The following is a 233,467-nucleotide window of genomic DNA, read 5'->3' on the forward strand; positions in this document are numbered from 1 at the left end:
ACTGGGCCCCTAGCCTGGGAACCTCCATATGCCGCAGGTGCAGCCCTAAAAAGCCAAAAAGCCAAAACAAAGCACCAGACCCTCTCAAGTCAGGGTTTGTGACGTGAGAGGGTCTGGTGCTCAGGTGAACACGATCTTTCTTCACGGTGGTGTAGATGGTTGCTAGGTTACTGAATTCTTTTTCTAGAGTGGCTGTTACTTACAGCAGTCTCCCAAATTCCCAGAAAACCCCCTTTATGTCTTGAATTCCCTAGTGGGATTTCTAAACTGACCATGTAATCAACCTACTCTATCCCTATCAGTTTTTTTTTTTTTTTGGTCTTTTTTGTGCAGTATTTGGAAGTTCCCAGGCTGCCAGCCTACACCACATCTCCTGGCAACCTCAGATCCTTCACCCATGAAGCGAAGCCAGGGATCGAACCTGCATCCTGATGGATACTAGTTGGGTTTGTTACAGCTGAGCCACAACAAGAACTCCCTGTCCCTGTCACTTTGGTATGTAAATAAGTCTTCCCCACAGACATTCAGGACCTAGAGACATATCCATATTCCTGGGCCTCATTCTCCTTGAAATGTAAATACCTGGAAAGATAACCCAAAATCCTCAGTAGCACCTGGGCACTTAATTCAAGCTGTAACTACTGGGTCCTCTCAGAGAGAATGCAAGTTATTATACTTTTTTTTGTTTGTTTTTTAAAGCTTTATTCCTTTCTTTTTTTGCCTTTTCTAGCGCTGCTCCTGTGGCATAGGGGTCTAATCAACGTGGATCCGAGCTGCGTCTGTGACCTACACCACAGCTCACGGCAATGCCAGATCCTTAACCCACTGAGCAAGGCCAGGGATTGAACCTGAAACTTCATGGTTCCTAGTCGGACTCGTTAACCACTGAGCCACGACAGGAACTCCAGTTGTTATACTTTTGAATCAGAGCAATTAACTAAACAAATGTCTATGGGCTTAAGAGGAGAATTTTATGGGGCTAGGTCTTTTTTACTGGAGCACTCAGAAATGCAGGGAAGTGTTATTTCCCCACAACTTCTTCTTCTTCTTTTTTTTTTTTTTTTTTTGGCTGTTTAGGGGCTCACCAGGGACATATGGTAGCTCCCAGCCTGGGGCTCCAATCACAGCTACAGCCGCCGGCCTACACCACAGCCACAGCAAGGCAGGATCTGAGCTCTTTCTGCCACCTACACCACAGCTCACAGCAATGCCGGATCAGTAACCCACTGAGCGAGGCCAGGGATCGAACCTGGTCCTCATGGATGCTAGTCAGATTCTTTTCCCGCTAAGCTGGGAACTTCCTAAGGTGAGGATTTAAACTGGCAGTGAAACTTATAAAAAAGATTATATTGGTCTCATAGAAGGAACTGTTGAATATCCAATCTTTTTCATTTCTTGAAAATGTTTGTGGATTGGAATTATCTATTCCTTTAATTAATTTGATAGAAAACCAGTTTTTCACCAATAAAATTAGGTGGGCCTGATACATGCTTTGAGGAGGAATTTAAAATAATATTTTTTATTATTTTAACGCTGGTGCATAAAAAACAAATTTATTTGAAGTGGAGGAAACAGAGGGAAACTTCAGATACAAAGGTGAAGTCCTGGCCAATGTCAACTGGAAAGAAAGACAAACCCCACGCAACCTGAGCGCTGTGAGTTCACTTTTACTCAGGGCTTTCTGAGGACTGGAGCCCGGAAGACAGCCTCTCAGCTCTGAATTTGGAGGTGCTCTGAAGAGGCGTTCAGGACGTCCGTGTATATAAGGGGTACCTGTGGTCAAGTTCACACCTGGAAGAAGCTTGCTGCTGGTCCTGAGGAGCGGATATCTCCATTAGTTACTTTACAGCCTTTCAAGGAATGAGAATTGCAAGAAATTGGGCTCATAAAATTTTGTCTTGGAAATATCTAACTCTCTGAAGGCCTGTTCTGCCAGTTTTTCCCAGAACAGAGTGCCTCATTCCTGATCTCCACCCGGACTTCCTTCCAAGGGTGTTGAAGGTCAGCAGCTGCCCTGGCCGGTGACCTAATCCTGTCGGGTCAGTTGGCGAATGACATTCTTTACTTGGCAGCAGGCTCAAGTTTCTTTTCTTTTCTTTTTTTTTTTTTTTGTCTTTTGTTGTTGTTATTGTTGTTGTTGTTGTTGTTGCTATTTCTTGGGCCGCTCCCTCGGCATATGGAAGTTCCCAGGCTAGGGGTCGAATCGGAGCTGTAGCCACTGGCCTACGCCACAGCCACAGCAACGCGGGATCCGAGCCGCGTCTACAACCTACACCACAGCTCACGGCAACGCCGGATCGTTAACCCACTGAGCAAGGGCAGGGACCGAACCGGCAACCTCATGGTTCCTAGTTGGATTCGTTAACTACTGCACCACGCCGGGAACTCCTCAAGTTTCTTTTCAAAGAATCTTAAATTTTACTGAAGTATAGTTGATTTACCATGTTGTGTTAATTTCTGCTGTCCAGCAAAGTGATTCTTTTATTATATATTCTTTTTCTTCCTTTTTTTTTTTTTTGGTCTTTGTGTCTTTTAGGGCTGCACCCTCGGCATATGGAGGTTCCCAGGCTAGGGGTCCAATCAGAGCTGTAGCCGCCGGCCTATGCCAGAGCCACAGCAAGGCGGGATCTGAGTCACATCTGTGACCCACAGCATGGCTCACCGCAACGGGGGATCCTTAACCCACTGAGGGAGGCCAGGGATTGAACCCTCGTCTTCATGGATGCTAGTCAGATTCGTTGACTGCTCTGTCATGATGGGAACTCCCCCTTCTATTTACTCTTTTCCATTATGGTTTATCACAAGATACTGAATATAGTTTCCTGTACTATACCGTAGGGCCTTGTGTTTAAGGCTTTTGAAGATGGATGGCTCAAGGTGGATTTTTTTTTTTGTCTTTTTGCTATTTCTTGGGCCGCCCCTGCGGCATATGGAGGTTCCCAGGCTAGGGGTCGAATCGGAGCTGTAGCCACCGGCCTACGCCAGAGCCACAGCAACGCAGGATCCGAGCCACGTCTGCAACCTACACCACAGCTCACGGCAACGCCGGATCGTTAACCCACTGAGCAAGGGCAGGGACCAAACCTGCAACTTCATGGTTCCTAGTCGGATTCGTTAACCACTGCACCACGACAGGAACTCCTCAAGGTGGATTTTTACCCCAAGATGTAAATCTTAGACAATTTTCATTTTTGACAACTCCCACTTGCTGTTTTATTTTTTGTCTTTCAGGGCGGCACCCATGGAAGTTCCCAGGCCAGGGGTTAAACTGGAGCTGCAGCTGCTGGCCTGCACCACAGCCACAGCAATGCTGCATCCAGACCGCATCTGACTGAGCCACACCCTCAGCCTTGCCACAGCTCATGGCAGCGCTGGATCCTTAACCCACTGAACAAGGTTGGGGATCAAACTCACATCCTCATGGACACTAGTCGGATCCTTAACCCCCTGACCCGCAACGGGAGCTCCTGAAATGGAGTTCTTGATATGAGGCAGGATTGTGCAGGATCCCATAGCAGTAAATCAGACATTCTGCAAGCTTTTGGGTGCGGAGGCGCTGTAGTCAGGAAAAACAAATGCGCATCTGGATATGTGGGCAGTTCCAGAGGAAAGCATCACAGCCCTACTGAAGGCTGTACTCAAGGCAGCACTTGTCAAGAGGTTCATTGTCTTTCTTAGATATGGCTAGAGCTACAGCAGCTTCAGCGGATGGCCGGTTGGCAGAGCAGAGAGGGACTGCCACAAAGCCCCAGTCACAGAACCTAACATTTATTCCGTGCTTGCTTGATTTAACTTTAATCAAAGTGCCCAGACAGGCACCAATTTCACAGGAGGTAAAAAAACTTGGTCTGATTGTAGCTAAAGTCTGAGAGGTTCACCGCTAGCAAGAACACACGGGATTTATTTTCCAGTTATGGATCGTCTACACGTACTTCACTTCGTTGCTGTTTAGTCTCATGTAAGTTGTGGGCTGCAGAGCCTCATCAGTGCTGGGGCTTTGGCTCCGCCCCCAGGACTGCTTGAAGGTCCGCAGGAGCCCCAGGCTCCGCCCTCCAACTACATTTCCCAGCAGGCCACGAGAGGGCATCGACGCACTTCCTCCCGGCGTCCCCCGCGGCGGGAAGGAGCGGAACTGGCTCGAGGCTGACGCGACAAGCTTTCGTCGCCGCCGCCGCCGCCGCCGCCGCCGCCGCCGCCGCCGCCGCCGCCGCCGCCGCCGCCGCCGCCGCCGCCGCCGCCGCCGCCGCCGCCGCCGCCGCCGCCTCCCCAGCTTGAGAGAAGCCTCGCGGCCGTCCCTGCCGCTCCCACCGGCCACCATGTCCGCCCAGGCGCAGATGCGGGCCCTGCTGGATCAGCTCATGGGCACCGCCCGGGACGGTGAGTCTGGGCGGCCGGTCAGGCTTGGGCTGGGGCAGGAGCGAGGCGAGGCCGCCGGGCGGCTTGAAGCGGGGGCCGCGACCGTCTGCGCCTGCGCGGGCGCCCTCCCCTCCCCCGCGCGCCGGGCCTTTGTCTGGCCGTTGCGCCTCTGCGGCGGCCGCCGCCGCGCTCTCCCCGCCGGCGTGAATCCCCGGCGGGCTCCTCCGCCGGAGCCCGCGTCGTGGGTGGGGCGCCAGCCGCTCCCTTGTTGACCTTCTGCGATTTCTCCGCCCTCGGCGTCCTCCGCCGCCCCCGCCGCCCCTTGGGCGGGGAGTCGGCGAAGGGCTGAGCCAGCGTGGGCTCAGGTCGTTCGCGGCGGGCTGGCGGAGCGCCTCCACCCGCGGGAGCAGGAGAGGCCTGGAAACCCTGGGCGTTCTTGTTGTGTCCCACTGCAAGGGAAGCCGGAAATTGAGCTTTTCTAACGTGGGTCCATGCCGCGTGCTTTTCCAGCCCCCTTTGCCCAGCCACACAGAAGAGCCTCTGTTGAGCTAGCGCTTGGCAGTCGTTAGGTAGGTTGTGCTGTAGGGAGGAGCGCAAGATCTTGCCGGTTGTCTTAGGAGAAAGTGGTGGCATCTTTGCAAAACTATGTACCTGCTGTGGTGTGCGTTTTCTTTTCTACCGAAGTAATGCAGTTGTAAGTTCACACTGGCACATTCGCTAGGCCGTGCAGATTCCTTGCACTTTACTTCATAGGTGAATAAGTGCTTTTTAGCTTTCTTTGTATGTTGAGTTGCTTTTGAATTGCTTCCCATATTTTTATTTCATACAAACTGAACAATTGTGGCCCCTCTATTTTATTTATAAAGGTTCAGTGTATCTTTGCCTGCCTACATCAATCTGCAAGGGAGTTGCAGAAAAGCCTCATGTTCATCGAGCCGTGAGTCACAACCAATTTCTAAGCTGTTATAACAAAAAAGTGTTTGCTTTTTTTCACAAATAACTTTAAAAGTGTAGTTTAGAAAGAAAACATTTTCAATAAAAAGACACTACATTAATCCTGGATGCTTGCAAATCCTAAAATATATTCCTCCTTTAGTATTACACAGCTCTGTGTCATATACACAGATTAGCTTTAAAAGTTGTCACATTCCACTTTGCCTTTACTTGTATGTATCATTCCCCTGACTTCCTTACTGCAGGTTGGGCAAGAAAACTTTTCCTTTAAAACTTTTCAACAGCGGGCATAAAATTCTGCAGCTGAGGTCTTGAAGAATGCAGATGGGTACAGTATGTGTTGGAACTCACAGTGTGTATTGACTAACCTAGTTCCTTTTTTTGCCTTTTTTTTTTTTTTTTTTTGGTATTGTCTTGTTAAAAGTGACTCCCAGGTGCCAACTCTCTTTTTTAAGGGGGGGGTGACGGGATAGGTAGACTAGGCCTAGATCATTTATCAGTCAGTAGTTGAAAGAGAAAAGCTTTCTCCACGTAACTTTGGGCAAAATACTGCCTCTCCGTTCATCCCTAGCCAAATGATTGGATTAATAAGTAGCTTTTTGTTGGAAACTACCAGTTATGTTACACGTGGTGATTCATGGCCCTCTGATTAGCATGGGTTTTGATACCTCATTGCCCACACGTATGTGTGGGGCTGGTGGCCGTTGGGCGCTCAGCATTTTGCTCCTGACTCCTTGACTTCTTTGGCACAATGATGGAGTCAGACCTCATTAAGTGTGATTCTTCAAGATGTATTTACTATCAAAACCGTCTGTTTCTTTCCGGTTGTAAATGCCTCTAGATGAGCCTTTCAGTGTATTTGGTAGTCTGCAAATCATCCAGGTGAATTGTACCAGATGTGCTTCTGCTCTTAACAAGATAATACTGTCTTATTTAAAATGACAAATGAATTTCAGGAGACGAAACCAGACAGAGGGTCAAGTTTACAGATGACCGTGTCTGCAAGAGTCACCTTCTGGACTGCTGCCCCCATGACATCCTGGCTGGGACGGTAGGTGCATTTCCAGGCATGGCAGAATGTCATAGAACACTCAGACGTGGATTCGTCTGGGCAGGGAAGGCTCCTCAGGTTGAAATCTTTTTCGTTTTTTTTTTTGTCTTGTTGTTGTTGTTGCTATTTCTTGGGCCGCTCCCTCGGCATATGGAGGTTCCCAGGCTAGGGGTTGAATCGGAGCTGTAGCCACCGGCCTACGCCAGAGCCACAGCAACTCGGGATCCGAGCCGCGTCTGCAACCTACACCACAGCTCACGGCAACGCCGGATCATTTACCCACTGAGCAAGGGGCAGGGACCGAACCCGCAACCTCATGGTTCCTAGTCAGATTCGTTAACCACTGCGCCACGACGGGAACTCCCCTGAAATCTTTTTCTTTTACCACACGGAAATTACCTCCTGCTCCCTTCAAGTGATAGTTGTTAGTGTGGTGCCATTTTATATGATGACGTGGTTTCGTTTCTTGAAAGTTTCGTTTGTACGGTAATCAGGTTTTTGTAGAGTCCTTTATACTGAGTTACTCACAGCTAAGTAAAAAGAGAACAGCCTGGGGGAAAAAAAAGACTTCATGTTGTAGCTCAGTGGGAACAAACCCGCCGCGTATCCGTGAGGACGCAGGTTGCATCCCGAAACCTCGCGGTTCCTAGTCGGATTTGTTGGCCACGGTGCCGCGACGGAACTCCAGTTTGCTCATTTTAAGGGTCCTTTGTGCAGGTGTTCGGGAACCTTCTTTGCATGATCTGTTGTGGCGTTTATTGTTACCACTTGAGGGAGCAGCCGCTGGGGGACTGCGCGGGCGTCCTGGATTTGCTCAGGCCGGCCCTTCTGACAGCAGATGGGTGAATGCCGAGCCTTGAGTCTGTGTTGGCTGCAGGCCTGCCTGCAGTTTGACTTGGTAGAGGAGGACACGCGCTGCGGCCGTGGCTTCTGCCGCCCAAGCAGCAGCCGCGGGTGCTCCCGCAGGAGGCATGGCAGCCTGGAGTTGGTTGCGGGCCGGAGTGCGGGGCTGTGCCCCGGAGGGAAGCTCCCAGCCGTGTGGCCTTTGAGCAGGTCCCTGATGCTGGTGGGGGAAGGAGCAGGATGAGCTCGAGGCCTGCAGGCCTCTGCTGCCAGAGGCACCGGCGAATCCCTCCGAATTTGTTGGGCACCAGCTCTGTGCCAGGCACGGGGCTCAGGTGCTGAGGAGGCAAAACCTTTACTCTCGTCTGATGGAGGAGCAGGACAGACGCGACTCAACGGGTAGGTCACGGACCGTCCCAGATAGGGTGTGAAGGGGTCGCCTCTCAGGGACATTGGAGCGGAGACTGGCTGGTGAGAGAGAGCCCGCGGGCACCGGCGGGGGGGATGCCCCGGTAGGCGATGGAGCAGAAGGAAGCCTCAGGTGTGAGCGAGCGCGACGGAGGGCGAGGCCGCGGGGTCCAAGCGGTGATGACCCACAGGGGTCGAGCAGCCTGGCTCGCTCCCGAGGGGCCGTGGGAAGGGAGAGGACGCCCGGGAGAGCCGCCTTCATCTGACGGTGTTGGGGGCCGCGGGTCGAGGGGCGCACTGGGGCCCTGGTGGGCTGTGAAGGCGAGTCTCCCTGCGTGGACGTGGGAGGTGAGGTGGGGGAGCGGCGAACGAGGGGGATTCTGAGGAGGAGTTCATTTCGAGTTAAACTGCACTGGCACGAACAGCGCTCCGGAATGTGCAGGAGCGAGACGGACGTGGCCCTGAGCCTCAGCTTGCTCAGGGCCGCTCCGCATCCACCAGCTCCCACCGGGGCTCAGGCACGGAGGGGTGGAGGCCGTGGCTTTGTTGAGGCTTAAGGGAAACGTGTGTCGATGAGTCAGATTGGAGGGAGCAGGAGGGCAGGTAATGGGCCCTGTCTCAGTGGAAAACTCGGGTCCTCTGATGCCAGAAGGAGCCTTTCTTGCGTGTCTGCGTGGTGAGGCCACTGGAGGGTTCGGGTTCGGGTTCCCCACACGTGTTAAGGAGCACAGATGTGCTGTGGAAAAAGGTCTGGCAGCCGCTTGGGATCTTTGGGCAGGACCACGAGGGTGGTGCTTGAGCTCTGCCAGGTGTCGAGCTGCCTGCCCTGCCCTGCCTTGCTGAGCGCTCCTCCCGAGGAGCCCTGGAGCCAGGCCTGTCTTCCCCTGGCCTGAGCCGCGGCTGCTCGAGAGCACGTCGAGGAAGGGAGGGCCAGAGGTCGCTTCTGTGCTCCCGCCGTGCTGACGCCCACTGGCTTCTTTGTGTGTTTTGTGTGTTTCGGGGGCTGCACTCGCAGCATGTAGACGTTTCCGGGCCTGGCGTTGAGTTGAGTCACGGCTGCGACTTCTGCCTCAGTTATGGCAACGCCAGTTCCTTTAAGCCACTGCGATGTGCTGGGGATCGGCCCCACGCCTCCACAGCCACCTCAACCACTGCAGTCGGATTCTTAACCTGCTGTGCGCCAGTGGGAACTGCCCTACCCCTCACGTCTCAGCTCTAGCACTTGGAAGCTATGTTTCTGGAAGCTATGTATTTTTAAAGGATTACATTCGGCATCTGAAAGAGTGTAAGCAAAAGTCGTCAGCATATTTACAGTGACAGTAATTCTTGTTTTTGTTTTTTTTAGGGCTGCACCCACGGCATATGGAAGTTCCTAAGCTAGGGGTCAGATTGGAGCGGAGGCTGCCAACCTACACCACAGCCACAGCGACGTGGATCTGAGCCACACCTGCAGCCTGTGCCACATCTCACACAACACTGGATCCTCGACCCACTGATTGAGGCCAGGGATCGAACTCGCATCCTCAGGGATACCAGTCAGATTCGTTTCCACTGTGCCGCAGTAGGAACTCCCACAGCAGCAGTAATTCTCGTTTTGACCTTGGCTTCTGGAATCTCTGTTCCTTACCTTTGGATCCCCCACGTAACCAACACACAGAAGCTACACAGACTTGAGAATGAGCATGATGAAGGCGAAAACAGCTTTTCGCTTTTAAATGTGAACGTCCCTCTCTGGTGAGAGCAGATGAGCTCCGCACTAAGCAGCCCGTTTGTGGCTCTGTCACTGGTGACAGGAAGGAAGTGCTCTTGTGACGTGAGCACACCTTCTGCAAGATTGAGGCCCATGAGTCAGCTACTGGGAGCCTTTCCACTTGGCCTCAAAGGTTAAGGATTTTGTAACCCCTGAAGTTTCTGAAAAATCTTGTTTAGAACCCACTTGCAGTTTGAGCTGAAAGGAGGTCCTGGCCTCCATTGTTGGCTGCCTCTGTAGTCTTGCTTGTGTCCACCAGCTTGGGCTCCCAAGATAGCACCTCCCTGGGCTTTTGGGTTTTATTAACTTGCATGTGCTGACTCTGACCTGACCCATGGCACACGCGTACAGACGACACTGCCCCAGTTCACTTTTTTGGGGGGAGTGGGGCCACAGCCTTGGCACGTGGAAGTTCCCAGGCCAGCAATCGAACCTGCACCGCAGCAGTGTCCTAAGCTGCTGCAGTGACAGCAGGGGATCCTTAACCTGCTGTGCCGCAAGGACATCCCCTGCCCCTGTTTAGATGGGGGGGTGGGGGGCCTGTAGAGGGTCCTGAACTTAGGGTTTAGATAAGAAATGTGCACTGTTGTCTAATTGTTTTATTATGTGTTGACAGTGTGTAATAATAGCACATCAGGCTGATCTTACTGGTAACACAAATACTTTTAGTAAAAGAGCTTTTTTTTTTTTCCCCCTCAAATGGGACAAATTCTGTGTCCAGAGTCATTTACCAGGTTAGGAGACTGTTTGGAGAATTCATTTGTCTGTGAATCTAATCTAAAGCCTGTTCTTGGTAGTTCCCAGTGTGGCTCAGTGGGTTCTGATCCTGATGATGAGGGTTTGGTCCTTGGCCCCACTCTGGGTTAAGGATCTGGCACTGCTGTGAGCTGTGGCATAGGTCGCATACACGCTTCGGATCTGACGTGGCTGTGACTGTGGCGTAGGCTGGCAGCTGCTGCTCCAATTCAACCCCTAGCCTGGGAACTTCCATATGCTGCAGGTGCAGCCCTGAAAAGCAAAGTTAAATAAATAAATAAAGCCTGTTCCTGTTGTGCTGTATTTTCTTCGTTAGACAAAGAGCCACACAAAGCCAGGCATTAGATTGTGTTGTAATTGCCAAAACCTGACTTCTGTCTGGGCGTTGAGCATCCTGAGTGGTCAGGATTGCAAGAAGGATTCATAGGAGTTTGTTGCTAAAAGACTTAGAAATCAGTACACTTTACAGGAGCTCTTCTGAAGGGAAGAAGATAAGGCTTCTCCGCTGTCTTCAGTTGCGCAGTGTTCTTACTGCGATTAGTATCTAGAAAGGTATTGTTTGTTTAATGACAGCTAGGTCTGTGTGCTTTCTCCAGAAAGATGGATATTCACATGGACATTTTTGTTTCTCTCCCACAGCGCATGGACTTAGGAGAATGTACCAAAATCCACGACTTGGCCCTCCGAGCAGATTATGAGATCGCAAGTAAAGAAAGGGACCTGTTTTTTGAACTGGATGTAAGTTTTATTTAGTGTTGGTTATTCCCTACCGTGAAGAGCCAAATACTGCATAACAAGAATAATGTATGTAAGTTATGAAGCAAAATGGTGGAGTAGGTGTTCCTCCATCATTGTGGCTGGGAGCTGCACGGCCAGTACCATTTTGTGTCTCTCTGTCTGCCATCCTGACTCTGCATTTTCTATTTGTCATTTTCTTTTTAAAGTATTTTTTTAATCAAATTTTATGAGTCCTTGGACATTACGGTTATTCTTGGTTTTGAGTCTTACAAAAGTGATCTCGTGGCGTAGATAACTTCTTTTTTTCCCTCAGTGTAATGTTCCTGTTTACCCGTTTTGTTGGATCTGGTGGGTTGGGTTGCGTGACTGCTTGAGCCGTCTCCAGACTGTCCGTTCTGTGTCACAGGCAGCTGGTCGATCCCACTCTTGTTTACTGTCAGGAACTGTAGTCTGAGCACTGTGGGATGTCCTCTCAGTGCCTGAGTGCGAGGGCCCATCTCGGGTGGGTCCCGGGCCTGCAGGAGGTGCACCTGTCCGTCCTTTCAAGGTGGTTCAGAACTCTGTGTGCATACCTCTTCGCCAGGCCTGGGTACTGCCAGATCCTTTCTGCGACTTAGTGAAGATAAAGTGGTATTTCATAACTTGTGTCTCCCAAAGGAGCCTTTTTTAGACGTTTTCTCCTCATCCAGCCCTCACCCTCTCATGGAATTTGATACTGCGGATACTGAGCATGTCAGTATGTGTGCTCTGACCCTTTCCTGGCCACACACTGTTGTCATATCTGAGAGCCTGTCGCTTTTTAAGACCAGTTTCCATCTCTGCCCCCAGTGAGGATGCATGATTCCGAGTCATTCTGTTTTAAGGTTTTCTTTTCCGAGTCCTCCATCCCCAGAACTGCCAGAGGCCGAGGGTCCTGGGGGAGACTCGGGAAGGCACTGACCTCGGTGTGAGGGAGTCAAGGAAAAGAAACTAAGGAAAAACCGGGTTTTCCCACACAGTGCACATTTTTATTTACGTAGTTTTATTTATTTTTACAGTCGCACCCTCGGCACGTGGAAGTTCTCCAGCCAGGGATTGAATCGGAGCTGAGGCTGTGACACCTCCAGGTCCTTTGACCCACGGTGGCGGGTAGAGATCGAACCCGAGCCTCCTCAGTAACCCAGGACGCTGCAGTTGGCTTCTTAACCCTCTGGGGATGCCCCCAGTGGACCTTTTAGAGGGTGTTTTGTAGCTGGAGTAGATTCTGTCTAAATCAGTAACCTTCAAAAGTGGTTAAAATGAACGATTCTTTGTCCAGATGTTCTTCAGTGTTGGAGTCGAGTCTCTGAATTAACGGAATGCCTTTGGCAACAAGCCTCTCAACTTGTAGGTGGGGCTTGGAAGTGGAAGTTGTCTGTGTTGAGATTTAACTCTTCAAGAACTTGAAAACGCTTATGTAAAGAGGCCATTCCTTCAGGATTTCACGTTTCAGAAGCTGATAGGTACACAGATGTGTAGGTTAAGAATCTCAAATTTTTTTTTTTACAGTCTTTTTTTTTTTTTTTTTGCTCTTTCTTGGGCCACTCCCGCGGCATATGGAGGTTCCCAGGCTAGGGGTCTAATTGGAGCTGTAGCCGCCAGCCTACGCCAGAGCCACAGCAACGCTGGATCCAAGCCACATCTGCAACCTACACCACAGCTCACGACAACGCAGGATCCTTAACCCACTGAGCAAGGGCAGGAATCGAACCCGCAACCTCATGGTTTCTAGTCGGATTCGTTAACCACTGCGCCACGACGGGAACTCCAAGAATCTCAATTTTTTATTGCAGCTTTTTGGATCACAAACCTTAGCATTTCTGTTAAATCAGAATGTCCATGCACTTTGAAAATGTCCGGATGAATTTAATGTTAGAGAATAGATTAATAGAAGAAATTGAGACTACACAAAGAAACTGAAACATGTACGGTAATTCATTATTTTAGGAAGGGCACATGTTCAGCCAGTGTGGAAAAAACAGGTATTTCGGGGAACAGTACCAGAAACTGTGGATTAGCCAGTTGGGAAAAAACCAAGTTGGGCCCCAGAAGAGAATTTTGTTTTGTCATCTTTTTCTTTTTTCTTTTTTGCTGTGCCCACAGCATGTGGAAGTTTCAGGGCCAGGGATCAAACCCACGCCACAGCAGTGACTAGGGCCACAGCAGCGGCAGGCCCACATCCTTACCGAGCTGTGCACTGGGCGAGGTTGTCTCTTGTCACGTTGAGCTATTATAAAGCCTAGAAGATAGAAGGGAAAGATGGCTACGTTTTTCTGTATAAAAACTGAAAATATTAGCCTATCAAAAATCCCACACGTGGAGTTCCTGTCATAGCGCAGCGAAAACAAATCCAACTAGGAACCGTGAGGTTGCGGGTTCCAATCCCTGGCTTCGCTCAGTGGGTTGAGGATCTGACATTCCTGTGAGCTGTGGTGTAGGTTGCAGGCTCGGCTCCGATTCCACGTTGCTGTGGCTATGATGTAGGCTGGCATTTGTAGCTCCCATGAGACCCCCAGCCTGGGACTCTCCATATACTGTGGGTGCGGCCCTAAAAAGCAAAAAAAAAAAAAAAAAAATCCCACACATAATAAGATACAAGTCCACTGGGATAAGGCATTTGCAGGATATGTGATGAAAGCTGGGCTTCCTTTCCAGAATTCAGCGTGATCAAACTGTAACAACAGTGCAGTAGGAGTGGGCAGAAGACAGAAAGGGACATTTGAGCATCAAACCCTTGGCAGGTGCCCACCCTCCCGCTGAACTAAAGCGATGGAGGATGAGTATTCCTGATGCGCCTCCTGGACGGCGAGCGTCTGGGATGGGAACGCTCAGCGCAGCAGTGCTAGTTCTGGGCATAGCCCACTGGTAGGTTCACATGTGTGCAAAGATAAGCCGTTCCCTTCGTGGCTCAGGGTCAACGAACCCGCCTAGTATCCATGAGGACGTGGGTTTGATCCTCGCCTCCCTCAGTGGCTTAGGATCAGGCTTTGCCATGAGTTGTGGTGTGGGTCAAAGACATGGTTTGGATCTGGCGTGGCTGTGGCTGTGGTGTAGGCCAGCAGCTGCCCCTTCCATTAGACCCCCAGCCTGGGAACCTCTATATGCCACCTGTGTGGCCCTAAAAAGACCCTCCCCCCAAAAAGTTGAAAGTAAATGTGGCCTGGACTGCACTTGCGGCTTAGCCAGTTGGGGATCCAGCGTCACTGCTGTGGCTCTGGTTATAGCTGTGTTGTGGGTTCAATCCCTGGCCAAGGAACTTTGGCATGCCATGGGTGTGGCCAAAAAAAAAAAAAAAAGTAAATGTGGCCTGACTTTAAAACACCAAGCTGAAATAACTTTTAATTTCTTCAGTTATGCAGAGTAAGCTTAGAAAGAAAAATGAAATTCTTTCTCAGAATTTAGATTTGTTAAAAGACTTTGGAGTTCCCTGGTGGCCTATAGCAGTTATGGATCTAACATTGTCACTGCTGTGGCCCAGGTTTGATCCCTGGCCTGGGAACTTCTGCATGCTGTGGGCCAGCAAAAAAAAAGTGATGAAAATGAATTTTTGAATAATTTGAATTGGTGACATATGTCAGATTCCAAGTAAAAGTGCCTCATTTCCATGTGACTCGCCATCAGTACCTCTCTCCAGAGGCCACTTGTATACTTCCAATTTCAAAGCTAGTCCATTCAGGATAAACAAATATATCAGAAAGGCTCTTGTGATTTTTCTTCTCCAAGTTGTGATTCTGAGAAATCCAAACACCTCAGAAGCTTTGGGGGCCAGATGTGGTTAGTGGGCTGACTCTTGCTGCCTCCTGATGGCACGCTGTTGGTGCTGGGCTTCTGCCCTCGTGGCCTGTGGACTCTTGAGTTCCCAGGCATGTGGCCGTCAGCTCCCATGTCGGGCTTGGTTTCTGGAGGGACCACGGTGTAGTTAACACTCTTGGAAGATGGACGTAGGTTTTATCTTCCCAGGTTGTGAACCATCGCTAATCCATGACGTGGGAGTTCCTGCTTTGGCTCAGCAGGTTATGAACCCTCCTGGTATCCATGAGGTTGTGGGTTTGATCCCTGGCCCTGCTAAGTGGGTTAAGGATCCGGTGTTGCGTGAGCTGCAGTGTCATAGGTCACAGACGCTGTTTGGACCTGGCGTTACTGTGGTGTAGGCCAGGCAGTTGCATCTCTAGTTCAGCCCCTGGCCTGGGAACTTCCACATGCCGCAGGTGCAGCCCTAAAAAGGAAGGGGGAAAAAATCCATCATTTGTTCTGATTTTTCTTTTCTTTTCTTTTTTGGCTGCACTGGAGGCATGCAGAAATTCCCGGGCCAGAGATGAGACCGGATCCACAGCAGTGACAATGCCAGATCCTTAACCCTTTAAGCCACCAGGGAACTGCTTGTTTTTCTTACTAACTGTATTGGTGTATCTGGCCAAGTGTCTTGGGATACTCACCTCGCTTTTGGCGGTTGGGCCTACGTCTGTCTCCGTAGCCTCCGAAGGTGCGTTAGGATGGATATTATTGCCAGAATTAGTGGAAGCAGCATCAGATGATGCGAGGAGCGGAAGCACTCTAGCTAGTCCATCAGTCAGCGGTATTCAGGAGCTGTTCTTATCCAGGTTGTTCTAGAGGCGTACCTAACAAAAAAAAGTATAATCCTTGGAGTTCTGTGGTGGTGCAGCAGGTTAGGGATCTGGCATTGTCACTGCTGTGGTGGGAGTTTGATCCCTGGCTAGGGAGTTTCCGCATGCTGTGGGCCCAGCCAAAAAAAAAAAAGTATGACATTTATTTTGTTTTAACATTGAAAAAATTTTTGCTAATAACTATGTTGAATATCCCAGGCACTTGATGTATGTGTTCAGTCATCCTTATCACACAAAGGGTGTTTTCAGAACAGATCAGTAGAGTTGGATCAACATGAAGTTTTGCACACCGGATGCCGTTCCGCTGTTGTTTTAGTAAAGCAAAACTTGTCTGAAACTTGTTCTTAGTGGGTTTATTAATTCGTGATTAATGTAAAAGGAAATCTTGTCTTTACAGAAGGCAGCATCGCTAGTCATGTCTTCTAGTCATTAGTTGCTAGGGTTTGCTTAGGTGACATTGGACTTGAAGTAGATCTTTTATAAGAGCCCTGTGTACAGTTTTAAAGTGCTGCTAGACTTCGAGTCCTCTCTAAGCAGTTTGTGAGAAATTGTCTTAAGAGAATATTTGCCTGCACATGAGAAGACTTAAAATGTTTATTGCATCATTTTGGATTAGTGAAAGTGAAAAAAAACGCAGCTGTATATTTATTGAAATAGGCATAGTTGTGTTAAAATGCAGTGAAACACTGCACACCTGTAGATGAGAGAAGATGCGTACATCTATGTGGGAAAAGCTCGAAAAACTGCCCCAAATGGATTAAAATTGTGCTTGTGTATCCTGTTTTTCTTTTGGCCGTGCCCATGGCATGCAGGTGCTCCAGGGCCGGGAGTCCCACCTTCGCCACAGCCGCACCGCAGCCAGTAGTAGTGACGATGCCAGATCCCTAACCTCTGGGCTGCCAGAGAACGCCAGGGTTTTTTTTCTTTCAACTGAAATGTAGTTAATTTACAGTGTTGTATTTCCGGTGTACATTACAGTAACTCAGTTGTACACATACTCGGCAGATTCTTTTCAATTATAGTTTATTACAAGTTGTTTTTTTTTTGTTTGTTTGTTTTTTTTGGCTTTTTGGGGCTGCACCTGCACCCTAGCCTAGGGGTCGAATCAGACCTGTAGATGCCAGCCTGTGCCACAGCAACACCAGATCCGAGCTGCGTCTGGGACCTATACCATAGCTCATGGCAATGCTGGATCCTTAACCTGCTGAGTCACTACTGGAACTCCTATTTATTACAAGATATTGAATATAGTTTTCCTGTACAGTAGGGCCTTGTTGTTTATCTGTTATTATTATATATGTATATTTTAGGGCCGCACCTGTGGCATATGGAAGTTCCTGAGCTAGGGGTTGAATTGGAGCTGTAGCTGCTGGCCCATACCACAGCCACAGCCAAGCCAGATCTGAGCCACCTCTGTGATCCAGGCTGAAGCTGACTGCAACCGTGGATGCTTTAACCCACTGAGCAGGGCCAGGGATAGAACCAGTATCCTCATGGATGCCAGTCAGGTAACCTGCTGAGCCAGGATGGGAACTCCCTATTTATCTATTTCGTGTGTAGTATTTTGTATCTCTTAGTTTTTTCTTTTTCTTTTTTTGTCTTTTTGCCTTTTCTGGGGCTGCTCCTGCAGCGTATGGAGGTCCCCAGGCTAGGGGTCCAGTCGGAGCTGCAGCCGCCAACCTACACCAGAGCCACAGCAACGCCAGATCCGAGCCGTGTCTGCGACCTACACCACAGCTCAGGGCAACGCCGGATCCTTAACCCACGGAGCAAGGCCAGGGATGGAACCCGCAACCTCATGGTTCCTAGTCAAACTCCCTAACCACTGCGCCACCACGGGAACTCCTGCTTTTTAAGTCTGTTTGAAGAAATTATTTTTTAAATCTCTGACATCGTGTATTTTGCTGATTGTCTCCTTAGGATGCCGTCTTTTTTGCTTTTTAGAGCCACATCGTTGGCACATGGAGGTTCCTACACATGTAGCCTCTGGCCTATGCCAGGGCCACAGCAACGCAAGATCTAAGCCGTGTCTGCAACCTACACCACAGATCACAGCAACACTGAGTCCTTAACCCACTGAGTGAGACCAGGGATCGAACCCACAACCTCATGGTTCCTAGTCGGATTGTTTCTGCTGCGCCGTGACGGGAACTCCGGACGCCATCTTTTTAACATGTTTCTGTATTGAAATTTCCTGGAACCTGGGGGTTAGGCTCTGGAAGCTCCATGGCGGGACTCCAGGGGTCTTGTTTGACAGAGCAGTCCAGGGGCGAGCCCAGCAGGTGCTCTTAGATCCCTGGGGGCAGCAAGGCAGCCTGGCCTGCTGATTGCAAAGGCCCGCATTCGCCTTTGGCTTCAGGCTCTCAGCTGCCGTTAAGCATCATTGTGTAGCCCAGTTATGTCACCAGGGCTGCCGCTTGTTGTCGATTTCAGCACATGTGGACCAGGCGCACGGCTCAGAGTCTGAGCTCTGAACGGTGTAGTCCTGGAGCCTCTGCACCTGAGCCAGCCGCCTGGTTGCCCCAGCGGTAACCTGTTGCCAGGTTTCAGTGTGTTTGAGATCATGCCCTGTCGTGTCGCTGACGTCATCTTTCCTCTGGCTACGTGGTGTCCCAAAGGCCGGGTGCCTGTTCTCTGTGACCAGTGCCCTGGGACGGTCTCAGGGCCGCATCGCACAGCGGCACGTTGGTGTCTAGGAAAGCCCCCCAGAAGCGGGACAGTCGGCTCAGAAAGCGGGTGCGTGCTCGCCCCTGACGCGGTGTTCACTGACGGCGGGTCTCCGCCCATCAGAGGGTCCAAAAAGGCCTTTCTCCGTGTCGGTGTTCCCTGCCTGGACCCTCACCCTGCACCCACGGCTCCACTTCTCTCGCCCTCACCCTCAGCTCCTTCTAGCCTGACCCTGCCGGGGCCAGGCCTTGCTTTGCTGAGCATTCCACCCGGTGCGCCCTGGGAGCGGGCATGGGGTGTCTGCTTCTGGGTCACTTACGTGAAGTTCCTCAGCTCGGACACAGGCGACAAGGTGCTGTTGACGAGTGTTAACTGAGCCTGTGCAAAGGCCCCTGGGCAGCACGTTGCCTCAGCGTGCATACGTGTGTGCGACACGTCAGGGTGTGCTTTGCTCCAGTTGAGTGGACAGGTCCCCTTTCCCCATGGCGGCTTGCCTTACGAGGGTTTATTTGAAGGGTTCCAGAACAACACACCCTATCACCCAATTTGCAGAGGGTCTTGGATGCACAAGCGGGACCAGTTCTCACTCTCCCTTGTCTCTGTGTCTCACAGGCGTCTGGTGCGGGCGGTGGGTTTTCTCAGTCAGGTCCTGAGCAGGTTATTTTGCCCTTTCTCGTTCCTGTAAACGGGCTTGTTGGTGACCGACTCAGCTGTGAGGATTAAGTGTAGGACTTTGGAATCGAACCACAAGGGTCCCTTTATTCTGAGCGGTGGGCTCCTCCAGGGCTTGCTGCTGGCACGAAGGGTCAGGGCAACCTGTGGAGGTGCTCCTCCAGCAGCAGGGAGCCCCGTGCCAGCACCATGCTCTGGCACCCTGCTCATTCACATCTCGTCGCACCACCCTGAGATACAGAGGCGGGTGCCTTTCTCGAAGTGGAAGGTTGTGAATAGGACTTCATTTCTAGACATTTTTTTGGTGCTTTTTTTTTTTTAATTCTTTAAACCTGCTCTTTGATTTAGGAACCAGTCTGACATTGAGAAGCACGTTGATGAGAGGGAGGGTCATTAAAGCAGAGGGTCTTTTAAAGACCACGGCAGTTAAGGCATTCCATTGTGGCTCAGCGGTAACAGCCCAACTAGTACCCATGAGGATGCAGGTTCACTCCCTGGCCTCCCTCAATGGGTGAAGGATCCAGTGTTGCCGGAAACAGAGGTGTAGGTTGCAGGTGTGGCTCGGATCTGGGGTTGCTGTGGCTGTGGCGTAGGCTGGCAGCTGCAGCTCCCATTTGACCTCTAGGCTGGGAACCTCTTCACGCCGCTGCTGTGACCCTAAAAAGAAAATAAAGCAAGCACGTGACCCTTAAGAGATGTTTCTGCAGCCTGCCGATTCTGTGTTGTGAAGTTTCCCATTGACTTTTTAGCTTATCAGATAGAACCTGAGTCCGTAGCTGGTTTGTATTCTGCTTAAGGAGCAAGTAGTTGCTTTGATTGATAAAAGGCACTGGCGAATTGCGCGTGTCTGTCCCCACTCGACCCCTGGCTGTGTCTCCGGTGTGAGAGAGCTCTTTTTGGGCAGCCAGTGGAGGAGCTGTTGTCCCAGGTGAGCACAGGGAGAGTGTGACCCAACTGGCACTGATCCTGTCGGGTGCGGCCCCCCTCCAACAGAGCTGATCAGCTCCACTTATTTCCAGGAAATGCAGGTGTGCAGGCAAATAAATGCCAGTCGTTTGCTTCCCTGGTTGTTTGGTTTAAATGGGGTGAGGTGTTTACCCGGAACATTTGAGGACCAGTGACAAGAAAGGGGCCTCAGTCCCAAGTGTGTGGAGGGAGCTGGGACTGGCCTGCTGCATGATGAGGCTTTGGCCTTTCTCGCCTTCTGGGGTCTTGGCGCCATCACAGGGCCTCTTCCCTGTCTTGACCTGCTCCCAAGTGTATGTTCATTTAAGATTTCTGGGGCTTGGAGTTCCCATCATGGCGCAGTGGTTAATGAATCCGATTAGAACCCTGAGGTTGCGGGTTCCATCCCTGGCCTTGCTCAGTGGGTTAAGGATCCGGTGTTGCCATGAGCTGTGGTGTAGGTTGCAGACGCTGCTAGGATCCCGTGTTGCTGTGGCTCTGGTGTAGGCCGGCGGCTACAGCTCCGATTAGACCTGTAGCCTGGGAACCTCCATAGGCCTCGGGAGCGGCCCTAGAAAAGGCAAAAAAAAAAAAAGATTTCTGGGGGAGACCATAGCCCTCTCCAGTGTCCCCACTGTCCATTCCAGGGTCCCGCTGATCCCTGTGGAGTGCTTCCTTATCTGCTGACCTGCTCTCTTCCTGACTGTATCTGGGGTGGGGATCGGGGGGCACAGGTTGTCGCTGGCTCTATTGGCCTGCTGTCGACCTGTCATTTCCGCCCACAACTTTCCTCTCTCTCTCTCCGGTGGTAGATCACACTGTCCAGTCCTGCCATCCACTCTGCACTCGCTTGCTGTGCATTTAACATGATGCTGCCACGAGCCGGCTGACGCGTGGGTGCCGCTCAGGAGATGCTGCTCAGAGTTGAAAAAGTGGTGTCCTGTTTGTGTGTTTATCTGAAGTCTTGCTGCGGCCTTTATTTTTTGTCTTTTTGTCTTTCCAGGGCTGCCCCCGCGGCAGATGGATGTTCCCAGGCTAGGGATCGAACCCACAACCTCATGGCTCCTAGTCGGATTCGTTTCTGCTGCACCACAGCAGGAACTTCGTGTGACCCCTCATTAAGTAGTAGTTTGTTGTTTTTCACCAACTCTTTTCAGTGTTTTTTTCCTTTATCTCTTTGGGGACGTGTTACCAGGTTTCAGCTCACTCCTTTAGGCAGTAGGTGAGAACTGAAGTGCTGGCAGCTCTCAGTAACACGTGTTCTGCTGCTTTGTTTTGAGATAGAAGGGGGAACCCTACCCTCCGCACATGAGGGGATGATGTTTGCGAGGCTCACAGAGACCCGTGAGTCATCCCCTGCATCTCCCACGACTCGCCCGCAGGGTCTCCGACCCTGTAGCCTCAGCCCAGCCCTTCTCTGCCTGTGCACAGTCAGGGCCGCCACGGGTTGTGCTTTCCTCAGAAGTGTCTTGGCAGCCTTGTTGAGGGATGGGGGTTCTTTCACAGATTTAGGAAATTAATAAATCAGACGGAGATCATGCTCCGAGCAGTCATTGGGTTTAACAAAGCCCCCGACTTAACGTGTCGGCGGACGTGTGAGCGCTGGCGTCGGTCACCGCCTTCCCCCTGCGCCTGCAGAGGGTGAGGCGGCCACCGGGAGCGCGCTTCCCGTGGGGCATTGAGCCCTGGGGGCGGAGGCAGGTCGTTGAACGCACCTCTCTGCCTCTCCTGAGCCAGGCGATGGATCACCTCGAGTCCTTCATCGCTGAATGTGACCGCAGAACCGAGCTCGCCAAGAAGCGGCTGGCAGAGACGCAGGAGGAGATCAGCGCCGAAGTTTCTGCAAAGGTAGGCCTGGGAGGCCCGTTCCCAGGTGACCTGTTGGCAGGAATCACTGTCTTGGGAAAACAGGGCTGCCGGGGGGGCCCCCCCGCACAGCAGCTCACCGTCAGCTGGTGTGTGTGTCTGGGCTGGGCGATGCGCTCCCTTGGTCCTGGCAGGGGGTGGTGGTGGGGGAGTCCCTGAGCTCTCAGCCCCTCCCTGCACCATATGTGTCTTGGGAGTTAGTTTCTGAAGCATCTCTGTCCCCGTTGTCCCCTCCTCAGCAGAACTCTCTTCAGTGGTGGGCCCCCCCCCGCTTTTGTCCTGTATCTTATGGCCGTGCTCATGGCACACGGAAGTTCCTGGGACAGGGGCTGAATCCAAGCCACAGCTGCACTGCGCTGCCCCAAGGATGGAACCCATGCCCTTGCAGCGACCTGAGCCCTGCAGTCGGATTCTTCACCCACCGCACAGTGGCGGGAACTCCCTCCCCTGCAGTGTAATACAGCGTTCCTTGTGACAGAGTCAGGTGCTGACTGAACTGGTTTATTTCTGAAAGCACATCCCAGTGAAGAGGCCTTCTGCCTGCAGTGTCAGCGTAAGGGCGCTTTTAGGCCCGTGCAGGTTATTACCTTCACCCAGGAGCTGGAGCGGTGGTGGAGGATGGAGAAAGAGGTGGCCTGGAAACCGACCAGGGTTGGTGGTCGGAGGAAGCAGTGGTGACCAGGCCTGGTTCATGGTTGGTCTCGGGGGCTGCCACCAGGACATCGTAATTGTTAAAATCCACATGTGATCCCGTGAGGGTTTGGGGCTGTTGGTGAGGTTTTGGCACTGCAGCAAAAGAAGCACCTTTTCTTTGCATGAAAAATCTTTTTAGGCGTTTGCTTCCTGATTGTTTCTCTCTATCCCAGGCAGAAAAAGTCCATGAGTTGAATGAAGAAATAGGAAAACTTCTTGCTAAAGCCGAGCAGCTGGGAGCTGAGGGGAACGTGGATGAATCCCAGAAGATTCTCATGGAAGTGGAGAAAGTCCGTGCCAGGAAGAAAGAAGCCGAGGTTGGTGAGGAGAGTCTTCAGGTGGAAGCGTCGTAACTCAGAGAGTTGGGTGTTTATTCGGGCTGAACATTGAGCACGCCTCCGTTCCTTGACTCCTGGGAAGGCGTTGGAAATTGGGTTGGTAGGTTGGCAGGATCGTGGGACTTAGTGTCTGCACATGCTTGGTTTTCTGTCTCTTTCCTGCACCCGAGAGCCCGTGTGTCTGCAGGCTAGCTGCTTGCCCACTCAGACCCTAATTCCCGGTGGCGTGCGGTCTGAGGGCGTGGAGGGGCGCTGGGGAGCACCTCCTGATGTCCCCTGGCTGCTAGGTCGTCGGGGCCAGGGTGGGTGTTGAGCTTGTGTGGCCGAGCCAGACTCCCTTTGCAGCTGCGGTAAAGAATGAGACCTGTGTTCTGGGAGGCGTGCAGTGGGAGCTCAGCGGTGAGGAGCTGAGCACAGGAGTGGCGCCAAGGGCCTGCCGAGGCAGTGACCGATGAGGCAGTGACCGGTGGGTGACGAGCACACCGTCAGGACTGTCCTTTCCGGATCGCGGTCAACCGCCATTGTCTGTGGGCAGGGGGTGGCTGAGATGGCATGTCGGTGCCTCCCCCGTGGTGTTTTAGGTAATGTGGCCTGTGGGTAACAGAAGGGGCAGGGATGCCAACCTGCATGTTTAAATCTTGCATTTTTCACAGAATTTCATGCCTCATGTGCTTATGAATGTAAGTTTTGCAATGGAAATCCTCACCCAGGATCTGAATCCTTGCCTACTTCAATAGGAAATTTGTGTTTTTATGGAGAAAGAAGTCAGGCTTCCTGGGTTGCCGACAGCTCCAACAGGAAGGCTGCAGGGTCAGGAGGGAAGCTCTCGACTTCTTAGTGAAGCCCGAGGCCAAGCCTGCCTGCTTCTCTTTATTTGGCCACACCTGTGGCCTGCGGAAGTTGCTGGGCTGGGGATCAAACCTGAGCCGTCACAGAGACAATGCTGGGTCCTTGCCGCAGTGGGGACCCCCAGGTCTTCTGGCTTCAAAGAGCAGGACAGGCACCAGAAGCCAATTAGATGACCCCGAGGTTTGTGTGATGTGGGTTCACTTGAATGTCTGCACACAGCCACGGGGGCAGCAGGGTATGGGACTAGGGTACATGGCTACTCATGCCCGGACTCCCAAGTGTCCTTGCTCCGGCCACTCTCCCCATCACCTGAGTGTCCCCTAGGAGGCAGTACCCCTTCCTTCACACCGCTGCACAAGGAAGGATGGTGGAGGGGAGGCCTCAGCAGTGCTGCTCTCTGGGGTGATCTTTCTGCCCTCAGCAGACAGGCTGTTCAGTCGTCTTAAGTAATAATATGGGAGTTCCCTGGTGGCTCAGTGGGTCAAGGACCCAGCATTGTCATGTCTCTGGTTCCTGCAGTGGTGCGGGTTTGATCCCTGGCCTGGGAACCATGTAAAACCATAGCACAGCGTCACAGAAGGTGTACTGTCGGGGCTGCAGTCAGGGTCCAGAACCTCCATCACCACAGAGGGCCTGCCTTGTGCCCCTAGTGCCACACTCACTCCTCTGTCCTGGCAGCCACTGCTCTGTCGTCCTTTCTTAGCGTCTGGCCATCTGAAGACTTGTTAGGTGACGGGGTCACACAGGATGTGCGCCTTTGGGACCGACCGTTTTTTTTTTTTGCTCAGCACACTTAGAATTGCTTTGGGAAAATCGTAGGGGATGGTGTTCAGTGTTTCCAAACTAGGAGTTTCTTGAGGCGAAGCCAGTTAGAGATCTGGTGCCGTCACTGCAGCAACTTGAGTCTCTGAGGTGGCACGGGTTCAGTCCCTGGCCTAGGACCTTCCCCATGCCCTGGGTGCAGCCAAAGAAAAAGAGTCTTCAAAACTGCAGAAAAGAGCAGAATAATGTGACATATTCATGCACTCGCCGTATTTCGCCCTTTTGCTTGAGATCTCTCTTCCTTCTGGAGGAGGAGGCAGCATGTGCTGATGGAAGCCAGCCTCCCGATAGTTGCTTCTCTAGACCCCATTCTCCCCCGCCCCCAGAGGCCTCAGCGTGCGGTCAGCACAACTTCAGTGCCGTCTCTAGGCCTCATCGCCACGTACCCATCAACCCTGCGAGCCCCGGGCCTTCAGGAGCCCTGCGTCAGCGCTGCAGGTCTGTCGCCCACCCGCGCTGTGGGCACTCCCCAGGCCGCCATGGGCAGACGTGTTCAGTTCTTTACTGCTGCAGGATTCCGCGTGTGGGTGCAGGGCCGTGTGTCCAGGGGCGGTTTTCTGGGTTACAGCCGGTTGCGGTGAGCATCCGTACACCTGTCGCCTGGGGCAGGGGTGAGTGAGTGTCCCAGGATGGACACCTGGAAGGAGAGTTTCTGGTGACCCCCCTTCCTGGGCAGCTCCAGCCGTCCGCGTGCCAGAGGGCCTGGGTTTTATCTCCCTGCCAGTGTCAGGGTGCTGCGCTGTCCCTTTTAATGTCCGCTCCTCGAGGAGTGTTTTGAAAGTGAATTCACGGGCGGTGGCTGCGTTCGGTCTTCCCATCAGGATAAACGACTGTGGAAATGCGTTCCTGAAGCCTGGATTTTGCAGGGGTGCTTTGACTCGAGCACAAGCCGCAGCAGCCACGTCCGGCTTGTTTGCCTTTGTCCTCCGTGTTTTGCTCCTTGTGATTCTCTAGCCGCAGGCTGTGCTGGCTGCAGGGGGAGGTGTGCTTCTTCCCGGTCCATCCTGTTGTAAAGACAGTGTCCGCTGTATTTGCCCTTCCAAATTTTAACTTGTGGGTACAGCTTCCTGGATGCTGCTGTGGTTTTTGCTCCTCGATTGGGTTTAGAGTGTTCTGTTTGCTTTTCAGGGCCCTGTTGAAGACCCTGCCCCCTGCCCCCTGCCCGCTTCCCTGGTCTTCACAGGGCTCTCCACTGGAGCAGGGACCTGCCCGCCCGCTGGCCTCTTCCGCATGCAGCGTCCTGTCGGAGCGTTGGGACCAGCCAATGATTTGACTTCTCTGTCACCTCTGTCGGCCTTGCCCATGCTTCCGCTTGGGCTGAGTACCCAGTGGCATCTGGTAAAGCTGACTGGCGTCCCTCTGTTCCTGTTCTCCAGGAGGAATACAGGAATTCCATGCCTGCGTCCAGTTTTCAGCAGCAGAAGCTGCGTGTCTGTGAGGTCTGCTCAGCCTACCTTGGTCTCCATGACAACGACCGTCGTCTCGCAGACCACTTCGGGGGCAAGTTGCACTTGGGGTTCATTCAGATCCGTGAGAAGCTCGATCAGTTGCGGGTACGTTGACGTGTCGTGTTTTCTGAAGACGTCTGAGAAGTCTCATGGTTGTGTTCACATCACTTTGCTCGTAGAAACCCTTATGTTCTGACCTTAACATGCCTTAAAGTCTTATAGGGAACTGGTGAGATTTCATCAGCGCGTTCCTGCAAGAGACCTGCTGGCTCAGAATCCAGTGGAGCCTGGGCTCTTTGTTTAGTTTGCAACCTTGTTTATGGAAGAAACGGCAGAATCCAGTCCCAGGGTGGAGACGGTCCCCCCCCCCCCCCAGCTTCTGTTTGGAGCTGGAGGGAGCCCGAGTCTGGACACGGGTGGACAGATGGGGGGCGATCCGGCTGGAAGGATGAGGGCTGGGTTTTTCCTAGGAGCCTCTGTCCCTTCCTTGAGCCCCTCCTCCTCCTGGGTCTGGCTCTCTGGCTTCCACGTCTCGGGAGGAAGGCCAGGAAGGAAGGGTCTGAGCTTTCGGGCGTTCTGGACGGTCTTCAGCCTGATGGCGCTCCCTCACTGTGCAGCGCCTGTGGCGGCTGTGGGAACACGGCTTCTCTCCAGACCCAGGGTCTGGAGGGTCGGACGTGGCACCCCATTGTGGGACACCAGCTCTCAGGGCCCCGGGTCCGTGTGCCCCTTGGGCAGCGGTGGGTGCAGAGCCCTGTGTGCAGGGAGGTGTCCCCAGTGCTGGTGTGAGGTCGGCACTCAGAGAGGGCCGGCTGGCAGTGGAGACATTCTCACCACGTTTTTTGCTCCTGTGCTCCCAGCAGAATTTTGAAAGGATTTTTTTTTTTAATGTAAATAATGGGCCTATTGACTTTATTTTGCAAAAGAAGATCGCTTTAAGCAATTTTCTTCAATCCTATCTCAAGGTCCCTTTTTTTTTGTCTTTAGTCTTTTTTTTTTTTTTGTCTTTTTGCCATTTCTTGGGCCGCTCCTGCGGCATATGGAGGTTCCCAGGCTAGGGGTTGAATCGGAGCTGTAGCTGCCAGGCTACGCCAGAGCCACAGCAACGCTAGATCCGAGCCGCGTCTGCAACCTACACCACAGCTCACGGCAATGCCGGATCGTTAACCCACTGAGCAAGGCCAGGGGTCGAACCCGCAACCTCATGGTTCCTAGTCGGATTCATTAACCACTGCGCCACAACGGGAACACCTAGTCTTTTCTCTTTTAGGGCCACACCTGCGACATACGGATCGAACCCACACCTCATGGTTCTTGGTCGGATTCGTTTCTGCTGGGCCACAGCAGGAACTCCCCCAACTTCCTTTTTTGTCTGTTTGTTTGCTTTTGGCTGCTTCCACACATGAGAGTTTCTGGGCCAGGGCTTGAGGTCAAAACCCAGCTGCCAAAGAAATAACACTGGATTCTTAACCCATTGCACGGGGCTGGGGATTGAACCAGCACCACTGGATCTCACCCTGATGCAGCACAGCAGGAACTCCATCTTTGTCGTGCATTTTTAAGTTGCAGTTTTTATTGTTACGAGTGTATTGATCTGAGACACCCATAATGAATAACAGTTTGGTGTCAACTACCATCTCCGTTAACAGTGCTCCTGAGCAATTGGAATTGTCACTCCTGTTTTCGTTTAAGTTGTTTTTCCATTCCTACCAGTATCCTGTCCTAATACATAATTTTTTTTTTTAGGGCCATACCCAGGGCATATGGAAGGTCCTAAGCTAGGGGTTGAATTGGAGCTACCATACAATGCAGTGTGGCCGCCTACACCACAGCCACAGCAACGCAGGATCCGAGCTGCATCTGCAACCTACACCGCAGCTCACGGCAATGCCGGATCCTTAACCCACTGAGCAAGGCCAGGGATCGAACCCACAACCTCCCTAGTCCGCAGTCGGGAACTCCATCTCAAGACACAGTTTTGCATCAGAATACATGGAAACTTGTTTCTCTGGATCCTTAAGAACTGAAGTGATTGTTGTTTCCTGCCGTCATTGCAGTTACGAAAGGGGTGTGTAGTTGGCAGAACCACACAAGTAAATGACAGATTTTGACTAACTGCTGTTAAAGTGTCAGCAGAAAACGTATCTGAAGTGCGCATGCATCTCTTAACGGTGAAGAGGCTGGGCCCTCTGCCCTCACCAGGGACGGCTTCGCACTCGGCGGGCCGTGCACCAGGGGGGCTTTGTCGGGTAAGGGGGGCACGGTGTCGGGAGGAGGGCGGGTTTGGAAAGGCGGTGCCGCCAGCCTGTGGCCAGTGTTTGCTCAGGGTGCTTTAGGGCGAGCTCGTGGAGGCCAAGGGGCCGAAACGGCTTCCAGCGCAGGACAAGGGGAGTGGGGGGGCAGCACCTGAGAGCCCCCCTCTTCCTGGGGCCCACCTCCCGGCCACAGGGATCTGAGAGCGCCCTTTGTGCCCTCGTGGCTGCAGAGAGGGCCGGCCCTTTGTCCCCCAGCCCTCCCAGCAAGGAGGCCCTCAGAGGCCCTGCCTTGGTCGGGGTGCTCTGAAGCGGCCGGCGGCTGGTGCTCCAGGGCTGGAGTTTCTGGTCTGCCTGCTGCCAGGAGTGCTTCCTTTTCTGTTGCCGTCAGTCCGGTGAGGTGAGTGTGGGCTTTGGACTGCCCACCTCCCCCGGCTGCCCGCCCCGGAGGCCAGCTCAGCAGCTGGGGTGGGCTGCGCCTGGGCTTGGCTCCCTGCCCAAGATGTGCTTGGCCACATGTGTGCGTTCTCCATGACGTGAAGTTGGTGGAGTCTCCTTTAGGTAAAAAACGAGCTTTCTGGGCCGATATGAAGCAGTGGTGACTTGGGCGACCCGGGAGCACAGCACTTCTTAGGGTTTTTAGTCTGTCGCTGTGTTCCTAGAACGGAGTGACGCGACCACGTTGTTTCCGTGTGTCCCCGTGGCTGCACAGGTGTTCGAAAGACCTTGTGTCTCCATGTGGCTCAGCGGATTAAGCACACGACTAGGACCCGTGAGGATGCGGGTTTGATCCCTGGCCTCACCCTGAGCTGTGGTGTAGGTCGCAGACGTGATTTGGATGGGGCGTTGCTATGGTGTAAGGCTGGAAGCTGCAGCTCCAACTTGAACCCCTAGCCTGGGAACTTCGATGTGCTGCGAGTGTGGCCATAGAGACAAACAGGACAAAACAAAACACTTGAGTCTCTTAGGTTCTTCGATTGCCAGCAGTGAGACCACTGAAAGGCTTTGGTCAGCAGCGTCACACTGCAGTGTGTCAACTGCTCTCCTCCTGTTTCTGAATTTTTCGTTTGTTTAGAAAACTGTGGCAGAGAAGCAGGAGAAGAGAAATCAGGATCGACTGAGGAGGAGGGAGGAGCGGGAGCGGGAGGAGCGGCTGAGCAGGAGGTGAGTCCACAAGCCCAGCCTTCCCCTGGCAGCGCTGCTCGCGACAGTTGAGGTCGGCCAGGTGCCTGGCTGGCCAGTGAAAGGAGAGTAAGCAGACACACCACACGTTTAGACAGGTGAGGTCCCGGTGGCCCGGGAGGACCTGTGTGCAGCCACGACCACAGGATTCTTACCCGGAGAGGTGTGGCCTCGGGACCTGCTCCCCCGCCTCCTCTGGATGCAGCTCAGCCAGCAGGCAGGGCTCCCGTGTGGGCTGCGTGCTGGCAGGCGGTGGCGGGGAGCGGCGAGCACAGGCGCTGCCGGGAGGTCCAGGCCAGGGGCGGCGCTGTAATAACCGCAGGAGGGCAGAATATGTGTCCTGGGGTGGGGCTGGTGGGGATTGCTCTCAACGGATCCCTGAGGGGTGGAGCTGGCCTCACGGCCACTGTGGCAGTGGGGGGACTGGGAGCCTTGTGTGAGGGTGAGAAGGTGGTGAGGGTAGAGCATGCCTCTGGCAGTACTGGGATTGAGATGCTTAAGGCGAGTCTGCTCAGAGTCAAAGGAGGGGCTGGGACCCACAGTGACCATGCTGTTGTCAGGCGCAGACAGGGGGCCGGAGGAAGTCCTTGCCTAACAGATTCTGACTGTAGACAGACTCAGGCAGTGTGACGGTGTGTCAGGGAAACACACAAGAGGTGGCCAGTTGGGTGTGTCCTGTGTGCCTGACCCTCCACCTGTGAGACCTTCCCATGGCAGGTGTGTCCCTGCTGTGTCGTTGTCATTAGCTGTCCCTTCCCCACCTTCAGATCCCGCATGGCTGTGGCTGTGGTGGAGGCCGGCAGCTACAGCTCCAATTAGACCCCTGGCCTGGGAACCTCCACATGCCGCGGCTGCGGCCCTAAAAAGACTCAAAAAAAAAAAGCGTTTACTATTGTAAGTATTGGCAGACATTGGAGAAATTGCTTTCCAAGTGGCTCTGTCACGTCACCCTCTGGCCGCATGGTGTGCGAGCAGCATCTCTTGTCACCTGCTTCTTCTGCGTGTTTTGGTGGCAGTCCTGTAAGTCTCTGCCCAGTGCAGGGTGGGAAGCGGACCTCGTTGCTATAACGTGTGTTTGCGGGGTCGCTGGTTATGTCCTGTCTCCCAGGGTGCTCCTTAACCCTCACTGGCAGGAGCTGTGTTTGGAACCGGGCTGTCCTGTCCAGCCCCGCACCTGTCCTGTGGCCGCCTGCAGTGGAGCTGTGTCTCCTGTGAGCAGCTCGCAGACGCCTGGGTGCTGGTGCTTCTGCCTGCTGGGGGCTGCCTGCCTCAGCTGTCGCCGGTGGGGCTGTCTGGGAAATGGTTCATCCTCTCTTTCCATTTTAGGTCTGGATCAAGAACCAGAGATCGCAGGAGGTAGGTTTCCCGCCTGCTTTGTGGTGCGCTCGGTCGGGGCTTCCTTCCCCCTGCGTCGTTCTTAATGACCTTGCTAACCTCATGGGCATCTTCACGGGCTCGTGAAGGGCACGGGTGGTGGGTGAGACTCAGGCCTCGTAGGTGGGGCTGGTGGGCCGAGAGCTGTGTCGGGGCGGGGTGTCCACATCCGTGAGGTCGCCTTCAGGGCACTGCCGAGGCCTGCGGGCAGCTGGAGGTCTGGCGAGATGTCAGGACGCACCGGTGGGAAGGGTCTTGGCCAGCGAGCGATTGCTGGGCCCAGGTGAGCCCGAGTGTCCCCGTGGGGAGGACAGGGAGACAGCAGGAAAGTGTCAGCAGGACCTGTCCCTGCAGGTCACGCTCCCGGGACCGGCGGCGGCGGCGGTCCAGGTCTCCTTCCAGAGAGCGGCGGAAGTCCTCCCGGTCCCGGTCCCGAGACAGACACCGGCGCCACCGGAGCCGTTCCCGGAGCCACAGCCGAGGCCACCGCCGGCCATCCAGGGACCGGAGTTCGAAGTACAGGTAACTACTCTGACTTATTCGGGGGCCGCCGCCTGGAGTGAGCCCTTCCCTGTGCCGGGGTCTGGGGTCTGTCGTCTGTGGGGCTGAGCTGCAGGCGCCCCAGGCTGAGAGCAGCAAATGGCTTTGGACTGGGACAGCTGCCGGGGGGTGGGTGTGTGTAGGTGTCATGTGTGGGCTGAGCTGTGCCCCCTCTTCACACTCACTGTCACATTGGCGTATGGCCCGAGGCGGCTGTCCGGAGCCAGCCCACTAAGCTCGGCTGTGGTTTTTGAAAGGCAGAAAAAAAGACCCCTCTGACAGTCATGCCCCAGAGGACTCCTGCCGGCTTTGGCATGATGGGTTGTGATTCCCTTTTTTCCATTGTGTTTTTGCGCAGTGGGTCCTATTCCACCCGGGGGCCCTCGCGTCTTCCTTCACGCCCTAAGGTGGAAGCCCCCCTCTCCTCGTGGCCTCTGCGCACGTCACTTTCTGGCGGCTGCCTCGCCTTCCCTGAGCCACCGGAGGGGTGGGCTCGGGGGGGCGGGGGGTCCTCCCAGCCGCAGTGCGGCCTGGCCTTCCCTGACGTGCCATCGAGGGTGCAAGAGATGGGTGCCTGTGCGCTGGCCGGGAGGCTGCGCCCGGCCACGCTGAGCCCCCGGTCCCCGTTCCAGGTTCTCCAGAGAGCGGGCCTCCAGGGAGGCGTCCTGGGAGCACGGGCGGAGCGAGAGAGGGGCCGCCGACTGGAGGCTGGAGAGCGCCAACGGGAAGAGCACCTCGCGGAGGTCGGAGGAGAAGGAGGCCGGCGAAATCTGAACCTGCGCCGGGCGTGTGAGCGCTGGCGGACACGTGGACGCTGCCCACCTGGCCCTTTGTATTTGCTGGGAACGCCTCCCCTTTTGTAGTTGAACCTTTCTGTTGTTGTGGAGCTAGCTGTGAGTTTCTAGAGTGTACAGAGTTGCTCCTGTGTTCTGGGTTACATCCTGTGGGAATAAACACCCTGACAGACTGCCTCCCGACAGCTGCCCTGCGGTCTCCGCTGTCCCCTGAGCGCTGGCCGTGGCGTCTGCGGGTGGGGGACACACCAGGATCCTCCGCCCGGACCCGTGACTTGGCCTTTCGGCATCTGGCCTGCGGTGCACCCTGGCGCCGGGACTGGCGGGAGCCGCTGTGCACGGCTGTCTGCCTGGGCCTGGGGGTCCTTCCCGAGGGTCCGAGCTGTCCTCTCCTGCACTCGGTTCCTTGTAGGGCTGCCTGTCTGGTGTGTGGCCCGCAGCCTCGTCCTGGCACGTGAGCTCAGATGAGCTGCAGTTTCCCTCCTGGGCGTTGCTAAGGGCAGAGAGAGACCCTGGGACAGTAGCCACGGGACAGCCAAGAGGTCCTCAGGGGAGGGCGTGCTGGCCGTGTCAGGCCTGGTTGGGCGCAGGCTGAAGGAGGGCTGGTGTGGGACCCCCTCTCCCCAGCCCTTCTGCACATCTCGTCCAACCGAAGCGAGCCGTCCGTCCCTAGGCAGAGCCTGCCTGGCTCCCTGGGCGTGTGGGCTGTTCTGCTGCTGTGGGGTGGGGGTGCGGCAGGGGGGTCCTTTCCCCAAGGGGCACTTGCCTGGCTTACAACCCAGACTGGCCCGGGACACCCTGGAGCACACTGCTCACAGAGGGGCCACTGAAAAGCCGGGGTGAATATCTGCTGGGTGGGGGCGGGGAGCGGAGGCGCCCTCCTGGGTTTGCCAAGTGCATCCAAGTTGGCAGGAGCCTCGAGTGGGATAAAGGTGGTCCTGGGAGGGGAGAGGCACCGGGGCGAGAGCTGTGATGGGGGTTCCTGGTGCAGCTGTGCGGCAGCCCACCCCTCCCACTTGCGTTCTTAGCTCCTGGGGGGCTGTGCGGGTGGCACAGTGTGCATGCACCTTGCGCTTAACCATGTACAGTGGAGTGGTGGTCAGTGCAGCAGCTGCTGTCCGTAGGTGGCTTTGAAGAGGCCAGGGGAAGACAGCATCCCTGGACTCAGGAGTAGGCCGGGGGTCCCGGCCAGAAAGTGGGTGGGGCTGGATGCCAGGAGGGCTGCTGCTCACGCCTCGCCTGGATGCCCACCCCCCTTCCGGGTCAGTCCAGCACCAGGCAGTGGGGGCTCTTGCCACTGGGCCTGACGGCCCTAGTGCTGGAGGCTCCTGCTGGCCCTGGCACACCCCAGGCCCAATCTTGGGCTGAGAGCTCGGTTCCCCAGCCCCTTGGGTTCCTGATACCGACAAACTCCTGGTAGCAGGAGTGCCCCAGGCCGGCCGTGGCCTTGCGCTCTGGGTGGGCTCAAAACGGGGTCCAGTGGGGATGGGAGCAGGGCACAGGCCAGGGCACTGGGGCTGGTGTGGGGACGCCACAGCCAACCTGCGTGGGTCCCAGTGGAGGACTGCTCCCAGGTAGGGGACCAGGGGGCCACCCATCTTGAGCTCTCTCAGTCTGGGGGCTCACCAGGAAGGAGATGGGACGAGGACGAAGAAGGCCTGCAGTCCTGGCCAAGTCCCTGTGTGGGGACCCGACTGGGGGGGATCCCAGGCCCCTCAGGAACTCCCACAGCCACGGTGCTGGCGGCCGGTGGCGGGAATGGGGTGTGGGTAGTGATGGTGTCCTCTGCGTACATAGAACCCCCAGGTAGTCGGGGGCAGGCTCCTCTTTTGGGGGGTCTCTAGCCAAGCCTAGGGCTGCATTCTGGGGGCGGGAGGGCCAGAGGAAGTGTGCTGGCCCTGCGGCTCAGGGGAGCCCACAGGCCCCAGGCCCTCACTGCGTCGTGTGGGTTCAGGGGTGCCCTCCCAGGGGAATGAGGATGCCCAGCAACGAGGTGTCTGGCTTGGCCTGTGAACTGGAGGCCTGGTTTGGGGTTGGGGGGGGGACCTGGAGGGGCGGTGCCTCTGAAGGGACCCCTGATTGGGAAGTGGGATGGTGGCCACAGTGGGGCTGAGGCCCAGGGTGGCCCTGCCCTGGGGAGGCTGGGTCAGCTGAGGGGTTCGTGGGCTCTAGCACCTATCAGTGCCACCTGGAGGACCTGAGAAAGCAGGTGGCATTGGCCCCCCTGGAGTTTTTGTTGATCTGGGGAGGGTCCGAGAATGAACCTTTGTCCTTTTTCAGATAGATTGTTTTGATTGAGATAAGCTCACCTAACATACAATTCTACATGTTGACCTCTTAATTAAAAGTAAGATTTTGTGATTTCTAGTACGTTCACCGTGTCGTGCTCTTTGGTTTCCCGTTTTCATCACCCCCAAACCCCATCCCCACAAGCAGTCACTCCCTCAGCCCTCTGGCGCCAGCCCTAGGCAACCGCTAAGCTCCTTCCTCGGCAGTCACCACCTTCTCTTAGGAGCGTGGTGTTTGCAAGGATCATTCACTCTGTTGCCCGTATTGCCTCCAAGAATGTCACATCTCTGGGCTGCTGGTTCGAAGCACACTGAGAGCCGCAGTGGGGGCAGCAGGAGAGGGTCCCTCGAACTGGGCTGGAGCTGAGATGCTGCCTGACTCCCTGGAGCAGGGTTCCAGCCCAGGGCCCGTGCTGATGGCCCTCGTGCTGCTGGGGCCGTGGGAAGAGGGAGGAGTGGTTGCTGGCAGTGTGTTCCTTTACCCCTGCTGCACAGGCCCGCCACAACCCCTCCTCCCCTCCCACAGCTCCAGGCCCTCTCCCGCACAGGAGGCTATGCACACAGGGCCCCGCGCAAGGTCTGTCAGCACAAGGTCTGTCACCGGGGGCCAGTGGCCCCTGGCCCAGGGCATCCCCCCCTCCCCTGGGGGCACCTGGGAGCTCCCAGGCAGGTCCAGGGGTTCCCTGGCGTGGCTGTCTTTCCTGAGCACCCACAGTTCTCTAATGATTTCTGGTCTCTGCTCTTCCCGTTTCCCCTCCTGGGCTGCTCCCTTCCCCCTGTCACCCCAAGCAGCCTGGCCTGCCTGATCTCTCTGCAGCATGCCCATGGGGTCGGGGCTGTAGTCCTCGGTCCAAGCCAAGAGACCGGTGTTCCCCAGGGGCCTTTTGTAAGTTTCTAGAGAAAGGTAATTGACAAATACTGTGTTTGTTTCAGGTGTTCAGTATACATAATAGCAGAGTGATTTTTTTTTTCTTTTTTTGTCTTTTCTAGGGCCGCTCCTGCAGCATGTGGAGGTTCCCAAGCTAGGGGTGGAATAGGAGCTGTAGCCGCTGGCATACACCAGAGCCACAGCCACGCAGGATCCGAGCCGCATCTGTGACCTATACCACAGCTCACGTCAACGCCAGATCCTTAACCTGCTGAGCAAGGTCAGGGATCAAAAACCTCATCGTTCCTAGTCGGATTTGTTAACCACTGTGCCACGATGGGAACTCCAGTGATTTTTTTCTTGTGATGAGAGCTTTTTTTTTTTTTTTTTTTTGACTTTTTGCCATTTCTTGGGCCGCACTCATGGCATATGGAGGTTCCCAGGCTAGGGGTCGAATCGGAGCTGTAGCTGCCAGCCTACGCCAGAGTCACAGCCACTCAGATCCGAGCCATGTCTGCGACCTATGAGCAAGGGCAGGAATCGAACCCGCAACCTCATGGTTCCTAGTGGGATTCGTTAATAACCACTGCATCACGGGACAGGAACTCCATGATGGGAGCTTCTAAGCGCTACTCTTAGCAACTTCCAGTAACAGTGCAGCGTTACTGTGTCTGTAGTGGTGCAGTGATGGGATGAGGTGATACGTTGCAGTGCAGTACTTGTCCTGGGCCCCTTTCCGAGCCCCCACCAAAGTCCAGCCTCTCTGCAGAAGAGCGTGCAAACACTGTAGAGACGGGGAGGCTGACCCGGCGTGTGCAGCCGGCTCCAGAGCACCACTCAGGGAGCCTCCGTCGCCACAGCGTCCCTGCCCTGCCAGGCCTCTGCTCTTCTGATCTGTGAAAGTCACTACCACAGCCCCACCTGCTTAGGACGAGACGTGTACGTCCCATGGTTTCTGAGCGTCGGCGTCTCAGGTGCGCCTCCTCCGAGGCTGTCCCCGGAGGGTTCTCCCCAACTTGCCCAGCCTGGGTGGCTTTGCAGCCTCACCAAGGGGCCCACAAGGTGGCCCCGGCAGAGCCGGTGAAGGAGGGCCTCTCCTAGCAGGATCCCGCCATTGGTTTGGGGAGTGACATCCTGTTCCCGTCCTGGATTCTGGGTTAAAAGCAAGGCAGCAGCAAACAGCATGGGCCTAATTTTAAGAGACACGAGGGGCGCGAGGAAGGGGAGAGAGCCGTTGAGACGCTAAGCGCTGGTGAGGGCCCGGAGGACTCTGAGCAGCCGCTGGGGAAAGGCGCCTGGCGGTTCCTCCCCAGCTTAGCCCGTGGGCACAGGACCCACTCCCAGAGGCACACCTGGGAGCGCGGGAGCAGGGACTCAGGCTTGTGCAGATTCCGGTGCTCCCAGTAGCCAAAATGTGGGGGCGACCCAGGTCCCCACAGCAGACAAGGGGCAGACAGGCCGTGTCGTCTGTCCCTGCAGCTGTTTCCAGCCTCAGGAGGACAGCGGGAGTCTCAAGTAACGAGTAACAAGCCGGACCTGAGCACATGCTCGGGGTCAGGGTTACATTTACATGAAATCCCCAGGGCCATAAGTCCACACGGACAGGCAGGAGGGTCACTGGTTTCCAGGGGCCGGGGGAGGAGGCAGGGAGGGTGACGGGCCCTCCTCTGGAGGCCGAGCAGGTTCTGGAACTAGACAGGTGATGGTTGCACAGCATTGTGAGTGTAATGTTGAAGTGGTTGGCGGTGTTGTGTGGGTGCCCAGATTGAAGATAAAAAGCCATGCTGGGCTCCCAGGCAGGGGCCCACGGGGAGAACACCAGGCAGAGAGGCCGCTTCACAGTGTCCCCACCACAGTTCGGGACACTTTCTTTTTTTCTTTGTAGGGCCCCACCTGAGGCACATGGAGGGTCCCAGCCTAGGGGTCAAATTGGAGCTGCAGCTGCCGGCCACCACAGCCACAGCAGCACGGGATCCTTAACGCACTGAGCAAGGTCGGAATTGAACCCGAAACCTCGTGATTACTAGTCGGATTTGTTTCCACGGCGCCACAGCGGTAACTCCTCATACACTCGGTTTCTCTCCTTCTTTCTGTTTCTCCCCCGGAACCTCCCACACACGTGCTCAGTGTGTGGTGCTCGGTTGAATGTGGCCCCATAGATAAAGAGGTCCTGATCCCTGGAGCTGGTGGACGTTCCATTGTGCGGCACCAGAATGTTGAAGGTGCGATTCGGGAAGATTCGGAGAGGTGGGTGATGAGTCTCGATTATCCAGATGTGCCTCGTGCAATTACGAGGATCCTTATGAGTAAGAGGCAGAGGAGCTGTGACCGTCACAGCTGGGGGAAGGGCCCAAGCCAAGCAATGCAGTCGTAGAGGCTGCAGAATGAGCAGGAGGTTCCCCAGCGCCTCTGAGGGAGCAGGGTCCTGCTCACACCTTGATTTGTGGCCTCTGGAAACTGATTTGGGACTTCTGCCCTCGAGAACTGTTAACGGGATAAACTTGTGTTGTCTTCAGTCAGTAAGTTTTTATTTAGACCAGCAATAGGAAGCCAAGTCTAAAGTCATTGAAAACTGTTTGCCTGACAGGTGAGACGCACTGCAGAGCTACTGAGTGCAACGAGGTCCCCCCCCCCCCTGCTTTTATTTGGCCGTGCCTGCTGCACATGAAAGCCCCTGGGCTAGGGATCTAACCCGAGCCACTGCAGTGATCCTTAACCCACTGTGCCACAAGGGAACTCCCAGAGCCCCCTTTGACGTAGTTATTACTGGCTGGTGTTTTGTCTGTATAAGGTTTTCTGTTTTTCTTAACTCTGTAGGCACTGCCACTGTATATTCAATCAGTGTGTTTGTAATTTATTCCTTCTTACTTCTCACTAGGATCACTTTCCGTCTACCTGAAATACAGCTCTGCTAACTTCACTCACTCTCTGTATGACTGTGTTTTATCTGTTAAGTTTGTGCATTGCCATTTTGTTTCCTTAATTTTTCCTTATTTATTTGCTTTTTAGGGCTGCACCTGCAGTACAGTATATGGAAGCTCTAGGCTAAGGGTCTAATTGGAGCTGCAGCTGCCAGCCACAGCCATGGCCACGAAGGATCTGAGTGGCCTACACCACAGCTGGATCTGTTATTAACCCACTGAGCCAGGGATTGAACCTGCATCCTCATGGATTTTAGTCGGTTTTGTAACCCTCTGAGCCATAACGGGAACTCCCTGCAATTTTATTTTTGACAATTATAATTTCATTTCTAAAAGTTCTTTTTTACATGTGCTGTGTGACTTCTTACATTTTATGGCTGCCTGTAGATATTCCAAATCTTGTCTTTAAATTTTTTTAATTTTTTTTTTTTTTTTGCAGGCACCACGGCAAACAGAAGTTCCTCAGTCCAGGGATGGAACCTACACCAACAGCAGTGACAGTACTGATCCTCAACCCACTGAGCCACCAGGAAACCCCTTGTCTTTATTTTTTTTATTTTTTTGCATTTTAGGGCCACACCTGTGCATACAGAGGTTCCCATGCTAGGGGGCCAATCAGAGCTACAGCTACTGGCCTACACAACAGCCACAGCACTGTGGGATCCAAGTTGCATCTGCGACCTACACCACAGCTCATGGCGATGCTGGATCCTTAACCCACTGAGCGAGGCCAGGGATTGAACCCGCAACCTCATGGCTCCTAATTGATTCATTACTGCTGCGCCACGATGGGAACTCCTGTCTTTAATTTTTTTAAACAAGCCAACTTGTAATTGAGTCTGAGGTCTTGAGTGCCTAACACTTTTCAGGTCCCTCTGCTGGCTTCCGTTCATGGTGCCTGTTGCCCTGTGTGCCTGGTGAGTATATGGTTTGTAATGACAGACCTCTTTCTAGGGAGGGTTTCTTTGCTTCTTGAAGGTTCCTGGGGTCTGTGAGGGAGTCCAGGGTCATTTTCATACACGGTCTGCAGCCTGGGAGGTTTTGTCAGGAGGATCCCTCTGGTGACAGGATTACAAAGCCACACATGTCACATGTGGTTTCAACTTATCAGGGACTTACCTTCCCTCTTCTGCTGAACATTAAGATTTTGGGGGGAAGTTCCCTTGGGGCACAGGGATTTAAGGATCTGGCTTTTTCACTGTAGTGGCTCGGGTTCGATCCCCGGCCCAGGAACTTCCACATGCTGTGGGTGTGGCCAAAATTTTTGTTTGTTTCTGCTTTTTGGGTTTTTTCTTTGTTTTCCACAGTCCCTGTGTCTGGGGAAAGGAGAGAATTGTCCAGGGGGTACCTTTTTAGGGCTCCAGGTTTATGGGGAAGAGTCACCTTTGGTCACTTCACTTTACACTAGCCCTTTTATTTATTTATTTTTATTATTATTATTTTTTTCTTTTCTAGGGCTGCACCCGTGGCATATGGAGGTTCCCAGGCTAGGGGTTGAATCGGAGCTGCAGCCGCCAGCCTACAGCAGAGCCACAGCCACAGCAACGGGGGATCCGAGCCGTGTCTGTGACCTACACCACCGCTCACAACAACACCGGGTCCCCAAACCACTGAGCGAGGCCAGGGATTGAACCCGCAACCTCATGGTTCCTAGTCGGTTTCGTTGAGCACTGCGCCACGACGGGAACTCCCTGTACTGGCCCCTTTAACCCATGGGTCCCTGAGGGGAAAAGACTCCCGGCTCACGCTGGCTAGTTTGGGCAAGTACCTCAGAACCCAGCTGGCTGAGTTGCTGTGACACCTCTCCTGAGTTCTCGTCTTCACTTTCTTTTGGGCTGATCTTTATCATCTTGCTTGCCCATTGATGCTTTGAAGAATGGTTTCAGCCATTTTATCCAGCATTTAAAATCAATGTACATGAAACCGAAGCCCTTCCTGCCATGTTGCAGACGGCAGCTCAGAGCAGGCCATGCCTTGGAGCATGACAGGGCCCAGAGCCCCCAAGTTTGGAGGAAGGGCCCTCCTCCCCCAAGAAATAAAGACAGAAAAAACGGGCAAGTAATTTTAATGTATGACATGGACGAAAGGCCTCTGCAGGTTCATGGAGGGTGATGTTTGTGGGTTAACCTAACAAAGGAGTCCACACTGGGGAAGTGGGTAGTGTGTCAGAGGAATTGGCTTGAGCCAGCAGTGTCCCCCTCACTGTGCAACATCTTCATGTGTGTTTCAGCAGGAAGGAGACTGCAGGCCTAGAGAGTTTGCACTTGTTGGATTTTTTTTTTTTTTCAGCTTTTTAGGGCCACACCCGCTGCATATGGAGGTTCTCAGGCTAGGGGTGGAATTGAAGCTGTAGCTGCTGGCCTTCACCACAGCCACAGCCATATCAGATCTGAATGGCGTCTGCGACCTACACCACAGCGCCTGGCAATGTCAGATCCTTAACCCACTGAGTGAGGCCAGGGATCGAACCTGCAACCTCATGGTTCCTAGTCAGATTCGTTTTCTGCTGTGCCACGACGGGGACTCCTGATGGTTCTGTTTTATCATTAGTTATTGCTGTTCTTCTCTTGCCATTCTAATTTATACATTAAATTTACCATAGGTGTATATGTATAGCAAAAAACTATATTGGGGGTTTGGTACTTTCTGGGGCATCCACCGGGGTCTTGGGACATACCCCCAGGGGTTGTGGGGGTCAGCTGTTGCACCTGTGCCCCTGAGGGCACCCTCACACCCTGCATCTTTTTCCCCACTGTTGGGCAGGGAGGAAGAGGCTGGGCCAGACCCGCTGGATACACAGGCAGGTGCAGCGAGTGGAATCATTTTCAGAGGTTTCTGCGATGGCCGTGATTGATTTTTTTGAGGAGCTCTGGGGTCTGACTCCTGAGAAGTCTGTGGCACGTGGGCGGGCGGGGCTCTGGGCTGACTCCCTCATCCACCTTGTGGGCCGCATGGCTTTGTGCTGGAGCAGGAGCCGCCTCCTTTCAGCAGATCCAGTCTGGCAGAGCGGCCTTTCCCCAAGTCCGCAGCAGTGTGGACGCGGCGGGTGCACAGTCCAGAGGCGCCGTGTGGGGTCGTGCGTGTTGCCGCCCTGCGCAGTTCCGGTCCTCGCCGGCGGGGGCGCTGGTCCCCGCTTCTCGCCCAGCCTGCGGGCTGGACCCGAGCTCGGGTCTGGGTGGACCTGAGGCGTGCGCGCCGCGCGCCCGCGAGAGGTCCGGCCGCGGGCAAGCCCTTGACCCCTACCAGCCACCCCTTCCCGAGCGACCGGAGCCCCCGGTCTGCACCTCTCCGTGGCCCAGGCGAGGGGCCCGGTGAGTCGGGGTTTACCGCGGGGAATTGGGCGGCGGCGGGGGGTGTGAGCGGGCCGGGGGTGGGGGCGTCCGCGCCGGGAGCTGACAAGGGAGGGGGGAGAACAGGCGCACACCTGAGGCTTTGACCACAGACTTTACTCCAACCTTGGAGCCCCCGCACCCCCCCCCCGATTTAGCGACATTGGGGGGCCAGCGCTGAGGTCACGTGGCTCAGAAACTTGTCCAGCGAGGCCTGCAGGCCGGGGCTGAAGTCTCCGGGGTAGTGCCGGGCGAGGGTCACCAGCAGGCAGTGGCCCAGCAGCTGCGGAGAGAGGGAGGCGTTCCCGCGCGGGTGCGGCGCCCCTTCCCCGACGGCGGCCCCTCCGCCCACCCCCCCAACCGGCCTCGGGCCCGGCCGCGCGCTCACCTTGAAGTTGACGGGGTCCACGCGCAGTCGCTGCGTGTGCAGCTCCCGCAGAGCCGACAGGGCGCTGGGCAGGTCGTCCAGGCGGTCCACGGCGAGAGTCAGCGCGTCGGCCACCTTCCGGCCGTGCGCCTTGACCTGGGCGGAGCCGGGGTTCAAGTCCAGGTGGAGGAAGTAGATTTTGGTGGAAGGGAAGGCCGCGAAGGTCCTGCGGGGGCAGCGGCGGGTGAGGCGCAGCCTGGGGCCGGGGGCCGAAGGCAGCTGTGCCGGGAGGCGGGGGCCGTGCGCACCTCTCCAGGGCCTCGGTCGTGTAGACGCCGACGTTGCCATCCAGCTTCTTCCACAGGGCGCGCACCGCAGCCCGGTCGGCCGCCGCCAGCACCATGGTGGAGTCCGCGCGACGCGCGCTCGGCCCGCCGGTGGAGCCGCAGCTGCGCCTGCGCCAATCGGCGGGCGGTCCCCGCGGCCTCCTGGGGGCGTCGCGCGGGGCTTCGCAGAATCGGGCTCGGCTCGGCTCTGCTCGGAGGGACCCGGGAGCGCGCCGTCGGGTGTCCGCTGGGACCTGAGGCCTTCCTTCCCCGAGGCCCCGATCTTTGAAGTGTTTCCTGTATGGAAGCTAATGTTTAGTACGCATCATTGTTCATTGGCAGCTCTGAGTTCTAGCACGGGTTTTGTCTTTGAACGTCTGCCTCCCCTGCCCATCTGCTGTGACCCCTTTCTGAGTCTGTTTTCTCATTTACTGTGTGTGGTGAAGGCAGCAATTTCTTCTTCCCAAGGCTGTGCGGGATTCATAGAAGAAGCGCCTTTCAGGACAATGAGCATTTATTGAGTGCCTGGGGTCTGTCCCCAAATAATAGCTAATACCGATGCAGCACTGTTGTGTTTTTTGGGTTTTTTTTTGTCGTTTTTTCTTTTTAGGGCTGCTCCCGCAGCATATGGAGGTTCCCAGGCTAGGGGTGTCATCGGAGCTGTAGCTGCTGGCCTACACCACAGCCACAGCAACACCGGATCCTTAATTCACTGAGCGAGGCCAGGGATCCAACCTGCAACCTCATGGTTCCTTGTCAGATTCATTTCCAATGTGCTAAGATGGGAAGTCCTTTTTTTTTTTAACTATTTTTATCGTTTATTTTCCTTTTTTGGCAGCCCCATGGCATATGGAGTTCCTGGGCCAGGGATCAGGTCCGAGCAGTTGGAACCCAAGCTGTAATTGCCCCAACGTCAGATCCTTACTTAACCCACTGTGCCGAGCCAGGAATTGAAGCTGTGCCCCAGCCCTCCCAAGATGCTGAGGATCCTGTTGAGCCACAGCGGGAATGCCACAGCACCCATTCTGTGCCAGGAATCACTATACCCCTTTCTTTTAAAAACTGTGTTGAAATTCATACGGCATCAAATTTACCCTTCGCCATTTTCAGGTGCACAACTCAGCATCTCTAATCTCGTTCACAGTGTCGGGCAGCCATTAGTGCTAGCTAGTGCCAGAATGTTTTCATCATCCAAATGGAAACTCTGAACCCCCGAGCAGTTACCCGTAACCCCTGCTTCCAGCTCAGCTCTCTGTCTCCGCGGATTTGCCCATTCTGGACGTTTCGCATGAATAGAATTGTGCCGAATGTGGTCTTGTGTCTGGCTTTTTTCACTTAGCACGTCTTTGAGGCTTAACCACATGCCAGCATGTATTGGTATTTCATTGCTTTTTATGGCTGGATAGCATTCCATGGCACGGATAGATCACGTTTTGTTTGTCTGCTTGTCTGTGGATGGACATTTTGGTGGTGTTCACTTTTAGCCCAGGCCCTCGTTTTTCCTAATAATGAAATAAGGAAGATTGCCCCTTATGGAGAGGCCATGCTGTGCTCACACACCGAAGCAGGAAACCTGCCATCGAACTTTCTGAGGATGACACTTGGGCCCAGGGAAGAAAGGACACTGCTCGCAGTTGGGGGCTGTGGGCTGGACACCTGGCAGGGCTGGACCCCTCGGATCCGCAGGCACTAGGGGCAATCTCTGCGAGGAGGCACCCCTGGCCCTGGACCAGGCCCAGCTCTCCACTGCAGCACTAGGGAGAGTCAGTGGGCCCTGAGCTGGGACCCCAAAATCAGGTCCGGTGACATCCTTCTCTGCAGTGTGAGGATCTGGGGGCATACCAAGTCAAAGGGGGCGCCTCCGAGAAGTTGCCTGGCTCTGCTCGCCCCCCCCATGTCCTCTAGACTGTGCGTGAGCTTGGGAGGCACTGGATGCGGAGGGGGACACTCAGTGAGACTCTGAGGAAGTGTGATCTCTGGGTTCTCCCCAGCGCCCACCTTTGGGAGGGGCCCTGGGAGAGCTCCGAGGTCCATCAGCCCACATGTGGGTGCCGTGAAATGTGAAGAAGACAACAAAACCACTACTGAGCCAGCCAGGGATGACCCTGCAAGGCTCTGGAATGAAGTAAGAGAAGCGGCTGATGTACTCAGCACAGCACTCAGGGTGAGGGTTGGGGCTGCCCAGGGAATCCCGGGCAGTGGTTGTGGGACCCCCTCCGCTCCCCTCCACTGGCTGTTTCCCCCTCCCCCACTTTGTCTGCAGCTCTCGGTCCCAGGCAAGGAGAACCCCCCACCCCTGCAGGGCTCTGGACACAGACACAGAGAACTGAGGCTACAGAGACTGCAGCCCACTCAGGCTTTATTCAAAGATCAGGAGGTCAGGGTGCAAGGGGGGTGTGCAGAGTGCAAGAGGGCCCCACCCCGGGGCGGGGATCGCCGAGGCTCCAGCTTAACGGTATTTGGAGGTCAGCACGGTGCTCACGTTGGCCAGGAACTTGTCCAGAGAGGCGTGGACGGAGGGGTTGAAATCATCGGGGTGGTGGGCGGCCAGGGTCACCAGCAGGCAGTGGCTCAGGAGCTGCAGAGAGCCGGGGTGCGGGTGGGGGGCGTCAGGGGCCATGGGGGGGGAGGGCCCCCCCCCGGGCTCCACCTCTGGGAGCCCACTGCCTGCTCTGCCCCGCTAGCCAGGCGTCTGCACCCTCCGACCCCGAGCTGGCCCAGCCCGCAAGCTCACCTTGAAGTTGATCGGGTCCACACGCAGCTTGTGGGCGTGCAGGTCGCTCAGAGCAGACAGGGCGCCGGGCAGGTCATCCAGGTGGCCCACGGCTTTGGTCAGCGCATCAGCCACCTTCTGGCCATGGGCCTTGACCTGGTCGGAGCCGTGGCTCAGGTTGAAGTGGGGGAAGTAGGTCTTGGTGGTGGGGAAGCCCAGGAACATTCTGCGTGAAGAGGAGCGGGGAGAGCCGGACTTAGGCTGGGTGGTGCAGCCCAAGGGTGCGCCAGCCTCAGTGGCAGCGGGGCAGAGGGGGTGCTCACCTTTCCAGGGCCTCTGCGCCGTGTGCGCCAGCTTGGCCGCCCACCTTTCCCCAGGCGGCCTTGACGTTGGCCTTGTCGGTGGCAGACAGCACCATGGTGGGTTCTTTCTGAGTCTGGGTCGGGACCAGAAGCGTGCGGGGCTGCGAGGGCCTGAGCCTTTATGCCCAGGGCTCGAGGGGCACGCCCGCCGGCGCCGCGCTCATTGGCTGGCGCGGGCCGGGATGCGCAGCGGCCTTCGGACGGCAGGGGGCGCGCGACGCACAGTCTGAAACCGGCTGGGCGGCGGGTGCTTGGTTCCCAGGCTGTGGCGGAACCCGGAGACGCGGGCCGGGGCTTCTCCTTCCCACCGGCTGCTTCCCGCCCGCCGCGTCCACCTTCCCCCCGGAAGTGGTATCCTCGCCCCAGGTTCTACCCGTTAAAGTCCCTAGGCCCCGGCCGCGCTCTCCTGAGGAGCGAAGGGGGCAAATCAGCACGTGCCCCCCGCTGTGGCCCTAAGGCTGGGCACACCAGACATTTTTAACTCGGAGCGAAAGGCCTGCACCTGCTCCAGGCCAGAGACCGATGCGTGGGACGTGTGCGCATGGCTCGCTTGTGCTCAAAGGCCGCCGGACGTACGTCCTTCCCCTTCAGCCTTGGTTGTTGCAGACTCTTTCTGTCCATCAGTAGTCTGAGTGCCCTTGAGTGCCAGGCACGGAAGGGACAGATACCCCGGCTTGGAATTTGCAGGGCTTGCGGGGGCGGGGTGTGTTTGTGGGCTTGCTGCAGAACAAAGGCAGACATTTCCTGTTTGGGACCCCGTATGATGATCTGAGTGGCTGCCTTTCTCTCCCACTGGCCAAAGGGTCCTGGTTCATGAGGACACCCAGTCCCCCAACTTGTACCTAAGATTCACTAGGTATTAATGGTTAAATTGAGAAAGCAACTAACTGAGCAAAACCTGAGCTTCCAGGCTAGTTTGGGCTGCAGACTCATCACCAGGAGTTAACCTGGTCACCAAACCTTATTATGGGCCCTAAGGGGCCTGGAGGGAGTGGATGAGGTCTCCAGGGATCCCCGGAGGAGTCTGAGATCCTCTGAGGATGAGACTGGAGGATGAGTGGGGGTCTTGGGTGGAATAGCATGGGGGGCGGCCCCCCACTTGACTTGGGGGGGGCCATGAGGCTGGGGAGACAGCTGCTGTGGCTGCAGGATGGAGTTGGGGTGTGTGTGTGGGGGGGGTGACGAGGCTGGCCAGACCCCGGAAGAGAGGGACTTGTGGCTGAGCGGGGAGGAGAGGCAGGAGTTCCAGCTGGTGCAGCCCCCTTACTGGTGACGTGAGATGGCCCCTCAGGGCAGTTTCGGGGAGGAGGGGGGGTGTGGAGGGAAAATGGAGTTGTTAAGGTTCTCTCCCCTGGGAGCCGGGAGGAAGACTTTGCTGCAGGGAGTTGTCCGATCGTCCCTGGCACCCCCTCCCCAGGACCTTCATGCAGGACCCGCCCTGTGGCTCCAGGAGGAAGGGCTGGTCAAACAATCTTGGACAGAGAAGCAAGCAGCTCAGATGAGCTCAGCAGCGCACCTTCTGCTCTGCCCCACCCGCCACCCCACGCGGCTCTGCTTTTCTCTTCTTTGTACTGGACCCCCAACTCCTTCCACCCTCCCTCCCCCTCCGCCACCCCTTTCCTGATTCTCTCCACACCCGTGGGCCCTTCAGGGCCCCGACTAACAGAAAGGATAAGACATGGGCGCCCAAGGCACCAAAGAGCCACCCCCCCTGTATGGGAGAGACAACCCCCTCCTCTGGCCAAAAGCGATGGAAATGAGAACAGCAGGCTGAAGAAACATGCCTAGAGTGTAATGATATTTTAGACCAAAAAAAAAGTGCAATTGTAGATGCAGCAGCATCCCCTCCGGACAGGATAGGTGCCGGGCTGATGGGCTCAGTCCCAAGCTGTTATCTCAAGGCTCTTTCTGCAAGGGTTGGGGTGGGGTGGGGCGGGGCAGAGGGACTCTGTTTTGCTACTTTGAACCACACTAAAAGCGTGTACGTACATGTGTGTGAGAGACAGGGGTGGATTTTAATTTATTTCTTCTTCTTTTTTTTTTTTTGGTCTTTTTAGGGCCACAGCTTCAGCACATGGACGTTCCCAGGCTAGGGGTCGAATCGGAGCTTCAGCGGCTGGCCTACACCACAGCCACAGCAATGCTAGATCCGAGGCATGTCTGTGACCCACACCACAGCTCATGGCAATGCCGGATCCTTGACCCACTGAGCGGGGCCAGGGATCGAACCTGCGTCCTCACAGATACTAGTCGTGTTCATTTCTGCTGCACCACAAGACGTATGGATGTTCCCGGATCAGGGATTGACTCCAAGCCACAGCTGCAGTTGATGCCACAGTAGAGGCAACACTGGATCCTTTAACCCGCTATGCTGGGCCAGGGATCAAGCTGGTGCCTCCGCAGTGACCTGAGCCACTGCGGTCGGTTTTGAACCCACGGCGCCACAGCAGGAAGGCCTTAATTTACATTCTGGGTGTTTGTCTCCATTTCAATAAAGGAGATCTGGGCTGTGGGGCAGAGGAACAGTGTGTGCTGGAGGGAGCAACTCCCCAGCTGTCCAGAGAGGTCCTTTTCCAGAAAGAAGCTGGTGAGCGGGGGCCCTCTCCCTTCCCCCGACTTTTACCCAGTGCTGCGGGTGGCCCTGAAGGTGGGGGCTGGGCTGGAAATGCTGATGGAGTCCCTGAGGGCCATGGCTGGGTGGCATGTGAAGGCTCCAGTGTGCAATCCAGGCCGTCAGGACATGGGACAGGGCCCTTTTTTTTCTTTTAGGGCCGCACTCGTGGCATATGGAGGTTCCCAGTTTCGGGGGTCGAATCGTCCGCTGACCTTTGCTGCAGCCACCGCAACACGGGATCCGGGATCTGAGCCACATCTGCAACCTACACCACAGCTCATGGCAACGCCGAATCCTTCACTGGCGTGAGCAAGGCCAGTGATCGAACCCTCGTCCTCATGGATACTCGTCAGGTGAGCCCCGCCAGGAACGCCAGGGCCCTTTCTGAAGTCTGCTCACAGCACCAAGCAGAACTGCCGGGAGACCCCAGGAGCCCCGGGCTAGAGGATGCGGGGTGGGGAGGATGAGCTGGGGAACGCAGGGCTTGGCACACAGTGAGCTGCCAATGTACCTCTCCCTTGCAAGGGCAAGGGGGCCAGGACTCTGCTAAAGGCTGCAGCCCGCTCCCTGACTTGTGCTGTTACCATCACAGAGTTACTGGGACCTGGGAAGGGTGCCTAGGGCTGTGACCCCTGTTCAACCCACCTTCCCTCTGGTGGGAAGGAAGTGGCATCTCGCAGACTGTCCGGCCCCCATACGTGTACCAGGAGCAGCGTGGTTCTGTGGTTTCTTTGTCTTGCTGTGATCTCAATGCATGTTGAAGGGGGCTCAGTCAGAGACTTGAAAAGAGAGTGGCCACTTGAGGACTGCCCACCTCGGGGAGAAGCCCTGGGAGTCTGCCCCTCAGGGACAGGAGCTTGCTTCAGTGCATCCTGGGCAGCCTCAGCCTTAGCTCCCTCCTCCTCCGCCCTTGGGGACCCCCCCACCCAACCCTGCAGGGCTCTGGACACAGACACAGAGAACTGAGGCTACAGAGACTGCAGCCCACTCAGGCTTTATTCAAAGATCAGGAGGTCAGGGTGCAAGGGGGGTGTGCAGAGTGCAAGAGGGCCCCACCCCGGGGCGGGGATCGCCGAGGCTCCAGCTTAACGGTATTTGGAGGTCAGCACGGTGCTCACGTTGGCCAGGAACTTGTCCAGAGAGGCGTGGACGGAGGGGTTGAAATCATCGGGGTGGTGGGCGGCCAGGGTCACCAGCAGGCAGTGGCTCAGGAGCTGCAGAGAGCCGGGGTGCGGGTGGGGGGCGTCAGGGGCCATGGGGGGGGAGGGCCCCCCCCCGGGCTCCACCTCTGGGAGCCCACTGCCTGCTCTGCCCCGCTAGCCAGGCGTCTGCACCCTCCGACCCCGAGCTGGCCCAGCCCGCAAGCTCACCTTGAAGTTGATCGGGTCCACACGCAGCTTGTGGGCGTGCAGGTCGCTCAGAGCAGACAGGGCGCCGGGCAGGTCATCCAGGTGGCCCACGGCTTTGGTCAGCGCATCAGCCACCTTCTGGCCATGGGCCTTGACCTGGTCGGAGCCGTGGCTCAGGTTGAAGTGGGGGAAGTAGGTCTTGGTGGTGGGGAAGCCCAGGAACATTCTGCGTGAAGAGGAGCGGGGAGAGCCGGACTTAGGCTGGGTGGTGCAGCCCAAGGGTGCGCCAGCCTCAGTGGCAGCGGGGCAGAGGGGGTGCTCACCTTTCCAGGGCCTCTGCGCCGTGTGCGCCAGCTTGGCCGCCCACCTTTCCCCAGGCGGCCTTGACGTTGGCCTTGTCGGTGGCAGACAGCACCATGGTGGGTTCTTTCTGAGTCTGGGTCGGGACCAGAAGCGTGCGGGGCTGCGAGGGCCTGAGCCTTTATGCCCAGGGCTCGAGGGGCACGCCCGCCGGCGCCGCGCTCATTGGCTGGCTGGAGGTCAGGAGATGTGGGCAGGGAAGGCTCTGTCTGGAGATGGGGGTGAGCTGGGGTGGCTGGCACCTGGTCCTGCCGCAGCGAGATCCAGCTCTCTAAGTTGACCCTGTGCTCTGGGGTGTTCACACAGATTTCCAAACCACCAGCCCCCCTCTCACCCACCTTCCGCCCCCCGCACTCCCATCTCTCTCTCGATGTCTAGTTGCCTGTCTGGGAAAAGTACACAAGCTTCTCCTATGTGACTGGAGCTGCTTTCACACATACTTTCCCCCGGGGACCAAGAGCTGTAAATCGCCCATGCAAATAATGAGAGTGGGAGTTCCCTTTGTGGCTCAGCGGTAGGCAACCCAACTCATATCCACGAGGACGCAGGTTTGATCCCTGGCCTTGGTCAGTGGGTTAAGGATCTGGCATTGCCATGAGCTGTGGTGTAGGTCACAGACGGGGCTTGCATCTGGCGTTGCTGTGGCTCTGGCATAGGTCTGCGGCTGCAGCTCTGATTGGACCCCTAGCCTGGGAACTTCCATATGCTGTAGGTGCCGTCCTAAAAAGACAGAAAATAAAAAGGGTGCCGGAGAGAACATGGCAAGTCCTCCAAGCCTCCTAAACCAGTGGTGGGTGGTTCTCCGGACAGCTTGAGTTAACAGGTGTCCGCAGGGCTGGTGGGGGAGTTCAGCCAGCCACAGTCAGGGCTCGGCATCCAGCTCCCCCTGCGAGTTGGGTCACCCACTGCCCAGCCCTGCCCAGGTGGGAGATGGTTAGCCTGGGATCGGAGTTTGGAGAACTCCTAAGGTCCCACTGCTCCCTGAGTCCCTGCTCCAGAGGGGAGAGACTCCGTGTGTGTTTGGGGGGGACAGGGTGCTGCAGCCCCGGGAATGCAGAGACTGGGTTCGAGGGACTGGGGCTGGGTGGGGGGGAGGCGGAGAGGGGGGCAGGTGGTCATGGACCTGCCAGGCACCAACTTTGCATTAGGATCTCTTAAATTATTTCAAAGACCTGGCAAGATTGGCGATTTTTCGGCGGGCTGCCTCAGGCTCAGATGGCTTAGGGACGCGCCGCGTATCGCCGGGCATGTTGACCTGCACAGGGTTTGGCCACAGAGCGTTTCCTTCCTACCCGCCTCCCCACCTGAGGCGATTCAGCGGAAGGGGCTCCCTGGCCAGGTCGAGGCTGTTACAGACTGAGCGCTGGAGGTGGGGAGGATGCGGGCAAGCAAAAGAAGTGAGGGTCTGAGGAGCCCTGGACCGTGGAGCGTGGGCTCAGCCCCGAAACTTAGGCCCTGGGCCTCATTCCCAGACCGAGGCGGGAACGTAGTGAGATGAATGGGTGTTGAATGCGGAAGTGCTTCAAGAACTGCATGGCCTACGGGGCACTGGGTGCGAGCTGAGGCTGAAGACCCTCCCCTGTCTGAGCACCCACTCTGCCCCCACCACAGTCCTCTTCCCAGGGTGGCTGGTGTTCTGTTCAAGCCTTTAGGTGTTCAGATCCCGGATTGTCACCCAGGGACCATCCTCCGTCAGAGTTTGTTCAGCGCTCAGGGTTTGCTCCTGGGCCCCCAGGTCTCCTGATGGACAAGGTTGGGGCCTTGCCCTATGATTTCAGGAAGCGCTCCTTGGCGACCAGGAGCTTCTCTGACCGGCAACAGTGACCTCAGCCCGCCTGCTCCCCAAAGACCACACACACGCGCAGGGGCCAGCCTTTCCGGAGATCTGTTTATTGACATGTACAGGCCTGGACCGTCGGCGGCGGCGACGCGCAGAGCGCAAAACTCAGCGGTACTTCTCCGTCAGTACCACCGCCACGCCCATCAGGAACTTATCCCAGGCCGCCTGCATCTCCACCGTGAACTCGCCCTGCAGGTGGGACGCCAGCACCACCTGGAAACACTGGATCAGCAGCTGCGGGAGAGAGGCGGGTGAGAAGGGGTCCGGTCCTTGCCCATCCCTCCCCTAACCCCTGGGCTGCGCGCGCAACCCCTGCTGCCTCCGGGGGTGGCTCACGGGGAAGTTGGTGGGGTCCACACACAGCACGTGCGCGTGCAGGTCCGCGAGAGGGCTCAAGGCCGCGCGCAGGTTGTCCACGTGCTGCACGGCCACTCCCACCGCCTCCAGCAGGCGCCGTCCGTGGCTTAGCAGCCGCGCCTGGTCGGGGGAGTCGCCCAGGTGCCTGAAGTAGGTCTTGGTGCTGGGGTACGCCGTGAAGAGCCTGCGGGAGTGCAGGGGAGGTGGGGGGCGCAGTCCCTCCCCTGCGCCGCCCCGACCCCCGGGAAACCCTCGGTAGGGCCCCCCCCCCCCCCCCCCCCCCTCAGGCCCAACACCCCAGTGCCCGCCTCGCTGCGATCCTGGAGACTCCTCCCCAGCCCACCTGAGCAGCAGCTCCGCCCCGAAGGGCGCCTCGTGGCCGGCGATCAGGTCCCAGACCTGTGCTATGTGGACGCGCTCTTGGGCGCTAAGCATGACGCTGGCCTGGGGTGCAGTCGGGGCCGCGCCGGCCTCCCCGGCGTCCTTATACAGCACCCCCTCCCGGTGCCCCGCCCGCCCTTATCTGCCGGAGCGCGGCGGGCACCGGGAGACCCTGGGCCGGCGTGGGGAAACACCACTGGCCCAGGACCCCGCCGTGGCCGCGGGGGCCTCGGCGGTGGAGATCCCGGTCACCGGCATGGAATCACGCCGTGGGTGTGTGTGTGTGTGTGTGTGTGCCTTAGCTGCAGAGTTTAGGGGGATCCGAGCAAAGTGGCTGCTCCTCCTGAGGGAGCCGCTGGAGGGATGGGAGAAAGATACCTCCAGGGTGGCCAGGAGGTATCAAGGGTCCCCGCAGCGTGTGACCTATGACCATAAGCATTGAGGAAAGTGCCCTGAGTCCCAGCGCGTACCCAGTGCGCTGAGCGAAGCCACAGACTGGGCTGGGCGACTTGGGAGGCGGGAGAGTTTCTCGCACACAGGTTTGACCTGAGGAAGCAGCGTGGGCGGTCCTGGCTGCTCTGCCCCCTCCCGCTGCGACTCTGGGTCCCGCAGTACCAAGGACGCCTGAAGCACCCTTGGAGTGGCCTCCAGGCCGGGGGTAACAGCAGGGACATCTGCGTTTGGGCGAAGCCCCCTTTCCTCCCTCGCATTCTCCTTTCCTTCCCCCAATACCAAGGACGCAGGACCAGGCTACCTCGGTCTCCATTCGTTTATTTGAGGGTCCCGGGTGAAATCGTGGGAGGGCTCTAGGGAAAGGGAGGGGTCACAGCGTGTCTGGGGGGACTGGCGGCGGCCTCAGCGGTACTTCTCGGTCAGGACGCCGGACACGATGGTCAGGAACTTGTCCCAGGCGGCGTGGGCTTCGGCCGTTAGGTCGGCGGGGAAGTGCGAAGCCAAGGTGACCAGCAGGCAGTGGGACAGGAACTGCGGGCGGGGGGGGGGGGGGGCGGTGTTGAGCCAGGGAGGGGGCGGGGCCTGTCGCAGGCCCCGCCCCGCCCCGGCCCCCCAGCCCGCCCGCGCCCACCTTGAAGTTGACCGGGTCGACGCGCAGCACGTAGGCGTGCAGCTCGCTCAGCTTGGCCAGGGCGGCCGACACGTTGTCGATGCTCTTGACCGCTTCGCCCACGGCCGCCAGCACCTTGGAGCCGTGCGCGCGCAGCTGCGCCGAGCCCGGGTTCAGGTCGAAGTGCGGGAAGTAGGTCTTGGCCTGGGGGTAGCTGGCGAAGAGCCTGCGGTGCCAGCCGGGAGCGGGCGTGAGGCCGACGCCCGCGGCTCGCACGCTTCGGCGCGGGCGTGGTCAGCGGCCCGGTGCCCGCAACGTCGAGTGTTCAGTGAGGAGAGTGTCGGCCGTGCGGGCCGTGCGGGCCGCTCCTGGCTGCGTGCAGCCCGGCGCCTGCTCGCCTTCCCTGCCCCGGCGTCCAGACCTGGGCGGGTGGGCTCGCTCGCTCGCTCGCTCACTTTCTCATTCGTTCCTTCACTCACGCATTCGTTCCTTCACTCATTCATTCGTTCCTTCACTCACTCGTTGGGTCAGCTGCTTGCGGAGACCCGCGCGCCGGGCGGGGGGCGGCGGGGAGGGGAGAGTCAGAGTCCTACGCTCGTCCCCCCTCCGCCTTCGCCCCCTCTTCCAATTCTCTGGCCGCGTCCACCCTCCTCGCCGCTGCTCATGCTGTCGCCGCTCCCTGGCCCCTGTCCTCCCTGGCCCTCGTCCCTCGCCCCTGTGCTCCCTGGCCCTGCTCACTGACCCCTGTCCTCGGTGACCGCGCTGTCACCTCCCAGGCTCCGCGCCCGCCCCGCTGGCGCTCACCTCTCCAGGGTCTCCGTGCCGATGGTGTCCGCCTGGCTGGAGATCTTGCCCCACATGGACGTGATAATTGTCCTCTCGGCCTTGGTCAGAGACATGGTGGTGGCGGCGGGTCTGGAGCTGGGCGCGCTGAGAGCCGGCGTCCGTGGTGCCCGGCCCCCGTGGTCCCCTTATATACGGGGAGCCAGGGTGGGGGCCAGGCGGTGGTCAGGGGCTGGGAGAGGGGAGGGGGCTCTTATCAGAGGCAGTGACCCTGGGCGTCAGGGCTGGTGGGCCTGGGGTGAGGGGCTATCATGCTGGCCACCCCTGCTGGGCCTTAGAGGGGGCGGTGGCCACAGCCCGACCAGACTCGAGGGGAGATAGGGGCCCAGCCAGCCCAGAAGGTCATCCTGCATCTGCAGCCCAGCTCTGCGCTGTCCTGTGCGGTTCAGAATCACAAAGGGGGAGAAGCCACAGGAGCAGGGCCAGCACACCCTGGTCGCCTGGCCTGTGCCTGTGCCGCCTGCATCACCATGGGCAGACCCTAAGGTCACCTGCCAGTGCCTGCTCCTGGCTCTGGGATCCCTGTGCTTCCTCTAAGAAAGCAGTAGTTTTGCCTAGCGGGCCCTGAGGAGAGAGGCACTGACTCGGTCTCTTCCCTAAAAGCTGGAGGAGGTGGTAGGTCAATAAAGGAGTTCGTGCTTTTGGGGCCTGCAGTGTTGCTCATCACATCATAATTTAAGCATAACGAGGCAGTTGAGATAAAATGTGGAACTAAAACCTGAAAAAAATCCAACCATAATAGCAATAATAATTGCAATGAGGCAGTACGCCTGCTAATTTTATCTCAGCACACACACAATGGACTTTTTTTAGTGCACTGCTTTGTGAATTTTGACGTGTGTATAGATGTGTGTAACCCCACGGAAATAAGGACACACAATAGCGCCATCACCCCACGAGCTCCCTATGCTGCCCCTTTGCAGTCTCACCCTCCTCTATCCCCTAAACTCTGGCAGCCACTAAAATTTTGTCAAGGAGTTCCCATTGTGGCTCAGTGGTTAACGAATCCGACTAGGAACCATGAGGTTGCGGGTTCGATCCCCGGCCTTGCTCAGTGGGTTAAGGATCCAGTGCTGCTGTGAGCTGTGGTATAGATTGCAGACGCGGCTCAGATCCCGAGTTGCTCTGGCTCTGGCCTAGGCCAGCGGCTACAGCTCCGATTCGACCCCTAGCCTGGGAATCTCCATATGCTGAGGGAGCGGCCCAAGAAATGGTGAAAAGACAAAAAAAGAAAAGATAATAAAATAAAATTTTGGACTTCCCGTCGTGGCGCAGTGGTCAACGAATCCGACTAGGAACCATGAGGTTGCGGGTTCGATCCCTGCCCTTGCTCAGTGGGTTAACGATCCGGCGTTGCCGTGAGCTGTGGTGTAGGTTGCAGACGCGGCTCGGATCCTGCGTTGCTGTGGCTCTGGCGTAGGCCGGTGGCTACAGCTCCGATTTGACCCCTAGCCTGGGAACCTCCATATGCCGCGAGAGCGGCCCAAGAAATGGCAAAAAGACCAAAAAAAAAAAAAAATTGTCAAGAACATCCTGTAAGTGGGATCATACAGCACTGTGCCTTTTTCTTTTCTTTTCTTTTTTCTTTTTTTGTCTTTTTACGGGTGTACCCACGGCATAAGGAAGTTCCCTGGCTAGGGGTCGAACTGGAGCTGTAGCCACTGGCCTACGCCACAGCCACAGCAACGCCAGATCTGAGCCCCGTCTGTGACCTGCACCACAGCTCACGGCAACGCCAGATCCTTAACCCACTGAGTGAAGCCACAGATCGAACCTGTGTCCCCAGGGATGCTAGTCAGATTTGTTTCAGCTGAGCATGATGGGAACTCCACAGCACTCCACCCTAAAGGACTGGCTCCTTTTACTTGGCCTGGTCCCCTTGAGATCTGTGCCTGCCGTTGCCTTGCGTTGGTAGCTGGTTTCTTTCCATTGCAAAGCGGATACCTGCCGTGTTGGTGTTCGTGCACCTCCGACTCCCACTCGGACCCCCACTGTCCCACTTCAGCACTGCTACCAACAGCACTGCCGTGAGCATTCTTATGCAGGTCTTGATGTGAACATACATTTTTAATGCTCTGGGATAAATACCGTATGTACGAGTAGGATTGTGGGTTCATGGGCTGAGTGTATGTTTGACTTTATAAGAAGTTGGCTTTGCAGGTCTTGTCGTGGCACAGCGGAAATGAATCCGACTAGGAACGACGAGATTGCGGGTTTGGTCCCTGGCCTCGCTCAGTGGGTTAAGAATCCGGTGTTGCCGTGAGGCTGCGGTGTAGGTCGCAGACACGTGTCAGATCCCGAGTTGCTGTAGCTGTGGTGTGACTGGCGGCTGTAGCTCCAATTTGTCCCCTAGCCTGGGAACCTCCGTATGCTGCAGGTGCGGCCCTAAAAAAGCAAAAAAACAAAACAAAACAAAACCCAAAACAACACACACACACACACACACACACACAAGAAGTGGGCTTTATCGTTTTGCCTTCCACTCGGCTGTGAGGGAAAGTCCTAGTTGAAAGTCCTAGTGCCCCTGCACGTTGTCACTATTTTCACATGTTAGTGACTTTGGCGGTTGTGAGAGGGCAGTGTAGCTTCAGTCCGCATTTCCCTGATGGCCGGTGGTGAGGACCGTCTCTTCATGTGCTCGTTTGGCTGTCCCAGTGTTCTATTTGGTGAAATATCTGTTCTGCTCTCTCGTCCATTTTAAAAATAAGTGTGTATATATATTTTAGGGCCGCACCCACAGCATATGGAGGTTCCCCGGCTAGGGGTCCAATCTGAGCTGTGGCTGCCAACCTGCACCACAGCCGAGGCACTGTCAGATCCGAGCCACCTCTGCAACCCACACCACAGCTCACAGCAATGCTGGATCCTTAACTCACTGAGCGAGTCCAGGGATGGAACCTGCAACCTCAGGTTCCCAGTTGGATTCGTTTCCGCTGAGCCATGATGGGAACTCCTCCAATACTCTCTTTGGCGAAATATCTGTTCTGGTGTTCTGACCCTTTTAAAAATGTTTTTAAATTTTTTATGTATTTATTTTTGGCTGTGGCAAGCAGCGGCTTTGATGTGGGATTTCAGTTCCTAGACTAGGGGTTGAACCCAGGCCGCAGAGGTGAAAGTGCTGAGTCCTAACCATTAGGCTACCAGGGAACTCCTTCTTTGGACCTTTTTCTTTTTTCCTTTTTTTTCAGCCACCTGCGGCACATGGAGTTCCCAGGCCAGGGATCAGATCGGAGCTGTGGTTGCGACCTAGGCCACAGCTCTAGCAACACTGGCTCCTAAGCCACCCTGCCAGGCCTGGGGTCGAACCTGTATCCCAGTGCTCCAAATATGCCGCTGGTCCTGTTGTGCCATGGTGGGAACTCCTCCTTTGACCATTTTAAAATTGGGTTGTTCCTTTTCTTCCTGGCGAATTTTGAGAGTTCTATGGAGATTCTGGATGCAATCCTTTGTCAGATGTGCGATTTGCCAATATTTTCTCCTAGTTTATAGCTTGTCATTTTATCCCCTTAATAGTGTCATTTGTTGAGCCAAAGTTTTGTTTATTTTTTGAATTTATGGTACTTTTTGGACCACCCCACAGCATATAGAGTTTCCGATCTGAGCCGGTATTGTGAGCTACGCTGCAGCTGCAGCAATGCCAAATCCTTAACACACTGTGCCAGCCGGGGGTGGAAACTGCGTCCTAGCGCTGCAGAGATACCACTGATCCCAGTGTGCCACAGTGGGAACTCCCAGTTTTCTTTTGGATAAAGTCTAATTTTTCAAGTTTTTCTTTCTTTTTTTTTGTCTTTTGTTGTTGTTGTTGTTGCTATTTCTTGGGCCACTCCCGCGGCATATGGAGGTTCCCAGGCTAGGGGTTCAATCGGAGCTGTAGCCACCGGCCTACGCCAGAGCCACAGCAACGCAGGATCGGAGCCGCAACCTACACCACAGCTCACGGCAACGCCGGATCGTTAACCCACTGAGCAAGGGCAGGGACCGAACCCGCAACCTCATGGTTCCTAGTCGGATTCGTTAACCACTGTGTCACGACGGGAACTCCAAGTTTTTCTTTTAAGATTGATATGTTTAGAGTCATGCCTGAGAATGCTTTCCTAACGCAGGTCACGAAGGCTTTCATCTGCGGTCTCTTCCACGTTTCATCGTTTCTATTTTCCACGTAGATCTGTGATCCCTTCTGAGATAACTTCTGTGTGAGGTGAGGGCTGGGTGGTTTTGCTTTGCCTCTGAGTGTAAACCTGCACTTCCTCTACCGAACCGCCTTCGCTCACTCGCTCGCTTGTTTGCAAAAATTAATCTGGAGTTCTCCTGTGGCTCAGCAGGTGAAGGATCCAGCATTGTCAGTGCAGCAGCTCAAGGTGCTGCTCTGGCACGGGTTTGATCCCTGGCACAGGAATTTCGCATGCCGCAGGTGTGGCCCCAAAAAAGAAACGTTAATTAGAAATATCTCAGCAGGTTTACCACCGCACTCTCTTTTTGCTCCACTGTCCTATGGGTCTACCCTTCACCAAAGTCGCACTCTCTGAATTGCTGTAGTTTAATCAGATTCATTTCCGCTGAGCCACGACGAGATCTCTGTCTCTTTATTTTCGAGAAGCTGGGAGAAGCCCTGCAGCTGTGACCTTGGGTCCGGCCAGGAGGCCCTGCAGGAAGTCACATGTGCAGACTCCAGGCCTCCTTCGATGCAGAGGCTCCGCACCTCCTCTCCAGAGGCCTCTTCTTTCCTTCCTGACAGCGCCTCCCGCTTCCTCGGCCTCCAAGGAGGGGAAGCCGTAGGAAGCCACTTTTTTTTTTTTTTTTTGTCTTTTTAGGGCCACACCCATGGCACATGGAGGTTCCCAGGCTGGGGGTCAAATGGGAGCTGCAGCTGCCGGCCTCCACCACAGCCACAGCAACGCCGGATCCAAGCCGCATCTGCAACCTACACCACAGCTCACGGCGACAGGGGATCCTCAACCCACTGAGCGAGGCCAGGGATCGAACCTGCATCCTCATGGTTCCTAGTCAGATTCATTTCTGCTGCACCACGATCGGAACTCCTGGCCTATCATTTTCTTTTTCTTTTTTCTTTTTTTGTCTTTTTTGTTGTTGTTGTTGTTGTTGCTATTTCTTGGGCCGCTCCCTCGGCATATGGAGGCTCCCAGGCTAGGGGTTGAATCGGAGCTGTAGCCACCGGCCTACGCCACAGCCACAGCAACGCGGGATCCGAGCCGCGTCTACAACCTACACCACAGCTCACGGCAACGCCGGATCGTTAACCCACTGAGCAAGGGCAGGGACCGAACCCTCAATCTCATGGTTCCTAGTCGGATTCGTTAACCACTGTGCCACGACGGGAACTCCCATTTTCTTTTTCTGAAGTATCTCTGTCTGGTTTTGGAATTAGGGTGATGGTGGCTTCATAGGATATCTTTGGGAGTGTTCCTTCTTCTTCCACCTTCTGGAAAAGTTGAAGAAGAATGGGTGTAAGTTCCTCTTTGTATGTTTGGCAGAAGTCCCCTGTGAAGCCATCTGGTCCTGGACGTTTGTTTGTAGGGGGTGTTTTTATTACATATTCAATTTCATTGCTAGTGATCTGTCTGTTCAGTTGATCTATTTCTTCTCCATTCAGTTTTGGCAGCCTGTGTGTCTCTAGAAAGTTGTCCATTCCTTCTAGGTTGGCAAACTTGTTGGCATATAATTGCTCATAGAATTCTCTTATTTTTTTGTGTTTCTGCAGTATCTGTTGAGATTTCTTCTTTTCATTTTTTATTTTCGTTTTGTGTTTTTAAATTCTTTCTTTCCTCTTCTTGGTGAGTCTGGCTAGAGGTGGGTCAATCTTGTTTACCCTTTCAAAGAACCACCTCTTGGCTTTATTGATTTTTTTTCTTTTTCTTTTTTTTTTTTGATCTCTATTTTATTGATTTCCTCTCTGATTTTTGTGATTTCCTTCCTTCCTCTGACTTTAGGTTTTGTTTGTCCTTCTTGTTCTAATTCTTGTAGGTGGTGGGTTAAGCTGTCCATTTGAGGTTTTTCTTCTTTTTAGAGGATGGCCTGCATCGCCATGAATTTCCCTCTGAGTGCTGCTTTTGCCGCATCCCATAGATCTTGAATAGTTGTGTTTTCACTATCATTTGTCTTGAGGTATTTTTTAATTTCTACTTTTATTTCCTCGTTGGCCTGTTGGCTTTTTGGTAGCATGTTGTTTAGTCTCCATGTAGTCAGTTTTTTTCTCATTTCTTTTCCTGCAGTTGATTTCTAGTTTCATGCCATGTGGTCAGAGAAGATACTTGAAATAACTTCTATACTCTAAATTTGCTGAGGTTAGTTCTGTGTTCCATATGTGGTCAGTCCTTGAGACTGTTCCATGTGCACTTGAAAAGAACGCATATTCTGATTTTTTTGGATGTAATGTCCTGAAAATGTCAATCAAGTCTAACTTTTCTATTGTGTCATTTAGCATCTCTGTTGCCTTATTGATTTTCTGTCTAGAGGATGCGTCCATTGATGTGAGTGGGGTGTTCAAGTCTCCTGCTGTGATTGTGTTCCCATCAATTTCTCCTTTTACGTCTGTTAGTATTTGGTGTAAGTATTTGAGTGCTCCTCGATTAGGGACATAGATATTGATGATCGGAATATCCTCTTCCTGGATAGACCCTTTTTTTTTTTTTTTTGGTCTATTTTAGGGCTGCACCCATAGCATATGGAGTTTCGCAGGCTAGGGGTCCAACCGGAGCTGTGGCCACCAGCCTATGCCAGCATCACAGCCACGCCAGATCCGACCCGCATCTGCGACCCACACCACAGCTCACGGCAATGCCGGGTCCTTAAGCCACTGAGTGAGGCCAGGGACCAAACCTGCATCCTCATGGTTCCTTGTCATGGTCGATAACCCCTGAACCCTGCTGGGAACTCCTCGAATTGATCCTTTTATCAGTCAACAGTGTCCTTTTCTGTCTTTCATGGCCATCATTTTAAAGTCTATTTTAGGAGTTCCCATCGTGGCACAGTGGTTAACAAACCCGACTAGGAACCATGAGGTTGCGGGTTCAGTCTCTGGCCTTGCTCAGTGGGTTAATGATCCGGCGTTGCTGTGAGCTGGAGTGTAGGTTGCAGACGTGGCTCAGATCCCGCGTTGCTGTGGCTCTGGCGTAGGCTGGAGGCTACAGCTCCGATTCAACCCCCAGCCTGGGAACCTCCATATGCCGCAGAGAGCGGCCCTAGAAATGGCAAAAAGACAAAAAACAAAACAAAACAAAACAAAAAAAATAAAGTCTATTTTATCTGCTATGAGGATTGCAACTCCTGCTTTCCTGTCTTTTCCATTCGCATGAAATACCTTTTTCCATCCTGTCGCTTCCAATTTATGTCTGTCCTTTGCCCTAAGGTGAGTCTCCCGTAGGCAGCACGTTGTAGACTCTTGTTTTTTGTCCAATCTGCCACTCTGTCTTTTTATGGAGTGTTCCGTCCGTGGACATTTAAGGTAATGATTGATAGATATGTATTTATTGTCACTTTATGTATTTATGTGTTGGCAGGTCATGTTTCTCCTTTGTTCCTTTTTTGTTGGATGATTTCCTTTTATTTTGTGCTTGTGTCGTCGTCTTTTTAGTTTTTGTGAATGCACTGTTGGGTTTTGATTTGTGGTCGCTGTTTTTCATGTCTGTTCACCACTTCCTATATCTGCTGGTTTCAGCCTCATAATCACGTAGGCTCAAACACAGTCTAGAAAAAAGTGTCCAGATTTCCTTACCTTCTTTCCCCACGTTTTATGATGTTGACGTCCTTTTAACATCTGCACGTTTATCCTTTTGCCGATCCTTGGGTTTATTGTTGCTTTTACAAGTTTTTTTCTTTGAGTTCTGTCTACTGGCTAATTTAAGTGAGGACTTTCCAGTTGTGATTTCCTCCATCCTATTTCTTCTTATTGCTTTTTTATTTAAAGGAGCCCTCTCAGGATTTCTTTTATTTATTTATTTATTTATTTATTTATTTATTTATTTTTCACCTTTTGTCTTTTTAGGGCCGAACCTGCGGCATATGGAGGTTCCCAGGCTAGGAGTCGAACTGGAGCTGTAGCCACCGGCCTACACCACAGCCACAGCAATGCAGGATCCGAGCCACGTCTGCAACCCGCACCACAGCTCACAGCAACTTTAGATCCCCCACCCTCTGAGAGGCCAGGGATCGAACCTGCATCCTCATGGATACTAGCTGGGTTTGCTTCTGCTGTGCCACAATGGGAACCCATTTCTCTCTCTCTCTCTTTTTCCTTTCCTTTCTTTTTTTTTTTTTTTTTTTTTTGGCACCCAGGCCAGGGATGGAATCAGAGCTGCAGCTGCCGGCCTCTACCACAGCCGCAGCCACACGGGATCCTTAATCATTGCGCCACAGCAGGAACACCTCAATTTTTTAAAAAGTGAACCAAGCACTGTGCTGGACCCGAGGCGAAGTGGAACCTCCACATCACCTTGCAGAGAACTTCACTGTTTGGCGCTTGGAGTTGGGCGACCGTGCTCGCTGGGCTGATGTTCTGTGGTGGGAGCGGGGCTGGTGTCTGGTTCTGGCTGACAGCAGCTCACAGGTCTCTGTGTGTCTGGTTTTATTACCATAACCGCTTTTTTTTTTTTTTTTTTTTAGGGCTGCACCCGCAGCATATGGAGGTTCTTAGGCTAGGCTAGGAGTCTAATCAGAGCTCTAGCCGCTGGCCTACACCACAGCCACAGCCACGCTGGATCCCCTACCCGCTGAGTGAGGCTAGGGATGGAACCTGCAACCTCCTGGTTCCTGGTCGGCTTTGTTTCCATTGCGCCACGCCAGGAGCTCCTCATTACGTGTTTTGAGTAGACGGAAGCCTGGGGACATGACAGAGCACGTTCAGTTTCGGTGGAGGAGGAACCAGCCCCACTGGGCAGAGAAGCCTGAGGTTGCCATGGGTCCCTTTCCCTGGGCCCTGGCTTCCCCGCCTGCAGCAGGGGGGCCTGAGCCTGTGCCAGATCTCAGGGTCCTGAGATCTGCTGGTCTATGGGCCGGATTCCAAGCCCAGGCTTGTTCTGAGCATGTGTAGCGGGGACCAAACTCCGATGGGCTCTGGTGTCTCAGCAGAAGACCGAGACGGGTCTACAGATCCTCCCCCAAGAGCAGCCCCTGGCTGATCACCCCCTCGAGAACCCCCGTTTCACTGTTGTAACCTCAGGTGGGGGTTCGCGAGCCCCCCCCACCCCCTTCTTAGGAGGGACTGGCTGCTGCCATGTGACCGCAGTGCGTGAGTGGCTCTCTGCGGGCAGCCACACTGCAGCACCGGCGGCAGCAGAGCCTCAGATAGGGTCTGAGAGCCCCGCCTGGCCCTCTGACAGTTGGAGGTGCCTCTATCGGGCCCAGACCCTGTGGCAGGACCTGATAAGGCCTGGCCCTCCAAGCAGCCTCCTGGCCCTGCCCGGGGTGGGGGTTGGGCAGGCTGGAGGAAGAGTCGGGGTTTGGTTTCCAAGAATCCACTTACTTTTACAGAGCAGAGTTATTTGAATTTAAAGTGAAGACTTAGAGGGGTTCCCATCGTGACTCAGCAGAAATGAATCCAACTAGGATCCATGAGGCTTTGGGTTCGATCCCTGGCCTCTCTCTCTGTGGGTTAAGGATCCAGCGTTGCCGTTGAGCTGTGGTGTAGGTCACAGACACAGCTCGGATCCTGTGTTTCTGTGGCTGTGGTGGAGGCCAGCAGCTGTAGCTGCGATTGGACCCCTAGCCTGGGAACCTCCATATGCCGCGGGTGTGGAACTGGGAAACACAAATAGCTAAATAAATAGAGTGAAGTCTTAGAGGGTAGGGTGCCTCTGAGGACCTTCCCCACCGTGAGCAGAGGCTGGTCCAGGAGCCCCTGGTTCCTACTTTTCTTACCGAGGCCCAAAGCAGGGCCAGCGTACCCCTGGTCCAGGCTGGACCAGCCAGGGAGTGACCATGAGCCCTGGTTTCTGCAGCCGCCCAGGGAGGCAGGCACACCCGGACCCTCAGGGGCTGCTGCTGAGGATGGTCTGGAATCCAGAACCCTGGGTCCTCCAGACCAGCCCTAGACAGCCCTGCACCTGCGCCCCGTGATTCCAGTGCTTGTTACAAGGCCAATGTCATCCGCCTTATCTACGCAGTGGGCGCTCTTGTGAAGGTTGCTGGCAGGGAGCGGGCCCTGAGAAGGGTGTTGAGGAATGGTGGTTTCTCCACGTCTGGGCCTCCCCCCAGCAAGAACAGCCAGGTTCTGGGGCCATGGAACTGACCAGTGGGGCAGCAGCACATCCACGGAAGTCAGAGGGAGGAGGCCTGGTGGGAGTCCGGGTTCTCAGGTCTGGGTGCCCCCAGATTCCCAGTGCCCCAGACAGGGGGTTCCCCCTTCCCCATCAACACAGCTCGTCCAGCCTCGCCTCCTGCTGCCGTGCCCTGTTTGCATTCCGGGGACATTCATGGGAACTGGGGGAGACCTCAGAAATCATTTTTTTTTCTTTTTTCTTTTTAGGGCCACACCTGGGGCATGTGGGGTTGAATCAGAGCTGCAGCTGCCAGCCTGTGCCATAGCCACGGCAATGCCCCATCGTGTCAACGCTGGGTCGCAGTTGGATTCTTAACCTTATGAGCCACAATGGGCCCTCCAGAAACCTTTTGATGATACATAAAATTAAAAAGTACTAGACTCAGGGAAAGAGTTGCCAAGGCCACACCGAGGGTAAGTAAGGCCCACAAAGAAAGAACACATCGGAGTTCCCAATGTGGCTTGGTGGAAATGAATCTGACTAGCATCCATGAGGACGCAGGTTCAATCCCTGGCCTTGCTCAGTGGGGGAAGGATCCCCTGTTGCCATGAGCTGTGGTGTAGGTCGCAGACTCGGCTTGGATCCCGCGTGGCTGTGGCTGCGGTGGAGGCCGGCAGCGGTACTCTGATTCGACCCCTAGCCTGGGAACCTCCATATGCCTCGGGTGCAGCCCTGAAAAGACAAAACCAAAAACCAAAAAAAAACCCAAAAAACCCATCAAAGAGGGACAAACAACCTAGAAGGAAACGTGGAAGCACTTCCCAGGCGCTGAGAAATCATCCAACGAAGCAGTTCTGCTCCTCAGTGATAAAGAAATGTGACTTAAGATACTATTTTCCTCCTGGAAATTTTGGGAAGAAAATTAAGTCAGCGCTATGAGGCTCTGGGCAGGGCGACACGTTTGTGGGTGACGTCAGAGACATTTCAAATGCATGTGCCCTTTACCCTGGCAGACTGGACCCTTGAATCACTCCTGAGAAATGCACGTTTGTGTCCGCTTCACTGCAGCGCTGCGGGTTTACCACTTACACCATCACCATGTTCCCGCGCTTCCGATGCGCTTGAAAAAGATTTGGGTTATTGGAGTTCCCGTCGTGGTGCAGTGGAAGCGAATCCAACTAGGAACCACAAGGTTGTGGGTTCGGTCCCTGGCCTCACTGCGTGGGTTAAGTCTGTGGTGTTGCTGTGGCTGTGGTGGCGGCCGGTGGCCACAGCTCCAATGAGACCCTAGCCGGGAACCTCCATATGCCCCTGGGCGGCCCTAAAAAAACAAAAAACTGAAAAAGAAAAAAAAAAAGGATTTGGATTTTTCACTGCAGTCACCTCCAGGGAAGCCTGGGATGGGGTGGTTGAGGTGATTTTTTTTTTTTTTTTGAACAGCTGTATTGTGAGATAAATGTCATATATCAGGGGGAGTTCCCTCCTGGCATCATATGTTAAGGATCTGGTGTTGTCACTGCAACGGCTTGGGTTGCTGCCGTGGTATGGGTGAGATCCATGGCCTGGGAACCTCTATACACCATGGGCAGGGGCAAAAAACTCCCAGTTAACTTATACATCATGAACTTCACCCATCTAAAGTGTGCATTTCGGTGGGTTTTAGTGGTTTGTAGAGTTGTGCAACCATCACCCCGAAGAAACCCCACAGCCACTAGGAGCTGCATGCTCCAGCTGCTCCAGGCCGAGACAAGCCATGCTGCTTTCCCTTCTGTCTCTACGGATGTGCCTATAAATGCAGTGATACAATATGTATTTTTGTAAGATTCACTAGGATCAGTAATTCACTCATTTTTAGGACTGAAACCATTCCCACTGCATGGATTATTATATCGTATTTGATTCACCCATTCATCAGGTGAAGGCAATTTGGTTTGCTTGTATTTTATTTTATTTTACTTTTTGTCTTTTTAGGCCCGCACCCGCGGCATATGGAGGTTCCCAGGCGAGGGGTCCAGTCAGAGCTGTGGCCGCTGGCCTATACCACAGCCACAGCAACACTAGATCCGAACCACGTCTGTGATCTACACCACAGCTCAAGGCAACACCAGATCCTTCACTTACTGAGCGAGGCCAGGGATCAAACCCACAACCTCATGGTTCCTAGTCAGATTCATTTCTGCTGCGCCACGACGGGAACTGCTATTTCTGACTGCTTTGAATGTCGGTGCTATGAAATTTCAGTAGTGTAAGTTTTCATTTTTATGTGGACGTATGTTTTCATTTTCTTGGGTACCTATCAAGGACTGGAATTGCTGGGTTACGTGAGAACTCTATGTTCAAACTTTTGAGGACGTTCCAGCAGCCGCACCATTTTGCATTTCCACCAGCAGTGTCTAAAGATTCCAACTTAACTACCTCCTCACTAGCACTTGTTATTTCTCCCGATCTCTCTTTTTGGCCGCAAGTGTGGCATGCAAAAGTTCCTGGGCTCGGGATCAAATCCAAGCCGGAACTGCAACCTGTGCCACAGCTGCAGCAATGCCAGATCCTTAATCCACTGGTCTTTTTCTTGTTGAGTTGTAAGAGTTTTTAAAATATATATTCTGGGAGTTCCCGTCTTGGCTCAGCAGTTAACGAACCCGACTAGCATCCATGTGGATGCGGGTTCCACCTCTGACCTTGCTCAGTGGGTTAAGGATCCAGCGATGCCATGAGCTGTGGTATAGGTCCTGGGTGCATTCCTAAAAATGATAAAATAAAATAAAATATATATTCTGGATCCAGTTCCTTCATCAGATCGATGACTTGCAAATACTTTCTCTGGGTCCTTGTATGCTCTTTCAGCTTTCTTTTCAAATTTTATTATTCTGCTTTTTAGGGCTGCATCTGTGGCATATGGAAGTTCCCAGGCTAGGGGTCGAATCAGAGCTACAGCTGCCAGCCTATGCCACAGCCACATGGGATTCATGTCCGAGACCTACACCACAGCTCATGGCAATGATGGACCCCAGGACCCACTGAATGAGACCAGGGATCTGGACCACAACCTCATGGCTACCTGTTGGATTAGTTACCACTGAGCCACAGTGGGAACTTTTTAAGAAATTATATATATATATATTTTAACCGTGCACCTGCAGCATAGGAAAGTTCCCAGGCTAAGGGTGGAATCAGAGCTGCAGCTGCTGGCCACAGCCACAGCCACAGCCACAGCCACAGCCACAGCCACAGCAGATCTGGCTGCACCTGCGACCTACTCACAGCTTTCAACAGCGCAGGATCCTTAACCCACGAGCGAGACCAGGGATCCAAGCGCATCCTGAGGGACAACTGTCTGCAACCCGCTGAGCCACAAGGGTTAACTCCTCTTTTAACCCTCTTGGTACTGTTTTTCGAAGCAGAAAAGTTTTTAACTCGACGAAGACCAATTCGTCTTTTCTTTAGTCGCTTGTGCCCTTGGTGTCACCCTGAAGAAACCATCGCCTCGCCCCGGTCACTAGGACTTACACGCGGCTCCTCAAAGTTTAGTGATCGCTCTTAGATTTAGGTCTGTGTTCAGTGAAGTGACTTTTTTTTTTTTTTTTGTCTTTTTGCTATTTCTTTGGGCCGCTTCTGCGGCATATGGAGGTTCCCAGGCTAGGGGTCGAATCGGAGCTGTAGCCACCGGCCTACGCCAGAGCCACAGCCACGCGGGATCCGGGCCGCGTCTGCAACCCACACCACAGCTCACCGCAACGCCGGATCGTTAACCCACTGAGCAAGGGCAGGGACCGAACCCGCAACCTCATGGTTCCTAGTCGGATTCGTTAACCACTGCGCCACGACGGGAATTCCTGAAGTGACTTTTTTCACTTTTATTTCAGTATTTCTAAGCGAGAGCTTTCTGCCCAAAGCAAGTGTTACTTTGACAACGAAGAAAGCGACATTTAAAGACTCCTCCAACCCCAGGGCAAAACCGGCCCCGGCTTTGCGTCCGCCCTGCAGACGCCCCGCCCCGCCGCCGAAGGGAGGGGCCCCCCGCCTGCCTGCGAGCCGAGCGCCGGGGAGAGGCCTCGCGCCTGCGCACTCAGCAGCCTGCGCCTGCGCCGGCGCCTCGGTCAGCGTGGGCGTCTGCTCGTTGGCCGGGTCCCGCCGCCAAGTCTCGCGAGCCTCGCCACCGCGTTAGGTGGCGTGTTGGTTGGGCGACTGCCGCGCGCGCTCGGTCGGCCCGGCTCCCCTTGTCCCCGTCCCCCGCCCCGGCCGCTCTTGCTCCGAACCCCCGCCTCCCCCGTGCCCCGACTCCCGGTCCTCTGAGGTCCGGCCGGTCTTCAGAGCCCGCAGCTCCCCGGCCCCCGCCGTCCCCGGAGTCCCCACCGCTCCGGGCCCCGGCGGCATGGGGGACAACACCAGCCCCATCAGCGTGATCCTGGTGAGCTCGGGGAGCCGGGGCAATAAGCTGCTGTTCAGGTACCCCTTCCAAAGAAGCCAGGAGCACCCGGCGTCCCAGACAAGTAAGTGGGCGCCGGGCCCCTCGCTGGTAACTGCCAGGTGGTTTCCTTTTCTTGTCGAGGGAGAGTGTTCCGGACGTAGGGAAACGTCCGAGGAAGCGGGGAAAGCGTCGCTCCTCGTCCCACACCCCCCAGCCACTGTTGGAAACACTTCGTTAGTGTCTCTAGGCCTTCGGAAGAGATGAAGCGCTGTAGGCGTGTGTTCCGCTTGGGTGAGATAGGAAACGCAGGTACATCGGGAGTCGGCCCGGCCTTCCCCCCGGTTCTGCTCCCCCTCCCCACTGCAGCGTAACCACTTAGCGCTTCGGTCTTTGTTCCTTATCCGCAGAAAAATAGGATGTTGCTGGAGTACCCTGGTGGCCCAGTGGGTTAATCCTCTGCTGTCACTGCAGGGGCCCCGTTGCTGCTGTGGCCCCAGGACTTTCACATGTCACGGGGGCAGCCTCGCCTCCCAGAAAAGTGTGTGTCCCCCCATCCCCGAGCACACACACATAGACAGGTGTCTTGTTCTGTCTCCCTTTTTCCATTTGACCATCTGCTTTGGAGCGGTTTCCAACCTAGTAAACAGATGACCGCTCTCTTGGTGCTACCGCGACTGCTGCCCTTTCCCTGTGGATGGGCATTTAAGTTACTTGCAGTTCAATTCGTAATTTATATAATTAAAAGAAATTACTTTTTTTTTGTCTTTTTGCTATTTCTTGGGCTATTCCTGTGGCATATGGAGGTTCCCAGGCTAGGGGTCCAATCAGAGCTGTAGCCACCGGCCTACGCCAGAGCCACAGCCACGCGGGATCCGAGCCAAGTCTGCAACCTACACCACAGCCCACAGCAACGCCGGATCCTTAACCCACTGAGCAAGGGCAGGAACCGAACCCGCAACCTCATGGTTCCTAGTGGGATTCGTTCACCACTGCGCCACGATGGGAACTCCAGCTGCGTGTTTTTAACAGACTCTTAGTGAGCCAGGTGAACAGCAGTATCTGGTGGTAGTTTTAACGGCCTTTGTCTTCTGAGAGAGTGAGCAGCCCGTTCATCACCTTTGCCTAATTTCTTCTTGGGTTGTTTGATTGTTTTTCTTTGTCGATTTGAAGGTGCTTTCTATGTATTTAGGATACAAATAGGCCTTTGTGACAGAGCTGTACATACCTCGCCAGGCTGCCTCTGCGTTTGATTTTTATGGTGTCAGGTTTTCAGTCTGTTCTGTGGTTTCTGAGTTTTGTGTCATTCATCGGCCTTCTGCTCGCAAAGATTATTAACAAGAAGAGTCTCTGGTGTTTTCCTGTGGAACTTTATTGTCTTTTTTGTTTTTGTTTTTTTTGGTCGCTTTTGTCTTTTTAGGGCTGTACCTCGGCATATGGAGATTCCCAGGCTAGGGGTGGAATCGGAGCTGTAGCCACTGGCTTACACCACAGCCACAGCCACGTGGGATCCGAGCCGCATCTGAGACCTACATCACAGTGCAGGGCCACGCCAGATCCTTAACCCACTGAGCGAGGCCAGGGATCGAACCTGCCACCTCGTGGTTCCTAGTCGGTGTCCGCTGTGCCACGATGGGAACGCCCCTTACCTCTCCTGATGTGTCTCTGTGTGGGTCCCCCACTGATGAATTCCTGTACCCTTACTCTCTATCACACGACCAGGTAGGATTCGTCCCTTCCCATCGCTTGTCTTCTTTGCCGTCCGTCTGGCGCTTCTGCTTGCTTCCCTGTAGACAGCGCCGCCGGCGTCAGGCCCCACTCACAAGCTGTTGGGGGTGTCTCGGCGGCCTCGCTGGACACGGTGATTCAACGGGAAGCGCGAGGTCTGGGTGCTGTGTCTTCTCCATCAGGAGCAGGCTCTGTGCTTCTCCTCGTTCTCATCGCCCTTGTTAGCATTTCCATCTTCTCCACGGGCCTCTTGTGCATGAACAATTTGCCCACAATCAACGTCCTTGAGTCCTTAAACTTTGTTCTGGTAAAGTCTTGTTGTTTTCGTACATGAAGAACATTGGCACGTGAAATTTAAAAATTCTTTCTTTTGGAGCGTCTGCTGTGATACAGTGGGTTTAGAAGCTGACTGCAGCAGAGGTGTGGGTTCGATCCCCAGCCCAGTGCAGTGGGCTGGGGATCTGGTGTTGCTGCAGCCTCGGCTTGGATTCAGTCCCTGGCCTGGGAACTTCCACATGCCTCGGTGTGGCCATAAAAAAAAGTTCTTAGAGTTGCCATTGTGGCTCAGCGGTAATGAACCCAACTAGGATCCATGAGGATGTGGTTTCCATCCCTGGCCTGGCTTAGGCGTTAAGGATCTGGCGTTGCTGTGGCTTTGGTGTAGACCAGCAGCTGCAGCTCACGTTCTACCCCTAGCCTGGAAAATTCTATGTGCTTCGGTTGTGGCCGTGAAAACAAAACAAAACAAAAACTTTGTTTTGGAGCCCCTCGTGGCTCAGTGAGTTAAGGATCCAGCATTGTTTCTGCTGTGGCTTAGGTTTGATCCCTGGCCTGGGAACTTGTGCATGCTGTGGGTACGGCCAAAAACAGAAAAAAAAATTCTTTCTTTTGCCTGTGCTTTTCCAGCCTGGTTACCATCATACACTGAAAGGGGGTGTGTCTGTGTGTATGCCGTATATATGATCTTTTTTTGTTTTTTAAACTTAACGTGGTAGCAAAAGCATTTCCCATATTATCACAATTTCTTGGAAATCATAATTTAAAACATTTTTATTACAAAAATACATAGTATGAAGTTTGCCATTTTAACTGCTTCTTAGGTTTGCAGTTCAGCAACATTAATGACATTCATTGTGTTGGGTAACCATTGCCCCTCTCTTATTTCCAAAGTTCTTTCATCATCCCAAACTGAAATTTGTACCCATGAAGTGACAACTCTGTTTCATGTAAGTGCAGTATTTGCCCGTTTGTGTCTGGTTTCTTTCACGTAGCATAATGTTTTTAAGTTTATCCACGTTTTTAAGTTTATCCATGTTTTCCGTTTATCACGTATCCGTAATGTTTTTTTTTTTTTCGTCTTTTTTTGCTATTTTTTTGGGCCACTCCTGCGGCATATGGAGGTTCCCAGGCTGGGGGTTGAATCGGAGCTGGAGCCACCGGCCTACACCAGAGCCACAGCAACGTGGGATCCGAGCCACGTCTGCGACCTACACCACAGCTCATGGCAACGCCGGATCGTTAACCCACTGAGCAAGGGCAGGGACCGAACCCGCAACCTCATGGTTCCTAGTCGGATTCGTTAACCACTGCGCCACTACGGGAGCTCCTATCCAGTGTTTTTAAGTTTATCCACGTTACAGCATCCAAAGTGTTATTCCTTTTCCTGTCTGAATAATGTCCCATCGTGTGCACATACCATGTTTTAGAAGCAGTTTTTGTTGTTGAAGTGCAGCCCATCTCCAGGGCTGTGTTCCTTAGAGGCGTGCAGCGAGGTGATTCAGATAGGCGTCTGTGAGTGTGGTCTTTTTTGATTCTTTCCCGTTTTGGGTTATGACAGGATGTGCCATCCAGCAGATCCTTGCTTTTTTCCGTTTTATTTGGTGTGTAGCGGTGCACATCCGTCAGCCCCACACTCCCCGTTTCTCTCTCCCTCCCCTTTCCCCTGTGGTAGCCCTACGTTCATGGTCCATGTCTTTGAGTCTGTTTCTGCTTTGTAAATAAGTTCGTTTGTGTTATTTTTTAGAGTCCATTCTAAGGGCTGTCCTATGATATTCGTCTTTCTCTGTCTGACGTCATTAGTATGAGAAGCTCCAGGTCCATCCATGTTGCTGCAGGTGGCATTATTTCCGTCTTTTTTCATGGCTGAGTAGTCGTCCCTTGTGTGTATGCGCCACCTCCTTTCCCACTCCTCTGTCCATGGACATTTAGGTGGCTTCCCCGTCTTGGCTGTTGTCAGTAGTGCTGCAGTGAACATTGGGGTGCGTGTGTCTTTTCCAATGACGGTGTTCTCCACGTACGTGCCCAGGAGTGGGAGTGCCGGACCTTGCGGTGTCCTGTTTTCAGTCGTCTCAGGACCCTCCATACTCTTTTCCGTTGGGGCCGCACCAGTTCCCAGCCCCACCGACAGTGTGCGAGGGCCCCTCTTCTCTGCGCCCGCTCCAGCGTTTCCTGTTTGTAGACTTGGCGGTGGTGGCCATTCTGACCCGGGTGAGGTGACACCTCAGGGCGGTTTTGATTTGCATTTCTCTAATAACGAGCGAGTCGAGCATATCTTCATGTGCTTTTTGGCCAGCTGTGTGTCTTCTTTGTTGTGGACGCATTGCCCATAGGTGTGTGGGTTTATTTCTGGGCTCTCTGTTCTGTTCCATTGATCCGTATGTCTTTTTTTGTGCCAGCACCATGCTGTTGGGCTTTTCTTATTGGCTTGTATTTTCATTTTCGGCTACCCTGCGGCATATGGAAGTTCCCGGGCCAGGGATCAAATCTGAGCTGCAGCGGTGGCAAGGCTGGATCCTTAGCCCACTGCTCTGGGCCGAGGATCGAACCTGTGCAGCCGCAGAGACAGCGTGGGCTCCTTAACCTGCTGTGCCACAGTGGGAACAACCGTCACTTTTCACTGCTCCACAGTCTTCCTCTCTGTGGGGGACCCTGTTTTCTTAGCGCCGCTCTTTGCCTTCCCTCAGCTAAGCCTCGGAGCAGATACGCTGTCAACAGCACCGGAGAGCACGCCGAGGACCAGGACGGCGACTCCAGGTAGGGCTCGCGGTCGCTCCGTGGCAGGGCTGCTCCTGCCCCACCCCCTGTTGACCTGGATGTTTCTCCCCCGAGGACCCCGTGTCCTTATTGCAGTTGGTGCGTGTTTTAGGGAGACGCAGGCGGGGATGGCACGGCCAGTCTCTGGCTCGCTGCGTCCCTGGGTCCCATGATCCGGCTGTGGGCTGTGCGGCTGGTGAGGCAGGTTGGGGACAGATGAGGCCACGTCCCGGCAGGACGCTTCTCTCCCGTGAAAGGAGCTCGGAGGCAGGCCCACCCAGAGCTGTCCCCAGCCCTTAGTGCCCAAGCCTGCGTCCTGAGGTCCGGTGAGGTCTTGGGGTGCAGCAGACCGTGTCCAGGTCTGATGTGGGCGGAGAGTCGGGGCTCCTGTGGCCTTTGTTCTTCTAGGGCGCGGATGGAAGGCAGGTCCTGTCCCTTCCCGAGGGCTCGCCCTCTTCTCTCTGGGAAGTGCTGTCAGGGTGGCAGCCATCAGAAATGCCCACTTCTGCCTTCCTGGGTTCATTTGAAAGCTTCGTGCCCCAGGCCCAGGGGAAGGAGAGAAGCGGGTCCATGGTCTCTCCTGCGTGAGGGACGTCTGGGGAGAGGAGCTGAGGCCCCCCCCCCCGGGGGCCTGTGCCCTGCGGTGTGTTAGTGTCGCCCGGTTCTCAGGCATGCCCCGGCCACGGCGCAGGCCAGTTCTGGGCCAGCGCTTTTCATCCTTTGCTGTGAGGCGGACAGCGGCCTCTGCCTGCCCAGGGACTGTCTCTGAGGGAGGGTCTGGAAGAGGGCCCGCAGGAGGGGCTGGGCGTGGGGGCTGTTGGGCAGCCTGCGGGTCCTTCTGCTTGGCGTCGAAGCCTGTGGCTGTCATGGCCTCTGAGGTTGGCAGCTGGGAACCAGCTCTGGCTTGGTCGAGGCCCCTGGAGAGCTTCTGCCCCTGCATCTCTGGTGGGCGGACGCCTTTGGTCCCCCACCCGTGTCACACATAGTTTAGAGCAGGGCAGCCACCCACCTTCCTCGTCCAGGCTCCATCCACGGATGGGCACCCTGGCTGCCCAAGACGCCGAGCTCCGGGAACAGCGCCCTCCCGTGGCGGGCAGGCAGTGCCCCCCCCCCCCCCCCCCCCCCCGCCTATGGTCGCTATGGTCGCTCCGAGGCTGTAATAAACCCACCGCGGGGATGCTTCCCAGGGAACGCACTCACTCGGGTTAGCGTGGAGAAGAGGGAGCTGCGGGGCTGTCGGGGATCGCGGACGCACCTGTGCCCTGCAGCCCGCCGCTCTCGACTCTGGTCAAATTCAAGGATGCCTTCGTTCGGTCCTCGGAGCGCAGTGTGGCACCTGATGGTCCCTCCCCCGGCCCCCACACCCGCCGAGATGCAGGCCGTTGCCCTCTGGGGCCCGGCTGTGGCTCCGCTCTGCCCCGGCCCCTGGGCTCCTGTCCCGAGCCTCACGCCCGTTCTGTTTCCCTTGGCGCTCGTTCTCGAAGTGCTTTTTCTCCTGGAACCAGGGCAGTGTTCCTGCCGTCTGGTGGCCAGATCCAAGCCGTGTGAACAGGCCCGATGGGTCCCCTCCGAGTGGCCTCCCTCTGGGCAGCGGAGCTGCCCAGGATCCCTGTCACTGGCCAGTGCGGCCCCTGAAACCGAGACGGGCTGGAACTAAACGGAGTCAGGTCTGGAGCTCCCCGGTCACGCTGACCACGTTGCCGGCATGCCAGGGCCGCTGGGCTGCGCGGCCGCTGTGCTGAACCCGCCCGTCGTCGTGTGGGAGGCTCTGTCGGCCGCGTGGCTGGGCGGGCCGCCAGTTTCGTAAAGCGAGTCACCACCATGGCAGGTCTCAGGGCCCAGGAGTTGCTGGCTGCTGTTTTCCTGGCACCCTTTTCTGGAATTGGGTGGGGAGAGGAGAAGAGGGATGTTGTCCGGACGCCAGGTTTGGAAAAGGGGTGTCCCTGTCGCGAAGGCCAGTGCTGCGGGAGGCCGCGCAGTCGTGGGAACGGGGCGGAGACTGTCGGCGGTTTTCCGCGGTTTGCGGGGTTTCCACCTGTGGGGCCCTCGTGTAATCGTGTTGGCGGCCTTGTCAGACTGAAGGCTCGTGTGCGGGTGGGCTCTGCCCCGGAACCTCGAGCCGGGCGTGCGGAGCAGGCTCTGCCCCGGGCGGGCCTCCAGCTCTGGCTTCTGGAGCTGACTCCCTCTTGCGCAGCCCGGGTTCGCACACGAGGGGTCGAGCTTCGGCCAGACCTTAGCGTCTTCTAAACGTCTTCTCGAAGTTTAGAACCCCTGTGTTTTTGTTTGGTCTCGGTGGTCCTACGCCCGTCTCAGACCGGGTCTTCCTGCCGATGGGCGTTGGCTGCAGGGCGAGCCAGAGGCTTCTCCACCCTCCTCTGCCTCTGTCCCTGTCGCCCTGTCTTGACCATGCTGGGCTCCTGATGGCCCTTGGTGGTGGGGAAGGACCGGTGGGCGCAGGCTCACTGCCCGAAGCCCCACGTGTGCCCAGGCCTCCCACACCCCCTGCCTTTGCCACCTGGACGCCCTCAGTTCTCCTGACCCGAGAGGCAGGGCAGGGGTGGCGGGGCCCAGACGTGCACCCAGACGCCCCTTCTCCTGGCGGACACAGTGCCCCAGAGGGCGGTGGGCAAGCAGAGCAGGATTTCCTGTCTCTGCCGCCTGCTGCCCCCAGAGAGCATCGCTCCTGGCCTTCATTTCTTGGGGGACGTTGGTGGGGGCCTCTCCCAAGGCAGGTGTTGCACATGGTGCTTGGGCATGAATGCTCTTGTGTGTGCCCATTATACACAGGACGTGACGCATGTGACATTGTGTGACACACGTGACGTTACATGATGTGTGATAGGACGTTCGTGGCACACATGACATGACTATCTGAGACGCATGACATTGTGTGACACGCATGACACAGTGTTACGTGGCGACATGTGATGTGACGTGGCACCCTTGACGTGACGCATGACATGACATGACATCACGTGGCACTTCTCTGGGAAGTGGGGGGTGTGGAGGGATGACCGGGCGTCACCGTCCCGTCCCCCGCGCCCCAGCGTCAGGTACACAGAGCACCTGTGCGCCCCAGAGTGGGAGGGGCGGGGTCCCTCACCCTCTTTTGGGCCAGGCCGGGGGATAGGCCCTGTTCCCAAGCATCTCAGTGGGAGTGGAGGGTCTTGGCTTGTTTAATGGCGGAGCTGCTCATCCTCCTAAGTGTGTTCTCTTTTTAAAAAATCTCTGAGTTATGGTGGGAATGTTCATTTTTAACAGCTCTTTTATTGTGTTGCAATCTTTTTACCAGGGCTTTCATCGTCAAAACAGGGGAAAAGAATTTTTGTCAATTTTGGAGACAAGCAACAAACATTGTCACTTGTTTTTGTTTCCGTTGGCTCTTTGTAGCGCTTATGTCGCCAGCTCTGACTCTCAGGGTGGAAACGTCTCTACTGTGTTAGGACAGCAGATGCTGCATAAGCTCTAAAGTCATGCAGGTGTTTTTTTCTCTGTAAATGTGTAACTTTAAGCTCTGGCGAGTGGACGGCTGGGGCCAGATTCGTTCCGATGAGCAGAGTGGCTGCCCAGAGGGCCTCCCTGGGTGACCGCCTAGGCTGGTGCAACGTTTAGCTTGAGAGCACGTGGCTTTCTGGTTGTCTCCCTCCGCAGGCTTGGGCTCCTCGGCCCAGGTGGGAAGGTGCTGTGTTTGGCTGTCGGGAGGGTGCCTTTCGGGTGGACAATTATCCACAGGACGTCGGCCACCACTGCTCGCCTCTGAATTGCAGGTGCCCTCCCACAGCCCAGCTAACTCAGGTTCCTGGGCCGGAGCCTGGGGGCTGGGGGCTCGGGGCTCCGGGCTGTCTGGGTCTTCGTGGCAGAGCAGAGGTTTTTGGTGGAGATTTTTGGATCGGCGCACAGTCAAAAGAAGCTCTCGCAGGTGGTGGGAGGTTGTTTTCTGTTGGTGTCTTTGTGTCCCTGAGTCCTGGGTGGCAGAGTGGAGGGTGGCACTTGTTCAGATAGGATGGGAAGTGTTGGTGCCGTTGGGGTGCCATGCCCTGGGCCCCCTCCCCATCACTGTGCCCCGCGGGTGGGGGCGGGGCAGGGCGAGCCACTGAGAATCTTGGAAGAAATCATCGCATGCTTCTGGTCTAAGACGCTGGCGCTTCTGCCCCTGGTGTAGTCACCCAGGGAGCAGTGCTCCAGGGAGGGACACCCGGAGCAGGGGCTGAGGGCTGGGGCTGCGGGGACGTGTCCCCCACACTGCCCGCTGGGGTCGGAGGGCAAGAGGCGAGGCGGCGCCTTCTGACCAAACCCTTTGTGGCTGCTCTGTCTGGGGGCGGTGGGCTGACCTGGGACGCGCAGTCCCGGGGGAGGCTGGACGGCAGCGTGACCCCCTGGCTTTAGCGGTTCCCTGCTCTCTGCAGGCTGGCGGGGGGAGGCTGGGAAGCTGCGTTTCATCCCGGCAGGCCCCCACTGCAGGCAGCTCCGTGCCACTCGTCCCGCTTCAGGTGGGGGCCCCACGGGTCTAAGGGCTCGGCCCCTTCCTGGGCGCCCTCACCCTGGGCATTTGCTGGGTCAGCATGTGTGGCAGAGCTCCCCCTTCTCATCGCCTGATGGGGTGCTGAGGTCAGTGGCTCCCCCTTCTCATCGCCCGATGGGGGTGCTGGGGTTGGCGGCTCCCCCTTCTCATCACCCGATGGGGTGCTGGGGTCAGTGGCTCCGCCCCCAGACGCTTCTGCGTGGCGCCTGATTCACCACAGCTCCTCAGGAAGGCCCAGGGCTTTTGTCCTCAGTGGCCTTTGGGGACAGAGCATGGCGCTGGGGGAGCTGGAGCCCCTCCCTGGCCAGCGTGTCCTCCTGCCCGGACATCGGCGATGCTGCCCTAGGTGGGGAAGGGGTGCAGGGCTGCTCTGCCTTCTGGCTGCAGATTAGAAACCGAGCAGCCTGAGCCTGGGCACTGAGATAAGAGTCTGCGCTGAGCTCCTCTCCCTTATCTGCGCCCCGCAGGGCTGGACGGAGGCCTGGGTGCAGAGGCCCCAGGCCAAGGGGGGAGGCGGGCCGTAAACAGGCATCGTGTCCGCGTCTGCTCTCCCCCCTGGCGTCTGGTCCTGTGGGTCCCCGTGTGCGTGCAGTCAGTGGCTGCGCACATCTCGCCCATCTGCAACGGGTCCTCCCTCGTGACAACCGGCAGGTTCAAGATCAGGGTGGAGCTGGGGAGGGGGCCGTGCTGCAGGGAGCGTGGCGCACACAGCTCTTTAGGCGGGAGTCCCGGGGACTGAGGGGAGAGCCCGGCACACCTGGTGGTCGGGGCCCCCCCTGCCCCCCACAGCCCCTGTGAGCCTTCCCCAGGGCTGAGGGCCCCTCCGGAAGGTCAGGGTCAGCGCCCGCTCAGGGTCAGTGCCCTTCTTTGTCTCAAGCTTCTCGCGCCTGCGGCCTCCTCGTTCTGTGCCGTTGCAGAACCACCCCTCATCCCGGGGGTTGGGGGTGACGGACGGGAGCTGCCGGGTCAGCCACGGAGCAGAGCCCGAAGCTGCCTGTCCAAGACCTGCCCAGGGGGCCACGAGCCTGGTGCTGTACTCATGGTTGACTCATGTCCACTCTGCCTTTTTTTAAGGTTTTCAGATGTCATTCTGGCGACGATTTTGGCAACCAAGTCTGAAATGTGCGGCCAGAAATTTGAACTGAAGATTGACAACGTGCGCTTCGTTGGGCACCCGACGCTGCTGCAGCACGCGCTGGGGCAGGTACGGGCCGCAGGCGCCCGCCCCGCCAGCTCCGCCTGGGCCCTGGGGTCCCGCTGTGGTCTCGGTCGCCGCCCGCCCATTTGCCGTCTGCATCCAGCCTCCCTCCTGACGGCGGCCTCCCCCTCGGACGCAGGCGCCCGTTTCTATGGAGGAGGCTCGGCTGCATTCGTCAGACCCTTGAGTTGAACGGGCGATAGTGCAAACGTTTCTAATCACTATCAAGAGATACAGCCAGCAAGAGTGTGGATTTCGCTCCTGCTGTTGTCCCAAACCCTCGCTATGTTTCCTCCAGTGGAGACTGAGACCCTGTCGGCCAAGGGACCTGCACACCAGCACCTGCCGGCCAGTCCTTTGTACACAGGCAGTTGGTGACAACCATTCCGTCCTGTGCACACAGGCAGAGTCAATGACAGCCAGTCAGTCTTTGCACACAGGCAGGGTCAGTGACAGCCAGTCAGTCCTGTGCCCACAGGCAGAGTCAGTGACAGTCAGTCCTGTGCACACAGGCAGAGTCGGCGACAGCCAGTCAGTCCTGTGCACACAGGCAGGGTCAGTGACAGCCAGTCCTGGGCACACAGGCAGTCGGTGACAGCCAGTCAGTCCTGTGCACACAGGCAGAGTCAGTGACAGTCAGTCCTGTGCACACAGGCCGAGTCAGTGACAGTCAGTCCTGTGCACAGAGGCAGAGTCAGCGACAGTGCCCCTCAGATTCTGAAGGTTTGGGTCTGACAGCATAAGATTGAGCCAAAATCATGTGAGGGTCTGTGATGTGGTTCAGAGCTTCTCTGTGCTGAAGCCTATAGGTGGAGCTTCTGTGACAGCTCAGATGCCAGGACAGGGGCCACAGCTGGGCACCTGGCGCCAGGGTGGGCTCAGCCCCACAGATGGCCTGTGGGTGATGAAGCCTGCTGGTGGTCTTGGCCTGCAGAACTGCAGGGCCGGACGGTGTGGTGAAGGCCCGGCTGGGGTGGCTCGAGTAGCGGGCCCAGACTCCTGTGCCCCCTGGTGGCAGCACCTGTGGGCTGCTTTATTTGGGCCCCGGACTGCTGGGCACCCCACTGGCAGCCCTGTCTGCTGGGCGGGAGCGCCGGCCTGAGTGCTTGTCCTGCCTGACAGCGACGGCCTGGGAGGACTCAGGGGGACCCAGGGTGGCAGTGGGGGAGTCAGGGGGACCTGGGGTGGCAGTGGAGGAGGGGGCACTCCGTCTCCTTGAGTCCCTCCCAAGGCGACCAGGGCAGCGGCATCACGTTGGGTCACAGCACTGACCTCCCTTCTTTCCTCTCCACTGGGATGCTGTCTGCTCAGCCAGCTCTTGCCATGGTCGCTTCTCCATGCCCTTGGGCTCTGCTTTCATCCGGTTCTGCTGTGTTCTGGAACATTCTCCCTGCTGGCAGGCGGTAGCTCTGCGTGCGTTTCCTGCGTACTTGCTCACTGGATCTCTGCCTCTCTCCAGGTCTCCAAGACAGACCCATCCCCGAAGAGGGAGGCTCCCACCATGATTCTCTTTAACGTGGTCTTTGCCCTGAGGGTGAGTGTGTACATGGCTGAGAGCAGGGCACCCGGGGCCGGGGGAGGGTTGAGGGGAGGGCTTAATGGAAGAGTGGGGGGGCCGCACGGCACCTCAAGAACTCAGACAGTGGGTGCGGCTCTGGCCTCCTGGGCTGGAAGAATCGGCCTTCATTGCTTCCCTCTGTTTTTTAAAATAACATTTGGAGTTCCCACTGTGGCTCAGCAGTTTATGACCCTGTCATGGTGTCTGTGAGGACACGGGTTTGATCCCTGGCCTCGCTCCGTGGGTTAAGGATCCGGCGTTGCAGTGAGCCGTGGTGTAGGTTGCAGATGCGGCTCAGATCCCGTGTGGCTGTGGTGTGGCCGGGGGCTGCAGCTCCAATTGGACCCCTGGCCTGGGAACCTCCATGTGCTGCGGGTGCGGCCCTAAAAAAAATACGTATCTCTGCATGCATAAAACAACCATTTTGCAGTTCTTTTTTGGCGCAGAGGGCTAAGGATCTGGCATGGTCACGGCTGTGGCTCAGGCTCAGTCCTTGGCCCAGGAACTTCCACATGCCACAGACACAGCCCCCAAAAAAGTCCATTTTAACCATTTTAGAGGGACGTCTTGGGGGCGTCTGATAGCAGTGATGTGTGGCCCTCGCCACTGTCCAGATTCCTTGCCCTGAAAGACCGTTCTCTCCGCCCAAGGTGACCAGGGCAGCCTCCAGCCCCGAAAACGGCTGCCCTGCTTTCCGTTTCTGTGGATTGACCCGTTCTGCATGTTCCATAGAAAAAGGACCCGGCGGGTGTGGCCCCCTGTGTCTGGCTTCTTTCACGGGAGGCGGCGATTCTCCCGTCTTGTGCCGTGTGCTTACTTTCCTCCTCTGCTCCCACTCGCGCTCCCCACTCTCTTCCTCTGCTGGAAACTTCGGAGTGGCTTCCACCTCCGGCTGTTAAGAACGATGCTCTTGAGGACACGTGTGAACCAGTTTTGTGTGGACCGGGAGTGGAGTTGTGGGGTCACTTGGCGACTCCGTGTTTAACCCCCTGAGGAGCCGCCACCCGTTCCCAGAGCAGCTGTGCCTTTTGCATCCTCACCAGACACCACGAGGTTCCAGGGTCTCCACATCCTCACCAACTCTTACTTTCCATTCTTTTATTTTTTTTTAAATTTTTTTGCTTTTTAGGCTGCACCCGCATGTGGAGGTTGCCAGCCTGCACCACAGCCACAGAAATGCAGGATCCGAGCCACATCTGCAACCTACACCACAGCTCACAGCAACGCCAGATCCTTAACCCACTGAACGAGGCCTGGGATCGAACCTGCAAACTCATGGCTCCTCGTCTGATTCGTTTCTGCTGCGCCCACCATGGGAACTCCCCCACTGTTTTGTAATTAAGCCTAATTGGGTCTTAAGGCAGTTTTCAGCACTGTGTGAAGTTGCCTTTTCACTGGTCACAGGAGCTGTCTTTCCAATAAAGCTGTCAAAATACAAGGGGTCCAAATAACCATAAAAAGCAGCCCCGAGTAGGGACCAGCTCGTGTCACGAGGGGCTTGGAGAGTCAGGAAATTTAGATTCGGTGCTCTGACAGAGCAGTGCTCCCGAGAAGTACCCGCTATCAGTTTTCATTCAAGAATCCGGTTGTTCTTTCTGGCTGGGCCTGTGTGAGCTGCACTATGGCTTTTGTACAGAAGTGGCAGCGAGAAAGTGACTAGGTCTTGGTGACAAGGAGCAGGTGCTCTGAAGCCTTCAGAGCGGCAGGAGTGAGACTGGGCAGGAAGGGCCCTGTGAGTGTTGGTGCCGTTTGCAGTCTGTGTCCCCCAGGCTCCCGCGGTGGAGGGACCACCGGTCTTGCTGAGCGGTTCTTAGAGCGGCGCTGAGCAAGGGCTGCTGCTGCTGCTTCTCCATCGAAAGGGGCTTGGCTTTTTTTTTTGTCTTTTTTTGCCATTTTTTGGGCCGCTCCCGCGGCATATGGAGGTTCCCAGGCTAGGGGTTGAATCAGAGCTGTAGCCACGGCCTACGCCAGAGCCACAGCAACGCGGGATCTGAGCCACGTCTGCAACCTACACCACAGCTCACAGCAACGCCAGATCGTTAACCCACTGAGCAAGGGCAGGGACCGAACCCGCAACCTCATGGTTCCTAGTCAGATTCGTTAACCACTGCGCTACGATGGGAACTCCTGGGCTTGGCTTTTAAACTGGCCCACCTCGTTGGTCAGAACAGAGCCATGGGCACAAGGTTCCTCAAGGAGGCCGTGGCTTTGTCCTTTCCACACGTGCGCAGGGTTCGAGTCCTTAGGGCCCTTTTATGACATACTTGTGTCATTACGTCATGCAGCTGTCCCCACAGTGAAGTTAAAAGCAGACAACCCCAAACCACGACCAGCGCTGTCCTCCTGTGGGCGCTGATAGGCCCCGTGGGATGGGCAGGGAGAGGCAGCCGCGGCCCCACCTTGGGTGTGGGGCAGGCCCTCGTCGCTGGGGCGCGGCAGGCGATAGCAGAATGTGACACCCTGGATATGGCCGTCAAGAAAAACAGGCAGATTTTCAAGTTGTACAAAGATTTTTACGATAAGGAGGCTGGAAATAACTCTTGTCCCTGCCGTTGGGGATGAATAGACATGGGGTGGTTCGTGCGCTGGCACGTCGGTGGGCCCTGAAGGCGAGGAGTGCCGAGGCCAGAGCTGGAGGCCTGTGGTTGCTACTAGGCTAGAGCGGCTGGGGGCTGGCCCGTGTGGGACCTACCGAGCCCCCGGGGCGAAGAGCAGGGGATTGTCCAGAGGGGTTCTTCTTTCTGGTGGTCCTAGAAGCATGTGCACACTGTGTCCTTTGAGCAGTTTGAAACCCAACCTCCCTGGTGGCAGTGGGTGGCCACCGCGGTGCTCCTGTCTCTGACCTCGCACCGCCGCCCCTCAGCACCCTGGCTCCGTCTGCCCCAGCCTTGCTGCTCTGTAGTTCAGGCCAGGCCTCAGACCTCCCGCCTGCTCCCTCCTCTGTGCCTCGGGAGGCGTCTCTGGGAGAGGGGGGGACGTTTATTCTCCACCAGGCCTGAGAGCACACGCTGCGGTGGCTCTGGCACGTGGCCGCGGCCTCTTCCGGCCGGCCTGTCTGAACCCGGGGAAAAGCAGCGCGTGAGCGTGGCATGTGCCCCAGGTCTCTGCCGTCAGGGCCTCGCCCTCCTCTGTCCCGCGGGAAGCTCCAACCCTGTGTCCTGCCAGCTGCACGTCAGCTGTCAAGGCCCAGCCATGTCTGGGTTTGGGGTTCAGGGCTGAGAAGGTCTCACAGGTGGGGCCCTGCGCCTGACGCTGCGTTGTGTCACACAGGCGCGTGGCACGTGTCTCAGGGTCCCACTCAGGGCTGGGGCGTCCTAGGTGTCAAGGGGTATGGCCCCCATACCCCGGCTCTGCGGGCACCCTCGTCCCTGCTGCCATCCAGCCTCGCCTGGCGGACCCCATCTCGCCTGCCACTGTCCCGCCCCAGCCTGTGGGGCCCCGGGTGAGGGCCAGCCTCCTAGCTGTGACCAGACGGTTCTTCAAGGGATTAAACCCAGGCCCAGGCATTGCCCTCCCTCTGCTTGGGGAGTTTACACAGATTCTTCTAGAATCTAGAAAAGTTGTTTTGAGGCAGTTGTATACACCCCTAGCCCAGATCCTCCTGTTGAGGGGCAGCCTTGGTGCGGAGGGGCAGGCTGCTGCCCCGGGCAGGCGCGGCTCGGAGTTGGCCCTCAGACCTCTGCCCACAGCTGGGCTGCGGGGGCCGTGTCATGCGTGGGGACGTGAGATCTGCCAGGAGTCGGGGCGGCATCTTTGGCTCCAGGGGGTGAAGGTGTTTGTTACTGAGTCTAGGTCCGGTGTTGGCCGTGGACACACGCCGCAGGGCCCTGCCGCCCGATAAGCAGGAGGGGAGCGCTGGCCCTCTCCCTGCCACACCTCCGCCCTGAAGGGTGACTCAGCCGCCCTGGCGGGCTGCTGAAGCGCTGCGTCACAGCCGGCCACTTATCTGCCCCGTGGAGCGTCCTGACCACTCCACGGCTGCCTGCCCCACCCTTGGCCTAGGCAGATGCACCTGCCTGCCTGACCGGCCCCGATAGGCCCCAGAGTTAGCTCAGCGGCAAGGAGGGAGCGGGGCGGTGGCCTGGAGCCTGCCAGCTTGTCCTGCTAGCCAGGACCCCCCTGCTGGGAAGCGTGTACCTGTGGATGGAAGGCTTTCATTGAACAGGTAGCTTCTGCTGGTCTCCCACACTGTCCCTGTTGTGACATAGGCTGTGTTACCAAATTCTCGCAGCCAGTCCTGTCCACCACCACTCAGCAGACGCTGCCGCCTGTAGACACGGCGGGTCCCCGCCCTGGGTGGGCTCTCTGCTGAGCTCTTGATGTGTCCCTCTCATGGGGGAGGGAGAGGCGCGCTCAGATGGGAGCCTGGGACCTGGGGTCACACCGCAGGTGGGGGTGGTGGAGTCTCTGCCTCCATTTGCACCCCTGGCCTGCCTCTGCCAGGCCCAGAGCGGATGCCCAAATGTCCCAGTCTACCTGGACAGCTCTGCCATGGGGCCCTGAGCACAGGAGTCCCTGTCCCCACGGAGGCCACGGAGCCATCTTGCAGCCATGCAGGCGGCTGTTCCATCGAAGGCTAGGGTGTGAGCCGGGCAGTGGCGGGGCTGGGGACAGTGGTGGCACCCGACATGGGGCGCCCTCACCGAGCGCCTGTGCCTCCCTCCTGCAGGCCAACGCCGACCCATCAGTGATCAGCTGTCTGCACAACCTGTCCCGCCGCATTGCCACTGTGCTGCAGCACGAGGAGCGCCGCTGCCAGTACCTCACGCGGGAGGCCAAGCTGATCCTGGCGCTGCAGGACGAGGTGTCTGCCATGGCCGATGGTGAGCCAGCCAGGCCCCTGGGCACGCAGGACGCTGCCAGGGTCCCAGCTGCGCGCCCAGCCTCCCGAACTGAGGTTCCAGGAGTGACTTCCCGGCCCTGTTCCCGGGGACCGTCTCTGCAGCAGAAAGGCTGCAGAGAGAGGCTGCGGGAACACGGGGCTGGCGAGTGGGCCGCTGCCAGTTCCTGGCTTTCAGCCGAATTGAAGGGAACTTGGTCGGATCCTCGGCTAATGGATCCTGGCAGATCCCTGTGAGGCTTTGGCAAACCGTAGGCATTTCTGAGCACAGAGACCCCACCTGTAACTCTCCCTCCTTCTGCTCGGGTCGGCACCTTTGTAGCTAGAAAACAGGGGACAGGGATGCGGGTGGGCCTGGTCTGATTTTGGCAAGAAGAACGAGTAGTGATGGCCATTCCGAACTGTCCCACTCGGGGCATTTTTGGTAAAAATTGGTTGATGTTTGACAATTAGTTGTCAAATGTAATATATTTTCTGTCTTGTCCAGCTAGATCCTAATTAGTAAGTACATCTGTAATTTTTGTTAAACATTCACGAGGAAAGATTAGCAAAAGACTCTAGATCTGAACACACAGTGTGCAGTGTAGGCGTGTGTGGGAGAGAGGGTGGGCCGGCTGCGGGGTCGGGGCTGCAGACAACGGCTGTGAACGGGTTTGTTCCTCGGGTGCCCGTGGCCGCGCGGTCAGGTGGTGCTGGTGGGGAGGGCGAGGGCAAAGGTCCCGTGCAGAGCGGGCCCTGCCCTGACCTGGTTTAAGTCACTGAAGATTCTCTTGAGGTTACGCTTGTTTTTTTTTTTTTTAGGGCTGCACCCACAGCATACGGCAGTTCCCAGGCCTGGGGTCGAATCAGAGCTGTAGCTGCCCGCCTATGCCACAGCCACGGCAACAACACGGGATCCGAGCCAGAGATGGCACCCGCATCCTCACGGACACTAGTCGCATTCGTTGCCGCTGTGCCACAATGGGAACTCCAGGTCCCACTTGTCTTGAAGGCGTTTTCCCTGCCGGAGTGTACAGATGCCTTGCGGTGCAGGCTCTGAATCCTCTGTGGCGGTTCTCGCAGCTCCTGACGGGCCCCAGTCGCCGTTCCATCACATCCTGCCCAAGTGCAAGCTGGCCAGGGACCTGAAGGACGCCTACGACAGGTGAGGCGGGGCCTGAGCGCAGTGCACGTGGGCTGGGCCTCCCCGGGCTGGGTGCCGTCCTCTTGTGCCCCGAGATGGGCAGAGGGCCCGGGCGGTGCCCGCCTGGGTCAGTCACCGCCAGACGGCTCTTAGTCAATGAACCTGAGAAGACGAGCTCGCCCAGGAGCCTGAAAGCGCTTCTGAGGCCTGATGGGCTCAGTGACGCTTCCTGAGTGGGACGGAGGGCCGGGCTCCAGGCCCTCCTGTGCCGCCTGCCACCCCCCCACCAGTGAGGAGACTGGGCTCGGGGCGGGGCCGGGCTTGGCCGTGCACCCCCGGCTGGGGTCTGGGAGGTCTGGGTCCCTGAGCGAGGGCCCTGGGACGCAGGGGAGCCCCACGGTTCTGAGCATCAGGGACCAGCAGAGCTGCCCTTTTCTCTCCGAGGGGCGTCCGCGCTCGTGGCTCTGACCGCTGCTCTTTGGCCCTGGGTCTGCGGCGGGGCGGGGCGGGGCGGGGGCCGGTGCCCGAGGCCTGGCTGGCGGCTTTGCCTTCTCAGCCTGGGAGGGGCCGCCCTGCGCCGGGTGTGTGGCCAGACAGACCGACAGAGGTGCAGGGCTGTCCTTGGCCTCCCACGCCGGCGGCTCTTGGGGGTTTGCATCCTCCAGGCGGCCCCACGTCCCTGTAGATCTGAGCACTGTGGCTGGCGGCAGCACCGGGGCGGCCGCTCATCTAGATCCCTTCCCTTTATTCTTCCTGTGACCGTGCCTGCGGCCTGCGGAAGCTCCTGGGCTGCAGCTGAGGCCTCCCCCACAGCGGTGGCGATGCCGGATCCCGGCCGCAGCTGCCACCCGCACCGCAGCTTGCGAGGCCCGTAAAGCAAGGCCAGGGATGGACGCTTGCTCCTGTGTCGTTAAGCGAGGCCAGGACTGAACCTGTATCCTCACGGACACTGCGTCAGGTTCTTAACCCACCAAGCTGCAGTGGGAGCTCCCTTTCCCTTTTTTAAGTGTTGGTATTGTTTCTGATTTCATGAATAATCTGTGTTTGTTGTGCACATTTAGGAAATAAAATCACCCACAATCCCACACGCAGTGATAATCACGGCCACATTTTGGTCATTTTCCGTCCTTTTTTTCCTCATTAACGTAAACCTTTGAAAGTCACTTGTCCTTTGAGTCTGAAAGTCAGAGCGTTGGGTTTCTGTCCCTTCCTGGTGGCAGGATGTGTGGCGTCGGCAGCCCCTCGTTGGGTGTCCCTGCGGGGTCAGGGCACGCGGGCAGGCCCTTTCCCGCCTCAGCTCAGCGTGCTGCCTGGATGCCTGTCTCTTTCTTGGTGACAAGGACTGACCTCTGGCTGCACGGCTGGCCTACCCTCCTGGGCGCCGCCACCTGCTCGGCTCCTGCTGGTCTGAGCCGCTGCTTGACCACGCAGCTGTCCTTCTGCGCGAGTGCCCCTGTGTCCGCGACACGGACTCCTGAGAGCGGGCCGAGAGGGTGGAGCGTGCTTACGGTGTGGACGCGCTTCCTCTGTGGCTCAGGCTCGCTCCCAGCAGCACCTCCTGGGCTTTGCACCCCAGGGTCTGGGTGGGCTTTTGGGGCCTGCCCACCGGGATGGGTGGAGACTGGTGTCTCTGTGTGGCTTTATCTGTACGCAGCTGTCCTCGCTCTCACGCGGGGAGCATCCCGCTTTTCTGGGAGGGTCCTGCTCAGACCCCTCTCTTGTTTCCTTGCGGGGGCACAGGCGCCTTTCTGTTGCGGGGGAGCGGACCTTGGGATACATGGCACGGCTGGCGTTGCCCTTCTTGGCGGGCTGACCTCTGGGTGTCAGGGGTGGAAGAGCAGCGTGAGACGTCCCTGGGCCACCTAGTTATCTTGGGTCCTGGCGCCCTGCCCTGGAGAGCTCCCGTGAAGCCTTGGTCTCAACCCAGAACGGAGTTCTGCTCTTGGGTCTGACCCTGTCTTTTACCCACACGATCGCGTCAAAGTCTTCTTTCTCTTTTTTTGTTTTTTTGTTTTTTTGTCTTTTTAGGGCTGCATCCGTGGCACATGGAGGTTGCCAGGCTAGGGGTCGAATCGGAGCTGTAGCTGCTGGCCTGCACCAGAGCCACAGCAACGCGGGATCCGAGCCACATCTGTGACCTACACCACGGCCTACAGGAGTGCCAGATCCTTTACCCACTGAGCGAGGCCAAGGATCGAACCTGTGTCCTCGTGGACACTGGTCAGGTCCGTTTCTGCTGTGCTACAACGGGAACTCCTCTTCTTTTCGGCGGCACCTGTGGCAGGTGGACGTTCCTAGGCCGGGGATGGAACTCGTGCCACAGTAGCACCCTGAGCCGCTGCAGCACCTTTGCCAGATCCTCAATCCTCTGCACCCCCTGGGACGTCTTTCTGTAGTGAGAGAATTGCTGCCGTCTGCTCTCGGGGCAGCTGGGGTCAGAAACCCTCTCCTTTCTGTAGTGAGAGAATTGCTGCCGTCTGCTCTCGGGGCAGCTGGGGTCAGAAACCCTCTCCGATGGGGGACTGGTCGTGCGCCCCATCTAGGCCAGACTGCAGGCCGAGTCAGGCTGGCGAGGAGTTCAAACTAAAGGCAGACCATGAGTTCCCTTCATTGCACACCAGCTCATGAACCCGACTGGGATCCGTAAGGATGCAGGTTCCATCCCTGGGCTTGCTCAGTGGGTTAAGGATCCGGCGTTGCCCTGAGCTGTGGTGTAGGTCACAGACGTGGCTCGGATCCCGCGTTGCTATGGCTCTGGCATAGGCCTGTGGCTCCAGCTCCGATTCGACCCCTAACCTGGGAACCTCCGTGTGCTGTGGGAGCAGCCCTAGAAAAGACAAAAATAAAAACATAAATGCCAGGAAGCAGAGTTTTTGGCAAGAACAGCTCCCAGGGTCCACCACTGGGCAGGATGCTTCCTCCCAGGATTCCCCCTCCCTTCCGGCTCCAGATCCTCCTCCCTCCCGTCCTGGGTCCCAGACCCACCCCAGGGAAGCCAGCAGTGCTTCTCCTGCACGATCCCAGGCAGCAGGGTCCTCCGCTGTACCCCACCCTGCCTGGCGACACAGCGGCTCAGAGGTGGCCCAGGAGACCCTCTGGCCTGGCCCGCTCCTGCAGGGGGCGCCTTGGAGCTCGGAAGGGAACACAGAGCCCCTTTCTTGTGGAGACTTGCCGGCGGCTCCCTGGGCAGGGTTTTCTCCGAGCGGAGGTGAGCGGCTGAGGCTGCGACCTGGCGGAGGTGTGGGTCTGGTTTGGCTCTTGTCTTCAAAGCCTGTGTGTGGTGCGCTGAGGGGCCTGAGGGGCTTTGTGCCTGTGAACGCACCGTCAGTGTGACTCTCCCAGGACATTGGTCTGTGAATACAGGTGGCAGTGTGTCTCCCTGTGGCTTGATGACTTCGGTGACAGCGTTCCACGCGGTCGGGAATGTCCCCTCACTCCTATAGCACAGACCTGTGCTCAGCACGTGCTCACGGAGGACTCAGTAGGAGTCATGCGGCTGTGGATTCACGGGGCCTGAGTCGTCGAACGGTTCTCAGAGCTGCCGAGGCCGGGGCCCAGGGCACTGCCAGGGCCTGGCCGATGGGTGGTGTTGGCTGCGCCAGGGACTCCACCTGTTTTTTGCTGCCCGTGGCGCTGCCTGCCCAGAGCCAGCGTGTACAAGTCCTGGGCGTTTTGGTCCCTGTCCCCATGAAAGGCAGCTGTGTCGGGAGCCCACCCATACCTCATGGGTCAAGTGCAGCCACTCCCCGCTGTGTGTTTGCGACCAGAGGGGCCGGAGGGTGTGGGGCCGGGCCTTGAAGGTCCCTGGCCTGGGGCAGGAGAAGGGTGACCAGTGTGGGACTGGAGGAGGGTGTGAGGTTAGGGTTCTGTTCTTTCTGGGCCACTGCCTGTGGGTGCGGGTGCGCTATGCGGTTCCGCCTGGGCTGTGAGAGATAAGAGCCGTGCAGGCCAGGGCGCTGCCTCAGGCCCTGCTCTGGAGGAGCTTCTATCTCCTGGCGCAGGCCGGGTGGGGCCTCACGTCTGGGCAGAGCTGAGTGAGGGGCTGTGTTTTTCCTGCAGCTTAGGACCAAGCTGATAACTGTCCTGCAAACAGAAGTGCAGCTTGGCTGGACCTTTTCGGGCCCAACCCCTCTTCTGCTAGAGTCCTGTCCCAGATTGCACGGTAAAAACAGGCGCTCCCGCTGTGGCTCAGTGAGTTTAAAACCCAACTAGGAACCATGAGGACATGGGTTCGATCCCTGGCCCCGCTTGCCGTGAGCTGTGATGTAGGTTGCAGATGCGGCTTGATCTGGTGTTGCTGTGGCTGTGGTGTAACCCAGCAGCCGCAGCTCCGATTCGACCCCTAGCCTGGGAACCTCCATGTGCTGTGGGTGTGGCCATAAAAATAAAAACTCAATAAAATAAACAGGGACAGGCTTTTCTCTTTCCTCCTGACAGACTGCAGTGAGCCAGGGTTTCCAGGTGTTGCCAGGGAGTCACCTGGGCCGGCAGCTGGCCCTTGGGTGCCACACACTGCAGAGCCAGGCATGTCTGTAAGGAGGCAGCAGCCTCCACGCCGGGCTCCGCGGGGAGGTGGCGGGTGTGGGAAAGTGGAGCAAAGTTCACACGAAAACCAGGGACCAGGCGCGGGCAGGACTCCGGAAGAGACCCCGCAGCGGTGCAGGTGCCCGCCGGTGTGCCCGGGCTCGGGGCAGCGGATGTGGCGGGGCCGCTGCAAGGCCTGTCCCTGTCCCCACGGCTGACCTGCTGCCGACCCCCCTGCTCTGCCCTCCCCATTCTTACTGCTCCCTGGCTGCTGCTTTTTCAAAAAATTTTTTAAAGATTTTTATTAGTTTATTTACAAGTTCCGTCAATTTCTTTCTTTTTTTGACATTTACAGCGTTTAAAAAATTTTTTGTAGGAGTTTTATTTTTTATTTTTTTGCCTTTTTGCCTTTTCTAGGGCCGCTCCCGCGGCATCTGGAAGTTCCCAGGCTAGGCGTCGAATTGGAGCTGTAGCCACCGGCCTACGCCAGAGCCACAGCCACGCGGGATCCGAGCCGCGTCTGCAACCTACACCACAGCTCACAGCAACGCCTGGTCCTTAACCCACAGAGCAAGGCCAGGGATTGAATCCACAACCTCATGGTTCCTAGTCACATTCGTTAACCACTGCACCACCATGGGAACTCCAGGAGTTTCATTTTTTCTGTCATAGTGTCCTGTCAGCTTCGCTGTTGTCTTAAGTTCACACCCCACCTGCTTGCCGTCACCTGCGTCTCTCTCCGCGCTGCTGGCAGGAGCCCCCCACGTGCAGGGCCCGAGTCGCCAGTCTTGGAGCCCCCTCGGCCTCGCCGGGCCCCCAAGGGCGGAGCCGGCAGGGCTTCGATTGAAAGGAGAGGCGGCTGGGTGTTCACTGCTGACGCTGGTGCCTCGAGAGCCCGGCTGGGAAGGACTCCTCGCTCTCCAGCCCCAGCTTCCTGGGCAGGTGCGAAGGGCACGGAGGAGGAGCTGGGGTCCTCCCTCCCTCCCTCGGCACGTGTGTGCACAGTTAATAGTACACATCTACACGTGTGACACTTGTATGTGTTAACGTGTACACCTGTGACATGCGCAGTGATATACTGTAGTGATTCATCAGTGTGTGTGTGACACGTCACGCTAAGCTTGTACCTCCTGCTCAGTCCAGGGGACGGAGGGTCTCTCGTGTGACCTTTGGTCCTTCAGGGCTGATTCTCTGGGCTCGATGTCGCTATCCAGCCTGCAGGGACCCTCACCAAGGAGCGAGGAGGCCCCTGGAGCCTCTGCTCAGATGTCCTGCCTTGGAGCCCAGGTCCAGAAGAAGCAGGAGCAGTGTCAGCCCCCCCTTCCGTCCCACCCCTGCCGCTAGAGGCCTAAGGACATCCCTCGAGGGGGAGTCCGCGGGGGTGGCCCCGGGAGAGGCCCTGCTTCTCCTGATGCCCTGGTGGTGGGGCAGGCGGGGAGGGGCGGGCGCTGGGGTTGGCAGGAGCCTGGGGGAAGCCGGGGTCACAGCCCTGCTGTGTGTTCTCTCCGTGGTTTCTCTGCCTGTTGCCCAGTCCCTGCTGGAGACAATGAAGTCTTATTTTTACACTGGAACCTGCCGACCCTGGACTCTGCCAGGCCCCTGGGCGGGGCTGTGGGGACGCTGGAGGCTTCAGGGGAGTAAGAATGGCCTGTGAGTGCAGACTGAGGGCCCGGGGTAGCACCCAGCACCTGCGTTTGTGTGCCGCGGGCCCTGAGGCCTGGGCACCTGCCAGGAGGGCACAGGGCCCTGCGCCCTCCTCTCTGTGGCGCTGTGCCTCAGCTTGGTGTGTGGCTCCCTGTGCACGGCCACTAGGAGCCTATTCCTGGGCAGGGACTTCCTGAGAGCTTGCACCTGGAGTGGGCCACTGGGATGCGCTGCTCAGTGCCCCACGAACCCCCCCTTTACCATCCACGCGGAGGGCAGTGCCCCTCACGACCGTCTCTGGTCAGCAGCCAGGTTCACCAGCACATGGCAGGTGGACCTGTGGTCCAGTGAGCAGCCTGGGGCTCGGGACTGGGGTCAGGGCGCCCCCACCGAAAAGGTGGCGCCTGAGGGAGGGCTTGTGGCCGAGGGCAGGTGTGAGGGCCCTGAGAACCACCGGGCGGCCTTGGATGGGCCTGAGAAACAAAGGGCGGGGCCAGGTTGGCCGTGTCTGCCCCGAACCAGGTCGGGGCCTGCAGGAGCCAGAGTGCTGTCCCAGGGCATGAGCCGAGGGCCAGTGGCTGTGGTGTCCCTGGTGGCTTTGGCACCACCACCCTTACTCTCCTGCCCACCTCTTTGGAGACAGGCCCTGCCCTGCCTGGCTGCCCGCTGTGACAGGTGTTCCGCGGGTGGGCAGAGGAGGCCTCAGACACAGGCCCCTGGTGCACAGGGTCTCCGTGAGCCTTCCCTGGCACCCTGGCGCGCTGGCTGGACCACAGACTCCAGGGCGAGTCAGAAATATGGTTCCCACGTGCTTCCTCGTATGTCTTCTTTTCAATGTGCTGGCGTCTGGAAAGATGCTTTCCTGCCCAGACAGGCGGCCCTGCAGCTCCCTCCGTGTGCTGGGAGGACACACTCTCGGGGCCGTGTGGCCCAAGTGCGTGGTTGGGGCTGCTGCGCGGACGGCTGACAGCCCGCTTTCCGCAGCCTGTGCACGTCTGGTGTGGTTCGGCTACACGTCAACAGCTGGCTGGAGGTGAGCTTCTGTCTGCCGCACAAGATCCACTACGCGGCCGCCAGCCTCATCCCCCCTGAGGCCATCGAGCGGAGCCTGAAGGCCATCCGGTGAGTGCCAGCCCGCGCCCGCCAGGCCCTTCCCTCCCACCTGCCAGGCGTGTTCCCAGCACTGTGTCCTCAAGCTCGTCCTTTGCTCTTCAGGCCCCCGGAAACTGGCCTATGGAGTGAGAATGTGTTTATGTCTGGTTTTGCCCAGAAACAGCACCCCCCTGGGCCTCTGGGTGCGGTCCCAGCCTCGGGCCCGGGCAGGGCTGGGGGCAGAGCGTGCGGCCAGGAGCTGGCACCGGATGGCTGCGTCTTCATGCTCTTACTGCCCCCGCCCCACTTGAGTTGGAGTTTGTGAGATCTGTCTCTTTATTTAACTGATTTCCTGCAAGGAAAGAGCTGAGCCCAGTCTTTCGTCTCCCCTTCCCGTGCCGAGGCCTCAGATGTTTTTTAACTGAAAAAAGAAATCTGGGAACATTACAGAAAATTTTTTGGCCACCCCGTGGCATACTGAGTTCCCAGGCCCGGGATTAGATCCAAGCAGCAGTTGTAGCCCTAGGCTGCATCTGTGGCAGTGCCAGATGCTTCACCCTCTGAGCCGGGCCGGGGATTGAACCTGTGTCCCAGTGCTCCACAGATGCCACCCATCCTGTTGTGCCACAGCAGGAGCTCCTTTGCAAGTTTTTAAAGGCTCTGAACGCAGCCCCGTCTCCTCCTGCTGCCTCCGCCCCTTTTGTCCGAGGTGGGCACCTGTGGGCTGCAGCACACAGCGCGCGTCCTGCTGACCCGGGACCCTGCTCCACAGCCCGTACCATGCCCTGCTGCTGCTCAGCGACGAGAAGACCCTGCTAGGCGAGCTCCCCCTCGACTGCTCCCCGGCCCTGGTGCGCGTGATCAAGACCACATCCGCCGTGAAGAACCTGCAGCAGCTGGCCCAGGATGCAGACCTGGCCTTGCTGCAGGTACCTGGGGGCCTGGGGGACGCTGGGTGGGCAGGTTGGCCAGCATGGGGGGCAGGGGGGGGGCACGTCACCTTAGGCCGCGGCTCGGCTGCCCTGGTGATGGGTGGATCTGAGCTTGAGGCTCTGGAATTGGAGTCAGGCCTGGGATCAGGGCCGCGGGCCTGACTGCTTCCTGTGTGGGGGCCATGCGGCTGTGGCAGAGGTGGCTGCACAGCACAGGACGCCAGCCCTGGGGGGCATGCAGGGTGCACTGAGCCCACCCCGGAGCCGTGCAGAGCCAGGAGCAAACCCGTGGGGCGGGGCGCAGGCAAGCTGTCCTATGTCCTGTGCGAGATGCTCCCTCCTTGCTGAGCCCCGTGCCCGTGGGCTGCCCTTTCTGATTGGACGAGGGCCCCTGGGCCCTGGCCGGGATCCGGTTGGAGCCTGGCAGAGCCAGGGGCAAGGTTGGAGGCCAGGGACAGGGGCCTTTCCACGTGACAGCCTGAGGGTGGGCCTGGGGCCTGGAACGGATACCATGTGGCCGCCAGGGGGCAGCAGGGCCTGGCCCCGGGACCAGCGCTGTGCTGAGGCCGAGGGCGGAGCTTTCCCAGGCGGGTCTCTGCGGAGCCTTGGCCTCTGCTCCCCAGCCTGACCTCCAGGCCTGCCTCTCAGACTGTTTCCCCAGGGCAGCCATGTGGACTCTCTCCCAGAAGGAGCCCCTCCCGTCTCTACCCCATGACCTCTGTTGCCCCCCACCCCGCCACCCAAGAGTGTTTCTCCAGCCCTGCCGTGGTTTGTTTGTGCTCCTGGGCTGGATGGCACCCGCGGTGTCCCCATCCTGCCTTCCTAGCATCCCCGGGACAACCGTAAACGCACCAGCCGTTCCACTTGAGCCGGCAAGCTGGCCTGTGCGTGTCTGCACCTCTCGGAGGGGCTGCCTTCCCTGTCCTTGGGGCTGCCCGACCAGGACGCTGTTTGGATGCCCTGCTGCACCCTTGTGGGTCTCCCTGGACGTCCACTTGCCGCTCCCCGGCCTGGCCGGGGGGGATCCTGGCTGTTTCCTTCCATGACGCCACCGCCCTGTGCCCCGTGCAGATCAGAAAGTTTGGTTCTGGTGTGGTTTTGCAGGAGCTCCTGGGGCCCAGCCCTGGCCGTGGACCTCCCAGCCTCCGGGCCGGCCCCTTCCTGCAGCTGATGCCCAGTGGAGGCCCCTTGGGGAGGGAGTGACCGCCTCCTGTGGGACTGTCCCCCAGGCAATTTTAAATCACTGATGTTCCTTCCACCCTAGGCAGAGGGGCTCTGTGAGGAAGTATTTTGAGGGGTTTTGTCATGATAAAACTATTACATTCTTTCTTAAAAGATTCAGTTCCAGCTGGTTTGATCCCTGGCCTGGCCGGTGGGTTTAAGGATCCCACGTTGCTGAAGCTGCAGTGCGGATTGGAAACTCTGGATGCTGCGGGGCAGGGTTGGAAAAGAAAGAGAAACAAAAAAATTGAGGGAGTTCCTGCTGTGGGGCAGTGGTTAAGACTCCGACTGCAGTGGCCTAGGTTGCTGCAGAGGTGCGGGTTCAACCCCTGGCCCAGCACAGTGTGTTAAGGAATCTGGTGTTGCTACATCTGTGGTGTAGGCTGCAGCTATGGCTTGAATTCATTCTGTGGCCTGGGAACTTACATATGTTACAGATGCAGTCATTAAAAAAAAGTATTCAGGAATCCGACTAGGAACCATGAGCTTGCGGGTTCAATCCCTGGCCCCACTCCATGGGTTAAGGATCTGGCGTTGCTGTGGCTGTGCTGTAGGCCGGCAGCTACAGCTCCAATTTGACCCCTAGCCTGGGAACCTCCATATGCCGTGGATGTGGCCCCAAAAAGACAAAAGACAAAAAAAAAATTCAAATACGACACAAATTAGAGACATAAAAAGAAAAGTCCCTCACAGTTCCGACCCCCAGCAGGAACACTGTAGGTTCCTGCAGTCATTTTCTGTACGTTTTTTTCACTTGTATGTTAGGGCTGAACCCACGGCATGAACCCAGGGCTGAACCTGGAACTTCCCAGGCTAGGTAATTTGAGCTGTAGCTACTTACTGGCTTCTGCTGCAGCCACAGCGCTGCGGGGTCTGAGCCGTGCCTGCCCACGGCAATGCCAGATCCTTTCTCTTTGTATGTTAACACATGGTTTTTGAGTGGCTCTGAGGGTCCCAGTGCACGTGACTTGTGATGGGTTGATGGGTTAGCGGTGGCTCCACGTCGGCTCTAACCCCAGGACCCGTGCGTGTGCCCTTCCTCACCGGGAGGAGAATCGCAAGGATCCAGGTGGGCTGTCCTGAGAGCGAGGCAGGGGTGTGATCCCTGTGGTCACGGGACACTGTGGCCCGAGGCAGACACCGTCTCCCGGAGCCGCCGCTGCAGGGCAGCCTGCGACACCCGACACGCAGGCTGCAGCGCTGCAACGGGTCCCAGGGCTCCGGTTTCAGTTCTCTGGCCTCCAGGGGGCGCTCTGCCCGCAGGAAGAGGAGGCGGGTGGCAGAGAGGGAGGGAGGTGGGCCTGTGTCCTTTGAGCCATTGTCGCTGGGACTTGGGGTGAGAGGGGAGAGGGTCAGCGGTGGAACCGAAGTTTCCTTTGTGTCTCGAGTGGGCAGTGCCACTGGAAGCCCTGCTTGCCAGGACCAGGTGACGGCATGCCCAGAGCCTGCACAGGGCTGATCCCCTTTGGAGGCCTGTGACTGCAGTGGTGCTGGACGGGCAGTGCCAGGTGCCATGTTATCACCCTCCTGCACAGCGCCCGGTCTGTGCCATCCTGAGTCTGAGCGTCCAGGAGAGCAGGACAGGGGAACATTCTTCAGGGATGACGTGTAGGGTGGGGGCAGGTGCTGTGACCCCACATCCATTGTCACAAGGGATCCCTTCCCCGTGCTGGGCACCTGGTGGGCAGAGGGGCCAGCCTCTGCCAGGCTGTGTAGCCACGCTCTTGGCTCAGCTGAGCTGACCTGTGACACCCCAGGCATCCCCGTGCTCCTGCCAGCCAGGACAGCACGGGGACCGGTGAGAGGAAGGCGTGTTGCTATGCGCCGGGGGGACCGCATGCGTTGGCCCGCGGGCACTGTCTTCCCGGCCGCCTCTGCCCGCAGGTTTTCCAGCTGGCAGCGCACCTGGTTTACTGGGGCAAGGCCATCGTCATCTACCCGCTGTGCGAGAACAACGTCTACATGCTGTCGCCCCACGCCAGCGTGTGTCTGTGAGTCCCGCCGGCCGCCCGCGCCCAGGCCCGCACGCCCCGCTCCCGCCCCTGGCCATGACCCTCGGGCACCTGGTGGGGGGCCAGGGGCCTTGGTCTTGACTTGGGGGCTCGGAGGGGCTGTGGTGCAGGGAAAGCAGCTGGCTTCTGTCCTCATTGCACCCATGCCGGTCCACCCACCATGCCGTACCCCCTGCCGCCCACCACGGGCTCCTGGCGAGGGCGCGGGTGCCTGCACGGAGCGGAGGTCAGCTGAGCTCCCGGACGCCTCACCCCCGTCCCCAGGTTCTCCCCGCTGGCCGAGCAGTTCTCCCGCCAGTTCCCGCCTCACGACCTGCCGTCGGTCCTCGCCAAGTTCTCCTTGCCCATTTCCCTGTCGGAACTGAGGAACCCCCTCGCCCCCCCTGTGCAAGAGGTGAGTGTCAGCAGCCTGCCCAGGCATCACCCCTGGTGCCGGGCCCTGAGGCTGCAGCGCCCTGAGCCCTGGCTGGTGGGAGGGGCTCGCTGTGCGGATGGTGCGTGTCCTGCCAGGGCGGCTGCAGACGCTGGTGCCGTCCTTGTTCCCCCTGCTCTGCCCCCCTGGACCCTCCCTGCTTGGGGTGGGCAGCTCAGGCGTGGAGGAGAGTTCGGAGCCTAGCTGGCAGGAGACCAGTGACTGCTGGGCGGACAGAGCCGCCTGGGGTCCCTGATGGGGGGACGCAGAGGTGATTCGGTTTTCACAGAGCCCTCCCCGGCCACGGTCCCACTGGCCACAGGGTCTATGAGTGGAAGTCCTGGGCTCGCCGGTCCCCAGAATCTCCTCATCCAGGGGGACGTGGGTCTGGGTCAGGGCGAGGGGCGGGCGGGGTGCGGGCGAGGCGGGGCCGAGGGCGCCCTCCCTCCCTCCACCCCCGGCGGAGGCGGGGCCCCGGTTCTTGATGCCTTAGGCAGTGCCTGGTCCGTTAGACAAGGCCAGTCCTGAGAGCAACCCTCTTCCTCCCCGAGGAGGAGGTGCTGTTGGTCAGTTCCCTTAGACGCTGAGCAGGACAGTCCTCAGGTGCCATGTGCTGTGGCACCTCTGGTTCTCAGGAACCGTGCCAGGTCCTGCCTGCTGAGTACAGACACGCCGTGTGTGTGTGTGTGTGTGTGTGTGTGTGTGTACGCGCCCACCCTCACCCTTCCGCAGAGGACGCTTCCTCGTGGCCGGGGGCAGGTGGCCTTTCTGGGCTGAGCTTATTCCAGGTTTGCCGGGGCCTTCCCCAGAGGGGACCCCCAGGGACAAGCAGGCTGGGGTGGGTCTGAGAACAGGGACAGCCCGTGAACACACCTCCCTGCTCACAGCCGCTGCAGCTCCTCCGCTTGCACACACCCTCTGCCCTCAGGGCCGCTGCCCACGGCCTCTTGCCGAGCAGTGTCCTGGCTGCAGAACCCTGTGGGCTGGGGGACGAGGCAGAGCCGTGGGGCCTCCCTGTTGCAGGGCCTGCTCCTCAGCTCTGGGCAACTGGGCCTGTGACGGGGTGGGCGGGGGGCGTGCGGCCCGGTGCCCCCTGGACGGGAGTTGGAGCGCAAAGCCGGCCAGTGGCTGGGCGCCCCTGTTCCAACGTCCAGGGCAACGCTCCGAGGCGGGTCCGAGGCCCCGGATCCGCCCTGGCCTGGGCCTCACGCCGCCTGCCCGCAGACACAGCTCATCCAGATGGTGGTGTGGATGCTGCAGCGCAGGCTCCTGGTGCAGCTGCACACCTACGTTTGCCTGATGGCCTCGCCCGGCGAGGACGAGCCCCGCCCCCGGGAGGACGACGTGCCCCTGGCCACCAGGGCTGGCGGCCGCAGCCTCAGCACACCCAACGCCCTCAGCTTTGGCTCCCCAAGTAGGACCCCTGCCCAGGGCATCTGTCTGGTGGGGGGTGAGAACCCGGGGTGCGCTTGGGACAGGCGGGAGGCCCGGCCTGGACCCTGCAGGGAGCGGCCCTGGTGCCTTCACATGGCTGCATGTGAACACACAGCCGCCCCTTCAGCAGGCAGCCGTGTCCCCACAGACGCCCCCTTCCTGCTGGGCAGCCCCCCACCCCGCCGCCCCGAGGCCAGAAGCCCCGCTTCCCTCCTCCCTGAGGAGGTAGCTCTGCCTCGCTGAGTCAGGAGCAGCCTGGCCCGGCCCTATGCGCCCCCGCCTGGGGTCAGCGCAGACACATGCCCCCCTGGGAGGATGGCCCAAGCCTCGGTGGCCCTTCTTGAGAAAGCTGCTGAAGCCAGTGCCACCCAAAGGCGGAGCCCAACGCCGAGCCCCAGGGCCCTGGCTTCGGGGGAGGCGCCCACCTGGCCTGCCCGGGCTCCACCGTCCGCGCCGGGTGGGGGGGCTCAAGGACCAGGCCCGCCTTGGGCGCAGAGGGTGCATGTGGCAGGGCCGGCCGCTCCCTGACGGGTGCCCGTCCCCAGCCAGCAGTGATGACATGACGCTGACCAGCCCCAGCATGGACAACTCGAGTGCGGAGCTGCTGCCCAGCGGGGACTCGCCACTCAACAGGAGGGTGACGGAGAGCCTGCTGGCCAGCCTGTCGGAGCACGAGCGGGCGGCCATCCTCAGCGTGCCCGCGGCCCAGAACCCCGAGGACCTCCGCATGTTTGCCAGGTGGGGCAGGGGCAGGCTCCGGGTCGGGACGGAAGGTGGACCTCAGTGAGAGCCCCTGGTGGCAGACCGCCCTCCGTGGTGGAGGTGGCGTGTCCAGCAGGCAGGTGTCCCCACCGAGAGCCTGCGCGTGGGGTGTCTTGCCCCAGCTTTCTGGTTCGCAGCAGCATTTTGGTTTGCGTGGGCTGGGCTCCCCCCATCGCAGGGGACACAGACTCGTCCTCCCGTCCCTGACTTGGGCACCGGAGGCGTGTGGCGTCCTGGACGCCTCAGGTGGTCAGGGACTAAGCCACCGGCCGGCAGGTCTCTGCCTCCCGGGCCACCGCCACCACCACCAGGGCCCCTGCGGTGGGCAGATGCGGCCTGGCCATCTGACCGGCGCGCCTGCCCCCCGCGCTCCAGGCTCCTGCACTACTTCCGCGGCCGCCACCACCTGGAGGAGATCATGTACAACGAGAACACGCGGCGCTCACAGCTGCTCGCGCTCGTGGACAAGTTCCACAGCGTCCTGGTGGTGACCTCGCACGAGGACCCGGTCATCGCCGTCTTCCAGGCCCTGCTCACGTGAGCCGGGCTGAGCACGCGGGCGCTGCCCCTCCCAGGGGCCCTGCTGGCCCCTGCAGGCCGTGGCCTCCGGTCCCTGCTCTGGCCCAGAGGCCGTGAGGCTCTGGGTGGGGAGTGTCCAGGGCTCACGCCCCTGAGTGAGCTGCACGCGCCCCCCGATGTGGCCCCCTGTGTGTGTCAGAGCCCCCTCCCCAGGCTGTCTGGCCCACTCTGCGTACCCACGGGCACCGTCCCCTGGCTGCCTCACCAGGAGGCTCTGGCCTAGCGGTCACCTCCCTTTGCCATGTGAGGCACAAGGACCGGGGCTGATGTCCTGCAGCTGGTAGGGCCCTGGGGACCGTGCGTTCTCGGCTTCCCGCGTGGGTCCGCAGGGGGGCTCCTGCACACAGGCTGCCTCGGGCCTGAGGACGCATGTGGATTGGCCCCGTGTCCTCCCGCAGAGGAGAGCCGGCCGCCGAGGGGGCTCCGGCTGAGGCCCAAGCGACACTGTTTTCTAGAAGCACAGCATTTATTTCGTTTCTGAACAATTAAAAGTCCTCATAAGCAGGTCTGTGCCCAGCCTGCGCATCCCGCTCCGCCGCTCTGTCCACCACGCTGACCCAGGGGCTGCCCTGGATGTAGAAGCGCAGGGGCTTCTGGGCCCACTCTCCTGTGTGGCCTATGCCCACGCGGGCTGCTGCCACCACAGCTGGCTCACCAGACCCTGAGGGGCCCCGCTCCAGCCACACAGCCTCATCCGTGGCCAGGTCCCGCTGGTCGAAGCTCTTGTCAATGGCCAGGGCCTGGCACAGCTTGGAGGGGCCACTGCAGAGCTCCCGGTCTTTGAGGGCTCGGCTGGCAGCGCCTTTGCGAACAGTGTGGCGTAGCTGCCGCATGGCCTCCAGGCCCCCCAGGGGCTCCAGCGCTCGCAGTAAGACACACGCCCCGTCGCCTGTGGGAGAGATGGAGCCTGCCCAGGCCACTGCCCACCTGCCCCAGGGCACCTCACCACCAGAGCTCCGGCACACCTAGTGTGCCCACTGTCAAGGCTCTCTGCCTGCCTCCCTCCTGCACAGCACTTCCTGCAGGCACCCATGCCCACCTGAGCACCAGCTGGGTGGCCTGTGAGAGGGATGGAGCTCTCTAGCCATCTATGGTTTGGCAATTGGCACTCCTGTGAGGCTGGTAAGGGAAACCCTGGGGCCCCCATCTGCTCCCCCGCTCCAATGGGCATCAGTTGAACGGGGAAGCTGGCAGGCTGGCTCAGAGCACCCATGGTGCGTGCGGGACACGGGCGAGCCCCCTGCATGATGCGGTAGGGAGACTGACTGGCCCCACCCAGGGGTCCCCTCCCCCACTAGTCTGAGCCCCTAGGGGGACGGCACAGGGACACACGGAACCAGGGAGTCCCCTGACGCGTGTGCCCACACCCCTTGAATCCCAGGGTGGGGACAGTGCTTACTCCCTGAGCCCTGGACAGAAAAGCCCTGACCCTTCAGCAAGGCCACTGTCTGGGACACCTGTTCCCGACTCTTAGCCTACCCTGCTTGTGAGGGGTCAGGGGCTCCACCTGAGGTATGGCCAGGCCAGTCCCACTTGCCACACAGGCCTCCCCATCAGCACCCAGGAGCTGGCCCTCAGTGGATGTGGCGGCTGGTTCTCCTGCGCAGCCAGCCAGCACGGGACTGTGACCAGATGCTCCTTCAGCAGCTGGTTTCCAAAGGGCCTCAGGATGAGCCGAGTGGCTCCCATCTCTCTATTCCCGGGCCTTTCCCTTCACCAGCCCCGAGGCTCTCTCTGTTCCACCCTGAGCACAGTGAGTGCCACCCGCAAACGGGGCGGAGGAGCCGCTGAGCCTCCTTTGCTGGAGCAGAGCCGAGTCTAGCCTCCTGACAAAAGCAGGACACCCTGCCCCCGCCTGGGCCCACGGACCTTCCTGCTCTCCTGGCCTCTGCACCGCCTCCATCCGTGGGCAGGCAGGCAGTGCCCATCCTCAGCCACCCCCACACCCTCACCCCACCTGGGTGCCCCAGGGCCCTGACCACACCCCTGACCTGGCCGTTCCTGGACCATCCTGGCCACGTGACCAGAAAGGCACAGTGCCGCCCACATCTGCCCTGCCCACCATACCCACAGCAAATGGGCTCCTGTCAGGTGCAGCCTCCCCTCCTATGAGGGGCTGGTTCCACCACGATGGAAGCCTGGTGACTAGAATAAGCTTTCCCGGAGACAACAGGGCCCTCCGGGCGGTCCTGTCACTCAGGTTCACGCAACACCTGCTCTCCGCTGGGCACAGGCCCAGCCGTGGGCGCCCTGAGTCCCTGGCACCAGGCATCCCCAGCTGTCCATTCTGGGCAACCCCGACGCACACGTCGTCAGGATCTTTCCACACGTGTGTTACCAGCAGCCCCTCACCGTCCTCAAGCCTTCGTTCATCTTGGGACTGCAGCGGGGGCCCGGCAGATGGGCCGCTGGTCCGCAGTGGCTCTGGCAGGACGGTGCCGTGGGCTCTTCCTTCCAGGCACGCACTGCCCAGAAAGCAGAGCCACGTCCTCATGAGGGACAGAGGCGGGTGGGCCCTCATGGGAGCTTTATGCCAGGACCCAACACGTGGCACCACGGGCCCCTGGGACCCCAATTCTCTGCATCGGCCGCCCTGGCCTCCACCCAGGGTGGAGCGTGCCCCAAGCTGGGATGGCCAAAGATGGCTGCGGGCATGGGCTCCCATTCCCCAGGGGGGCAGGACCTGTAACCGGCCCCCTGGCAAGGCTCCTGCCCCAGCCCAGCTCACCCCGAGTGACCTTGCCCCAGTGTCCCCCGGCGTTGGCCCCTCTGAGGCCGCACTGGGCAGGCGGTGGGCTCGTGGGACCCTCTGGCTCCGTGCTCACGCCCCCCATGACCCCTGTTCCCCGGGAGCCCCAGCCTGGCCCAGCAAGGGCACTCCCCGCGCCCCTGCCAGCCCCCGCCTCTGCCCGCAGCCCACGCCCAGCTGCGCTTACCTCGGCTGGAGACGTTCATGCAGAAGTACATGCCATAGATGAGGTACACGTACAGGGTGCCCGGCCTCATGAACATGCCGCGGTTGCGAGGCGTCCGCCGGCCCCCCCTCGAGTGGGCGGCCTGGTCCTCCGGCCCCAGGTACGCCTCCGTCTCCACGATGCGCCCACGGAGCTCGGTGCCGTCCCCCAAGCGTCGCACCAAGACCTGCGCAGGGCGGGAAGGAACGGCCCGCTCCATGCTGTCCACAGCCTGGCTCACCCCCCAGGTCCCCCACACTGTCCCCTCGGCCCTGCTGGACGGCAGGCCCTGCTCACCGAATGTCTGGTCCGCAGGGTGCGGCCTTCCCGGGCTTCGTCACCCGGCCTGACTGCAGAGGACACGGCCTGTGGCACCCCGCCCGGCCCCTGGCCCCGGCAGAGGGAGCTCCATGAGGGGTGGGTCGGGGGCACCTGGGAGGGGAGAGGGGCCAGCCCAGCACAGGGCAGAGCTTAGTGGCCAGGGGCTGTCTCCGGAGGGCTGGGCGCCCGGGCCAGCAGAGCTGGGGAGCCGGGCAGGGCCTGCGGAGAGCCCCTGCGCCAGGAGTTGAGGCCTCCACACCCGGAGCCCCTCTGCCCCCCTTCGCCATGCAGCCCCCCAGCACGGGGGTGGGGTGCAGGCCGGGTGGAGGAAGACCCAGAAGGCTCGTGGGCATCCACACGCTGGGCTGGGCCAGGCCACCTCAGAGCCCTGGTCAGAGGGGCCGCTCCTCCCCACGTCCCTGCGCCTCCCAGGCCCTGTCCTCGCCATCTCGCTTCCTGTCCTGAATGTCACCGAGGTCCTTTCCGGAGGGCGGGTGTTCTGGTTGCCCCCCCCCCCAGATGTCCCCTTGCTGGTGGCGGGCCCAGAGAGGGAGCACCTTCTCAGACCAGAGGGGACACCAGAGTGGCCTGGTTGTTGCTGACTGCTGTCTGCAATGATCTGCTTGAGGACGAGGGCATGACTCAAGCCCAGTCAAGGGGGCTGCGAGGACATTCCCTGGGGGCCCTAAGAAAGCCCCCTCCAAACAAAGGGGCACGCGGGGTGAGACGCTGCCTTCTCTGCCGGGCACTGCCCTGTCCACCCCTGGTTGCTCAAGCAGGTGTGGGGAGCCTAAGGGGGGGCACACAGAGGCCCTTGGGCTGGTGACCTGGTGCAGTCCCCGCCTACCACCTTAGGTGCTAACTGTACAAGATGAAAAAGCGGCAAGACAAGAAAGGCTGGAGGAACAGCTAAACTGTAACACCGTCGCTTGTATCTGCCCTGTTTCTTACTCCATCGTGAACCGCCCTGTGCTAAAAGCAGAATGTGCGAAAAAGAGAAACCACCACTTTTCCTTTAACAAGCTGCTCCCGAAGCTGCGGGAAGCCTGGGTTCTCTGCCCAGTGCTCCCCGCCACTCTGCTGGCCGATAACCCTGCCTGGGATCTCACTGCTCCCGTCTCTACCTCCTCCTTCCCTTGCTGTTTCTAACCTGCCACGAGCCGTTTCAGGTGAGCCCCTGAACCCTCCTTAAGGCGCTGAAGAAGGACCTCCCGGGCTTGCAGCTGAGAGCATCCTTCTGGGAACACACTCTGGTCCCTTCTTGACTACGTCACACCTTAGGATCTGTTCCTGGCACCAATTTCCCATTAGCCACAGAAACCGACTCTCCTTGGTCCTTTGGACCTAAAGGTCACAGAGGAGGAGCTCCCATGGTGGCACAGCAGAAATGAATCTGACTAGTATGCATGCATGAGGATGCAGGTTCGATCCCTGGCCTCGCTCAGTGGGTTAAGGATCCAGCGTTGCCGTGAGCTGTGGCCTAAGTCACAGATGCGGCTCAGATCTGGTGTTGCAGTGGCTGTGGTGTAGGCCAGTGGCTGCAGCTCCGGTTTGACCCCTCGCCTAGGAACTTCCCTATGCTGCGGGTACAGCCCTCAAAAGACAACAAAAGAGAGAAAAAAAAGAACAGAAGAGAGGTGCCTGGGAACCTCCAGAAGACCAGGAAGCCAGGGCTAGCCAGATGGTGCTCCGAGGGATGTGGCCACAGTGCTGCTGCTAGGGCACCTTCATAGTACACATTGTGTGGTGACAGGCTCCACCCCCACGGGCCCCGGGCAATCCTGCTCCCTGCTCCATGCTGGGGAGCCAGCCCTAGCACTGCCAGCTGCTATGGGGAGGAGGCGGTCTTGACCGTCCTGATGCTGGGCAGCTCCAGTAGGGGCCCTGTGTCGGGGCACAAGGCGGGCAAAAGCAGCCCCTCACAGTCAGACTGTGGTCCCCATGAGACGCCTGCCCTGCAGGCAGCCCCAGGCAGGCCAGGGCCAAGCTCCCGTGCCAGGTGGAACAGAGCAGGCAGGCACCTCTAGCAATGAGCATTCTTTCCAGTGGGTCCTGGACCCAGGCCCTCCCCAGGTGACTGAGCTGAGGCTCTGCAGGGACAAGTGCGGCCAGAGTGGCCGACTGCACAAGGATAGGTGGGTCCCGCTCAGGGACGTGAGCCCAGCAGTGCCAGGGCTGGGGCCCACAGACGCCGCCCGGTGACGACCGCTTCGGCAGAAGGCACACTGCTACATTTACGTTACCTGTCCCAGAAATGCCCGGGCCAGGGGGACTGCGGGCTGGTCAAAAAACTCGGATCCCAGGCGAGCAGGGTGGCCCTTTAGGCTTGAGAAATAGATGCTGCGCTGGGGGCCTGGGGTCGTGGGCGGCGCCATTCGGGGCTCCATGGAGGAAGATATTTGGGCCCCATCGGGTGGGGCCTGATGCCGCTTTGCCGTCAACAGTCGCTGCTTTTTCTGCCCCATCCTTCGGGAAAGCTGTTGTGGGGAAGGACAGACAGACGGTTATGCAATGACCTCCGGAGCTCAAGGACGCAAGTGCCTGGCTGCCCCCTCAGCTGGGAAGGGGCCCTCCCCAAACTTCGCGGCCCTTGCTAGGACCCAGGGGCACTTGGGAAATGACTGCATGTGAAGGCAGGCTGGTTGTGGCAGTGACAAGGTGGCCCCTCTTCTCCATGTGTCACTCACAAGCAGGAGTGACGCGGCCCAGTTGGCAAACGGCTGCAGGGACTGAGGAGGAGACAGTGGCACCCAAGCCTGGGACGGGAGGGTTGGTACCCTCTGATCGCCACCCACATGTGGTCCCTATGGGAACTTCGGAACCCTGCCCTTTGCACCTGACACCCGCCAGGACTCGTCAAACAGCCGTGACCTCGGTGGGGCTGGGTTCAGAAACAGGCTGCGGGTCTTGAGTCATCCACACCCCTCCCCCGTGTTAGCAGGGCTCCCACTGTGCCAGACCCTCCTAGAACGGCCCAGGACTGACATGCACGTGAGCACCAGGCAGACTGTCTACTTGACCCCAGCCCATGTGCCCAGGGCATGACCCCCAGTGACGCCCCAACTGTCCTCTGCCTCATGACCCAGCTGTCAGTCTAAAGACAGTGAGGTCCGAGGAACGCCTAGGTCTGCAGACACCAACACCCCATCTGCTTCCCACCTGCTGCCACAGGGCCCGGGAACCTGACCACACACCCCAGCCACGCTGGGACCAGCTGCTCTCGGATGACAAGAGCAGGTGAGCACTGGGGCCTGCAAACACCCTCCCCGAGGGCTGAATCTAGCGCATCCCTAGCAGCTGACTGTCCTTTAGGTTTTGTGGCCACACCCACAGCATGTGGAAGTTTCCGGGCCAGGGGGGGCATCTGAGCTGAAGTTGCCGCAATGCAACACAACGCCGGATCCTTTAACCCACTACACCGGGCTGGGATCGAACTGGCGCTGCCACAGGGACAAGCTGGATCATTAACCCACTGCACCACAGTGGGAACTTGAGACCCATTATTAGTAGTAGGAGTAGTATTTTGTCTTTTTACAGCCGCACCTGCAGCGCATGGAGGTTCCCAGGAGAGGGGTCAAATTGGAGCTGAAGCTGCCCACCTACACCACAGCTCACAGCAATGCCGGATCGTTAACCCGCTGAGGGAGGCCGGGGATCAAACTTGCGTCCTCATGGATGCTAGTTGGGTTCATAAACTGCTGAGCCATGACAGGAACTCCCTGATTATTTTTAATATAAGTACTGAGAGCCTTTGTTGCCCAGAGCCCGCCAGGCTGCTAAGAATGGAGAATGCCGTGACCATGTTTGCTGCCCAGCCCATCTGCCAATACCCACCATGGGCTCAGACTACAGGACGTTGTGGCCCCTGCTTCTACCCCAGGTTTGGCCCCGGCCTGTGTCGAGGCACTGGGCTTGCTCTGGATCTCTACCCTGACCCACCCTGGGCGGTGGGGGACTCACAGCGCTGCCCAGGGTCTGAGGTTCAGAGAGGCCTCTGCGCCCCACTGCACACCGAGGATTTGAACCTGCCTCAGAGCAAGCAGTGGGGTGACCCTGCCATTGCACCAAGAGCGATAGCTGCCCCAGAAAGGGACCTAAGGTCTCTGTGCATGTGTTTCACCTGCAGGAGAACCAACGTCCTGCTGCACAAGATGGTTCTGAGAAGGAGAAGCCAGGTAAGCGCCTGGCCGGGTACAGCCAGCACTCACTGAATGATGCCAAGACTCACCTTCCCACCCGGGATGCCTCTGGGCAGAACCTGGGGACAAAGGTCTCCTGCCCGGCTGGGCCCAGCCAGTGAAGGGCAGCAAACAGCCATCTAGGTGGGGGTGTCAAAGGGACCCGCCAGGACTCCATCAAACCTGAGCAAGTGGGGGTTCGTAGAAGCGGACAGCATGCATCCGCCCGAGAAGGGCAGTGAAGTGAGGAGTGGGGAAGTGGCTCCTCGGGCCAACGCCGCGTCATTTCTGTGGCGGGCGGGCTGAGGCACCTGAGCCTCCGAGTGTCCGGCAATTAAACCAGGAAACCGGTGCCGGGCTCTCTTCCCAAATCGCAGGGGCGACCTGGCGCCTGGCCTCGACTTTGCTTCTGGCCAACAGAATAGTTGAGCCGGCGCGACCCCCGCCGGCAGGCGCCCGTCTGGGAACTGCAGGCCCCGAGGGGCGGCCGGCGCGCACGTTACCGGTCCCTCGCCGGCCCCGGGCTCACAGCGCGTGGGGGTGCTACCCCGGGGGACAGTCGCGCCCGGACCCTGGCCCTTGGCCGGGCGCCGAGGGAGGAGCGCGTGCCCTGGGCGCGCACTCACCTGGTCCAGCGGCGCGCGGGAACCCGGAGACCCCATCGCGGCTCTCGGCGCGCAGCCCACCCTGGAGCCGACCCGGAAGCGCCGGGCAGCCGGGCAGCCGGGGGGTGGAGCCGGCGCCTGCGCGGAGGGGCGGGAGCCGGGGCGGGGCCGAGCGGGTTCCTGGCGCCCCGCCTCCCGCCGGGGGGAGGGGCGGGCCCTTGCGGGCGGGGTGCCGAGGGGAGCCGGCAGCTGGGGTCGAGGCGAGCCCCCCGCCCCGCGCCCCGCGCCCCGCGCCCCGCCAGTGACGCGGCCCCGCCCCACTTGCTCCCCGGACGCCCCCAGCTGGCCCTCAGACCGAGAGCCCCGGTCCGTCGTGAACCGTAATTGGGCCCTAGAGGGGCCCCCGCTGGAGGGGTAATGGTTTGGGACGGCCCCGACTGTTCGGAGACGCGCGCGTGGAGTGCACGTGGGGAAGTGGCACCCCCGCCCTGGCCCTTGGACCAGCCTTCCTGGACCGCTGCGCGCCTGGGGGGCATTTGGGTGGCGAGGACACGTTGGAGTGGACCAGAGAGACTTTGTCCAGGAAGTGGACATCTGGAGGCATGCCCCTCCGCCCCGGCCTGGTCATCACTTACTGGTTGATTCCAGGACGCCTGTCTCTGCCGTGGGGCCCCCACCAGTCCCCTACGAAGGATGCTGAGAGGAGTCAGCATCCTGCTGGAGTGAAGCCAGCCTCCGGAAGAGGCTGAGGCCAGCACCAGGACTGTGGGGACCCGTGAGCACCCCTCTTGCAGGGCAGTGGCAGGAGACAGTATGAGGTATGCCACTGTCCTTTGGGGCAGTACAGGGAACACCCCTCTCCTGAGTGGAAAACCCTTAAGGAGCATGTCCCCATGCTATCTTTGACTTGTGTCACCTTGGCCCTTTGAGGGGGACCCGTGGGGCCATAGAGAGCAGCTGGATAAAGATGGTGTCAGGTGAGATGCTGGATGGGCCACGTGACTGTGACCCCACCAGACTGAGGCCCCCACGTGAGGGTGGCCCCCGGTCTTGGGGCACCGTCTTGGGGCACGTCCAGCTGGGAAAACCCTGATCCCCAGTGCTCCTCCCCTCCCCCTCGTCCTCTTCTTCCTCTTATCAGCCCTGGGACCCATTCCAGCCCAGGCCCAGGCCCAGCTGTACTCCCCCTTCCCCCAGGGCCCCAACCAGGACTTCCTGTGGCGGGAGGGGCAGCAGCCTTTCAGCCGCCTGCTGGAAGCCACCCAGCTGTTTGTGGCACTTTGTGCCGCTTCCTTCCGGGGGAGGGCACTGTGTCATAAATACCCCTTGGGAGGCAGCCTGGATGTCATTCCCACCCCTTTCTTTCCTCCTTACCCCCTGCAGCCATTCCGCCCAAACAATGAGTCCCCTTTCCTGCCTTCCTGTGCTCATTCCCCCCCTTCCCCCTCTCCTGCCTGCCCCCCGGAGGGAAACTGAGGCTAATCTGGCCCAGTCCCCCTGGTGGGGGCCGGGCCGGGCTGGGCCCGGGTGGAGGGATGCTGTTTTGCATTCACTTGCATTTTGATTTCACGAAGGGTGCACGCTCCTTGCAGAAATTTCAGGGAGTCCACACATTCCTGGAGGGGTGTCTTGTCCCCAACTGGAAATGAGGAAAGAGACTCAGAGGGCAGGCCTGGCCTCCGGGAGGAGGAGGAGGAGGAGGCAGGGCTGGAACCAGCAACCCACTTCTCCAGATGTTCCACCCTGAGTGCAGAGGCTTGCACAACCTCTGTGTGTGTCCCCCTGCGCCCCCCCGCCCTGTTTGTGGTTTGAGGCTCCACCGCAGGCCGGAAGTGGTGGGTTGAGCATTCCCACTGTGGCCTGAGGAGCTGGCTGGGGGTGAGAAGGTGGTGCAGGGCCGGAGGAGGGAGGGGCCTGGGGCCTTCTCGCTCCTGCTGCTGGGCTTCGAGAGGCACGTTGGAGGATGGCGATGGAAGATGAAGGCGGGGACCCCCTCGATGCTGTGAAAAGGGTCCCTGCTGGCGTGAGCTGCTCTGGGCCCTGGCAGGCCAGTCCACAGCCTGAGGAGGTGCCAGCAGCCCCTGGAGTCTCGAGAGAAAGGACAGAGGCTCCCCCAGCCACAGAGGCCAGCAGCCTGTTGAGCGTTCTCTCCATGTAGGCCGGCTAAGACCGTGGAAGGGGCAACACCCTATGGTGACTTGTCAGTGGGGAACCTTCTGGCATCTCCCCGCTTCATGCCGTCTGCAGTCGACAGGCCCATGGGGCTCCAGGGCTCCTTGGGCAAAGAGGGCAGTGGGAGGGTGTGTGTGGGCTGCGTCTTCCCCTCCTGGGGCTGTGCTACCAGGGCTCTGGGCCCCGAGCCCAGGCACTTAAGGGACCCCTTGCCTTGGCCTGAGACATGGGGAGGGGCAGCTGCCTCAGAAATAGCCAGTGACTTCAGGCTCCTGGCTGGTCTGGCCCACTTTTGCCGCTTCCCCAAATAGCCAGGGGCTGGTTCTGGGCCCATCCAGACCCCCACAGCTCAGACTGGCCTGCTGAGCTGAGTCCAGGGTGGCTGGCGGGCGGGGATTCTGCTTCGTGGTCAGGACTCCAACCCCCTCAGGTCCTAGAGTGAAGTCCACAGTCACAGGATGGTCCAGACACCTGCCCATCCCCAGCTGCCTGCACACACACTCGGCAATTGCTGCCAGCTTCTTTTTTTTCTTTTGTTTTGTCCACGCCCATGGCCTGTGGAAGTGCCCGGGCCAAGGATTGAACCTGGGCCACAGCAATGACGAGGCCGCATCCTTAACCTGCTGAACCACCAGGGAATTCCATTTGCTGTGATTTCTATTTCTCCAGGGCCTGGGAAGATGAAAAAGAGAGACTGGGGAGTTCCTTTTGTGGCTCAGTGGTTAACGAACCCAACTAGGATCCATGAGGATGGGGTTCATTCGATCCCCGGTCTCGCTCAGTGGGTTGGGGATCAGGTGTTTCCACGAGCTGTGGTGTAGGTCGCAGACGCGGCTCAGATCCCGCAGTGCTGTGGCTGTGGTGTAGGCTGGCAGCTGTAGCTCCGATTCGACCCCTAACCTGAGAATTTGGACCTGCCACGGGTTCGGCCATAATAAAAAGCGGAAAAAAAAAAAAAAAAAAAAAGGACTAGAACTGGGTTCCCACGTCAGGGGCTCCTCCAATCTGGCAGTGGGCCAGATGCGAAGCAGAGCGTGTGTGTGTGTGTGTGTGTGTGTGTGTGTGTGTGTGTGTGCACGTGGCTGTGTCCGGGCCTGAGTACGCACCTTCTAATGCCAGGGTCCTCGCTCAGGAGCTCTGGTGGGCCAAGAAGCTGGGGATTCCTGGATTTGCTGGCCAAAGTGTACTGGGGAGCAGCACCTGTGAGGGGCCCGGGTTTGCAGCAGAGGCTGCCGGGATCCGCCTGGAGCTCGGGAGCTGGGACGGACATTTGCAGGTAACCCTGGATGCCCAGGCCACCCTCTCTGGGGAGGGAGCAGGATCTGAGGCGAGGCAGTTCTTCAACTCCCTGAAGGCCACTCCTGGTGGCCGAGGGTGGGAGGGGGAGGGTGGGAGTGGGCGCCGTCTCTGCCCTGAGCCAGCTGTGGCCAGTGCTCCTGGCAGCTGGGGATGAGTGACTGGGTCGTGGAGGGTCTGGGTGATGCCCTGCAGCACCCACTGTGGGGGCGGGGGGGAGACCTGCCAGCACTGGATGCCCAGCCACGGCAAGCTCTGGAGGTGAGCCCGGGCCCTTGACCCCCGTCCGGTTGGCCAGGTACATGGGGCATGCTTAGTCCTGGCAGGTGTGGGGGACTGCCCTGTCCCTGCTGAGAGCCTGGCATGGGAGAGGTGGCACGTGCAGGTGCAGGCTGCTGGAGCCCCGAGCGTCACTGCTGGCAGCCTTCCTCTTGTTTGTGTCCCAAGAAGGCCGGGGTCACCCACCCGCACTGTGCAGGAGTCCTCCTGTGGCCCCACTTTCACTGTCTCCTTCTATTGAAGAATCGTGTTGATATACTTGAGTTCATAAACGACCCAGTGTGCGCAGGTGCCGCTCCAACCTGTGGTGTGGACAAGGAGACAATCGGAGGATTCTGTCCCTTTGTCCCAGTCTCAGGACCAACGTATGCGCTGGCTGCCACCCCAAGTTGTCAACTTTATTTTCTGTGCAGCCAAGGACTAGGGAGGGCATTTTCTGCGGTCATACTCTGGGCACAGAGGACCAGTGCCACCTGGTCCCAGCCCAGCAAAGGGCCCGAAGACACATTCGTGGGCCCTTGGAAGCTAGGCTTGGGGGAGGCTCATGTGCCTCAGTCTTTGGATTCCTTAGAACAGCTGTGGTCCCAGTTCTGTGACCTCCGAGAGAGGAGGGAGGTGGCGGAGGAAGTCTGTACCCCTCTGGCACTCACGGCTCCCCACTTCCCCGGTCTTTTTGAGGCTCGCACCCCACTGACTCCTGAGACCTCCAAAGTTCGGACAGAGCAATGCCGGAAAACTCCCTGCAGCAGCCTCGGCCCAGAGCAGGTGGGCCCTTTCGTGTGTGACTCGGGGGTGCAGGGATGAGCTGTCTCGAGGCTGGAGGGGCAAGGAGAGGTCGCGGAAAGGCTGCTGCCAGCCCTTGTGCTAGGGTCCCAGGCTGGCCTGGGACCACAGGGGCCTGGCAGAGGGGCAACAGCTCTGATCCTGCCTTCGATGCGTGTGAGTGTGCGTCCGCGGTTGTGTGCGCATGTGTGAGCGGGAGCGTGAACGTGTTAGTGTGTCGCGAGCGTGGGTGTCAGTGGGGGTCGAGCATGCGGGAAGGTGCGTGAACGCAGGAGCGTGTGCGTGCGGCTTAGGGCGAGAGCCTGGGCAGCGCGGCCTTCAAGGGAGGCTGGCGGGCCGCCTTGCGGTACATCCGCCCCGGCGCAGCGCCCCCCGCCCCGCGTCTCAAGCCCCAGGCAGGGCCCAGGAGTCCGGCCGCGGGCGAGCCGGCCTCCGGCTCCTGCGTCCCCGGCCCGCAGCCGCAGGTGCCGCGCCGCCCGCCGCGGGAGAGCGGAGCCCAGCGGCCTTCCCGGAGGAGGCGACTCGGGCCGGGCGGGCCCGCGCATTCCTGAGCCCTGAGTCAGCGCGGCCGCCCCCTCCGGCCGGGCCCGCCCCTGGCGCGCACGCCCCTCGCTCCATGGCATTCCCGGGCGGGCCGGACGGCCGGGCGGGGACTCGGCGCGGGCGCCCTCGGCCGGCGGCGGTGGCGGCGGCGGCAGCCCCTCCCCGAGGCCCCCAGGACCCCCGAGGCCCCCGGTGCCGGCGGCGGCGGCGGCGGTGAGTGAGCGCGCGGCGGGAGCGGGGAGCGGGGAGCGGGGCGCGGGCCGGGCGGGTTGCGGAGCTGCATCCGCCGCGCGCGGCGCCCGTGCGCAGCCCCCGCCGCCGGAGCCGCCGGGAGCGGCCGGAATGCGGCCGCGTCCGGGCTCCGGGCGGGTGTCAGCCCGAGGCGGCCGGACTTTCCCTCCTGGAGTTTCCCGAGCGGCCGGAGGAGGCGGCCCAGCCCCGCATTCCTCGCCCGGCACGCCGCAAAAATAGCCCGTGGCCGGATTAGCACGTCCCCACGGCCCGACCCGGCCGGACATCTAGGCTCCAGCCCCCGGCCGCCGGCTGGGGGTCCCGGGAGCGAGAGGGCCCGGAGGCCGGGATGTCCCCAGACTCCTCCGAGCTGCACCCTGCCCCCCTTGCATTTTCCTTCCCGGCCACCACCAGTGGGTGGTGTCTCCAAGTCGAAACTCCAGCTCAGAGGGTGGGACTTCTCAGACCATCCCGGTTCCAGCCGGCCTCCCTGGGGACGGGAGCAGTTTTAGCGGGCGCGGGGGCGGGGGCACGACCCCACTTTGGGCTCTCGGTCTCCCCCGTGTAAGCCCCGGCAGGAGCAGGGTGCTGCCCTCCCCTGTGCTCCGTGGCCCAGAGGAGCGGGCCGGGGCCCCTCCCGGGTGCCTTCATTGAAGCAGGCACTTCTTGGGGGCGGGGGTGCTGGCTGGACCCCCGGTGCCCAGGCCCCGCTTCCCGGGGGGCGGGGTGGGGGGCTGGCTGTCTGCCCTGCGGGGGCGGGGTGGGCTTGTCTATGGGGGGAATGCCGGGTAGGGGAGCCTGACCAGAGTTCCTTGTTCTCTGTGTGCACCTTGGGGTTGTGTCTGTGTGTCTGTCTGGGTGGGCGGGGCCCAGGCCGGTGCTGGGAAAAGCCCCCCCACCCCCCATCTGGGGACTTCCTGGCAGAGAAGATTCAAGGATGAAACTGGCTTTTCAGGTTTGGCCCAGCTGGATGCTGGGTCCTTCTCACTCTGGGGAGGCAGCCCCAGCCCCCTTAGCTCCCACCCCGAGGTTGGGAGAAAGCTGGGCAACCCAGCAGTTGGTGGGGACCCAAGGGACCCTGAGACTGAGCCCCCCACCAGCAGGGGTTATTCTGGGCAAGCCGGTCTTTTCCTTAGACAAGCAGGAGCTACTAGCAGAGGCTAGTAGTGGGGCACAGGGCCTGAGTGGCCCTGGTCTGAAGGTGTCAGGCCCCAGGCCCCTTCCCACACCCTGCAAGCGGCCTGCACCCACTGCACAGAGAGGGCACCAGAACGGGAGCGTGACCAGCATCCCCGTCCGGCGTTCATGGCCGGCCAGGCGAACTGCGTCCCTAGGGAGCTGGCATTCCAGGGGAGCCCTTGGTTCAGAGGGAATCACCCAGGTCTCCCCTGGCTTCCTGGGCCCACCCTCAGGGTCTGTGGACTCAAGTGGCTGCTCAGGGCACCTCTGGGAGCCCCTCCGCCCAGATGTGAGGCCCCTAGCTCCCCACCGTGGTGTCTGTGACAGGATCGGACCCTTAGCTTCTGCCTGTGTCTGGGTTGGGTGTGTTTGGGGGTGCCTTCCTCCTGCCTGAACTTAGATGCTCTGGGTGGAGTAGGGTGCAGTGGGGGCTCAGAGGGGCCTTAGCCCTCCACAGCCTGTTGTTCCCCTGGGGGCCCGGGGCCTCTCCCACCCAGCTCCTGGGCAGACATGGCCCGGGGCTTTGAACCCACCTGGAGGCTTAGTGACTGCAGGTGGTGTCTGGCCTCTGAGCCTCAGTTTCCTAATCTGTAAGGTGGGCACAGAGGACCTCTGCAGAGCCTGTGACAGGTCAGTGGCACCAGCCAGAGTGAGGCAGGTGACTGAAGCCATTCCTGCTCCGACAATAGACTTCGGGGACTTGGTGTCCCCTTCGAAGGCCCCGCAGGCCCTCTCCAGCAGCCAGCGTATCCTGGGAAGGGCTGCTGAGGCTGTGGGCACTCGGGAGCAAGTGTGGGGGGTTGCTCAGGGGCACTCCTGGGCCTCTGATTGGGGACCAGGCTGCTCATTTGCCCTGTGTCCGGTCCTGATGCAGCTTGAGGAGTGCTTGCACCTGACTCCCGAGGTCCAACTAGATCACCGATGGTCACACACACGGTCAAGTCCTCTGACCTCTCTGAGCCTTGGGGCTCCCGGATGCCAGGAGGTGTCTACCCTGCCAGACCCAGTGGGGTCACAGGCTTTAATTCTGGCCCCCCGGGCCGTATGTGTATCTTCTGAGGCTCTGGGCGGAGCTGCGACTTCACCAGCCTCCCAGGGCTGTCATCTTCAGGGCCTCTGTAGCGGGAGCCTCCTATTGCCCTGTGCGTGGCCCCCTGCCCGCTCACCTCGGGTGACAGCTGGTGATGGGCGGCCGAGGGATGCAGGGATCCACTGCGTCCTCCTGGAGACGGGCACAGGGCACCGAGCAGAGCCCAGTTCTGCCCTGCTCCCTTCCGAAGCTCATTTCTTCCACGGAAAAGTGGAGGGGTCGCAAGGGGGGCGAAGGAGGGCGTTGAGGGCCTGGCCAGTGTCATTTCCAACATAGTGCCATTTTCGGAGGAGCTCAGGAGGCACAGAGGAGCCAGCTGGAACATGGGGAGACCGGCTGCCGGACAGCTGGTGACCCCCCTCCTGAGGGAGATCTGGGGTTGGCATGAGGTCAGGGGTCAAACAGAAGACGGAGGCTCAGAAACCCGGGCTCCAGCTGGGGAGGCCGGAGGAGCTGGGCCCTCCTGGGCCCATGCTCAGGTCAGCTGGGTACATGCCTGGGCAGGTGTCCTGGGGCGCAGCCAGGTGCTCCCGCTGACTCCGGCCGTCGGGGCTCCCCTAGGCAGGGTAGGCCCCAGGCTTGCTGGGTCTGGTCCCGGGGCCAGGCCATGAACTTGGCCTCCAGCTGCCCTGATTGGCATGTGCACCGGGCCGGCGCAAGTACAGTAGCCGAGGGGCCAGCCTTCTCCAGGCCGCCGCCCTGGCCAGGCCTGGGTGGGCCAGGCCTCCTCCCGGCCTCTTCCTGCCTCTGGGCCACACCTTCCCCACTGGGCCTGTCTGCAGGGTGGCCTGCTCTTGGGCCTTCCTTGGGGGCTCCCCGTGGCCAGCAGGCATCCGCAGCCGCCCGTTCTGCATTTTCTTTCTTTTTAGGTCAAGTGTGAGTGACTGACAATAGCGTGTCATGTTTTTCGTCTTTTTAGGGCCACACCCGCGGCATAGGGAGGTTCCCAGGGGTCAAATGGGCGCTACAGCTGCCGGTCTATGCCACAGCCACAGCAACGCAGGATCCGAGCTGCGTCTGCAGCCTACACCACAGCTCATGGCAACACCGGATCCTTAACCCACTGAGCGAGGCAGGGGATTGAACCTGCATCCTCGTGGATGCTAGTCGGGTTCGTTTCTGCTGAGCTACAATGGCAGCAGCTCCCACGTCCAGCCTCTCTTTGATCCAGCTGCTGCTTCTTGGGCCCCTACTGTGTGCCAGGCACTGCTGTGCGGGCTCCTCTGCAGCCTTCCCCATGGCCCTGAGCTGCCCAGAGCTCCGTCCCACGGCCAGCTTTTGCTTGGTTAGCTGCTTCCTTTCCAGACGCCTGCTTGGGTGTCTTCCGCTGGGTCTGGGCCCCCGGTGGGCAGCCCTAGGTGCTGCCAGAGTGACTCACACGCTGAGATCCCAGGCGGTCACGCCCGTGGGCTGCAGCTCTCCCTGCACGAGGGCAGCAGAGCCGAGACGCTGTGGGGCTTTGCCCCGAGGGGCAGTCTAGGAACAAGAGCCCACTGTGCGCCTGGGGGAGGCCCAGACACTGCGCCACTGTCTCTTCTGGGAGGGCACCGTGCCCCTTCCTGCCCAGACTCTTTGTCTGGTCTGGGCCTGCCCCTCCCCCACATCCTCAGGGTCCACTGTGGAGCCACCCCACCCACTTGGGGCCCACATGGGGGTGGGTCAGGCCAGGAAGTCGCAGGGCTTCAGGAGCAGCCTCCAGCCTCTGCCCCAACCCAGGAGGAATTTGGGTCTAGGTGAGGGACACGGGGCCTCCGTGTACAGGCGGGGGACCAGGGCAGCCTTCGTGAGCCCAGCGACGCTGTGTCCCTGGGGCCCAGAGGTGGGCCCCCCCAACCCCGTGCGTGCTTACACCCCCCCCCCCACTCCTTGCTTGTGCTCTTCCTGCCGCATCCACTCCGAGTCATCCCATGTTGAGGGCTTGGACCCTGCTAGCTGGTGCTCTGCCGTGACCGGCGATCCCTGAGCAGTGGCTCTGGAGGCAGCCGTCCTGGGTGCCGTGGACCCGACGTGACACGATAGGATGTCACTCGGGGGAGGGGCGTGTGCTCCCGCGCTGCTTAGGGGTGGGGGGTCCAGGGCCCAGAGCACCTGTCAGGGCTGCGCAGTCTGACCGAGGCTGCGGGTCCTTGAACTGCCTGGGGGGCCAGGTGTGAGGGGAGCCCGAGGGGGGTGGGTGGGGGTCACGGGTGTGTGTGGTGCTGTGCTCCCCGGCGGCCTGCCCCCTGCACAGAGCCTGCCGATCTCCCGCAGTGATCCCTGGCCCACACTTGGCCCTGTCCCTCTCTGGCCTCGTTTTGGCTTCACCAGGAGCGGGTGAGGCTGTGAGGCAAGTGCTGGTCGGGTGGCCACGACAGACCGAGGGTGCCAGAGCCTCCCCCATCTGAAATGATAAGGGGGCCCCCTCCCCCTCAGCCCCGTGGGGCAAAACACCGGCTTAGGGGTCAGACCACCTGCTTGTGCACCAGGCGGGCCCGTCCGGCACACCCAGGGTGATGGATGTCCCAGCCCTGAAGGCCCTGCGCGTGCCTGTGTGAGCCCCATCCGACTTGGCGTGACCAGCGCTGAGACCCCTCGTGCTCCTTGCCACGGTCTCCTTGGTCTCAGGGGAGGGCTGCCCTCCCAGGATGCTGACCTGTGGCCTGTAGCTGTGGCTGGGCCACATCAGGGGCCACGCAGGCAAGTCCTGGCTGGGTTCTGTGAGTCAGCCCAGAGAAACCCGGTGCCCAATCAGGGTATCCTCATGTCGGACCCTATCCCTGCCCCTTCCAGGGACTCCCCTCACCCCGCACGTACCTGACCGAACTTTGGGGGATCAGGGCAGGGGCCCAGAAGGGGTTCCAGGCACTTGGGAGCAAATGCTGCCCTTTCCCTGAGATCTGAGCAGGTGCGGGTACGGGGAGGGGCTGGGCCCTGGGTGCAGAATCGGCTCCCAGAAGTGGCTGACCGCAGGATGGGCTTGGCGTCCCCGAGGGCCTTCCTCCTCCCCGCCTGTTCGTGGTCAGCCCAGCAGCAAGAGCCATTGTGCACAGTAGTCCTGGCATTGTCCCTGCCTGCTATGGGGTTGGCAGGTGTGGTGAGGGGTGTCCCTGAGGGGTGACAGGAGTGAGTAGTGTCCTGGGCCTTCCCCTGTGATATGGGGAGGTTGGAGCCAGGAGCAGCAGGGGGCTGTCTGGCTTTTGTGTAGGGCCGAGGAGCAACGCCCGTGCTCTGTGCCTGCTGTGTAGACGGGCTGGCAACATCCCTGGATGTTCCCGGGTCCATAGGGAGCTGGGAGTTGCTGAGTGGGGTCCTGGCCCTTCACTGGTTATGCCACTCTGAGTGTGTGCCTCTCCTTCTGGGCCTTGGTTTCCCGGTTTGTAAAGTGTTTTCTCTGGGAGTTCCTGACGTGGCATAGCGGTAAAGAAGCTGGTAGCATCCATGAGGACGCGGGTTTGATCCCTGGCCTCACTCAGTGCGTTAAGGACCTGGCATTGCCATGAGCTGTGGTGTAGGTCACAGTTGCCCCTCAGATCTGACATAGGCCGGCAGTTGTAGTTCTGATTGGACCCCTAGCCTGGGAACCTCCATATGCCGTGGGTACAGCCCTAAAAACCAATAAATAAGTATATAAAGTGTTTTTTCTGTTTCCTCCAGGCAGTTGACAGGGAGGCTCAGAAGTAGAAGCTGTTTCTAGGGATCTTGTGGATGGTTGCAGGCACTGCAGGGAGTCTGCCAGGGTCCGAAGCTCTTTGAGGCTGAGGAGTTTTGGAGACTCCACCCTCCCAGTGTGGCCTTGCCACTCTGCTGCTGCCCTTGTTCCTTGTCCTCAGAGACCTTCTCGATCTTGGGTATCCTGTTTCCAGATGCCCAGCGAGCCCTCTCCAGTGCCGGGAAGCAGATCTACCCTGAAAGTGCCTATTTTGTAAAGGGGGTTAGAAGCACCTGTAGCCATGCTTCCATGGCCTTGGCTTCACGGTCCCATGGCCAGGCGGGGGTGGCCCACCTCAGGCCCCAGCCTCTCCTCTCTGGGTCCTGTTTCCTTCCTCTGTGTGGAGAAGATGTGGGGTAGGGGTCTCAGGTGCTTAGGTGGTGCTGAGCAAGGCACCGGCCAGCGCTGAGTGGCCTTGCGCCTGCTCCTGGGCGTGTGGCGCCCCCTGGTGGTCACAGCAGCATTTTCCGCCTCGTGCTTTTCCCCAGGCCCTGAGAAGCCAGGGGGCCCCTCTTCTGCAAGTGGCAGGTCCCGCACAGCTCCTAGTGGGCCTCGGGGGCTTCTGTTTCTGGAGCAGCTGGCATGGTGGTTAAGAGGGTGGGCTTGGGGTCAAAGAGGCTTGAGGCTTCCCCAGTGCGCAGACGGGGCTGGCCCCTCAGCTTGCCTGCCCTCTCCCCTCTGCGAAGGCTGTTCCCTCTGTGAGGGCCACCCCACCCGCCAACCTCATCGCTAGGTCACCTTGAGAGCCTTTGCTCAGTTGTCAGCTCACAGGGAGGCGTTGCCGCCTCTGGCAGCTGTAATGTTGCCTTGTGTCAGCCCAGGGTGTCCACTCCGAGGCCTGTTCCTGGCCTGGACTCCTTGCTCCAGGAGTTGCAGGGGTTTTGTCTTTGTTTTTTTTTCCCTTTTAGGGCCACACCCGCGGCATATGGAAGTTCCCAGGCTAGGGGTGGAATCAGAGCTACACCTGCCAGCCACAGCCACGGCAACGGGGGATCCGAGCTGCGTCTGCGACCTACCCCACAGCTCATGGCAACGCAAGATTGCTGACCCACTGAGCAAGGCCAGGGATCGAGCCCACCTCCTCCTGGATGCTAGTCGAATTCGTTTCCACTGCGCCACGAAGGGAACTCCGGATTTTGCCTGTCCTTGTTTCTCCGCCGATGTGGCCCAGGCACCTAGGAGTGGCTCATAGGAGGTCCCCAACTGTTCATCGCGTGCACTTGTATCGTCTGGGAACCTCGTGTGTGCCTGGCAGCGTCTTTTAGGACGATGCTGAGCACACACTGCGACGTTGGCACCGGGGCCGTGCCCACCCCATTGGGTATCACCGCCTCTCCCTCCTCCACTGTCTGGGCCCCATGACCCTTCAGAGATCCCTTGGTGCTGGTAGTGAGTGAGACACCGTGCCCCCTAGGCCCGCCTTGCTTGCCGGGAGCCATGAGTGAGGCCCGCAGGGACAGCACCAGCAGCCTGCAGCGCAAGAAGCCCCCGTGGCTAAAGCTGGACATTCCGGCTGTGGGGTCCCTGGCGGCGGCGGCGGAGACGGGGGCGGCAGAGGAACCCACCTTCCCGCAGGGAGGCCCTGGCCAGCAGGGGCTGTGGGTCCAGCCCGCTCCGGCCCCTCCCCGGGACCCCGTGGCCCAGCCCCTGCGACGCCAGGCCTTCCTGCGCAGCGTGAGTATGCCCGCCGAGCCGGCCCGCGTGCCCTCGCCCCACCACGAGCTGCGGCGGCCGGGGCTGCAGCGCCAGATGTCCATCACCCAGACCATCCGCAGGTACTTGGCTGCGCCGGTGGCTCCGTGGGCTGGGGGCTGGGACGGGCGGGACAGAGGCAGGCACGGGGTCTCCCCTTCGGGCTGGGGCCGGGGGCCGGACAGGGGCCCCTCTCTTCTCGGCTTTCGCCCGTGTCACCTGTTCCCCGTGTCGCCCTGTCCTCCTGCCTGTCACCTACCGCCGTTCTCTGCTCCCCTCCAGCACTTGCCCTCTCCTCTCTGTCTCCCCCATCCCGACGCTCTGGCCCTGAACAGCCGGCAGGTGCGCTTCGGGCGTGTCCACACTCTACCCCTCTTGGGTCCCCCTGCTGCCCGCAGGGCCCTCATGCAGCGCCTGTCTCTCTCTCGGTCCCTGCTCAGGTACCTTGGGCAGGGCATGAGTGTGTTGGCGTCAGCTGGCGTGTGCATGGCTTGTGACCTCTCGGGAGCTGCCAGCATGGTTGGTTCCCTGGGGGCTCGTGCTGGACCTGTTCTGCTTTGCATGTCCAAGGGCTGTGGGCAGCCGACTTGGGTTTGATGTTCCCTGATGTCCATGGTCAAGCTGCTGCCCGGGCCAGGTTTCCTGGGCTCTGATGGTGGACTCAGCATCTCCCCACAGCCGCCCCTCTCAGGCATGGGCTGAGGGCCTGTGCACAGTACTCACCTATTTCACCAAGGCCTGTGGTGCTCTTGGCAGTTTGGCATTGGCTCGTTGTTGACGGGGTGGCCAGGGCTGGAACCTGCCTGTCCTCTTCCTCAGACCCAGCCCGCCTGGACCCCAGACCCTGCAGAGACTGGAGGCCGGGGGTGGGTGTGCTGCCCAACTGGAGCACCTCTGAGGCCCCTGCCAGGGAGAGGGGACAGCTGGCTTCCCTTTGCTGAGTCCCTCCCCTGGCAGGGGCACCGCTGACTGGTTTGGAGTGAGCAAGGACAGTGACAGCACCCAGAAGTGGCAGCGCAAGAGCATCCGTCACTGCAGCCAGCGCTATGGGAAGCTGAAGCCCCAGGTCATCCGGGAGCTGGACCTGCCCAGCCAGGACAATGTGTCGCTGACCAGCACTGAGACGCCCCCTCCTCTGTATGTGGGGCCGTGCCAGCTGGGCATGCAGAAGGTATGCCCGCCTGCAGCCGCCTCCCACCCGCCCTCGCTCTGCTCCCCTGGGCTGGGGCTGCTCGCTCCGCCAGCCTAAGAGAAGAGGTGCTTGCAGCCCGTGGTCTGGGAGGGCGGTCAGGTGGTCCCACAGAAGCACCTGAGACACCGTCCGGGAAGGGGGCTTAGGGGGCGAGCCCAGGGTCCCGGGACTGAACTCCAGGCCAGCCACTGCGTGGGGGACCGCCCCAGGATGACTAGCAGCATCCAGAAAATAGAGGCTGAGAGAGGGGCCCCTCTGGGCGCCGTGGTTCCCCCTGGGGCATGGGAGGAGCAGCAGCTGTGCTCTCCACTGCGGGGTTTGGCGTGGGGAAGGGGCGCCCTTGGCGACGACCCAGCCCCTGACTCCTGCGTCTCCCCGCTTCTCCAGATCATAGACCCCCTGGCCCGGGGCCGGGCCTTCCGCGTGGCGGATGACGCCGCCGATGGCCTGAGTGCCCCGCACACTCCCGTCACTCCCGGCGCTGCCTCCCTCTGCTCCTTCTCCAGCTCCCGCTCGGGTTTCAGCCGGCTCCCTCGGCGGCGCAAGCGTGAGTCAGTGGCTAAGATGAGCTTCCGGGCGGCTGCTGCGCTGGTGAAGGTGGGTGCAGGGGCTGGGGTGGGGGTGGCGGCTGAGCCGGCTCCACACTGGGTGCTCACCTCCTCGCTGGCAGGGCCGCTCCGTTAGGGATGGCACGTTGCGCCGGGTGCAGCACCGAAGCTTCACCCCTGCCAGCTTCCTGGAAGAGGACACGGCTGACTTTCCTGACGAGCTGGACACGTCCTTCTTTGCCCGGGTAAGAGCCTGTGGGCATTGCCGGCGACCCCTCTGCCCACGCGGCCCTCGCTGACTGCGCGTGTTTGCTCAGGAAGGTGTCCTCCACGAGGAGCTGTCCACGTACCCAGACGAGGTGTTCGAGTCCCCGTCAGAGGCGGCGCTCAAGGACTGGGAGAGGGCCCCGGAGCAGGCAGACCTCACGGGCGGGGCCCTGGACCGCAGCGAGCTGGAGCGCAGCCACCTGATGCTGTGAGTGCCTGCTGGACCCGTGAGGGACTGGCGCCGGAGGCCCTGCGGCTGTCCCGAGCAGCTGGCCCCAAAGGCAGGAGCCCCCAGGGGCCCCCCGGGAAAGGGTCGTCCAGGAGCCCAGCTTGGCAGCTGTGTTCGGGGGACCCAGGGCTGGGCACCATGCAAGTCTCGGCTGCCCCTCCGTGGAACGGGATCTCGGTCCCAGAGCCCACCGGCTGGAGAGAATCCAGCTGGGAGGACGTGACCAGTTAGGACTTGCAGATGTGCCAGGAACCCTCCCCGCCACCCCAGGAGCGCCCGGGACCTCTGTTTTGCTGCTAAGGAGGGGCTGCCATCAGCCTGTCCCTTCACTGCAGATGGGAGCAGGAACGAGGAGGGGTCGTCCTTGTCCCGCGGGGATGGATCGCAGCAGGTTGAGGGGCTGGGGCCCGAAGTCACAGCGCCCCTTCCCCTAGGCCCTTGGAACGTGGCTGGCGCAAGCAGAAGGAGGGCGGCGCAGGGGCCGGGCAGCCCAAGGTGCGGCTGCGGCAGGAGGTGGTGAGCGCGGCCGGGCAGCGGCGGGGCCAGCGCATCGCGATGCCCGTGCGCAAGTTCTTCGCCAGGGAGAAGCGGCCCTACGGTCTGGGCATGGTGGGCCGGCTCACCAACCGCACTTACCGCAAGCGAATCGACAGTTACGTCAAACGCCAGATTGAGGACATGGACGACCACAGGTGATGCGGGGAGGGGGTCAGGGAGGGGATGCGGCTTCGGGCAGGCCGGGGCTGGGGACCCAGCGCTGCTGACATTTGCCCCGCAGGCCCTTCTTCACCTACTGGCTCACCTTCGTGCACTCGCTCGTCACCATTCTAGCCGTCTGCATCTATGGCGTGGCGCCCGTAGGCTTCTCACAGCACGAGACCGTGGACTCGGTGAGCCACGCGCCCTCCGGCCCGGGCCTGCCCAGCCTGGGCTCTGGGTCCCCTCCCACCCCCTCCGGGAGGAGAGGGCCGGGCTGAGCCCCGCCTGGTCTTTCGCCCCAACCTCCCAGGTGCTGCGGAACCGCGGGGTCTATGAGAACGTCAAGTACGTGCAGCAGGAGAACTTCTGGATCGGGCCCAGCTCGGTGAGGGCGGGGCCCGGCTCGGTGGGGGCGGGGCCCGGCGGGCCGGGGCGGGGGCGGGGCCGGGCCCCTGGGCTGGCAGGGGGCCCTCAACGCAGCTGCACCTCCGCTCCCCCGCAGGAGGCTCTCATTCACCTGGGTGCCAAGTTCTCACCCTGCATGCGCCAGGACCCGCAGGTGCATAGTTTCATCCACGCTGCGCGCGAGCGCGAGAAGCATTCGGCCTGCTGCGTGCGCAACGACCGGTCTGGCTGCGTGCAGACCTCAGAGGAAGAGTGCTCGGTGTGTGCCCGCCCGCAGCTCGGCTCGCGCCCTCGTCTGCACCTCGCGTTTTCAGTTACCGTGGGACTTGAGATAGAGCCGGTTGAGCCCCAGTTCCCAGCACGTCCCATCCGTTTGTCTGCGCGGCTCTTAGCATCACATTTGCTGCACCTCCTCCTGCTGGCTCCACACTGTCTGTAACTTGAGTGTGCTCTTCCCGCACGTGTCTTAAGGTTCTATTAGTGGTATTGCCTAATTTCTCCCCCTAAACAGAAACATCCTCATCCAGTTTTTTTACCATCTTATGGGGAGGTGCTATAGCTCATACCAGTTCCCTGGGCTTGGATACAGGCTGTTTTAGGCTCACAGGAAAGACGCGCTTGGAGTCGTCATGACAATCTCCCAACATGTTTCCAGAGTGTAAATTCACGGGGGTGGGGTTGCAGAGTCAGAGGGAGGAACCTCCTGGAGACTGTACTGGGAGAGGGGTGGGCTCTGGCCGGGAGCTGACCCTTTGTCCTCCCACAGTCCACGCTGGCAGTGTGGGTGAAGTGGCCCCTCCATCCCAGCGCCCCAGACTTTGCCGGCCACAAGAGGCAGTTCGGCTCTGTCTGCCACCAGGACCCCAGGTCAGTCCTGTTGGCCTCTCCCTTACCTCCCTTGGTCCACGTCTCCCTCGGGAGTTGGGGTTGGGGGCAGGGGTCTAGCTGCTCCCCTTGTCCAGTCGGGCGGGAAGTGCCAGGCCAAGGGCACAAAGCAAGGCCTGACCTCATGCTGGGCTCCTGCAGGGTATGCGATGAACCTTCCTCTGAGGACCCCCACGAGTGGCCAGATGACATCACCAAGTGGCCGGTGAGCTGGGGTGGAGGGTTTGGGAGTCGCCCTAGGGTGGGCAGAGGAATCCACCCCTCACCCGTCAGTGAGGCCGGAGTGGTCCCCACTGTGGGACCGCCTGGGTTTCCAGGTGCTATGTCCTGGCCTTTAGCCAGCCTGTCCCTCCACCAACACCTGCCTCTGAGCAGGTCGTCAGAGCAGAACCAGGTGGGGACATGGGAGGTCAAATGACCTTATTCCAGCGGGACACAGGGTCCAGCTCAGGGACCTGCCTTAGGTCAAGGGAGGTCTGTGTCCCACCCCACACCCTGTCCATCTTTGCCCCAACCTTGGGTGGGGCCCAAGGTCAGGGGAGACCCTGACCCAGCTCGTCCCCGTCTCTGCTCCAGATTTGCACCAAAAGCAGTGCTGGGAATCACACCAACCACCCCCACATGGACTGCGTCATCACGGGCCGGCCCTGCTGCATTGGCACCAAGGGCAGGTAGGGGCAGCTGTGTGCACCTGCAGCTGGTCCCAGGCCACGCCCTCCTCCCCGTCAAGTCCCAGGATCCCACAGGGCGTGGGGCGAGGGGAGGGCCCACAGAGATGGCCTGGACGCTCCCCCCCTCCCCCGCTGCCTTTCCAGGTGTGAGATCACGTCCCGGGAGTACTGTGACTTCATGAGGGGCTACTTCCACGAGGAGGCCACGCTCTGCTCGCAGGTAGGCCTCGGGGTGAGGGCCCTCTGCGCTCCGCCAGCCACGGCGGACGCTGACGGGCCCCTCTGCACAGGTACACTGCATGGACGACGTGTGTGGGCTCCTGCCCTTCCTCAACCCCGAGGTGCCCGACCAGTTCTACCGCCTCTGGCTGTCCCTCTTCTTGCACGCTGGGCAAGTGACACCCTGTGGGCTGGACAGGCCTGGGTGGTGGGGGTGGTTCCCGGAAGCCCAGGAGTAGCAAGTCAGCCTTCCCCACTGAGCACCGCCCCCCCCCCCACAGGATCCTGCACTGCCTGGTGTCCGTCTGCTTCCAGATGACTGTCCTGCGGGACCTGGAGAAGCTGGCAGGCTGGCACCGCATAGCCATTATCTACCTGCTGAGTGGTGTCACTGGTAACCTGGCCAGTGCCATTTTCCTGCCATACCGGGCGGAGGTAAGACCGCCCAGGGGTGGGGTGCCTCCCGTGCACCTGCTCCAGAGCTCAGGTCCCTCCGGCGCTCAGCCAAGGAGCCGCTCCTTTTGGCTCCTCTGTCCCGACATGCCCTGGGCCGTGGGAGGTGGGGCAGGGAGGCCAGGCTCTGGGTCCCGGGCTGGAGGGGTGCTGCCCGGGCCCCGGCAGCTCATGGCCACCTTGCGCCCCCAGGTGGGCCCAGCTGGCTCGCAGTTCGGCATCCTGGCCTGCCTCTTTGTGGAGCTCTTCCAGAGCTGGCAGATCCTGGCCCGGCCCTGGCGCGCCTTCTTCAAGCTGCTGGCCGTGGTGCTCTTCCTCTTCGCCTTCGGGCTGCTGCCCTGGATCGACAACTTCGCCCACATCTCGGGCTTCGTCAGCGGCCTCTTCCTTTCCTTCGCCTTCCTGCCCTACATCAGCTTCGGCAAGTTCGACCTGTACCGCAAGCGCTGCCAGATCATCGTCTTCCAGGTGGTCTTCCTGGGCCTCCTGGCCGGCCTGGTGGTCCTCTTCTACGTCCACCCTGTCCGCTGCGAGTGGTGCGAGTTCCTCACCTGCATCCCCTTCACTGACAAGTTCTGTGAGAAGTACGAGCTGGATGCGCAGCTGCACTGAGCCGCCAGACCCTCGGGCTTCGTGCCCTGCTGCCGAAGCCCTGGTGCTTCCGGGCACTCCCTGCCCTGGTTCCCACGTTCCCCTCTAACTAGTCTCTCGACGACCACCTCGCGTGGCCAATAAACGGACCGGGAGCGTTTTAGCTGCCACTAACGGGACCAGGGCTGCCTCTGCCTTTCTGGGTTCTGGCTGGGCCCCAGGCCTCCCCCTCACGAGTCCCCAGAACCATTCCCAGTGAGGTCCTCGGCCGGGTGGGCACACTCTGTCCCCCTGCTGCAGAAGGGACGGGAGGCACCAGGGGGACCAGGACCGAGCGTGTGCGATGCTAGCTCCCCAGGTGCACCGAGACCCCCCACCCCCCACCCCCAGGAGCTTCTCCAGGAGCCGGTGCGGGCACAGAGAGGCACCGGTGAAGGTGACGGCCCATGGCGGGGCCCAGAAGAGGCAGCCAGCCTCCTTGCTGTCGGGAGCACGGAGACAGGCTTGTGTGGCTTAGGGAGCAGAGTGGCCAAGGGCTCAGGTGCAGCATCCAGGCTGTGGAGACTCACCTGCACATTCCCCCCCACCCCTGCCCCGCAACCATGGCTCGACTTTGCAAACGAAGAAGTAAATAGGTTTATTCGGTACACAGGGCCAAGCCCACAGCCCCGTGGGATCGGCCACGCCGTCGGGGTTCACCTTGACCGTCCAGCCAGCTCCAGCTGGCGTAAGGCGATCTCCATACTCCTCTGGGAAAAGGGCACAGTGAGTGGCCCATGGTGTCCTGCTGGGGACGAGCCTGGCCGCCAGCACAGCAGGCGTCCCTGTCTGGAGACTCACTTCTGTCGCAGCTTTTTGATGAAAGATACCTCATCCCGGTTCCGGATGCCGTAACTGAGAGAGAAGGAAAGTCGCTGTGGAGACCCCGCACCCGGGACCTGTGAGGGCAGCAGAGACCAGGTGGCAAGAGCGTGGCGTCATCAAGGTGGGGAGGGGGCGGCGGCTGTCCTCCTGCCGCCTCGCACTCTGAATTGTCTCCTGGCTCTGCTGCCCGGAACTGCCACTAGCAGGGGCCTGGCACTGCTGCTCTGCCTCCGCCCACCTGGCAGGGGGCCTCAGTCCAACCAAGGACCCCCCCCACCCCCCACACCCCCCAGGAACTGATTTAGGGTCCACCTTCCTTTTTTTTTCTTTTTTGTCTTTTGGCCTTTTTCTAGGGCTGCTTCCCGCGGCACATGGAGGTTCCCAGGCTAGGGGTCCAGTCGGAGCCGCAGCCACCGGCCTATGCCAGAGCCACAGCAAGGCGGGATCTGAGCTGCATCTGCGACCTACAGCACGGCTCAGGGCAACGCTGGGTCCTTAACCCACTGAGCGAGGCCAGGGATCGAACCCGCAACCTCACGGTTCCTAGTTGGATTTGTTAACCACTGAGCCACGACGGGAACTCCAAGGATCCACCTTCCTTTTAAGAGCCCCTGGGGGGACGCGAGCCCGAGGGCAGAGCACAGGGAACGAGAGGGCAACAGTGCCTGAAGCTCAGGATACGGCCTAGACTCACTCTCGGAGCTTCTTCTGGTCCTCTGTGAGCTTCTCTCCCGCGGCCATCAGGTGGTACGTCCTCCACACATAGGACCTGCAAGATGGGGACTCGTGACCTGGGAGCAGAGTGAGGAGGGCCCGCGGCAGCCAGGCTCCTCTTGTGGAATCTTGCCCTGGACCATGCGTGCCCCAGGCCTGAGGCGGGAATGGGGAGGCACTGCTCTGAGGGATGCGTGGGGGGCTGGGAGCAGGCCCCTTGCTAAGGAAACAGCGGCCGTGCTGAGATGACACGGCTGATCCCGAAGGAGACAGCACTGAGGCAAGGGGCGGACACTGCACCATCTGAGACAAGGGACACCACCTCCGCACTCACGGAAAGGGCCCTGAGGGAGCCCCACGTGAAGACACGTGGCTGCCCGGTTCCAGGCCCGTGTGAACCTGGGGCAGGGAGTCAGTGCTCCGGCCCGCACTCTGCAGCGGAGCCCGGGTGATGGATGAGCCCACGTCCCGCGGGTGCTCAGTGGGCCCCACACCTTCTCCCAGGAAGGGCTGCAAGGAGCCGCGGCTCCGCTCACCAGCTGATGTGCTGAACGCCTCCTTCTCGCTCCTGCCTGAGCTGCACGTATCTCTGGATGGCTTTCTTCAGGTCCAGGACTGTGGCGTTCTGGACGACAACCACAGCTGCAAGCAGGAAGACCCGCGGTGGGGATCCGCAGCCACCGCCCCCGGTGGCAAGAGGGCCATGAGCTCTGCTGAGCCCTGTTTCCTCCTGAGGCTCAAGTCTGGCCAGGGAGCCCTCGCGTTCTCCCAAGGCCCCGGGCCAGGCCCCGACTTTGCCGCTGACCGGCCCTGCTAAGGCCCTCCCCCGAGTTCCGCCCCACAGCCTGAGGTGGAAGGAGGCGGCACCTACGCATGACTTCTCCATCGGTCTTGCACACTCGGACTGTCATCGCTTGGCCGTATTCGAGGGCTATTTGGGAATTGACTTCTTCCAAAGTAACCTAGAAGAGACCCAGGCTGGGGGCGGGAGCTCGCTTCACCGCCCCAAACAAAAGGGAAGAAGAACCAGCCCATCGTTCAAACAAAGCAGTACCGTATTTGGGGAATGTTCTTGCCTACGTATTAGGGGGGTCCCAGTGTTTCAACACCTCCATCTCAAGTCCTGCTCACCTTTGCCAAAGAGGCGGAGACCCGGGAGAGGAGAGCAGAGAAACAGGCTCCTTCAGGAGCAGCCCTTGCTCCTCCGGCCCAGCAGCTGGATGGGAGGGCCAGCCCTGGGCCTGAGTGCCCAGCCTGGGAGGGCCCCCCTGCCCCCCAAAAAAACCTCAGGCCCTGGGGCCCCAGGCAAGGGTGGGGCAGGGGTGCAACATTTACCCGGGCAACAGAAGACGAAGTTGAATACCACTATCAAGAAAACAGAAACTAATTTAACATTTTCATGATGGGCAAAATACAAAGATTTAAAAACAGGAGTGTGCCAGGTCATACTGAAGCCTGAGGAGAATGGAGAAATCTTTATTATTTTTCATTTTTTTGGTTTTTTAGGGCTGCATTGGCAGCATATGAAGGTTGCAAGGCTAGGGGTCTAATCGGAGCTGTAGCCACTAGCCTACACCACAGCTCAGAGCAACGCCAGATCCTTCACCCACTGAGCAAGGCCAGGGAGGGGTCGAACCTGCAACCTCATGGTTCTTAGTCGGATTCGTTAACCACTGCGCCACGATGGGAACTCCAGAAATCTTTAATACTGGTCTTTTTATCTGACATGATATCATTTTGTTTACTCTAGGTCTTTATACACCAATGTTGAGTTTTAAAAACACTGTACTGGAGTTTCCATCCCTGGCCCCACTCAGTGGGTCAAGGATCCTGCGTTGCCCATGAGCTCATGAGCTGTGTTGAGGGTTGCAGATGCCGCTCTGGATCCTGAGTTGCTGTGGCTGTGGTGTAGGCCAGCGGCTTCCAGCTCTAGCCTGGGAATTTCCATATGCCCCAGGTGCGGCGCTAAAAAGACAAAAACAAAAAGCTGAAACAACAAAAAACCTCCTAAACCAACCAAAACACTGTACTGAAATGTCATGTGTCCTGACTAGCGGGTTTTTGGCGCTCCTTTTTTATTTTTATTTTTGGCCATGCCCGCGGCATGCGAGAGTTCCTCCGCCAGGAGTCGAACGCACGCCCAACAGCACCCGAGCCACAGCAGTGACAATGGCGAGCTCTTAACCGCTAGACTACCAGGGTACCCTTCCTAAATGCCGCGCCGGAGACCAGTGCCTCGCTCGCCTCCCAGGCCCAGTCAGAGCCTAGACCCTCGTTTACGCCCTGAGACCGCTTCTGGAGGTCTCCGGGCCGCTGCCATCATCGGCACCCCAGGATCGGTCCTCTCCCTGAATCTGGGCCCCGGAGGGGGGCGGGGGGGGGAAGAGGCCCCGGCCCGCGCGCACCTGGATCGGAAGGTCGCAGAGCAGCGGGTCCTGCACCACCATGGCCAGACCCTCCTGGAAAACGTCCACCGCCTCGGAGTGCGGCAGTGCCTCTTCCTCATCCTCCTCGTCCTCCTGCGGCTCTGGCCGCCCCGAGGCCCCCGCCTCCTCCAGGGCGCCTCGCAGCCCGCAGGTTCCGCCCCCACACCGCCTCTTGCGACCCAGGCCCGGAATTCCCGCGGGGAAAGCCACCCACGGCCCGGCCTTTGGTCGAGGGGCGGGGCTACCGCCAGGACCAATGAGAAATGATGCTTTGGGAGCCAGCCTGCCGCAGTGCACACTGGGAGTGCGGAGCCGGCGTGCCTATTGGTGGGCTGATTGCGGAGAGGCTGCCCCCGGGACCAATGGGGAGTTCGGAGCGCCCGGAAGCCGGAGTCCACGGCCAGGGAGCTGCCGGGAGCGCAGACCGGGCTGTCGTGATGCTGCTCTTCTGCCCAGGCTGCGGGAACGGGCTGATTGTGGAGGAGGGTCAACGCTGCCACCGCTTCGCCTGCAACACCTGCCCCTACGTGCACAACATCACCCGCAAGGTGGGTCCGCGCCGGTCTCCCGGCACGCAGGGCCATAGGCATCGTTCTCGCGGAGCGCGCCAGGCCCTGACCCTCACCTCCCCTAGCCCCGTCCTCTGCTTGGGTTTCGCGTCCCAGCGGCCTCTTGCCCGCACCGCCAGCCTCTTGGAGGCGCCCCGGTCTTGCCCAAGGCGCTGCTTCCAGAGTCTGTGCACGAGTTTTCTGTTCTAGTCGCTCTTCCCCTAGGGACTCACTCGTTCCTGTCACTCCTGCCTGTGTTTACCTAAGGGATTGTTTATATAAATGCGGCCTTTCCGTTCCCTGGTTTTATTTTTCACATAGGGCTCATTGCCTTCCAGTATACTTTCTTTTCTTTCTTTCTTTTTGTTTGTTTAGTTTTTGTTTTGGCCGCGCCCCCGGCATGCAAAGTTCCCTGTGCTGGGGACATGGCTCGGATCGTCAGTGTCGAAAAATGAGACACGTGAACACGGGGAGATCTCGACAAGGCTCTTCTGCAGAAGGGCGCTGGGCACCCCAAAAAGTGCGCATGCCCTGAACAAAGGACCCTCCCCTATTTATCCCTAACGCAGGGGCTGTACCCTGTCCCCTTCCCGTGGGTCAGGTCAGGGTGCACGTTCTTCCCGGTTGGCTAATTTGAAACAATTGTTACTGGGAGAAGGGGGGGGGGGGTAGCAGGAAGGCATTTCAGCAAAATGGAGTCACCAAGATTTCCTTTGATAGAACAGACATTATGTTACTTTCCACAATTCCCCCCTTTCATTTTTTTTATCAAGTATTCTTTTCTTCAAACTCTTTGAGCATGGTTTGGCTCTCATGTGCTATTGGGTCCATTAGGAGTATATTGGCTTGTGGGGAGGGGTCCCAGTTGCTTTGTTAGGCAGTTTCTATTAATTTTTAAATAAGTCCCCTGACACAAGGCATCACATAACATGCAGCTAAGACACAGACACTCACTACAGCAATTTGAGGGGTAAAGATTTAGCCCATTTCTTTTCTTTTCTTTTTTTTTTTAAACCAATTTTGTAAAAGGTCTGTGAAGGGGTCATTAATACCAGAATTCTCTGAAAGCTCATCTGCTAAGGTCGTTAATCCACACAGGGCCTTGGTGAAGGTGCTGTCTGGGGCGGGGTTGTTGGGAAGGAATGTGCAGCCCTGGATCTCAACCATTACACAGACTCCACCCTTTTCTGCCAGGGTCATGTCTAAAGCAAGTCTGTTTTCCCATGCCCTCGCTCTTCAGCCGTTTCTTTAATGGCATCTCTAGTGTAATTAATGAATCTTTGCTGATTGTAAAAGATGTCGTTTATTCAATCAGCATGTTTGTTGATGGTTGACCACCCAAAGAGAGCAGATTCAAACACAGCGGCTACCTAATTTCTTGTCTTAAATTTTTTTGGAACACCTATTGAGTCAATACAGACTTGGGGGGGTCAAAGGACCACCACCCTCCTTGGGGGTGGTGGCTCGTTTTCTCAGGATTGGCTGAGTTTGTTTGAGATTGGGGCCTACATGCCAGGGTGAAAGGGATGGCCAGTTGCACCAAAGCATGGGTGTCACTTTGATATTCCGGAAGGATGCCCATTAGTGGACCCCCACACCACCAGATATCTGCCTGGGGGCGCTTGGCACCGGGATTTATTGTGGGGGTGATATAGGACCGGCTTTCACTGCACTCGGTCAGATTGCCTAAGAAAGTCGCCTTTGCCTCTTGTCATTTTATTTTATTTATTTATTTATATATTTTTTGTCTTTTTGCTATTTCTTGGGCCACTCCCGCAGCATATGGAGGTTCCCAGGCTAGGGGTCCAATCGGAGCTGTAGCCACCGGCCTACGCCAGAGCCACAGCAACGCGGGATCCAAGCCGCATCTGCAACCTACACCACAGCTCACGGCAACGCCGGATCATTAACCGACTGAGCAAGGGCAGGGACCGAACCCGCAACCTCATGGTTCCTAGTCAGATTCGTTAACCACTGCGCCACAACGGGAACTCCTCTTGTCATTTTAGACATGAGGAGACGTTGACTTTTCATTTGGCTGCTGAAGAGTTCTCGGGGGCTGACCCGCAGAACCTTTGACCTCAGGGAAGAGCAGTGACAAAGTCCGACTGGACTCATTATTTCAAGCCGTTTTGTCCTGGAGGAGGGCACCACACATTCAAGCCCCTGTGGGTCCCATGACCATCCCAAAGGAAGGGGAACCACTTGAGCCTCCAGTCTCTCCCTGTGGTACCAGCATAACAGCTGCTTTTGTCTGGTGTGTCCACAGAATATTTTATCCATTTTACTGGGCCTTTGTGGCCCCATACCCTGTTTTTATGCTCACAGTCAGCCTTCCTCCAAAGGTGAGTCTTCTGTTTCCTTCAGTTCATAGGGCAGTGGCGGCTACCGACGGGATGCACTCAGCCATCCTCTGGCGACGGGGTCCAGGAGGCAGGAAAAGGTTTTTCAGAAGGATGGTAGAGCCAGAAGAGGGGCACCTGTCAGTGCCTCTCTTGAATCCCTCAATTGTTGCACCTCCTCCTGGCTCTTCCTCTACAAGCTTGGAACTAGTCCTTTGCTGTTATGCCCTTTTTAGTACACACAGTCCCCTTGTTGCAGGTTTTGGGGCATCTGATTTTTATCCAAAAATAATTCCTGAGATAAGCTTGAGAGACAAGCTTAGAATGTTCTTTTAGAAGCTTAGTTAAACTTTGCAGCAATATAACATAATAGCAAAGAACTGTCTAGGAAGTAAGTCTTAGTGATACTGACCCCAATTAAAAGAATGAAATGAACAGATTTAGCAAGTTTTCATGGAAACATCTCTTTCTCTCTAAAATGACTCTCATTTTAACCAAATATCAGCCAAACCAAGACTGATTTATTTGCCAATTATGTCTGGTATCAACAACCTTGACCTAATGATTTACGTGAATAAAATTGATCATTTAGGTTTTTTTTTAACTGGCTTTGTTAGAACTTTATGGGGAATCATAGACGAAGCTTTTAAAAGGCACCTCAGGGCTAGGAAAGTCATGCTAAGGGTTTATCTTAAAGATCTCAGCGAATTCCTTCCCCTTTAAAAAGAGCCCCAGATACCTTGAGGTTTTTACAGGCTACGTACAAGGTGGCCTTCCTAATTATCTGATAAAGCTTCTGAAAACCTGAGAGTTTTCATTCTCTGGAAAAAATCAGATAGAGAAGAGAAGAGATGTTTCAGTTTTGCTTACAAAGGTATATTTACCAAATTGCTTCTTGGGGAGAATTCTTTATACCTGGAAAACACAGGCTAAAAGCCAGTACTATTTTAAATAGAAACCATAAAGTTCTAACCGTATTGACCAGTTCACACAGTCCAATGTCGCCAGTCCTTTTTGTTTAACTGTTGATGAAATCAATTTCCTTTTTAGAATTTTTTTTTTCCCTAAATTTCTTACTCAGCTCACCATTTAGGTCTGGAAGTTAGAAACTTGTATTTCTTAAAAAAAAAAAAGTTCTTTCTGGAGATCTTCTAGAAAAGGAAACTTTTTACAAAGGAATCTGAGTAAAGCCATTAACTAACAGTGACAAAAGACTGAAGGCACATTTTAAATCTGATTATGGTGCCAATTGACAATGAAACTTGGTAACTGTTGTGACATAACAATTTGAAATAACTAGAAAAAGAAAAGAATTATAATACCAATATATATCCAAATTTCAGGAACTGTAAAAGTTCTAGAATATCTATATTAAAATATCTATGTGTCTGTATAATCTGAGATTTATCACTTACTTGATAATACTCTCTATGTATTGTAACATTTCAAATAAGTTTAGTAAATTTAGCCCTTTTTTTTTTCTTGAATGCCTCAAGGATCCCATGAAACATTTTAAAGTTAGCTGAGTTAAAAGCGGTTTAATTAGAATTTGATATAAATCATTTTTTTTAATTTGGTTAGAATAATATGTCGCTGTGGATAACACTTCTTTCTTAACCAAAGTTTGAAGAGCTCTCAAAAGCAAATACAGCAGATCACTTGAAAGAACATTATATAATCTGTTATCAAAGTAGCATTCCAAGGAAACGTTTTTTTAAACAAAGAAAAGCCAAGTTCAAGTTTTGTACCAGCTTATTTTAAAATTAATTTACTCAATTAAACTTATGTTAAATTGAGTTCTGACAACATATAACCCTTCTCTCAATGTCTACTTCCCACAAACCTTCCAGTACTTTCTCTATCCAGTAGTTTGTCCCCCATTTTCCATTTAAAACAAGCTAGAAGGCAAACTTATTCTTCTTTTCCCTTGATAAAATAGAATTCCATTCCTCATTCCTTCTCACATATGCCTTCTATGTCTCTAAGTTCTCTGATAGTTTATCTTTCCAACCCTTTATTTTATATATATATATGTATGTATGTATGTATGTATTTTTACTTATTGCTTTGTCTTTTGAGGGCTGCACCTGCAGCACATGGAGGTTCCCAGGCCAGGGGTCCAATCAGAGCTGCAGCCGCCGGCCTACGCCACAGCCACAGCGATGTGGGATCCGAGCCGCATCTGGAACCTACACCACAGCTCCCGGCAACACCAGCTCCTTCACCCACGGAGCGAGGTCAGGGACCGAACCCGCAACCTCATAGTTCCTGGTCGGATTTGGTTCTGCTGCGCCACGACGGGAACTCCTGACCTTGTTTTAAACTCTTGCCTCAGTCTGGAATAAGGTCCTGCCACATCCTTTGGTTTTGCTGAGGCGGTGGGCTTTGATCCCACAGGCCGGGGGCAGCACGCTTGTGCCTGTGGCCTCCCCCTCCTGTTCTTGCGCCTGCGCGGTGCTCTGTTCCCCTCCCCTCCTGTTTTAACTCTGTGAGCAGCAGTGCCCTTGCGCCCGCCCCCGCCCTGGGGGTGGCTCTGCACCCCTTCCCCTCCCACGCTCCCCTAGCAGCGACAGCGGTGGTGGCTGTGGCTGGAGGGGGCCAGCACCGTTTTGGGGATTGGAGGGTGGCGGCAAGCCAAGCAGCGTGGGGGGGTGGTCCCCTGGAGGGAAGGCGGTCCCAGAATGTTCTTGGGTTTCCCCCTCATTTCCCTCTTGGTCCCGTGCTCTGAGGGGAAATGAGACCACCGGTCCCCGCTGCCAACGGAGAGCTTAGTAAGTTTCCTCCTGAGACCCCAGTGACTGGTCCTGGCCAGACTGAGTGAGCAGCGGACAGACCCAACCCTCGTCCGATCTGAACTGTGGCGGGAGGACGGGTGGGGCGAGAGAAGGTGTCTGTGTCCCGGGGAAACAACATTCAGTCCTTCTCCCTTCTTTCTGTCCTTCGTCCATGGACTGTCGCCCCAATGCGTTAGTGTCGGTCCCAGGGGACGGTCTAGAGGAACCTGGTCCCCACCCGCATTTGATCCTCCACATGGACGTACAGGTCGGGAAGACTTACTTCCCACTTCCCAGGAGGGGTTCTGATCCTCCAGGTTCACCCGAAACCCCTGGTCTCACCCGAGACCCTCCGAGGCTTACCGACCCCCATCCCCGACCACCAAGGAGCTACTCGATTGCACCCGCGATCTTTCTGACCTTGGTCCCTTAATGGAAGTTGCCTGGTCGCTCGTGCGATTTCCCGTGTTGTCGAGAACCCTCCACAGGTTTGAAGTTCACGGGCGCGGACGTCTCAATTGAGGGCCCCTGCAACAGGCCGTGGGACGCGTCTCCCCTCCTTGAGAATCTGCCCTCCGGTGGACCCAAATCCCGGATGAGCCCCCAGATTTGCTGGGGACATGGCTCGGATCGTCAATTGTCAAAAAATGAGACACGTGAACACGGGGAGATCTCGACAAGGCTCTTTACTGCTGCAGAAGGGCGCGGGCACCCCAAAAAGTGCGCACGCACCGAACAAAGGAGCCTCCCCTATTTATCCCTAACGCAGGGGCTGTACCCTGTCCCCTTCCTGTGGGTCAGGTCAGGGTGCACGTTCTTCCCGGTTGGCTAATTCGAAACAAATTGTTACTGGGAGAGGAGGGAAGGGGGGGGGTAGCAGGAAGGCATTTCAGCAAAATGGAGTCACCAAGATTTCCTTTGATAGAACAGACATTATGTCACTTTCCACACCTGCAAACCTGCGCCACAGCAGCGACAGATCCGGGACAGAACTGGGGCCGTAACCCGCTGAGCCAACAGGGAACTCCCAAGTGCTACTTTCTCCTTAGTATTTGTATAGATTTGTATAGTGTCCTGCCATGTGGCTGTGTTGTGGGAGTTTAGGGTCTGAAACGACGCTGAGGGTGGACTCTTACCTACCCTGACATGTCAAGGACGTCTGGTAGAACCTGGCAAGTGCTTAGAAAGCTCTGCTCGGAGGCTGGGGGGGGGGGCGGCTCCCCGGCTGAGATTGCCCCTCTTTGGCCTCAGTCCCCTGGGGCCTCGTCTCGGGCTACCCAGCCTTAGGGGGTGTGGAAGAAGAGGAGGGCCATACCCGAGCCATGCTTCTCTTGCTCCTCTTGCTTTGTCCAGTCCTTGCAGAGACCTTCTCTTGGGGCCGTCCAATCATGGGTCCTCTAAGTTCTGATGGAGCAGGGCCTCTGCCTGTCCAGTACCCCTCCCGTCCTGGTTGAAGGGTGGAAGAAGCCAGACACCTGCGGGCAGGTGTGGTTAGGTGATCCTGGGGTGTGCGATTCAGTCAGTTGGAGAGGCTGAAGACTGGCTGTTGTTTGTTAGGTAACGAATCGGAAGTACCCAAAGCTGAAAGAAGTGGATGACGTGCTTGGTGGAGCAGCTGCCTGGGAGAACGTTGACTCCACCGCAGGTGAGAGGGAGAGGCCTGTTCCCGGGCAGAGCCGTGGATGGTACGGGGCTGCTGACTCTGCCCCTCCGTGGCAGTCTGCTTGTGCTTCTGCGAATAGAAAGTCTATGTTTTCCTCCTTAATAATTTCTTAGAAATTATTTATTTATTCATGTAGTGGTTTTTTTGGTTTGTTTGTTTTTTGCTTTTTAGGGCCGCACCCACGGCATATGGAGGTTCCCAGGCTAGGGGTCTAATCAGAGCTGCAGCCGCCGGCCTCCACCCCAGCCATAGCAAGGCCAGATCCTTTACCCACTGAGCGAGACCAGGGATCGAACCCACAACCTCATGGTTCCTAGTCGGATTCATTTCCGCTGTGCCACAACAGGCACTCCTTCCTTTATACTTTCTTTGTTCCAAAACCAGTGTCGGCACAAGCTTTGGAGCTGTTCAGACCTGATTTCGAATCTCGAGGTGGCTTACTGCCTTATGACCGTGACCTTTCTGGGCTAATCCAGGTTTATAGATTTTGAGCTCATGCAGTGAGTTTTTGGCAAATGAGAGGTGCTCAACAGGTGTGACCGGAGGAATAGGTCAGTCTAAGGAAAAAATATGGTCTTTTTGTTCTGTCGTGGATTTTTAAAAATCAATAATAGAGAGCTTTAAACTGCACTGGATACTCAGCAACATAAACATTTATTCCAAATCTTTTTTCTGTAAATGATTTTTACTTTTTCCCTTGTAGTTGGTTTACAGTGTTCTATTAATTTTCTGCTGTAGGACTTCCTGTTGTGGCTCAGTGGTTGACAAACTGGACTAGTATCCATGAGGATGTGGGTTCGGTCCCTGGCCTTGCTCAGTGGGATAAAGATCCGGCGTTGCCGTGAGCTGTGGTGTGGGTGGCAGACGCGGCTCGGATCCCGCGTTGCTGTGGCTGGGGTGGAGGCCGGTGGCTACAGCTCTGATTCAGCCCCTAGCCTGGGAGCCTCCACAATGCCACGGGTGTGGCCCAGAAAAGGAAAAAAGAAATTTTTTTGCTCCTGTACAGCCAAGTGCCCGAGTCGCACATGCATCTCCGTCCAGTCTCTCCCGCACATTACCCTCCGCCCTGCTCCGTCACAAGGGGCTGGATGCAGTTCCCAGTGCTGTGTGGCAGGATCACATTGTTATTTTGTCTCCATTCACGTCTTTTCCCCTTTTTTTTTTTTGGCTGCACTTGTGGCCTGCAAGTTCCCCGGCCAGGGACTTGGTCCGCGCCGCAGCTGCAACCCAGGCCGCTGCAGTCGGATTCTTGGGCTGCTGTGCCACACTGGGAGCTCCCTGAGCGTCCTTTTTGAAGTAACCGTGGGTCCCTTGTTTTTCTCATGCCAGAGCCGTGTCCCAAGTGTGAGCATCCTCGGGCCTATTTCATGCAGCTTCAGACCCGCTCTGCTGACGAGCCCATGACTACCTTCTACAAGTGCTGCAATGCTCAGTGTGGACACCGCTGGAGGGACTAGGGCCGGGTGGCCCCGCTGCCCAGCATCTGCTCACCTCATTCCCAGCCGGGAGGGAGCTGCGGGTTCTGAGCGTCTCTGCCCGTGTGGCAGAAAGCCAGCCTTCTCAGAGCGGCCCGGCCGGGGGGCCAGGAGATGGCCCCCATCGCCCAGGCAGTGGATGAATTTGCTAACGTCCAGGGAGAACTTGTGTTTGGAGGCAGTGGCCACAACGAGTGCATCTTGTTTAGGGTCCTGTTATCCATCCTTCCCGTTTAGTGGGCAGTGAGCTTTCTCTCGCCACAGGCTGACGCTCGTAAACATTTATTTGTATGTCGGCGCACCCAAGAAAATGGGGCTTTGACTTAGAACACTAGCTGTCCTTAAGTATTTAGCTGTTAGTTGCAAACTCGGTGGATCAGCGTTTATTCTGAATATTTACTTAAAATTAAAATCCGATACCACCTTCTCAGTGTTTTAAATGCCTTAAGATGGAGACGCCAAACCCCAAAACAAGAATCCAAAACTGATTCCTGTGTGTAGGACTAGTGTGGTTATAACATTGTCAATGGCGTGGAGTTTCTTTTATTATTTTGATTCTCAATTCCTGGGATTGCGGTAAACTTAGGAGATGGTATTTCTTTGATACTTGGTGCTTTGTCCATCTCTCTCCTCTAAAGGGGAAGAGGACACCTGAGGGCCAGCAGGGGGCAGGATCTTGGTTATTGATGGATTGAATTCTTGCTCAGGACCTCAGATGTCATTGCTTTTCCAGATCTTTCTCTCTCTCCTTTGAAATTTGTTTTATTGAACTCTAGTTGATTTAACATGTTGGATTAGTTACTGCTGTGCAACAAAGTGATTCAGTTATATTCTTTTTCGTCTTCTTGTTTTTTTTCTGGTCTTTTTTTTTTTTGTCTCTTTAGGGCCATACCCACGGTGTGTGGTGGTTCCCAGGCTAGGAGTCGAATCGGAACTAGCCGCTGGCCTACCCCACAGCATCCCAGCCACCCACTGAGCGAGGCCAGGGCTCAGATCTGCGTCCTCATGGATACTAGTCAGATTCCTTTCCCCTGAGCCATGACGGGAACTTGTCTTTTTCATTGTTTTTTTCCGTCCTGGTTGATTACAGGAGGTGGACTCTAGTTCCCTGAGCCAAATCTCTTAATGGAGTCTCACTCATGAAATAATGGGATGTGAATTTATGTCTTCGGAGTTCCCGTCGTGGCGCAGTGGAAACAAATCTGACTAGGACCCATGAGGGTGCAGGTTCAATCCCTGGCCTCACTCAGTGGGCTGAGGATCTGGTGTTGCCATGGGCTGTGGTGTAGGTCGCAGACGCGGCTCAGTTCCTGGGTGTGGTGTAAGCCAGTGGCTACAGCTTGTAATCAACCCCTAGCCTGGGAACCTCCATATACTGCGGGTGCGTCCCTAAAAAGCAAAAAAAAAAAAAAAGAAATATATATGTATATATATATATGTATATGCCTTCAATATAGATTTTTACTTTTTTGGAACTTATCTTTCCAAGAAATTATTATTATGACTATTTATTTTTAAGGCTGCACCTGCAGCATATGGAATTTCCCAGGCTAGGGGTAGAATTAGAGCTGTAGCCGCCTGCCTGTACCACAGCCACAGCAGCACTGAATCCGAGCCCCCTCTGTGACCCACACTGCGACTTGTGGCAACACCCAATCCTTCACGCTCTGAGTGAGGCCAAGGATCGAACCTGCATCCTCGCAGACACCATGTCGGTTTGTTAACCCACTGAGCCACATAGGAACTCTGAAATTATGATGTTTTTTTTGGTTGGCCCATGGCACGCAGGTGTCCCCAGGCCAGGGGTTGAACCTCCACTACAGCAGTGACCTGAGCCACAGCAGTGACAACCCCAGGTCCCCAACGCACTGAACCACCAGGGAATGCCGATGATTAATTGTTAGGGCCATGGTTTACGTGAGTCTTTTCTTATCATTAGAACACAGAGACCAGGCCCGAGCCCGTTCTCTGTAATTGGTTCTGTCTCAGAACTGTTTGTTTGGGTTTCACAAATGGGATTTTATCCTGGGGGAAGTCTCTAGTGTCGTCTTTTTTTTTTGGCTTTTTGCCTTTTCTAGGGCCGCTTCTGAGGCCTATGGAGGTTCCCAGGCTAGGGGTCGAATCGGAGCTGCATCCGCTGGCCTATGCCAGGGCCACAGCAACACGGGATCCGAGCCATGTCTGCAACACAGCTCACGGCAACGCCGGATCCTTAACCCACTGAGCAAGGGCAGGGATTGAACCCGCAACCTCATGGTTCCTAGTCGGTTTCATTAACCACTGCGCCACCACGGGAACTCCTCTAGTGTCATCTCTTTTCTTTTCTTTGTTTTTGGCCACCCTGCCGCCCATGAAGGTCCCGTGCCAGGAGTCAGATCGCAGTCACAGTTGCGGCAACACTGAATGGGCTGGTGATCAAACCTTCCTTCTGGCGCCGCAGAGACGCCACTGATCCCACGGCACCAATGCAGGAAGCCGTAGTGTCTTCCTCTGCTGTCGGTTCTGCTTCCTCCGGGTTTCGTTCTCTGCTGGAGGCAGCGTGGATGACGGAAGGTCATGCCCTGGGAAGCCGGCCTGCTGCCTGTCGAGGGGCCGAACCACCTTCGTTTCCTCCTGTGTCAGGCGGAGAAGCGATGGTTTTTTACCCCAGGGGTTTACTCCTCCTCCTGTAAAGAGCCAGACAGTAGATATTTTGGGTTTTGTGTGCAAGAGGGAAAATCTAGGGAAGCCCCAGAGAAGGGACTCCTACAATTTCTTTTAAAGCAATTCAAGGTAGTTCCCGCTGCGGCTCAGCAATGACGAACCCAACTAGCATCCGTGAGGATGCGGCTGCTGTGTCCCTGGCCTCGCTCGGTGGGTGAAGGATCCAGCATTGCCGTGAGCTATGGTGCAGGTTGTAGATGTGGCTCGGATCCTGTGCTGCCGTGGCTGTGGCGTAGGCTGGCAGCTGCAGAGCCAGTTCAACCCCGAGCCTGGGAACTTCCATATGCTGTGGGTATGGCCCTAAAAAGCAAAAAAAAAAAAAAAAAAAAAAAAAAAATTCAAAATGTCATTGCGCCATATTGTAATGTGAGTCTCTTGATGAAAAGAACGGCTGCCATTTTGCTTAACTGAAGTTTCAAGGTCGGTGTTCGCTGTCCTTGGACTTGCTTGCCTGTGGGCATCTCTTCATGCAGGTTCAAGGCAGGGGAGCACATGCAGTTCCCTGGGCGCTGCTGCTCGGTTCTGTGAGATGCAGGTATTTCTTGGGGTGTTTGTGGATGAATGACAGTGAGAACTCGCGGACTGTAAACACACTGTCTCTGCAGGTTTGCCGGTAACTTGGCAGAGGCTCCCTGGTGCCCTGAGGGGATGCGTCCTTCCACCCTTGGAGTCCCTGCAGGGTCTTCCTGGCTTTGCATCTTCCCGGACTTGTTCGTTGCCCCCAGTGTTGTAAACTCCTGCTCTCCCCTACAGGCCCGGGGTTTTAAATTTATCATCTCTGACACATTTCCTCAGCTGCTGCAGTCAGGCAGGAGGAAGTCACGACCCTCGAGTGGCTGTCCTTGCTTGGTTAACGACAAGTCACTTGGAAATTTATCTGTTTTAATATTATTTTTTCTTTTTCAGCCACATAGGGCACAGCTACAGCAGTGGTGCCAGATCCTTAACCCACTGCACCACCTGGGAACTCCAGAGTTTTCTTTTCTGTGCTTTTTAACAGCCGCACCTATGGCATAATGGAAATTCCTGGGCTAGGGGTCAAGTCGGACCTGAGCTGCCGGCCACAGCCACAGCCACAGCAGTGCCAAACCTGAGCCACATCTGTGCCCTGCACCACAGCTTGTGGCAATGCCAGATCCTCCTTAACCCACTGAGCGAGGCCAGGGATCAAACCTGCATCCTCACAGAGACAAGGTCGGGCCCTTAGCCGTCTGAGCCACAGTGGGAGCTCCCCACTTTTTCTTCTTTTGACGTGATGGCTGTGTACGCACAGTAAGAGAAAATTAGGTGGTATAGCCATACAGTGGCCCTTGAGATGCTGTTAAGATCACTGCTGGGTTGTGACACCACACCCTTCATTCCTGGAGCCCAGAAGCGGCCTAGCAGGGTGGCAGCTGGAAGCACCACTACTCTGCCATCGTGGTGCAAGAGCAGCTGCAGACATGCGTGGGTGAGTGTGGCCATGTCCCAGGGTAACTGGACAGTGAATTTGAATTTCATAGCATTTTCACATCACATAATCCGTTTTTTTTTTTTTTTTTTTTTTTGTCTTTCAGGGCCGCACCCATGGCATATGGAGGTTTCCAGGCTAGGGGTCTAATTGGAGCTGTAGCCGCTGGCCTACACCAGAGCCACAGCAACTCGGGATCCGAGCCACGTCTGCGACCTACACCACAGCTCCCGGCCACGCCGGATCCTTAACCCACTGAGCGAGGCCAGGGATTGAATCCACGTCCTTGTGGATCCTAGTCAGGTTTGTTAACCACTGAATCACGATGGGAGCTCCCCATCATGTAATTCTCCAAAGGCTGTCTCCCTACCCATTTAAAAATACGTAAACTGTTTTTGGCTCACAAGTTTTTTTCGAGGGTGGGGTGGATTTGGCTTGCGGGTTGCAGGTTGCTAGCCTCATAGAGCTGTGAGGATTTGTGTAGCTGCTCACGTAACAGCCTTGTGAAACTGTCCTCTTTGTGCCCGAGGTTTCCCGCCAGCTGAGGAGGCCGTCTTTCTGTTCACCTCCATTTGTTCTGGGGGTGAGTGGCGTGTCAGGTTGTGGCTTCCGAACGTCTTCTGGGACAAGAGATGCTGGCCTTCCTGTGTGTCTGCCTGGCACAAGCACAGGTGTTGGACTGAGCGGACCTGCTCGGCTGCTCCTTGTTGGGGAGCCAGCCTGATCCTCGTAATTGTCTGGGGCCTTCCCACTCCCCGGCCTTGCCCCGGGAACAGGGCTGTGCTGAACTACACATGGTCCTCTCTGTCCATGTGGCGGGTTTTTTTTTGTTTTTGTTTTTAATCTTTTGAGGGCCACACCCGTGGCATGTGGAGGCTCCCAGGCTAGGGGTCCAATCGGAGCTGCAGCCGCCGGCCTCCACCAGAGCCACAGCCATGCGGGATCCGAGCCGTGTCTGCCACCTACTCCGCAGCCCACGGCAACACCAGATCCTTTAACCTCCTGAGTGAGGCCAGGGATTGAACCTGCGTCCTCATGGATGCTGGTCAGGTTCATTTCTGCTGAGCCACAGTGGGAACTCCTATTTTTTGTTTGTTTGTTTGTTTTGTTTATTGACGGCACCCTCCGCGTGTGGAAGTTCCTGGACCAGGGATCAAATCCACGCTGCAGTTGCGACCTGTGTCACAGCCTCGGCAGCGCCGGAGACTTAACCTGCTGCCGCAAGGGAACTTCCTCTCTGGTGTGATTTTGAGGATGTGGTTTCCACTCTGAGTCCAGTCAGGTCTCACCCGTCTCCCTTTCAAGGCTTCCCTATGGTTACTGTTCCGTCTTGTTTTCTCTGCTCGCTCATGCTTTTACCTTTAGTCTTTTGATTTTTATTTTTTCTATGACAGTCGATTGACAGTGTTGTGTCAGCTTTTGCTGCGCAGCCAGGTGACCCCGTCACAGTCACACATGTGACCTATAACGCAACGTAAGAGAAAGCATGTGAGATTGTGTGGTTATACACACACACACACACACACACCCACACACACACCCACATTAGTTTCTCACATTATCCTCCATGTGCCATCAGAAGTGACTAGACAGGGGTTCCCATCGGGGCGCGGTAGTTAACGACTCCGACGAGGAACCATGAGGTTGTGGGTTCGATCCCTGGCCTCGCTCGGTGGGTTGGGCATCTGGCGTTGCTGTGAGCTGGGGTGTGGGTCGAAGATGTGGCTCAGACCCTGCGTGGCTGTGGCTGTGGTGGAGGCCAGCGGCTGTAGCTCCGATTGGACCCCTAGCCTGGGAACCTCCATAGGCTGTGGGTGGGGCCCTGAAAAAACAAAAAGCGACTAGACAGAGTTCCCTGTGCTGTCCAGCAGGAATATTTTAACTTTAGATATAGTGTGTTTCTCATACGTTACTTTTGGTTCTTTTTTTTTTTTTTGTAGTTTGTTTCTCCACTGAAATTTGCTGTGCCTTCATTGGCAACATAACTTCCCCGCACGTCTTTGAGTATAGTTGAGTAGTTGCTTTAAAACCTGTGCTTGGGAGCTCCCTTCGTGGCTCAGCAGTTAATGAGCTTGACTAGGATCCATGAAGATGCCGGTTTGATCCCTGGACTCCATGGGTGGGTTAAGGATCCAGCGTTGCTGTGAGCTGTGGTGTAGGTCGCAGACGAGGCTTGGATCCCGTGTTGCTGTGGCTGTGGTGTAGGCCGGTGGCTGTGGCTCCGATTGGACGCCTAGCCTGGGAACCTCCATATGCCAGGGGGGCAGCGCTGAAAAAGAAAAAACAAAACAAAACACCCTATGCTGTTTCCAACAGTGTAGCACTGAGAGTCAGTCTCTGTCTGTTGTCTTTGCTCTTAAGTATGGGTCACATAATTCTGTTTTTTCACATGTTTTTATCTCGGAAACTGTGAATGATGGCCATTGTGGATTCTGCTAGGTTTCTCTGGACAGTGGTTTTGTTTTGTTTAGCAGAAGGTAAACTCTGTCTTTCGGCCAGATCTGAGCCTCCTCTGTGGCCTGCGCCACAGCTCCCAGCAACACCGGATCCCCCAGCCACTGATCGAGGCCAGGGAGAGAACCCACCACCTCATGGTGCCTGGTGGGATTCGTTTCTCCTGCACACGACGGGCACTCCATCCCAGGTGTTTTTTTGTTTGTTTGTTTGTTTTTTCTGTGACTACTTTTTTTTTTTAATTACTCAGTGAATTTATCACATCTGTAGTTGTCGGATGATCTCACAATCCTATTTCACACGATTTCCATCCCGCAGCCAAAGCACATCCCCCACCCGCCACACCCCATGTGTTTTGATGTTCAGAGCACACTTGTGCACGGGGACAGATGGAAATGTGACTCTGTTCAGAACCCGAAAGAACATACAGCCAGTAAATATTTGAAAAGATGCTTATCCTCACCTAATAAGGAAGTGCAGATTAAGGCAGCATTGCCGTATCTGTGCCTATCAGATGGGCAAAGATTTAAAGACCGATAAAGCGCACAGTGGGCGAGGGCCATGGGCCTTCTCAGTCGCCTGCTGGGAGTAGAAGTTGGTACCTTTTTAGAGGCCACTTGGCAGCAGCTGCCAGTTTCTGTAGTGCTCAGCCTTAGACCCGAGCAGTTTCTTGTACCGCACTCGTGCTGCTGCTTAAAGATCCAAGCCTGGAGTTGTTCACCACCGTCACTGAAAATAGCATAGGCGTGCCCGTCGTGGCTCAGCGGAAACGAATCTGACTGGGATCCCTGAAGACGCAGGTTCGATCCCTGGCCTCTCTCAGTGGGTTAAGGACACGGCGTTGCCTTGAGCTGTGGTGTAGGTCACAGACGTGGCTCGGCTCCCGAGTGGCTGTGGCGTAGGCTGGTGGCCACAGCTCCGACAACTGGACCCTTAGCCTGGGAACCTCCATATGCTGCAGGTGTGGCCCTAAAAAGACCAAAAAAAGAAAAAAGAAAAATAAAATCACATGTACACCAGAAACTAATATGATGCCATATGCTAACTCTGTCTCCGAAACCCTGAAGCAGCATATTTAGGCAAAGGCTCCACAGGTCCATCAGCAGTATTACTGAACCTGAACCATGGCCTGTGCGACCCGAGACGCCATGAGGCAGGTTTTCAGGAGCTTCCCTAGAAAGATTTTGAAACCAGCCAGAGGAACAAGGAGGCTGTGCAGCTGACAGCGAGGAACAGGGCCCTTAAACGTGTGTCTGTTGGGGCTGGAGCCTAGCGGCCTGCAGAGGCTGCGTCTTCTGAGATTGGAGGGGATGCCCGTTCTTGCTCCGCTTCTGCACCTGAGGCCCCGCTCTGCTCGCCGTGCCGGCTGCCAAGGCTGCCCGGAGGGGCCTGTGCCTCCTGGAAACCCTGGGAGATGGCGCCACTGCCCTGTGCCCGCTCAGGGCCCTGGCCTCCCGGCACCAGCTTCACGCATCTCAGTGGTGTCCTTGAGGGAAACTGTCACCTGCCAGGCAGTGGACGTGTCCCCAGAGTCTGAGTTTGGCCACCTTCGGTTCCCAGGGAAGGGGGGCAGGTGTCTGATGAGAAGCGGCCGCTGCCTCTCAACCCCTTGGGGCAGCCGCTCTGCTCTGCGCTCGTGGTTTCAGATGTGGGCGGCCGTGTCAGCCTTCTGTGCGCGCGGGGCTCACGTCACTGGTCGATGACTTATCTCCTGAATCGGGCTGAGGGCCTGTGCTGCAACCCCTGAGTGCAGGGTGACAAGTCGCCTCCAGGGCAGTCTCATTTGCCATGGGACCCAGCAGACGCCTCCGGGAAGGTGAGTGTATTATCTGCATCTCAAGCCCTCGGGGCAGCGGGAGGCTCGGAGATGGGCCAGTAGCCTGCCCTCCCTGGGCCCCTCGTTCCCCTCTGGCGCCCTGGCCTCGGGCACCTCCCAGCAGCGGCTCCCACCTCCAGCCTCAGACCCCTGGGCCCCTGTCCACCCCAGGCTGCTCGGGGTCCGGCCCTCATTCCCAGCGCCAGCTCATCTGCCCGGCCGGCTCCGCCCTCTTGGGAGGCAGGTGACAGGTGCTGCTGGGTGCCACCCCCTCTGCGCCTTCCCTGTGCTCAGCCAGCTGGCCTTGCCTCGACCTGCCCCCACCGTGTCCCGCGGCCCGGGGACGCCAGGGTCTGCCCTTCTTCCCCTCCCCCAGCAGAGAGAACAGCGCTGGCGGGTGTGAACCAGCAGCTCTGTCCCATCCGTCTCTGTGTCTCCAGCCTCTTGGTGGGCGGAGGGGTAACAGGATGCAGCTCCCTCCCGTTAAACAGTGCAGACTGGACAAGGGGGCAGTGCATGGCTGCAGGAACGAGCGGGAGGCCCGTTTGGAGGGTGGGCTGGGAGGCCCGGGAGGCCCCGGGACAGGCCTGCTCTGGCTGACGTTTCACTGGCTGAGTGCCGGGGACAAGCGGACCTTGGGCTGGCAGCGTCTGGGGGGCCCGCGGCGGGGGTCTGGCTGCAAGGCGGTGGGCCAGGAGACCAGCGCAGGCAAGCTGTGAGGCCTGCTGGTCGTCTGGGCCAGACCTCGAACAAGAGGCCGGGGGGAGATGGGGTTTGGAGACGGGCCCAGCGTGGTTCTGTGCTGAGGGCGCGTGCACAGCCCTGAGGGGAAGGGACGGTGCTGGGTGGCGATGTCAGCTGGGCTCCCCAGCAGGACAGGTGTGAGGGGGCGGCCCTGTCCAGAGGGGCTGGGCTCAGTCCCGTCATGTTGTCACAGCCGTCCTGTGACCTGGTCTCGTCTGAGCTGTGCTCAGGCCTCTCTGGTGCCACCCTGGTGTGTCTTCGGGACCGGGGAGTGTGCGGGTGGGGTTTCTACTTCCCAGCCCCGTGACTGTTGCCGAGGATGTGGGCGGCCTTGTCTCAGCTGTGTCCCCCTCAAACTGAGGGGGGACCACTGTCTGGGGGAGGGAAGCTTGCAGGCCTGTGGGGGAGCTGGCTGGATGAGTGCCCGGGACAGGCCAGTGCCAGGTCGCCGGCAAGTCTCTGGTGTCTCTGGGCCTTGGCTTCCCCGTTGGTGGGAGGGGGCGGCCCTGCCCTGCCCAGCTCACCAGGTGGCATGCCCTGGCCACCTGTCCCCGCATGTCCCCAGGGGGTCCTGGCCTGCTACCACGCACCTCTCTGGAGCCCCATGTGGGTCCTGCCCTCCGTACGCCTGCCCCCGGCTGGCTGAGCTTGGAGTTGCCCCACTGCAGGCTCAGTCGGCCTGTGGCTGGGCTGGCCTCCGTCCTGCCCGGATGCAGGCGTCCCTCCATGGCTGGGGCTGTGGCCATCCATCCTGTGGCCTGGGGCAGCTCGGAGCTGCTGGCCCTGAGCCCCTCCCCCACGCTGGGGTCCCCATCTCCATCCAGGACCTGTGCGGCTCGCGGGGTGGGGGGGGGTGGTGGGGTGGTGGTGGGGGACCTCGCTGCAGGCTCTCCTGCCCTGGCTGGTTGTGGCCGCTGGCGCTTCCATCCAAGGATGGGCAGGGCTCTCCCGATTGTTGATCTTAACAGGGGTCCTGCGGGTGCTCGGTGGGCAGGGCGGGGGTGGGGTGGGAGGGTTTCTGCTACCTGGAGGGCTCAGCGCTGCGGTCTGTGGTCTGTGCGTGTCTGTGCTTTCCTGCTTCCTTATCGCCCATCAGGCTTGCATAACCAGCCAGCCTGCTTCCTGTGGAGAAGCTATCAGTGCGCCATCTGGGGCCATCTGGGGTGATAGGGTGTCGGCAGCCCCTCATCCCGGGCACTTCTAGCACCCGGTGTGCTCTGGGCATCCTGGGGCAGGCACTCTGGCACCCAGAGCCCTGCTCTCCTCTGCAGGCCCTCAGGACGCAGGTGTGACCCCCAGAGTGCAGGAAGTGCCGGCTGCGCCTGGACACCCTGCTGTGCTGCCCTCCTGCTGCTCCTCCTTGGGGCACTTGGCCATGACCCTTGCTTGGCAAGGCCGTTCCCCTCCTGGCACTCAGCTCCCTGTCTGTGCACCTCACACGGCCGTGGTGGGAATTCAAGTGGCTGCTGCACCTTACGCGGTCGGCATATGGCCGGTCCCCTAACCCCGGCCCCATGGCAGGAGGGGACCTGGGCACGTGGCCTATCTCCCCACCCTGCCTCCATAGCGGGAGATGACCCAGGCTGGGGGCTGGGGTCCGGGCAGAGAGGCGCCTGCTGGGCCAACATGGATGTGTGGCCGAGTCAGAGTCCAGAAACCCAGGAGGCTTGGGTTTGGGCTTCTTGTTGATGCCCTCGGGCAGGGTGAGGGTATAGGTGGTGACCCAGTTGGAGCCGTCGGCTGGGGAGCACCCTTCCCAGGACTGCCGAAGGGGGAGCCCGCAGTAGGGGGTGTCCTGGCAGAGAAAGCGCCCTGCACAGAGCCCCTGAGCCGTGCCTGTTCCAGGCTGGACCTTGCAGAGTGAGGCCCTGATGTGTGAGGTGGGCTCCCGGCTCCTGATCTGCTCCTGCATCTGTACCTGCGTTGGCCTGGGCGTCTCCGTCCCGGGGGATGGAGCAGGTGAGGGCTGGGGCAGTGTCTCGGGGTGTGTGGGTGCAGCGCCGCAGGCAGGGCTGTCCTGGTCACACCCTGGGGGAGGGCTGGGTCTGAACTGTGCGGGGGCCTGTCTCCCTGAGGTCAGCGGGGCTTCGGCCCCACACGGTCCACGGCTTAGGCCTCCTGGCCCTGCCCTCGCCACCTTCTCCTGGGCTGCCTGCCCATCAGAGGGCGTCAGCTGCCAGATCCTCACCCGCCCCAGCCCTGCCCTGAAGCGGCCACGGTGGCTCCCGTGTTCGCTGTTCCCAGGGCCAGGGGCTGGGGCGTTCAGCTGCCACAACAACAACATTCTCCGGATCCACTGCCACTGGTTTGCCCCGGAGCTGGGCCAGGGCGCCAGCCCCTGGCTCCTCTTCACCAGGTGAGGGCGGAGGGCAGGGCTGAGGGGAGGCCGCTGACAGCAGTGGCGGGAGCCGGCCTGCTCCAGCGGCCCCTCGGTGCCAACACCCACCCTTTCCAGCAACCACGCGCCTGGCAGCAAGCACAGGTGCGTCTTCCGGGCCAGCGTGTGCACCGTGGAGCTGCCGGCCGAGGAGGTGCTGGTGCCTTCTGACGACTTCACCATCACCTTCCACCGTCACGTCTCTGGGCAGGAGCAGGTCAGCCTGGTGGACCCACAGTACCTGCCCCGGAGACACGGTGAGGGAACACTCTGGCTGCCTGGGCCTGCAGCCCATCACCCCCGAGGCTTGGGGAGTGCCCCTGGTCCCTGCCGAGGGGTCTGCCGAGGGCCGGAGCAGGCGGGCCTGGGAGGGGCGCCCACTGGTTTTGGAGGAGGCCGAGGACGCAGGGCTTTGAGTCGGGGCCAGGCCGCAGTTGGAGGCACTTGAAAGGCACATCAGGAAGGACTGCAGTAAGACACTGGGAAGAACTTCCATCAGCAGCCTCTGGACGAAAGGAAAGGGCAGATTTGAAATCAGCTTGTCTGGCGGCAGGGTGGAGGGAGTCCCGGCTGTCTCGTCCCACCTGCGGCTTCTCTGGACCATTCTCCCAGGAACCGCCCCTGTTCAGAGAGGGCCTTGCCCACGCCCCGCCTTCCTGGGCATCTTTCAGATCCCCAGTCCCCGGCGTGTGGATGGAAACTCCCTTGCGGGGGGCTTCGTTGTCTTTCAGTGAAGCTGGACCCCCCCTCTGACGTGCAGAGCAACGTCAGCTCTGACCACTGTGTCCTGACCTGGAGCGTCGGGCCCGCCTTGGAGCCGCTGGCCTCGCTGCTCAGCTATGAACTGGCCTTCAAGAGGCAGGAGGAGGCCTGGGAGGTAACACCTGGGGCCCCTCCTGGGTGCAGCAGCCAAGGTCGCACCTCATGCCACCAAGGTGATGTCAGCTTAGATGACCTTACCTGGGGAAAGCGACCGGAGCCAAGGCTCTGCGCGCGCAAGTGGGCTGTGTGTGCCCGTGCCCGTGTGCGCCCGTGAGCACCGCAGGGCGGGTCCGTGCGGATGCGTCCACGGGGGTGGATGATGGAAGCGCGTGCCCGTGCGCGCGCACGTCCTTGCGGGCTGGCGGACCCGTCTCCCCCGCGGAACCCCCTGACCGTCTTTCCCCTCCGCAGCGCGCTCGGCGCAAGGACCGCATCATCGGGGTGGCCTGGCTTAAACTTGAAGCCGTCGAGTTGGACCCTGGTTCCACCTACGAGGCCAGGCTGCGTGTGCAGATGGTCACCCCCGAGGACGCGGCGGACGAGGAGGAGCGCTACGAGGGCCAGTGGAGCGAGTGGAGCCTGCCCGTGCGCTTCCCCGCCCCCCGGAGGCGAGGTGGGCGCCTTGCGGCCCTGCAGGGGTCTGGGCTGTGCCCTCCTGGCACCTCCTGCTTCCCCCGGAGGTCTTCCTAGGAACCGCAGGGCGCTGTCCCCAGGATGGAGGGGGGCCCCGGGCTGCCTGCCAGGCTGGGTGCATCTGCTCTGGTGCCGGCCTGGTCTCCCTGGGGGCGGGGGCTGGGCTGACCCTGGAGCTCAGAGGTGCTGGTGAAACGCACTGACCCTGAGGATCTTGCGGGCAGGTGAGGCCCAGGGTGCCGGACACTGACCTCCCAGGCCTCTGGTAAACCTTCCGTTTTGGGCCACTGCTCCTGCCGGGACCTTTGGCCGGTGAGTTGGGAGGAGCTCAGCCCGGCCCTTCCTGCTCCCAGGTGCCCTGGCCCGCCCCCTGGGACAGCCCGACAGCGCCCTCGTGGCTGTGTCCATTGTCCTGCTGCTGACCAGCCTGACCTACCTGCTCTTCAGGCTGTCGCCCAGGTCGGTTGCCAGGGGTGTGTGTCATCATGAGTGAGAGTGTGTGCAGGTGTGGCGCGGGTAGGCGTTGCCCTGGGGGCAGATCTCCCACCTCCGCCCCTGGATGGTGCCAGGCGCGTGGGGCAGGGGCAGGGTGACCCCACCCCGGAGGGCTGCAAAGTCACGGGGGCCCAGGCGCCTGAGGTCCTGCCTCGTGCCTCTGGAGGCACTGCTGTTGGCAGGTTTGTCACATGCTCTGTGATGAGAGCGTTGGGCCTCTGGTTCTCACGGGATCTGTTCTCTGCCCCATGCATGCCACTGAGAGCCAGAGGGACACAGGGCCCTCCTGAAACAAGCTGGCACGTGCCATGGTACAAGAGGGGGTAGGGGGCCTTGTCGCAAAGGGGGTCCTGGAGGAGACCAGCCAGGTGCGGCAGCTAGAGAAGAGGTGGGACAGGGAGCAGGTCCGGGGAGGGAGGGGGTGCCAGGCAGGGCCTGCGGGGCGGCTGGGCAGGTGAGGGAGGGGCCGCCTTGTCCTGGGGTCGAAGGAGATTGTTGGAACTGTGTCGGTGTATGTCGTTACCCGGTTTGTGTTGAGAGTGGAGTTTTGTGGGACAAGGGACGAGGACCCCGTGGGCGGCTGGCAGGGTCCAGAGGGGCGATGGTGTGTGAGCTGGCGGGAGGAGCGGAGCGGGGCAGTGGAGGGCGGTGCCAGGGCCTCAGGAGGAGCCCTGTGGGTGGAGGAGATGAGACTGGGGTCCTCCGATGTGCCCCTGAGGTGGGGTGTTGGGCCGGGCCCCGGGGAGGCTGGTGAGGTTGGGGTGGGCCTGTCGGGGCGGGGGCTCACAGAGAGGTCGGGCGGGGCTGCGGGAGGTGCTGCCTCCCTCTCGGCTGAGGACACCCCACCCCTGCTCACTCTGAAAGGACACGTTGTCTCGGTATCAGTCGGTTCTGTGGGGTCATCAGCGAGGCGGTCACAGCCGCCAGGTGTCAGGTCAGGTGTCTGGCCCCCGCGAGAGGAGAGGGGAGCCTGGCAGGAGCGGCCTGCAGTGGCCTTTGCCTCTGGGAGCTGGGCCGGGAAGCCCCGCACCCCAGCCCGTCTCCGTCGGCCTCTGACTGCCCTCTTCTGGCCTCAGGATGAAGGTGGCCTGGTACCGGGACGTGCCCTCGCCTAGGCCATTCTTCCAGCCTCTCTACAGCCTGCACAACGGGGACTTCCAGGTTCGTGACACGTGGGGCTGGTGTGGGGGCAGGGCTGGGGGTGCCCGGCTGTCTGGCCTGCCCAGGATGTGGGCTTTGGGTGAGGCGTGGGGGCCTCTGTCGGTGCTGTGAGCTTTTTCGGTATATATAGCTTACACACTGACTAAATTGGGCAAAAAAAAAAAAAAAAAATTGGCTTTATTCTCCCTTGCTGAGTCCTTTTGCTTCTCATGTCTCTAATGCCACGGCCGATAGAAAATGTGACATTTTTCTCTGCCTCTTCTGCTCTTCCATGGCCCTTTGAGGTAACCGGTCGGTTCGAGGTGCCAGCGTGGGGCCATCTGCCCCCAGGCGGCTGTGTCTGTGTGTGGGGGGGTTTCTCTTGTGCCTGTGCTGTCCGCACCCCCCCACCCCCACAACCTCCCTGGGCTCTGATTGCTTTGGCGGGCCCCTCCCAGACCCCTGGGTGCAGGCTGGGGCCATAGCCACCGAGCTGACTCTGCACCCTGGCCTGGCGCCTGTTGGGCCCTCTTTGGCCACAGAGCAGAGAACAGGCTGGAGGGACCGTCAGACCCGCATCCCCCCTGCCCCACCGCCACCCCGCCTGGTTGTTGGTGCCTCACGGGCCTCATCTCTGGTTCCCGTCTCTCAGATCCCTCACTTTGGGCAAAGGACAGGGGGTGGTGCTTCCCGGGGGTCCACTGACCCTCTCTTCCCAGGACCTCCCCTCTCCCCGGGCCAGGCTCGGCTTCCTTCCCTTCTCTCTTAACAGGGAGTCTGGTTTTCTAAGCTTTAAGTTGAGCTCTTGTCAGGGCTGTGCGGTAAAGGCCTCATTCCCTGGACACCCAGCCCCTTCTCGTAGAGCCGTGGCACCTGCTCCCTGGTGGGGTGGGGTGGTGACGGGAGCTGTGGTGTGTGATGCCGTCCTGGTCCCACCTCGGGAACAGCTTCCTTTGGGAGCTGGGGGCCTCCACTGGCCCCACAGAGGGGTCCATGTCTGCTGGCCTCAGCCTGAAGGGGCCAGTGCCAACGACACCTGTGGTCGTGTGTGTGTGTGTGTGTGTGTGTGTGTGTGTGTGTGTGTGAAGTGGGGGGTGCCTGGGCTCTGCAGCTGTGTCAGTGGCTGGAGCAGCGTTGTCACCATCTGTACCCTGGTTCAGGCCTCTGTGAGCACCAGGCCCCGGGCTGGTGCATCGGGTTCCTGAGCCAAGGCAGGGCCGGTCCCTGTAAGGAGACAGAATGTTCTGGCACAGGTGCTCTGGGCTTCGGGGTGTGGGTGTCAGGAGAGCTTCCTGGTGGAGGAGGGAGGCTGCTTTCGCAGTGAGTCTCGAGTGCGCTGCCTGAGGGCTCCCTCTGCGCTCTGTTCCAGACCTGGCTGGGGGCCCACAGAGTGGGTCCGAAGGACGGGATCAGCGCCCCCCAAGGGGGCTTGGCGGCTAGTGTTCGGGAGGCTGTTGCTTTGCTCACCTACGACCCGACAGATGCCTGGCGGTCTGTGGGCCTGGAGGAGGAGAGCAGCAGCACCAGCGTCCCAGCAGGTGCGTTGCCAGCAGGACTCATGCAGTCGGCAGGACAAGCGCCCGCCTACCTGCCGCAGGAGGACTGGCTTCCCGCAAGCCCCGCTAGGCCAGCTCCCCTGCAGTCAGAGGGTGACAGTGACTACTGTGCCTTGGACTGCTGTGGAGAGGGCCTCCCTCCCACCTTCACGGGAGACGCGCGGGGCTCCCAGCCTGGCCTGGCCTTGGCCTGTGGCCTGTCCTATGACCAGCAGAGCCTAGACGCCCAGCCAGGAGGTGACTGTGTGGGCGTCGGTCACCATCAGAGGCCAGATGCTGGTGAAGGGGCCACCTGAGGCCCCTGCCCTTGGCCCCATCTCCGTGTGTTGCACTTGTCCATTCTGGGGAACGTGGGCTGGGGTCCCTGGACCTGAGCCCTGAAAGGCGCTGGCTGAACCCGTGCAGGTGGGCTCTGCCCCCACTCCCCTAAGCATCCTGCCAGCCAAGCCCCCGCCCCATTCCCTCCCTGCTTCCTGGTTTAACCCCAGGCCCCTCTGAGACAAGGGGTGTTGGCCCCACCACGTCTTCTGTCCCCAGTCCCTTAAGGGGCCAGTCTGGGCCAGTGGGCACAGGTGATCTGCTGTGACCAGGCTGAGTGTCCTGTTTCTGTGCCTGCCTGAGGTACTTCCCCTACTGAGATTAAAAGGGACAGGGTGGCTGTTTCAAATTGCTGATGGCTGCGAGGGACCCACGGGATGTGTGAGCGGTGCAGTCTGGCTAGTCCTGGGCTGTCTGGGGGATCTGGTGAGCAGCTTTGGGAGGGGGCCCCCCCATGGCCCCAGGAGCCTGAGAGCTGAGGCCAGAACCCCCGAGAGTCAGGGCCGGAGGTGACCAGCAGCAGTGGCTGCTGTCTGTGCAGGGCCCTTCCCTCCCCCTCCCACGTGGTCTGGAGAGTGAGACAGAGCTGAGGGTCCTGTGTCCCTCTCGTCCGCTGTCAGCACAGCGTCCCTGGCGAGGCAGCTTGGGACCGAGGTGTGTCTGGTGTCCGGAGGGGCGTCTGATGTCGCTCGCCGTGAGGGCAGGGGAGGGTCTGGTTCGGGGGAGCAGCTCAGCCCTCCCAAGGCCGTTTTCCCCACTGCATGCCCTCGTCCAAGTCCCCTCTTTTTTTGGGGGGGGTCACACCTGGGGTGTGTGGAAGTTCCTGGGCCAGGGATCGAACCCACGCCACAGCAGTGACCCGAGCTCCTGCAGTGAACGCTGGTCCCTGACAAGCTGCACCACCTGAGAACTCCCAGTGCCCCTCTCCTTACACCTACACCATCCCAGTGGATTAGGATCAACCCGAGTGACGTGTGTGACTGTGGCTCGATCATCTGCCGAGGCCCCGTTTCTATGCGAGGCCGTGTTCACACAGGAATCTCTGGGCAGCGTCCCTGCCTCCACCAGCCATTGATCTGATCCATCTCTACCTCCCTGCTGGCCCAAGGCACATGGTCCCCCCCACTCCTGGGCCACCCTGTCACTCTTACTGGAAGCTCCTGGAAGAAGATCTGGTGCTGCCTGGCTGCTCGGCTCGGTCCTGGCACGAGGACCACTGGCCCGGGGAGGGCCGGGACAGGACTGTCCTGGGGCTGGGGGTGCTGATGTTTTGATGGTAGGACAGGCGGGGGCGGGGGCCGGTCACTGTCTGGGTGCTGGGCCTCAGAGGGCATCTCTCTGGGGGGCTCCGGCGTCCCCCGAGGCCCGAGCAGAGAGAAGCACTTGCAGCCCCTGGCGCCCCAAGGCCAAGGTCCCTCCTGGCTCAGACAGGCCCCTTCCCTCTGCGTGCCTGTGGCGCCCTGAGGTTTGGTGGGGCCTCTGCAGAGCCAGCTCCCGGTCAGCAAGGACGAGGCGGGACCCAGAATGAGTCTTTCATGTCCAGAGAGTGAGGGGTGTGGACGGAAGTGAGGCGCAGGCATCCTTAGCTCTGACCACGAGTAAAAATACAGGCGAGACCCCACTTCCTGGAGCTGACCCTGGGGAGCCCCAGGCTGGGCTATTTATAACAGCATCTGCGTGGCTGGGGACCTTTGTTTGACGCCCGCACTCTGGCGTGGGGGCACCAGAGCGGGAAGCCACTTGGAGGCCGCGTGGTGGCCAGTGATCCGCGTGGCCCTCAGAGCACCGGGCTAGCACTACCTCAGTGGCGCTGAGGTCACTGGAGCCAGGTGCCTGCACCCCGCGTGCTCGGAACACGCTGATGTCCAGCCACGCAGATGAGACGGCCCTGGGGACTGAGTGCTGAGGTCTGATTTACCTGGAGCAGCGTTGGAAAGACCTTGTGAGCTTGGGGGTGGGGGGAGCCGACCCCCGGGGGCCTGGCGCTCGTCAGGGAGCTTCTGGAGGGAGGACCCGCGTGGACAGTGTGGCTGGAGCACAAGTGTCAGAGATGAGGCTGCCGGGCCCCCGGCAGGGGCTGGACGGCGGGGGACCTCGAGAGCCAGACTACGGGCGGCGGAGGGAGGCTCGCCCAGCCGGCCAGGCTGCGCTGTCTCTCCTCTGCTTTTGATGAGGTCACAGCTACACAACAGGAACTGACTGTTCTAATGCGCGTGGTTCAGTGATGTCGGGTGCGAGTGTCAACTTTGCCGCCATCGCCTCTGTCAATTCCCAGGCCGTTTTCTCCTCCAAAGGGAAATCCCTGCCCCTCTAAGCTGTCACCCCCCCTCCTCCCCCGACCTCTGGCCACCACGAGTCCCCTGGATGTCTCTGTGGATTGGTTCAGAGATGAATCATGTATACACGACCTTCTGTGTTCACCATTTTTTTTTTTTCTTTTTGCTATTTCTTTGGGCTGCTCCCACGGCACTTGGAGGTTCCCAGGCTAGGGGTTGAATTGGAGCTGCAGCCACCGGCCTACGCCAGAGCCACAGCCACGCGGGATCCGAGCCACGTCTGCGACCTACACCACAGCTCATGGCAATGCTGGATCGTTAACCCACTGAGCGAGGCCAGGGACTGAACCTGCGTCCTCACGGATGCGAGTCAGATTCATTTCCACTGAGCCACGACGGGAACTCTGTGTTTGCTGTGGTTTTTTTTTTTTTCTTAGCACGGTATCCTGGAGGTTCACCCACGCTGTGGTGTCCGCATTCGGTCCTTTTTCGTGGCTGAATAGCCCTCCGCTGTGTGGACAGACTCTCCACGGGTCTCAGATGGACACTTGGGTTATTTCGACCTTTCGCTAGTGGGGACGGCGCTGCTGTGAGCATCCCTGGCAAGGTTTTGTTGCGATACCTGTCTTCATTTCTTTTGTGTATGTTCCTAGGAGTGGAGTTGCCAGGTGATAGGTTAATGCTATGTTTATCTTTTCGAGGAATTGCCAAACTGTCTCCCACTGTGGCGGCAATGATTCACGTCCCCGTTGGTAATGTGCCAGGCCCCAACCTGTCCACATCTCTGCCTACTCTGCTGGGCGTCCATTCGTGGGTTGCAGGCAGGACGCGAACTGCTATCTCCCGGTGATCTGGAAGCGACGCTCCCAGTGACGAGTGATGCCGAGCATCCCAGCGTGTGCGTTGTCTGTCTTCCTTGGAGAAAAGGATAATCCAGTCCTTTGCCCGTTTTTCACTTGGGTTGTGTACCTCTCTGTGGCTGAATGGTAGGAGCTCTGTGTCCATTCTGGACACGAGACCCTAGCAGACATGTGATTGGCAAACATTTTCTCCTATTCTGTAAGTTATCTTTTTACTTTTGTTTTTCGGCCACGCCCCTGGCATGTGGAGGTTCCCAGGCTGGGGATCGAACCTTGGCACAGCCGTGACCCGAGCCACCGCACTGACATCAGATCCTTAGCATGCGCACTGGGAGGGAATGTCTCTGCGTATCTTCCAACCCCCTCCCCTCCCTCCCTCCCTCTCGCCTTTCTTTCTTTCTCAGCCACCCCTCAGTGTAAGGAGTCCTCGGCCCAGGGATCAGATCTGAGCTGCAGTTGTGACCTAAGCCACAGCTCCAGCAATGCCAGACCCTTCACCCACCGTGCAGGGTCGGGGATCAAACCTGTGTCCCAGGGCTCCGAAACGCCACTCATCCTGCTGCCATGCCATGAGAGCTGTTCCTCTTTCTACTTTCCTCTTCTTTTTTTTTTTTTCTTTTTTCAGGGCCACACCCGAGGCATATGGAGGTTCCCAACCAAGCTCGGGGGTTGAATCGGAGCAACAGCTGCCAGCCTACACCGCAGCCACAGCCACAGCCACCATAGCAGCACAGGATCTGGGGCACATCTGCGACCTACACCACGGCTCACACAGCGCTGGATCTTTAACTCAGGGAGCGAAGCTGGGGATCAAACCCATGGCCTTTTGGATCCTAGTCGGGTGTGTCAACTGCTGAGCCCCTATGGGAACTCCCGAGCCTTGTTTTGTATGTTTATTTACCGTCTGTCGAGTTTGCGGAGGTGTCTGTTCAGATCTTCACCGTTTTTCAGTTGTCTTCTAGTTGAGCTTTTGACTGTGTATTTTACTTAGAAATCCTTTTTCAGATGTACTTTCCAAACATTTTATCCCAGAAAGTGACTTGTCTTTTTATTGTCTCTCTCGCTCTGTTGTTGTCGTTGTTGCTTTTCATCTTTGGCCGCCCCGTGGCATAGGGAGCTGCTGGGCCAGCGATCAGATCCCAGCTGCAGCCGCGACCGAGCTGCAGCTGTGGCAAAGCCGAATCCTTAACCTACTGTGCTGGGCTGGGGATTGAACCTGTGTCCTAAGTGCTTCCAAGATGCTGCTCATCCCACTGCACTGAGAGAAGTCGTTTCCTTCTCTTAACAGGGTCTTTTGTGAAATAGACATTCTGCATACAAGTGTCTGAGTGTCCCCTCAGCCCAGGCCTGAGGGTCCCCTCCTCCTGTCACAGCCCAGGTCTGAGTGTCCCCTCCTCCTGTCACAGCCCACGGCCTTCCCGCATGGTGAAGGTGACCTGAAGGACCAGAAACCTCCTCCTCCTCTGTGTCTAGAAAGGTCTTCCCACAAAGACCCTTCCCCAAAAAGACCTGGCTGAGCCTCAGGACCCCCTTCCTGACCAGGTCACACAGGCTCAGTCCCTCTGGGCTCCTCAGCCAGGGGGTGACCCGCTCCTTCCCAGGACTGGTCCGAGCAAGGCTGGTTACCCACCTGTCCCCCTCCTCCCTGCCCACCTGCAGCCCCTGCCCTCCACCTGGGCAGAAGCCCCTCTCTGGGCACCTCCTGCGTCGGGGCCTCCGATCCACGTACCTTCAGTCACCTTCCCGCCAGCCCCACGCCTGAGCCCCTGTACCTGCCTTTGCTCCAAGTCTCCAGATGCCTGCAGACCTTGTCAGCAGTTACCCCTGGTGTCACAGTCCCCCCTCTGTGACAACAGCTCTCCTCTATTGTCATATTACCCCTAGAGTGACAGTCTCCCCTTTACAGCAAGAGTCCTCCTCTATTGTCATATTACCCCTAGAGTGACAGTCTCCCCTTTACAGCAGGAGTCCTCTATTCTGTCCTGCCTCCAGAGTAGCAGCCACCCCGATAAAGTGATCCTCCTCTCATTGGCTCATCCCTCCACGCCAGTAGCTCCACTCCAGTGTCAGTCCTCACTCTACAGACACAGTCCCTTCTCCATTGTCTTAGTTCCTCCTCTACAGTGACAGGGCTCCTCTCTTGCTGCAACCCACAACCTACAGCAATATCCCCCCTCTGTAGTAATAGTCCTCCTCTACTGTTAGAGTTCCCGCTCTGCAGTAATATCCCCCCTCCGTAGTAATAGTCCTCCTCTATTGTTAGAGTTCCCGCTGTGCCGTAATATCCCCCCTCTGTAGTAATAGTCCTCCTCTACTCTTAGAGTTCCCGCTGTGCCGTAATATCCCCCCTCTGTAGTAATAGTCCTCCTTTACTCTTAGAGTTCTCTCTAGAGCAATAGACCTCCTTCTGTTATAATAATCTCATCTATATTATAACAGTACCCTCTCTGTGGTGCCCTCCATCCTGGAAGGGGCCTGGCCCAGAAGAGGCATGTCCAGGTTTGTGGAGTCCCGGGTGCAGCCCACGTGCTGCTGGCCGGCACCCTTCCTGCCAGGCTGGTGGCTCTGTGTCCCACACACAACCAAGGCACTTCTCCTCAAAAGTAGCCGGGGGACACATCTTCAAACCCCTCCACACTTGCCCCCACCTGGCAGGGAGCCCATGGCTGGCCGCCTTCCTGGGATCAGACAGAGGACATCCCCTAGGCCACCATGCATCTGCCCCCGAGTGGCCCCACGGAGTAAGGGGAAGGCCATCTGCCCCTGACTTCCCGCCTGCCAGCTCCCACCTGGCCCTCGAGAGACCCTCATCTCAGACCCTGGGTCTCCCTCCTCTGCCTGGCCGTCCCCCCAGAATCAGGACACCACGTTCTCCAGGAGGCTTCTGGATTCCAGCCTTGGAAATGTGCCTCCATGTTCCTCCCAGGCATTTGTCACTCCTAGTGCCCCTCAGGAAAATGCATGGGCTCCCCAGAGCCTCAGAATGGGGCTGAGTGTGAGCTGGGTCACTGCAGGGCTGCCTGGGTTGAGATGAGGCCACTCGATGGGCTGTGATGGACGGGGGTCCTCATGAGGGGACGTGTGGACACAGATACACGAGGGGGAAGCAATGTGACAACAGAGATGGGGTGATGCAGCCACAGGACGGCCCGGACGTAACCCCAGGAAGTGGGAGATCCCCAGGACTGACTATCCCCAGAACCTGCAGGGGGGCCAGGCCCCCAGTGCCCAGGTCACCAGCTACAGGCTCCAGGGCCAGAGTAAGCATCAGTTCCAACCCCTCTGTCTGGTGTTTTGTGGTGGGGGCCACAAGAAATGCACGCCCAGACTGGGGTGGGGGTGGGAGGTAGGGAGGCCTGGGCCTATTGAAACTCAGGACATCACTGGACGCCTTGTTTGGGGTGTGACACCCAATCTTACTTGGGGAGGAAGCTGGGGCCCAGGACCCCCTCCCACACGTCCCTGTCGTGGTGACCTAGCCCACTCCACAAACCCTACTCTCAGGGCAGCTCAGGCCCTGGTCAGGAGCCACAGCTGACACGGTGACCACGGCCAAAGGCTGCGGGTCACCTCCTGTCCTGCCCCTTGAGTGTCCATCTGAAAAGTGACCAGCCAGCCCCCACAAGGAGCGTCTTATTTCACAGGCAGGTCCTTCCTGGGGGAGGGGGTGGGGACTGAGGCCTGTTGATGCTGTGGGCCCGAGACGGTGTCCCCAAAAGCCCAGGGCACAGCTGGACCAGGCTGTGTCCATCCCTCCCGCCTGTCCTCCCAGTGACCCCCGAGACAGGACACGACACCCAGAGAACGAGACCATCCTCAGACCGGGGACCGAGGATCCATCTCGCTCCCCCAGAGAGAGCGATGTCTGCCCCAGGCCACCAGCCATGCCCGCATCCCCACCAACGTCCAGCCTCTGGGAACCAGCCAGATGGAAGCCCCCCGTCCGGGGCCCCTGAGGTTATAGACTCAGCCTTGGGATGTGTGGGCCATTCTGAGGAAGAACGAACAGCCCCCTGCCTGTCCCACTGTCCCGCGCCCAAGCCCCCCCGCCCTGTCCAGCCCTGGCCTCTCGTCCCTGCAGTAAACCGTCCTCTCCAGGTTCCCAGCGCCCCGCTTTCCCACTTCTGCCCATCGCTGTCCAGACCCCACGAAGGGGGCGGGGCCTGGCGCCATGGGCGGGGCCGTGGGCGGGGTGGGGGCGGAGCTGAGCTTGCTGCCCTGGCAGGGGGCTCTGCCTGCGGGTCTCTCCGCCCTCTTGGTGGGCCCAGTGGGACCCAGTGCTCGCCTCTTCCTCCTGCCTCGGCTGGTCTGTCTCCTGTAGAGTGGTCACCCCCAGCTCCGCAGCCCTCATCCACCTCAGGGCTGACTCAGGACCGTCTCCTGGGCTCCCCCGGGCTCCCCCGCCCACCCTTGGTCGGTGTCTTCAGTCCGCCTGTGCTGACAGGGGAGCCCTCCCTCCAGACACTCCCAGAGGCTCACCCCAATATCCTCTGCAGCCCGGGGCCGAAGTAGGGGGTCTTGGAGCCCTGGAATCTGAAGGACCCCTCTACCAGGGAGACCCCGGGTGATAGGTAAGCTGAGTCCTGGGCCCTCCCGGGTAGGGCGCCTCCTAGCCCCGGGGGATCGGGGTGGTGGATGACGACACTGGCTCCCTCCTTCCCTCAGCCCGCAGGCCCAGTCCCTGGCTTGTTTGAAATTCCCTAGGTTGGAATCTGTTCCTGGAGGTGCCCCAAAGCTGCCTCCAGAGCCTCCGGGGAGTATAATGGGCGTGAAAACGCTCTTGCAGGGCAGCCGGGTCGGGGAGAAACACCAGCCAAAGCCCATTAATAGGGCAAACGGGTGCCCCGGGTGCAGCCGAGGGTGGAAGGGAGGGAAAGTGACGCGAGACCTCGCTCTCCCTGCAGCGTCCCCAGGGGAGCCCAGGAGGAGGTGGCCCTCATGTCAGCTCCCTCACGGCCCTGGCCCCCACATTTGGGGCCTTCGGGGGACAGATACCTGAGCACCCCCACTACCTGCCTGCACCTGCTGCAGCTAGGGCTGCCCTGTCTTCTCCGCCCAGTCCTCACCCCTCCCAGCAGGTCTCCTGGGGATGCGGGTGTCCATGGCAAGAGCAGGGGTCCGGAATGGGAGAAGGAAACTCCCACCGAGGCGGAGACCCCCGGCCAGCCTGGGGTGTGAGCGGCGTCCACATGGCTTAATTCAGGAAGAGTCTGTGAGCGGGCGTGGGGGGTGGCCGCTGCCCCTGGGGTGAGTGGAAGGAGCACTTAGAAGCCCAGCACCAGCCCTGTGGACAGCACGGTCCTTGTGGGCCCCTACCGTGTGCTCTTGTCCTCCCCCCACCCCCGCCCCATGTCCCCACACTGCCTGACAGTCATGACATGTGACACTGGCTGCGGATGTCCAGTCAGGAGGGGCCCAGCGTCCACGACCCTCTAACCCACACTCCTGGTGTGGACGTCTGGATTCGCAAGCTGCCCCGGGAACTCTTCCCACATGGACGCCTCACCTCTCTGGTTCTTCCGACGACGGCCTGGACCCCACGTGTTCCGGGCAGGAAAGGGGTCTGTCCCGCTCGCCTCCTCGGGGCCCATGGGGGCTGCTGGGCCTTGAGGTCTGGACACTTCCAGGTGTGGGATGAACTGGCACTGCCCAGTGGAGCCTCCCTTTCCAAGGAAATAGGGGGACCCCCCCACCCCAGAATGAGCCCATCCCCGGGCTCTGCTGTGAGTCTGCTCGGGTTGGCTTTCCTGACCCTGAAGTTCCCTCTGCGGGAAATGGGACCTGCAATCCCCTGAGGGCGGCATCCTGGGAGATTTCCACCAGGCCCTTTCTCCCCCGATATGAGCAAATTTCTAGTCAGTCCGTGCTTCCGTCACCCCAAGAGCAGACTGAGAAGCTGAGGCCCCCGAGAAGCCAAGAAACACCCAGAAGCACAGGTGTGGGATCTGCCACCTCCACCCACCCAGGGTAACAGCCCACCCCCGGCAGGTTCCATGTCCCCCACTCTGAGGGGACCAGCTCACACAGCCTCCTCTTGGGGGGATTCACTTTGCACACCTTCCCTCCACTGGGGTTCGGATTACAATCCTGTCTTAGGGTCACCCAGGAAGTTTGTCGCCCTGAAGTGAGTTCAGCCTCAGTCACCAGGGCAGCTCTCCGGGGTCACACTCACCACCTCCTCTTCCATTCCCAGCTCAGACCCAGAAAGACCTCCTTGGTCCCCAACCCCATGCCTCGGCCTGGGATCCCACTCCCCTCCCTCCTGTGACTCCTTCAGGGTCACCAAGAGCTGCCACCAACCCAGGGCCGACTGTTTGCTCTGTCCTGTGGAAGCGTCCATGGTGTCAGGAGGATGCAGCTAGGGGTACCCACAGGGCCCCCCTCGTGCCGCACGGCAGCCAGGACCTAACTACTGAACGTGTCACTCTGGGTGAGCCTGGGTGGGGGTCCAAGGACCTGCAGCATCTGCTGGCTTGCATCTCATCCCATCGCATCGCTGCCCAGGAGAGATGTGTGCTAAGCAGCCCTGTGCCTGCTTGCAGAGAGAGGATGCTCGTTCACATGCCCTGCCCAGTGCATGGGGCTCACGTGGGCAGGAACCCAGCAGCCCCCCAGGGCTCACAGGGCACAGGGTCCTTCTGGGCAGGCACCGCGGCAGGGCTTGGCACAGGAACCGTGCACAGAGCCCTCCCTGCTGACCACCCACAGCCCACCTGATGCTCAGAGCCGAAGCTGAACTAACCAACAGCAGCTCCTGGGCAGGCCGGCAAGCCTGGGCTTCAATGTGTGCAGCCTCCCTCCACCAGGTATTCCAGAGGCTTCCACCGCAAGGGGGTACATGGTCATGTTTCCACCACCCACCCCTCCCTCCCTGACTCCTGGCTCCCTCTCATGAGGAAAGGTTTTCTTGAAATTGGTTTCCACTCATGGGCCAGTTAAAATGATTAGGAAACAAGCTAGCGCTGCGGCCCCGGGTCTCTCCTGACCCTTAGAAGCCACACCTGTTCCTTGGGCTTGGCTGGTGCAGCAAGGCCCACTTCCTGCAACCATGAGCCCCTGGTGGGTGAGGATTGGCTGAGCTGGGCAGCCTGCCCCGTCGGGCCAGCCCTTCCCAGGTGTGCTGCGTTGAGGTCTGTATAAACAGCCCCTCTAGTCAAGCGCCTCTGCAGCTGTACCTGCGTCCTTGCTGCGTCGCCAGCCGCCGCGGGGGCTGGGCTGGTGGGAGGGAGCGAGAGAGGTCATCGCTTTGTGGGTGGCCCGGTCTGATTGGGCTTCTGCTGGACCTTTTGCCAGCGTTGCTGGGTCCCCCACTTGCAGAGGAAGAGGACATGTTGCCTGTAGCTGCCGCTGAAAGCTCCCCCCCGGGGCAAGAGGTGAGCAAGCCAGAAAAAAGGCAGTGGGGACCCAGAAAGGAGGGGTAACTCAGGTAGGCAAATGGAAAGCTTCTAGAAGTGATCCCCCGCCCCCTCCCGGTCAGGACCGTCCCTCCTGGTGTGCAGACACCAACTGGGCCAGTGTGCTGTCACAGGCAGGGCGTCAAGCCCTTTCTTAAAGCGTTTGAAGTCTCTGCACACACGCAGGTGCTTTACCTGCGGAGGGTGGATGAGGCTCAGGACCAGCATCCGCTAGCCTCTCCTCTGAGACGGCTCCCCATTGACGGTCCATCGGCTCCTCAGTGAGGACGCTCCTTGTGGGGGCTGCCGGCTGCAAGGGAGACGTCATCCCACCTCTAACCAACCTCTGGATTGTTCACCGGCACAGGGAATGTTCTTGCTGGCTTTTCTCTGAGTAACTGGCAGCTTCTTCAATAGCCCAGCGCGCAGCTGGTGTGCAGCAACGTTAAAGATCCCCCGGAGTTCCCGTCGTCGCATAGCAGCAGAAACGAATCCCACTACGAACCATGAGGTTGAAGGTTCAATCCCTGACCTTGCTCAGTGGGTTAAAGAGCCAGCGCTGCTGGCGGCTACAGCTCCCATTTGACCCCTAGCTTAGGAACCTCTATATGCCTCAGGTGCAGCCCTAAAGAGCAGAAAAAAAAAATCCTCAGTCAGGGTTGAAATTCCCCTCATGTGCAGGTGTGAGAACCTGAGGGGCCATGTGCAGCAGGCACCCTTAGGGATGGGCTTCAACTTGACCCCTCAACATGCTGGTGTCCAGCCACTGCTTTGGGTTTTCTGGGCTGACTCTGAGGTCTCTGTAACCCAGCCTCTATCTGCCTTTAATGAGACCCACCGTGGAGTTCCCGTCATGGCTCAGTGGAAATGAACCTGACTAGCATTCATGAGAATGCAGGTTCGATCCTTGGCCTCACTCAGTGGGTTAAGGACCCGGCGTTGCTGTGATCTGTGGTATAGGTCACAGATGCGGCTCAGATCTGGCGTGGCTGTGGCTGTGGTGTAGGCTGGCAGCTGTAGCTCCCATGAGACCCCTAGCCTGGGAACCTCCATATGGCGTGGGTGCGGCCCTAAAAAGCAGAAAGAAAAAAAAAAAGTCACAGGCTTGCCAAGGCCAGTGCAGCCCCCAGAGCAGCCAATGAAGACAAGAGGAAGGAAGGCCTGAGACTTGCTGTGATGGCAGGTGTGTCCGGAAGACGTCTCCAGGGTACCTTCCGGGCCCATGAGCAGCTCCCAGGCCGCAAGGTCCAGGCTCAGAGATGGGGTTGATGAGGCGTATAGTGGAAGCCCCAGCAAGCACGCAGAAATTCAGGGCACCTGGGACTCTCTGGGCCAAGGTGCCTCCTGTCAGGCAGAGGACATGGGTGTCTCTCAGCATTGGATGTGGATTTGCAGCCTGGTCGGGTGTCACAGTGGTGAGAAAGCTTGACAGATCTGCTGGGGTCAGATGGCCACTTTTTTGTTGAGAGGGAGGAGTCTGGAGCCAGGAACCACCTCTTGTGAACCCTGCCGTGGTAATTTGGGTTTTCTATTTTTTTTTTCACCTTGTGGTTCATGGACAGCGCTCTGTCAATGTCTACTGCATAGCGGAGTGATCCAGTCTTACGTATGTATGTACATACCCTTCTTGTCACCTCATTCTCCATCACGCTCCATCACAAGTGACTAGATATGGTTCCCTGTGCTATACAGGAGGCTTTCATGGCTTACCCACCCCAAATGCAATTGTTTGCATCTCTTAGCCCCCAACTCCCAGTCTCCCACACCTTTCACCTCCCCATGGGCAACCACAAGTCTGTTTGCAAATCCTTGAGTTTCTTTTCTGTGGAAAGGTTCATTTGTACCTTGTGCTCCATTCCAGATATAAGTGATATCTTATGGTATTTGTCTTTCTCTTTCTGACCGACTTCACTTAGTAGGAGAGTTTCTGTTTGCATCCAAGTTGCTGCGAATGGCATTATTTTGTTCTTTTTAATGGCTGAGTAGTATTCCATTGGGTGTATGTACCACGTCTTCTTAAACCACTCGTTCTCGGTGGACACTTAGGTTGTGTCCATGTCTATTGTGAATAGTGCTGCGATGGACATGGTGGTGCATGTATCTGTTTGAGGGAAGGTTTTGTGCAGATACATGTCCAAGTGTGGGATTGTTGGGTCCTAGGCTCATTAGATACTTAATTTCCTGAGGAACCTCCATACTGCTTTCCGTAGTGGTTGTGCCAACTTACATACCCACGCACACTATGGGAGGGCACCATTTTCTCCATACCCTCTCCAGGATTTACTGCTTGTAGACCTAAGGAGGCTGGCCATTCTGACAGGCGTGAGGTGGCAACTCATACTCGTTTTGATTTGCATTTCTCTCATAATGAGAGATGGTGGTCATTTTTTCCTGGGCTTGTGTGCCAGCTGTATAACGTGTTTGGAGGAATATCTATTCAGGTCTTTGCCCATTTTTCACTTGGCCTGTTTTTTTTTTTTTTTTTTTTTTTGTGCTCTTGAGTTGTATCAGTTGTTAAACTGGTAAATTTGAAACCCAGCCTGACCTGGGGTTTGGGATCCGGGTCAAGTGCCTGCGGGTTGTGCGTGGAAGGTGGGTAAACGGTGATATTTTGGTGAGCAGCTGTGCTCATCCCTGGGCTTCTTTTCTCAGGGGGTCTCCTGAAACTCTGTCCTTTTCTTGCCATGTGAGCCTCTTTCGTCCCCTCTATACAACTGGTATGAAGTCGTGATCTAAAGCCAGGCCTGCTATATTGATATAAAGAAAGCTCTCGTGGAGCTCCCGCCTGGCTCCCTGGGGAAAGGATCTGTTTTTGTTGCTGCGGTGGGTTTGGTTGCCTCTGTGGCTTGAATACCGATGATGGGCAGACAACTCACGCTTGCTTCAGGTGTGGTCCGTAAGGTAAGCAAGAAGGAAAGAATGGGAGTTCCCGTCGTGGTGCAGTGGTTAACGAACCCCACTAGGAACCATGAGGTTGCGGGTTCGATCCCTGGCCTTGCTCAGTGGGTTTAGGATCTTGCGTTGCTGTGAGCTGCGGTGTAGGTTGCAGACGTGGCTCAGATCCGGCTGGGGCTGTGTGTAGGTTGGCAGTTACAGCTCCGATTCGACCCCTAGCCTGGGAACCTCCATATACTGTGAGAGCAGCCCCAGAAATGGAAAAAAGCCAAAAAAAAAAAAAAAAAAGGGAGGAAAGAATGAAAGAAAAAACAAGAAGGAAAGGAAGCAAGAACTTATCGTACGAATGAAGGAGTAAAACCTGGAAAGTTAAGCGAATAAATCAAGAGTTACATAGACACACGCCTAAATCCACAAATGCCTCAGTGAATGCATGTGTCCGTAATGGAACAAGGCTGTCACGACATGATGGCTCGGAAGCTGAGTGTTTGATCAGGGGCGCATGGGGTCGGTTGGCTTCAGTGCCCTGAAAGCCTTGGAGAGAGAAACAGCCCATTTGGAAGGGCACTACTTGGTATTTAAAGAAAGCGGAGGAAGGCAATCCAACCAGCATATTACTGATCAGGGCCAGTGCAGCCCCCGGGGGAGAATCTGAGAGTTGCTGTTAGAACGGGTGTCCACACGAGGGCGCCAGCGTCCCCTCCGGCCCCAGGTGCCGCCCCACGGCTGCACATCCAGGCTCAGAGTCAGGGACGATGGTGCGCTGGCGGAACCCACAGCAAGCACCCGGAGGTCTGGGGTTGTTTGGGGGCACCTGGGACTCTCTGCTTCAAGATGCCTCATGACAGGCAGCGGACACAGGTGTCCCTTCAGCATTTCATGTGGATTGGCAGCCTGGGCAGGTGGCAGTGTGTTGCGAATGCTGGAGGGATTCACTGGGTTTCAGGATGCCTGGTGTTGCTCCCGAGGCAGGAGCTGGGACCCACTCTGCCTCTGTGTGGAATTGTGAGCTGGCCATTTCCAAGCCCCTGATGTTGGGGGTTTAGGTAAAAGGATAGAGGCCCATGCTGATGAATGGATGGTGGAGTCTGGTGGCATTTTGTGGGTGGCTGTGCCAACCCCTGTGTTTTTTCACTCAGAGGCCTGGTGAAAGTTCCTTCTTGTCTTGCCATATCAGCCTCTTTTGAGTAGGGCGCCTGGGTATGGAGGCCTGACCAAAACCAAGTCTGATGAATTAAGCAGTGTTGATTGATATCAAGAAAGCTCTCAGGGAGTTCCCTTGGGGCTGCCTGGCTTAAGAGTCTGCCTCTGTCACTGCTGTGGCTGTGGCAAGAGCAAGCTGCATTGGGAGGCCCAAACCTGGCCAGACACCTTCCCAAAGTTACAGGGGCCACCCCCAAAAATGAATAAATGAAAATACATATTTAAAAGAATGAGATCCATTGATTAAAGTCCATAACTACATATATCCATTGCTATAGATGCTAAGTGAGTTGCAAGACAAAGCAATAAAACAGGATCTGCTGACATTATCCTTGTGGTGGCAGAAGGTTTTAAGGATGAGCCTGGGCGAGTAACAGCTGTGGCCTGGATTCCAGACCTGGTTAGACAATATCTGTCTGCCACAAGTGGGTCCAGAAAAATAAATACATAAAGATGTAAATAAATAAATCAATACACCAGAGATAATTACTTCTGGGTGGGTGTCACATTGGCAAGAAATCTTGACATGTTCGATGGGGTCAGATTGCCTGTTGTTTTTTCTCGGGAGGCAGGAGTCTGGAGCTGGTAATTTTGTGGGTTCTTTAAAAGAATTTTTTCCCCCGTATAACTGATTTATAGTGCTCTGCCTGTCAAGTAGTTTTTTTACAGCAACGTGATCCAGGCATACATGTACATCCATATTCTTTTCCCAACATTATCTTCCATCATGTTCCATCACAAGTGACTGGATATAGTTCCCTGCGCTATGCAGCAGGATCTCGTGGCTTACCCACCCCAAGTGCAAGAGTCTGAATCTATTAACACCACACTCCCAGTCCTTCACACACGGACCCCTCGCCTTTGGCAAGCAGAAATCTGTTTGCCGGTCCTTGAGTTTCTTTTCTGGGGAAAGGTTCATTGGCACCATATGTTAGATTCCAGAGAGAGGTGATATCTTAGGGTATTTGTCTTTATCTTTCAGACTTACTTCCCTTGGTATGAGCGTTTCTAGTTCCGTCGATGTGGCTGCAAATGGCATTTTTGTTCTTTTCTGAGGCTGAGTAGTATTCCATTGGGTATATGTACAACAGTTTCTGAATCCATTCATCCGTCAATGCACATTCAGTCTGTTTCCACGTCTAGGCTGTTGTGAAGCGTGCTGCGCTGAACACAGGGGGTCATGTACCTTTTTCAAGGAACATTTGTCCTGACATATGCCCAGTGGTGGGATTCCTGGGTCATAGGTTCCATCAATATTGATTTTTCTGAGTTAACCTCCAGAGTGGTTGTACCAATTTACACACCCATCCACACTGTAGGAGGGTACCCTTTTCTCCACACCCTCTCCAGTATTAGACTTACTAATGATGGCCATTCTGAGAGGTGGGCAGCAGTACCTCCTAGTAGTGTTGATTTGCATTTCTTTCCTAATGAGTGGTGACTATCATTTTTTCCTGTGTTTGTTGGCCACCTGTCTATCATGTTTGGAGAAATATCTGGTTATGTCTTTTGCCCATTTTTCATTTGGGTGTTTAGGGTTTATTGGCTGTTGAGCGGTATCAGTTGTTGAGTTGATAATTTTGAAACCCCAGCCTGATCTGGGGTTTGGGATCCAGATTAAGTGCCTGCAGGTTTTGCATTGGGAGGTCATAAAATGGTGATATTTTGGTGAACAGCAGTGCTCATCCCTGGGCTTCTTCTCTCAGGAGGTCTCCTGAGACTCTGTCCTTTTCTTGCCATGTGACTCTCTTTTGTTCTTTCTGGACACCTGGTATGAAGACCTGACCTAAAGCCCAGTCTAGTGAATTAAGGACAGTAGAGGGATATAAAGAAAGCTCTCTGAGATATTCCTCCTTGCTCCCTGGACTAAGGATCTGTCTTTGACGCTGCAGTGTGTTTAGAAAGCTCTGTGGATTGAAAACCATTGATAGGCAGACAACTCATGCACACTTCATCTGGGGTCAATATAGTGAGAAAGAATGAGGGAAAGAGAAAATGGAAAAAAAAAACAATCAAGACTTTATTCTATGAATGAATGGATAACAGTTGCTAAGTTCAGAAAAATCCATAGTTACAGACACCCACACACCCCTACATACATAAATACGTAAGTGCATCCCTCTCTAAATAAGGGAACAAGGCTGCCATGACAGGATGGCTCAGGAGGGGAGGGTTTGATCAGAGTGGCGTGGGGTTGGTTGGCTTCAGTTCTCTGAACACCTTGGGGAGAGAATCAGCCCACTTTGTAGGTCCCTTTTTGGTGCTTAAAGAAAGTCGAGGAAGAAGGGCAATCAGTATATTTCCCAGGGGCCAGTGGAGCCCCTGGGGCTGCTGAACCAGAGAGAGGAGGGAAACCTGAGAGCTGCTGTTAGAGCAGATGTCCACCAGATGGCGCCAGAGGACCTTCTGGACCCAGGTGTGTCTCTGAGGCTGCAGGTGCAGGCTGAGAGGTGCGGTTGATGGCGTGTTGGGTGGAACCCACAGCAAGCACCCAGGGGTTTTGGGTTGTTTTCTGGACACCTGGGACTCTCTGATCCAAAGCAGAGCGTGGCTGTGTGTGGCCTCGGGGGTCTTGGGGTCTGCCGGTTGGGCTCCTTCAGGGAGAAGCTGTGTTGGGCTGCGGCTCCCAGAGGAGGACACAGGTGTTAGGCAGAGGACACAGGTGTCCCTTCCGCATTTGATGTAGATTGGCAGCCTGGTCAGGTGGCAGTGTGTTTAGAAGGCTGGAGGGATCCCCTGGGTTTTGGAATGCCTTGGGTTCCTCCAGAGGCAGGAGCCGAGACCCACACAGCATCTGTGTTGAATTGTGACGTGGCAAATTTCAAGCCCTTGAGTGTTGGGGGTTTAGATATTTGGAGAGAGGCTGGTGCTGATAACGGATTCGGACTTTGGTGGTATTTTGCTGGGCAGCTGTGCTAATCTCTGTGATTTTTTTTTTTTTCTGAAGAGACCTAGCAACATTTCCTTCTTGCCTTTCCAGGTGAGCCTCTCTTTTCAGTATGGCACCAGGGTACTGATGTCTGAACCAAACCAGGTCTGATGAATTAAGGAGTGCTGATTGATACCATCAAGAAAGCTCTCAGGGAGTTCCCTGTTGTTGCCTAGCTTAAGAGCCTGTCTCTGTCAATGCAGTGGCTGTGGTAAGAGCTGCACAGGGAGACTAACGCCTGGCCAGACCACAACCCAGTGTCACAGTTAGCACCCAAATAAATGCATAAATAAGAATAGATATTTAGGAATTCCTACCATGGTGCAGCAGAAACAAATCTGACTAGGAACCATGAGGTTGCGGGTTCAATCCCTGGCCTCGGTCAGTGGGTTAAGGATCCGGTGTTGCCATGAGCTGTGGTGTAGGTCACAGATGTGGCTCGGATCTTGCGATGCTGTGGCTGTGGCTTAGGCTGGCATCTGTAGCTCCTATTTGACCCCTAGCCTGAGAACCTGCATATGCTGCAGATGCAGCCCTAAAAAGCAAAAACAAAGACAAAAACCAAAGAAGAATAGATATTTAAAAGAATGAAATCAATTGATCAAGAAGTTAATGAATACATATATACATTCTTACAGGGTAGCTAAGTGAATTGTTATATAAAGGAATAATAAAGGATCTCCTGACACTACCCTTGTGGTAGTGTTTTATGTACAAGCCTGGGGTAGTAACAGCAGTGGCATGGATTCAATTACTGGCCCCATAGTATCTACATGCCATAAACAGGTCCAGAGAAATAAATAAGTAAGGAAATAAAGATGTTAATATATAAAAATATTCATGCCCCAGAGATAATTAGTGCTGGTTGAATGTCACATTGCTAAGAAATCTTGACAGGTTCAGTGGAGTCAGACTGCCTTTTTTTTTTTTTTTTCTTGAGAGGCAGGTGTCTGGACCCAGGCACCTTCTCAGGTGAATGCTGAGCTGGTAATTTTTTAAATCATTTTTTACTTCAATTAAAGCTGATTTATAGTGCCCTGTCTATTACTTTTTAACAGTAAAATGATCCATTCTTACATGTGTATATATATATATGCTTTTTCTCACATTATCCTCCATCTCGTTTCAGAAAAAGTGACTAGAAATATTTCCCAGTGCCATACAGCGTGAGCGCGTTGCTTACCCACAAAAAGTGCAAGACTTTGCATCTATTACCTACCAAATGCCAGTTTTTCCTAAAACCTCCCTCTCCAACCTGGCAACAACACAAATCTGTTTTCCGGTCCATGAGTCTCTTTTCTCTAGAGGGTTCTTTTGTGCCTTTCCTTTCATAGCAGATAGAAGGGGTATCCTAGGGTATTTGTCTGTCTTTTTCAGACGTACTTCACTTAGTATGAGAGATTCTAGTTCCATAAATTTGGCTGCAGGTTGCTTTTTTGGTTCTTTTTGATGGCTGAGTAGTATTGAAATACGTGTATCTACAACATATTCCTAACCCATTCGTCTGTTGAAGGATATTGATTTTGTTTCCATGTCTTGCTATTGTGAATAGTGCTGCATGAACGTAACGGGGCATTTAAATTTTTTAAAAGAACTTTTTCAGGATAAATGTTCAAGAATGGGACCGCTAGGTCATACGCTGGTTGTATATTTATTTATCAGAATTAGCTGGATTCTGTTGTCCATTGTCACTGTACCCATCTACATAGCCACCCCCACTGTAAGACTGCACCTGCTTCTCCACACGCTCTCCAGGATTTATTTGCAGACTTACTGAGGATGGCCATGTGGACAGGTGTGGGTTGGTACCTCAGATTGGTGTGGATTTGCATTTCTCTCCTTGTTTTTTTTTTTTTTTTTTTGGTCTTTTTGCTATTTCTTTGGGCCGCTTCTGCGGCATATGGAGGTTCCCAGGCTAGGGGTCGAATCGGAGCTGTAGCCACCGGCATATGCCAGAGCCACAGCCATGCGGGATCCGAGCCGCGTCTGCAACCTACAGCTCACGGCAACGCCGGATCCTTAACCCACTGAGCAAGGGCAGGGACCAAACCCGAAACCTCATGGTTCCTAGTCGGATTCATTAACCACTGCGCCACGATGGGAACTCCTGCATTTCTCTCCTTGTAAGTGATGTTGATTGTTTTATCCTGGCGATCGCTGCTCTCTGCATATCTGGTTTAGGAAAATGTCTATTCAGGTCTTTTGCCCAGTTTTCAATTGGGTTGTTGGTTTTGGTTTGCTGTTGGGTTGTATTGGTTGTTGAGATGGTCATTTTTTTTTTTTTTGAATCTTCATAATACATTTTCTTTGGACGGGAGAACTTGTGCACAGCGGCTGAACAGCTTTATTAAATACTGCGGCCCTACCCAGAGGGGGTCCCTGGTATGTACATCATGGGAGATGAAGTTGCATTTCCGAGCCAATCATGATTAAGTGAAAAACGCCTGCCATACGTAATTTACACGTAAGCATAAATTACCTTTGGGTCATGACCAGCATGAAAAAGAATCAGGACATGGAGACTCAGCAAATACTTAATGTCTCTGTCATGAGCCATCTGAAGAGCTGCGATGGTCTATTCCGTAGCCTCCCATGGAATAGAAGTGAGAAAATACTCTTTTTCTAGTAGAGTCTGTCTTAAGGTTTTTGCAAGCAGCACGCATCCATTTGGCATCTTGCCATTGGCCAAGGTGAGCGGGTGCCGCATCAGAGGCAGAGCACACTGGTCTCTGGCAAGGCAGTCATCTTCAGTGACAGCCTGGCAGATGAAGACCAGGGCCTGGCGCCCTGACCAGCGTGGGCAGCGGCTGAAGCTCTCCACCAGCTCACGACGGGGCCCACTCTGAGCAGGGGCAGCATGGCATGGTGATGCTTGTGCACTACCTTGCTGACCAGCTTGCAGGAAATCCAGCTGATGCAAGACGCTGTATCTGCACACAGGCTCAGGACAGCGGAGCACAAGCAGTCATAGACACCTCTGGGGCTGTACAGTTCTAGGAGTAAACCAGCCGTTCAGCCAGCTCAGCTCAAAACCACCAATTTTGACGGTTATATGTCACCCCAAACTCCTGATACTGATATTGTCTTCCTTTGTCAATAGGAAGAAGCTTCAGAAAACCATGCAAGTGTTTAAGGACGCCTATCCTCACCTCATCAAGGTCTTTGAAAAATCCATTAAATAGGAGTTCCCATTATGGCGCAGTGGTTAATGAATCCGACTAGGAACCATGAGGTTGCAGGTTTGGTCCCTGCCCTTGCTCAGTGGGTTAATGATCCGGCGTTGCCGTGAGCTGTGGTGTAGGTTGCAGACTCGGCTCAGATCCCGCGTTGCTGTGGCTCTGGCATAGGCCAGTGGCTACAGCTCCGATTCGACCCCTAGCCTGGGAACCTCCATATGCTGTGGGAGCGGCCCAAAGAAATAACAAAAAAAGACAAAAAAAAAATCCATTAAATACTGGAGCCAGGTCTGCAGCTGTCAACTGAGGTCCAAGGATGGCAGTGAGCTCGTGGATAGAGAAGGCCTGTGTTCTCCAAACATGGCTCTGCAGATCGGCGGCCAAGGCCCCGTAGGTCTCCCTGAGGCAGTGCCAGCTCTGCTGGCCCAGCGTCAGTGCCACAGCTGGGAGGCCACAGGCGCAGCGCGTGGCAATCTCCGTGTCCACCGTCTGCACCTGGGAGGGTTGGTCACTGACAAATACTGACCCAGCAGGGCCTGGGGCACTGCGTCCTGCGCTTTAGACCAACTTTCCTCATCAGAGCAAGAGTGGCTGCTCGTGCTCAAGTCTGAATCGTCACGAATGCAGCACAGGGAGGAGCCCAGGCTCTCCACAGCCTCCCTGATGAGTGGCCTGGGGGTGTCGTGGCCCTGTCCACAGCCGGTTCCTCCTGAGGGCTCTTCTGGTGGCCTCTCAGGCCTCATCAGGGGCATCCGGGCTGGAAGCAGGCAGGGCAGTGGCCCGCGCATCCACCTGTGCCTTCGGGTCAGGGTCGTTGCTGTCCGCCTCAGGGTTTTCTATGAGCTCCTCAAGCTCCTTCCTGACAGCCAAGGTGATGGTGGTGGAACCGGGGGCAGGGACTTCGGGCATCTCTTCGGCTGCCTCGGGGCTGGGCGTGCTCCTGGTGCCCTGCTCCAGCTCCATGTCCAGAGGGATGTCGGGGATCGGAGTCCTCCAGAATTGGAAGGAGTTGACAAAGTACTGGTCCAGGAGGGGCAGATCCTATGTGTTGGGTCCCCCCTCTGACCACGACGAGGACCTGCAGTTCCCAGGCTGCCCTTCCCTTGTTGCTGGCAGCCTCTGGATGGGCTTCTGAGGATAAGGCATAGAGTGGGGCACCCATTTCCCCGGGGGGCTGCCTAGCACACAGCATGGCCCCTCCTGTCATCATGCCCTCCAGGGCCACGCTGGTGCTGTTAACAGCCAGCACTGCAGGAGCTTCCTCTGGCCTGAGCTCAACATCCTCCAGGGTCTCTTGATCTCTGATTCTATTTTTGTCTTCTCCTGATGGATCTTCAGAACTTTTGCTTTCTTCTTTAAAATACTGGCCGGAGCTAGATGGATTAGCAACAGTAGACGTGAAAGGTCCCAGAGACTGAAAAGCTGCTTGGCAGACCCAACGTGAAGGCTCACGGATCGAATTAATAAGTAGGGCTGACAGTTTAGTCTGTCGAATTTCTGGACATGTCGCACAGGGAACCATCAGGAAGCACCCAGCACCAGCCTTGCAGATGCCCTGCACACTGGCAGAGCAAAGCTGGAAAAACCTGGGCAGAAGCATGTCCTCAGGAGCATGCTGCCAACTACACTGCAAATATCTCCAAAGTTGGAAGCAAAGACCTTTCGAACGTGGACCATCCTGCTGGCAAAGCACATCTCACAAAACTGGGGCAAGACAAGACCTTCTGTGATGCCCTTTCCGGCCGTGGGAGCCATTTGGCACATGCAGGCCCCAGCTTCCGTCTTCCCATCACTGTTGCTGTCTGGGGCGGTCAGTTCAGTGAGGACGGGGCCCCACCTTGGTCTCCACGTTGAACTGCTTGATTAACTCCTGCTCCAGCAGAGCGGGAAGTCTACCTGACTCATTTTTCTTACCTCATCATTCTGATCGGCCAGATACCGCACCACCAGGGGCAGCCAGGCTTTGGAAAACGCGTACGAGATGAAAGGTCGGTTTTCTTGACAACACAGGGCAGTATGCGGCATCTGCTTCCTCATCTCTGCTCGCACATTGGGCTCTGAGTCATCAGCTCATGTACTGATTCTTTCCAAAACAGCCACACAATCTCTCTCATCATTGCGGAGTTCCTTCAGGGTACCCAGCAGACCCCGGGCCACCCTTTGTCTGTTGTGTACATTCTCAGTTGGAGCATAATTGTCTAATCACCCCAGTGGCATCAATATTTCATCTTGGGAGACAAAGTCCAGGTATCCATCTGCGTGCACCTGAAGGTCCTCCTGGAGGAGCAACAGGTCTGCCGTCTTGCAGCGGCCGCCCCTCCGCCACCACCCAGCGACCGGGGCCTCAGCACAGCACAGTGACCAGTGGACTTGAGGGCCTCTTTCTGTCCCTGCTGTGGCTGTAGTAGGACCTGTGATGGGAGCTCAAACCCTGGCCAGACAACATCCGAATGTCACAGGTTGCACCCAAATAAATAAATAATAATAGATATTCAAAAGAATGGGCTCAGTTGATAAAGAAGTCAGTAAACACACACACTCACACACACGTATACACACACATATTCCTACAGAGTAGTTAAGTGAATCGATAGATACGGCAATAATAAAGGATCTCATGATGCTTTTCCTCTGTTGGCGGAGGGTTTTAAGGACGAGCCTAGGGTTGTACAGCAGTGGCGTGGATTCATTTGCTGGCCTGACAGTGTCTTCACGCCAAAAATAGGTGTGGAAAATAGGTAAGTAAATAAATGAAAATGTCGATGTGGAAATAAACTCATACGAACTAGGCGATGACTTCTGGTCACAAGTAACATCGCTAAGAAAGCTTGAGAGGCTCAGCCAAGTCAGGTCTCCCGATTTGTTCTAGAGAAGCAGGAGTCTGGACCTAGACACCTTCTCTGGTGAACACTGAGCCAGTAATTTTGGTTATTTTTTAAAATCATTTTTTATTCCCATTCTAGCTGATATATAGTGCTTAATTTCTCTTAAATAGTAAAGTGATCCAGTCCTACATGTATATACATGATTTTTTTCTTTCATTCTACTCCACCTTGTTCCCAAAAATGTGACTATATAGTTCCCTGTGCTAAACAGCAGGATCTCATTGATGACACACTCCCAAGTACAGAAGATTGGATATTTGACCTTCTGACACCACCCCCCCCCCAAAATCGGGCAACCACAAGTCAGATTTCCAGTCAATGATTTTCTTCTCTGTAGAAAGCTCCACTTGTGCCATTTGTTACATTAAAGATAGAGGGTGTATCCTTTGGTATTTCTCTCTCTCTTTTGGACAAATTTCACTTAGTATGGGAGTTTCTCATTATATCTATTGGGCTCTGAATGACATTTTCGTTCTTTTTTATGGCTGCGTAGTATTCCATTGTTTATATGTAAAACATCTTCCTGATCCATTGATCTGTCAATGGCCACTGAGTTTGATTCCATGTCTTGCTATTTTGAATAGTGCTGGAATGAACACAGCTCAATTGATGAAGTCAATTAGTAGGTATATACATTCCTACAGAGCAGCTAAGGTAATTGATGGATACGGCAATGATAAAGGATCTCCTGACACTATTCCTCTGGTGGCAGAGGGTTTTACATATGAGCCTGGGGTTATACAGTCATGGTGTGGATTCAATTCCTGGCCTGACAGTATCTGCAGGCCGCAAAAATTGCAGAAAAATAGGTAAGCAAAAAAAAAAATATATATGTTAATATAGAAATTCATACACACTAGGTAATGACTTTTGCTCTTAAGTTATATTTCTGAGAAGTCTTGACAAGGTCAAAGGAGTAAGTTTGCTTGTTTTTTTTTTTTTTTTGGTCTTTTTGCCATTATCTTGGGCTGCTCTCGGGGCATATGGAGGTTCCCAGACTAGAGGTCAAATTGGAGCTGTAGCCGCGGGCCTACACCAGAGCCACAGCAACGCAGGATCCGAGCCGCATCTGCGGCCTACACCGCAGCTCACGGCAACATCGGATCCTTAACCGACTGAGCAAGGCCAGGGATCGAACCGGCAACCTCATGGTTCCCAGTCAGATTCATTAACCACTGAGCCACAACGGGAACTCCTTGCTTGTTTTTTTCTTGATAGGCAGGAGTCTGGACCCAGACACCTTCTCTGGCGTATGCTCAGCCAGCAATTTTGGATTTTTTAAATCATTTTTTATTTCAATTTTAGCTGATTTATAGTGCTCAATTGCTCTTTGACAGCAAAGTGAAGCTGACATCTATATACAGAGTCTTTTTCTCACGTTACCCTCCACCTTGCTTTAAATAAGTGACTAGATAACCGTTACCTGTGCCTCACAGCAGGATCTTATTTCTTACCCACCACAAGCGCTAGAATTTGCGTTTCTTACCTGCCAAATCACGGGCATCCCACGCAGCCAGTCTGGTGACCAAAATCCTGTTTTCCAGTCCTTGAGTTTCTTCTCTGCAGAAGGCTTCATTTGGGCCATTTGTTAGATAGAAGTATTTGCCTTTCTCTGTCTAACTTATTTCACTTAGTATGGGTGATGCTAATTCCATCCATGCAGCTGTGAATGGCATTTTTTGGTTCTTACTTGATGGCTGAGTCGTGTTCCATTTTGCATGTATAACGTCTACCCAATCCATTCATTTTTGATGGACATTTCATTTCCCTGTCTTGGCTCTTGTGAAGAGTGCTGAAATGAACATAGCAGGGCATTTAACATTTTATTTTATTTTATTTATACATTTTTTGTCTTTTCTAGGGCCTCATCTGTGGCACATGGAGGTTCCCAGGCTAGGGGTCCAAGGGAGCTGTGGCGCCAGCCTACACCACCGCCACAGCGACATCAGATCTGAGCAGAGCCTGCGACCTACACCACAGCTCATGGCAACACCAGATCCTTGACCCACTGAGTGAGGCCAGGGACCGAACCCACAACCTCACGGTCCCTCGTCGGATTTGTTAACCACGGAGCCACGACAGGAACTTCGGCCTTTAAGATTTTAAAAAGCAAATGTCAGGATATATGCCCCAAAGAGAGATTGCTGGGTAATACTGTGAATCTTTATTTTGGGAGCTTACCTCGACCCTGCTGTCTAGAGTGCTTGTACCAATGTACACAGACACCCACAGTGTAGGAGGGTACCCATGTCTCTACACCCTCTCCAGAATTTTTTTTTGTCGTTTTGCCATTTCTTGGGCTGCTCCCACGACATATGGAGGTTCCCAGGCTAGGGGTCGAATCGGAGCCGTAGCCACCAGCCTACGCCAGAGCCACAGCCACGCGGGATCCGAGCCGCGTCTGCAACCTACACCACAGCTCACGGCAACGCCGGATCGTTAACCCACTGAGCAAGGGCAGGGACCAAACCTGCAACCCCATGGTTCCTCGTCGGATTCGTTAACCACTGTGCCACGACGGGAACTCCCTCTCCAGGATTTTTTGTCAACTTAGTAATAATTGCCATTCAGACAAGTGTGTGGTGGTACTTCAGAGTGGTTTTGATTCACATTTCTCCCCTAATGAGGGACGGTGATCTATTTCTCTGGCACTTCCTGCCCTCTGTACATCTGGCTTAGGGAAATGTCTCTTCAGGACTTTTGCCCATTTTTCAGTTTGGTTGTTGGTTTTGTTTTGCTGTTGGTGGTATCAGGTGTTAAGCTGGTAGTATTGAGACACAAGCCTGACCTGTCCTTGGGATCCGGATAAAGTGCCTGAGGGTTGTGCATGCAAGGTGGTAAAATGGTGGTATGTTGGTGAGCAGCTGCACTAATCCCTGTGTTTTTCTCTAAAGAGGCCTCCTCAAACGTCATCATTTTCTTTCCAAGTGAGCTTTTTGTTCTCTCTATGCACCTGGAATGATGATCTGATCTAAAGCCAGGTCAGGTGAATTAAGGATGGTTGATTGATATAAAGAAAGCTCCCACGGAGACCCCTCCTTTCTCTCTGGTAAAAGATATGTCTGTGTCACTGTGACGGGTTTGGGAACCTCTGTGGATTGAAAACCTAAGATGGACAGACAACTCACACTTCAGGTGCAGTGTGCAGTCAATAAAGTAAGAAAGAGGAGTTCCCGTCGTGGCGCAGTGGTTAAGGAATCCGACTAGGAACCATGAGGTTGCGGGTTCGGTCCCTGACCTCGCTCAGTGGGTTAAGGATCTGGCGTTGCCCTGAGCTGTGGTGTAGGTTGCAGACGCGGCTCGGATTCCACGTGGCTGTGGCTCTGGCGTAGGCTGGCGGCTACAGCTCCGATTCGACCCCTAGCCTGGGACCCTCCATATGCCGTGGGAGCGGCCCAAGAAATGGCAAAAGAAAAAAAAAAGATTGAAAGAGAAAAAAGAAAGAGACGTAGCAAGAATTTTTGGTATGAAAGTATAACGGAAAATTAAGAAAAAATCAGTAGTCGCATATATACACACCTATTTTCACAAATGCATAAGTGCAGGAATATATAAAACTGAAGAATGCTTTCATGACATGATGGGTTGGGAGCTGGTGATTTGAACGCTGTGGCATGGGGTACATTGGCTTCAGGGCTCTGAAAGCCTTTGAGAGAGAAATAGCCCGCTTGGAAGGGCACGTCTTGGTAGTTCAAGAAAGTGGAGGAAGGAAATCGAACCATCATGTTACCCCCCAGACTATGCAGCCACGGTGCTGCTGACCCAGAGACAGGAGGACAACCCGACAGTTGCTGTTGGAGCAGATATCCACAAGACGGTGCCAGAGGACCTTCTGGACCCAGGTGCAGCTGCAAGGCTGCAGGTGCATACTCAGGGTTGGTGTCAATGGTGTGTTGGGCGGACCAAACAGCAAGCACCCAGTGGTTTGAGGTTGTTTTCTGGGCACCTGGGACTCTGCCCCTAGGCGCCTCATATCAGGGAGAGGACAGAGATGTCCCTTCAGCATTTGATTTAGACTGGCAGCCTGGTTGGGTGGCAGTCTTTAGAATTCTCGAGGGATCCCCTGGGTTTCAGAATGCCTTGGGTTCCTCCAGAGGCAGGAGCTGAGGCACACACCACATCATTGTTGTATCATGAGCTGGCCATTTTCAAGCCCCTCACTTTCTGGTGTATAGGTCTTTGGAGATCCAGGCAGGTGCCGATGAATGAATGGGGGATTTGGGTGGCATTACAGTGTGCAGCTATGTTAATCCCTGTGCTTTTTTTCGCTCAAGAGACCTAGTGGAACGTCCCTCTTTTGAGATGAGCCTTGCATTTTAGGGTGGAAGCAGGTTATGGAGGCCTGACAGAAACCACTTCTGATGAAGTAAGCTGGGTTGATTGGTCTCATCAAGCAAGCTCTCAGGGAGTTCCCACATGGCTGCCAGGCTTAGGAGTCTCTCCTTGTCACTGCTGTGGCTGTGGCAAGAGCTGCATTGGGAGATCAAACTCTGGCCAGACACATCTCCATGTGGCACCCCCCCCCCCCACTGTATTGATTGATAAAAACAGAGGTTGAAAAGAATGAGCTTGGGCATTCCCATCATGGCTCAGTGGTTAACGAATCCGACTAGGAACCATGAGGTTGCAGGTTCGAGCCCTGGCCTTGCTCAGTGGGTTAATTATCCGGCATGGCCGTGAGCTGTGGTGTAGGTCACAGATGTGGCTTGGATCCCACATTGCTGTGGCTCTGGTGTAGGCCGGTGACTACAGCTCTGATTCGACCCCTAGCCTGGGTACCTCCATATGCCTCGGGATTGGCCCTTGAAAAGGCAAAAAGCCAAAAAGAAAAAAAGAAAAGGAAAAGGAAAAAGAAAAGAATGAGCTTAATTGATAAAGGATTAAGTCAACAACTCTCACTCTCTCTCTCTCACTGTTTATATATATATCTTACATAAATATAGACATATAAACGCACACACACACACTCTCTCTCTCTCTCCTCCAGAGTAGCTAAGGAAAGGGATAGATAAAGCAATCCTAAAGGCTCTCCTGACCCAATATCTGGGTGGCAGAGGGTTTGAAGGGCAAGCGGGTGGATGTCCAGCTTTGCAGTGGGTGCATTTCCAGGGCAGAGTGTATCTGCCTGACACGCATGTGCAGGAAATGAGGTGAGTAAATAAATCACACATAAAAAAGTTTCCATTGTCATGCATTCATCCACACCAGGTAATTAGGGCTGGTCTGAGGCCCCAGGCTAGGAAATCTGGATAGGATCCAGAGTCCTTGTGCCTGTCTCCTTTCCCCAGGGGCAGAGGTCTTGACCCTGGCACCTACTCTCGTGATTGCTGAGCCGCTGATTTTGTCGCATTTGTGTTTTTTTTTTTTATCATTACTTCTTTTTGATTGTCGCTGATATATGGGGCTCCATTTCACTTTTAACCACAAAGTCATCCCATTGCGCATGCATATCCATATTGTTCTCACATGACCCTCCACTGGGGTCCCCAAAGAGTGCCTGGTGTCGTTCCCTCTGCTAAACAGCAGGAGGTCTATGCTGACCCGCTCCAAGGGCAAGCACTTGGATCCAGTGCCCTCCCCATCCAAGGCCTTTCTACACCCTCCCCCTCCCATCTGGCAACCAAAATTCTGTATTGCAGTCCATGAGTTTCTTTCTTGTAGGAAGGGGCATTGGTGTCATTTGTAAGATACCAGAGGGGAAGGCATTTCCCATGGTGTGTGTGTGTCTCTCTCAGACCTACTTTGTTGAGTACTAGAGTGTTTCTTTCCAACAATGTGGCTGCCAAAGGCATCTTTCTTGCGTATTTCTGTGGCTGAGTCTGCTTCTATCGTGTATGTGGACATCCTTCTCCGAATCCAATCATCTGTCCGTGGACGTAGAATGGGTTTCCATGTCGTGCCGTGGTGAAGGGTGCTGCATGAACACAGCGGGGCATTTACCTTTTGGAGGAGAACATTTTTGGGATGTGTGCCCAAGCATGGGCGTGCTGGGTCCTATGATCATCTAGGGCTCTTCTTCGGATGCCCTGGATCCTGTGGCCTATAGTGATTGTCCAAATGACCCTACACACCCAACCTGTAGGAGGGCACCTTCTTGTCCACACCCTGTCCAGGGTTTGTCATGTGAAGACGTCCTAAGGGTGGCCAAGGGGAGGGGGCCGAGGAGGACCCTTGGCCTGGTTGTGATGTGTGATTCTCTGTGAAGGAGTGGTGGTCATTGTTCCGGGGCTTGATGCCCTCTGTCTGGTTTCGGGAAAGGTCTATGCAGGTCTCTTGCCCATTTTTCAGTTGGGTTGTTGGTTTTGTGTTGCTTTGGCTTGGTTTCGGTGGTTGAGCTGTTAATTATGGAAGCTCAGCAGGACCTGGGTTTTGGGATGCACGTGAAGCTCCTGTGGCTTGTGCATGGGAGGTGCCAAAACAGTGATATTTGGGAGAACAGCGGTGCCAAACGCTGGGCATTGCCTCTCAAGAGGGCTCATGAAACCCCATCTTTTTCTTTCCATGGAAGCCTCTTCTTTTCTGTCTAAGCACCTGGGGTGAACACGTGACATAAACCGAGTCGGGCATATTCAGGCCGCTGTATTGATGCCCTCTGTATTGACTGATTAAAAGAAAGCACTCACGGAGACCCCATGTGGCCCCCTGGGTGAATGGTTTTTTTTTTTTTTTTTTGTCTTTTTGCTATTTCTTTGGGCCGCTCCCGTGGCATATGGAGGTTCCCAGGCTAGGGGTCGAATCAGAGCTGTGGCCACCAGCCTATGCCAGAGCCACATTAACGCGGGATCCGAGCCGCATCTGCAACCTACACCACAGCTCACGGCAACGCCGGATCGTTAACCCACTGAGCAAGGGCAGGGACCGAACCCGCAACCTCATGGTTCCTAGTCGGATTCGTTAACCACTGCGCCACGACGGGAACTCCCTGGTTTGGTTTTGTTGCTGTTTTGATTTTGGTAAACACTGTCCCTTGGCAATCCTCGATGTGGAGACCGTTCACGCACGCCCCAGGTGGGTCAATACATTTTGAAAGAGAGAGGTCAGAGGGAACCCAAACAAAAAAAAAAAAAAGAAGGAAAGAAACGAGGCCAGACTTTCCTGTTCGAAGGAAGGAATCACGGGGAAAATTAAGAAACCATCCATCGTTCGATCCCTACACACCTGTCATCATAAATACACAAGTGCATGTCCATGCAAACATGGAAGAAGGCTGGCATGACCTGATGGGTCGGGAGAGGAGGGTTTCCACAGCGAGGCATGGCATAGGTTGGCCTCTGGGCTCTGAAAGCCTTGGAGAGAGATAGAGCCCACAGGGACGGGCACGTCTTGGTCTTTCAGGAAAGCGGGGGACGGAGACCTCACCCGCGTATGGGCCCAGGCAGTGCAGCCCCGGGGACGGCTGAGCCAGAGAGAGCAGGAAACCCTGAGAGGGGCTGTTCGAGCCGGTGTCCACACGAGGGCGCCAGAGTCCCTTCCGGCCCCGGTGCCGCTCGGAGCCTATAACAGGTGGGCGCTCCAAGGCTCCGCGTTGGGGCTGATGGTGTCTTGAGCGGAACCCGCAGCAAGCACCTGAGCAGTTCCGGGTGTGTCCTGGGCACCAGGGACTCTCCTGCAAGATGCCTCAGTCGGGCAGAGGGCACAGGTGTGTCCCTTCTGGATGTGGACGTGGATGGGCAGCCTGGTTGGGGGCGGCAGTGGGGTTCGAAGGCCTGAAGCACTCCCTGGGCTCCGGCGTGCCTTGGGGTCCTCTCGAGGCAGGTGCCCAGACACACACAGCCTCGGGATTGGACCGTGAGCTGTCCCTGGTCAAGCCCCTCCCCGTCAGGGGTTCAGGTAGGTGAGAAGGAGAGTGGCGCTGAGCAAGCGGTGGGGGGCTTGGGTGGCCTGAGGGTGGGCAGCTGCGCCAATCCCTGTGCTTTGTGCGCTCAAGAGGCGGAGGGAGATGTCTTCGTGCCCTGGGAGAGGGGCCTCCCTTGTCAGCGGGGCGCCAGGCTATGGAGGCCTGACCCAAACCAGGTCTGAGGCGTTAAGGACGCTTGATTGGTCTCATCAGGCAAGCTCTCAGGGAGTTCCCAGGTGGCTGCCAGGCTTAAGAATCTTCTGATCACTGCCGGGGCTGGGGCAAGAGCTGCGTTGGGCGATCCACCCCTGGCCAGACCACATCTCCGTGGGGCAGGGGGCACCCACATCCATGGACAAGTAATAAGAGGAATTGAGATGAATGAGCTGAATGGATAAAGAAATGAAGCAATCTCTCTCTCTCATTCTCTCTCTATACATATATATATATACACATATAAATATATCTCTTTATACATGCATGCACACACACACAGAGACACACACACACAGACACACATGCATACATAGTATGAAAGAATAGCCAAGGAAAAGGATAGATAAATCCGTCGCAAAGTCTCTCCCGACCCAAGATCTCCGGTGGGAGTGGGTTGGAAGTGCCGGCCTGGGGATGTGCAGCCTGGGAGGCGATGCGGTTGCAGAGCAGAGTGGATCCACATGGCACCCATGGGTGCAGGGTAATAATTCGGTAAGTAAATCAATTAAAAAATCAGCATGTCTTCATACTCATAAAGTGCTCCACACCAGGTCATTAGGTCGGGTCAGATGGGGCTAGGCTGGCAAATCTTGGCAGAATCCACGGGGTCCCTTAGCCTGTCTCTTTTCCCGAGGGGCTGCAGTCTTGACCGTGACACCTTCTCTGCTGAACGCTGGGATGCTTGTTTTCCGGGTTTCTTTTTTCTCACAACGTATTTTCCGTGGTCTCTGATAGACGGGAATCCATTGCATTTTCACAGCAAAGGGATCCCATCTTACCTGTCTGTCCATCCTGTTTTTCTCACATGAACCCCCCCTTTGGTTCCAAGAAGAGTGACTCGATAGCGTTCCTTGTGCTGACCAGCAGGAGGTCTCTGCGACCCGCTGCAGGGGCAAGGGGTTGGGTCTCTGTCCTCCCCAGCCCCGGGCATGCCCACTCCCTCCCCTCCCATCTGGCAACCACTGTCGGTATGGCCGTCCATCCGAGCATTTCTTTCCTGGGGGACGGTGCCTGGGTGTCCCTGGTCGGAGTCGAGAGGGAAGGGCTTCCCAAGGTATGTGTGTCTCTCTCATGACCCCTTTCATTTCGTGGGAGAAGGTTTCGTTCCAACCCTGTGGCTGCCACTGGCCCTTTGTGGGCACCCTTTGGTGGCTGAGTCCGCTTGCATGGTGTCTACGGACCTCTGCTTCCGAACGCAGTCATCCGTCCAGGGAGGTAGACTGTGTTTCTCCGTCTTGCTCTGGGGAAGAGGGGTGCCTGATCAGAGTGGGGCGTTTGTCTTTTGGAAGAGACCATTTTCGGGATATGTGGCCAAGAGTGGGGGTGCAGAGTCCGATGGGCATTCTTGGATTCTGTTTCTGATGCCCTGGATCCTGTGGTTGGTCGTGGTTGAACCAGGGGACGTACACGCCCACCCTGCAGGAGGGCACCATCTCTTCCACAGCCTGCCCAGGGGTTGTCATCCGAAGGCGTCCTAAGGATGGCCATAGGGACAGGGCTGAGGAGGCCCCTCGACCGCGTTGCGATTGGGAATTCTCTAGCAATCAGCGATGATCCTTTTCCTGGTGCTTTCTGCGTTTTATATATCTATTTTGTTGAAAGTTCTCTTGAGGTCTCCTTCCTATATTTTTCTTTGTGTTGCTGTATTTATATATATTTTTTCTTTGTTTCCTTGCTTGAGATGCACTGGGGATTCCCAGCGGGACCCGGGTGTTGAGGTGCACATAGGGTGCCTGCGTGTTGTGCATGCGAGTTTCAAAACGGTGATATTTAGAGAGCAGTGGTATCAATCGCTGTGCTTTTTTTCCTCTTTTTTTCTTTTTGGTCTTTTTGCCATTTCTAGGGCCGCTCCCGTGGCATATGGAGGTTCCCAGGCTAGGGGTCGAATCGGAGCTGTAGCTGCCAGCCTACACCACAGCCACAGCCACGTGGGATTCGAGCCGCGTCTGCGACCCACACCACAGCTCACGGCAACGCCGGATCATTAACCCACTGAGCAAGAGCAGGGATCGAACCCACAACCTCATGGTTCCTAGTCGGATTCATTAACCACTGCGCCACGACGGGAACTCCCCGCTGTGCATTTTTTGCCAGGTGGTCTCATGAAACTCCACTTTTCCTTTCCATGGGAGTCTCTCCTTTTTTTTTTTTTTTTCTATGTACCTGGTGTGAAGACCTGACCTAAAGCCAGGTCGGGCATATGCAGGGCACTCTATTGACTGATCATATTAAAGCTCTCATGGGGAACTCCTCTGGCCCCCTAGTTAAAAGGTCTGGTTTTGTCACTGGGATGGGTTTGGAACACCCTGTGCCTTGGCCAATATCGAAGGCAGGATAACACACACACTCTCGAGGTGAGGTCAATGCATTTAGAAAGAAAGCAGGAAGGAGAGAACAGGGGGAAGAAAAAGAAAGAAAGAAGGAAAGAAAAGAGGCCAGACTTGACTGTACACTGCAAGGAGACTCAGTGATAAAATTAAGAGAAAACCACTCGTTCCATCCCTACAAACCTTGCTTCATAAATAGATAACGTGCGGGGCTCTATAGACTCAGAAACAGGCTGGCATGACATGATGGGTCGTGAGATGAGAGTGAGGCATGGCCTAGGCTGGCCTCTGGGCTCTGAAAGCCTTTGAGAGAGAAAGAGCCCATGTGGAAGGGCACTTCTTAGTATTTCTGGAAAGTGGGGGAAGGCGACTTCACCCGCATAGGGGCCCCAGACAATGCAGCCCCGCGGACTGCTGAGCCAGAGAGAGGGGCAAAATCTGAGAGCGGCTGTTCAAGCAGATGTCCACAAGAGGGCGCCAGCGTCCCCTCTGGCCCCAGGTGCCGCTCCCGTCTCTCCTGGTTGAGAGCAAGCAGCAAGGCTCCAAAATTGCACGCTCAGGCTTGGGGTGGATGTTGCCTTTTTTCGGAAGGCACGGCAAGCACCCACAGGATTTTTAAGGTGTTTCCTGGGCACCAGGGACTCTCTCCTCCAAGACGCCTACATGTCAGGCAGAGGGCACCTGTGTCCCTTCTGGACATGGAGGTGGATTGGCAGCCTGGTTGGGTGGCAGGGTGTTTGGAATGCTTGAAGCCTTCCCTGGGGTTCGGCATGCCTTGGGTTCCTCTAGGGGCAGGCGCCGAGACCCACACAGCCTCGGGGTGGTGACGTGAGGCTGCCATGTTCTAGCCCCTGACCCCTTGGGGTTCAGGTAGGTGAGAAGGAAGGTGCTGCTGAAGAATAAATGGAGGGCTATGGTGGCATAGGTTTGGGCAGCTGGGCGAATTTCTCGGCTTTTTTTGATCTAGAGGGTGAAGGATATAGTCTTCTTGCCTTTTCAGGCTATGGAGGCCTGATGGAAACCAGTTTGGGTGAAAGAGCATGGCTGATTGGTCTCCTCAAGCAAGCTCAAAGGGAGTTCCCACGTGGCTGCCAGGCTTAAGAGGCTCTCCTGGTCACTGCGGTGGTTGTGGCAAGAGCTGCAAAGGGAGATCCGCCTCTGGCCAAACATCTCAGTGCAGCAGAGTTCACCCATGTTAATTGATGAATGAAAACAGAGAGTGACAAGAATTAGCTTGATAAAGAAATAAGTCAACGACTCTCTCTCTCTCTCTATATATATATATACATGCCTACACACACACACACACACACACACCCACACACACCCACACACACCCACCCCTATACCTAGTACAACAGAATAGCTGAGGAAATGGGTAGATAGATCAATCCTAATGTCTCTCCTGACCCAATATCTCAGGTGGCCGTGGGTTCGATGGGCCAGCCTGGGGATGTCCAGCCTAAAAGCGGATGCTTTTGCAGGGCACAATGTATCTGCATGCCACACATGGGTGCAGGAGAATATCTCGGTAGGTAAAGAAATTAAGAAATAACGAAGTATTGATACTCATAAATTCATACACTCCAGGGAAGCAGGTCTGGTCCAATGTGGCTGGGCCAGTAAATCGTGACGGAATCCAAGGAGCCCGTTTGCCTGACTCTTTTCCTGAGGGGCAGCTGTCTCGACCGTGACACCTTCTCCGGTAACACGCTAATTTTTTTTTTTTTATCATGGCATATAGTGGATTGCGCTGATATATGCGGTTCGATTTCACTTTGACAACAAAGCGATCCCATCCTACGGGTCGGTCCATGTTGTGTTTCCCCCATTAGCCTCCTTGTGGTTCCAAGAAGAGTGACAAGCTATCGTTCCCTGTGCTAAAGAGCAGGATGTCTCTGCTCACCCACCCCAAGGGCAAGGGTTCGGACCTCTTACCTTCCAAATCGGACGGCCACACACACACCATAGGAGGGCGCTTTCTTTCCCACACCCTGTCTATGGATGGTCACTAGGAGGTGCTATAAAAATGGCACCATGGCGATTTGCAATTCTCCGTCAGTGTGTGATGCCATTCATTTGTCTGGTGCTTGACGCCCTCTGTCTACCTGGATTCGGGAAAGGTGTATTCAGGCCTCTTCCCCATTTGTGAACTGGATTGTTGGGTTTTTTGCTGCTTTTTCTTGTTTTCTGTGGTCGAGCTGTTAATTTTGGAAGCCCAGCATGACCTGGGTTTTGGGTTGAGCATAGAATGCCTGCGAGTTGTACACAGGAGTTGCAAAAACCGAGAAATTTTGGAGAGCGGCAGTGCCAAGCGCTGGGTATTTTCTGTAAAGAGGTCTCCTGAAATTCCATTCTTTTCTTTCCCTGGAACCCTCTACTCTTCATTCTATGCACCTGGTGTAATGACATGACCTATAGGTAGGTTGTGCATAGGTGGGCCGCTATATTGACTGATCCAATGAAAGCTCTCACTTAAAATCCCTTCTGAAACCCTGGGTAAAAGTTCTGCTTTTGTCTCTTGGGTGGGTTTGGTGAACACCGTGCCCTGGCAAACATCGATGGGGATACGAATCATGCACTCTCCATGTTGGGTCAATATATTTCAAAAGAAAGATGGAAAGAGAGAACTGAAAAATCAAAATAAAAAAGAAAGTATGGACGCCAGACTTAACGATACGAAGGAAGGTGTCACAGGGCAAAATTATGAAAAAAATAATAATCGTTCCATCCATACACACCTATCTTCATAAATACATGAGCTAGGCTCTATCCAAATGGAAAAAGGCTGGCAGGATATGATGGGTCAGAAGATGAGGGTTTACACAGCGAGGCATGGCACCGGCTGTCCTCCGTGCTCTGAAATCCTTTGAGAGAGATAGAGCCACGTGGAAGGGCACTTATTAGTCTTTCATGGAAGCACGCGTAGGAGTCCCAACCTGCCCATTGGCCCCAGACAATGCAGCCCAGGGGACTGCTGGAGCCAGAGAGAGGAGGAAAATCTGAGAGTGGCTGTTAGAGCAGGTGTCCACACGAGGGCGCCAGAGTCCCTTCTGGCCCAGGTGCACCTCTGAGGCTCTAAGGTGAGACGCCAAGGCTCCAAATTGCGGGCTCAGTGTTGGGGCTGATGGAGTGTTGAGCAGAACGCACAGCAAGCAACCAGAGGATTTTCGGGTGTTTCCTGGGCAAAAGGTACCCAAGGTACTCAAGATTAGCCTATGTTGTCAGTAGGGCACTAGGGGCTGGAGGTCTGAGCAAAACCAGGTCCGAGGAATTAAGCAGGGTAAATTGGTCTCATCAAGCAAGTTCTCAGGGAGTTCCCACGTGGCTGCCAGGCTTCAGAGGCTCTCCTGGTCACTGCTGGGGTCCGGGCAAAAGCTGTGTTGGGAGATAAAACACTGGCCAGACATCTCCGTGTGGCAGGGGGCACCGTAATAAATTGATAAATAAAATGGAAATTGGAAAGAATTAGCTTAGGAAGGAAATCAATGACTCTCTCTCTCTCTCTAGATAAATAGATCAATTTATCTACACACACACACACAGTCATACAGAACAGCCAGGGGAATGGATAAAGTAATCCCAAGGGCTCTCTGGATCCAGTACCTCAGGTGGCACTGGGTTTGTCGTGTGAGCCTGGGGATGTCCAGACTAGGAGTGGATGCATTTCCCGGACAGAGTGTATCTGCCTGCCACACGTGGGTGCAGGAAAAAGACTAGGCAAGTCAATAATCAATGGAAATGTCTCTACAGTCATAAATTCATCCATGCCGGGTAATTAGGTCTGGTCTGATGTCACTAAGCTAGGGTATCTGGACAGGATCAGTGGAGTCCTCGTGCCTGTCTCTTTTCCTGAAGGGCAGCAGTCGTGACCCTGCCACCTTCTCTGGGGAACGCTGAGCCACTGGATTTTTCGGTCTTTTAAAATGATTTCTTATTTTCGCTCGTCCCTGATAGTTGGGCTCTATTTCCTTTTCGTGAGAAAGTAATCCCATCATATATGGATATGCATATTTTTTTCTCACATGATCATTTGGTTCCAAAAATAGTGACTAGATATCATTCCATTTGGTTCCAAAAATAGTGACTAGATATCGTTCCCTGTGCTGAAGGGCACGATGTCTATGCTGACCCACTCCAAGGGCAAGGGTTTGGATCTGTTAGCCTCCCGATCCCAGCCCTTCCCACACCCTTGCCCTCCAATCTGGCAACCAAAACCTCTGCTGCAGTCCTTGAGTTTCTTTCCTGGAGGAAGGTTCCTTGGCGTAATTTGCAAAATTCCAGAGGGAAAGGGTTTCCCATGGTAAGTGTGTGTCTCTCTCTCAGATGTATTTTGTTTAGTTTGAGAGTTTTTCTTTCCAAATCTGAGACTGCCAATGGCATTTTCTTGGCACTTTTTTTTTTGTCTTTTTGCTATTTCTTGGGCCGCTCCCGTGGCATATGGAGATTCCCAGGCTAGGGGTCTAATTGGAGCTGTAGCCACCGGCCTATGCCAGAGCCACAGCAACGCGGGATCCGAGCCGCATCTGCAACCTACACCACAGCTCACGGCAACGCCGGATCGTTAACCCACGGAGAAAGGGCAGGGACCGAACCCGCAACCTCATGGTTCCTAGTCAGATTTGTTAACCACTGCGCCACGACGGGAACTCCTTCTTGGCACATTTTTGTGGCTGAGGATGCTTCCATTGTGTATATGGACGTCCTCTTCCCAGTGCAGTCATCTGGCCATGGACAGAGAGTGCATTTCCTAAAGACCTTATGCCTTTAGGTCTTTGTTCTTAAGCCTGAGTCATTCACCGTCACTGCGACTGTTTATCAAGCAGGATGATGGGGTAAAGTAAAGCAGGGCAAGAGAGAGTTTTCAGCAAAGAGGCTAAGAAAATATTGTAGCAACATGTCTCGAGACACGCTGTGACCAGCCCCGTGGGGCAGGGGCCCTGCACAGGCTGACTGTCTTACACGGCCCTGGACGCCAGGGGACGGGTCCTGATTCCTTTCACCCCGAGGCTGGGACCTGCCAGGTGAAGCAGACGGCCCCGCAGTCAGTCCATGGGAGCTGTGGGAACATGGTGCGGCTGCAGAGTAGGGCGGGAGCACCTCCTGTTACTGGGAAAAGACACACAGTAGAAACATGATTTTTACCATAACACAGCTGAACCATGGAAGGAATTTTCTGAGGTGAGCTTGTAACACTGCCCATCCACGTGGACACCCCCTGCCCTGCTTACCCTCCCACAGTGGGTGGAGTCGAGCCCTCCCCCCCAGAAGCAGCTCCAAGGTCTCCTGGGGGGGCCTCCCTGCACCCTGGGGGTATGACCTGTCTAAGACCCTGGACACGATGCTCCAGCTCAGGTGGCCTGTAGAGGTCATGCAGAGGTCACACCAAGGTCTGAGCAGTCTAGCCCTAAAGTAGCAGCACATGGACCTGGACACAGGTATGTCCCCTGTGCACAGCTGGGTCCCTACCAGCACGTGTGAGGTCACCTTCTTAGGGCCATGGCCCCTGTCCTGCTTGAGCAGCAAGGCCTGCCCACCACCTGGACCATGTCCCTTTCGCTGTGGCACCTGCGGGGCTCACACCTGCACCTCTTGCAGCCCTTTCTCCCTCCTGTGAGGCTGTCAGCATTACTGATGCACCCTGGGCCCCTCCAGCTGCTCCTGTGTGTGCACTGACCCCACCCAGGACTGTGCTGTGTGGTCATTTGCTTCTCAGTCCTCTAGGCCCTTTCTAGTCAATAGACTGTGTAATAGTTATCAGGACCAGGGGGCCTCTATGCTGTTAGTCCCCAGACAATGAACTCCAATGTGTTCCTGGCACCCATGAGCCCGGTGCCCTATTCATTACCTGTGACACAGCACATCCTGTTGGCAAGTACCACTGCCCCATGTTCACTATAAATTGTTCCTGTGACCCCTTGGCCGTGCAAGTCAAAGCGGCAAATGCTTCCAGTCATCCGTCTGCTCCTGCTCTCACCCTGCAAGTTACCTGATAAGAAGTCAGGCCAGGAATTCCCTTGGCAGCCGTGTTCTCACTCTTTGGGCCCTTTCTTACCTGGCCCAACCTTGGTCTGAATTTGTCCCCATGCCCTGGTGTCCCCTCATTGGCCTTGCTCTTTTGAGCAGACCAGGACAGTGTGGTCAGTGGTCCCTGCATGAGACACAGTGGCAGGCACCTGGTGGCCCCTCTGTGCCTGTGCTGACCTCATGGAAAGGGCATTGCACCTGGGCATGTGATGCAGGTTTACCTGCCCACAGAGAGGCTGGACCTCTGTTCCTGGCTCCAGAGGTCACTTTGAGTCTCATGGGAGTGTCCAGGCTACATGGGCCTGGCTCCAGGCTGGGCTCTGCTGACAACATGGTGTGTGGTGGGGCTTCCTGAGTCCCCACAGGGCTGGAGGCCAAGGTCAGACACGTGGTGGTTCCTTTGTCTACCTGTCAGACCCCCCCAATATTCCTTGTACGTCCATCTGAGGGTACCTAGGAAAGAGACTGAGTGTTCTGGACTGAGTGGTTCGAAAACAGGCTGATCTGATGCTTTTCCTCAATTTGTCTCCCTTAATATAATGTGTCGGGTAAAGGTGAAGGTGTTACTTGAGAGCGTGTGCTCTGAAGAAAAGGGACAAGGCTCCTCCCGGTCGGTGACTGAGACATTTAATGGGGGTGGTGGAGGCCGAGCCCCCACACCATGCAGTGGTCCCATAGGGAAACCTACTCATTAATTACCACCTGCTCAACCAGGGATGTGAGTAAGAACTAGCCATTCAGTGATCCGAGCACCTGTGTTGTCCTAGATGCCACTGGGAGACCCGAGAGACATGTGAGAGAGAGCTGAAGCAATGCCAAGCTAAAACCTAGAGGAATTGCCAGGGGTAGAGTAGGCACAGGTGGTTGAGAAGTCCCACGAGGGGATCATTGCTAAAGAGGGAAACCTGGGGGATTTTGGGAGACCGCTGTAAGTTCAAGAAAGCCTTGCCTGATTAGTGGAGGCGTGAGAATTGCCTCAGGTCATTGGATGGGGGATGGGATGAGCCCCGCATTCGGATTCAGACCGAGGGCAAGAGTTTGAAGACCGCCCTTCAGCTGATTTGCATATGCCCTTTACCGGATACTTAAGGAGGAGCTACTGCTACCAGAAAGGGAGAGGCGGGCCTTTCCAACCCCCACCTCCCTTGGAAGATAAAACTGCGGACCCCTGGATCCTTGGAGCAGAGCTTCCTTTATTTCCCGCTTGCATCTCTCACAAACATCCTATCATAATAACTCTGTTTCTTGCCTATCACTTTGTCTCTCACTGAATTCCTTCTGAGCAGAGGCATAAAGAACCTGAACCTCAGTGAGTCCAGGCACAGGGTGAGTAATTCTAATTTAAAACCCCGGGTTTAAGTCCCAATCTGGCTTTAGGCTGGGTTCGAGTCCCAGAACATGGGTTCAAGTCCCAATATGGATCTTGGCTGTTTTCAAGTCCCGGCACATGGATTGACGTCCCAGTCTGGGTTTTGGCTGGATTTGAGTTCAAGGACGTGGTTTCAAGTCCCAATCTGTGTTCTAGGTTCAGCCATTAGTCCTGTCAGTTTCAGAATGAAGCTCTCGAGCAGCATACTGGCCCACCACACGATGTCATGGGTAAACTTTATCACTGCCAAATTCAAGGTTAAAATGGGAAATGGAGTTTCAAGCAGAAAAATGAGGAGCACCAGAAAGCCAGCCTCCAACTAACACCTCAGCCAGATTTTTGTGTGTACGTACGAAACTTACACTTGCAAGTATCTTCTTAATAAAGTAGTAAAGGAGGACTTTTGCCCTAAGAGTCAGTCAGAATGGGCTCTTTTATTGAAGATGCAGTTATTAGAGAAAGCTAGCTTGGAAAGAAGTCTTTTCAGGATTTGCGACGCTGGCAGATGTCCCTTCTTCCTCTTGACCAACGTCCCAACCACTTGGGGACTTGGGCACCACCTCGCCTGCTGATGGACCCGACCCAGTGGCTACGACCAGGACCCTCTGGTCCCTGGTCTTCTGAGGAGGATGACCGGCCAGAGTGCCCTGACCAGCTAAGGGACAAGAGATTTTCTGACATTTTCCAGGTCCCTTCTCACGAGCTGCCCTCTTTCTGTCCCTTTGAGACCTTCGAGGACCCGAGACATGTCCATTTCCTCCGTTCATTAGGACTCGGATCCGAAGGGTCTCTGTCTCTGTGGGTCTTCTGAGAGGCTCCAGTCTTGCACGTAAGGGAGTGTCTGAGGAAGAAGACCATGCTTGTGGGATTTGTACGTTATGTTCTGTGTTGACATTGTGATGGCCATTCTGCCATGTGAAAGAGGAAGGTCTGGTTCTGTTCCACCACAGAGCCTTCTTGGCAAATTCTGTCTGGCTGGAAAGAGGCTAAGACTAAGAAGAAAAAAAAAAGCTTTAACTGTATGGCCACAACGTTGTTTAGAGTCCAGAGAAAATTGGTTTTTGCATGTACAATAAAAAAAAAATCAAGCTTGAGAAAACCTCTTTTCAGGATTCTGAACTTGAGAGAATAAGTTCTTCTAGGAGAACCTGCTTTTCTTGCATTTGCCTTGACCTAGGCTCTCAGGAACACTTACCTAGACCCTCTCTCATTCCTGAGACTGAAAAGAAAAAATTGGGAAAAGTCTTCAAAACTTATTTTTAAGCTAGTGAGTTTTATTTGTAATATCTGACTTGTGACTAAGATTAGAAGATGAAGCTATGAGATCTCTGTGTCCATGTGTATGTGCATCACGTCTCACCTTTGGGATGATATCATCAGAAATTAAATGCAAAGGAGCCCTGCCTAACTGGCTTAAAGGAAACAAAGCGCTTACATAAATTCTCAAATATAGAAGGTAACTGGCTGGAATTACATTTTGGTTCACATGAACTGAGAAATATTCAGTATTAAATTAATATCTAGCATCAAAGCTAAAATTTGTTAATTAATTGAGACATGTCTTTAGACTTATCAGCATACAGTATAATTCCTTATTGTACCTAGGTTTAATAGAAGTCAAGTGAGATTCTGAGACATCAATTACAAACAGAAACTAAAGGTATTTAGGACGATTACTGTGTTCAGTGTCACCCTGAGATGTTCTCTGTAAGGAAAACATGTTTTTAGAAATGATAAAAGACAGTCCATCATTGCTTTAGAAAAGTAGCATGTGTGTTTTCTTTGAAGAAGGAGTGAGGAAGGGAATTGCACTTTATCAAGGGAAAAAAGGAACATTGTCTTGTAGTTTGTGGCTCTGGATGGAAAAATAAGGGACAGACCAATATGGATACAGAAAGTGATGCAAGATGTGTGGGAAGTGGACACTGAGAAAAGAGTTTTGTGCATGGTTGGAACTGACAAAGTTTAGAGTAAATTTAACTGTAAATTAACTTTATTTTATTTTTTATTACCCAAATGAATTTATCACATCTGTAGTTGTATAATGATCATAACAATCTGATTTCACAGGATTTCCATCCCACAGCCCAAGCACATCCCCCCACCCCCCAAACTGTCTCCTCCAGGGACCATAAGTTCTTCAATATCTGTGAGTCATCATCTGTTCTGCAAAGAAGTTCTGTCTGTCCATTTTTCAGATTCCACATGTCAGTGAAAGCATTTGATGTTGGTGTCTCATTGTATGGCTGACTTCACTTAGCATGATAGTTTCTATGTCCATCCATGTTGCTAAAAATTCTGGTATTTTGTTATTTTTGATGGCTGAGTAATATTCCATTGTGTATATATATCACATCTTCTGGAACTCTAAATTAATTTTAAAAGCAAGCTGGTGCAAAACTTGAATTTAGCTTTTCTCTCTCTGCTAAGAGAAAAAAGTCATCTTGGAATGGTACTTTTGACAACAGTTATGTGAAGTTCTTTGCCTTTAAGTCATCTGTATTTTCTTTTGAGATCTCTTCTAACTTTGGGAAAAGTGTTATCCATGATGGCCTATTAATAACATTTTAAAGGAACCAGGCCATAATGTCTTCTTTTTCTTAATACTATTACACAATTTAATATGATGGCTACCTAAAATTTAGAAGCAAAGGGACCAAAATATGTACAGAACCCCCTCTGTGCCTTAGAAGGATTCAACCAGGTGCGGATGGCCTTTCCTGCCTCACCCCAGAATTTGGGACATAAAGTGACAAGGCACCCATAAATGGGGACCAGAGGAACTGGACTCTATGCAATTGGACAAATTCTATCCACTTCCTCAGGTGGACCCCGGGAACAATGTCTCCATATAATTATGATAAAAAGCAGTGACTTTTTTGCCACCAAGTGAGTAGGGAGACCCGAGGTCTATTGGAGGGCCCCTAATGGGACCTGCTGGAGTTGTGGAACTAACTTGTGGCCCTGGCTCCCTCCGGGGTAGATTGGAAGATGCATCCTCGGTTTCCCTTGGGCCCAAGGACATAAACAGAAACTCTGCAATTTGCCAAATCACCAACCTACCACATCTCTCTACCAGATCGACTCAGTCGGTTTTCAGAGTGTATGATTGCTTGATCAATTTCTTTGTTCCCAACATAGGCCTGGAGAGTGTCACTCTCCACTGAGGAGCTCTGGCCAGGTTCACCCCACAAGCCTTAAAAGATAGCCAGAGAAGCATTGCCTTGTTCAATACTGAGGTCTCCCTGATGAGAAAGGCAATCCTACAAAATAGAATGTCCCCAGATGTCCTCACTGCCTCTCAAGGAGGAACCTGCACATCTTTCACTCAGAATGCTGTGCTTTTATACCATATGATCTGGTGATATCAGGGCTTTGCTTCATCAGATGAAAGCCCAAATACAGAAAGTAAACCAGGAGTATGCTTGTGACTCTGAAGTAGTGATTAAAGTTTCAGACTGGTTTTCTGATATGCTAGGTTGGATGGTATTATCCAAATTAATTTTTCAATGAGCTTTCCTTGATTGTCTTAAAAATTAAGTGCTTATATAAATGCTCAAAAATACTGATGATAACAGGCCAGAATTAATTTTAGGTTCATGTGAACTGGGAAATATTCGGTGTTAAAGTAATACCTGCTATTAAAATTTGTTGCTATAATTAATATATACATGTCTTTAAAGCCATTGAGATTAAGCATACTTCTTTTTTTGGGGGGGGGATGCTGCAGGTGTGGCATATGGAAATTCCCATGCTAGGGGTCAAATCGGAGCTACAGCTGCCAGCCTACACCACAGCCACAGCAACGGTGAGTCCTTAACCCACTGAGCAAGGCCGGGGATGGAACCTGTATCTTCACAGATACTAGTCAGGTTCTTAACTCACTGAGCCACAGAGGGAACGCCAACATTACGTATAATACTTTATTGTATCTAGGCTTTGTAGAAGTTAAACAAGATCTTGTTACATCTGTTGTAAATTTATTAGCAAGAAAAATAACTTTGTATGAAGCAATTTTTTTCTTTTTACAGCTGCACCTGCAGCATATGGAACTTCCCAGGCTAGGGGTTGAATCGGAGAGGTAGCTGCAGGCCTGTGTCACAGCCATAGCAACACTGGCTCTGAACTACACCTGTGACCTACGCTACAAGTCACATCAATGCTGGATACTTGACCCACTGAGCGAGGCCAGGGATTGAACCTGCGTCCTCTCAGACACTATGTCAGGTTCAGCTGAAGATCCAATTCAATCCCTAGCCAAAGGACATACAAATGACAGAGCTGTGGCCTTAAAAAAAAAAAAGAGTCATAGGGACTCAAGGGAAACTGTCACCATAGCTCCACATCCAGATGATGGCAATGGGAGGATTACAGGCAATAACAACTTGAAACAACATTCCGTCTTGCTCCCAGGGTACTATCCCTAGGAGCTCCTAGGGCACTTCTAGGGCACTCAGGCATCCAGAGGTTTTACTGCCAAACAGGAGGGTCCACACAGCTGACTTCAAAGAGTGGTTGCCATCAGAAAGGGTAGGTGCCCAGGCCAAATCTCAGATCATCAAGCCCCAGGCTGTATGGATTTCATGGCCTGAGAACGAGAGGAGTAAGAAAATCATGGCTGCCCATCAGGCATTTCAGGGCTCATTGAGGGAGAGGAGCCAGGAAATCACGCTGGCGGGTGCACAAGACCAGTGCCAAAAAGGGTCCTGCTGTGGGAGGCAGAGTGGAGGGTTGCTGTGAGGGCGCATGTCCGCCAGATGGCGCCAAAGCGCAAGCAGAGCCGCTCCCTCTGCATCTCCTCTCCTGCATCTCCAGGCTCAGATACACGGCAGGAGATGGATAGATGGAACCTCAAGGAGGGGGCCAGAGCCTTGTTTGTGTACATGGTGCCTCTGAGCCTGTGGCCCCATTTGCCTCAACTCAGTGAGGGGACATAGGTCTACCATCACAAGTCTAATTCAATTCCTGTCTGGTCGGGTGGCCCAAAGATCAGAGAGCTTGACCGGCTCTCTGGGGTCTGAGGGTCCTTTCCTTCTTTGGAGGCAGAACCCTGGACCCAGAAACACCAGGCTTGAATGTGGGATGTGCCATTTTCCAGAATCAGCCTGGCAGGGAGTGTGGCTTCTGGAAAGCCAGGCTTTGGGTTGTGAATGCAGTGTGTCCCTGCAATGGTATATTGGTGGGCTGGGCCGTGCTCATCACTGTGCTCTTTCACTCCAGGATCCGCACACCCTCCCTTTTCCTGCTACACCGGAGCATCTCCCTCCTCTGCTGGACAAGTTTGCCAAGGAACTTACCCAAATGCAGGTAAAAGTGACTAACTCATGGTGTTATGGAAGATACCCAGCAGCCCTGTGCTGCAGTGTATGAGCTCTGGCGACAGCCCCGTGGCTGTAGCGTACCAGCTCTGGCAGCTTTGCAGCTGCAGTGGATCAGCTCTTTTACCCAGCGAGAAACCAAGCGAGCACTCGGAGAGTTGGAGAACTCAGGTTTATGATGCCGGCGGGCTCAGAGGAGATCGCTCTCCAGAGTCTGAGCCCGGAAGAAGGGTTTCACAAGGCTTTTATGGGCTACGTCTTCCGGGTCCAAGCTTGGCTAGTTGGACTGGAGTGACGTCAGGCAAGGTGGTAGATGCGGAAACAAATTTACAGAAGCAGATGCATGGGGGAGGACTGGTTGGGGCAGTTAGCTAGACTTTGCTTAGTCATCATGGCTGGGGTCTCTCCTTTCTACATTTTATTGGGACATTTTCTCCTACAGTGTCTGCATTCCTAGGAAGGTGGGTGCAATGGCAGTGCTCAGTTGCATGGTCCTCTGCAGTGGCAACCTCTAGGGTGACTGGGGCAGTAGGCAGTGCCTGGTCATGGGACCCTCAGTGCTGGTGGACTGTGCCCACCTCTGGAGTCAGAGTTGGCTGCAGAGGTTTGCACCTGCTCCTGTAGCCCATGAAAGAGGTGCCCTGCTGTCTGAGAGTCTGTGTGCATACAGAAGAAAATTCCTATGGTGGTCCTGCTCCCCCACCTCTCACCCTCCTCAGCAGTGGTGCCTTGCTTCTGTGGTGGTCCCAGGCCTCCTCCCACACTCCCTTAGTTATGGGGCACCACTCTCTAGGTGCGCCCCATACTGTTTTCATACAGCTAACCCTAGTTCTTTCCCGGGCACTGACTTTCAAAGCCTGAACCTCAGCACCCAGGCCCTGCCTGAGTGTCTCAGGATGTAGTGTGCTGGGCAGTGGCACTGATCATCTGTTCAGCTCTATGCTTTTCCCTCCTCAGACCGGTTGCTGTGCTTTTCTTCGAGGCTTTGAGGAACTTCCTCCATCCCAGCTAGTTTCCTCAGTGCTCAGGGGCCTCCCAGTGCAGATTCCTTTCCTCTTACACAGATACTTCTCAGGAGTGTTGGTCACATCCTGAATTCTTTTCCCCCCCTCTTCTCTCTCTTTTTCCTTTTGTTCTGTTCAGTCATGTGGTGGGTTTTTTTTTTTTTGCCCTTTTTGGAAGTCTGAGGTCTCCTTCCAGCATTCACTGGATATGAGAATCTCGTCTTATGAGATTCATTTTAAGAATAGATTTTTAAAAATCTTTGTAGGAGAAGGTGAGCTCCACATCATATTCCACCATTTGATCCTGGATACCCATCTACAGTTTTTAGAGTTTTGCCTACGGGCAATGTTGCCTACGGGCAATGTTGAGTAAATTTTGGTGTAAGTTGTAATGTTTGTGTCTGCATTCTCTTGATTGCATATTGTTTCCAATTAATTAATTATTCTCTAAGTATTTTTGAAGAAGGCATGGGATATTTGGCTCTCTTTCAGTTTGAATTTCCAAATGTAGTGGATTCTGCAGTCTTGCCTTCTCAGAGCATGGCCTCCACTGAACTGGGAGGTTGTGGCCTGCACGTCCCAGCTGGCCGGCAGGGGGCACCAAGCTCACCTCTCTTACCCTTGAGGTACATGTGTGGTCCACGGGTGGATGTGGCTCATGAAGGAAATTGTTCCTCATGGTTCCAGTAGAAGCTCGGTCTCTTCAGGGTCTGCCACGGTTTCAGCTTTGGGACTACACTCAGCTGAGTCCATGCAGGCAGGAAACACATGTCTTTAAGATCTACCAGGTGGCCCCACTGTGGGAGGAAAAGGGGGTGCTGGGAGATTTGTCTATCTGGCTTAGTGTTATGGGAGGGGGGGGGGGCATCTATTTTCAGAGGATCCAGCAGAGGAAGGCCTTGATGTGAAAAATTGTGGATTTTAATTTGTTTCCTCTGTGGTGCTTATGGTGTCCAGGGTTCTTTGGTGTGTGGTGTCCTGGCACCATTAATTGAAAGGACTGTCCTTTCCCTTGTTTCTGTTCTTGGCTCCTTTGTTATGAGGCAGCTGATGATATACCAATGGATTTATTTCTGTGCTCTCTATTCTGTTCCTCTTGTCCATGTACCTGTTCTTGTGCCAATACCACACTGTTTTGGTGACAGTAACTTCATAGTGTAGTGTAAAGTCAGGGAGGGAGATACCTCCAGCTGTGTTCTTGTTTTTCAGGACCACTTACAGTATTCAGCGTTCTTTAGTGTTGCATACAAGTGGTAGGATTTCTTGTTCTGTTTCAGTGAAAAATGCCCTTTGAATATTGGAGGGATTACTTTGCATGTACATACTGCTTCTGTTGCCAAATTAAGTTACATGTGTCCATCCTCGGAGGTCTGCATGATGTAACTCTGTAACAAAATTTGGTGAGACAGGTAGGAGGCCGGCCTTGGCTCTGCTGTTCCATCCAGTAACTCAGCCAGTCCTTGCTCACTGACCTGGAATCAATGAAACTGGTTAAATAATGGAAGTTTCCCCAGTCCTTGACCTCTGGGCCAGTGAGGGCTTCTGAATTCATTCTGAGATCAAAAATCAGCCAAGAGTTATTTGAAATGCTCCCCAGGAAAAGACCCTTCCTCCACCCTGGCACATCTAAAACAAGGATGCTTGCTCTGGATTGGGTTCGTGTTGAGGAACCAAATTACATGGGGTGCTGACCCCACTCAAGCCAATAAAGCCAAGTTTGGTTATAGAGGTGGGCTTCTGATTAAGGGAAAGGAATCTGGTCATCTGGTTGGAGTGATATGTCTATTGAGAGGACTGGACTGAGAGGTTGGTCTTCTGAATCAAGCTGATCCTGTAATAGTGGGTGAGATGAAGTATTGACCATCTGGTTGGACAAGTTCCTGGCAAGGGGATTGGACGTGATGGTAAGTCATCTAGAGATCAGCACATGGTAAGAAATTTCCTTGGTGTTCTGTGTGTTTCCAAACACTTAGTCTCTGTTCTGGATATGAGTGACACTTCAATCTCTGTTCTATTCTTTGTCATCTTAGGGTTGGGGTTGGTTATGGTTTATGGATTAGGGGTTACATATTAGGAGTTAGGATTTGGGTTAGTATTCAGTTTCTGGATTCATTTAAAAAATTTTTTTTGGTCTTTTTGTCTTTTTAGGGCTGCACCCATGGCATATGGTGGTTCCCAGGCTAGAGGTCTAATCAGAGCTGTAGCCACTGGCCTACACCACAGCCACAGCAATGCCAGATCTGAGCCACGTCTGCAACCTACACCCCGCTCATGCAATGCCAGATCCTTAACCCACAGAGCAAGACCAAGGATGGAACCCTTATGGCTCCTCGTTGGATTTGTTTCTGCTGTACCACGATGGGAACTCTTAGGTTCTGGTTTAAGACATAGGGATCCACTTGGGTTTTGGGTTAAGGTAAGGGGTAAGGTTAATGTAAGGCTTAATGTATGGGTTACATATCAGGTAGGCTATGGTTTAGGTTAAGGGCTAAAGGTAGTATGATAATGGTGGATAAGTTTAGTGTATGGGTTAAAATGAGAGTTAGTGCAGGGCCCTATTTAGGGAAAAATCAGAGATTTAGTTAGGGACAATATAGGGTCTTAGAGACATCGCAGGCCTCCAGTTTGGGACAACAGAGGGATTAATTTAGGGACAGAGTAGGGCTCTAGTTAGAGACAGTGCCAGGCTCTGGTTAGGAAGAGTGCAGGGCTCTCATTAGGGAGGCATGTGGCCCTATTTGGGGAGATCACAGGGCCCTAGTTAGGGACAGGTCTGAGCTCTAAGTGGGGATAAGTGCAGGGCCGCAGTTAGAATCAATACAGGGTTTTAGTTAGGGACAGAGCAGGGTTTTAATTAGGGACAGGGTAGAGATTTAGCTAGGGATAGAGACAGGTTTTTCTTATGGATACTATGGGGCCCTAGTTAGAGAGAGTACAGATCCCTAGTTTGGAACAGCCCAGGGTTAGATTTAGGGACAGAGCAGGGCCCAGTTAGGGACAGAGCAGGGCTATATCCAGAGACATACGGGGTCCTAGTTGGGGACAGTGCTGAGCTCTAAGTAAGGAGACCACAGAGTTTTAATAAGAGAATGAAAATGTCATTATTTAGGGACAGGACATGGCCCTAGTTGGGGACACAACAGGATTCCAGGTAGGGACAGAGCAGGGCTCTAGTTAGAGAGAGTGCAGGGCCCTAGTTTGGGACAACTTAGAGCCACAGGTAGGGACAAAGCAGGGCTTGTGTCAGAGACAGTGCAGGGTTCTAGAGAGGACAGAGAAGGGCCTTAGGAACAGAGGAGTCTTCTAGGCATGGATACAGCTGGGTTCCAGTTTGAGACAGGACAGGGCCCTCAGAAGGAGCAGAGCTGGGGTGCAGTTAGGGACCGTGCAGAGCTTGAGTTCGAGTGTAAGATGTCTAGTCAGGTACAGCTCTAGATTCCAGGGAGGGATGGCAAAGGGCCTCAGAGTCTGTGTAGGGTCTCAGGTTCCATCAGGGACAGCCTGGTGCCCTGGTGAGGGTGAGCGCATCATTGTTCTACTTAGCGACAGTGTAGGACTCTAGTTAGGTAGAGAAGAGGGCCCTTGGTAGGGAGAGGGCAACATTCTGGTCAGGCACAGCCTGGATTCTAGTTCAGGACAGGGCAGGGCCCTAGGTAGAGATGGTGCCTGACTCTAGTTGGTGGGATGCATGTCTCGAATTAGGAATGGCCTCAGGCTCTAGTTTGGGAGAGCATGGGGCTCTAGGGAGGCATCAACCAGGGCTCTAGGTAGGGGCAGTCCAGAGCTCTAGTTAGGGGCAAGGGCAGGGCCTCAGTTAGAGTCAGCATGGGGCTTTCATTAGTGAAAAGCACGGCTGTAAGTAGGCACAGGGCAGGGCTTTAATTAGGGACAGCGCAGGACTTCAGTTATGCATGGAACAGGGCTCTAGTTAGAGACCACGGAGGCCCTATTTAGGGGAAGATCAGGGATCTACTTGGGGACAGTGTAGGGTCTTAGTTAAAGGCAGTGCAGGACTGCAGTTAGGGACAGAAGAAGGCTTTATTTATGGACACTGCAGGGCTCTAGTTAGGGACAGAGCAGTGATCTAGGTAGAGACAGTGCAGGGTCCTAGTTACCAACAGTGCTGGGCTCTAAGTGTGGATAGCACAGAGTTTTATGTGGAGAAGGCATATGGTTAGGGACAGCACAGGGCCCTGCTTAGGGCCAGTGCAGGACCGTAGTTATGGCAGAGCTGTACCCTCGTTAGGGACAGAGCTTGGGCCTGGTTAGAGATGGTGAAAGCCCTAGTTTGGGACTCATCAGGGCCCAAGTTAGGAACAAAGCAGGGCTCTAGTGATAGAGAGCGCCTATCCAAGTTAGGGACAGAGCTGGGCTCTAGTTAGAAATGGTGTATGACTTTAGTTAGCAGCAGAGTAGGGCTCCTTTGGGAGAGTGTGCAGGGCTCTAGTTAGGGACAGAGCAGGACTCTAGTTAGGGAGAGTTAGGGCTGCAGTTAGGGATGGAGCAGGGCTCTACTGAGGAACAGGGCAAGGCTCTAGTTAGAGACAGATAAGGGTTAATGTAGGGGTCAGGGCAAGGCTGCAATTAGGGGAAGGGCAGAGCTCTGTTAGGGACAGATCAGGACTCTACTTAGGGATAATGCAGGGTTGTAGTTAGGGACAGAGGAGGGCTCTTGTTAGGGACAGTGTAAGGGGCTCTAGAAGGAGACAGTGCAGGAGTATAGTTGGAGCCAGTACAGGGCTTTAGTTAGGGTTAGAGGTTAGGGGTTAGAGGTTAAGGGTTAGGAGTTAGGGCTAGGGTTAGGATTCATGTTAGGGGTAGGGGTTAGGGTTATGGTTAAGGTTAGGGTGAGGGGATAAGTTTAAATTAGGGCACCTGGGACTCTGCTCCAAGATGCCTCATTTCAGGCAGAGGACACAAGTGTCCCTTCGGTATTTGATGTGGATTGGCAGCCTGGTTGAGTGGCAGTGTGTTTAAAATGCTTGAGGGATTCACTGGGTTTCAGAATGCCTTGTGTTCCCCCAGAAGCAGGAGCCAAGGCACACACAGTGTCTGTGTGAATCATGAGCTGGCCATTTTAGAAACCCCTGACTGTCAGGGGTTTAGGTAGGTGGAGAGACAGGTTGGTGCAGATGATTGAATGGGGCACTTGGGTGGCATTATGGTGGGCAGCTGTGCTAATCCCTGTGCTTTTTTTCACTCCAGAAACCTCATGAAATAGGCTTTTTGACTTTCCAGATGAGCCTCGCTTTTCAGGACAGCACCAGGACATGGAGGCCTGACCGAAACCAAGTCTGGCAGATTAAGCAGGGTTGATTGGTATCATCAAGAAAGCTCTCATGGGAGTTTCCTCATGGTTACCTAGCTTTAGAGCCTCTCTGTCACTGCTGTGGCTGTGGTAAGAACTACATTGGGAGGAGTTCCCGTCATGCCTCAGTGGTTAACAAATCTGACTAGGAACCATGAGGTTGTGGGTTCAATCCCTGGCCTCACTCAGTGGGTTAAGGATCTGGCTGTGAGCTGTGAGCTGTGGTATAGGTCACAGATGCAGCTTGTATCTGGTGTTGCTGTGGCTCTAGTGTAGGCCAGCAGCTATAGCTCCAATTAGACCCCTAGCCTGGGAACCTCCACTTGCCATGAGTGTGGTCATATTAAAAAACAAAAAGACAAAATGAACAAACAAACAGCAAAATCAAACTGCATTGGGAGATCAAATCCTAGCCAGACAACATCCCAATGTTGCAGGTGGCATCCAAATAAATTTATCAATAATATAGATATTTAAAAGAATGAGCTCAATTGATAAAGAAGTCATATATACATTGCTACAGAGTAGCTAAGGGAATTGACAGAGAAAGCCATCGTAAAGGGTCTCCTGACACAGTATCTCTGGTGGCAGAGGGTTTTAAGGATGAGCCTGGTGTTGTACAGCAGTGGCGTGGATTCAATTACTCGGCAGACAATATCTGCCTGCCACAAATGGGTGCAGAAAAATAAATGGGTAAGTGAAAACAAATAAATAATCATGTTAATGTGGAAATTCATACACCCTAGGTACTTACTTCTGATCAGATGTCACAGTCTCATTGCTAAGAAATCTTGACAGGTTCATCAGAGCCAGCTTGCTTTTTTTTTTCTTTTTTTCCTCAAGAGGCAAGAAGTAGACCTAGACCACTTCTCTGGTGAACACTAAGCTAGTAAATTGTTTTTTTAAAATCATTTTTAATTTCCATTATACTGGATTTATAGTGCTCAATTTCACCTTAACAGCAAAGTGATCCGGTCATACATGAATATACATATTCTTTTTCTCATTATCCTCCATCTCATTCCAAAAAAAAAGTGACTAGAAATAGAAATAGTTCCCTTTGCTATAAAGCAGGATGTCATTGCTATATCAGTCCTAGTGCTGAGTTTGCATCTAGTGCGCTCCAAATCCCAGTCATTCCCACACCCTCCCCTCTGATTAGGCAACCACAAGTCTGTTTCCCAGTCCATGAGTTTCTTTTCTGTAGAAAGTTCATTTGTGCCATTTGTTAGATTCCAGATAGAAAGGGTATCCCATGGCAGTTGTCCCTCACTTTTGGACTTCTTTCCCTTAAGATGAGAGTGTCTAGTTCCATCTATATGGCTGCAAATGACATGTCTTTTTCTTTTTTATGGCTGAATAGTATTCCATTGTGTATATGTACAATATCTTCCTAATCCATTCATCTGTCCATGGACATTGTGTTTGTTTCCATGTCTTGGCTGTTGTAAATAGTGCTGCAAGGAACATAACAGGGCATGTATCTTTTTAAAAGAACCTTCATGCAGACACATGCCCAAGAGTGGGATTGTTGGTTCATACAGTCGTTCTACATGTAGTTTTCATATTTACCTTGATCCTCTTGTCCATAGTGGTTGTATCAATTTACATACCCACCCACACTATAGGTATGTAAATAGGCACCTATAGGCACCCTCTTCTCCACACCCTCTCCAGCATTCGTTATTTGTAGACTTACTAATGATGGCCGTTCATATGGGGTGAGGTGGTACCTCAGACTAGTTTTGATTTGTGTTTCTCTCCTAATGACTGAGGGCGATCATTTTTTTCAGGTTCATGTTGCCCTCTGTATCTGGTTTAGGGAAATGTATATTCAGGTGTTTTGCCCATCTTTCAATTTGGTTCTTGCTTTAGAGTTTTGCTCTTGGGTTGTATCAGTTGTTGAGCTGGTAATTTTGAAACCCCAGCATGACCTGTGCTTTAGGATCCAGATAAAGTGCCTGAGGCTTATCCATGGAAGGTGGTAAATGGTGATATTTTGGTGAGCAGCTACACTAATTCCTGTGCTTTTTCTCTCAAGAGGTCTCCTGAATCTCCATCCTTTTCTTTCCATGTGAGCCTCTTTTTTTCTCTTTATACACCAGGTATGAAGACCTGATCTAAAGCCTGGTTGGGTGAATTAAGGCCAGTAGATTGATATAAAGAAAACTCTCATGGAGATCCCTCCTAGCTCCCTGGGTTAAAGATCTCTCTTTGTCGCTGTGCTGGGTTTGGTAACCTCCGTGGCTTGAAAACAATCAATGGGCAGACCACTCAGGCTCACTTCAGGTGGGGTCAATAAAATAATCAAGAAGGATGGAATGAAAGAAACAGAAAAAGAAGGAAAAAAAAGCAAGATGTTATTGTATCAATGAAGGAATAACAATTGGAAAATTAAGAAAAATCAATAGTTACATATATACACACCTATATTTATAAATACATAAGTGCAGGAAGATATAAAAAAGGAAGAAGGGTGTCATGACATGATGGGTTGGGAGCTAAGGCTTTGAAAGGAGTGGCATGGGGTAGGTTGGCCTCAGGGCTCTGAAAGACTTTGTGAGAGAAATAGCCCACTTGGAAGGGCACTTCTTGGTATTTCAAGAAAGTGGAGGAAGGAAATCCAACCAGCACATTGCCCCAGGCCACTGCAGATCCAGGGGGGCTACTGAGCCAGAGAGAGGCAGAAAACCCGAGTGTGGCTGTTAGAGCAGATGTCCAAAGATGGTGCCAGGGTTCCTTCTGGACCCAGGTGGAGCTCCAAGGCAGCAGGTGCAGGCTCAGTGGTGGGGCTGATGGTGTGGTGGGTGGAACCCACAGCAAGCCCCTGGAAGTTTGGGGTTGCTATCTGGGCACCAGGGACTCTGCCGTAAGATGCATCTTGTCAGAAAGAGGACACAGGTGTCCCTTCAGCATTGGATGGGGGTTGGCAACCCGGTTGGGTGGCAGTGTGTTAAGAATGCTCGAAGGATTCACTGGGTTTTGGAGTACCTTGTGTTCCTTCAGAGGCAGGAGCTGGGACCCACACAGCATCTGTGTTGAATCATGAGCTGGCCATTTTCAGCCCCTGACTGTTGGGGTTTAGATATATGGAGAGAGAGGCTGCTGCTGCTGAATGAATGGGGGACTTCAGTGGCATTATTGCGCTAATCCCTGTGATTTTTTTCTCAAAAGATCTGGTGAAATTTCCTTCTTGCCTTTTGACATGAGCCTCTCTTTTCAGTATGGCACCAGCACAGGGAAGGCTGACTGAAACCAGCTGTAATGAATAAAGCAGGGTTGATATGTGTCATCAAGAAATCTCTCAGCATGTTCCATCATGACTTCCCAACTTAAGAGTCTCTCCTTGTCACTACTGTGGCTGTGGTAAGAGCTTCATTGGGAGATCAAACCCCGGCCAGACAACATCCCAATGTTTCAGGAGGAACCCAAATAAATTTATTAGTAAAAAGAGATATTGAAAGAATGAGCACAATTCATATAGAAATTGATATATGTATATATATACACATTCCTACCTAAAGGAGTTGATAGATAAGGCAATAATGAAGTATCTCCTGACAGTATACCTCTCATGGCAGAGGGTTTTAGGTACAAACCTGGGGTTGTACAGCAGCGGCATGGATACTATCCCTGGTCTGACAGTATCAGCATGCAAAAATGGGTGCAGAAAAATAGGTAAGTAAAAAAATAAAAATCTGTTAATATAGAAATAAATTCATACACCCTAGCTAATTACCTCTGGTCAGATGTCACATTGCTAAGAAATTTTGATAGGTTCAACAGAGTTGGTTTTCCCGTTTTTTCTTAAGAGGCAGGATTCTGGACCCAGACACCTTCTCTGGTTAAAGGTGAGCTGGAAATTTTTAAAAACATTTCTAAATTTCCATTATAGCTGATTTATAGTGTTCCCTTTCTTTTTAACATCAAAATACATACAGTCATACATGTATATACATATTACTTTTCTGACATTATCCTCCACCTTGTTTCCAAAAAAGTGACTAGATATGGTTCCCTGAGCTATACAGCTGGATCTCCTGGCTTACCTGTGATAGGGCCCTTCCAGAAGAAAGGGAAGGCAATGTGCACAATCAGCATCTGTGTGCACATGCACAACTTTGTGGCAGTATAATGTAATCTTTATCCATTTGCAGCTTTGTGGCAGTTATGACATAATCTGTATCCATGTGCAACTTTGTAGCATAGACCCTCCAACCAGAATTTGCAGAATGTATGTCACTTTATAAGGGGGACAATGTGACCAAAGTGTAAAAGAAGAAATAATGGAGGGTATATAAGACAGCTCCCTGATGCATTCAGGGCTCAGCCTCTGGATATGAATCTGCTGAGCCAATGCAGGCATGAAGAAATGCTGCTTCCTGGCAAAAAGCCTTGGTGTCCCATCTCTCTGTACATAAGTTCTGCACTTCTTGGGGGCTTGTCCAGGATTCAGAGATGGTGATTGCACCTCCTTTGTCCCTGGGGTGCAACCGCTGGGATGCTGGAACCAGTGACCTCACCTGGCACCAGAAGACTGATTGATCCTTGGGGGACTAGCCTTCTTGGCATGCTGGTGCCAGGTCCCCAGGAGCACAATGGAACCCAGTGAGGTCCAGGAACCAGCCAAGGGAGTGCTGCCTGTAAGACTGGTAAGGACCTGAGTTCAGTTTGGTAACGTTACCCCTAAGAGGCAGGAGGGGAGACTGATCACCTCCCAGAGTTGCCCAAGTGGACTCAGAGGAGATGAAGCTGGTACTCTAAGGTGCTGGGTGGTGGGTTGGAGACATTGTATGAATGTGGGTGAACAGGAGAGCTCTGACTCAACCAGACGGGCCAAGGCAGGGTGGTGTTCTGATCCTCAGTTCCATGATGATCCTCCTATGGCTTATGGTGGCTTTCCTCAGAGATATTCTGGCATTGTGGTTTATAGAGTCCCACCAATGCAAAGAGCACCTGAAATATCTCCCCTGTGAGAGTGGCCAGAGACAGACAAAGCAACTGTTTCCTGCTTCCATTTCCCTTCTTGCATGTGACTGTCATCTTTTGGGGGGGAGGAAATGGGTGGAAAACAGAGTAAACATACCCCCTTAGAGTGTACAAAAAATAATTTCAAGAGGGGATATTCAGGAGATTATGGTATTAAGTTGACTCCCAGAAAACTCTGGACATTCTGTGAAATAGATTGGCCTTCATTCAGGGTGAGTTGGCCTTCTGAGGGGGTCACTAGATAAAGAACTAGTTAGAAAAGTGCTTAGAGTCATCACAGGAGACCCAGGGCACCCTGACCAATTCCCTTACATTGACTGCTGGCAAGACATTTTCCTCTCTTGGCCACCTTGGCTGAAAGCCTACCTGGAAGAGAACTGTAAATTTAAGTCGGCTTAAATGACAGCCTCCTCAAAATGCTGACCTCAACCCCTGAGAAGCCCATTTCATCTGTGAGCCAGAGGAAGTTCCCTTACCTTATGCCCCATTTCACCCTCCACTGCCACCCACATTTGCAGCAGCCAGGGCCATGCCAGAGGCTGCTGCCTCCCCTGAGAGTAGCCCCTCCCCTGACTCATCCAGGAAACCACCAGTCACCACCTCTCCCGAGCCTCCAGTGTTAACTTTGTATACTCCTGCCAGAAGGCAACCAGAAAGTCAGGCCAGCAGGGGCAGCCCTTCTTCACCACAGTACCAGGTATCCCTGCAGATGTCACTGAAAGAGACCAGAAGCCTGTCTATTTTGATCAAGAAGGCCAGACTCAAGGAGGCCAACATGTTTTTGTGTATCAACTCTTCACAACAACTGCCATCCTAAATTGGAAAGATCAAACTCCCTCCTACACAGAGAAGCCTCAGGTGATGGTTGATCTAATGGAATCCATCATTCAAACCCACAAGCCCAGCAGGGCTGATTGCTGTCAGCTTATCCTGATGCTGTTTAACACTAAAGAATGGCGCTGAATTACTCAGGTAGCTCAAAAGTGGCTGGAGGAAAATGTCCTGGTGCAAACACTAGAGGCTGAGCTTTATGCCCGAGACCATTTCCCCAGGGAGGACTCCCAGTGGGACCCTAATATTTAAGGGGGACTTCCACAACTTGCATGCTACCTAATGAGGCTCTCCTAAATGGCATGAAACAGGATGGAGAGAGGGCCATGAGCATAAGCAAAATCTCAGGGGTCCTCCAGGGGCCTGATGAAATCCCAAGCCAATTCTGTGAGAAGCTATGTGAGGAATTCCACCTCTATATCCCCTTTGACCCAGAAGCAGCTGAAAACCAGTAGATGATCAATGCAGCCTTCATGAGCCAGGCACAAGGGGACATCCGATGCAAGCTCCAGAAGTTAGAGGGTTTTGCAGGTATGAATGCTAGTCAGTTTCTGGGGATAGCAACCAAAATGCTTGTCAACAGTGACCACTAAAGCCTGAATAAAAATGCAAAAAAGTGAGCCTACTGGCCACTGCCTTGGTGAAGAAAATGGAAGGTGCCCCTCAGGGCCAAGGCCAAGGTCAGAAAGGAGGGCAACAAGGAGGACCATCATGCCCAGGGCCAAAACTGGGATGGAACAAATATGCCTGCTGTCCCCAGGAAGACCACTGGAAAAATGAGTGTCCCCAATTGTTAGGTGATTCCCAATCTGGTCCCAAGTATAGGGGAGGATGCTGGGTGGACCAGGGTGGATATAAGCTGGCCCAACAGCCACATGGGGCCCCCCAAAATGATTTGTAGGGCTGGCTGTTATGGGAGACTATGAGGAGGACTAGGACTGACCAGGCTCTATTTTGCTAGGCCCCCAATCCTGTGGGCTGAATGAATGTAGGGGGCCAACCCATTGACATCATAGTAGATACTGGGGCAGAACACTCAGTGGTAACTCAGCCCCCGGTGGGCCCACTCTCACAGAGGCAAGCCACCATAGTAGGGGCCACAGGCACCCAAACATGGTGCCCCTTCCTGCAGCCTAGACAATGTGCTTTGGGTGGACATGAAGTCATTCATCAATTTCTATACCTCCCTGACTGTCCTGTGGCTTTGGTGGCTTGGGACTTATTGGTAAAGCTACAGCCCCAGATAAATTTCAACTCCCACTGCCAAATGGCCCTGACCCTAGGGAACCCAGGGGTGGGGCCCATATGACAAAAGCAGTATTTCATCTCCTGTAAGGCCCAGACGGGAATTCAAAGGCACCTAGGAAGGCTCTAAAGTATGGAATTATCTGGCCTTGACAGTTACCTTGGAACACGCCTCTCCTGTAGGCCTGGAAACCAGGTACCAATGATTATTGGCCTGTTCCAGATCTGTGTGCAGTAAATCAAGCCACAGTCACCCTACATCTGGTCTTTCCAAACCCTCACACACTCTGTGTCCGTCTGGTCTTTCCAAACCCTCACACACTCTGTCCGTCTGGCCTCAATTTTTGCTTTCAGTGGAAAAGTGCTGAGAATGCTTACGAGGGCCAATTGCCTTCGACCAGATTGTCTCAAGGGTTTAAAAACTCCCCTACTATTTGTGGTACCACTTTAGTGTCTGATTTAAAAGCCTTCCCAGTGGACCAACATGGTTGCATGCTGCTCCAATATGTGGATGACTTGCGGCTGGTGGGGGGAACACAGAAATAATGCATTGATGGAACACAGCTTGTCCTTACCCTCCTGTGGGAGGCTGGCTACAAAGTTTCAAGAAAGAAAGTCCAACTCTGTCAAGAAAAAGTCAAGTACCTTGGTTTTCCCCTGTCTCAGAAACAATAGCAACTCAGCCCAGAAAGAAAACAGGCTGTCTGCTCCATCCCGGTCCTGACGACTAGATGCCAGATCTGTGAGTTTCTAGGGGCTGCAAGGTTCTGGAGGATCTGGATACCTAAATTTTCTGTTTTGGCAAAGCCCCTTTATGAGGCCACAAAGTGGGGAGAACGAGAACCTCTGTGGTGGGAACCAGAGCAACAAAAGGCCTTTGAAGCAATCAAGTGAGCCCTCGCCAATGCACCTGGCCTGGAACTCCCAGACATTTCCGAGCCCTTCATCTTGTACATGCATGCGCACACTGGGGTTGTAGTAGGGGTCTTAACTCAGATACTGAGGTCATGACATCATCCAGTGACATACCTTTCCAAGCAACTTGGTGCCATTGCCCAAGAGTGGCCACCCTTCCTGCAGGCACTGGCAGGCACAGCTCTCTTAGTGTCAGAAGCTGGTAAATTGACTATAGGACAAAAATTAACTGTCCGAGTACCACATTCAATGCTAATATTAATGGAGTTTAAGGAACAAGACTGTCCAACTAACGCCCAGATGGTCAAGTGTCAGGGAATGCTATGTGAAAATCCATGCATTGGCCTAAAAGTCGTGAGGACCCTAAACCCTGCAACCCTACTACCCACTAGGCTGGGCCAGCCAGGTCATGATTGTGTTGAAGTCATGGATGAAGTATTTTCCAGCCAACTGGATTTAACAGGCCAGGATCTCAAAGATCCAGATGCTGAATATTTCACTGATGGCAGCAGCTTTGTAAAAGAGGGATAATGTCTTGCTGGGTATTCGGTGGTGACCATACATTCCACCATTGAAGCAGAAGATGTACCAAAAGGGACTTCCAAACAAAAGACAGAGCTCATTGTGTTAAGCTGAGCCCTCCACCTGACGTCAGGAATGCATGTCCTTATATACACCAACTCCAAATATGCCTTCTCCACCCTCCATGTATGTGGGGCTTTATATAAAGAAAGGGGGCCTAATCAACTCTGGACAAAAGGACATAAAATATGGCAAAGAAATTCTTGAACTCTTAGATGCTGTGTGGGCTTCTAGAAAGGTGGCTGTCATACACATTCAGGGACAGGAAGGGGGAAACACCACAGTCGCTCAGGGAAAATGTAAAGTAGACTGAGAAGCAAAACTCACAGCCTCCAAAGGGAAAATAGAACCAGCAGCTCTGACTGCCACACTGTTCCCTGGTCCATTGGTGGAATGGGACCCACAACATGAAAACAGCAGGTTGAAAACTGAAAATGGAAACTACCTCTCAGGGGGATGGTGGAAATTTGAAGAGAGCCAAAGAGCAATTCCTGAGGACCTAGCCCAGGCCTTTGTCAAACAATTCGAGCAGGAGACTCACACTGACAAAATGGCTCTCCCGGACACACTGGGCCGACACTGTGACACCACACAGCTTTCCAGCAGAGCCCAGGTAGTATGAAGACAGTTTGAAACACGTGCCTGAAATAATCCGCACCTGGGACATAGGGCCACCCCTGAAATACAGACTGTTGGAGGGGCCCCATTCGAAAGGAGAGTTGTGGACTTCACTGAGCTTTCCTGAGTCCAAGGAAAAAATATCTGTTAGCACTCATGTGTACATTCGCCGGCAGGTAGAGGGCTTCGTTATTCACAGAAAAGACACGGGAATTGCCCTATTACTCATAAAGGAAATTATTCCCAGATTTGGGGTACCAATCACCAATGGACAAGAAGATTGTGGCTAAGAAGGGGCATTTCCCTAAAGGAAATATTTCCCAGATAGGGATACCAATCAAAAAAGGACTAGATATTTGGGGCTGAGGTGGTGAAAAAGGTGGTAGATTTTCCAGTGCCGGATGCCCTCTGGCTATCAGGATTGGGACAATGATTCTTCAGGCCTCCTCCCCATTTGTCACATGGGCGCATCAAGGGACAGCAAAGGGTGCATGGGAGGTGCACAAAGGGAGAGCTAAGTGGGAGAGCAGTGGTGCTATGCGCTGGACCTTGTCTCTCAAGAGGGCTCAGGAACCTCCTTTGTCTTACCAAGGGGGGGTCTTCTCTTGGCTCTATGCCACTGGAGAGATAATGTGAGCTTGAGCCAGGGCGGGGATAAGCAGACCGCTCTCTTGACAGATCCACAAAAGATCTGCTTGACGTTCCTTTTGGCCCCCTGGGGATAAGGGTGGATTTGGTCAGTGCCGTGGGGATGGGAAAGTCTGTGTCATGGCCAACTATTAACGGGGTCCGGATCAGGCATGCTCCACGTGGGGTCAAGATACTTTGAAAAAAGAGGGAAAGAGAGACATGGCAAGATGAACCAAGCAAGAAGGAAAGAATCAAGGCAAGATTAATGGCAAGGATTAAGGGATCACAGGAGAATAATCAAGGAGAAAAATTAATCATTCCATATTTACTCACCTAAAGGATTTGGAGATAAGGATTTCCAAGGTGAGGCATGGCCTAGGTGGTCATCAGCACGGAGAACGCCTTGGAGAGAGGGAGCTAGAGCCCAGGTGGAAGGGCCCTTCTTGGCGGGGGATGGAGCCCCCACCGTCGTCTGGGCCCCAGCCCCAGCAGCCCCGGGGACTGCTGAGCCCGAGAGAGAAGGAAAGCCTGAGAGGGGCTGTTCGAGCCTATGTCCACACGAGGGCGCCAGAGCCCCTTCCGGCCCCAGGTGCAGCTCCGAGGCTCTAAGAGGTGGGAGTGGCCAGGCTCCAAAGGCGCAGGCTCCAAGTGGTCGTTGGGGGCGGATGGAGGCTTGAGCGGGACGCACCCACAGCAGGCCCCCAGAGGATGTGCAGGTGTTTGCTGGGCACCAGGGACTCTCTCCTCCGAGACACGTGCTGTCAGGCGGAGGGCGGAGGTGAGCCTTCCGGATTTGGAGGTGGGTTCGCCGCCTGGTTGGGTGGCAGTGGGTTTGGAAGGCTTGAAACAGGTCCTGGGCTTTGGCGTGCTTGGGGTTCCTTCGAGGCAGGCGCCCAGACACACACAGCCTCAGGATTGGACCGCCAGCTGGCCCTGGTCAAGCCCTCCGCATCAGGGCTTCAGGTAGGTGAGAAGGAGTGGGGTGCTGAGGAATCCATGGGGGGCTTCGGGGGCAAGAGTGTTGGGAGCTGGGCTCATCCGCCTGTTGTCTGTGTCTCTCTCTCTCTCTCTCTCTCACACACATATACAGACACACACACACAGACACACACACACACACACACACTCAGGAGGCTGAGGGAACTGTCCTTGTGTCCTTTTGAGAAGAGCCTCTCTTGGCAGCAGGGCGCCAGGCTCTGGAGGCCTGATTGAAAGCAGGTCTGATGCGTTAAGGACTCTGGATTGGTCTCCTCCAGCAAGCTCTCAGGGGAGTTCCCACGTGGCTGGCCAGCTTCCGAGGCTCTCCTGGTCCCTGCTGTGGCTGGGGCAAGAGCTGCACTGGGTGATCCCCCTCTGGCTAGACCACATCTCCGTGTGGCAGGGGGCACCCGAATCCATGGACAAGGAATACGAGGCATGGAAGTGAATGAGCTGAATGGATCCAGAAAGGAGTGAAGGTCCATCTCTCGTTCCCTCCCTCGTTCTCTCACCCTTTCTCTCCTCCCTCCCTCTCTCTCTCTCTGTCCAGACACGCCCACATGCATACGCATGCAGCGCGAGTAGGAAACAAGAGCTAGGCGCTGGAGAGACAAATCCATCCTAAGTCTCTCCTGAGCCAATACCTCGGGTGGGAGTGGGTTGGAAGGGCCAGGCTGGGGATGCCCAGCCTGGGAGTGGCTGCTTTGGCCGAGCAGAGTGGATGTGCATGCCACACACGGGTGCAGGAGAACACCTGGGGAAGTCAATCCACTCCAAACGAAGCATGTCTTTATGCTCATCACTTCCTCCTGGCCAGGGAATTCGGTCGGGTCCGATGGGCTAGGCAAGGCAATCTGGACGGAATCCACGGAGTCCTTCGGCCCGTCTCTTTTCCCGAGGGGCAGCACTCCCGAGCGGGACACCTTGTCTGGAGAGCGCTGAGACGCTCATGTGTTGGGGTTGAATGGTCAGGACTCCTTTTGGCTGGTCGCTGATCGCAGTGGATGCATTGCAGTTTCCCAACCAAGGGATCCCATCTGCCATGTCTATCCATCCTGTTTGGCTGCCCTTCTCCTCCCTTGGGTTGCAAGAAGAGGGACTAGACCTCGTAGCTTCTGCTCCATGGAAGGAGGGCTGTGGCACCCCCCTCCAGGCCAAGGGTTTGGATCGCGGACCTCCCCAATGCCAGGCATTCCCACAGCCTCGCCCTCCCATGTGGCAAGCACCATCTGGATGGCAGTGCAGGGGTTTCTTTCCTGGAAGGCAGCTCCTGGGTGTCCCTGGTGAGATGGGAGGGGGAAGGGGTTTCCCATGGGCTGTGTGTCTCCCTCCCAGACCTCTTTGCTTTCGTGGGGGCATTTCTCTTCGCAACACTGGGGCTGCCCATGGCACCTTTTTCTGAGCCCTTGGATTGCCGCTTCGGTTGGGGCGAAGGACAGCTGCTGGCTAAGCCAAGCGTCTGTGCATGGACCTCGAGTGTCTTTGCATGTGTTGCTCTTGGGAAGAGGGCTGCCTGAAGCGAGTGGGGCGTTTCAGGCTGAGAAGAGACCCTTTGTCTGGGTCTATGGCCGTGAGGGGTAGTGCTGGGTCTGACGGTGGTTCCAGGGTTCTTTGGGGGATGCCCTGGATCGTGCGGTCCCTCGTGGTTGAACAAACGGACGTCCACGCCCAGCCGGTGTGGGGGCCCCTTCTTTTGCACAGCCTGCCCAGGGGTTGTCGTTGAAAGGCGTCCTCAGGATGGCCATGGGGACAGGGCTGAGGAGGACTCTCGAGCTGGTTGGGGTTTGGACTTCTCTAGGCATGCGTGATGGTGTTCCTTGGTCTGGTGCTGGATGCCGGCTGGCTCTCTGGACTTGGCAGGGTTTCTTCAGGGCCCCTCCCCACCTGTGGCCTGGGTGGGTGGGTTTCTGTTCTCGTTCCTGGGTTGCGTGCTGGAGCTGATCAGTGTGGAAGCCCAGGGTGACCTGGGTTTTGGGATGCGCATGCAGGGGCTGTGAGGCTTCGCCGGGTGGTGCCCAAAGGGAGAGCGAATTGGGAGAGCAGCCGTGCCAGGCGCTGGGCATTGTCTCTCAAGAGGGCTCAGGAACCTCCCTTTGTCTTTCCACGGGAGGCTCGGCTCTTCTTTCTATGCCCCTGGTGAGATGATGGGAGCTGGAGGCAGGCCGGGCCTCTGCAGGCCGCTCTCTTGACGGATCCACCAGAGCTCTGCCTGAGCTTCCTTCCGGCCCCCTGGGGAGAAGGGCTGATTGGGTTGGTTTGGTGTGGTTGGGAACCTCTGTGCCTTGGGAAGCACCAACGGGGATCCAGAGCAGGCACACTGCAGGTGGGGTCAAGAGACCTTGGCAACCAAGGGAGAAGGCGAGACCTGGCGAGATGAACCAAGCCAGAAGGAAAGAATCGACGCAAGACTTAAAGGCAAGGAGGATGGAATCCCAGGGAGATCACGAAGGGGGAGAACGACTCGTTCCATCCTTCCACACCTCTCTTCCTAACTCCATATGGGCAAGGCTCTATGCACACGGTAGCAGGCTGGCACACCCGGATGGCTTTGGAGCGAAGGATGTCCACGGCGAGGCATGGCCTAGGTGGGCATCTGCACGAAGAACGCCTTGGAGAGAGGGAGCTAGAGCCCAGGTGGAAGGGCCCTTCTTGGCGGGGGATGGAGCCCCCACCGTCGTCTGGGCCCCAGCCCCAGCAGCCCCGGGGACTGCTGAGCCCGAGAGAGAAGGAAAGCCTGAGAGGGGCTGTTCGAGCCTATGTCCACACGAGGGCGCCAGAGCCCCTTCCGGCCCCAGGTGCAGCTCCGAGGCTCTAAGAGGTGGGAGTGGCCAGGCTCCAAAGGCGCAGGCTCCAAGTGGTCGTTGGGGGCGGATGGAGGCTTGAGCGGGACGCACCCACAGCAGGCCCCCAGAGGATGTGCAGGTGTTTGCTGGGCACCAGGGACTCTCTCCTCCGAGACACGTGCTGTCAGGCGGAGGGCGGAGGTGAGCCTTCCGGATTTGGAGGTGGGTTCGCCGCCTGGTTGGGTGGCAGTGGGTTTGGAAGGCTTGAAACAGGTCCTGGGCTTTGGCGTGCTTGGGGTTCCTTCGAGGCAGGCGCCCAGACACACACAGCCTCAGGATTGGACCGCCAGCTGGCCCTGGTCAAGCCTTCCGCCTCAGGGCTTCAGGTAGGTGAGAAGGAGTGGGGTGCTGAGGAATCCATGGGGTCTTCGGGGAAAAGAGTGTTGGGAGCTGGGCTCATCCTCCTGTTCTCTCTCTCTCTCTCTCTCTCTCCCTCTCACACACATACAGACACACACACAGACACACACACACACACACACACACACACACTCAGGAGGCTGAGGGAACTGTCCTTGTGTCCTTTTGAGAAGAGCCTCTCTTGGCAGCAGGGCGCCAGGCTATGGAGGCCTGATTGAAAGCAGGTCTGATGCGTTAAGGACTCTGGATTGGTCTCCTCCAGCAAGCTCTCAGGGGAGTTCCCACGTGGCTGGCCAGCTTCCGAGGCTCTCCTGGTCCCTGCTGTGGCTGGGGCAAGAGCTGCACTGGGTGATCCCCCTCTGGCTAGACCACATCTCCGTGTGGCAGGGGGCACCCGAATCCATGGACAAGGAATACGAGGCATGGAAGTGAATGAGCTGAATGGATCCAGAAAGGAGTGAAGGTCCATCTCTCGTTCCCTCCCTCGTTCTCTCACCCTTTCTCTCCTCCCTCCCTCTCTCTCTCTCTGTCCAGACACGCCCACATGCATACGCATGCAGCGCGAGTAGGAAACAAGAGCTAGGCGCTGGAGAGACAAATCCATCCTAAGTCTCTCCTGAGCCAATACCTCGGGTGGGAGTGGGTTGGAAGGGCCAGGCTGGGGATGCCCAGCCTGGGAGTGGCTGCTTTGGCCGAGCAGAGTGGATGTGCATGCCACACACGGGTGCAGGAGAACACCTGGGGAAGTCAATCCACTCCAAACGAAGCATGTCTTTATGCTCATCACTTCCTCCTGGCCAGGGAATTCGGTCGGGTCCGATGGGCTAGGCAAGGCAATCTGGACGGAATCCACGGAGTCCTTCGGCCCGTCTCTTTTCCCGAGGGGCAGCACTCCCGAGCGGGACACCTTGTCTGGAGAGCGCTGAGACGCTCATGTGTTGGGGTTGAATGGTCAGGACTCCTTTTGGCTGGTCGCTGATCGCAGTGGATGCATTGCAGTTTCCCAACCAAGGGATCCCATCTGCCATGTCTATCCATCCTGTTTGGCTGCCCTTCTCCTCCCTTGGGTTGCAAGAAGAGGGACTAGACCTCGTAGCTTCTGCTCCATGGAAGGAGGGCTGTGGCACCCCCCTCCAGGCCAAGGGTTTGGATCGCGGACCTCCCCAATGCCAGCCTCGCCCTCCCATGTGGCAAGCACCATCTGGATGGCAGTGCAGGGGTTTCTTTCCTGGAAGGCAGCTCCTGGGTGTCCCTGGTGAGATGGGAGGGGGAAGGGGTTTCCCATGGGCTGTGTGTCTCCCTCCCAGACCTCTTTGCTTTCGTGGGGGCATTTCTCTTCGCAACACTGGGGCTGCCCATGGCACCTTTTTCTGAGCCCTTGGATTGCCGCTTCGGTTGGGGCGAAGGACAGCTGCTGGCTAAGCCAAGCGTCTGTGCATGGACCTCGAGTGTCTTTGCATGTGTTGCTCTTGGGAAGAGGGCTGCCTGAAGCGAGTGGGGCGTTTCAGGCTGAGAAGAGACCCTTTGTCTGGGTCTATGGCCGTGAGGGGTAGTGCTGGGTCTGACGGTGGTTCCAGGGTTCTTTGGGGGATGCCCTGGATCGTGCGGTCCCTCGTGGTTGAACAAACGGACGTCCACGCCCAGCCGGTGTGGGGGCCCCTTCTTTTGCACAGCCTGCCCAGGGGTTGTCGTTGAAAGGCGTCCTCAGGATGGCCATGGGGACAGGGCTGAGGAGGACTCTCGAGCTGGTTGGGGTTTGGACTTCTCTAGGCATGCGTGATGGTGTTCCTTGGTCTGGTGCTGGATGCCGGCTGGCTCTCTGGACTTGGCAGGGTTTCTTCAGGGCCCCTCCCCACCTGTGGCCTGGGTGGGTGGGTTTCTGTTCTCGTTCCTGGGTTGCGTGCTGGAGCTGATCAGTGTGGAAGCCCAGGGTGACCTGGGTTTTGGGATGCGCATGCAGGGGCTGTGAGGCTTCGCCGGGTGGTGCCCAAAGGGAGAGCGAATTGGGAGAGCAGCCGTGCCAGGCGCTGGGCATTGTCTCTCAAGAGGGCTCAGGAACCTCCCTTTGTCTTTCCACGGGAGGCTCGGCTCTTCTTTCTATGCCCCTGGTGAGATGATGGGAGCTGGAGGCAGGCCGGGCCTCTGCAGGCCGCTCTCTTGACGGATCCACCAGAGCTCTGCCTGAGCTTCCTTCCGGCCCCCTGGGGAGAAGGGCTGATTGGGTTGGTTTGGTGTGGTTGGGAACCTCTGTGCCTTGGGAAGCACCAACGGGGATCCAGAGCAGGCACACTGCAGGTGGGGTCAAGAGACCTTGGCAACCAAGGGAGAAGGCGAGACCTGGCGAGATGAACCAAGCCAGAAGGAAAGAATCGACGCAAGACTTAAAGGCAAGGAGGATGGAATCCCAGGGAGATCACGAAGGGGGAGAACGACTCGTTCCATCCTTCCACACCTCTCTTCCTAACTCCATATGGGCAAGGCTCTATGCACACGGTAGCAGGCTGGCACACCCGGATGGCTTTGGAGCGAAGGATGTCCACGGCGAGGCATGGCCTAGGAGGGCATCTGCACGAAGAACGCCTTGGAGAGAGGGAGCTAGAGCCCAGGTGGAAGGGCCCTTCTTGGCGGGGGATGGAGCCCCCACCGTCGTCTGGGCCCCAGCCCCAGCAGCCCCGGGGACTGCTGAGCCCGAGAGAGAAGGAAAGCCTGAGAGGGGCTGTTCGAGCCTATGTCCACACGAGGGCGCCAGAGCCCCTTCCGGCCCCAGGTGCAGCTCCGAGGCTCTAAGAGGTGGGAGTGGCCAGGCTCCAAAGGCGCAGGCTCCAAGTGGTCGTTGGGGGCGGATGGAGGCTTGAGCGGGACGCACCCACAGCAGGCCCCCAGAGGATGTGCAGGTGTTTGCTGGGCACCAGGGACTCTCTCCTCCGAGACACGTGCTGTCAGGCGGAGGGCGGAGGTGAGCCTTCCGGATTTGGAGGTGGGTTCGCCGCCTGGTTGGGTGGCAGTGGGTTTGGAAGGCTTGAAACAGGTCCTGGGCTTTGGCGTGCTTGGGGTTCCTTCGAGGCAGGCGCCCAGACACACACAGCCTCAGGATTGGACCGCCAGCTGGCCCTGGTCAAGCCCTCCGCATCAGGGCTTCAGGTAGGTGAGAAGGAGTGGGGTGCTGAGGAATCCATGGGGTCTTCGGGGGCAAGAGTGTTGGGAGCTGGGCTCATCCGCCTGTTGTCTGTCTCTCTCTCTCTCTCTCTCTCACACACATATACAGACACACACACACAGACACACACACACACACACACACTCAGGAGGCTGAGGGAACTGTCCTTGTGTCCTTTTGAGAAGAGCCTCTCTTGGCAGCAGGGCGCCAGGCTCTGGAGGCCTGATTGAAAGCAGGTCTGATGCGTTAAGGACTCTGGATTGGTCTCCTCCAGCAAGCTCTCAGGGGAGTATCAGCTGATTTCTCTACAGAAACACTATAGGCCAGGAGGAATGGCAAGAAATTTAAAGTAAAAGGAAAAAAATACTGCAATGTAGAATACTCTATCCAGCAAGATATTATTTAAAATAGAAGTGGAAATAAAAATTTTTTCCAACAAACAAAAACTAAAAGAATAGAGCAACACAAATCCCAGGCTAAAAGAAATACTGAAAGGGCTTCCCTAAAGCAAAAATAATAAGAAAGGAAGAAAAAAGAATAGAAAAAAAATAAGAGAAGGAAGAACTAGCTAGACTGAGGAAACCCGCATCATAGAGCAGTCACTCAATAAGCAGCATACAGATTTAATCGAACATGCTTCAAACAAAATCAAATTAACAGAAAATAAAAGAGTCATCAAAATCATAAAATGTGGGCAAGGGATGTTAGGAAATAAATAGACCCTGTTTATTTGTTTGTTTGTTTGTTTCTCTTCTTAATTTTAATATAGTAATGAAGTGTTTGAACCTACAGGACCATCAGGCTAAAACACACAATTATAGGAAGGGGTTAGCATACTTAAAAATCAGGGCAACCACAAGCCAAAACCAAATTGTATAAAGTGGAAAAAAAAACACACTCAAGCAGATAATAACAGGAGACCATCCAACCAAAAAAAAAAAAAAAAAGAAAAAAGAAAGGAAAATGAGAACCATAGAATCACTGGAACACGAGGTTCAAAATGGCAATAAATAATCATCTATCAATTATCACCTTAAATGTCAATGGACTGAATGCCCCAATCAAAAGACACAGAGTGGTCTGAGTGGAATAAAAGGCAAAAACCTTCAATATGCTGCCACAAGAAGAACTCACCTTAAGACAAAGGATACATATAGATTGAAAGTGAAAGGGTGGAGAAAAATATTTCACGCCAATAGACATGACAGTAAAGCAGGCGTCACAACACTCATATCAGACAAAATAGACTTTAAAACAAAAGACATAAAGAAGACAAAGAAGGACACTACTTAATGATTAAGGGATCCATCCAAGGAGAGGATGTTACTATCGTCATATATGCCCCAAAACAGGAGCACCCGAACATACAACAAACATTAACACAGACATAGGGAGATATTGATGAGAATACAATCATGGTAGGAGACCTTAATACCCCCTCACATCCATGGACAGACCCTCTAGACAGAAAACCAATAAAGCAACAGAGATCCTAAAGGAAACAATAGAAAAGTTAGACTTCATGGATTCTTCAGGACACTACACTACATCCAAAAACACAGAATACACATTCTTCTCAATAGCTCATGAGAACATTCTCAGAATCGACCACATATTGGGACACAAAGCTAAACTCAATAAATTTCGGAGCATAGAAATTATCTCAAGTATCTTCTCTGACCACAATGCCATGAAATTAAGAATTAACCATGGGAAAAGGAAAAGAAAAACCCTACCACAATGGAGACTAACACACCATGCTACTAAAACCAATGGGTCAATAGGAAATCAAGAGGACATTAAAAACATACTGAAACAAATGATAATGAAGACACACGCTCTCAAAATCTATGGGAGGCGCGAAAGCAGTGCTCAGAGGGAAATTTATAGGGCAAATCAGCCTTCTCAAAAAAGAAGAGAAGACCCCAAATTGCCAACTTAACCCTCCACCTAAACGAACTAGAAAAGAAGAACAAGAAGACTGAAAGTCAGCAGAAGGAAGGAAATTGAACAGATCAAAGAAGAATCCTAACATACAGAGATGTCAAAAACAATAGAGAAAATTATAAACAGAGGCTGGTTCTTTGAAAAGGTGGAACAAAATTGACAAACCCCTGGCCAGACTCACTAAAAAGAGGAGAGAGAAGAACCCAAAATAGACCCAAAATTAGAATGAAAAAAAGGGGGAGTTCCCATCGGGGCGCAGTGGTTAACGAATCCGACTAGGAACCATGAGGTTGCGGCTTTCGGTCCCTGCCCTTGCTCAGTAGGTTGACGATCCGGCGTTGCCTTGGGGAGCGTTTGGTTGAGGGGTTGTGGCAGAGGGGGGACGCGAGCTGAAGACTCGGATCACGGGGGGGGTGCGTTTCTGTGGAGCATCTGGCAGTAGTGGCCGGGGTGGCTACAGGACGTCCGATACTTATTCAACCCACAGTAGCCTTGGAACGAAGCGTTCCATAAGGTGGGGCCGGAGAGGGGAAAAATGCCACACACAGCCACAAACGGGGTGGCTGCCAACGATACTGCGGGGCGCGCAATGGAAAATAAAAGCACAACAACAACAAGGGGCGGGGGGGGACGAGAGACACACAACAGACAGACAAATACAAAAAGAGCAAAAAAACAAAAAAACCGAAAAATGAAAAGGAGAATCACAATGGATACAGCCAGAAATACAAAAAAAAACCTAAGATGAACAGTACGCGAATGTAACAGACTATAGAAAAACGACCTGTAGAGAGACGGGTGTGCAAGGAAGTAACATAAAAAGCAAGTTAGTTGTGGGAGACAATGCGTAAAAAGGGAAGAAGGTTGGAGAAAAAAAAAAAATGGGACTGGGGGGATAAGGATCAAAATATGTCGCAGAATAAATTTATCGTAAGAATCGTTTACAAAGCCTGACGCCTGACCGACAAGAACACAGGCTTGATGAATAACAAGAAAGAAGACTGTGAAATAACACCGATATTCAATCCCAACTGAACACAGAACCACCGCGATCAACTAGAACAATGAAACATTAGAGGATCACTCGTTGTAGTAAAAGTATAATATAGTCATAAATAATAATATCACCTAAAAAATATAAGACAATCACTCTCTACCCACAAATATCACCCTCCGGTTCTCATGAAACGGGGCATGCGGGGCAGATGGCTGACACATTTACTCCCACGCTGTGATGAACCATCTGCTGCATCCTCGGCAACATTATTGCTAAGCGGTAAGCTGAGTGCATGTGCCCAGAGGACCATCCTAACTCACTTTCAAACTGTGTGTGCGAGACGACTCAGACTGTCGTGGCGGGGAAGTGGCACGGGGGAAGAACGTCGCGCGAAGAACATTCGTATAGGCGCGGATCTGCCCTGTCAGCACCCCCCCCCCCCCGCCGCCGGACGCATTTGCGGGACCACCCCCGTCGGGCAGGCTGTAGCCCGCCCCAAAAATTGGTGCACGCGCTCTCGAGCCTCGTCATCTTGTGACCCGCCGCTCGTCGCATATCCCCCCGTCCCGCGCGTCTCGGCGGCGGACGCACACGTAAGGACGCAGAGGCCGCCGCTCTCTCGCACGCACACATCTCTCTTCTCTCCGCTCTGCGTCTGCTTGCTCGTCGCTGCCTCCGTGGCTCTGTGTCGGTTGGGCGGGCCGCCTCCATGATTCATCGCTAATGCCTCTAGCTAACCATTACAGTCAGATACGTCCTGGGCGAAAAAGAAAACCTAGCTCACGGGCACAATATGCTGGACGAGAAAGTCAGGGTACTGCAAGGTTCCCAGGCTAGGGTGAGTAAGATAGCAAAACAATCTGGAGCCACTCGCCCAATAACTCGTCTCAGACGTCAGTACACGAATCAACACATCTGGCGTAAATGCATCAGATCGCTGTCGTTCTCATGACCAGTGTCTCACGGCTCTACATCCTCCAGGATTCCCCAGGATGGTTCAACATACGCAAAATCAATCAACTTCATACATCACATTACCAAAAATAGTCAAAATCATATGATCATCTCAATAGATGGCAGAAAAAGGCATTTGACAAAGTCCAAACATCCGATTCATGATCAAGTCCTCACCAAAGTGGGTATAGAGGGAACATTCCTGAACATAATCAAAGCCATTTTATGATAAACCCACAGCAAATATAATACTCAATGGGGGAACAACTGAAAGCCTTCTCCTCAATCGCGAACAAGACAGGGATGCCCACTCTCACCACTGCTCTTCAAACTAGTTTTGAAGTCCTAGCCACAGCAACTTGACAACCAAAGAATAAAAGACATCCATATAGGAAGAAAGAGATCAAATGTCACTGTATGCAAATGACATGAACTATACATCGAAACCCCTAAGGACTCAACCCCAAAACTCCTTGAACGATGAATAAATTCAGCAAAGTAGGCAGGATATAAGATGAAACATTCAGAAGTCAGTGCATTTCTGTATTACCAGCAATGAAATATTAGAAAGGAGTACAAAAATACGATTCTCTTAAAATTGCACCTCACAAAATCAAATACCTCGGAATACACCTGACCAAGGAGGTAAGGACGCTATATGCCGAGAACTATAAACTTTAATCAAAGAAATCAAAGAAGATGAAAGAAATGGAAAGATATTCATGTTCCTGGATTGGGAAAATCAATATTGTAAAATGGCCATACTACAGATTCATGCATCTACAGATTAATGCAATCCCTATCAAAGACCATGACATTTTTCACAGAACTAGAAACAAACAATCCAAACCATTATATGGAACCACAAAGACCCGAATCGCCAAAGCAATCCTGAGAAACAAGAAACCAAGCGGAGGCAATAACTCTCCCATACCTCAAGAATACTACAAAGCCACAGTCATCAAAACAGTGTGGTACTGGTATCAAAACAGACAGACAGACCCATGGAACAGAATAGAGAACACGGAAATACACCCTGACACCTATGGTCAATTAATCTTTGACAAGGGAGGCAAGAAAACATACAATGGGAAAAAGAAAGTCTCTCAGCAAGCATTGCTGGGAAAACCGGACAGCTCCATGCAAAGCAAGAAACTAGAACACACCCTCCACCACGCACAAAAATAAACTCCAAATGGCTGAAAGACTTAAATATACGACAGGACACATCAAACTCCTAGAAGAAAAACATGGCAAACACTCTCGCATCAACCTCATGAATATTTTGCTGGGTCAGTCTCCAAAGCAATAGAAATTAGAGAGCAAAAATACACACCCATGGGACAACCTCCACCTAAAGGCTTTGCACAGCAAAGGAAACCCAAAAGAAAACAAAAGACAACCTACAGAATGGGAGAAAATCGTTTCAAATGATGCAACCGACAAGGGCTTAATCTCTAGAATATAAGAAGCCAACTTATACAACCCAACAGCAAAAAGCCATCAATCAATGGAAAAATGGGCAAAAGACCTGAATAGACTGTTCTCCAAAGAAGATACAGATGGCAACAAACACATGAAAAATGCTCAACATGCTGTTATAAGAGAAATGCAAATCAAAACTACCATGAGATACCACCTCACACCAGTCAGAATGGCCATCATTCATAAATCCACAAAAACAGTGCTGGAGGGGGTGTGGAGAAAAGGAACCTCCTGCGACTGTGGTGGGAATGTAACTGTAGCAGGCCACTATGGAGAACAGTTGGAGATACCTTAGGAAATCGATACATAAACTTCCATAGGACGCCTCTCAAT

At 55.9% G+C, this 233,467-nt stretch overlaps 12 protein-coding genes and 1 pseudogene across 26 annotated transcripts; 5 read left to right on the forward strand and 8 right to left on the reverse strand.

Annotated features, from left to right (window-relative positions):
• The first annotated feature begins 4,222 nt into the window (after positions 1 to 4,222).
• LUC7L (LUC7 like) lies at positions 4,223 to 32,124 on the forward strand. 3 transcript variants are annotated; one of them, XM_047781149.1, is made up of 11 exons: positions 4,223 to 4,377; positions 5,223 to 5,293; positions 6,267 to 6,361; positions 10,758 to 10,856; positions 21,521 to 21,631; positions 22,516 to 22,659; positions 25,728 to 25,904; positions 29,127 to 29,215; positions 30,560 to 30,589; positions 30,962 to 31,129; positions 31,780 to 32,124. In XM_047781149.1, the coding sequence occupies exons 4-11, from the start codon at positions 10,761 to 10,763 to the stop codon at positions 31,919 to 31,921; spliced, it is 957 nt and encodes a 318-aa protein (XP_047637105.1). In that variant the 5' UTR covers positions 4,223 to 4,377; positions 5,223 to 5,293; positions 6,267 to 6,361; positions 10,758 to 10,760; the 3' UTR covers positions 31,922 to 32,124. The 3 variants fall into 3 exon arrangements, with proteins under 3 accessions (XP_047637105.1, XP_047637102.1, XP_047637103.1); XM_047781146.1 differs by lacking the exon at positions 5,223 to 5,293 and having other exon boundaries at positions 4,226 to 4,377; XM_047781147.1 differs by lacking the exons at positions 5,223 to 5,293; positions 6,267 to 6,361 and having other exon boundaries at positions 4,250 to 4,377.
• A 9,319-nt stretch (positions 32,125 to 41,443) lies between these two features.
• Positions 41,444 to 42,177, reverse strand: HBQ1 (hemoglobin subunit theta 1). Its single transcript, XM_047779180.1, has 3 exons — positions 42,023 to 42,177; positions 41,736 to 41,940; positions 41,444 to 41,630 (listed from the first exon to the last, which is right to left on the reverse strand). Exons 1-3 carry the CDS (start codon positions 42,115 to 42,117, stop codon positions 41,502 to 41,504), a joined length of 429 nt encoding a protein of 142 aa, XP_047635136.1. The 5' UTR covers positions 42,118 to 42,177; the 3' UTR covers positions 41,444 to 41,501.
• Positions 42,178 to 44,373: 2,196 nt separating this feature from the next.
• HBA1 (hemoglobin subunit alpha 1) lies at positions 44,374 to 45,237 on the reverse strand. Its single transcript, XM_047781150.1, has 3 exons — positions 45,077 to 45,237; positions 44,775 to 44,979; positions 44,374 to 44,618 (listed from the first exon to the last, which is right to left on the reverse strand). The coding sequence occupies exons 1-3, from the start codon at positions 45,169 to 45,171 to the stop codon at positions 44,490 to 44,492; spliced, it is 429 nt and encodes a 142-aa protein (XP_047637106.1). The 5' UTR covers positions 45,172 to 45,237; the 3' UTR covers positions 44,374 to 44,489.
• Positions 45,238 to 48,698: 3,461 nt separating this feature from the next.
• On the reverse strand, positions 48,699 to 49,562 carry LOC125127701 (hemoglobin subunit alpha). Its single transcript, XM_047781151.1, has 3 exons — positions 49,402 to 49,562; positions 49,100 to 49,304; positions 48,699 to 48,943 (listed from the first exon to the last, which is right to left on the reverse strand). Exons 1-3 carry the CDS (start codon positions 49,494 to 49,496, stop codon positions 48,815 to 48,817), a joined length of 429 nt encoding a protein of 142 aa, XP_047637107.1. The 5' UTR covers positions 49,497 to 49,562; the 3' UTR covers positions 48,699 to 48,814.
• A 1,745-nt stretch (positions 49,563 to 51,307) lies between these two features.
• Positions 51,308 to 52,113, reverse strand: HBM (hemoglobin subunit mu). The gene is made up of 3 exons (XM_047779181.1): positions 51,979 to 52,113; positions 51,615 to 51,819; positions 51,308 to 51,512 (listed from the first exon to the last, which is right to left on the reverse strand). Exons 1-3 carry the CDS (start codon positions 52,068 to 52,070, stop codon positions 51,384 to 51,386), a joined length of 426 nt encoding a protein of 141 aa, XP_047635137.1. The 5' UTR covers positions 52,071 to 52,113; the 3' UTR covers positions 51,308 to 51,383.
• Positions 52,114 to 52,771: 658 nt separating this feature from the next.
• Positions 52,772 to 54,010, reverse strand: HBZ (hemoglobin subunit zeta). The gene is made up of 3 exons (XM_047779182.1): positions 53,884 to 54,010; positions 53,101 to 53,305; positions 52,772 to 53,000 (listed from the first exon to the last, which is right to left on the reverse strand). Exons 1-3 carry the CDS (start codon positions 53,976 to 53,978, stop codon positions 52,872 to 52,874), a joined length of 429 nt encoding a protein of 142 aa, XP_047635138.1. The 5' UTR covers positions 53,979 to 54,010; the 3' UTR covers positions 52,772 to 52,871.
• A 14,271-nt stretch (positions 54,011 to 68,281) lies between these two features.
• NPRL3 (NPR3 like, GATOR1 complex subunit) lies at positions 68,282 to 101,659 on the forward strand. 5 transcript variants are annotated; one of them, XM_047781153.1, is made up of 13 exons: positions 68,282 to 68,626; positions 73,233 to 73,302; positions 78,899 to 79,028; positions 80,482 to 80,556; positions 85,250 to 85,403; positions 86,483 to 86,564; positions 93,696 to 93,833; positions 94,576 to 94,732; positions 97,841 to 97,947; positions 98,233 to 98,362; positions 99,641 to 99,794; positions 100,360 to 100,552; positions 100,952 to 101,659. In XM_047781153.1, exons 1-13 carry the CDS (start codon positions 68,509 to 68,511, stop codon positions 101,115 to 101,117), a joined length of 1,674 nt encoding a protein of 557 aa, XP_047637109.1. In that variant the 5' UTR covers positions 68,282 to 68,508; the 3' UTR covers positions 101,118 to 101,659. The 5 variants fall into 5 exon arrangements, with proteins under 5 accessions (XP_047637109.1, XP_047637110.1, XP_047637108.1 ...); XM_047781152.1 differs by having other exon boundaries at positions 68,283 to 68,626; positions 99,605 to 99,794; XM_047781154.1 differs by lacking the exon at positions 80,482 to 80,556 and having other exon boundaries at positions 99,605 to 99,794.
• Positions 101,603 to 109,344, reverse strand: MPG (N-methylpurine DNA glycosylase). The gene is made up of 4 exons (XM_047781159.1): positions 109,235 to 109,344; positions 106,674 to 106,907; positions 104,092 to 104,296; positions 101,603 to 102,044 (listed from the first exon to the last, which is right to left on the reverse strand). Exons 1-4 carry the CDS (start codon positions 109,268 to 109,270, stop codon positions 101,641 to 101,643), a joined length of 879 nt encoding a protein of 292 aa, XP_047637115.1. The 5' UTR covers positions 109,271 to 109,344; the 3' UTR covers positions 101,603 to 101,640.
• A 4,290-nt stretch (positions 109,345 to 113,634) lies between these two features.
• RHBDF1 (rhomboid 5 homolog 1) lies at positions 113,635 to 128,504 on the forward strand. 7 transcript variants are annotated; one of them, XM_047781161.1, is made up of 19 exons: positions 114,465 to 114,499; positions 118,180 to 118,182; positions 121,889 to 122,249; positions 122,502 to 122,606; positions 123,124 to 123,337; positions 123,746 to 123,955; positions 124,029 to 124,151; positions 124,224 to 124,381; positions 124,837 to 125,094; positions 125,181 to 125,292; positions 125,412 to 125,486; positions 125,604 to 125,765; positions 126,273 to 126,373; positions 126,533 to 126,596; positions 126,968 to 127,062; positions 127,207 to 127,282; positions 127,353 to 127,453; positions 127,563 to 127,716; positions 127,927 to 128,504. In XM_047781161.1, exons 3-19 carry the CDS (start codon positions 121,912 to 121,914, stop codon positions 128,344 to 128,346), a joined length of 2,766 nt encoding a protein of 921 aa, XP_047637117.1. In that variant the 5' UTR covers positions 114,465 to 114,499; positions 118,180 to 118,182; positions 121,889 to 121,911; the 3' UTR covers positions 128,347 to 128,504. The 7 variants fall into 7 exon arrangements, with proteins under 7 accessions (XP_047637116.1, XP_047637119.1, XP_047637118.1 ...); XM_047781160.1 differs by lacking the exons at positions 114,465 to 114,499; positions 118,180 to 118,182 and adding an exon at positions 113,635 to 113,725; XM_047781162.1 differs by lacking the exon at positions 118,180 to 118,182 and having other exon boundaries at positions 114,455 to 114,499.
• A 433-nt stretch (positions 128,505 to 128,937) lies between these two features.
• SNRNP25 (small nuclear ribonucleoprotein U11/U12 subunit 25) lies at positions 128,938 to 132,559 on the reverse strand. Of its 2 annotated transcripts, none has more exons than XM_047781168.1 (5): positions 132,309 to 132,559; positions 130,775 to 130,865; positions 130,440 to 130,545; positions 129,884 to 129,958; positions 128,938 to 129,263 (listed from the first exon to the last, which is right to left on the reverse strand). In XM_047781168.1, the coding sequence occupies exons 1-5, from the start codon at positions 132,348 to 132,350 to the stop codon at positions 128,963 to 128,965; spliced, it is 615 nt and encodes a 204-aa protein (XP_047637124.1). In that variant the 5' UTR covers positions 132,351 to 132,559; the 3' UTR covers positions 128,938 to 128,962. The 2 variants fall into 2 exon arrangements, with proteins under 2 accessions (XP_047637124.1, XP_047637125.1); XM_047781169.1 differs by having other exon boundaries at positions 128,938 to 129,219; positions 132,309 to 132,548.
• A 13-nt stretch (positions 132,560 to 132,572) lies between these two features.
• Positions 132,573 to 141,961, forward strand: POLR3K (RNA polymerase III subunit K). The gene is made up of 3 exons (XM_047781167.1): positions 132,573 to 132,877; positions 139,551 to 139,638; positions 140,986 to 141,961. Exons 1-3 carry the CDS (start codon positions 132,593 to 132,595, stop codon positions 141,111 to 141,113), a joined length of 501 nt encoding a protein of 166 aa, XP_047637123.1. The 5' UTR covers positions 132,573 to 132,592; the 3' UTR covers positions 141,114 to 141,961.
• A 9,370-nt stretch (positions 141,962 to 151,331) lies between these two features.
• Positions 151,332 to 157,930, forward strand: IL9R (interleukin 9 receptor). 2 transcript variants are annotated; one of them, XM_047781171.1, is made up of 8 exons: positions 151,332 to 152,257; positions 152,543 to 152,654; positions 152,754 to 152,932; positions 153,407 to 153,552; positions 153,849 to 154,050; positions 154,424 to 154,529; positions 155,642 to 155,726; positions 157,075 to 157,930. In XM_047781171.1, exons 1-8 carry the CDS (start codon positions 152,170 to 152,172, stop codon positions 157,555 to 157,557), a joined length of 1,401 nt encoding a protein of 466 aa, XP_047637127.1. In that variant the 5' UTR covers positions 151,332 to 152,169; the 3' UTR covers positions 157,558 to 157,930. The 2 variants fall into 2 exon arrangements, with proteins under 2 accessions (XP_047637127.1, XP_047637126.1); XM_047781170.1 differs by having other exon boundaries at positions 151,332 to 152,654.
• Positions 157,931 to 165,979: 8,049 nt separating this feature from the next.
• On the reverse strand, positions 165,980 to 231,413 carry LOC125128424 (serine/threonine-protein phosphatase 4 regulatory subunit 1-like; annotated as a pseudogene).
• Positions 231,414 to 233,467: the final 2,054 nt, after the last annotated feature.

The sequence above is a fragment of the Phacochoerus africanus genome, chromosome 5, assembly GCF_016906955.1.
Source record: "Phacochoerus africanus isolate WHEZ1 chromosome 5, ROS_Pafr_v1, whole genome shotgun sequence".
Taxonomy (NCBI): Eukaryota; Metazoa; Chordata; class Mammalia; order Artiodactyla; family Suidae; genus Phacochoerus; species Phacochoerus africanus.

Bases quoted from the DNA above. Each gene is read 5' to 3' on its own strand.
- POLR3K (XM_047781167.1), top strand. From the start codon at position 132,593: ATGATGCTTTGGGAGCCAGCCTGCCGCAGTGCACACTGGGAGTGCGGA. The intron at 132,878-139,550 runs GTGGGTCCGCGC...GTTGTTTGTTAG, and splicing joins TGCACAACATCACCCGCAAG to GTAACGAATCGGAAGTACCC. The intron at 139,639-140,985 runs GTGAGAGGGAGA...TTCTCATGCCAG, and splicing joins GAACGTTGACTCCACCGCAG to AGCCGTGTCCCAAGTGTGAG.
- HBQ1 (XM_047779180.1), bottom strand. From the start codon at position 42,117: ATGGTGCTGGCGGCGGCCGACCGGGCTGCGGTGCGCGCCCTGTGGAAG. The intron at 41,941-42,022 runs GTGCGCACGGCC...CTGCCCCCGCAG, and splicing joins ACGACCGAGGCCCTGGAGAG to GACCTTCGCGGCCTTCCCTT. The intron at 41,631-41,735 runs GTGAGCGCGCGG...CTCTCTCCGCAG, and splicing joins TGGACCCCGTCAACTTCAAG to CTGCTGGGCCACTGCCTGCT.
- HBA1 (XM_047781150.1), bottom strand. From the start codon at position 45,171: ATGGTGCTGTCTGCCACCGACAAGGCCAACGTCAAGGCCGCCTGGGGA. The intron at 44,980-45,076 runs GTGAGCACCCCC...CTCTTCACGCAG, and splicing joins GGCGCAGAGGCCCTGGAAAG to AATGTTCCTGGGCTTCCCCA. The intron at 44,619-44,774 runs GTGAGCTTGCGG...GGCTCTCTGCAG, and splicing joins TGGACCCGATCAACTTCAAG to CTCCTGAGCCACTGCCTGCT.
- SNRNP25 (XM_047781168.1), bottom strand. From the start codon at position 132,350: ATGGTGGTGCAGGACCCGCTGCTCTGCGACCTTCCGATCCAG. The intron at 130,546-130,774 runs GTAGGTGCCGCC...TCCTGCTTGCAG, and splicing joins GACCGATGGAGAAGTCATGC to CTGTGGTTGTCGTCCAGAAC. The intron at 129,959-130,439 runs GTGAGCGGAGCC...CCCATCTTGCAG, and splicing joins GGCGTTCAGCACATCAGCTG to GTCCTATGTGTGGAGGACGT.
- LOC125127701 (XM_047781151.1), bottom strand. From the start codon at position 49,496: ATGGTGCTGTCTGCCACCGACAAGGCCAACGTCAAGGCCGCCTGGGGA. The intron at 49,305-49,401 runs GTGAGCACCCCC...CTCTTCACGCAG, and splicing joins GGCGCAGAGGCCCTGGAAAG to AATGTTCCTGGGCTTCCCCA. The intron at 48,944-49,099 runs GTGAGCTTGCGG...GGCTCTCTGCAG, and splicing joins TGGACCCGATCAACTTCAAG to CTCCTGAGCCACTGCCTGCT.
- MPG (XM_047781159.1), bottom strand. From the start codon at position 109,270: ATGGGGTCTCCGGGTTCCCGCGCGCCGCTGGACCAG. The intron at 104,297-106,673 runs GTAACGTAAATG...CGCCCTGCGCAG, and splicing joins CCCGGGCATTTCTGGGACAG to GTCTTGGTGCGACGCTTGGG. The intron at 102,045-104,091 runs GTAAGCGCAGCT...TCTCTCCCACAG, and splicing joins CATGAACGTCTCCAGCCGAG to GCGACGGGGCGTGTGTCTTA.
- LUC7L (XM_047781146.1), top strand. From the start codon at position 4,317: ATGTCCGCCCAGGCGCAGATGCGGGCCCTGCTGGATCAGCTCATGGGC. The intron at 22,660-25,727 runs GTTGGTGAGGAG...CCTGTTCTCCAG, and splicing joins CCAGGAAGAAAGAAGCCGAG to GAGGAATACAGGAATTCCAT. The intron at 25,905-29,126 runs GTACGTTGACGT...TCGTTTGTTTAG, and splicing joins AGAAGCTCGATCAGTTGCGG to AAAACTGTGGCAGAGAAGCA.
- IL9R (XM_047781170.1), top strand. From the start codon at position 152,170: ATGTGTGAGGTGGGCTCCCGGCTCCTGATCTGCTCCTGCATCTGTACC. The intron at 152,933-153,406 runs GTGAGGGAACAC...GTTGTCTTTCAG, and splicing joins GTACCTGCCCCGGAGACACG to TGAAGCTGGACCCCCCCTCT. The intron at 154,530-155,641 runs GTCGGTTGCCAG...TTCTGGCCTCAG, and splicing joins CTCTTCAGGCTGTCGCCCAG to GATGAAGGTGGCCTGGTACC.
- RHBDF1 (XM_047781160.1), top strand. From the start codon at position 113,686: ATGCCGGAAAACTCCCTGCAGCAGCCTCGGCCCAGAGCAG. The intron at 122,250-122,501 runs GTACTTGGCTGC...GGCCCTGAACAG, and splicing joins ATCACCCAGACCATCCGCAG to CCGGCAGGTGCGCTTCGGGC. The intron at 125,095-125,180 runs GTGATGCGGGGA...TTTGCCCCGCAG, and splicing joins GAGGACATGGACGACCACAG to GCCCTTCTTCACCTACTGGC.
- HBZ (XM_047779182.1), bottom strand. From the start codon at position 53,978: ATGTCTCTGACCAAGGCCGAGAGGACAATTATCACGTCCATGTGGGGC. The intron at 53,306-53,883 runs GTGAGCGCCAGC...CTGGCACCGCAG, and splicing joins GGCACGGAGACCCTGGAGAG to GCTCTTCGCCAGCTACCCCC. The intron at 53,001-53,100 runs GTGGGCGCGGGC...CCCCGCCCGCAG, and splicing joins TCGACCCGGTCAACTTCAAG to TTCCTGTCCCACTGCCTGCT.
- NPRL3 (XM_047781152.1), top strand. From the start codon at position 68,509: ATGGGGGACAACACCAGCCCCATCAGCGTGATCCTGGTGAGCTCGGGG. The intron at 79,029-80,481 runs GTACGGGCCGCA...GCCTCTCTCCAG, and splicing joins TGCAGCACGCGCTGGGGCAG to GTCTCCAAGACAGACCCATC. The intron at 93,834-94,575 runs GTGAGTGCCAGC...CCTGCTCCACAG, and splicing joins CGGAGCCTGAAGGCCATCCG to CCCGTACCATGCCCTGCTGC.
- HBM (XM_047779181.1), bottom strand. From the start codon at position 52,070: ATGCTTAGCGCCCAAGAGCGCGTCCACATAGCACAGGTCTGGGACCTG. The intron at 51,820-51,978 runs GTGGGCTGGGGA...GCACTCCCGCAG, and splicing joins GGGGCGGAGCTGCTGCTCAG to GCTCTTCACGGCGTACCCCA. The intron at 51,513-51,614 runs GTGAGCCACCCC...TCTCTCCCGCAG, and splicing joins TGGACCCCACCAACTTCCCC to CTGCTGATCCAGTGTTTCCA.